General features: G+C 42.7%; 4 protein-coding genes across 17 annotated transcripts in view; 2 read left to right on the top strand and 2 right to left on the bottom strand.

The window, feature by feature from the left end:
* The window catches only part of LMO1 (LIM domain only 1), a 74621-nt gene extending 49102 nt beyond the window's left edge, over window positions 1–25519 (top strand). For all 6 annotated transcript variants that reach the window (XM_071427927.1, XM_071427921.1, XM_071427925.1 and 3 more), the window contains 3 exons: window positions 9668–9881; window positions 20563–20688; window positions 25070–25519. In XM_071427927.1, coding sequence (XP_071284028.1) covers window positions 9676–9881; window positions 20563–20688; window positions 25070–25175 — 438 coding nt within the window. In that variant the 5' untranslated portion in view covers window positions 9668–9675 and the 3' untranslated portion in view covers window positions 25176–25519. The remainder of the gene's footprint in view (window positions 1–9667; window positions 9882–20562; window positions 20689–25069) is intronic.
* Window positions 25520–63491: 37972 nt separating this feature from the next.
* Window positions 63492–80666, top strand: RIC3 (RIC3 acetylcholine receptor chaperone). Of its 2 annotated transcripts, none has more exons than XM_071427920.1 (6): window positions 63492–63672; window positions 69393–69616; window positions 70186–70264; window positions 71734–71827; window positions 76399–76544; window positions 77660–80666. In XM_071427920.1, the coding sequence occupies exons 1-6, from the start codon at window positions 63543–63545 to the stop codon at window positions 78145–78147; spliced, it is 1161 nt and encodes a 386-aa protein (XP_071284021.1). In that variant the 5' UTR covers window positions 63492–63542; the 3' UTR covers window positions 78148–80666. The 2 variants fall into 2 exon arrangements, with proteins under 2 accessions (XP_071284021.1, XP_071284020.1); XM_071427919.1 differs by having other exon boundaries at window positions 76396–76544.
* A 13796-nt stretch (window positions 80667–94462) lies between these two features.
* Window positions 94463–229129, bottom strand: TUB (TUB bipartite transcription factor). 8 transcript variants are annotated; one of them, XM_071427910.1, is made up of 13 exons: window positions 228688–229128; window positions 130811–130862; window positions 129309–129471; window positions 118098–118235; window positions 109587–109754; window positions 105249–105320; window positions 104218–104339; window positions 103241–103432; window positions 102554–102666; window positions 101447–101561; window positions 96593–96691; window positions 96028–96199; window positions 94463–95613 (listed from the first exon to the last, which is right to left on the bottom strand). In XM_071427910.1, exons 1-13 carry the CDS (start codon window positions 228741–228743, stop codon window positions 95480–95482), a joined length of 1596 nt encoding a protein of 531 aa, XP_071284011.1. In that variant the 5' UTR covers window positions 228744–229128; the 3' UTR covers window positions 94463–95479. The 8 variants fall into 8 exon arrangements, with proteins under 8 accessions (XP_071284011.1, XP_071284012.1, XP_071284013.1 ...); XM_071427911.1 differs by having other exon boundaries at window positions 118098–118232; window positions 228688–229127; XM_071427912.1 differs by lacking the exon at window positions 228688–229128 and adding an exon at window positions 159140–159605.
* An 11965-nt stretch (window positions 229130–241094) lies between these two features.
* On the bottom strand, window positions 241095–283284 carry RRAS2 (RAS related 2). The gene is made up of 6 exons (XM_071427909.1): window positions 282936–283284; window positions 252298–252385; window positions 251705–251807; window positions 250214–250322; window positions 243048–243166; window positions 241095–242577 (listed from the first exon to the last, which is right to left on the bottom strand). The coding sequence occupies exons 1-6, from the start codon at window positions 283038–283040 to the stop codon at window positions 242490–242492; spliced, it is 612 nt and encodes a 203-aa protein (XP_071284010.1). The 5' UTR covers window positions 283041–283284; the 3' UTR covers window positions 241095–242489.
* Window positions 283285–288358: the final 5074 nt, after the last annotated feature.

Raw genomic sequence — 288358 nt, 5'->3', positions numbered from 1 at the left:
GGACTTTCTCCGTCCTAATTGCAGTAGCCAAATGAGGTAGAGTAAAATCTGATTGTGGAAGCAAACTGTGGCTCACTAAGGCTTAAGTTAGACTTCAGTAAACAGAAGAACAGAGGTAATTAAGTATTTAGCCTCTGCTTTCTCTGCCTTCTCTATCTTCATGGCATTAAGAGAACAATTTTGGTTGATATTCTTTGCAAGGTACAGCAAATTCTTTCTGACAATCACCCTGCCCTTTATCTAGTCGTGAAATATTAAACTGCTTTGCTAGAGTCATCATGAAGGGCATTGTGCTCTCTGGGGTCTGCACTGGGAGAGGAAGGATTGGTTGTTGGTGGGCTACACTTTGTGTAAACATCTTGGGTCTTTGTCAAACTGCAAGGCCAGGTTATCCAGGGACCTCCTGTAGATGAGTGACTGTACCATACAGGTCATGGGCTTTTGTCTGGTCCTTCTCAGACAGCAGCTATACCTGAGCAAAATGCACTCTGCTCCTCTCTCTGGCTTCTGCTGCAAAGGACAAGGCAGTTCTGGGTCTCCTTTTCACTCAAACTCTCCAGCCACCGCTGGGTGTGACAAGGAGTTTGGAAAGAAGCAAGGCAAATCCTTTGGGAGATGGTAGTTGGACTTTCAAGGTAGTTTCAAGCTCCTGGAATCTGACTGAGTATTTTATGTTGAGTGCAGCTGTGGATAAAATCCAGTAAATCTGCACTAGATGTGAACCATTTTTGACACCTCTTCTGAGACTTGTGTCTTGTACACCTGAAGCTTATCAAAGGAAATCCACAAATTCCACAGCCTTTCGGAAGGTTGTGTGGCATCACTCAAAACTTCAGGGCTTGCAGAAGGTTAGGGTATTATTTGTGTCTAAAATACAAACTCCGCTTCCTAAATCAGTATTTATTTATTGGTTAACCTGAACAGTGCTCACCTATGCTCACCAGTGCTCACAGATTGAGACTGAGAGTCTCCACACACAGGCACTTGAAACTGTGACCACCTCAGCCTCTCTCATACAACAGAAAAAGCACACCACTTAGATATAACTGGGGGGGGAGAAGAGATGGGATGCTCTCTTAACCTTGGTTTTCCTTTGCTACTTTCATGAGACAAAATTCCAGTCTGCTTTATTTTTGAAGTCAGCAAACTGATTATATATTGTAAAAGATCAGTGTTTTCATGGGTGAGTAGTAATTACTGAGTAATGGCTTAAAACATTTCCTGAAGGAACATAAAGCTGTTTTTAAAAGTCAAGAGTACATTAAAAGGATTACCATGTAGATTTGATTTTTAGATAACACTAAAATGGATCCCAAATGGACTTATGAAAAGGGATGCTATCTCTTTAATGGAAAGTGCATGGTCTGACAGCTCAGCATGCAAATGGTCCTGCAAAGGACTGGCTGTTGTGTTTTTTCCTTTCAACAAGAAGACAAGGAAATAGCTTGCCCTTCTCCTTTCAACTTTTAATAGCAGATGTGTGTCTCTGGTTTTGCTAGGAAAGGGAGAAGAGGATAGGTTTGGTGGATAACTGCATCTTTCTAAATCACTGGGGAAGTATATTTCACGACTCCTGGAAGGTCAGTCAGCAGCAATTGTATCTCTTACACAGTTTGCATTAAGTAGATAGATTCCTTCTGCATTCCCCATAGGCAAATCTTTCCTTGCCTCTTACATGCAAATAAATTTTAGTCCTAGTATATTTATTGCAGTAATCTTGTGCAGGGCATGAACATCAGTGCTTGCCTTGGCAGTAAGTTTGGACAGGGCAGGAGGGGCTGTTATATTCGTACTACAGTAACTTGTAATCATGATAGTATTTTCTATTTCAGAGTTGACAACACAACTTTTTGGTGATTGATGGTATAAAATGGGCTTTTGGCCTGAGTAGGATTTCTTCTAGAAACATTTAAAGGAGTATATTCATATTTCATTAAATACAGAGCGCACCAGGATTCCAAATCCTTTTGTGGTATTGCGCAAATTATTGTAGGCTCCAAAAGTCTTGAGAAATTTCTATAAGCCTGTGAAAGCCTTAGATTGGATAGTCATCATTGCCTGCATTAAGGGCTGTGACAGATTGCTTCATCAGTGTACACAGAGCAGAACATCAAATGGCCATTTGGCAGTGGGCACTGAAATTCTATTAAGGTTGCCGAAAGCTTAGGTTGACGTTGTGTATGTCTGCAAAGAGGCAGAAGAAAAGATGATGGTGATTGAGCAATGATATAGTTCTATTCTCCTTAAAATATTCACATACATAGCATGCCAGGTCTGTCAGGGTGGTGTTAATGTTTCACTGCTAAACCTGAGCACTGCTGCCCTGCACGGCTTTGCTCGTGTCTCAAAACCTCGGTACGTTAAACAGGTCATTTCAGCTGGGAGGGGAGCATTGGGGAGCATCACACATCAGCATGAAATAACTGAGGAGCTTTTACTTCTTCAACACTCTTTGGGATATTTAACTTGATAGAAGGTTTTTCCGTTTGATTTTCTTGCTTGTTGAAAAAGGGAAGGGACACAAACCCTGCCTTGTATTTAATTTTGGTACACAGGTTATTCTTACAAGAGCTGAAAAGTAAGGGATGAGTTCTTACCTTTGTGACCATTTGGCTCAGAGACTCTTCTTCCACTCCTTGGCTCTGACACCCAAACCCACTAAATAGACAGCTTTTGAGGTTGGTGTCTTTTCTGTGGTCACCTGCAAATTGATGGAATATATAGGAATATGGGATAAATTTCAGGCCAGTCGTCCCAAATAATAGTTTTTTTCTCATTCTTACACTGCTGGAAGGGTGGTTTGAGGGTAGTCACTCCATTGCCAAACTTTTTTCTACTACAGACACTGAAGGAGGGAGCTGGCCACCTGAAATCAGGACCTTTGCCAGACTGCAGTACGCTAAATTGTGACTAATGGAGAAAACTTGATCAGAATGTTCTCAGATTAGGTTGAAAGTAGGAGAAATCTGCATGTCTTTGTACTGCTTCCAGGGCTTCAAACAGTAAAAATGGATTTTACTGAAACAGTGGATGTGCTAAGAATAAACTTTGGACATGTGCCAATTACGAAAAATTAAAGCTCAAACAAACACATTTTATGAGCACAGGGAAAACATTGCTTCCTGAAATGATTTATAGAAACTGTCTTGCAGCAACAATTATTATGGTTTGTGTTTAGTCCTGCTGCCATGTGTTTCTTTATAGCTACAGGTTGGCCTCTGGTAGGAGAAACTCTGTAATTGAGAGAGGCTAAAAACAGGTACTGGAAGACTCAAAACTTGTGGGGAAAATTAAAGTCTGGATTCTACCCCTAAACTGTGTGTCCTGAATCAGGACCTATGTTGGTGCAGATTCAAATTATGCCAAAGAATTACTTTTTGTTATGTTGGTCTGTCTGAGAAAATGGCTTTAAAACATGTGAGATTGAAGGGGGGTTAAAGCCATTCATGAAGCTTTGGGTCACTTTTAGGCAGCTGAAACTGCCAGGAGACACTAGACTCTAAAACATATTTCTCTACAACTTGTCATGAAATGTATGGACAAAAAAAGTTGCTGTGTCATTGGGCAGAGGACTTAGAATAGTCAAAATAGACGTGGTGATCAAAATATTGCTTCTCCCATTAACTGCCCTCTCTAACTACTTTTTTGCCATGCTTGGGAAATTTGTTCAGTAATGATTCAGAAGAAAGAATGCCCCAAATGAATTGCTAAAGCCACTGTAAAAATCACCAGCTGCATACTGCAGCATGAAACTGGCAATGAAAAAAGATTGTGGTTTCTCATTGAATAACTTTGATGAATGGTCTAAGTCTTACTCATAAGCATTTAGTTGCAAGTACGTGGTGTTCCAAATGTAAGGTTTTAATTGGATATACAGATGACATGATGAGTTTCACCTTGCTGGCTGTAATTTTTCTGATGAAATTCTTGGTGAGGATGCCCGAGACAGCGCACTCTCCATTCAGTGGGAGTGCAAGGTCTGACTTGATTCACAGGGTGAAATATTCATAGAAGGTGAGTAATACAATACTGGGAACACAAAGTGAGTTTCTTTTTAGGGGAATGAAATTCACTGCATCTTTTTGGCAATGACTGTCTGCATTTACTTAAATGGGTGATGCAGGGCTCTAATGCTTTTAAATGATATCAGATCCTCTGATAAAAGACATAAGACTGCAGCCTATTTATTGTGATGAGACAGGAGTTAATAAGATTACTCCTACTCTTCAGTTACTTTTTCATCTTTCGCAGCCAAATGCTGGGGGTTTTGTTAGCAGGCAAAAGGAGGTCAGTTCATTTAAAGGGTGTTGATGCTAGAAATAAACATTTTTTTCCCTCAAGTGGAACTCTGAAACTTAGGCTCAGTTGCCTGACTGCCAAACCCCTGGTCTTTAAACCAGAATTACTTTTAGCACTGGAATGCTGCATCCTTATAATAACCACTTATATAATTTTTTTAAAATCTTAAAAATATTACAAATAATTAAAAAAAAAAAAGAATAAGGGTAATGTAAACCTGCAATAACTGTGGTGTTTGGCAGAAGAAGGTACAGAAATGTGGTAGTAGTGTCTAAAGGTACTGCTCAAGGAAGAATTTGTTCTGGAGAATAAAAACAATTCCAGTGCTATGTTGTGCAAGGTTCAGTACAACAGGGAGTGATTGTCACAAACCTTTTGCAGAGTAGAAGTATTGTGTGTGTATAGTTATTTGCTTTGGTGTTGAACAAGCTTTTACGCTTAAAGTAGGTACTCTGAGGAAAGGTGTTGGGGCTTTAAAAAAAGAAAAACAGAACAGCAACAAGGAAAAAACCCAAACAAATACAAACAAACAAACAAAAGTCCCAGCAACAACAAAAAAGCCAACACCGAAAAACTTGTCGAGGGAAAGAGTTAAAGCCATCTGCCTGAAAGCATTGTGTAAAACATACACACAATGTTGGGGAAATAAGCCAATTATGTGTGCTTCACAGGAGGTGGGGGACTGACCTTTGTGTATAATTAGTTCTTTTATTTAAAGCAAAGATTTTGAATAGAATAACTAATTAGCTGTCATAAATGGCAAATTGAAGATTTTGGCCGGGTTCCTTGGGGAGAGTGGGAGGAGGTCCCTCCTCCCAGCCCGTACTGTACGCTCCGGCTCTCCTCATTAGGGTTGTTTTTAGTTCTCCACAGAGGTAATGAGGAGTGCAGCCACACACTTCTCCGAGCCCCCTCTAATAAGCCATGAAATGCAGGTGGAAAAGAGCTGCCTCCAGCTCCTGCTGCCTTCTCCCCACACATGTGGGTGTAGCTGAGGGGGGCAACTTGGAGTGGAGGGGGTCTGAAAAGTCCTGGTGATATCACCTGTGTTTTATGCTCTGGACTCGACTGAATAAAATACAGGCAAGCTGCAAAGCCTTGAGGCATATATCATTAGCTAGCAGTCCCCCATTACTCTTTCAGACCAATTAACCTTTAGAGTTGCATTAGAGAAATTAGGTGGTGAACTTCCCTGCTTTCAGAGGGGACCTCTAGCTCTGCTGCAGACCAGAGCACTGTGGAGCCGTGCGCCGTAGGACCAGTGCAGATAACTGTTATTTAAAAGGTCTGCCATTTATGAAAAGTTCCCAGGCTCTCTTGGAAAGGAGGCTTTATGAACAGTGCCCTTAGAGGAACTGCAGCTGATTGCCATGTGAATAGAAATATCAGTAAAATGGCTTAGAAAAATTTAGAGGTGTACTTAGTGGACACTTGTGTTATAAGGCCAGCTGAATCATTTTACAGAAAGACTCCGACTGAGCAGATACAGGCTGATTAAAGCTTGTTTGTCCGGCTGTGAATAGTGGTAAAGTTTGGATTACTCACTACAATAACAGCCTCTTTAGACACAGACATAAATTTCAGTAAGTCCAGAGGTGGTGTCTATAATTTTTTAATGTGCATTGGAGCTCTGAGCACTCAGAGTGGGTTTAGTTTTGTATTTACCAGCAGCAAGTCTATTAAGCTGTAAAGGGCAAAGAAGGGAGTGTAGGTAGCCAGAAATAGAAAGGATTCATCTACTGTTTCTAAGAAAAGAGAGCACTGGATGTCTAGCAGCAGGAGAGGAGAGAGCAACTTGATGGTACTTTCAGAATCTGGCAATAATCAGTGTTCTCTTGTGATCACATATTTAAATATGTGAGCATCCAGCTGTTAATTTTTCTAGTTCTGCAACACTCCTTCTCATTTTCTTATCCTCCTCCACAGAGCATGTGTGGAATTTGTCAAAGGTGACCCCTTTGTTTCTTGACAGCCCCAGTTAGACACCGCATGTCCCTTATCAAATTGAACTGGATATCTTGGCATTTCTAGGCAAGTACTGGGAGGAAATGGACATAGAGAAATGAAGCAACATCCCAGTCTTGCAGTGGGGAAATTACTGAAAAGAAAGAGCAATTCTCCAGGTGGTTTGTGCCTGCAGAGCCCAGGCTGCTTCAGGTCTGCTGGAAGGGGGAGGCAGGAGGAGGAAAGCAGGGTTTGGTGTTGATTGTGTCCTCTCTGTGCAAGCCTCTTACTGTGAAAAGGGTTAAGCTTCTGAGATGCTTCTCTCTTGTTGCTTGGAAATGACATTGCAAGCGTTCGAGGAACCCTTGCTGATCAAGTTTGGCAGTTTTTGAAATTTTGTTTCACGCCTTGCCTGCTGTGTCAACTCACCAGCTAATTGCAGCTGCAACTTTCTGTAGTGGCTTGTGTGCTCCGTGCAGACCGGTTGGTTGGGATGTCGGAGGGAAACCTCACAGCCCAAAATGTAATTTCAAAACACTGAACCTGACCAGCAGAGGCTGACCTTGCTCGTTATTATCTGAGTGGGAATAGCAGCTTTGAACATCATATGATCTCTGAAATGGTACCTTTTTTCATTAGAAAGCCCCCTGCTGAACGCTGACCAAATACATAGCTTTTTTCCTTGCTTAAGGTACTGCTTAAAAATATATCTATATCTGTTCCTTTGCTAGTTATTAGAAGCAAATCAAAGTGTTACATTCCCCTTACTTGCAGAAGGCTCTCATAAGACAGTGGTGCTCCTGCAATAGCGAGGAGCTCAGATGGCTTTGGAGAGCGAGAGCTGCCAGGGCCACAGATGGAACAAGAACTGCCCCTGCAGTCAGCCCTCAGCCATCCAGGCCTGCTTGCCACAGGAGACCCTCCTTACCTGCCCTAAATGATCAAACCAGCCTCTCCTAATGGTCCAGCCAGGGTAGCATCCCTGCACAGCTGCCCTTGTGCTTGATGCTGCTGCTGCTGCTGCATTGGCACCCTCTCTCTGGGTGAGGGCAGCTGTACCTCTGAAAGGGCACTGCTTTCAAAAGTGAGGCTTTGGGAAGTCCCATCTGGCTGAGGATCTTGTGTTTCTGAAGTACAGAGCTGATCTCAAGCCCCATCCATGCAGCAGCTCTCTTGAGTTTAAGGTGTGCTGGTTAAGTGGAATCTGTGTCTTTCCAGGTGCAGGATCCTTGTGTTACCTACACAAACCTTGCAAAAAGATTGTATGGTGACCCTTCTTGTGAGAAATCCTCCTCTCCCTCTAAGGGTACACATTTAGAGAGCCTGTTTAGGGGGTGAATAATGACTTGCTGGTGTCTGGGGCTCCTATCTAAAAACATAATTCTCACATCTAGGTCCTGGTTTTCATAGGTGCGAACTATTTTCTTTCATCACTGGTACTGATCTTACACAGCTTGCAAATGCAAATTCACATGCTCACCCTTCTCTGCCTCACAACAAGGCAGACTTTTCTCACAATGTGCAGTTTTCCTGGAGTGGAGTCAGGAAGAGCATGGAAATTACTTCAAAATGGAAGCTTCTTTTTGCTATTGAGAAGTATTTTGGATTAAAAAAACCCAAACAACCAAACAAAGGTGTGCCTAGAACCACAGGGCCATTTCCCTCATTCTCATAAGAAACTCTCACCGGTCACATGGGACTTGTGCAGTCTGATCTGCAGCATAATCCACTTCTGATGCTTCCCTGTCTTGTCCCTCTTTTCAAATGTGTGTGTATTTCTCTGTGGCTTTGTAGAATTTCTCTCAGGAGCATTACAGGTTGCATATGTGGCCAGTCTAATACAGATACAGATTTTCACTTAATTATTGCAGATTTGTCACTGGTGTCCAAAGTTTGCATGTAGAGACTTGGGTTTTGAGTGTGCTGCGGCAGAGGGCAGGAGTTCTTTAAGGGTTTTTGAATGTTACTTGGCCTGTCTCTGTGCTGCTGAGACCACTTTGATTACAGATGGATCAATACCTCGCTGTTTGTGTGGAGGTGTCTTAAGTGCTATTGTCATCTGCTCGGGCTCTGACAGAGCAATTATTACTGTGGGAGTGGTGGGTTTACATGTGCTGACCATTAGCCACTCTCAGGTCACCCTGGCTTTTAAGGAGAGCAGCAAATGTCACTTACTGCACTGGCACTGGCTGGGTCCTCTCTGCTTAAGGGACTGTTAATAATTCTATTATCAGGCTGCTGCTTTCTGGGACATCCAGCGCTTCCTGCAGAAAGGGTGGATTAACTTTGTGTAAGAGTATATAACCAGTGACACCTGCTGCTGTGCCACAGTGTCCCTTCTCATCATCTCTGCATTGGTTAAGCCCACAGTGTGCTTGTTACAGGCCCAGCATTGTCATTTTTAGTGACTGACACCAGTAAAAATATAAATCATAACGAATTCTGGTGTCTCAGTGAGTTAATTTCTTCTTTCATCATTTCCTGTCATGTCCTGTCCCTCACCCACAGTACAATCCTTGTTTATTTTTCCACCTTGCTTATTGATTCCATAAAGTCCATTCCTGCCTGGCTCTTAAACTGAGAAGGGTTGATGAGCATCACAGTGCTCACCATGGCAGGCACTGGCTGCTTGGAGAGAAGGAAAAAGCTGGACACAGCACTGAGGGGAAGGTGACCACAGCAAGTCCCCCCAAGCCTCCTCCTGAGCTGAGTGTGCTGTCACCACCTCATACCCAGCTATCTCATGGCTGCTTTGCAGTTCCAGCAGGGGTTTCCAGGAAGGAGGAAACTCCTGGCTTTGTGCTACCTTCTCCAGTGATACAAGAGGAGGAGGAAAGCTCTGCTTTGCTTAAGGAATGGGGCTTCATTAGTGGCAGAGGGGCACTGGTGGGGTTATTTTCAGCAGTTCTCAAGGGCTTTTGAATCAAATTTCTTTTGGAGCGGCCCCTGGCCTGCTCTGGCTTTCAGTCAGGATTCACAAGAGAGGAAAAACAGTGGCATACCACATCTTTTTATACCCACTCCTCTCCCTTCCCCATCAAACTCGGCTCAGATGCTGAATCAGGGGGGTACATACCGTGATGGCCCTTCTGCTCTTTTTAATTGCCTGTGGCAGGTAATTAACAACACAAGGGTGTGGGTAATGAGGGGAAAAAATAAATGTTGAAATTTCAGCCAGTTTATTCTGCTGCAAGATGTTGGTTGGAAAGAGTTTGGTGCGTTGTGTCAGTCCTGCCCTTAGGAAAAAAGGGCTGCGAGCGTTGCACTCCCTGTTAGCCTGCGACAGCAGATGAAGTTGGGATTCCTTTGACTGTCAGCTCCATGAACATGAGCTTCCTTTGACTGTGAGCTCCTTGTAATGGCAGCAGCAGCAGTGTTTGCCCCCAGCCCGTGCTCTGAAGGAAGTGCTGTGTTTGCCTTGCAGGCGTGCCGATGCTCTCCGTACAGCCCAAGGGGAAGCAGAAGGGCTGCGCCGGCTGCAACCGCAAGATCAAGGACCGGTACCTGCTGAAGGCTCTGGATAAGTATTGGCATGAAGACTGCCTAAAGTGTGCCTGCTGCGACTGTCGTCTTGGAGAGGTTGGATCAACTCTTTACACAAAAGCAAATCTCATTCTCTGCCGCAGAGATTACCTGAGGTAAATACAGGGACGTACTGTGGGCTCTTCCCCAAGCCTCTCGGCGTGCTGCCGGCTCTCTGGCTTCCTAAAAATGTAAAAAACATGTGCTTGTGCATGGCCAGCCCTGCCCAGAGGAGACTGGAGTTCCTTGCACTGTCTAGGCAGGGCTTTTTATTTGCACTTAGCCTATTTGGTAGTCTGAGAGGTGAAATCCTCCTTTTAGGTGAAGGTACAAGATGGAGGCCATAAGTTTTTATTATTATTGTTATTATTATGGACCAACAAGAACAAACTCTGCTTGCTGAGTAAGTTAGGAAAAACTCTTAATTCACCTTGCATATCTCTGATGCAATACTCCTGCATATTGACTGAGACCTGACCAAACCTTTACCTTTTCTTTTTCAGTCATAGCTTTTAGACAGACTTCTAGGCTTGAGTAAGGTTGCACCCAAGGGGCCCTTGTCTCTTTCCTAACTAAACAGAGCAAAACTCAAAAATTACGGATTAACTTCGAAAAATGTTTTTGTCTGAGGAAATCAGCAGAGACCATCACTAGCTTGGAGTTAGAACCATTCTGTCAGTGTGTGTCTGCAATACATAACAACACATGGGATTTTTTGCCTGATGTGTATGGGGGTTTTCTGCAAAATACTTTATGCAAACATAAATGAATATTAATAAGACAGCAGGCCTAATGCAAACATTATTATGAGGGTCACACTGCAAAACACTCAGACTTTAGCTTTGTTTTTCCTTTGGAAGAACGTACTTGATCTCCAGCTAATGTGTGTGTTTTCTTTTATTTTTCCTCAAGCACTGATAGCATTTCCCAGGCAAGCTCAACCAGTAGAATCCAAAGCCAAACAAGCCCAACACACTGTTGTAAGATGGGGAGGTAAAATGCCTTCTAACCTTGCAGTGTTCAGGGGCTGCCCAGATTAGTGTCAGTGCTCAGATGCTTCGTGTGTTTCAATGTAAAATGTATTTCTGAAAATCTTCAGTAAATATTTCCCTTGTAAACTTGAACAAACAAGTTTCTCCTTCTAAAGATGAGAGATTAAGTGCTGAGCCAAACAGAAGGACTGAGTCTATCAGCTGCCATGTGGGAGCTGTCACCTTGCCCTTCAGCCCAGCAGTGCACAAGAGCATCCTGCCCACAGGAGGGTTTTGGAGCTGAAACTCTTCAGGGCACACGTGAAATATCTCAGCTGAAATCCTGCCACACAGGCAGCACTTGCAGCTTCACATCTGGTTAGGTAGAGTGTGTCCCCAAATGTAAGTGAGGAAGGAGGAGCTTGGGTAATGGTGAACACATTGAGGTGGAAAAGACAAGATAAGCAGCCTTTGGAAAAATGGAAAGGGTGTGAAAGGAAAGAGTTAACTGTCTTCACTATAATGAAATAATTTTTGTACCTTCCTCAAAACTTAGTATTTACTAATGTCACAAGTCACTTACTCTGGAAGCATCCTTAACCCTGTCTATGCTAAGCTAAAAAAATGAGCTCCAGAAAGTTCAAATTCAACAAAGAGTTTCCACCTCCAAATTAGCATTTTGGTTGTTCTTCGTCAGCTCAGCTATACTCTTTCTGTGTTGTGGACATAATTCTGATGTGTCAGTGAAGATGATTTCAGTTCCTGATCTTCCCTTTTTGAGGAAGCCTTTCATCACAGTATCACAATTGGGTCATGCTAGATACTATCACAGGGACCCCTAAAATCTCTCAGGAGAGCTACTTCCAGGAATAGTTTTCTTTCCAGGAAGAATAGCTGCATTATTTTCAGAAGTATTTGTTAGTACTTTATCTTCTATACATTATCTTTTCTTTATCTTGTTTGCACCCAGCTTGCCAAGTGGTCTAGGTCTCTCCATCTGTCATCCTCCACTTCGTTATTTATCACTTGACTTTGTCATTTCTGGTCTTGAAAAAGTGTTGTGTTTGTGATTTTTTTTTTTTTAATTTGACCCTGAAGATAGATATTCAGCTTTATTCTCTATGTTGCAGAACCCTGCTAGAAATACTGAGCTGCACAGTGTTTCCAATTTACATTTGCTTTTTGAGACCTATGAGCTACCCCATGTTTTGTCCATTTAATAAGCACCGTATTGATTTTGGTTTAGTCTAGTTTCATAACAAAAATAATGTGTGGCATCAAATCAGACATATTAAAGTGCCAAAGGACAGCAGTATTGATGCTGTTAGGTTTAGAAGGACCTTTTTACCACTGGAGTTGTAGAGCACTTTGTTTCTTTCCTTGGTTTATCCCAAGAATGCTGCTTTGAGGTGGAAAAGCTTAACCTGTGATTTTTCCACTGGCCCCTAGATGATGTGAATTTTCTGGGGCACACCAGAAGCCTGTGCTGGGGATGGAAAAGAAGCCAGGCATTGCAGACTCCAAGAAGTGGCCCATGTCCTGGTTTTGTGAAGAGAGGGCAATCCATGACCTGAACCTTGGAAGGCAACAGTTGGGACTCGTGTTTGACCATGGCCATGCAGCCTCTGTCCCAGCACCAGTTAAATGTGGTCTCTGGAGCAAACTTCTGTGCCTGGAAGGTTCCTTGTAACACCTCTGTCTCCCTTTTTAAGGTTGGAATAGTTCCTGTCCTGACAGGGAGGAAGTCTGTTGCTATTTGTTCCTCATGGTTAAACTGTGAAGACTTATGTGGCCTGTACATTAAGAATTTTACCTTTATCTGAATTTAGGGTGTTGGAGTTTTGACTGTTTTTTGTTGGGAAGAACAGTAGAGTTGTCATATCCTGGGAAATTTGTCGAAGACTCAGCTAGGAAGGAATAACATTAATTCTGTAACAGCATTGTTAATTAGCTTTCAGCTGTTTAGGCAGCTTTACAGCTATCATGGCTTCTATTCTTACAAATAGGTAAATTTAGATTATACTGGGGTTTTTTGAGGAGTTCTGCTGAACTCCTGGGGTCTGTTCCCCAGATGCTAAGGGACCCTTTCAGACTCTGAGGATTGAGGCATTGCTACGCAGTCCCATATTTACAGAAGTATAAAGCAATTTTTTTTTAATTTAAAACATCTTGTATTGCCTTCTACACATAATATTTCTTTCTTTCTCCATTTTAACTATTAGTTCTATTAATAGAAGGAGTTAAAGTTGCCGTCACGATCTTCTCTACTGTCTGTTCCCTCCTGGTAATTTGAATTTTTCTTCTTAGAGAATTAACCATTCCCATCATTATGTAGTTCCTTCACATCAGTAGTTTTTAGAGTCTCTACCCACATTTTTTTCCTTCTTGTTAAACAGCTCACGGTGTTTGGTCTCCTAGTCAAATTTTAGCAGAATTCATCCCTAAAAATAACTTTTCATCCTTCACACTGTGGTTGCACCACAAAGGGAGCACTTTACCTGGAGAACAGTGAGAGGAATTCAGTCAGAGGGCTCCTGGAATGTTTTGTTGTCAGTTTGCAGCTCAGGTGTCAGTGAGCCACAGCCAGGGCAGGCACTGGGGCTAGGGCTGGGCTTGTGGCAGAGGGTCAGGACAGTGACAGTGCCAGCTCCTTCCCTGCTGTGGCAGCGTCCCTGTGGAGCTGGCTTTGTCCCAGGCCCTGGGAGCACGGTGGGCTGCCAGCCCTGTGTGCTGATCCCCGGTGGGTTTTCAGCAGAAATCCTTCCAGCGTGTTCCAGGAGCTGCGAGCACACCACAGCCTGATCATTTGTTTCAAAAGATAAACTGTCGTCATTGCTCGTGAAGGAACATTTGTTAACCTTCACTTTTCATAAAACACTTTCTTGCTCATTTTTTAATCATGAAAGATGAAATTGGATCTCGAGTTGTTATCCTTGTGGTATCACCTCAGTCTCCAGCTGTGTCTCGATGTATCTTTCAATACATTTCATCTCAGCAAATAGATTTACCATTTGTTTCATAATCGCAGTTCCAGCATTCCTACCTCTAATTATTTTTGATAAGCAAATGCTATTGAAGGAGCTGCTTGTGGGACAGAGCAGCTTAGCATGCAGGCTCAGATGGCTCCTCGCAGCCCCCACGCAGCGATGTGCGTTTGTTCCGAGGCATAATTAAACATTCACCGAGCTCCGCTTCACAGGGACGGGCTGGGTGTTGCATCAGGATTTCCCGAGAGGAGCTGACAACTTAAATTTCACTGTGAAGTGCTGATGAAGAACGTGGTTTTTCCTTTTTACTCAGCATGGTGCCCTCACATGAGCAAAGGCGAGTCGGGCTCGCTTTGAGAGGAGCAGAACTGTTGCTTCTGCGTGTTTGATATGCTGCTGTTGGGAAAGTTTTTCATCATGTTAACTGATTGGGGCCTTAATTAGACTCCAAAGAAAGCTCAAAACCTGCATTTAAAAATGATGGTGAATCAGTAAAAGAGAAGGGCTTTCCGGGAAATCCTGATGCTGTTCTCAGGGGCTTTCATGGCAGCTCTTTTCACCCACTTTCCCACATGTTTGGATCAGGGCTGCAAACTCATCATGGCATCACTCTGCAAATGGTGTGGGTGCCTCCAGGGAGCAGAGCAGCCCTCTGCATCCCACCTGAGGGACAGGGACCTCCTGGCAGGACTGCCATCCCCTGTCACCCCTCAGCACTGTCTGTATCACAGAGGCCTGAACTCCACCCTCGTCAGCTCCTACTTCCAATGACTCAGATGCCAAGTCCTGGGGTTTTTTGCTCTGCTCCAAATGTCCCAGGACATTAATTCTGTCAGTGAAGCGCTTTAGGAGCCCTTTAGAAGTGTTCTGTATCTGGCAAACTTGCAGGGTTCAATTTTCTTGTGATAAGAGCACAAACGTGGGTGCCCTGCTCTGTTGGCACAGGAGGATGTGGACAAATTCCCTCCTTCTGGTGGCCTTTCCCAAGTCAGGGACAAGAGCCCTGAGCCAAACCACTAAACCACAGCTGGCTGTGTGAGAGCAAGCCTTTGGGAACTGAGATGTGTGTGCCCCAACAGGCAGATTTTAAGTTAATCTCCCCAAGACATCATTAATGCTCAGAATGTGGCTAGAAGCTGCAGCACCTTTGGAGCAGGAAGGAGAATTTGGGATATTTTTTCCCTTATGGAGAAGCACCGTGTGCGTGTATGCACCGAGAGCATGTCCTGCTGGATTTTCAAGGGACATGTTTAGTGTGGGAAGGAGAGGTATAAATGCAGTGTGGCTGAACAAATGGTGTCTGCTCAGAGCCTAAAAATGTCACTAAGCTGAAGTGCTGCTTTTGCCTTGCAATAGGGAGCATCTTGCATGCTGCATAGGACACCCTCACTTCTACACTTGGTGTCTGTACAGATTAAGGAGGATTAATTAGGCTCAAAATACAATGTGTCTTGGCAACATTGCTGTGCTTTGTGATGTTAAAATACAGATTTATTTTTTTTTCCCCCTGCAGTAGCTGGTCCAGGACTTTCTCACAGCCTGTGCCCATACTTGGTTTGTTTGCTTTTTGCCCTTTTTTTTTTTCACCTCCACAACTTCTCACTGAGGAGGAAAGCTAATGGGGAGTAATTCTGCCTGGCTGTGATAAACTAGCATGCCTCTGGCACTTTCAGCTTTGCAGTTTTCTGGGTGCTGTGTTTAAGCTCTCCTAAGAGGAGGTTGTTGCCCTTGAGCTCAGCAGTGCCAGAGCAAGGATGGGTTTAAGGTCAGCAGTTCCAGTTACACCCTGGGAAAGGGCAGGAGGTCTTGGACTTCTCCCTGCTCATGGTCCCAGCATCTCTGTAAATGCCCACTGAAAATATAGAGAGAGAGGCCAAAGGAGTGAAAATAAGTGAACACTCAGATGTGTCCTTCAAGTGAAAACAGACTCCCTTGAGCAACCTTGAAGTTCAGGCCCAGCAGTCTCTGAACCAGCGCGGTCACTTGGCCAGGGGCTGTTTTGTACTGGTTCAACTCCCCCTGCTCTGCTGTCCTTGAATGCCAAACCCTTTGGCATGTGAGATGTAAATTCTTTGGGATTGAACTTGAAGGCTTCATGAGAGGACAGCTTGACCAACTTCATTAGTATCAACATGCATTTCCTTTCCTTCAGCTGACATGACTTCCCACTGCAGCACTGACAACGGGGTCCTGGATAGCAGGGTGCACCAGCTAATAATGTATTTGCCATGCTGAAGGATCTCCTATCACTGAGGCTTTCTCTAATATTACACAAAGGCTGATTACAACAAAGTTATCTGAAGTTGCTTTTAAGATTATCCTTTTTATCTTTTTAAGTGATGTTCAGGCTTTCCCTGCATTTATTGGTATATTCAATACTCCAGTCAAATCACACTTGTAGCTCAGCATATTTCTAATATCCACAGATGGGAAAGATACTGATAGCAGTATTTAAGAGCCACCCTCCCTGAAAAATCAGTTGTTTCTTTGTTTCAAAAGGTAGGGGCAGAACTGTTTCTTTTCATGAGGATGGATTTCAGTTACATTAAGCAAGTTTAGTTCTACGGCAGGCCCTGATTAAACTAAGAAATAAACAGCAGCAAGCAAATAGAATAGGTGTATGGGAAAACCTATTTCACCTTCTGGCTGGGGAGGATATGAGCATGGAGTTCCACAGTTCTTCTAAAACTTGTATATCCAGATAATCTGGATATATAAATATGTAGAAAAAGATGCAGTTGTACATAATATCTACAAATGCAGATATTTATCTGTAGGTTGGTGTTTAGTCCTCCTTCCGTTCATAACTCTTATCTTTCAGTGTTGACAATAACTTTTTTGGGGGGCAAATTATCAGTCTCCACTCAGCTGTTTGAATTTCGAACTTGTTTTGTTCTTGTGTTTAAAATAATCCAGTTGACACTGCCAACCTTTCCTTTCTGTACCATTACTTATTTTTATGTTCTTGTCCTGCTTCCTCTTTTTGTGTCTCCTATGAAGTCAACAGCTCCAAAATTTTTTCTCTTTCTGCAGAGGGGAGATTTTCTCCTCCTTTTTTGATTGCAAGCTGTTATCTAGTCAGACACGAGGCTAGAGGGGGCGAGAAGAAATGGGGACTCTCTCCTTGTAGGCAATGACTAAACCAGATTGTTGTTCCTAGTGGAGACAGAAATAGGCAAACAGGTTCTCAGTTTAGGCCCCCTGAACATCTTGGTTGAACAAAAAAAATCTGTTAAAAGGTGCTAAACTTAACATTTTTGTATGAGAAGTTTCTTACTGTTTTCCCTACCGTAAGAGCCCTTTAACATTCTTTTTCCCCTCAAAAAAAAAAAAAAAAAAACAAAAAAACCCTGCAGGGTGCTGTGGCATTACTATGGTTTGAATTAATTTGAGGTGTACTCACAGAGCTGCTGAGGTCTGGATCACCAAGCACAAGACTGATCTTTAGCCCTGACAAGACTACATAAAACCCATCCTCTGACAGTTGCCTACTGCTTCCAGGAGCGCTCCCTTCTTTTCCCATAAATTCATTTGCATTCAGGGCTGCTCCTGTATGCCAATTAGCTTTAATTTTTACTATACACACTGACATCAATGCCCAATGAGAACAGGGCATAGCAGGGTTTTTAGTGTGCCCATAAACTACAGAAAATTGTCCTTGGACAAACTCCTGCTTTTAGACTGGCTGACAACAATAGACATGGTTAAGTTCAGGCTAAGAGCCATTAAACATAATTACTACCACAGGGTAAAAGTTTAATTGTGCTAAATTTTAAATCTGCATAGTCTATGCTTATTTACAAGCTGGCTGGATCTTCCTGTTACATAAAGGGGAATAAATCTGTACTTAAAAATTGTTGCCTTTTAACTTCAAAGGGAAGTGAATAAATAGGGTTTTTTTAGAAGAAGCAAAACAACCCCAAACTGAAAACTTTCTGTATTCCCAGCTTCTTTTATGCCAATGGCTCCGAGCTGGTAAGTAGAGGCTAAACATCTTCTGATAGATTTTTCTAATGTGCTTCAACTTCGTGTGTGTGAATGTGTGACAGAGTGTTGCATCTGTTATGAAGGTGTCTGGGGGACAGAATGCAGATCAGTTTGTTCATGTGGGGTTATTTTAAATTTAACCACAGATGGGGCTTGGGGTGGAAGGCTTTTCCTCCTGCTCCTTATCTTCTCTCCCTCCTTCCAATAATGTTAAGCTCCCCACTTCAGGAAGTTTCAGCTCAAGAAGCTTCTGGATCAGGAGATATCAGAGGTGGCAGGTTTTCTACAAGCAAACAAAAAAAAAGGGCAAAAGATTCTGTCCATTTTGCATTTTCTTTCAACAGATTAAAAAAATGTCATGTTCACTGAGCTACAAGTTACAGCGTATTTTTAGAAGAATGGTGAATGCATGGGGCTCTAAATCACTCCCTGAAAAGCAGATTAAAATTAGGAGGTGCTAGAATAAGTGTGAAATGTTCATCTGTTGGGAAAGGAAGGGTATGGAGGACTGTGAAACTTGATAGAAGAGACAAAGATTAGCACTCTGACTTGCTGGAAGCCACGTTATGTAGACATTAGAAGGCAACACGATTTCATCTGGACAGAACATAAGCTTCAGATCTTATGCAAACAGTCAAAGCTGTTTAACAATTGGTTTACCCCCAAAACCCCTGAAAGGAGACAGGTGAATACGATGCCAAATACATTTTTCATGTTTCTTAAGCTAACTGTTTAAATAGTTAAGTGAACATCTGTCCAAATTTCCCCATCATTTCCATTTAGAAAAGTCTCCTATTTGAAGGCTGAAGAAAAGCACCTGCTTAACAATGCAAATGGTGCTGTCTGGGGCCCCTTTATTTTGTTTAATCTAGATTGAGCTCCACACAACTGTGATGCTAATGAATAATGGATATTTTATACTTGTGCATGTAGCAGTGCTGGGCACAGAGCAAATCTAGGATTAACCTCCCAGTTTCCCTGCCTAATGCATTTGACTCATTTTTTTGAGTTTGCTGTGACTTGGGTACTCTAAAAATGGATGTCTGGTTTTATGGGAAATGGGAAAATCCTGGCAAAAGCTGTCAGGCTTTGCTGTGCCCAAGTGGAAAAGGGCAGCTAGGCTGAGGAGGGGAGGGATGTCTGCAGTAATGGCTTGATTTGTGAGTGGGTGCTGAATGAGAGCCAGGGTGTTCCAGGGTGGAGACCTAGACGCTTTTCAGAGCTGCATTTTTCCAGTCCAGTCTGCTGGCGTTAGGCAGCCAGGGCTCATGCCCAGCTGCCTCCCCTGCCTGTGGGGGCAGGAGCAAGAGGGGTCAGCTTGCAGGGAGAAAGGGGCTGCCTTTTGCTGGTGCAAATTATACAGCTGGGATTTCACTCTGCCTTTCAGCCTTCAGATGATGGAATCATGGGGGAAGAAATTTTGGTACTCCCTTTGCGGATTTTCCATCCTGCATGAGTGTTTCTGTTTTGGTTTGTGTGATTTAGTTCTGAGGGAAAAAATGTAGTGCTGTTTCTTCATAGGAAGGCATGGGATTTTCCAGCCAAACTAATGAAAAACCCCTGATATCACTCCTAAAGAAAAATAAAGGTGGGCTTTCTTACAACTGGAGAGCGAGCTGACTTCGGGAGCACTGTAGGAGGGTGGGAGAGTTGTGTGTAGGTTTCTATAACACTGCTGGGTGTTTTAATTCACAATTACTGGCCAGTAATAATTAGTATTGATTTGCCTGGCAAATTGCAGGTTTAGAAATTGGTTATAGATTTTCCTGATGTTTCTCATCTGTGTGCTGTGGAATCAGGCAGAACCGATGGCTTGAAACAAACCGCGAGCCCAGCTCTGTCGGTGGGCAGCGGCGCGTTGCGTGCACAGAGCTAATGGCCAGCAGGGATTGCACCTCTTGAGGCTCATCACCCCCAAAACACCATTTCTGTCATCCCCTAGGCCAAGTGACTAACCACATGTGACCAGAGGCTGGGGTGAACCTCGGTTCTGTCAGCCCGTGGCACCGTGCCCCTGGCACACACGGGGTCTGCAGGGACACCTCGGGCTGCGGGCTGCGGGGAGGATGCCACAGTCGTGCTCAAGTCCCCCGGCAGGAGCTGCAACAGCAGCAGACATCTGGGGAGACAGATAGTGAAAGCCAAGATGAAAATGGCCAAGCTTCCAGTGCTGAAGGGCTGTCCTGGAGGGTGGGGAGCTGAAGTGGAACGGCTGAGCATGCTGCTCAGGCCGCCGTGGAAGGGCTTAGCTGGCTCCCGGGAGGGCTGGGGAGGCACAGCCGGGGAGGAGGGCTTGCTCTCTCTCTGAGATGCCTGGTGAAATGCTGTGCACTCATTGCAAGTGAAGCTGTGCTTTTTCTTTTTAAGCAGCAGGTAAGTGAGGTTCTTCCTGAGCTCTGTTACAGCACAGCCTGCCAGGATTGGCAAAGTTTGCAGGACTTGTGTGTCCTGCTGCCAGCCTGTCCCTCCGCCAGGCTGCGGCCAAGCGCAGCAAGCCCTTGGGGAGCAGGATGGGCAGCACCCAGCACCTACCCCACTGCTGCAGAGAGGCAGATAGTTTTTGACTGAAATTTTGTGAGCCCCAAAATAGTGCTCTAAGTGTTTAATGCTTTTCTCCATTAGACAGCAAATTAGCCCTAGGCTCACAAACCAAATGAAGTTTCATCTCGATGATCGGAGCCTGCTCACCAGGCATTTTTATCCCAAGTTCCTGCATGCTGGTTGGTCAGTGAAATGGAGACTGCAACTTCTATTTATTGGTGCAATACAGTATTTGATACTGCTAATTACACTTAATTAGTCCTTCCACCATTTAATTAAAATGGCTTCTAATGATTGTGCTTCTTTGGCAGGCTCTTTGGTACCACCGGGAATTGTGCTGCCTGCAGTAAACTGATCCCTGCCTTTGAGATGGTGATGAGGGCCAGAGATAATGTTTACCATTTGGACTGCTTTGCCTGTCAGCTCTGCAACCAGCGGTGAGGACACAGTTATTGTACACACAAACTAATTTATACCTTTGCCTGTGAAACAGGGGAAATGTTTGATGCACACTGCCCAGCTTGGGCTCACAGCCTGGGGGCAGGGCTGGGGCTGGGCTGCCAGACTGACCTGGGGGATCCATGTGAGTACCTGTAGCCCTTTTACTGCAAATCCCCTTGGAGCTGGTGGGAATTGGAGGGGCAAGGGGGAGGACACAGACACAGACTGTCCAGCTGCTGCTGAATAAAACAAACTGCTCCAGCGTCCTTTCCGGAGCTGCCTTCTTTGCAGAAGGCAGATGATGGGGAATGGACCTCCTCTAGCAAACTGACATTATCTCACTTAAATCATGTTTCTGACATGCTCAAAACTGGGGGTGGAAAAGAAGAAGTATAAAGAGAAGGGACAGGAAGGAGAAAAGTACTCTGGCTAAGCCCTTTTCAGCACTGGGAACAAATCAATTTAGTTGTTGTGTAATTAGTAGGGGATCTTGGTGGTATAATTTTGAGTGGGGCTTATTTACTTCTGCTGGGTGGAAGATGGACATCAGGGAGTATAATAAAGGGCCATGCACAGTGTTTTCACTTGAACTACCTGTAGCCAGTTTAGTTTGGGAGGGCTCTGAAAACTCTTCCCAGCACCACGTTTGTTGATCATCGTAGGCAGAATGGAAGCCCACAGAACCAGATGTAATACTTTATCACCTTCTGATGCATCCAGCTGTCCATCCTTGTCCAAGATAGACCTGGAACTTCTTGCAGGTCTTATTGCTTGCTTAGTCAGGCTGCAGTGTGTGCCCAGGGTCGAGGGCTGTGCTGGTGTTCCTGTTCTGGATCTGTGGCTGTGTTTCCCAAAGATGAAACTAGGATGCAATGCCTCATCCCATGGGGAAAGCGGGAGAGAGATGACAAGACTTGTGGGAAGATGGAGAACCCAATTCTGTAAAAGTCAGGCTAAAATCCTGACTTAAACAGTCTAGAAAAGAGTCACAGTGGGATCTCTCACGAAGCAGCCATACATAAGTGAACGCAAGCCCCTGCCAGCTCCCCCTGAGCTTGGGAGATGCTGTCCATCTCTGCTCCCGCAGCCGCGCCCGTGGCTCAGCCCGGGGGTGAATTTGGTGCCAGCGGGGCGGTGCCAGGGCGCGGCGGAGGCGGGTGAGGTGCTGTCCTCGCTGGCAGTGCTCGTTCCAGGTGCGCCAGTCCCGTCAGTGCTGTCCCCGCACGGGCGCGGTGGCAGTGCCGGGCCGGCAGTGACATCTAGTGGCTCCGGGCCCTGGGCTCGCTGCGGGATCTGGGCTGCCCAGTCTTGTTCTGCGGCTCTTGAGCACAGAGCTGATCCCACCTCATCCCCCGAGATGCTCATCTCACCTCAGTTCTGGGATTCGTCTCCAGACTCGGGAGTGTGGCGGGTGCTGCCAGGCTCAGCCCTCAGGATCAGCTCTTTTCAGCCTCCTGATGAGTCCTGGGCAGGAGAGGCTTGCTCCCAAACTCCACACCGAACCTGGGGCTGTAAATGTCCTTTCAGGCAGAGGCTCTGGCTGCACAGTCAGGAGTGCTGCTTGGCCTTGGAGTCTGAAGGCTGAGTGTCTCTCATCAAACCCCTATTTCACCCTTCTTCTCTCCCAGAAAATCCTAGTGCTGCCTGGTTTTCATTTTCTGTAATTTCTTTTCAATTTCACCCTTTATTTCAAAGGCTCCAAAGCGCCTCCCTTCCCTCTCAATTGCCAGCATGGTCCCACTTTGTCCTTCAGACAACCTCCAGGGCTGTCACTGCCCAGCAGGAGAGTGCAGGTAATCCCCCCATTCTGGCAGAGTTGTGCTGTGATGCACAAGGGATTTGCTCAGTTTGTGAGGGGCTGAGTTGTTCTGGAAGATGGGCTATGTGTAGATCCTTGCTTTTGGCTGAGGTCAAAGGGCTGCCAATTTTTATGACTTAATCTGTGGAGATTTGGGCTTGAAAGGGCAGAATGGAAGTGATCCTGTAACAGACAGCACTGGATGCTGAACTGAGAACATGAGATTAAGTAACCCTAAAGTCAGAATTGCAGAGGTGGATGCCAGTTCTGGTTCTGAATTGGAAACCTCACTGGAAACCCCGTCTTGTTCTTCAGCTCTGAAAAGATTTGATGATGAAGACCTTTCCTCAGTTCTCTTCCAGCTTCCTTGCCCTTCTATAGCTGGGCTCTGAATAGAGTGCTAAATCCATCACAGCAAAATCTCTAATATTTTTACCAAGTGTGCAATGTTTTCATCACTTTCATTCCCTAAAACATCAGTTTTACATCAAGTCCTGCATTACCACTCATGCTGCCATGCTTTAAACTGTTCTAAAGTTGTCATGGTCATTGTAGTGCTGGATAAAACCTGGTCACTGCTGTGGCTGGCTGATAGGTCGGTGTTACAGGGTTGCAGGAAATCCAGCTCCTTCTCTTGCCATTATCTGAAGTGTGGGTTTGCTGGGAAGAAAATCACTCTTAAGGAATGACAGAGCAGGTTCAGCACCTGTTTCTCACTGCTGCTGGCTGGAATTTGATTGCCCAGACAGGCTCTGCAACATCCCTGCTCTGAGCACGGGGGCTGGAAGTGTGAAACTGGGCCTGAGGTTTCCAGTTGTGATGCATCAGCTGAAGAGATCCCAGTTTACTGGTGGGTTTGCAGGACTGGCAGGTAGAAACAGTTGCCTTTCCAGTGAATCAAACCCTTCTCCCAAAACTTCACATCACATTAAGGTACCCCTGTAGAGCATTTCAGTTCCCATGTGCTTGTACACACCCCCACACCTTCCAACTCCCAAATTCTCCAGCTCCTCCTTTGGTTCCTCTACACCCAAAACCAGCTTTGGCAAGAGACAGCTGTTGATGGTGCTGGTGGCAAGAGTAATTTTTGCATTTCTCCTCCTGGAGATTTATATGGCACTTAAGGTGGGAATAAGTAGTGAAAAGCAAGCAGCTGTGTCTGTTATTTATGGTGAGTAAACTGCTCCTGGGGCAGGTGGTGTTAAGGAGAGTGTGTGCAGTACAGTTTTTACCATAAAAGCTGTTAGTTGAAATTAGGAATAATCTTTATCTTTTAAATATGCAGAAAAGGTTGAATTTCAGAACTACTAGAGCATGTGCCACAGAGGGAAGAAGATGGAAGGTCTTCAGTGAAATACTGTAAAGTGTGAACTAATGCCCAGTTCTCTCTGTACCAACTTGGCAAATTAATCAGCTTATATGCCGGTGTCCAGTTGGAGAAAACTTGTGCCTGTGCAAGAAAACTTGTGCCTGTAAAGAAGCTCTAAGGTTATCAGTCCTGTTCTTTTAGCAGAAAATACTCACTTTTATGGAGATGCTCTGCCTGAAGGTGCCTGAGTTACAGATGATGAAAGCACTTTAGACAAGGAGTAGGCAGTGCCAAAGCTCTGCCTGGGAGCAGGGGAAATGGGCATTTGAGGTCTGCTAAGTCTCCTGGGGATGGGGTCACCTCCAGTGATCTTCCTGTAGCTATTTGGCCTTGCCAGAGGCTGGTACCTACCCTTTCCTCTCAGTGCAGAGATGCCTTGAGGCACAGTGCCTGACCCAGGGTGTCTCTCTGCTTTAGGGTCCTGAGGCTGGTTTCAGACTCAGCCCTTGGGGCAGCCTGTGCTCTGGTCTGTCATTGCCCTGCCAGTGTTATGGACAAAAACCAGCCCCTGAATTGGGTGCAGAGAACATTATTTGTTATCTTAAGAAGTAAAGATTAGCTTCTGATTCCTGGGCAAGCAGGCAGGGCGGAAAAAGCTATTGGCTGTCAATTCACACCTCTCCGATCTTATATGTGGAACTTTTTTGACCTTAATGGTCAAATAAAATTGTTAAATATCACAAGCTTCTCTGTCAACTTCAAGACAAACAGAACAATTTACATGGTATATAGAGAGCAGTGCCCTTCGCTCAATGAAGATAAAGGTTAGGAGTCCAGCCACCGAGAAATTTCTATTTATTGTTCAGCACTGTACACAAGGGGGTGAGGGAGGACTTAATAGCCAGTCCTTGCCTGGAAATTAGTGTAAATACTGCTTCACCCGAGGGAGCTGTGGAAATGTGGATACCAGCAAAAACTTCAAATAGGCTCCGTGTAATATCACCCGCCTGACTTCCTGGTTGGAGAGCCAGCATCTCCTGTCTGCAGGGACAAATCCCTGAACTGCTCCCAACCTCCTCCTGGAGCCAAGCACGGATGTGCCAGGGAAAGGACAGCAAAACCCTGGGATGGCAAGGGCGGAAGCACTGGCAGAGCTGGAAATCAAACTCTGCTCACCAGAATCACCTTCGGACCCAAACTGCCTCAAACTCTCCCCGTTCTCACGTCTGTTCGTACTCACACCCTCCAACCCTTTTGTTTTATCTTCCAGATTCTGCGTGGGAGACAAATTTTTCCTGAAGAACAACATGATCTTGTGTCAGATGGACTATGAGGAAGGGCAGCTGAACGGGAGCTTCGAGTCCCAGGTTCAATAACAGCCCCTGCTTGGCTGGAGCACTGTGGGATGGGCGCTTGGCCGCACGAGCAGCGAGGGCGTCTGTCAGCTTGCCTGCAATATTTTTTTAATTCTTGGTCCAGAGAGGACTATATACATTGTAGTACTTTTCCCCCCCAACACAAAGCAGTTACAATTTTAGATGTACAGTTGTGCCTGCTTAGCTGAGCACTGCATTGCCTGTATGTTTGTGAGTTTTTGGGGTCTGGGGGAGGGCTCTGTACAGTCTGTTTTCTGTATATAAACTGGAACATTTATTTTATGAAAAATGTAATGCAATTTTATTACTGGTGTGAATTAAAAATTATGAATGTTTCCTGGTCATCTTTGCCGTGGTTTCTTCCTCATGTGGCAAAAGCCATTCCTGTATTTCCTGTGCTTTGGCTGAGCAGACTGTTGGAAACGTGTACATAGCTCCCTGGAAACTGCATGGATCACAGCAGAGGCAGGTTCTCTCGTAATAACTGGGGGAAATGCTGCTGCAGGGTTGTGGAGCCTTCCATTCAACCACCTGCTTCCCTGGATAATGGGGGAGAATGAGCTGGGGGCAGGTGGTGGCTGGGAACCATGGGCATGGCTGGCAGGGCTGCTGTGCCGTGCTGGGCTGCTGGCTGAGAGGCTCCTTGTGGATTCAGACAGGGCATTGCCATGGAATTCCTGCTGGCTGCCTGATCCAGTGTCTCCAGTCTGGGCTGCGAGGAACAGGCTCCCTGCAGCCCTGCCAACAGGTGCCTGGGCATTGATCAGCATATTAATTTCAAGGCTTTGCTAGGCAGTGGGATTTTCCCATGGGACATCACTTGTCCAGGTCAGAGCTGCTGCGAGAGCTGATGTCAGGGCTGGGACGTGACCGGGCGCTGATGCAGCAGATCCCTGCTCCCAGCCCTTTTTGCTTACTCTGTGCCAGGTGCTTTGACCTCCCACGAAATAAAAGCGATCAGATTTGAAGCATCTCCCAGAGAAAAAATTCTGAACTGTGTTCCTGCTGCGATGCTTTGTGCAATGATTTTCAAGGTTATGCAATTCATGTGCAACCCACTGGACTGTATCAAACACATTTCTTTGTACAGTGAGTGTCACTTTAATATAGTGCACCAGTAGCTGTAAAGGATGGCTGCAATTCTATTTATTTTGTCTTCTTGCTTTTTCTTAGATTTACCCCCCTTTCCTTTAATAAATAGACACCGAGTACTTTTTTTCTGATGTGACTTAATTGGTTGCTGGTCCTGGGTCACTTGTGTGTGTTCTCTGAATTGCAAATACCGGATGCAGTGCAGCTTGGTGCTGCTCTGCCTGTTGCATGAAATGCTTTTATGTACACCTGTGCTGAATAATGGCTAAGCAGAAGCAAAACACCACCAGACACTTAGCATGCTTCAAAATATCGCCTGTCATCTAGAGCTACCTCAGACATGTGGATTGATTCAGTGATTTTGCTTCACAAACAGATGTTTTGGGTTGGGAGACCCAGTATAAAATGTGTGGCCTCATCCCTTTTTATTCCCATAAACATGGAATAGCAATTAAAGAGCCACTTAGAGCTGCCTATGGGTATGTGGTGTTTAAACTGCTGTTCTGTTTTAGTGCTTTTTGGGCTGGGGGGAGGTTGCCTTTTGAGAAACTGTAGAGTCGATGCTCTTTTTGTAGAGGCTATTTGAGGCAGCCGCCCTGGGGCTACGGAAGGGGCAACTTGTTGCCCAAGTGTTTCCATTCCTTGCTGAAATGGGCTGCCAGACAGCCCCTGCCCCTGCCTGTGCTCTGGACTGATGGATCCCTGCATGCCTGCCTGCCCGTGGGATTTGCTGCAATTCAGCACACAATGGCTGGGCAAGGCTGCTGTCCTGTGGTGAGGAGGGGAGCAGTAAAACCAAAGCAAAACCACTCACCAAACAAGCTGGAGGGGCTGCTCAGTTTCAGTTCAGATTCTTAGGGAGGGTTTTGGTACCAGTTTAAAAATTGAGTCCTTCAGAGAAAGGTAGCTTAGTTACACCATGGGCCATGACATGGGAGCAGTGGCTTCCCATTGCTTCCCTGCACTTGCCCTTGCTGTGAAATGCAGGCACTGCTCCCCTGATAGGGGGCAGGGGCTTCATTTCTAATGGGCAACCCTCTTAATTTGTCACCATTGCTGTAGATCTGATTCCTGATACCTAAGGAGGAATTTCATGATGTTGGCTCATGCAAAGGCCCCAGCTGGAGACTGGGTGGATGGGAGGAAAGCCTGGGGCAGGACACAACTTCTCAGTGCTGAATAGGGTGGGGCAAATATCCAATTGTCTTATATTTAAAAAATAAAAAATACAAGGAAGAAACTGTGCAGCATCTGTGTCCCTCTTTTCTGTGTCTGCGCAGCAGACAAGGCCTACCTGGCACAGCCCATGCCCCAAAGAGTGTAGGAGGTGGGACACCTTTAAAAATAAAAATCCCAGGAGGACAATGCAATCATGAATTCTTGTCTGAATGCCACAAATTTGCTTAATAGAAACAAGGGCTGGAGTGCAGGCCTGCTCTTGAATAATCGCTTCCACTCTACGGAGCAGAGCACGGAAACCTTTTGATGGTGTTATAGTCATCACTTGGCATAAATATTCATTCAAGGAATCAGAGCAGAGTAAATGGCATTTTAGCTGCTAATAATTTAGTATTAGCAGATAGCCTTTTTACTGCTAAAGATAACCACTGCTTAATCAGTTTAGTGACCACTGGCATATAGTATGACATTTAAGCCTGTGCCTCAGTCCCCGTGTTGAGGACACGGCTGCCGGTGACCCCTCTGCCCAAGCCTCCATCGTTCCCAATGTCAGCCCCAGCTGCCAACTGCACTCAACTGGCTTTAACTTCTGCATTATCTGCCATTTGCCTCCTTATCTTAGATCAAAGAGGAATTTTAAGTTCATACTATGGATGTTAAAATCTAGGATCTTCTCTCTCTTTCTCTTTTTGTGGTCGGGGCTAATGGCTGATCACAGCACAGTCTAATTTTGAGATTAAAAAACAAGCCAGTGTTTAAAGGCAATCAAAATCTTAGGCTTCGTCTCCATTCATCTTTAATGCTGGTGTAATTGCTGCACAGATTCTGGCTCTTCCTGCAGACTTAATTTATTTTATTTTTGGAGCATGCCCCTGTCTGTCAGAGGGATGTTATACTTCCCTGAGCAGCATTAGCGCTATTGAGCACTCCGCCACCGGCAATCCGGCTCACCCCATTTCATATCTTGCCAAACAAGTTAATCTAATATTAACAGCGGTTTGTTACCTCGTTGTTAGCTTAATTTACTTTACAAGAAATGCTATATTTGCATTTCATCCCTCTGTCACTGGCTTGTGAACCGCGCTTCCCAAGGCCAAGAAGGGATGGCTCAGTCCCTCGGCACAGCCCTGCCACACGGGGGAGGGGGCCATCACCCCCACCAGGCATCTTCCCTAATTGGCCAGGGGGGATGTGGGGAGCTGGGAGGAGGATTTCCAGAGCCACAGAGCAGGTCCTGGAAATGCAGAATTGGGAGTAGCACAAATGCTGCTGCTGCTCTTCCAGTAATAGAGCTGAGTCGTAGACAGCGGCTTTCCCTGGCAGCAAAAACATACAGGAAATGTCTTTAGTATGGAAATCAGCAGGCCTCTGGGCACGGGGGCAGACCTCTGCAACACCAACAGCTCCCTCAGGCTTTCAGGGAGTGCTCCCTCACCAGCCCCTCCACACCCCAGGGGCTCACCCAGGTCTGTCTGTCTGTCTGCCAGCACAGGAGGGCCCTGCGCCTCACTTCCAAATGGCTGGGGTGAGGGAGCCGTGAGCAAAGTCCTGCAAGCAATCACCCAAAAGCCACTTTCCCCAAATGATCCACAGCCCCATGGAGCAGTGCCAGCTGATGTGCTTGGTGGGCAGGGGGATGGAGCTGGGGATGCTCCACGGGGTGATGTCAATGATCCAGTACCTGGACTGTCCCAACTGGGTCAGGGAATGTGGAGTTGTTGGAGGTGGAAATGGCTTTCCAGTGAAAGCCTCTGACTTAATTGTTCATTAGCTCACTCTGTGTCCCATTGCTAAATCCTGTCCTTGTTTATGGAGCCCTGGCCTCCCACCTCCTCCAGCAGCTGCTGCTTAAAGGAAGGGAATGGCCCCGTCTGGGTGTCTTGCTCTGGTTTTAACAGCAAAATGCTGAAGGATGCCAAGGGCAACTCTGGCCAGGCTGAGACATCTGGCAGGGCAGTTTTGTGGTGGTGAAAGTTTTTTGTGAAGGTCTGAGAGAAAGTAGGGCTGGAAGGACCAAACCCAGAGAAACAGCAGGAAACAGAAAGGTGGAATTCAGTAGGGGATCGGCTGTAGATGAAAGCACCAAATATTGGGTGATTTTTGTGAGTGATTGGAGAGCAAGTGCCCAAAACAGAGAGCAGTTTTGCCACAGAAGCACTATGAAGCCCCTCAAAAGTGATGTAAACAGTGGAAGTGTAAATACAAATGCACATCCAGCCTCAACTGCTGGCTGGCCTCATGAACCTGAAGCTGCAGGAGCTTCCTGGAAGGAATGTTTCACTGCTAACTTAAATTATTTGAGGAGAGGAACAAGGTGCTGCCTGCTGTCTGCTTGAAGGGGAGCAGAGGGCCCAGCTGCCTTCTTTAGTCCTTGATAATAACACTGCTGGAAAGAAATGTTGCTAATGCAACCTGGGCTTTTATAGGTGATTTTACTTAGAAAATTACCTTGAGAATAGCTTTATTGTTATTGAACAGAATCAGGCATTTTCTTAAAGGTCTTGACATCCCTGCAGAAACTAGAAAATTGTGATTTCATTTAATGAAAATATTGTTGTTTAAAACCCATTTCACTCTGGGGCTTACCCACAGCCCCACGTGCCTCCCAGCAGTGGAAAAGCATCGATTTCCTCTGGTCTGCCTCTCCCTCTGCAGCTCACATGGGGATTTTTCACCCCCAAATGCTTCCCTATGCACTTTGCCATCCATGTCTATCCCAGTGGGGTTACATATAAGCCTTTTAGTGATAATAGAGTGGCCATCAGTGCTGCTCAGAAATGCTGCCACCCTACAAGGACAAAGCCTGGTGACAGCCACCCTGGAGGCTGCTGGATTGCTCTCCTCCCCTTGGCTTTGGGTCCTGTCACAGTGGTGATTCCTCAAGCCGTGCCCTCCAGATGGTGCCTCAAGGGCACTGCATGTTCAAAACACTGCCCAAGGTGTCCCTGTCCCCATCCTCCAGCAGCAGCTATAGGAAGGGCCCCAGCCCTCAAGAATGGCTTTTCAGAAAGCCTGGTTTTTAACCTAAGTAGCCCCTTCAATGGTCAGTGCTTGGGTTCAGAAGGAGGAACTTGGGTTTGCAGTTTGGTTTTCTGGGAAGAGCATATCTTTGTCATCATTTAGGGGTTTTTTAATTATTATTTCTTAAAATTCTTGCTGAACAGAGCCCAGAGATGCAGTGAAGCATCTTGCCTTGGCAGCACACACAGTGAAGTCACAGCAGCCTTGGGGGCTGAGGCAATGACCTCTGCCAGAGGAGGAGGAGGAGGAGAGGAGGAGGATAGGAGGAAAGGTGCCCCAAAGTCTCAGCTGGAATGCAAAGGTTCAGGACACAACATCTTCCAGAGCAGGATGCCTTGCCTTTGCACCTCAGAGGAAGCTCTAGGAAATGCCATCCTTTGGCACAAACATCAACTCTGTGGCTCGGTTGTGGCCTCAGTGACAGCCCAGGGGCTGCTCCTGGCTGCCCTGAACCAGGTCCCCTCACCCCACTGGGGAGCAGCAGCCTCATAAATAATTCCTCAGTGCAATGGCAATGTTGTAAAACATGAATATTTAGTGCATGCATAATAGTTGTTTATTCATAGTTAAATGTCAGCTGATGAAAACATATCTAAAAGGCTCCATTCCCGGGGAAGCACAGGCAGCTGGAGGAGATGGGATGCAAAGTCACTCTGGTTTTTGCCACACTGATACCCAGGGCAGCAGTGATGGACCCCTGCACTCTCCAGCTGCAACATATTCCTGCTCCCTGGTGCCAGACCTGGGGGAGCCAGTGCTGCCACACTCTTAGCATGTCCATCTCCCACAAAGGGAGGGTTTCAGCTCTGAAACCCTGTGCCAGAGCTGAATTTGGCTGAAACTCTGCCAGTTTGGGGTGTGCTCTCCCAGCAAGGGCGATGGGGTGGCCAAAATTTTGCAGGACAAGGATGCTGTGGATGCAGGGATGTGGCCAAAGGTGCAGGCAGGCTGTCCCCCCTCCTCCTGCCTGTCTCCTGCCCGCTCCCCTCACTAGCACCAACATTACACACTTGGGAAGGGGAGAAAAAAATAAAAAAAAAAAGAGAGAGAAATGAATTATCAGTAAAGAAACACAAACTTATGAAGGACAATATTTTCTGCTGTCAATACACACAAAGAGACAAAAATTGGAAGCTTTTGAGGAAAAGAAATGCGTCTGAACTTCTGAGAGAGAGAGAAAGTACTGAAAAGCCCTGCCATGCCGAGCTCCTCTGAGGTAACTTCTGTGCTTGGAAAGAATATTTCAGAAGACATTTATTCTTTAGAAGATGCCAAAAATGCAAGACTTGGCACTTTAACAAAACAGAAAAAGGAAAACACATAATCTTCTTAACTAGTAAGTCTTTGAGCCCAGGATCACATTGTTGCCATATAATAAAAAGGGATGTTATGCAGTAAATTGGGCAGTTAAGAATTCTGTGCATACTCAAAATCGTGACATTTCAAGGACAATAAAGTTGGCTGGCTCGTGGCCATTGGCCATACGAACAGAAAACAAAAAAATGGATTGTCAGCTGGTTATTCATACTGCATTACAAAACAAGTCTCCCAACAGGCAAACACTCTTTATTGCTTGTGTTTTTGCTCCAGAAATATATTTTTTAATTAAAAAAAAAAAAGAGTTCTCGCAGCATTCATCTTACAAATGTTAACCCCTTAAAAGACAATTCTGACATGCTTTGCCGCTGGCTTTTCCACTTTATAAATGTTCTACAGACAAGGAGAAAATCAGAAGGAAAAATTTATTTCTCACATGGCATAAGTGTCTGTTTCTTTATGGGGAGAAAAAAAATGAAGAATCCAGGCATTTGAGACAGCTTTTATACTATTAATCACATGGGATGCAATTAATCATGTGGGATTAATCTGTTGTGATTTTTGGGGTGTCTGACTTGAAATCATCCCTGGAGAGTTGTTTTCCAGAGCAAACATAGAATCTGTGAGCGTGTGCCAGGTGATGTCCCCAGAGCTGGTCCCAGTTTGGTGATGGGCTGCAGAGTAGGGCTGGTGGCTCAGGGAAGGGGACCTGCTGTGGGCAGAACATTGTTTTGGCTGTGGCTGTGTAACTGCAGCATGTGTGTCACTTCACCCTGAGCTGCAGGGCTGCCCAGGCTCCCCAAGGGCTGTGCTGCTACTGCATTGTTACACACTGTGCACAGACAATGATTCCTGCCTCCTCCGTGGCTGCATTGCACACGGGCAGTGATGCTGCTCCTCCTGTGCATCCTGCAGGCCCTGCTCGTCCAGGTTCAGCCAGGAATGCTGAGGCACATCCTGCAGCTTTCTGACATGCTGGTGTGTCCTTCCTCTGTCTCTTTAATTGTCCCAGGGGGTCGTGCTGGAGCAGCTGCAGGTGGTTTGCAGCATGATCAGGGCTACCCCTTCTGCAGGTGGTGGTGGAAGCTGGTTTGGGGTGAGATGCTGTGAGTCCCTGCTTGGAACAGGTCAGTGGGCTTTTTTTGAGCTTTTGTTTGTCTGGAGAAAGTGCAGGATGTGTCTGCACATCCTGGGCGAGGGAGTGAGCCTTGTGGTGGACACAGGGTATGTGCTGGTGCTGTGTTGTTGTTCTGGCTTCTTGCTAAGAGCTGCAATAGTATGTAAGGAAAGGAATGTGAAATCACTGGTGAAGTCACGTCCCCTTGGCTGGAGGACAGGTCTGCTGTGGGAGGGAATGATGCCCCTGCTTGGTCACAAAGTTCCTACCCCCTCCTGCTGGGTTTTGGGAGAGAAACTGAGTCAGGCTGTTGTGGTGAGAGTTTTCCCCTCTGTCATTTAAGTAAATCTGTCCTGACCACAACTTAGGGGAGAGGCTTGGTCAAAAAAAAAAAATCTGTTTTTTTGGAAAATGCTGGTTGGTTGTTTGCAGAAATGGCACCGGGCTAGATCCTGAACTAATGCAAATAAACTTGTTGCCTGTCAAGCCACTGTATTTCCCTCACCCTCTGAGTCCTGCTCTTCTATAGTAGCTTCCACTTTCTGTGCCCCTGGTTTCCAAACAGTTCCCTTGCTTGCTCCCTCTGCTTCTCCCTCTCCTCCCAACTTCTCCAGCATCTTTTTCACAGTGTGATTTCCTCAGCCTTTCTTTCATATTTTAGTCTACTTTTGTCTCTCCCCTGGCCCTGCCTATATGTGTGGTTTCCCATATTTACCTTGGTTTGCTTGCACATTCTGCGGGACAAAGCACAATGCTGCCATTTTGTGGATAATTAAATCCTCCTGGTTGTGGTCCAGCCAGTGGGACAACTCATGCAGGAGGGTATAAACTGCCTGGATTTGCATGCACAGCCTGTCATCTGCTGTGAATCATTTTGGGATGCTTTTGCATGAGCGAAGCTGTTTAAAAATAAATTGTATTGTATTAGACTAATGGAAGATAATAAATTCAGTTGGTCTTTTAGCTTAAAATTCATCACTGTCTGGAGCTGGAAGGGGGGAAGGAGCTGGAGGACATTGAGCCATCCGGCAATTAATGGCCAGGAGCTCAGCTCTTGCCAGGCTGCCATGATGCCCAGCAGTGTCACACTGCTCTGGCAGCTTGAGGGTAGCACAAGCACTAAACCCCTCTTAAAAAGGCAAAAAACTACCCAAAAAAACCCCCTCCCTTCTTTTAAACATCAATTAACAAAATACCCTTTAATCAAAGCCTGCTCCAAGTGGCACTAGGCAGAGGGCTTATTCCAAGATCAAAAACCTTTGAATTACTGAAGCCTCTCAACCCTCATGGCATTTGATGTCCCCGTGCTACAGCAGGGAGAGCTCTTTTTTGGGTGGGGGGGTGTAATTTCCCCAAGATCAGAACATGTCAGCTCTGCTGTGATTTTGGCCAGCACATCCACCAGTGAGGGAGAGGGGCTGCAGGCTCAAGCCTGGAGCCTGTGCAGGTTGTCCCTGGGCAGTTTTGGGGAGAGTAGCTCACAGAGTGCACGGCCTGTGCTGCCTCGCTGCTGTGTCACAGCGCTCCTGGGACAGCGTCCCTTGCAGGGACAGGTGCCCTGCAGCCCCATCCTGCCTGGGGGTACTGCAGGCAGTGGATTTGTGGTTATTTCTGTGCATCACCACCTGCTCTGAGCACTGCTGCCCCTCTCCCGTGTCCCCGTGTCCGTCTGTCCCAGCACCGCTGCAGACAGACTGCAGCACCGGGTGGCTCTGGACAGTGTCCCTGTGCTGTGACAGCCCCTGGTGCCAAGCCCTGGCTCTGGCAGAGGGGCCTCTCTCCCATGAAGATCCAGTTGCTTTTTCCCTCTGTGTGGATGATGCCTTCCCATCCCAGTGCTGTTGGGAATTTGGGGTGATTCTGGTGACTTTGCAGAACAAGGGGGCTCTCACTCCTTCCTACAAGCACATGGAGGGAAAGGAACTTATTAATAGAGCAAATAACTCACAGTGAATAATTCCTTCAACAAGCACAACTCCTATTTTTTAATATCTGCATAAGGGGCTGTGCTCTTCCTGAAGCTGTTTGTACTCAGAATTAATGGAGTTTGGGGTTTTTTTCCCTTTTGGTTTGGGGTGTGTGAGTGTGCTCAGGCTGTGTGGCCAGCTGCAGTGCCTCACACCAATTGCCTCTCTGGTACTGCCAGAGTAGCCCAGCACTCTTCCTCTGCACAGCCAGGACAAATTTCCTAGAAATGTCCTAATTCCCTGAAAATATGGCAAAAGCCAAGGCTGGTGTGGACAGGATTAATATTCACCTAACAAAAAAGGCTCTGTAGAAAAAGATTGTGCACTGCTGGAAGGTGAAGACAAAAGCCCTCTAAGCAGGGCTGCTCATGTTTAAACTCACCTGAGTGTTTGAGAAAGTGCCCTGGATGAATTTTTTTTCTAGTAATTTTTATTTTCTTATGTTTGACTCAATACAACTGTTAGTTTTCTTTCACGTTTCCAGCGGTGCTCCGCTGAGGAAGCCAAGAGTAAAATTTATGGAAGGAAAAGGTGCAGCAAATAGATGCTTTGGCCTCTATAAAGTACTCCTGCCACTTAAGAAGCCACTTGATGAATGGAACCTTTGGTTGATGTCATTTGCTGGCTTTGTGAGTGGCTTCTCCTAAAGTCTTGCTTTGAGGAAAAGCATATTTTAAACAGTGTGTGTATGATCTGGACTCTGTTGTTACAAGTGAGGCTCAGGGTCCTGCAAACTCAACTTATGGCTGATAACAGGATCAAGCAGCCCTGGGGTAACCCTCCTCCTTCAGCTGCCCCCAAACATTGCATTTACAGCAGGAGATAAAGGCTGTGAGAAAGTTGCAGGTACAAACACACCATGCTTTGAACCTTTGTGGTCTTTCCTTGCACACAGACCTGGTAGGGCTCATCTGGCCAAAGTTAACCCTGCCATCCATGTCCCAAATCAGGGTCCCAAGGGGATAAAGTGGCAGGGGCTTTCTCAGCAGCAAGGTATGATGGGCAGCACATGATTATGTGGTTATGGCTGGCTACCCCACAAAAATAAAGCAAGCTCAGGTTTCATCCCCATTAGCAAAAGCTCAAACCAGTGCCCCTTCCCCGTGGCTGGAGATGGTCTGACACAGGAGGAGGCTCCAGGGCTGCCTGCTTGCTGCAGATATGAGAGGGGGAATTTGGGATTAGGGGTCTGGTCCTACAGCATTCTGCTCCAAGCCTGCCTCCTCTCACACTGTTGGCTCTGCCCTGAGTTTTTCAGGGATTTCTTGCAGAGCACACCACTGCTGTGGTGCAGATCACCTCCAGTGCCACAGGAGCATTCCCAGTGTGTGTGTGTGTGGGGGGCACAGGAGCCACACCTGGGCTGTACCTGCAGTGGGATCACTGCCCTGGTAAATTACACTGCTCAGGAGTTCACTAGATCAACTTTCTAGTCAGCCCAGGTCTTTTTTCTTTTTTTTTTTTTTTTTTTTTTTTTTTTATCCAATTAACTGTACATGTTAATAAGAAATTTTCTTTTTATATAAAACTGAGCAATTTTTTTTTCTCTGCCTGGAGTACCATAAATTGACCTTTTCATATATAGCTTCAGTGTCCTGGGACTGATTTGTGGATATATTGCTGCTTAGAAAGGCTGTAATTTACAAGTGATTGTTTGGAGGGCTTCAAATTACCACCACTCATATATATGGATATATAAACAAAAATTGAAGCTTCTTGGGACATTCTACATAAACAATTTTCTTGGGAAGAAAAAGGATTCTCAATAAAAATAATGATAATAATAATAAAGCCCAGGGGTTTTTTTATATCTATGCCACTATATAAAGTAGGGGTAGATTACTTCAGTCCTTCATTTATATTTCAGCATTTCTGGACCATCTCCTCTAACATTTTATCTTTTTTTTTTTCCTTCCATAATATATAAATAAAATCCTCCTATATTACATTCCTGCTGGATTTGGGGTGTGGAGGTAGCAGAAACCTTGCTGCCCAGCCCTGCCTGCCTGTGCTCTGAGAAGAATAGGGATGGGAAGGATTAGCTCCAGCTCCCTTCATGAAATATCACTTCAGCTTCTAAGTCTCTCTCACAGGAAGGTGCATGCATGCACCAAGAGAAATACTTTGGGAAGCTGCTCGTGTTTTTTATGGCCCTGCTGCTGGGAGCTGCTGACAGTGTCTGCTCTCAGCAGTCAGGCTGTTAATGCCAGATACCCTCAAGTCCCTGTTTTACTTTGGAAGCTATTTCTGTAAGGTTCTTTGGCTTTCCTGGTCCATGACAGAAAAACAAGCAGGGTCAGCAGGAGCAGGCAAGGGCACAGTTGCAAGAGGAGCCCTGCAGCAGCACCACTGAACACCCAGGGCCGTGCATCTGCTCACAGCACTTGTCCAGCCTCCAGTGTCTGTGCTTTGGGGGCAGCTGCAAGGAGGTGTCATATTGTAAGGTAAAGGGGCCTTTCAAGCCATTAATTTGTCAAGTTGCTGTTTATATTATGGGGTGTTTTAGCTCCTGTGAACTTTGAGGCATTTACAACACATGTGCTGTAGTTGTGTGATTTTTTTCTCAAAGTTATAAGCAGGTTGATGGAAGTTTAGATGACTTTATGTGACACGAAAGTAGATCTTTTAGTGGTAGTTAATGTTCCTTGCCCATCAGAAACCAAGTAATATTTAGTCCCTGTATTAAAGGAAGCAACACAATTTGCCTTCAGCTGCCAGAGTGCATTTCCAATGAAATGTAAGGGTTTAAAAATGAGCACAACTTGAGTAGAGGAAAAGGGATCTCGATGCAACAAGAACATGCTTTTAATTGAGATTAGTTGGTCCCTATTCCATTAGCAAATGCCATCCCATGGACACTGTTCCTGCAGAGGCAAGCAGGATTTATCAGCCTCGGTGCTCCCTGGTGCTGCTGCTCTCCCAGGGAGCCGCACGGAGCGAGGCGGGACAGGCTGCTGTATATCACCCATCTCCTCCTCACCAAATGATGATTCAGATTCACACTGAGATCTATAAAAGTCAGTGGTTTATTGCTGTCTTGTATTTCTGTATTAACCACCTCATTATCATCCCAAATGGAGTATAAATCTGAGGGTATCCAGTTTCTCCAGCCCGTGTGCTTGCGCTCCCCCGTCTCCTGCCATATAAATCTCGGCTCTGGGTAGCAGGAGGGACCCAGCTCCAGAGAAGGCAGGGTTTGTAAAGGAGCAGCTTCCCTGCTTGGGGCAGGCTGGGCAGTGCTCCATGTTCTCCTGACTTCTCTGCTGCTCTGGGGGGGCAGTGGCACTGGTGCTTGCCAGGAATGCTGAGGACACAAGCAGTGCCTGCTGCCCAGCCACACATCCCACCCCACGTTTAGGAGATGTGCTCCCTCAGAGAGAGGCCTGTCTTTGGGGTCTGGGGCTTTTTGTGGATAGGTTGCTGGCTTTGTTCAGCCACAGGGTGGCTGATAGGAAGCCAGTGGCCACGTGGGAACCATTGGAGAAAAACCACAAATGTCTGGGAACCATTGGGGAGAGCCCCAGGCAACCTGACCTCGGTCACACGCCGCCTGCTTTTGGCACTTGGTGTCTTGGTCTGGTGTTAGACAAAGCCCCAGACAAACAATGAGGCTGGACCAGGCTGGGTCAGATCATGTCACAAGCAGCCATGGCTAGGAGCAGGATGGATCTTGAGGTGTGTGGGGATTCACTGCTCTGCAAAGCCCTGAGGGCTGCCAGTGAAGCCCCTCCAATGCACTGACATGAGATTTGATAGCGCATCCGCGGCTCACTGCGTGTCGCAGTCAGAAATAGTTGTGGGATCTGTCACGTGATCTTTTGACCAGGATTTCTCATCCCTGAGAACATGTGCCATCAGCAGGAGACAACTTTTCCTGCAGTTCAAAGCTAACCATGTGTGCTTCTAACTGTTGGTGAAGAATGCTATGCAATGAAGTGTAGCTTTCCTAAAATAAGCTGGGGGGAAAAAAGGGCAACCTTTGGACCAACCAAGATGTCCCAAAGGCAGCAGCTCTGTCCCCCTCAGCAGGGACACATGTTACTTTTCTCAGAGAGCTTCTCTTTTTTGTTTATCTCATTCATTTGGTGAGAGGAAACCAAATGAACCACGGGGAAGGCAAAATAAGTTTAAAATTATAATTATTTTCTGTTTCTGCATAATACAAAGCACTTTTGGAGCAGGTGCCTCTTAAAACCTATTCACCACTACCAGCTATTTTTTCCACTAGTTCCCAACCAAAAAAAAGCCGTGAGTTTCCCAGTATTTGATAAATTACACCCCTCCCTTGCAAATTATTCTCCTTCAATATTCCACCACCACCTCTGGTCTTGACACATGGGCTGGAGAGGGCAGCAAGCTTTTAAACCTCATTTAATGCTCGTACCCAAGAGATGCAGGGTTTTCTGGGTTTCTCAGAGGTTGTAGTTACTTCTCCCACTCTGCATGAAGGCTTTTTTAAAATTATTGTTATTAGAATCACAATGCTGCTGATTCTGAGCTGATTCAGGCACTCAGGTCATGTCTACTCTAGAGCAAATCTTTGGAGCAGGGAAAAAATATCAGGGACAGATCCATTAGGGACACAATGAAGAGCCTGTTTGATGTTATGTTCAATGCTGAGACTGCCATGAGGACTTGTGGCTCTTCTTCTCTTCCTACTCCTTGTCCATGAGCTGCTGAGCTCCCCTCATTGCCTTCCCTCTAGCACCAGGTTCCCCTCCCTTTGCTCTTTGTTGTTGGCCACTGAAATATCATGTAGTTGCACAAGGTGGTTTGTTCTGTGCCTGATTTCCCTCTTTTGGGTCTCTTCTCCTCACAGAAAGAACCTGTTCCCATTTGGCAGGTCCTGGGCTGTCGGCTCCAGGCAGGTTTTCCCTCATTAACCCCTGAAGATGCATTGGTACAATGTCAGTGTCATACACTCCATCATGCAGTGAGAACTATTAAGTGCACATTGTTATTCCTGGATTCAGACCTACACTGCCTCTTTGCCTCCCTGGGAGCCTCATGTTAAGATCAAATGTGATGTTATGGATGGTGGTTAGAGTGAGCAATCTTCCTTCCTCTCCTGCTCCTTCTTTTTTACATTTTTTCCCCTCACTCTAATTGATCTTTCCCACGTTGCACCAAGCAAAAGCAATTGGGGCTGGCAGCACAGTCTTTTTTAGTGTTTTTGGGGTGTGGTGGGAGAAGCACCTGCCAGCTGCTGGGGAAAGACAAGGTAATCCTGGTTTTGAGACTCCTGAAGATGCCCAACATGCAAAACTTCTCCATTGTCCTTCTGCAGAACACAACATTGAATTGGGAATTTTTTCTACAGAAAATTGTATCTTCTGCACCACTGCATTGCCTTTCCAGAATGCATTTAGGACTCTGAAAAACATTCATGTCAGGAAGCCTACAGGCTCTCCAGAGAGGAATCTGAGTTAGCAGCAAACAGGAGAGTGGACTCAAGCACTTCCTTGTGTGCACGCTCCTCATGCACCCAGGTGTTAAGAGGCAGGTTCCCCAGAAAAGGCAGAGTATTGCAGACAGGTTCCCTAGAAAAAGCAGAGTACTGCAGCCTCACTGGTGATGGAACCAGCTGCCTGCTGGCCCCTGATCAAAACTTGGAGACACTGGTTTGCTCAATTCATGCTTATGGGTACAGTCTTCTCTTTTAAGCACTGGTTCAGTTGCTCTAACATAATTTTGGGCTCTTGAGGCAAGTCAGCACCAGGAGAGGGTGAGAAGAAAGGAATTTAATCAGAAAGGAAGACACTTCCCCAAAGCTTCATTCATATTTTGTGTGTGCATTTTGCTGGATTGTCCCCACAGGCACACTCAGCATGGCTCTGGTCACTGCAGACTCCTCCAGGCAAAGACAATTTACCCTGACTTTGGAGCTGCCACGAATGAAAGGCACTTAACATATGCTTCTGAAAGAAGAAAACCTCTGTACTCCTCTCCTCGTCATTCACTTTCAAATTGATAAGTTAAATACTGTACTCCAGCATAAACATTTCTCAGGGACAAAGTATAAACATTTCTAGTGGAGTGCACTTAATACAATTTTGTTTGCCAAGTGGTGCTGCCTCCTCCCAAGCTGCCTCTATGAGAGGGTTTTATTTAAATGGAGATATAAATTAATTGCACTCAGCACAGCCTCTCATCCCAGCTCTCTCCTGCATCCGTACCCTTGGACTCTGTGAAGGGAAGGGCAGGTGGGAGCTGTGGCAGCTGGAATACTGGCAGGACACCACTGCAGCCCTTCCCCTGCCTGCTGCCTGCCTGGTCTCCCTCGACTATTTTTTTCCATTGCAAGACATATGACTAGATTTGCTTTGGTTAGATGGATGCGGATGCAATTCCATGAAAGATCTCCTTCCCAAGGCAGGGGTTAATGCAATGTTTTGTGACCTGGCTCTACAGTGAAGGGTGAAATCAACTCCCAGACAGCTGGATTAGATTAATATATGTCAGATATTTTAAGGTTTCATTCAGGAGAAAGCCTAATTTTAGACTTTGATTGAATGACCGTCATGGTAATAGCATGGATAATTTCCTTTCAAAACTGGTAAAAATTCGATGATGTCTTAAACTGGGCCCAGTTATTAACAAACCTGAGCTTTCTGACATCTATCTATCCCTTCTCTACCTGAATTCCTGTTTAGGGGCAAATTATACAGAGACTGGCTAAACCTGCCTTTCCTCCAATCCCTACTCATCATGCATTTTGTTCATCCCTGAAACACTTTGGAGCAAAGTAAGGAAAAGTGCCATCCTTGTGAATGGAAATCAATTTTACCATCTAGACCAAAATTTCCATGTTTTGCAAAGGAAAGGCACAGTGGGTACCAGAGCCAGGTGTTTTGAGTGCTGTGGAGCCTCCCTGCCCCTGCCACCTTCAGAGGATGTTGGGCAGTCACACACTCATGGCATCATAGAATAGGGGACCTCAAGCATCATCTGGGCCAATCTTTCTTGGCAAAAGCATGACCTGGAAAACAAGGCCCAGCTAAATCTTAGAAGTGTCTGAGAGTCCACCATTTCCCTGTGGAGATTATCCCAAAGGCTGATTGTGCTCATTGGGAAAAAATTTCCTCTTGTGCGTATCCAGAACATCCCCAGGAGTAACTCATAGCCATTACCATGTCTTTTCCATGTGAAAAAGGGAGTTTTGATCTTTGCAGTCAGGAGCTTATGAACTGTTCTGGGGGTTGTTTCCTCTTCTGTGAGATGTCAGAACAGCTACATGGAGAATTTTGCCTGAGAGGTTCCTTCCACAGCTGTCTGACCTGCTCATTGCGAAAGCCAAGGGGAGGCTCGGGGCAGGGGGTGAAGGCTGGGGATGGAAACTTCAGCTCAAGTGCTAGGAAACCCCATGGGTCCCAACCTGCTTGAGGCTCCTCCAAATCTCTGCCCAGCTCCTCCCTACCAGGAGTGGCAATCTGTCAAGCCTGCAGAAACAAACTTGTTCTCATAAAACAGCAGTAATTTTATGGTGCGAGAGGAGAAATGTACAGCCAGCATCTTGCTGCTCATCAGAAAAACAGCAGCTACCTTTTGTACAGCTCTTGGGTTTTTTTTCTTTTTTTTTTTTAAGATTAAAAACCTCCCAAGGAAGGCTTACAAAGTTTATGGCAGAGGTATACAAGAAGCGAATTAAAATTCCATAAATATATTTGCTGGCTAAAATTTATATATCCTGTATTCCTCGGGTATCTAATTAGATCCAAGAAGAAAATAGCCCTGCAAAGGATAGGCATTTTGTTCAAATAATTTTTAAAAATTGAGCTAAATAATGGCCATTTTATACTGCACACAATATAATTGTTCTTCTTGTGTTGGGGAGCAGTTATAAATTATCTGGTGTCCCATTCAGCCTCGTTGTCAGGCCGAGTACCAAACAATTGTGAATATAGTTACTGGGCATGTAAATTCACAGTTTTCTGACAACTACACTGTTACTGCTGCTGCTAACTAACATTCTGCATAAAAAATGCAATCCCTGGGAAAGAAGGAGCATTTATCTAAGTGCTGACATTGAAACATTCTGAATAACTCCTTGAATCATTTGTACTATTATGGGGAGAAAATGTAATTATTGTAATCAGCCTTGAGTCTGAGGCCATGTTGTTTTAAAAAAAAAAAAAAGAAGGGAGAGGGGAGGGGGAAACCAGATCTGAACAACGAAAATGAACCTTGATAATGGAGCAGCCTTGAATTCCACTTCATTTATCACACTAATGGATGTCAAGATGACCTCAATCAAACATTTTGTTTTCCAGTTTTAAGCAATGGAAAATGTTTTTTTTTTTCCTCTGGGAACAAAAAAAAAAAAAAAGGAAAGTTATTTAAATTGTTCCTAGTAATTACATTAGAGTAGAAGGTCAAAGTCAATATGAAATAGTATCAACCAACCTTTTGATGAGTCTTGTCCAGGCTCTTTGCTGGCACAGTTCACACATTTCCATAAGCCCAGTGCAAGCTTTATGTTTCTCTTTCCCTATTCCTTGTGTTTTTATGCTTAACTAGAAATCCCATTTTGTGGTGTTTTCATTTGCAGCCCCAGTAGTATTTCATCTAACATTTTTAAGTAAATGATCATGTGGTTTAAACACCACCCCCCTCACTAACATACTTCAGGATTGGGTATAGCTGTGAAAAAGGCAGAGAAATCTGAATAGAAAGAAGTTTATGTCAGCTGCATTTCATGAAAATGTCGTGATTCACCTTGGCCAGAGGGAAGCCTGATGACCTGGGGAGGAATGACCCATGGGTTGGGGGTGACCTGCTGGAGGGCAGCTCTGTGGAGAGCAGCCTGGGAGTCTTGGTGGTGATGAGCTGTCCATGAGCCAGCAGTGTGTCCTTGTTGTCAGGAGGGCCAGTGGGACCCTGGGAAGAGTTGGCCAGCAGGTTGAGAGAGCTGATCCTGCCCTTCCAGTCAGCTCCACTGAGGCCACTGGAGTGCTGTGTCCTGTTGTGGGCTCTTCTGCACAACAGAGACAAGGAGCCACTGGAGAGGGTCCAGCAGAGGCCTCAAAGATGATGAGGGGTCTGGAGCATCTGTTGAGTGAGGAGACTGTGGGACTGTAGTTTGGAGGAGAGAAGGCTGAGAGGGGATCTCCTAAGTGCAGGAAATATCTCAAAGGTGGGCTAAGATGATGGTGCCAGACACTTTTCAGTGCCCAGGGACAGGATGAGGAGCAATGGCCAAAAACTGAAACACAGGAAGTTCCATCCCAACATGAGGAACAGCTTCTTTACCCTGAGGATGGCAGAGCACTGGGACAGCTGCCCAGGGAGGCCATGGAGTCTCCTTCCCTGGAGACATTCAATCCCACCTGAATGTGTTCCTGTGTCACCTGCTGGAGGTGACCCTGCCTTGACAGGACTGGATGATCTCCAGGGGTCTCTCCCAACCCTAATAATTCCATGATTCTGTGATTTGATATTTCAGTTCAGTTATCTCAGCAATGGACAAGAGCATCCCAACATCTGCACTTCTCCCTGTGACTGGGCAAACTGTTGGCTGGATCCAAATTTAGGCAGGGCCCAGAGCTGCCTCTGCTGGCTTGGTGTCTTCTGGGTCATACAACTTAGTTCTGGACATTGAGTGAAAGTGTCAGTCCCCCCCTCAGAAACAACAAGCTGGGTTTTATGCTGCTGTGCAAGTACAGGCCATAATCTGCACTGGTGTCACCTGCAGCAGCCAAGATACTGGGTGTATTTTAACTCATTTAATCTGGCAGCATTTCTGTGGATACAAAAAGTGTCTTGAGTTATCCAGGACTTGTTCCACAGGTTTCCAAACATGACTGTGAGCTGTAGGAACATGAACTGCTTAAAAGCTACGAATCAATTATTTCATTGAACACTGGCAGCTTTATTTAAAAGAAAGAAAAATCATCAGTCTGAGAAAGGAACCAAGGAGGAACTATCTGTGAGCTTTCACCATCCTTGCATCCCCCTGTAGCTGTGGCAGGTATAAACTTGTCTCTCTTGTATTGTCTTTTGTCTGTGGGGCATGAGGCAAATGTAGTTTAATTTCTATGAGTGCCTGAGAGTCTTTCACATGTCCCATCAGGGTGTCACTTGTCACAGTTTTTAACCATAACATGTAGTTGTCCTGGTGGTCTTACACAATGGTCATAGAAGGCCCTAAAGGAAGACACTTTTAGAAGATCCAGGTCCAGGTTTTGAACCACATTTACTACAGCAGATTATGCAAATCCTGTGTTTAGGCATCAGAAGTAGCCCAAAGTCCAGGTGTGTGGACTGCAGAGATCTGTATACCCTCTTGCACCATATAAATTGAGTTCTCTATTCTCTAATGCAAGATTATTCCTGTCTTTTTTACTTTTAACAGGATAATGCTGTTCTCTGTTGACATTTTCTACTACAGCTTGTAACATTATAAGAATATCTGGATTTTTAATGCTGAAACTTTAAAAAGTGCTTGTGTCAGTGTCTTTGAACAGCAAAAACACCATGGGTTTATTTAAAAGACATCTTTCTCCTTTAGAAAAAGATATGATGCAGCAAATTATTTGTAAGAAATTTGCAACACACCCCTCCTCCCAACCCAACAAACAGCTTCATGGGACAGATCATTGTGGGCCCCTGCTCGCTTCCAGATGAAGCTCTTGGAGCAGTCTGTGCCAAATAAATAAACAACTTTGAAATGGTCAGAAATCACCCATATGGTAAAACATCACCTCTCCTCTCTTCACCAATAATTCACTATTTAGGAAAATACTTTGCAAAAAACGTGGAACCATGTGGTCCACGGAAGGGGCCCTCCTGTAGGAAGGGCAGAGCCAGGCTGGCCCAAGTCCCCTGCCCTCCCCAGCTGGGCAGAAAGTATCTGCATGGCAGAAAAGAGCAGGAGCAAACAGGTAAGAGCAGAGGAAAGATGTTTAATGCCTAAAAGGATGTGTATGAAAGGCAGGGTATAGACCTCAGTGTCTTCCTTGGGAATAACAGTGCACTGTGTGGTAACCTCAGGCTAAAAGACAGACCAGTGAATCATAATAGGAAAAAAAAAAAGTGTGGACATTTTTAAGTTAAGCTTTTAAGAATAAATAAATCTGTAGAATGTAACATAAATCAGCTGTGTCTTTCCCCCTCCCTCCCTCCCCCACCCCCAAACACTCGCTAAAGCGATTGGAAACATTTGGGTCTAAAAAAAAAAAGGGAAAGCTATAAGTGCTTTTTCTTTCTTTTTTTTGCCAAATCATGCAGAAGATGCTGGCAGCTGCAAAGATTCAATTATACACAATGCAAAAAATAATTTAAAAAAATAATGGCACTTGAAAAAAAATCGCCTCTCCAGAAATTGCGTGGAACAATAAATCTGTTAATTAGCTAATTAATATTCAATTGGGGTCAGTGGGCTTAATAGAACCTTTTTCTGAGACCCAAGAAATTTTCCAATCACAATGTTAAGCCTGCCCACTTTCATTATCATCTGAGCACAGGCAGCCCTTATCAGGCCGCCAGACGCCCGGGAACAATGCGGCACCATTATCATCCCGGCGCAGCGGGCGCGGGTACCACCGTCGGATGTTGCAGGCTGTGAAGTAAAAATGCTTGAGCATTTAGGGTAATTGATATATGGGTTCTGCTGTATTGTTTAGGGCTGTTTGTTTGCTCTAGTGGTATTTAAGGCAGCGGAGCATCAGAAGATTGATTTTCATTGGTTGCCATTTTTTTTATTTTAATTTTTTTTTTTTCCGGCGGAATCGATGACAAGTTGTCAGTGTGGGACCCTGACCAATAGCATCTGGCAAGTGCTCCCCATGGCACAGGGGTGCTGCTGGCCAGGCACACGGGGAAGTGTGGGGCAGTGTGCTCCCTGCGCCTTCTGCCAAATCCCATCCAGCGGAGACGCCGTGGGAACGCTCCCCTCGGTGGGGCGGACATTGAAACCCACACGGCCGTAAAAAAGGACACGTTTAAACCTGCCTCGCTATAAAAAATGACAAAATGCAAGATCTATGTTAGGAGCGGTGGTGGTGGCTGCTTTTATTTATTTTTCCAAGGGCCTGCAGTTTTCTGCTGTAAGGCCTGCTGTCCATTCCCTCTCTTAATATCAAAATATGGAAGTGGGTCTGGTGGCTTTGGGTGTCCCCACTGCCCCCCAGGTGATGAGAGTGCTGTAGATTACAGCTTTTGGAGTTCACTGGACTGAATACGGTTGTTTATGGTGTTCCACAACATTTCATGGAACAGTTTGCGAGTGAAATTACATTTGTTGTTTAGCTGGCCGTAAATCCTCCAGGTTAGCATGGAAAGGCCATCTAGGTCCAAGCAGTTTGACACAGGCTCCTTAAATCAGCATCCCAGGCCCCTGGCATGTACCACACTACTCTGATGATTAGGTTGTAAATGGAAAATACAGCTGGAGTTCCCTCTGCAGAACGGGGACTTGATCTACAGGACCTACCTGCCCCTTCACTTCTCCACCAAGCTGCACCTCCACACGCTGCTGCAAGTGACCAAAGAGGGTAAATGTAGCCTGGATACTTTGCAGTTTAAGGTTTCTCAAAAAACTTGTCCATCAAGGAGCAATGCTGCTTTCCCCTCTTGGCATGGGTCCCTCACCAGCCCTATGTCTGTCTTAGAGAGCAGAAAAAGAGGGAAAGATTTTTCACTGGAAATGTGGAGACTGGGAAATCTTGTTTCTTCCTTTCTTTCTGTTTCTGACAAAGGATTCCTGTAACCAATATTCAAGGCAGAACATTATTACTTCACAGAAAAATTGAGAGTTTTGCAAGTATTTCCCAGGTGATGTGGCTGTTGGTTATTTGTGTACTTAACCTGAAAACAGAAACTCCTGGTTATGGATGGCTTAGCCCTGAACCTACTGGAAAAGAACATTTCAGGTGATTTCTTGCCAGTGAAGCTATAGCTTAAATGGTTTACAGGTATGGGCCTCATGGTGGCAGCTCTTATGCCTGGTGCACCCCAAGGAAGTTTTCTCTTCCAGGAAAAAGCAGATGTTTTTTGAACAGGGATATTCCATGAGGAGATGGGAAGGTGCTGTACCTGGGGAGACACCAAAATCCACTCCCAGCTCTTGGTAAATGCTTGTAATTTCTCTTCTGTCCTGCTCTGGTTTTTCCCCTTAGCTTTTTGAGACCCACTTCACAGTGCTCACAGACTTTATTTCAGGGGTATGGGCTGGGGAGGGGGAAATCAAATTTTTCCTTTCTTCTTCAACTTTCTTGCAAGTCACTGGACTTTCATATTTATTTCCTGGGTAGCCTATGTGCAATTATTCTGATTAGATCCCTCTTGCCACTTCTCTGCTATAGCACACATACCCTAAACCTTAAAGAGAAAATAAAAGCTGTTATTTCCTATTTTCATAAATGAAAAGATGTTTCAAGTATTGGGAGACACTGAAAGAAATTCTGCAGTTTGAAGATACTTCAACTTAACTACTAATTGCAGGGGACCAGTGGGCGTAATTTTGGCACTATATTAGCTTTGCCACTCCATGAATAATTTGCATACAAAATGCTTTATTTTGGCAATCTATTAAAGAGCTATACAGTATTTGTGGCTTATCGCATTCACGCAGGAAGCAGGATCCTTGGCCATCTCGTTAAATTCTGTTGATGCATAACAATTTAAAGCATGGCACAAGCTGGTATGACATTTAAAGATGCCTTCACTTAATTATATTACACAAATATTGGGTTGTTTATCCTTGGGAATAAAGTCTTTTTGAAGTCAAAGTTGGCATGCGTATAAAGGAGTAAATTTTAACTGATCCCTCAAGTGGGCCTCCTAGCTGCAAATTGGGGTTCTTGCATTTTTTAAATTATTTGTGATAAGAAGCATTACACTTTGAATGCAGCCACTGGAGTTTGTTTGGTACTCCCTCCCTTCTTCTCCCCTAATGGAAAATACAGTCTTTAGCAATAAATCAGCACATGAAACCAGAGGGGTAACTGCAGGCTGGGGTGAGAAATGGGACAAACGAGGCATAAAGAGTCTGTGGCTGCAAAAGGTAAAAAGTCCTCAATTTGGTCTTCAACAGGAGGAAAAAAATCATGTAAGGGGGTATACAGACTGTGTGCACAGAAACAATGTGGAAATTGGGTAAAAGAAAAATCAACTTTTTTTTTTTTTAATCCCCAGAAGGATAATCAACATGAAGCAAACACTGGAGTCTGGGTTTCTCTGTAAATAATAAATTGAAAGGCTGCAAATCTAAAATTCATATTGTTCACTTCAGTTGGCTGCTCACACTTTCTTTATATACATATATATTGCATGCACAAGCTGAAGGGAAGAAGAGTGAGAGTAGGTTGGACAGAGAGGTCTCCAGCCCCATAAAAGCGAGAGATCCTAGATGAGGAAAATGAAACCATTCAATTGCCAGTGTTGGGAAGAAAGTGTGATCATTTTGCTCTGTCAATGATGTTTAAAATAGAGAATTAGTCAAATTTTGACTTGCTGGACAATAAAAGAGAAAATTGCTGTGTGATAAAAACTCTTTATTGGAGCAGGAGCTTTCCTCTGTTTCCTGCTCCACTTTGACCAGGAAAGAAAAAGGCAAAACCCCACAAATTACTGAACAATCCTATCTATCCTTACTCATAAAGGAGTGGGATGACCTTCAGATTGTGGACAGACCATCACTTAGAGGGCTGTTGTTGTTGCACATCAGTTTAATGGCTGTCTGTCCCTTTCTAGACTTATTTTAGAAGTAGAATGTGGTAGCTTGAAATGGCTTTGTTGGATAATCAGAAACATTAAGTTCACCCAATTCTTGTGTAATGTAGGAAATATGTACAGTATTTCACTCTCACCAAAACCAGCCATAGAGAAGGCAGTCATTGGACACAGTTTAGAGTGCTTGTCTAATTATAACTAATATTTTTCTCTGTTAGTTTAGTGAGATACTCTAATAGAAAAATTAAATTTATATATTTATATCCTGTTTCTTAGCATACTCATTCAGCTATTTGGAGGAGGTTCAAAAAATGGTACATATATATATATAAAATTTAATATATATAAAATTTTAATTCTGTACTTTCTCGTAGCCATTGATCTTCTGGCTGCAGCTCTGAGCTCTGGTTTACCCAGGAGCTCCTTTGCCCCTAAAGGTAAAGTCTCAAAAAGCTGAGATGACAGGCTGGTCCTGGCATGGTGGCCACATCTCCTCCTTACCTGTCCTTTGCAAAATTGCATTGCTGTGAATAAATATCTGGAAAAAACACACAGACCAGAGGGAATTGGCACCACTGCACCTGAGCTGCTCCTTGTGCTCAAGGAGAAGTTTGGGCCCTCAGTCTACATTTGGCCTTGATGTGTGTGTCCTTCCTATAATTAATTAACTAATGAGCTGATATGAAGTAATTTTATATATCATGGACTATTGATAAAATTGGTGTTAAGTATATTAGCAATTAGGAAACTAAGAGGATGGTAGGAATCCTTACGTGCAATTAACTACTCTGACTTAAATTACCGGCCTCCCATTATCCTCCGTTCGATCTATAAACTGTCCCTTACTGAAGATGGATGTGTATGGATGCACTCCTGGAGAAGCTGCACCACATCTCGGACTGTGTGCCAGTGCAGCACGATGGATCTGTGCCTGGCACTGCATCCCACACCCCAGACAGACAGACAGACAGAGGCGCCTGAATGTCCTCGAACACACAGGACTCCTTAGCCTGAATCCCACTGCGTTTTGGTAAGGTTTAAGAGACCTAGCTTTGCATTTCCAGTGACTGAAGCACAGGAGAGCAACTCCCACAGAAATATTCTTGTGGATCAGAGAGGAAAAGTCTGCTTAAAGCAGTGCCTTGTGGCTGTGCAACCACTTGAACAGCACTGAGACCTACCCTGGTAAACAGCATATTCTTTACTGTTTTACCAAGTGCTGACCTAATATTCCTCTTATGCTTTCTATTTGTTGTGAGATTTGGTTGAATAAGTTCTTGCTTCATAATAAACATCTCCTGGAGTTAATGGACCAGCAGAGAGGCTGCTGAGCTCCAAGCTGTACCAGCAGCCAGCGACTCCCAGGGAATTATTTGCAGGTGCAGGTACTTGGCAATGCCGGGGTTTGCCAAACGCAAGCAGTAATGACTGGCATAAAAATTTTGGCCAGAGTGTTAGATGAGCTGGGCACAGTGCAAAGCTGTGGCTCTCAGATCTGCTGCCCCCAGCTCAGCAGCAGTTCCACCAGAGATCTGTCTGCCATCAGGAGAAGAGCCTTGCTGCCAGAGTTGTGTCACAGGCTGTGGCACAACGTGATAGTCTGCTGCACAGCCTAAGGATGGAATGGGGGAAAGTAAGGCAAGCCTGCACCATCAGCTCATACCCATTAATAACTCTGGGATTTTTTCACTTTCTTTGATTTATTTTCCCTATATTTTTTCATGCTGTCATCATTTGTCACTGCTGTGTGAGCCAGCAGTACTAGCCCAACAGCCCCTCACAGCCCCCCCTAGCCCAAAGGCAGGTGCCCAGCCCTCCAGGGTTTTAGTGGCAGTTGTATCAGGCACATCCAGCCTTGGTCCTTGTGGGATCAACCAACTGCCCTTTCTCCAGGCACTTTTCAATGTGTCAGCAGAGCCATGAGCTTCAGAGTGGGCTGGGAGAGTGGCTGGGAGCAGGGCTGGAGGGAACAGGGAAACACACATGGGGTGAGTGCCAGCCCACATGGCTTGTGTACTTCAGGAGCTCTTTCATTTCAGTGGATGATGCTTGATTTGCAGACAGAATTTGGGCCTTTGGGCTAATTTTATTTAACCTTGCAAGATCTCTTGAGAGATTTTTAATGGGGACTCTGTATTAGCTGTCCCCACAGCTGCACATCCAGAGATTATTTAAACTTGAATGTTTTCTCAGCCAATCACTGAAAAATCACAACCTATCACTTCTACCCTCTTTGCCAAGCCCTTAAACCTTCCTTCATCCCAGCGTATTTGTAGCTCCAGTGCCTCTCTCTGAGGGTGTTTCTTCAGTTTCTGAGAATGGGACTTTCTAAACCAAGCCATACTCGTGGCATTCTTCTTTTCCTCACTTGTGGGAAACATCTGTCAGGAGTAGCAATAGTGGTGTGCCCAGAGGCTTCAACTGAGCTTTAAACATAAAATGGGGACTACAGCTGAAGTCCTGGTAGCAACTGGAAGATTCCAACCAAGCAGAAATTAAAGACAAGAGAGGTTGAATGACTTCAGTAAAGATGCAGGGAGAGTCCCAGAAATAACAAGTCCCCTGAGAGCCTGGTAAATGTTCTACTTTTTGATCTGCCTGTCCTTTGGTGACTAACCCTACCTGGGGCTGCAGAGGGATGGATGTGCTGCATGGAGTTGGGCTGCACCTGTATTTCTGGCATGAGAAGGATGGCATTGAATCACACCCCAGAATAAGTTGCATTTAAGCTTGTGTGGGAGGTGCACGTGCCTGCAAAGGCATACGGTTTTACTCCTGAAAATTACCTTGGTGACAACAGATGACTATGAACATGCTCTCAGTCTTATTCATCTAGTTTGCTTCCAGCTCCATCAGGCTTTTTGGGTGGGTGTGTTCTTCCAGGGTCTGGTTGGAGCTTTACAGGTGTGTCCATGAGGTATGTCCTACCCCAGACACACTTGGCTGTTTCTCATACATGACAGGAACCTGCTGTGCTCCTTCTGCTGGCTTTGGTGCCCTACACTCCACAATGACCTGGCCTGTTTGGTGCTCCTTGTTGTTCCCATGTACAGAGTAACACCTCTGAATAACACGGTCTGTGACACCTGTGTTGGCATTGCTTGTGCTAAATGCTGAATTGAAAGAGCTGAATTAAATCCTGAGTGGATATAAATCAAGGTGGCTCTACTGAAATGCAGTTTTCAAGCCCTGCCCAGCCATCCTTTTGCCCACCATGTCCCGCCATGATCTTCATTAAGCTGGTTAGTCAGAAATCAGGATGAGTGATAATTTCCTTTTCCCTAACATGAGAGTTATCAGCTGTAGGACTTGAGCTCCTGTTCAATTAGCTCTTAGTGTCACCCTCTCCTACTCATATTATATAGAGTTTAATAAGTGGAATGTTATATTTGAAAAATCACCATTTAAATACCTTATTTATGTGGTTGTTTTTGGGTTTTTTTTGTAAAGGCTAAGGAGTAAATTAAAAGGGATAAATAATGGAGAGATTAGATGCCATGTACATTAATTTCCTGATGTTTTTGTCATGTATGTAATACAAAGTACCACTACCATCATTACTCTACCATCATCATTAACAATGAGATCTAAAATTTACACATATTACACATGTTACTATGCCATGCCTTAATTTTCTTCTTGTATCTTAATTATGTCCATTATCACAAATTATCAGTCCTTCCTACCAGCACCCACCAGTGCAGTGGTGTTCCCACACAGGTTGGGACCTAGTTCAGCACCACCTAGGAGGGATGCAGATGATAGAACATTTGTGCCAGTCAGGCTGTAAAAAGCTTGGATGTGCTGCTGCTCTAACAAATGAGACCACTGTTGACATGGCTTTCCACGAATTCCTATGATTTGCAAAATATGATGTTGAGCAGCCAAATATGTTACATTACTGCTGACTATGAAACAGGGATCTAATCTGAATCTCATTGATGCTAATAAACATTTTTACACCAACTTCAAAAGGCGCTGTTGGATCAAGCAGCAAATTATTTTTCTCCAGGGTATTTAAATTTTGATGTGTCCCACAGAACCGGAATCTCTGGGGTCTAATGAGCAGTGTGCAACTCTTGCCCTGCTACAAGGGAAACGTAGGGGCTGACACAGATGAAACAAGGAGGATCTTTCCTTCTGCCAGCTATCTGACAGTTGTGACAAATTGTCTTCTGCCGTGAGGTCCTACTGGAGACTCGGCCGTTGGTACGGGGGGCAGGGTCAGCAGCACAAACTTTCAGAGCTTCAAAAAAGGCCCCAGCCACAAGGTGCTTCTATAAAGCACATATTTCTGGCCTACTTGAATCCAGCTGTGTGACTTTCAGGTCAGGAAAGAGGAATTACAATACAATCTTAGCTAACTTTTGATTCTCCACAAAAGGTCTTAACAAAATTGGATGAGTTTCATATGAATATGTTAGCAGGGTGTAGAATAACTCTTTGCTTGCCTTCTTCTCACTGAACTGGTAGGTAGCCTTTCTAGTGTGAATAGAGGCCTTTTTTTTTGTAATGAAAGACTTACGAAAAATATAATAAGTGAATGGAAAGAGAAGCACAGTAAGTTCTGCATGTTATTTTTAGTAAATCACAGGTAATCATAATACAAAATCCTTGAAATATGATGTGACAAAAATAATCAGAAATCAAGCTCAACCTGAAAATTAAAGGCATCAGCTCACAGAGTTCATGAAAGCAAGAATATATTTTAGACAGTTTAGTTAGCATATTGCAATCTATTTAGCAATGTACTTAGCATACCACTGCATCTGGTGCAGTGCTCTGTTCCTTATTAATTTTCAATACATTTATTCACCTGCTTTATACTTCAGATTTGCCGGGTGCTGCCAGATGTGCTATCACATTTCCTCAGATTGAATCCAGAGTTTGCTGCCTATGTGCCTGATGCTGCAACTCCTGCAACACCTGCACTTGCCCCAGCCAGAGGAGATGGGTGTAAGGAGGCCAGTTCAACATCCACTGTGAAAACGTGAGGTGAAAATTAATTATAGCATATACTATATGTGATAGAAATGAGTTACGGCCCAATTATGTCTCCTGTTTCCATTCAGATGAATTAATGCTTGTTGTGAGCCCTTGGGAATTCAGACACACTTTAAACTTGTAATGAGTGCTATCATTATTGCTTTTGACAGTCATTGAAGTATAATTATCTGATCATCTATTTAAAAAAAAAAATCAAAACTTGTTATATATGAGTTTTAAACTGGCAAATTACAGAACAGTCACCTTAGCAGCCCAACCACTCAGCTATTTTCTGTAGTGGCACTGCCATCTCCTGGAAAAATTGAAATGGTTCTCGCAAATTTTTCACCTTGAAAGAAACTTTTCAAGAGCAAGAGAGAGGTTAAGTTCAAAAGCCAACCAGCTCTTAAATTTGAGGCTGTAGGTGTTGCTGGGATGCCTGGTTTTGTTACATGGCTCTTTGTTATCAGAGGATTTTGCTGAGGAACAAGAATGGATGTGGTATGTGGAGTGTCGTGGGCTACTCCTAGCAAAAGGAGATGGTGGGAATGACCAAGTGCTCCAGCACTTTGGTGTTTCTTTACAAAGCATAACCCTAAACACAAAATGGGTTGCCCACCAAGGAATTTTGCAGGATCCTTTACCTAATGCCCCAGCACTCAGTTACCCAGGAACAGCTGCTTTCTGACCACAGGATTTTAGCAGTAAAGAGGTTTCTATTGCAGCTTCCATCTGAAAGGAGATGACATTATAGATTTTTGTCTGCTTTCTTGGCCTTTTCTGAGCCACCCTGTGATAATAAGCATTGAACCAACTTACCAAGCAGTGGTTCTGGCTGTGCTGAAAGATTTCCCCTACCTCCAAGCACACCTCCCATGTTTCTAGGTGCTGGGTTAGTTTTCTTATTCAAATGTTATGGTTTTCCATGACTTGTTTTCAGGATATTTTCATATTTTCAATCAAAACCAAGTGGATTTTTTTACTCAAATTTCACTTCAAATTGCTGTCTCTCTGCTGGGCAGAAGCTATGTGTGAACTATTTATGTTTTATTACCATATCCAGCTGGGCCCATTCCCATCTCCACGGTGCTGGAACACAGGTACATAGGCTGCTCTGTCAGCCAGCCACACACAGCTCCAGCTGCACAACTCCTGCTCCCACCACACTCTGTGTGCTGCAGGGATCCTGACCTCAGAGACATCCAAAAATTGCACAGCCTTTCACTAATCCTGTGGGTTCTGATATGGTTTTTTCTGCCTGTGATGCATGTAGGATATCAAAGCTGCTGCAAAGGAAGTTCCCAGCACTCAATTGCCCAGCCTGCTCATTTCTCACTGTGCATAGTGTTGAATTGCTCTCTGAAATAATCCTGTGGATAGCAGGATTTTGGAAAGTGGCAACCACTTTTTTGACTATGGTCAAAGCAAAAGTCATGTCTGGCCTTCCTTTTATTAGAAACACCTGATCTCCTCCGTAAGATTTTTACATCACACTTTGTCATAGACCTTTCGCTTAGACAAGAGCAGTTTTCTTTTAGGCAAGAAAACTTTTCCTGTGGTTTTGTAGGATAAATGGATGTCAAGCTGGTTACTTGGCAGTCTCTTCCTGCAACTGCACCACTGATAGATGAGGAACATTTGCATGTCTGCAAAGAGAAGAGAGACAACAGACTCTTTTCCCTCCCTGGACACATCTATTCCCTTCAGCCAGCAATAATTTTCTCTCATGCTTAGAGCAGTGTTTGATATTAGTTTCACAATAAGCCTATCTGGAGACCACATCAGCAGTGCAGAGATTTTACCCAAGACAGATTATGAATCTACATTGCTTCTGTTTTTCTAAGTATTCAGATGGGCATCTGTCAAGATTCCTCAGCCACAAGCCACTGCAAGTGTCGCTTGAACTGGCCTTGTAAGTAGGGACAGGAATTCCTATGGCACTCCAAAAAATTATTTCTGAAGAACTCAAATTTTTCTAGTGAGTTGTTGTGCTTTCAGCTCTTTTGTACTGAGTAGCTAATAATGGTCTTAAAACAAAAACACTAACCAGAAGGTTCTTCAAGTCTGGAAAAGTGGCAGTTCACACTGCTGGCCACCACAGTGCTCCCTTTCCTCCCCTCCCACAGCATTTCTGCAGTACTGCCAGGCCTAAAAATGCACTTTCTGTAACAGCAGCAGAACCTCCCCACACTGCCATGTCTGTGTCTCAGGTACAGGACCACATACCTGCCAGGGCACTGGGATTTTGCCACTAAAGGTGCACTGGAAAGTTCAATATTGCTTCCATGTTCAATTTCAACCTGGAATCTTCAAGCTTAGTGAAGGCTAGCAGATAATATCCTTATTTCTTTACCCAATGTCCAGCTTGCACAAAGACATCACTGATAAAACAAACTGATGGGAAACGACACGCTTTTCAGTATTTTCAGCATCAACATTTTTTCATGTGGCAAATGTTTTTCATAAGCTGAAAGCTAAAGTTTGAGCCCACTTGCAGTTCTTAGATAAAACTTGAGGCTTCTTGGTACTTCTGATGCTGCTTTGAACTTATGCACTCATTTGATGAACAACTTTTCCTGGTACCTGTTTTTTAATTGAAATGCTTCTTTTAATCAGCACTAATTTCACTCAAAAATTTATGATTCTTTCACAATACATAAGTGGTTCTCTTAGAAGCCTCCTTGCTATCATGTGTTTCATGTACAGGTTGTTGCTGAAACACAGTGTTTCAATCATAGCATCACCTGCACACTCTTTTCCTTCAGCAGCTCTGCAGTCACTGCTACCTCACATGCTCAGCAGAAGTAGACACATATTTATTCCCCCTGACCCAAAAAGTAGCCCAGTATTACAACCTGCTCTCTTTGCTCATTAGCTGATTGCCTGCCTGAGGGGGCTGCAAGAGGGCTGAGCTCAGCAGGAGCTCCCTGGGCACACAGAACAGCTTCCTAAGGAAAATGTCTGGGCACACAGAACAGCTCCCTAAGGAAAATGTCTGGGCACACAGAACAGCTCCCTAAGGAAATGTGGTGCTGGTGCTCCTGGTCTGTCAGCTCCAGGTGACTCCCCATGCCCAGCAGGCGGGCCCATGGCAGAGGCACAGAGAGCATTTACAGACACAGGCACAGATTTCCCATCAGAACTGCCACAGCCATCCTGCAGGGGTCTGGTCTCACTTTGCTACAGACCAGGCTGCAGGGACAAAACCCAAAAGGCTCTTCTGGCAATCAGCATCCCCCAGCTGACACTAAGGACAGTCAAATACAGGTATATCTGAATCAGTGGTGTCTCCTTGCACTAGGTCATTATTTGGCCCATTCTATGTAATCTATCTTTTCTTTTCCTAATCCTTCTTTAGAAAATACTTTGTAGATGTAGATGATTATCCTTCTTAGAAAACAATGATTTATTCCTCTATGAAATGTATGTCTGTCTTTAGTTATATGAACACACCACTGGCAAGCTGAGCCTACAAAACAGTTGATTGATTTTCCTTGAAGTCCCTTTTCTCTTTCCTGGCTTCCAGTAAAGCAAAGGCCCCAAAAGGTGCAGCACCTTTATAGCAGACATAAATGTATATGTCACAGGTATCTGAAGGCAGTGACATGAACCCACTTCTCCACTCTTTCCTATACAAGTCCTAACTTGTTCTCCTTGGCTTCCCACAGTAAAAGATGCAGTGTGGACTCAAAATAATTTTCCCCCTTTGAACAGTGGCAGTCCTGCCTGTCACTCTGCATGGAAAGTGCCTGTAAGAGAGAGCACATTAGAAATGTTGATCTGAGTTATAAACCCAGGAGATAATCCAAATTGTCTGGAGTTCTGCTGATGTCAGTGAGAATTTACATGCACCCCAAGCGTGCTGGGGTCCATCCAGGTGCACCTCCCAAAGACAGAGGAGCTCACTGTACATGACTGTGCCTACATACTTGAACAGAGCCGGGCTTTGGGAAGCTGGCACCTTCCCCTGTGCAGCATCTTCTCTAAGGCACGCCTTGCATCATAATCAGCACCATAAACACTCCCTAAATTATCTCTACCTGAGCCACAATGAAATCAATTCAGCATTGAGAACTTTTATTTCTAAGTAAAGTGGAAGTTTTGCCTGGTAATGGATAAAATTGTAGTTTAACTGGCCCTAAAGGTGGCTGGCATGTGGTAAAAAGGCCATGTTCTCTGGTTCCTACTGTACTAAATGCATCCTCTAGCTGAAAGAAAACAGTGATTATCAGAAAGTCAATTGTCATTCTGCCTCTTTAGAAAAATTCCCATTAAAGATAAAGCCAATTTTAATTAGATTAAGTATCCAATTACTGTAATTACATTTTTAAAAAATTCACATCATGAGGATGACCCTTTTAAAAAGGGTTACAAGAATAATTAGTGTATTCATATTAACCAAAATGTATTGGATAATATTTATACCCAGAAGGCAAAGTACATTACACATATTTCACCTTTGGGGAAAGCTTGCAAATGTTTTGGCAGTGGTATGAATATTTATAGGGAAGAGCGTGCTTTAGCAAGATTATATGAGAAAGCATTTATATGCTCACAAATTTTTACCCAAGGGTAAAGTATACATAAAATGTAGTGCAGAGATTATGGATATGCAAAGTGCGATTTAAGCGCGGAATTCATATCAGTTTGTTTAATTAATTGGAGCAGAATACTACTCTTTTTTTTTTTTTTTTTTTTTTAATGTTTTTGGTGACAGAACGGCCACAGAATTCATCAGAGCTTTCTTTCTGCTGATCAATAACACCAAGAAAGGTGCCAGGATGTGTTCCTGACCACGCTGTGCAAGCAATCCCATCTGCTGCCGATACTACCTGAACAACTCACCACAGAGCTGCCAGTGAACACTGCTCATCTGGGGGCAAATCCTCCAGCCCTCAGCAAGAGGAAGACCTGAAGAGACGCCAGATAGGTTTGCTCACGCACAGAAGACAAGAAACCACCTCCTTGTTGCAGGCTGGCCCCAGAAGGCACGGAGGATGTGACCCATTTTTGCTGCTGTGCCAGCTCCTGTGCTGTGCACAAAGTTCCTGCTGCAGACCACTGAGACCTTCCCAGAGAGCTCTGCCTCCACAGCCCAGCCAGCGATTTCTGCCTGCTCTGCAGCTAATCAACAGCTTTGGGAATTGCCGAGGAATTACACTCTTCCTCACAAAACAAGCTCCCGAGCTTCTAGCTGGTGTTAGCATTGGCCTACTACTGCAGCGTTTGGCTCTCGACTGCTAAGATACTCTGCAGTGAGAATGCTTGCAGCATGCACATGGGCACCTCCCTAATTTAGGTGAGGAGCTGTGGTAGCACAGCTTTTGACAAAACCTAGACAAATGAGGAAGCTCTTTGTGTCACTTTTTAGTTTGATTAAGTTAAGAAATTTCTTCCTGATTTACATTTATATCAGAGATTGTTCATTTTTATAGCAATTTATACGTGGCCAGTCAAGAATGAGTAGACCAAAAAAAAAAAAAGATAAAAAGACAGGTTTTAAATGATTCATTCAAGTTCTTTCACATTAATTTTCTCTTCATTGAATTATCAGCCATCATTCTCAACCATTCATGCCTTTTCTGTTTTTCAGAACAGTTGAATATTGCTTTACATAATCTGAAGTTTGGTATTCCTGTGGCTCATGTAGATCCTTACCTACATATGTGGAAAATGTTCTGCCTTCTGAAGATGACCCTTCCTACACAAAAGGTAAAATTTAAAATAAGTTACAAATACTTGTGCAAAGGGATGGTGTCTTTATCGCTGATATTGCCAGCAAGGATAGCAGCACGAACGTTTACCATTTCCACAACTCCCACTCTCATTTGCTGGGTTTTCAGCTGTCTTGCAAAATAAAATAGCCCAAGAACATCCTTAAGGATGTTTTAAGGATCCTTAAGGAAAAAGCATAAAAACAAGGAAAAAAACCCCATCTCTGATTCATATTGGCTAAATTGCCTCTCAAGCTTTGTCCCCTAATAAGGAGAAACTGGAAAAGTCAGTAAGCATGTCATAGCAGAGAGACAGGTAGGTGGGAAAACAGGAGGGTCAAATAAATAGGAATAAAAATTAATTACTTTCTAACATTCCTGTCCATAAGTTCAAAATATTTTTTTTTTAATTTCTGTTGGTACCTGCTGAATATCCATTTTACTGGCTGAAGGGTATTTTGCTACATAAGTGTTGTTTCTGAATATTATAAACTGCTAGAGAACAACAATGCATTTTTCATGATGGAATGAGGGAATTGATTGTTGTCAGTGAACTGATGACACATTTCTGATCAAGGCAATGCTCCTTTTGATGGCCTCGCTTGTTAACTTGGCCTCTGGAGGCATCAAGAGTTGCTGACAAGTTTAGGAAAGAGGCACAGACACCAAAACAACAGCTCCCACAATTCCCATTTCCAGGAACAGGGACTCCCAGCAATCCTACTGTGGGAAGCCTGAAACCTGGTGAATGAGGGATGGGTGAAGGAGCTGTGGGAGGACACAGTCCAGCCAGGCTGGTTTGTAATGGCTGGCAGAGTCTGACCACGGACTGCTGTCTTCCCAGGGTGAAGGTGCTCACTAAGAAGGATTTCTGGAATTGTCCATCCAGTTCCAGCTGTTCATATCTCTTTTGAAGTAATTTAAGAGCCTGTGGTATTCTGCTGCCATAGTGGTCGGCAGCGTTAGTCAAAGCAATTCTGCTCTCAGCTCAAGTCTAATTAAGGGTAGCTCTTGCGTAAAGTGAGTTAAATTCAGTAGTCACAGCCCAGACCCCATGGAAAATAGTCTAATTCAACTGCAGTAATACAGTGTAATATAAATATAATGGAAATACAAAACCATATAATTTAATTTGACATGACTGACAGTTTTTTGCTTAAGTCGGTGAAAATGAACAAGTACAAACACTGAACTTCCCTCTTTGATCTTTTTATTTTAGTGCAATAGGGAGCTGGTTTCAGGATGACTTTGCACGGCAGCACCCTAAACAAACGCACTGACAAGAGGTATATTTCACACCCTCTTTTGAACATATATGCACATTTCTAACTTTTGTTGTTTAAGATAGTTGAAGTAAATTGATTTAAGCTTAAATATGGTCTGAACTTTTCTACATTTGTCCCATATGCACAAAGGAAGGAAACAAATGCACAAGGAGAATCCAGGTTAGCCATGGCCCCAAGCAGTGGTTTTACCCAAACTGCCTTCTTGCCCTTGCAGCCTGACTGCTCTAATTCCAGCGGTCCTGCCACAGGAAAGGTCCTGGCCCCTTCTCAGACCAGGGAGAATGGGAACAAGGCTCCCATGGATGCTCCAAGCCTTGTGCATCCTGTGCCCACCTACCCCATCGGTGCCATCACTGCCTCCAGCAGAGACCAGCTGAGACACTGCAGACCAGGGAAAAACTGGCAAGCAAGGACCAGAGCCCGGGAAACGGTGATGGGAGGTGAGGAACAATCCCAGAGTGGTCTCGGTTGGAAGAGATCTTGAAGACCATGATGCTATAAACACCCTGGGGAAAAAAAACCCAACACAACAAAACTGTTGCTGACTCCAGACCCTGGCCGGAGTCCGGAATGGGTTTTCCTTTTTGCCGACTCCATTCCGGACCCCAGCTGAAATCTGGTCCAGGTTTTCCAATTTGCTGACTCCATTCTGGACCCTGGCTATAATCTGGTCCGGGTTTTCCTTTTTGCCCACATCATTCTGGATCCTGGTTAGAATCTGGTCCAGGTTTTCCCTTTTGCCGACTCCATTCCAGACTCTGGCTGGAACCTGGTCCTGGTTTTCCCTTTTGTCTACCACATTCTGGACCTGCAGCTAGAGTCCAGTCCACGTTTTTCAATTTGCCACCTCCATTCCGGAATCCGGTCAGAATCCGGCCTGGGTTTTCCATTTTGCTGACTCCATTCCGGATTCTGGCCTGAATCTGGACTCCGGCTGTACTCCGGGCCGGGTTTTCCACTTTGCCGACTCCATTCCGGACTCCATCCAGAATCCAGAGTCAGTTTTCCTTTTTGCCAACTCCAGTCCAGACCCTGGCCGGAATCCGGGGTTTCTTGAGGTCAGTTGGGGTTTCTTGAGGTCATTTGGGTCCCTGCTGGGGTTACTTGAGAGCATTTGTTTCGAGGAAAACGCACAAACACCAGAGGTTTTTGTCCTCAAATAGGAGACTGAGGAGTCCTTCAGCTTTATTCGAATAAAGGGAGACAATCCACTGGGGCACACCGGCAGGGTTTTCTTCCTCACCATTTTGGAAGGGTCAGCCTCCTTTTATCCTAATTCCTGGCTGCATGTTCCCCTCTTCCTTTTCCCACTGGCTGAGGTACTAGGAAGGCACAGCCTTCCCGAACCGCCTACCACATATCCCACCTTGGCAGTACTGTTTTACCCAAACTTTTGAAGTTGAGGCTTGTGCCTTCCCTTGCATATGTCGGGTCTGCACTCTGCAACAAACCACTGCCCAAAGTCAGGAGAGACATTGAAACGAGTCTTAAAGACATTAACACCCATCAAATTGTTTTTAAAGACATCAGCACACATCTTTCATATCTAATCTAAGCCTACTCTCTTTCAATTTGAAGCCATTCCCCCTGGGTCCTGTCACTACACGTAGAAGAGACCCCTCTCCATCCTTCCTGCAGGCTCCCTTCAAGCACTGGAAGAAGGGAGCCCTGGCTCCAGGGCTGTCCCTCGAGGCCGCAGCCCATCCCATCCAACACGTTCCCAGGGCCGCAGCCCAGCCCAGCCCATTCCCTGCCATCCCCACACGTTTCCATGGCCGCAGCCCAGCCCATTCTCTGCCATCCCCACACGTTTCCATGGCCGCAGCCCAGCCCATTCCCTGCCATCCTCACACGTTTCCATGGCCGCAGCCCAGCCCATTCCCTGCAGTTTCCATAGCCACAGCCCAGCCCATTCCCTGCCCATTCCCCACACGTTTCCAGCGCCTTCTCCCGCGCTCCCCCCGCGCTCCCCTCACGCTCCCGCGCGGCGCCTGCGCGCGCCTGCGCCGCGCTCCGCCATGGCGGCCTGGACGTGCTGCCGGGTGGCCGCCGTGTCCTGCCTGGTGCTCTGCGTCTCCCTGCTCCTGCCGCGCACCTTCCTGCCCCGGGCCGGCGGCAGGCAGGAGCCCGGTGCCGCGCCGCCCGAGGGTAAGAGGCCGCTCCTCGCCGCCGCCCCTCCTTGTCCCCCCCCCGGCCGGGACGCCGCGGTCCCGCTCGGGGTGAGCCCGGGGCGGGCGGGCTGGGGGCGCTCCGTGAGGGGCCGGGGCTGCTCGCAGGGAGCTCCGCCGCCCGATGTGGAAACATAGCGGGGTTCCCTCGTGGCGCGTCTCTCCCCCCTGCTCATCCCTTAGAGACGTGTGGAGTGCCGGAGGATTCATTCGTGGTTACCGCTGTGATTCACTTTCTTCTTTTTTTAAGTAGCTTAGAAATTTCAAAATACCGTTTTATTTATGTGCTGGGTATTAAAGCTTCCCGAAAAGTGACATATTCATTCCACTTTTTTCGTTTGTTTGTTTTTTTTCATTGCAATACATCCCTTCTTTATTTTGTTATTTTGTTTATGGAATGCTTTTGTTGTTGCATATGAAATAAAAATTCATTTGAATCGTCTTCATTGTTCAGTTTCCTACGCCAGCATTTTAAACTTTTGTTTTCATGCACCAGCTCCTCATATTGCTGTGGCCATGTGATGCATTATTTTAGGCTCGTGTCCTGTCCATGTGGCCCCCCAAGCTGTGTCCTCCGTGCCTGCCCTCCCACTCTGCGTGTCCTCCCTTTTAAGTTCTCAAGGAATGGGTTCATACAAGCATCTCCCATCCTTTTCATGCCCATTGCCTTGTACTGTAGAGGTTATTTTTCCCCAAGGCACTATACAAGAGAAGCTGGTACCATAACCCCTGGTCTTGGCAGAGAAGGAGTTTTGCCCAGGGCTGCCTGCAAGCCAGAGGTGAGGCTGGTGGGAGCACAGAGAACTTACAGTTCTTCAGGGTGCTGTCCCACAGGGACTCATGCTCACTTCACTGTCTTCTGCATCCTTCCAACAGCCTGGTTCTTCCATGTCTGCGCTCTTCAGTGACATGGATTTCATTTAGTATTCCATTTCAGGGTTTTCTGAGGACCTTCAGGCTGAAGTTACCCCTAAAACAGTGTTACCTTGAAGCCAAATACAGGATTTCCATGCCACAACAGCCCTTTCATGGTTATCACGTGGTTACCACGTGTATTTTTTATTTTTGAGAAGTTGAAAGTAGGTTGGTCAGCACTGTACATCTGCAGGTGTGTAGTTCCATTGCAGGATGGAAAAACCCACAGAGGCCCAGCAGCCAGCCCAGGTGAGGATTGTGCAGCCACCTGCCTGAAGCAGGGTGGGAGCAGATGCTCTGGGAGGTGGTACCTGGCTCCCCATTGACTTCTTCCCCTGCACAGCTGCCCACTGATCCCACAGTGGTACCAGATGATGGAATTTGACACTCCATTTTCCCACAGCAATGCAGTCAAGCAGTTATCAGTTAATGCTGTGGTGCTCCTTCCTTTGGCTGCAGGTTGATCTGACAGAAAATAGCTTTAAAAATCCCAACAACAAACTTGCCCTCAATGATTTTCAGTGCCCCCCACTGATTTTCAGTGCACCCCATTATTTTCAGTGCCATCTGCTGAATGAATGATGTTTGTACCCACTCTAGCACAGCTGTTTCTGAACAGTGCTGTGCTGGGGTGGCTTAATCACCTGCAGCTGCAGTTAAATGCTTCAATTAGGTAACATGAATACTCTCTGCATCCTCAGTATTGTAAATACTCCCCATCACTGCTGCAGAGATCACAGGACAGCACAGGTTTGTGTGTGCCTGATGCAGCACAGGCACCCAGCCTTGCTGCCCCGTTGCAGCCCAGCACCTGCCTTTGGCTGAGGGTGTAATAACTCACCTCAGCTGGTCGGTTTCAGATGAGGGTTTATAGCCTGTGTTTTCAACTTGCTGGCAAGGATTTCATTACACCTGCTCTGTAGACCAAATTGTATTTCACCTGAAGTTATTTTTTTATTGGAAGAATAAATCTTGATTGAACCACTTAATTCATATCTCTGTCATTAGTTGTCCTCCTCAGTGCACTGATAACTGCAGTTACCTGGCAGGAGTTTCAGGGGCTTGAGGTAATCATGTCATTCTTGAAGTTAATAAAGTGCTTATGGTAGTCTTGGGGGCAAAATGTCTCTGAATAAAACATGCTTAAAATTTAGTATCGTTTGTTAGATCTAAATGTTACCAGAAGGCTTTTTATCAAAACAGGCTTTAGGCATGGGAATGGAACTTTCGCTAATAAAGTCATTTTCAGAGGTCTCTTTTAGGAAAATGGTAAGCATTGACCTATAGAAGTTAATATTATCTTGATGGATGTTCTTTTTCACAATAATAATTTCACATATATGACAAAGCTCACTTAAACAATGTACTGTGTTTGTATTACCTTCCTAGTTGACTTCATAGGCAGGCATTAGAATGTTCACCTTTTGTTAAAGAGGAGCAAAAGGGAGACCTACTAGCAGTTTTAAAAGCACATTTTAAGTCTAGTGTTCATAAATAAATGCCACACATTTTGTAAAGCCACTCTCTAAGTTGGTAGTTTCAGATAAACCTTAAAACTCCCTGACAGCAGCAGACTCTGCTTTCCTACAAACAATCAAGTGGCATCAGCTTTACAAAAACAACATATGACAGTTCAGGTAACCCCCCTGCTCAAATTGCATTTGTGCAATGCACACATCAGTTGCCTGCCTGAAGAAAATGATGTGGCAGAGAGAAATACTACCTAGACTAAGAGCTGCTGAATAGTACAGTAACATAAGTCTAAATAACTTTATAAATAGTTGAGTTGGGCCCTGTAGCAATTCCTAAAACCCATTAAGTAGAACACATAATAGCTTTCGTGGAAAAAAGATGCCTGAATGTTCTGAGTATCATCATGTGGTTGGCTGCTGTATTCATTGTGTTGTAAATACAGTTTTTAAGATTTGCTTGTTTTCAGTTGAGTGTTAATGTTGTTAAGATTAAAAACCCCACAGTCATTCTCATGTGAAAATGCCATTAAGAACTTCATCTACATTCAGAAACTACAGCCTTTTAAACACCACAAATGTTTCTGGGCTATAATTTCATTTTTGGACTTCAAGCTCCTGAAGGGACTGAGTTAAACAAAACAAAACATGCTCTGCTTGCCCTGTAGCTGGTTTGCAAAGCTGATTTGAAGCATTAAAGCTGACAGCATTATTAAATGTGTAGGATAAATCCTAGGTTAAAAGATTGCAAAGCCGGGGGGGATGTGCTTGTTGGGAGTTACCATACACAGCAATCAGTCTGCTCGGGCTGTCACAGGGGAGTTGGGAAATATTTCAAAAGCAGAGCAGCACTTTGGCACCCTTCAAAGCTAACCAGGGTTAGTGCTCTTCCCTCAGCACTCCCAGAACAGGAAAATGTCCTGTTGAACTACACACCATCCCCACTGGCAGCTGTGTAGGGCAGCAAACAAGGACCCAAGACATGCCCTTCTGTGCTCATCAGGTGTCACTTGGTTTTCTTGATGTTATGTTATTGTTCCTGTATGCTGTTGTCTCCATTTGAAAGTGGTTTGTTTCATCCCTGAAAGTGGGGAATCTTGTTCAGGTCACAGTGGCACCCAAATTGTTACATTTTCCATTTATATACTGAGCACTCAAGAGCCTTGTGCATATGCTGCTTTCACGTTGCTTGCGCCCCCAATTTCCTGTGTAATTTTCATGGGTTCTTCACAGTAAAAAACTATGGAAGATAGTATTTGTTTATTAAGGAAATAATTATAGAAGTCAATAGGGTAGGTTTAGAAACATGAGTCATGAAATTGCCTTTTAGAATTATCTTAATAATGAAATGTCAAGATGTGTCTGTCCTCTTGGCCTGATTATATTTAATTTAGTTGAATCTTTTAAAGCACAGATGAGGCCTTGTGGATAATTTAGAAAACTTACTCACTTTAAATACAGTTCCACCTTTGTCAGTTATTTTCTGCTATATTAATATCTCTCTTTTTAAAAAATAAATAATATTTGCATAAGTGTAAGATGTTTTATAAGTGTTTACCTACCCTGCTGCTTCATCCCCACCTTAGTGAAGCAGCTCTCTGCAGGACATCACACTATTTTCCACAGTGACCTACTGCTGCAGGGCATTGTTGCTGGAGCAGGGGGACTTTCTTGTAAATAAGATGCTATGCTTTCCATCACAGACTTTGAATAATTCACTAAAATTTAAGTGCCTGATAACAGCTTCCTCGAAATTAAGCTAATCTGAGGGTGGCTTTGGTCAGTGGTAGTGTACCCTGGCAGTTACACTAAAGAACTCATGGAATGTGTGCTATCATCTACAAGAAAAATGTGTTTTTAATAGTGGAACTTCATGAATTATTGATATCACTTCCTAGTAAGTGTTTATTGCAATTTTCTCTGCTCAGGAATTTAGCTGCCTGTGATGGTGTTTCCTAGCAAGACCAAATGTTAATTAAATTTTTCTCTTGTGTCTCATAAAAGCACTTGCAGCTGCATACTCACAGAAGTAAAGTCAGTTATTAGCAGCACCACTTCAAGCCTGCTTTTCATTTTCTTTCTGCAAGCACAGGCAGCCTGTCCCAGCACCAGGCAGCAATGTCCAGGCCATATGTGCCAGGGAGGGGGAGTTTTCCAGCTGGGATCAGGGAGTGAGCTCAGCCCGGCCTGGCAATCCCCATCCATGCTTCCATCCAGCCCCTCCCACCACCAAATTCCACGGCAGAGGAGCTGAGTAACTCAGCTCAACACCAGTCGGTGGAAGGAAGTGCAGGTGCACATCCAAGCTGGATATGGAGATGGAAAACAGGATATCAACTACACAGAGGAGTAAAATAGTGAATTTCACAGCAAAACTGTTGAATTGATGGCAGCAAGAAAATAGAATAATGCATGAGCTTAAATTTATCGAGGTTCTTGTGCCCTTCAGTTGCGTGAAATCATTTGCAGCACCATTTCAGGCTCTCTGCAGTCTTACTCTGGCATCTGTACATCCATTTATGCTTGCTCTCCTGTCTTGTGTTAAATTAGCTCTGCCTAGAAAGGTTAGAAACCTCTAAATTCTTTTCCCTCTCAAATGCCAAAGATAATATGTCCCAGGCTATATTCAATCTCCTGTCTCACACTGTTTTACCTTAGACCTTTTTAAGGAGAACAGCTTGAGGTAAAAACACTTTTCTTAATCTTTCATTACTCGCTTGGTAAAATCAGGTAAAATACTATTTCTTATGGCAATAAGCAAAAGTCTATGCTGGGCAAACACTGCAGTTGTGTGTCAGGGTGTTAGGTGGAAATGGTTTGGACATTAATACATTTATACATTAAATGCCTTTAGGCAGTATGAAAGATCAGGCTCACAGTGGAAAACTGATATGTCATTGGGGGATCTTGAGGAGAGAAAGAAGTAGGAATCTGTCATTTTATCCTGCTGGAGATGCTGATCTGTTGGGTATTCGGACAAGAATATACCTATTAAAATTCCTGCTTTGTTAATTGCCCTGCCAGCTCTTTCTCTGCTTAAAATCAGGAGATTTTAATTGTGTGATTCTACTCCTAATTGCATTGGAGAAAAATTGCTAGGAGTAAATGGCTTTAAGTAAGACCTAAAACTCCCAGCACTGCACATCACAAGAGACTGAGGGCTGAGTTTACAGACCCAGTCCAACAAGTTCCTTATTCTTCTGTGCTGGTGAATTGACAGAGAAAATAGGTCGCTTGCACCTGCTGCAGGTTTAGGCTACGTGTAAAAGGGTGGAAACAAGAGGAGGGAAATGATCACTGTGTGGTTTTTTTGCAGGGAAGCTCAGCCGCTTTCCACCGAGGATGCATTCCCACGCCGCTCCCGACGGCCGGGCTGTCCCTCATTTTCCAAGGTCTCACCTTACTGAAGCCGTTGCCAAAGCCAAGGCAGGTGGAGGTGGTGGCGGAAGCACTGGAGGAAGTGGAAGAGGTCTTGTGGGACAGATTATCCCTATATATGGATTTGGCATCTTCTTATATATTCTGTACATTTTATTTAAGGTAATTATTGAAAAAAGTCGGGGGGAAAAAAAAAAAACTTGGGAAAAAAAATTTATACTCTCATTTCAGTACTTTGTTCCATTTCAGCTATGCTCAAAAAAAAAGCTTATGCTGGACATTTGCCTGGTGGTCAAATGATTGGAGTATCCTGTGGGTTTTGCTATTGTAAAGACTAGCTAAGAATGCAGGGAAGGATTTCTCTGATTCTTCATTGGCTTCTGGCCTCTTAAATTTTTTTAAGGGTTTGTTTTTTTTTCCTGGAAAATGTGCAGATCTAGAGTAATGTTAGATAAATTTTGAATATACATGTAGTATTGTTTTCCCTGTTATATGTGGCTACATGTTATATGTACTTTATATGTCACATGTTGTTATTTGTTCCAAGAGTCTGATAGGAATTTTCAGCTGGCAAAATCTTCCAGGCATATTTCATGGTTTTGCTGGTGGGTGTGCTTTTCTGTGGCTGCCTTCTGGCCTATTTCAGTTTTCTGCATTTTTTTCCCATTGCCTCTGGGGCTTATCTGTTACTGTTGTGACTCATAGAAGGGCCATGTTCTTGTCCTCATCAGCTGGCTTCCAAGGGAAGAACTACTCCTGCAGAGCGGAAATGCCCCGCTGCTACACCTGGGAACATGAAGAGGAAAATCAGTGAGTATGGCTCTGAGTTAGAGCTGTGTAGCTGTTGACTCTGTAATGGTGCAGCAGGTTTCTTCGAGCTCTGGGTGCACTGTAAAGCTGATGTTTCCTCCCACCCAAAAAAAAAAAAAAAAACCAACCAAAAAACCCAAAAACCAAGCCAGAATCTTCTGTGTTGGAATGAGCAAGAGTTCAAAAGAATTACTGCACTGTCACTTTCTAATCCCATTCAGCCCATGAGGCTGTGATAGCAGCCTGATCCCAAGCCCCTCTGGAAGAAATGGCTTTTCATGAGGTTTGCTGAATTAACTGCACGGATTTGCTGAAAAGCTGTGTCACTAATGATTAAAAATGGATAATAGGATGTCCAGCTATAATTATTGTATAATCCCTAACAGTCTAGTAAGAGCACAGAAAGATACCATGAAAGCTGGTTTAATTTTTTTTGAATTGGTGAATTCTTAGCCATCATCAGGCACTTCCCTAATTTGTCCCTTTTTTGCAATGCAGAGTTTTCATGCATGCAATAAAGAGAGAAAATAGTATTCTGAAATGTTAATTTGATTTTTCCTAAAACTTGGTGAGATAGATTCAAGTATTTGTAGGCACTTATTAGATAAATTAATAAGTTTACTACTGAGGATTGGAAGAGTAGTTATCATTGCAGCATTTAAATGTGTTGTGTTTAGCTGGCTAAACTGTAATAGGAAAGGAAAGTACTTAGGGCTTTATAGAAAGTGGTAGCAGGAAGGTAATTCTCTTAACATAGCTGTAATTTTCTTGACATTAATGCACATATTAGGAATACCAATGTGCTCAGTGCTGTAGATTGTGCCTGGCAATTTTGGGCAATATATTAGCAGTGGTAATTATATTTTTTTCTCTGATGCTTGGTGAGAGAAAGTAACTTTGCAGTAAGTTAACTTTGCCATCATTATAGCCCAAAGAACTAATGGTGAAAATTATTCTGCCTTTTTTCTAGAGCTCTTCATTTATATTCCTAAAACATTCATGGCAAGCTGTAGCAGAGCAGGGGACAGGTCACTGGATTAGGAAGCTGAAGACTGAGTCACCACTTACATAGTGACTTGGAGGAAGTAACTTCCTTGCTCTTTGCCAATTCCCCTTCCTCTTCTTTTAAAGTCTCAGACATGCAAAATGATTACATCAGTGTTGCATTAAATCATGGCAATCTGTGCAGGATAGAGGTCTTTGTAAAGCAGGATGTTTGTTGATGTATTTCTCCATTCCTACTTGTTGAAGTTCCATTGTGCCTTTGTGCTGCTTAAATGGGTGTAATACTGGTAAAATTCTTCACCTTCTTAGGCCAGGAAGAGTAGGTAGAACTCTCTAAGCTGTTTTAGTTTCCTAAAAGGCAGTTTGGTTTGGTACAGCATTTACTACCTGTGATAAGGGGACAGGGATACATTTTCAAGGCTCCTACTGACAGATCTTGGGATTTTTTTTGTTTTGTTTTACAGCTGACTATGAGCTCACTCAACTTCAGGAAAGACTGAGAGAGACAGAAGAAGCAATGGAAAAATTAATCAACAGAGTAGGACCTACGTATGACAGGTGTATTTCAAATTAGAGTATTTTAAGGAGAGGTTCCACTCTGATTGGAAATTCAACTTTCTTTCATTATCTATATTAAAATAGCATTTTTATTGCTACTTCAAATTATAGAAGTTTGATTTTACAAATCCCAATTCTTGTTCTGCAGTTTTTCGCTTTTCAGTATATATATATTCTCTCTCTATATATATATATTCCCTATATATAAGATAAATAATTTTTTCCAACTTCATTTCCTTAACTAGAAAAGCAATTATCCCTATCTCCTCCCTTTGTACAGTGTGTTATTTGGGAGAAAATTACAGGTATATGTAAAAAGAAGATAAACCATCTACATTTAAAGTACATAAAACAGCCTGTTTTATGTGACCAAAATAATATCCTGAATTATTCTTTTCCAGTTCTATGGATTATTTTCCTAAATTGAAATGCTGTTATAATCTATGTAAATTCCTGTTAGAATAACCATAACATTTTTCTTTCAGGCAGAATTGTATAATAATCTGATTACATAACTTAGTTCCACTCTAAATGCATGCATTTGCTTCTAAATATAAAAGACAAAGGGTTGTAAAATCAGCATTCAAAATTTTATTATGTTTATTAACGTTTCCTACAAATCTGATATCACCAGTCTATGTTACAAAGAAACACTGGAAACAAGTCTATATTTTTAATGAGTAAAAAGAACAGATCAATAGGACACTGCTTAACTGCAGTGTGAAAACTGAAATATCATAACTATGAAGGTGAGGTGTGCAAAAAATGAAAGCTGTTCTGGTTGTTAATCATGTTAACTTGTCTGGATCAGCCAAGGCCTGTTTTAACCCATCCTGTAGGAATTCTGTGCTGAACATGCACATTTTGTTCATTTGTGGCTCAAGCCACTTCTCTTTGAGTGCAGTTTTGCCCACTTTGGGCAGTGCCCTGTACAGTCTCGGGCAGACAAGGTGCCCAACCTGCCCATGTTCAGCCAGGTCCCAGTGGGAGAGCCCCTAAACTGCCCTGGTTTTGTCAGTGGAACAGAAGGATCCTGCTTTGACTGCCACTCATGCCAGTGCTGGAGGGCTGACACAATGCTCTACACATTCCTCTAAGCTGACAGAAATAGGCTTAGGAACTGCCCAGATATTGTGCTGATTCTCAGGATGGAGTATTTTTTTTAGTGAGAAAATCGGTTTAGGGTCTGATCCAGTATTTGTTCTACTCTGTGTTATTGGCCCAAAGCCTCTATTTAGCAGAACTTCCCTTCTTTGTTCAACCAGACTATTTATATAGATGGGTCTAAAGGTCTCAGGGGAAATGAGAATCTGAATCTAATGAAGAATTTTGTATGTTGCCTCTTTGAAGAGAAGGGGAAAGGCACCTCTTGATGGAGCAAATAGCTGTTTTCAAACAGTTTGAAGCTCTCTTAATCTACTCATTAATTTCACTAATACTGGATAAATCTATTAAAATAAAACCTGTGGTTAGAAAGTGTAGTTAGAGTACTGAGCTAGGCTTTTCAATCTGGATATTGATGGATTTAAATAAAAAGGAAAGAATAAGAGAGTAAAAGTGGCTTGAGCTTTATCTATTGATCTGCAGTTAAACAGAAACCAGAGATAGAAATAAACAGAAAAGTCAGAGATAGAAATAAACTGGTATCAAGTTTCAACTAATGCTGAAAGACATTAAAGAAGACCCCAGGTGAGACCATGGCCCTTTACACCAGGTATGGCAAAGCAACAGCCAGCCTGTGTTGTAGAAAGAAGCAACCAGAAACTTGGATTTGCCTTTTTTTTTTCTTTAAATGAGTTGAAGGCCAACCTCCAAACGAGCTGAGGGGACTTTCTTCCAAACCAGCATACCAGTTGTAATTACTACACTGTTAAGTAGAGAAACAACCTTCCAGAAATGCAAAACTATCAAAAAGTACAAGTACAGGTACTTTTAATGAGGCCTAGCATGTTGCAAGAAAAATGAGGAGCAAGGTAAAGAAAGCAAGAGGAAAGAACTGCCTGTCCAGGTCCTCAACAATGTAACCACAAATTTCCATTTCTGATAGTTAGGTAAGAGAAATAATGCAGATAACCTACCTGTTTTTAAAGTCTTGTTTACCAGACTGTCTACTGGAAAAACTTCCTTTGTTATGATAAATTGAGTGATAGCTGTTAGTGAGCTCTTTGGGACTCTACAAAGTGTAAGTATTGCCATTGTGAAAAATAATACTTGTGTTGGAGCTACAAATACAGACAGCAAAAATAATGACCTTTTCTTGCACTGTAAACCTTCTGCATCTGTTATCCTCTGAGTATTCCTAAGTGCATTATAGCCTGGTAAATCTCCCATGTGCAAGCAGCCAGATGTCTTACACTGCCAGCAACCTACAGTAAGTCTTCCCAGAGGCCTTAAATGAAGTCAAAATAACACATGGGCTTTAGTTTCTCCCTCTCTGCAGGGAAATCTGCCTTTTAAGCAAGGTATTTGGAGGAGGAATACTCTGAAATACAGAGCCCTTGTGTTGCAATAAGACAGGAGTGTTTTCTAATGAGGGTATCCCACATATTAGGAATTTTCCTGTATGAAATGCCACAGTGATGCAGCTGCATTGACTGATCCTGTTATCTGAGCCAGCTTATCTGCCCAATGTGCTAAAGAGATAGGCCTCTCTGTCTTCAGCCAAGTGATATATATTCAAATTGAGTACAGTTTTGTCTGCTAAAGGAGGATTAGTTCAGCAATTCTGTCACAGCTTTGGTCAAAGGCTGGTGAAACCATTTCTTTTTGAGGGCCTCTTAATTCACATCTCAGATTCCACATCTGCATAAGCCAGGCTTTTGGGAAGGTGCTGTCTCACACATTCAGTTGTTTGTGGAACAGATTGCCACCACAGCCTGGGGGAAATCAGTGTAACCTACATGTAGTGTTGGGATATCAGCTTTTCAAACTGTGGGGCAAAATGCTCCTTGGTGGAAATGCAGAAAAGTGATCTCAGGGAAGCAGTTTAATCTAGGTGGTGCTAATCAAACCAGCTCCTGAGCTAAGTTCAGTTACAGACACCTGTGCCTGCAGGTGTGCACAAAATCCAGCCCGGATCAGCACTTCCACCACCATCACACCAACCAATCTTATTTTAAACCAGTGTGACTCTGCTGCCCTTAGTGTCACCATCATTCCCATTTAGGCAGAGTGCCACAAAGTACCTCTTGGAGTGCTGCTCCACTCCCAGCAGCTGGTAAGAGGAAAACCTGAAGAAGGACATTGCAAGTTTATTAGAATTTTGATAACTAAAATGAGGGCTTACATGACCTAAAGCCAAAATCTGCCTCCATCTCATCTCTTCCCATCTCCTCCCTATGCTTCACTGAGCAGCCTACTCAGTGAATATGCTCTTGGAGATCATCTGTCTGTCTGTCTGCTCTCCAGACCAGAGATCACCAGAGATCATCTGTCTGACCTCACATCCCACCTACAGTTCAGCATTCTGTGCATGCCAAGGGCCACCCTTTCAAGTAACTGGGGGCAGCAGCTTCTGACTCATACACAGATCCAAAAGAGCTCCAGAGGAGTGGCTTGAACTGGCATTACTGCTCAAGAACAACTTGAACCTCAAGATATCATAATTTTAAACTCAAGATGAAACAAGCACCAGTGGTCAGAACCATTTTCACCCCTGATGGCAGTCAGTGCCTTTCTCATTCTGGCCTACTGAGTTAGCAGACTGCAGAGCACACCCCCTCCAAACACTACCCTTTTGTCCATAAGATTTTAAGAAGCCTTGTTTCTTTGCAGAGAAAATAACATGTAATGACTACATGATCTTATCTGTTGGAAGCATTTTTGTTATAGTAGTTGTATTACCTAAGCAGTAATAATTACTAGATCCAACAGTGTAGAACCAGTCAAAAGTTTGCTTTCCATCTGATACAAATCTCAGTCCCTGTAATTCCAAAGGGCAAGGGACAGTTAAATGTAACACCTTCTTTCCATTCTTAAATCTTCCTTCCTGTTTCTGCCCCCCACCTCCCCACCAGGCTGCACTGTTGACTATCTATAATGACATGGTGATCTGTCCAACTTGCACATTTAATGGTCATAATGAGAGATTTTAGAGTCTTGACACTTAACGACTGTGAGGAATTTTGATCAGCCTCACAAACTACACATGTAGCACAGATTCAGAATTTTGTTTCCTTATAATACTTCATACGAGGCACTGCACCCTAATTCTTACCTAACACACTTTTAAAGGCAAGAAATTTCTGTAATGTCTTTTGTATAACTCTTAAAAAGCCATAACTTTCTTTTTATAAAAACCATAACTCTTTTTTGTGTGTCACTTTCATCTTGCCCTCACATTGGCTTTACCTGCCTTCCTTTACCTGTTTAAACTGCAGTCTTTTTGGATAAAGGGATAAACTATACCCAGCTGAAGTGCAGAGCACATGCAGATGTTGAGGAAGGATCACACTCCTCAATTGGTTTCTCCAGACTGTGCTGCTGGCATGGACCAAACAGCTGGGTTCAACCTCTTCTCATAGCTTGCAATAACAGTGGACTAAATTCTGGTGTCTAATATTTTCTAGCAGGACTCAAAATGTTACAACAGACCAGGAAAAAATGTTACTTCAACAACTTAGAGAAATTACTAGAGTTATGAAAGAAGGAAAATTCATAGATGACATCTCTCCTGAGAAGGAAGCTGAGGAAGCTCCTTACATGGCGGATTGGGAAGGTAAGCCAGAGCCTTTCTTACCATTACCTTTACCAAAAAAATTGGATAAAGATTACTCACAATTCCATATCCTTTCAAAGTTTTAGTTAACTTTATCCTTCCTTTTCCAGAAGCCAGTGTTTAAAACTTTGCAAGAGGTTGCTTGGCTTTTTTGTCCCCAACCATAACAGAAAAAAATAGATTTTGAGGTATCCAACATTTCTTTTAGTGTAAACACTGCACTATCTGCTGCCCAAAGTGGCAGATGAATATTCACATATGTTCCATCTGCTGCTGGGGCTTGACTGCTCTAGGTTTATATCTTTCCTTTTCTGTGCTGAGCTGGATTTCATGACAATCATAAAGCCCTTGGAAATCAGATCTGTATGTTTTAGATAACTTACAGTTTTTACTTTTGATTTGTTGCTCTTTGTTAGCTCCAGTGTTGTATAAGTCAACTCCAGGAAGTCTTTTAAAAACTATTTATTTTAATGTCCTTTCTATTCCTTGGTGTTTACCTGCTACATAAATGTGTTTTCAAGAAATCTTAGTTGAGCTGCTCTGTATCATAATTTTAAATGCAGACTTAATTTCTTGCTTTTTAAAAAGCTTCAAAAATTATCCAAAACATAAAGCATAAACAGTGACCTTGAGCTCTGCTCATAAAGTCAAGTTTACAATGTTATTTCTAAAATGAAATGTACAAAGTCATTGATATATCTGTTTTTTCAACTTTCTCATTAATGCTGTTTATAGCAAGTGTTCAAACCATGCATCAGTCAATCTGTAGGCAGAAAAAAAAAAGAAGGATCCATTCAAAGATCTAAGACACACCATTTTTACCTGCTAGCCCCCACAGCTTCCAGCAAAGCTCAGGTTTCACTCCTGAAAGTCAGGGCTGATATCCTGGCTCCCTAAACTTAAGTGAATTTTTTTTCATCGTCTCCCAAGAGGACACGCTTTGCACACTCTTGCCATGGATTTCATACTGTGATGTGTACATGGCATTAAAGAGCTGACAATTGCACTGGCAGTAGGAAAAACAACTGTCCTGGCCAACTTTGCATCCACCACTGAGGTCAGGACTCCTTTTAAATGCTGCAATACTCCAAGCTGCATATCCCTTTATTCCTAAGGTTATCCAGAAGAGACCTATCCCATCTACGATAATTCCGATTGCTTCAAGCGCAAGCAGGACACAATCCTTGTAGATTACCCTGACCTGAGCCAGCCCTCTCCAGAGGAGCTGGCAGAAAGAATGGAGGGCATGGAAGATGAGGAGTATCCTTATGATGAAACCCTGCTAAGTGATCTCACCACAGGAATGGGTGGTCAGGATTTAATGCAGAAAAAGGATGATGTAACTCTCGTTGAGGAGGAGAAGAGTGACCTTCCTCCCAGCCAGAGCACTGGGGAGTGCTGCTGCTGCTGTGATGAAGATCCTGCTGTCATAGCAGAGAATGCTGGATTCCACTCTGAGAGCTGCAGTGAAGTAGAAGAGACAAGCCAAGAGGACCTGTCTGTGGAGTCAGAAAATGATAATGCTGTAGTGGAAAAGCAAAAGATCAGTGATTCAGAGCAGACAGGCACACTGAGAAAGCGCTACACCAAAGTACTTAATTGACAGGGACAACCATCTGGATGGTAGAGGTAGAGGTCATGAACCGTCATCCACGTGCGTTTTGTTCCCACTGAGGACTTCTCTGTGCTCATCTCCTTGTACCTATTGCATTCTCATGGTACCAGTCACATCATCTGCCTGAAGCCAATGCCCTCTTTCATGCACTCATCATGGGTTACCATGATGCTGCCAACAGTGCTTTGCCCTTGAATTTTGAAGCCTTGTATTTTGGAGTAGATATTTGTGACTCGTTCCTTTTCAATTCTGAAGGAGTTGTCCTTGGTTTTACCCTTTGTCATCCCAGAGTTAACCAAATGTCTCTTCTGACTTTTTCAAAACCATCTGTGTGCTACCAGTTAGGAGAGTTAATCAAATCCTTATGTATACATGAGTTTACTGGGATGCTGAAGGACAAAACATGCCTTCTTTCTCTTAGCTCAGTGTTAAGTGGTCAGCAGAGCAGATCATAGTCGCACACATGACTCTCTCAACTCTGTCATTGCTCTCTACTCTTGAGAAGCTGCTGTCCACCAAGCTCCTTGGCTACTCCACAGCACCTTTCCCATTTATTCCATGTTTTTGGAACGGTAGCCTAATCCATGTTGTGTTACTTGTGTGAGCAAGACTGAAGCTCTGTGAGTTGTGCTTTAACTTTGCCTTAGCCCTGATGAAATTCCCAGATGATTGCAGGAAGTGGACCAAAATGTGTGAGAGCAACATCCCTAGGGATTAAAACCAAAAAAGCAGTGTTAAGGTTTGTCTGTAAAGGAGAGAACAGCATGAGGGGGACCCTCAGACTGAAGGTAGCAGGTAGGCTTTTGCTTCTTCCTAGAAACCTGTGGGTTTTTTATGCTCTTGAAATGCTGTTGCCAGGGTCATGTTGAGGCTGCTCCAAGTATGGGGTGAGGAGAGTGCTGGAGCCAAGGGCTCCTGAGGAGAGGTGGCAGGCAGTCCCTGTGCCCAAGGGACAGCCTTTCTTGTACAAGTAGCCTTGCAGGTGGGATGGACTCCAGGAAAAGTTCCCTCAGCTCTCATGACCCTCCTGCTTCTCCCATACCTGGGCACTTTTCAGGCCCACCATAACCCAAGCCACACCACACTCATGGCCCAGTCACAGTGGCTGTTTGTGATGTCACCAGTCCCCCGAGTGCTCTGGCACTACAGAAGCAGGGCCCTCTGCAGCTGCCCTCCATCCACCCAGCTCTGAGTGGCCCTCGATGAATGAATGGAAGAATGAAAAGCCAGAGCAGCGAGGTGGGTGCCAGACCAGCTTTGTAAGGGACGGCACCAGGGCCCCTTCCAATGATGACTGAAGAGGAAGACATGTACCAGGAGGAGGCTGTAGAAGAGGAGGAAGAGGAGGAACAAAATCCCCCCTCTGCCATGAGTGCCAGTGCCCTGAGTTCCCTGGTGATGGCCATGCAGAGCTTGGCTCTGTGCCCAGGAGGGGACGGGGTGCAGCCCAGGGACACCGGCCTGCCGGGGAACCGCCGGAGCAGTGAGCCGGGCGGCCGCGCACCTCCGCGAGGGACGGCACAGAGACACGCCTGGCAGCACCCAAAGGGGGACTCGCTTTCCCTGGGCCTGAAAAATGGCAACAATCGACGGTGCAGGAGGAGGAGGGGAAGGAGGAGAAGGAGGAGCATCAGCCCTTGCACCATGAGAGCCATTGCCAACGTGCGAAGAACGACACGCAGCACCTGCCTCCAGGAATTCTGGCGGCTCAAAATCCGCACCTGTCTGACTGAAAAATAAGCAACAAGACAAGGATGAAAATCCTGTCCTTCCTCCTTATTTGGTACTTTGGTGACAGCACCTGTGCTCCCACAACTCCTTAAGTAGGAGGTGTTTTTTAGAAACTTTCCAGTTCCATGCCCACGTCCTGCTTTGCTGGTGCCACCTTACATCCTGGGGTTTTTTAGCCTGTGACATCAACAGTTTGAGATAATTTTTTTAAACAGAGTGAAGTTATCATAATGAAAGCATGGAGCCCCAGGAATTTCTTCTTTGCAAACATGCTAGGGAATATTACAGAGTCCCAGCCTCCACACAGGGCCTGTCCTACTAACTCACCTATTCCATGTCCTGGCATCAACAATCATTTGTGGATTGCCATGCATTATATGAGCCCTTCCTTCTCACCCCCTACCCAACCCTTCCTGGAGCTCCTCAGGGAAAGATATGAATTTACTTGGCTTTCACCAGGCTACTGTGCTGAGGTGACAGGAGTTATCCCCAAGAGGGCCACTGAGGTTCCTGGGGTCTGGAGGTGGGGTTGCTTCAGTCTGAGGTCAACAACAATCCCTGATGGATGAGTGAAGTCAGCCTTGCATGAAGAATATGAGCAGACCAAGCCAAGAACGTAGACAGCTGTTTCTTTGGAGAAGCAACAGATGGCAGGAAGAAGTGCCGGCCTTCACATGGACGTCCCTTCTAGCTGCTTCATGGGAAATTCTTTTCAATGTTGGGAAATAAAAAAATTTAAAAAACCAAACCAATAAACCAAAAAAATAACAGCAAAATTTCTTTCTTCCTCTCTTTTTTGGGATTTGGTGAGTGCCTATGGATTCCTCTGTCCCCTCTTGGTCTCCACAGCCCTGGAAAGGTACTGATGTGTGGGGTATAGGCCCAGCCCAGGCCATGGAGATGGTGAGGAGTCCCACAGCACACAAGGGCAGGCTGAGGGAGCTGCCTCTAGTCACGAGGGTGGGGTGGTGGGGGAGCAGGTGCCCAGTGAAAGTGTGGATGCCCCATCCTTGTCAACATCCTAGGTTGGGTTGGCTGGGGCTTTCACCCATCTGGTCTAGTGTCAGCCTCACCCCAGTGTTCAGCCAAGCCCTTACATCATTCCCCAGTACTTCCAAGGAAACAGTAGGAGATGTGCTGGAGCTCTGCTGTGGATACAGGCACAGCCCAGTGTGAGGCTGACACCCTTTCCCTGGATTGTCACAGACTGGCAAGTGCTCCCTGGGTGTCACCAGAACTGTGACATTCTGAGGCAGACAGAAGCACAGGGCAGGCATCCCACTGCATCTACACATCCACCATGGGCCTCTGGGACACTCTGCTTAATAAAATAAATTGGATTCCCCTGCTCTGCACCAGTTCCAAGCCAGATGCTGGGTGCCCATCAAGGTGGGGTGCCAGCCTGGGGCTGCTCCCACAGAACTGCTCACATCAGTGCTGGGATGGGGCGTGGGGGGAGTGCCCATGCCACGCCACCCACCACAGCTGGGGCAACCCATGGGAAGGGCCTGTGCCCCACAGAGTCACCAGCCAGCCCTGTTTCATGCCACCCCTGCCAGCCCAGCCCCCAGAGTGCCTGTACTCCTGAATTATGGGTCTGGCCCACCAGCTGCCCTCACCACCACAGCGGCCAGGTGCCATTGTTCCAAACGTACCTGTAATCCACATCAGCTGGGAATGCACCAGGTACACATCACCACAGGAAAGTGGATTTGTGTTGATCAGGAGCTCCTCGTGGTGGCCATCATTCTCCAGATGGGAGTTGCCCACTGCTTGGCACAGTGTTATTGTGTGCTCCTAGAATAATTGTGCTGTACCAGACATTTTCTCCCAGGTATGCAAAAGTGAAGGGGGTCCCCTTTACAATGCCAGCTCTATTTCCCATCGTTTCAAACACTAAGAAGGATGTGAACACTCCTTTTACATGGAAAAAAAAAAAGGAGCTGAACTCCCCTTTCACATGTACCTTGCAAGGGCTCTAATCCCTTACACATTAGGAGCTGTTAGGGCTGCTTCTAACACCTGTGACAGAGCTAAAGGCTTCCTGTTTCTTTGCAGCAAGGTGGCAGAGAGCCTCAAGAGCTCATCCCTGAGCTGTCAATGGCCTTGGCAGCCCCTCCCCAGGGACCAGTAAGTGCTCTCTGAACACAGCCAGCCTTGCCCCCTGTAGCAGCTCACCAGCAGCCTTCAAACTGGGATTCCTCCTGTTTGAATAATATTTCATTTTCACCCTTTGCCTCAGCTTTCCCCCCTCTGAAACAGAAATGTCTGTTTAGAGGAGCGTTTTAGAAAATGACCATCAAATGTGTCTCCGATCTTCTCAACTATTAACTGCTCACCAGGGAACGCTCATAATTTGCAGGAGAGCTTAGCTGATCAAAATCAGGATTCTCAGAACTTTGATGAAGTAAGTAAATCAAAATCATAGGTCAGAACATCAGCAAAGCTGGGAATTTGAGAAAAAGTCACAGAAGCCCAGGTGAATGCCCACTGGAAGCAGTCAGGCTCTTTAAAAGCACATGTGATGTTTCTCACCTGGCAAATGAAATGGCTGTACTTTTTGTTAAAGCTAAAAGAAATAGCACATGTGTTGTTAAAACAAACTATTATGATAAAACTAAATTTTAAAACCCACAAATAGGCTTAGTTCTCCCTGAATATTTGAGAATGGTTACAGATTGTTTCAGGCATTCCATGGGATCAGAATAAAACAAAAAGTAAGATCCCTGCTGGCCCCAAAAATACTCTAAAGAGGATTAGTTATCAAATAGTATTTGGAAAACAGATAAATATCTTAGAAGTTTATGACCTAACTCTTTTCATTAGCAATTAGTGTCCATATCTTGGATTTTAAATTTTCAGCTAAGAATAAGAAAACTATTCTTACCTTTGAGAACACAGAACAATCTAGTGCAATAATCTTCTATCTAAATAATATTTACTTGCACATTCTAATAAAAGTAATAAAATCCTATGCTTCTAACCTCATGTATCGCAAACACTGAGGAAGAAAAACCAGGTAAGAGTTAGAAAATCATCTATATATCAATGGTTTTATAGTACCATGTATTTGAAAGGAAATGAATGCAAGATCAGACAGACTGAGCATCCCAAACACAGCTGGAAAGGTTGGTCTGCTCAAGTGATTTTTCTCAGCTTTGGAACTTCATCAGTTTTTGGGGGGGGGGCACAGATCCTAAAGAGCAAATGAACACCTCTCCTTTTTCTCAGTGATCTTCCTGGGATGGCTTGGATAGTGCTCACAGACCACTCCTCCTCTCTGCTGGGATCAAACACCTGCCCAAGTGCAAGATTACCCAAATTATATTGTTCCTGACAGAGGAAATTGTAAAAATACAGTTTAAATGGCACTGGAAACTCCTTATGTTAAATAACTCCATATCCAGTGGAAGTAATTTATTGAGGTGTTTCTGACCTTGGGTAGAGAAAGACATTGTTTCAAACAAAGTAAGTTTAATATTTCTGCACAGTGTTCTGTATTCACAAACACTAAAATCAGTCATTTACATAGTGGTAAATAAATACATTTACTCCAGAATACCAAAGAGTTTCTTTAAAAAAAAATTAATTTGCAAAAGCACATTCTTGCAGGTTTATCTAAAACTCTCTAAAGTCTGAACAAAAAGGGAGATGCCTGGCTACTCAAAATAGGCCAAGACAGTCTTGTGTGCAAACAAGCCTGACATGTTACAGCTACGGTGAAAAAACATGTCTGGTTAAATGTTAGTTGTCATGATTAGGTAATTTTTTGTCAAATTTGATATATTCCATTCTTTAAAACCCCATAGAATGTAAAGAAAATATAGACCATGACATATGCAAATTCTACTGTATAATATTGGTTTATTTAAGAAAGGCAAAGAGATGAATCAGAAAATGTTTACTGTGGGAATGAAAAAGAAAATTAAAATAAAAATAATTAATCTGCTTCTTCATTTTCTAGGGACAGAAACATTCATGTAGCACATTTTCCACTTCTTGAAGTTTAAGTAAACAAGTCAGAAACAAAGGTTATTTTTCTTTACAGGCAGATATAATCTCAACATATTCTAAAATGAGTATTTCTACAGCTGCTCCCAAACACTGGATCTTTCAGGCTGTCATTAGTTGGATGAAGACAGTGTTGGAAAGTACCAAATCAGCTCAGGGGCTACCAGGAACTCTCAGAAATGAACCATCTCTAGAGTATGTACTGTCTGAGATACTTCCAGAGGTGCAACAAATTACAAACATCCTCCACAGCCATTTTTTTGTTTTGTTTCCCTGCTCTTGAGTGTAAGAATTTGTTCAAAAAGGAGAAACAAAAGCCCCAGTCCTGTGATCATGGAGTAGAGATTGGTCCACTGTGTGGATGAATCCTGCTGAAAAGTTAGCTCAAAGGAAAAGCAGAGGGTTCTCTGTTATAGATACTCACATGGAAAGCATGAGAGACAACAACTTTTTGTAATCTTTTCAGCAGAAAAAAATCACTTGCTCAAAATGATTTTAGAAGAGGTTTCAAATAAGTGACTCCTTTAGAGATATTTTGCAATGATTAACCCCAAGGCAAATTAATAACATGGTTTATGCTGTCACTGTGAACAGAGGGGAAAGGAGATACAACCAAAGGACTTTTCTTAAGACTGTATCCATATTTATGTGTGTGTGCACAAATGTTTGCACATCTAAACCTAGAAAATGTTGGGAAAGTCATAAACTAAACCCATCCCACACTTGAAACTGACAATCCTGCTGGGCACATATGTACATCCCCTTTATACTTTGCATATGACTGCTAGAGGACCTGATTTTCCTGTCGCTGAGCACAGGATTTTAATTTGAAATAAACTTAGTTTCAATCATCAGAAAAGATGTTTACACTCTTAAGATAGTAAAAATTATTAAAGCTCCCATATTTGTCTTTTTCATAGATGTTTTTCAGTAAGCCACTGAAAGAGGTTTGTTCCTTTCAGACCTTGTTTCTTAGGGAAACTCCCTGTGATTTGCCAGTTCTTGTGCAGGTTCAGTTCCACCCTTAAATCATGGGCAAGGTTTTGTTTTTCTAAATGCACCGTGCAGCATTTGACATCACTGAATTTGGCAGCACATTTAATGAAAAAGGTGAACATTTTTCACCAACAGATATTCTAGATCCCCCCCTTGAGTGTCAACAAGTCTTCATGGGATGCATGTGAGAGCAAACTCTGGCCTCCCTTCCAAACCCAATTTCCTGAAATGTTCATGCCACTAATGCCCAATTTTTGTGATCCAGTTAAGCCCACATTTAAACAAAGACAAGAAGACATGAGGACTCTGGCAGGGACACACAAGTGTGGGGTTATGGAGACACAACAGAAGTTAGAAAGCAACATTGGTTACACCAGCAAGCTTGGGATTAGGACATGGAAATAAATGGGTGAAAATGACATCATGAAGAAATCTGTACAGAAATCGAGCAGTTTAGATGAGAAACAAACAGTATGGACAGAGTTCTTACCAATACAACACAACATGAGCAGTGACCATCAGTCTGTCACTGAACACTGAAACCCAGGACTCCCTCCAAGCAGTGCCAAGCAGTGTGCCCATTCTTCCCCTGGCAGTGAACCACCCTCCTGCCATTGCCAGCACATCCCCCTGCCCAGCCTGCACGCTGGGCTCCCTCCACATCTGCACGTGGAGCTCGTTTGCACTTTGCTCTGCTTCTCTGCAGCTGCACTGCCTGGATTCTGTGCTGCCTTTTTCTGGGCTTAGGGCTCAAAACAGTGCAAGTACAACAGAAAGGTGTTCTCTTCTGAAATGCAATGTGAGCACAAGGAAAGTTCAAGTGACTGAAAGAGCCTCAGGTCCCGGTTTTTGCCTTCAGGAGGAGCTCTTTCTTCAGGATTGGGAGAGCTGTGATTTAATGGCTTCGGTTCGGCATTTTCTCTGCTAAGCTTCCATGCAGGTCTCTGCAGCCGTGTCCTCTGGCTGGTGACAGACACACAAGGCAGGGGACAGCACACGGGGACAGGCATGCACTGTGACAGGGCAGGGTGACAGCGAGCTGTGAGAGCTGCATGGCTCCGTGAGAGACCCGCTCTGTGTGCTTTTCTGACAGGGCTTGCATGAATGCTAAGAGGGGCTCTCATCCTCCAGATCCAGGCAGACAGAAATGAAGAAGGAAAAAGAGAAAGGAAGATTATTTTCTGAGAAACGAGCATTCCCTCTGATGGGCTCTGTAAATAAACCTAGTTCTACAGGCATCATTTACATCATACTCCCAGAGTCAAGCTCTGCTACACTAGTAAAGCATCCTGGCAGCCACAAAATCCCAAGTAGAAAGCACACTGTTGTCAGGAAGCTTAAATTCATCATACAGGTGGCAATAAATCAGAGAGTGCTAAAAACTACAGCACTAGGAAAACAGGACTTGGGAAATGTGGCCTCTACTGTGCAGGTGCTGAGCTTTGAGGTACAGTTCAAGAAGCCAAAAATGTGGTAGAGTAAGTCCTAAGTGCCACCCTGAGAGTGCAGAGGGGTGAATCCCTTTACATGTTCACCAGGGCTTGGTCTGAAACCTGTTCAGCACTTTAAAATTCCCCAACAACCTTGAACTGCCCAACTTGATGAATACCCAGGTGGAAGATTATGCAACCAGAATTGAAGGCCACCCTACTTCAAAATGAGAACATATACACAGGGATTTAACACACTTTAATTCACAGATATTGACTTTATAGAGCTTGCACTGACTTAGTGCTCTGGAGTGTCCCCATATGGAAAAACCTGCACATGTTTGAAAGAAGAGAAGGTTATAGATGGGGTGGGAAAAAAAAATAATCAGGGAACTAAAAGCAAAAGGAGGAATTCCAGTAACACAGATTACCAAGAAGCTGAAAAGCATCTACCACCTGCAAGAAAGTGTTTGAAGTGATACCAAATAGGAATTCAACCTCATGGACTTGTGCAATGTAGTCCAAAAGAGAGAATAAATGGTGCTTTTGAAAACAGGTTAGGGTTTTTTTTGGAAAGAAAACCAACAAAAACCTTCTCATAGTATCACTGGACTCAGTAACTCTTGAAAATTCCTCAGTTAGAGCTATATTCCACAATCAGCTTTTTGAGGTGACACTGTTAGAAATCTTGTAAGAGTACACATCACTGCTGCAGCCCTACTTTAAAGCAGAAGTTAGAATTAACAGTACACAGAATTTCTTTTCAGCCTACATTATAAAACACTGAATCCTCAACTAAATACAATTAGGAATGAAATAGAGCCTCATTGGGTTTGGTTTTGTTTTTTTTTTACTTAGGAAAACTCAGTGGGCTTGATTTAAATATTTTGCTGAGCAACTTGTCAGTTCCTGACATTTTCTCAGTGTTCCCATGTTTGTTTGAGGTCATTCTCATAAATTAATCAGCATAAAACTCGATTTCAGTGCAACTTAATTGCCTGATGAAAACTCTGTAGTTACATGGTTTGGTTTTCCAGTATTCTTCAGTGAAACAGTTTAGTCTTCAGGATGAAGTTCAAAATGGAGACCCTCTGTCTCCTAGTGCCCACCTATTGCAACAGCTGCAACAGTAAGGAATAATAACATTTCTGGTTGGCAAAAAAAGCCTTCTGCCAATCCAGGCATACAGCACTAAGTGTCAGTGATTTTGTCTAGAAATCCTGTTTTTTTCTTGGATGAAAAGTTTATATTTTTAGTAACAAATACCAAACCACATGTAAGGCAGCAGGAAATGAGGCAGAGCCTTTACTAGAAAACAGGGCTCTATTTGTGTTTAGTACTGGAAATTCTGCCCTTCAGAAAGAAATGTTGTGGTGCACAAACCAGCAGCATCATTAGGCAAAACCCAAGGAAAGCATATTATTATATAATATGCTGAGACAGACAGATAGATATATAATATAATAGTTATGTTGTGTTTTTTCCAGCAGGACTATCAAGCTCTGCTCATACAACAGCTGAGGAAATTGCTGGAAAAAGCAGCTGCCTCTCAACCAAGCCCACTTGGTACACCTCTAACTACTTGAAAGACTATTTTATTTGAGCTTAAACCACACATTTGAAAATGTTTTTAAAATAGCTAAAAAATGCTGTAATATTTAAAGACACATCAGGATCAACAAAGTTCTACTTCTAGAAAGCTGGGAGATTCTCCCTAGGGAAGAGAACAGGATGGTAATGACTGGGTTATCTTCTGCTGACCCAGACTGGAATGGGGACCTCCTGCTATGAGCTGCCAGGGCTCAGAAACTTGTCTGAACACTGAACATCAAAGGCTGGACTTGATGATCTTGGAGATCTTTTCCAACCTTTCTGATTCCATGAGCAGTGCCCAAAGCCCACCCAAAACATTCTGGTTTTGTACCAGTGAGATTTTCTGCACTGGCAAAATAAGTGATCTCATGATGTAATTTTCCAGCACATCAAGACTAAATGTTAAGATTACACTTACCTAGATAGTAGGCCTTAAAAAAAAAAGAAAAGAAATTCAAAGGGAGTGAAAATAAAATATTCCTGCTGTTATTTGGTAAGTAAGTCAATATAGGAAAGGTACATGATTTCCTATGTGATGTCCAAGAGTGCCTAAGAGAATTAAGGAGTGCACTCTTGCCAGGCCTTTGGAATTCTCATCACTTAGTGTGTCCTCATCACACTGACAGCTTGCTGCACTCACAGTCTGGCAATCTGCATGGAGCTGCAGGATCAGAAGCTTCCTAAAGTTTCCTGTATCTCCTAAATGCAAGCTGAAGCTGCAAACCAAGCTTAAGGAAAGAAAATTTTAAACAAATAATCTCCTTGCAATTTCATCCAAACTGTAGGCATTAAACCTAGCTAGACTTTAATGTTAAAATTTATAAAAATGTTTATAAATTACATTCTGTTACTTTGAGAATTACTCTTACACTTCATAAATTACTGACACTTCTAATGGCATTGTGCCAACTGGGACAGCCTCAGAAAGAAGCCACGGATGCAGGGTGAAATGTGAGAAACACTGTAAACATCCCAGCTGGGTATAAAGGTAGTCAGAAATCATGAGGCTCATTGTTTTTAAATCAAATGTGCATGACAGAGTCAAGGTGGGCAGTAACAATAGTTCTGAACAACTGAGTCACATCCAAGGGAAAGGAAAAAAGCAAACAAAAATACAAAAAGGCAATTTGCAGCACAACTGCCAAGTGTCTCAGTTTGCTACATAAAAGCATAAATAGGTGATTGCATTAAGTCAACCTCTGTAATGTGTTCAGGAATAATAGTTTTAAAACAACAGATGCTGGGAAGTAGGACACAAGGAACAACACACACTGTCAGAAGGAACAGCGTATCAGATGGTTTGTCCTCACTGGTTTTTTCTGCACTTTTAGTGACCAAAAATAACACAAGGTTAAAAAATTGAAACCTCACTTAAATCATTGACAAGAATTCAACAGCATCAAGATCAGATCCTAAGAGATTGGTTAGTTACGTGGTTTCTACACAGGCAGCAGAAAACTTCATATTTTGGTTGGTTCAGGGAGCATTAAATGGAGTTCTGAGCATGGCAACACCACCTGTCACCCACCAGCCTCAAAGCACTCCTGGAAATCCTCTCAGCACAGCAGAATCTCTCCTGTCAATGGACACAGCCAGGCCAAAGCCCAGGAGTTCCATTCAACTCAGTGGAACTGAGGCACAAAGAGGTTCCAAGATTTGCACAAAGTCAGACACTCTGTTGGGGTTAAAGCTCAGGTGACCCAATCCCCAGGCCTGTGGTGAGTCAGCCTAGAAGATTGTGTTGACTTTAACACAGATTTTGACCCTTGAGGACTTTTTTTTTGCCTGTACCCAAGTGCAGAATAGATCATGAGCATTCCAGGTACTTGTGATGTTCTGACTCTCAAGCAGGACTTTGTTACAGTCCCTGTGCTTACCAAGCTTTTGTCAGAGTAATTTTCAAACTGCCACTGCAGACTTAAATAAAACCATGATAAGCTTCCAGTGTTTTTGTATAATCCAATTATGATGTGAATAGGGAAGGTTTCTTCTCAAAAATGTACACATAATTTTTCTGAACAGTGTCCTCTTCCTAGAGCTTTTCAGCAAACCAGAGTAGTGGTTCCATTAAAGAGTTTCAGGAAAGCCACTCAATTCAAATCTTCTCAGTAAAGGTACAGATAAACATACCCCTACTGAAAAAGGGGAATCGAAAATGTATAGGCAGTTAAATAAAATACAACATACAAAATAAGTTTTAATGCATTTTCATCCAATATACAGGCATTTGTGAGTATCAGCTACTGAGCTATAGTTCATAGCAAAACACCAAAGCATTGAGATAGTTGTGCAAATTCTTTTCTTAGTTCCTTGGCGAACAACAAAAAGAACTGAAGAATAACTACATAATTAATTTCAAACACTTACAGAGCAGAACCCTGGAAGGTACTTTTTGTACATGAGGAACAACAGGAACCTGATTCCATTAAGTAGCACATACAAGAGAAGCCTGCACCTACAGTTAGATTAACTCTACTGCAAGATTTATATGTGTAAAACTACTTTATTCTAGTAATCAAAAGGAGGTCTTTTGAGAAATCTGAGTCATCAGCCCATAATTCTAATAAAGGTGACTGCTGTGCTGTCCTTAATTGCCAAGCAAAGATATCTGATTGGTGAGCACAGGCTTCTGTAAAAGCAGGAAAAAAATCTCACAAATGATGTTTTAGGAGAGCAATGGGATAGTATGGGGCATTTAGTTAGAATGTCACAGGATGAAACCCAAAATCTTCCCTCTGACACCTGCAATACATTAGGAGAAACCTTCTCTGCCCAGAACACCAGGCAACCCCATGTCATGTCTTACTACAATAAACAAAGACAAAATAATCTGATTTTGTTCTAGACTCATCATCCCTTCAGGGCAAAAACTCTTCTTTCCCCATCCTTGTTTTATCCTTATGTGAAATCACAAATTAATTCATAATAAAATTTGTAAAAAACTATGACACAATAACGGAGAATGATTTTCCATAGTAAGGACTGGACTGATTTTCTGATTTTTTTAAAGGGCATCCCTCAGGTAGGGTAAGATTTTAACAGCAGAAAAGTAGGCCTAATGCCCAATACTTTTAGAGAACTCACTGCTGTCACTTCTTGTTTAAAGCCCCTCCTTTGTTCACAAGTGAGCAAAACCTCAGAAAGTTTGAATTGATGGCCTTGGTTCCCCATGGCTGATAAAACTCTGTGGTGTCATTTGACTCCACAATGACATCTTTCAGTTGTGCAGCCACCAGATTTTATTACAGAGCCCTTTTCACTCCAGCTCCTTCAGTGCTAGGACCTCATGAGGACAGCCAGCTGGGAATTCCAGCACTATTGTAAGGCAACTTGAATAGCAACAGATTTGCCCAGTAATTATTACAAAACCATTCTCACTGGTTTCTTAACTGCAGAATTTATAACAAGAGCCTATGACCTTACTGATTTATGTGCCATATATTATCCTACAGAAGGAACAGAGCGATGCCCAGCTTCTAAAAAATAAACTATTTTAGGCCACCAACACAATTCAGCTCACAAAATCACTTCCAACCTTTTGAAAAAAAAAAAAAAAGGAAAAATAAGGCAGCACTACAAAGGGAATCTAACAGACTGCCTCCAGGCTTGTGGACAGCTCTGCTCGTTGATTTGCAACCAATACTTTGGAAACTGAATGTTTACTGAGAAAAAGTCTGATTATATTTTAGGCAAGCTTTTTTATCTGCTACCTTTTAATGTGTTAATTTACTCTACTGAAAAGCCAAAGGGCCAAATTCACCCCTCTGATAAGGCTTCTATTATAGGAGCATCACTGAATGTGCACCAAAGGCATTATTCATCTCTGGAGAGATCACTGAGCAATATTGTCAAACACTTTTGAGCTGCACATCCTTGAAGAGCAGATAAAGGAATTGTAAAGAGAATGAGAAGGAACAGAACATCAGAGATGAAGAAAATTAGATAAAGGGCCAGGAAAAAACTGTTTGATGTAAACAGAGTGACAAGTTAGATTAAGAACTCTCATTAAAGCATGCAGTATTTGCCCATAGGCAATTCAGGCAAGGAATTTGTTTACAACTCTGCCAAAATCAACAGCAGATGCAAAAAATCATCAATATTGGGATTTTAAATAACATTAAATCTACCGTATCCAAACATTCACTAAGACTGTGTGAAGGAAATACACAGCTCGGGGCCATTCTATTCTTTGTCACACTGAATAAACAAGGTTATGCCCTGCTGCACACTGAATGCAGGCCCAGCAGAAGTTACTAACAGGAGTGTACCACTAATTACTCCTTGCTTACTTCAGTGTGCATCTGTCTCTGAAAATACTCACTAGTGCCAAGGTTTTATTACTGATGGGGAAGAAAATGTAACTTCACGAGGAAAATGTAATTTCAGGTATGACAGAACTTGGTTTGACTTTTCCAAGTTAAGAGGACAAAATTTAGAGATGTGCTGGAAAGCTTGTGGTATCATCTTGCATGTGACTTTTACCAGTAAATATCCAGCAAAAATTATCCATCAGAAATAATATAGATTCAAAATTAATGGTTGAAACTGCTGCTTCCAGAGCAGATGGTGGTGAAGGCCAAGTGAATCTAACCCAGCACCATGCTCAACAATAGTGAGGAATTAGGGTTTGGGCAAAGGGCATTAGGAGTAAATCCTATTCCAACTGAACCAGATTTAATGAGAGTTCCTCATTCCTAGTCCCAGGTTAACATCCCCCTCTAGTGACCTCCATTTATTGTGGGGAGTTTTTCCCTCAGCAGCTCGTTGGCTGATGGCCCTGTCAGACTCTGTTAAGATGATGGGAATTTGAGTCACCACTTTCCTCCTGGCATGATTACAGGTTAAAAAAAAAATCCCTGGCTGGGAAGAACACGCAGTGAGAGTGAAGTTACACAATGTGCTGGCAGCAGAATTGTCCCAAGAAGCTGAACTTGCAGCCTTTCCCCAGCCCCTCATTCTCACCCTTGTGCAGGAGTTCACTGCACATGAGTTTCCTTTCGTGCCAATTCCCTGGGGGGTCATGATGTGAGTCAGACCATTGTTATGATCTGGGTTAAAAATAACCCTTCCCAAAGCAGCTCCACCACTAAAGCCAGCAGATTGTGTGCTTGCACCACGAGACACTCAGCTCCTTTGACACAGTCTTGTGCAGGGACAGAGGCAGAAAACTGTGTCAGGTGCCACTTTCTCGGGCTCTAAAGTGTGACTGGCAAGGCACAGAATTCAAGCCATGCAGATTCAGCCATTCCCATGCTGCAGAGTTCTTCAAATCCACATCACACCTAAATAACAGCACTGGGAATCCCTGACTGGTTTTGCAGTAGTCCAAACATAAAATTCTGGTGGTCACTGGAGCTAGTTTTTAAAGGCTGAGATGAGGTAAGCAAAGGCCTAAGGGCCTTCTCTGTTAAATCCAAAGTGGGTTGACAGATGGGGATGTGAAATTGTGGGAAACCACCAGCTCAGAGCAAAACAAAGCACCCATGTGCAAAGCCAAAGTATCACCCTGCAGCTCATGACTCAGCACTTGGATCATTCATGGAGGGAACTGATGCTCCTTTCTGTCAGACAGAAGGTGTCTTTCCATTTTATACCATTGCATGGAAAGGCTCCTTGCAAAAAGATGAGGGGAAAAAAAAAGACAGGGCTTCCTGTTAATTAAAGAGAATATTTGACATGCTGAGTCTGTCAACAAAACACTGTTTAAAGCCATAAGACTTTCTTCCCATAGATTGTTTAAGGTTAGAAAAAATGCTGGTAATTATTTGTTTTCATCTCTTATCTGAAATTCCTTTGTCTGTATACTGGGATGGAGAGCTGAAGGCAAAGGTGAAGAGAGCATATTTCTTTTGTTAGTTGCAATGATACTGTCCAAATGGCACGACCTTAAGGAGAGCTTTATGGCCTGTCCCCTATAGTCAAAAAGGGCCTGTCAACTATGAGACAATCAGATTTGATCTCATTTTTACATTACATAATCTCTGGTTGTGCAGTGCTAGAGTTTATAAGGAATAAAAAGGAGGCCCTGAATACATGCAGTATAAAACAAAGCTACTACTTCACTCACATTTCCACACCCTTCTGGTGAATATATAAATTCTATTACTCTGTGTGCCACTCTGGACAACATTGCACAGAAAATGGCAGCAAGACCATTATTTTTAAAGATGTGTGACCATTATTTTTACAATGTGCTTTCGAGTTGCAGCTCCTGGCTTTTGAAATGTTCAGGAGAGAAGATAACCATGGTTTGTTCTTTGCCTGTGTTTTGTTTTGAAATGGTATTTGTTTGTATATTCCAGATAGATCAGAAAAATGGAGATGCAAAATATCTGCACTATTTTAAGCTATTCTGTGTCCTGCCAGTGTCTCATTTGTATGCAGCATACACTAGATTTGCCTAGAAGGATTTAGCTCAGTAGCTGGCACGTTTACATCAGAGAACAACATACACAGTTTCAATCGATTTCAAGCATTCTTACAAGGGGAAATAAATATGAAAAGTGTTTGTTGCTCAAAGTTCAAAAAATGCGATCAACAAATTGTAAAAGCTCAAAAGGCCAGACAAATTTAATAAAATATTTCCATTTACCTTCCTCAGCTTTACACAGCCTGTTCAAAATAATAAGACTCTCTGCAGAGTGCCTTTATCCAATTGTTTATATCACTTCATACAAAATATGTGTTTGAATTACCACAGCAATACAAGGATATAAATTCCCAGCCCATGAAATGCCAAATTCAACATAAGTTATGCTTTCTTGGCATCGAGATGTTTTCCTTTTCCCTTTCTGTACTGCAAATACATTTCCATTTGAAACAAATTAAAAAGCATGTAGATGTTAAAACATAATGACAGCTTAGAATTCAAGTGACTTGTGCAACATTATTTTGTGCTTTCCACTTCTCCATTTCCTCCTACTGCAATTAAAATTCATCATGCCCTACTACATGTACAATAGCAATGCATCAAGTTCAGTCCAGTAGAGGTTTTCAACCTTCAGACTCGGCTTTATACTACATGAGATCCTTGCACAATCAAAAAAAAAAAGAAAAAAAAAGTGCATCTTTTTTTCCTCATCTTTCTCTTATGCGGGATGATGTGAAGCTCTGATTAGTTGATGCAGGAATGCAACCTTGAGGTACGATTGCAGCCTTGGAATGATTCTTAAATGTAAAAAGAAACTTTTGGAGTGCTCCCTCCCTTTCTGGATTTTTAAAAAAGACACCACTATCATGGTGCTACTGGAGCCACGGTACAGTACATCATGGCACACATCCATAACACAACCAGGGACGTGAGAGACAACTCCTATTTACAAAAACTTGATGTCACTTCCAGAAAAATATGACAGGAGAAAAAAAAAAAAGGAAAATAGTATTTCCTGAATGTCCTGAATTTTTAGAAGATTCCTTTTACTTTCTCTTCAGCAACAGAGTGGTCCTCCATAACTGTATTTTTCCCTGACCTTTTTAGTATGGACCATAAGCGACACCAGCAGGAATTGGGAATCATATGGCAAACTGCTTCCTTCGAGAGGATGCTCACCCACGCCCCTTTACTCACAAGCCAGCTTGCTGTCAAAACTGGAAAGGGCAATGGAAAAGGCTTGTAGTGCACACATTGGGTAGTTGTAGTCCATGGTGAACACGTCCTCAGCCACGCGGCCAAACTGCATCACGATGTAGTCAGCTGCCAGAAAGGTCAGGAAAGGCAAAAGGCATTACTGTTGTTTGCAGCCCTCACTAAATAAGCAGGCATCCAACCCTACCCTCTGTCCCAGAGCAACGAAATACCACCCAAACATGCTCACTCATCAAACTTCACAGCACTTATTCATGCAAGTGGGTGTGCTGATAGCAGAGCGAGAAGCAGGGACAGCTTGAGTGATAAAGGGTTGCAAGACTTGTTAGCGTCAAAAAAAAAGACACATATAAAAAGTGCTTTTTGCAAGAACGGGGAGACGATGGCTTCTGTATAGACTGTTGAAGCCTCTTATACAGATCTCAATTAAACCTGCTCAGATGACAACTGTGAGGGCAGAATCCCTCCCAGACTGTGCCCACGGTGCTGTTCCTACACTGGCAGGCAGAGAGCTCTACTTACGATCATTATCGTGGATAATTTGGAAGTTCTTCACCGAGGCCTGGGTGACTCGACCGTGGAAATTCAGAACATAGGACTGGGTGTCATCATTCCAGACTGGGGTTTTGTTGTGCAGCTCAATGACACTCTCTGTGTTTTTGTTCTGCCACCTTGCAAGAAGCGTCTCATGTTCCTGCACACACCACACATACACACTTCAGTTTAACACGCTCACGTGACAAAAAATACATTAACAGGGAAGAAAAAATTCATCAATCCTGGCCCAAAGGCTAAACCCTCAAAACAACTGCACTGAATGAAACTGAGAACTGTGAGGATCTAAATGCAAATGTGCATTTGAGTTCTTTCCACAGTTTGATAAATGTTAGTTGTACCTTTTGTTATCAAAATACTTTATTTGTAGAGCTTTTGTGAGTCACAGAAGCAGTCTCACATCCCATTGTTCTGCAATTGTTTGAATACCATTTGATTAACTTCTAGACCTTCAGAAATGCAAATAAAAAACCCAACTCTACCTGAAAAAGAATTCAAGTAATCTTTAGTGCTGGCTGCTGGTAAGACTTACATTTCGTGGTCTGATGGAAACTCTTTCATGATCCATATTCATTCCTGGTATGATCACGCTCATTTTACGAGGTCCTTTAAACCCCAGGACATTTGTTTCCTAAAAATGTTTAGAAAAGATTTCATCATACTCTTTATTTTTAAAGTTATTTTTTTCAGCAGAGAGACACTGTGTCAGCCCAGGGAACTTGTTTGTTAGTCAACTCAAAAAACATCTTGAAACTCCCACCGTCACTGGCACTGCCAAACATTCTAGCTTTGTCTTAGAAGCTCTGACAACAGGAAAAATGGAAATAGAGAGGTTTCCAAAAACACTCCTAACACTGGCTGCCAGCAACCCTTAATATAATTTTTTTTTTTAGTCCCTTTGTTAAGAAAGGATATGAATTAACCAGATTGTTTGGCTACTGCCAGATCCCAAAATAAAGCAGTTTCAATTTAAAAATCACAAAATGCAGTCACACATTTTGATGTGAGACAAAATTAAATATATGGGATCAGCTCCATTTATTCTAGAGCCAGCACAAAAGCAAACAAAATGCTAGTCAGAACATCTGATAGCAGTGCTGTGGTTTTCAAAGTTTGCTTAGAGATACCATGGTAAAAAACCAAACACATTGACATGAAGGCAAATTTTCTAGCTATGAAGACAAGGAAAGTAAAGAAACCACATGGGCAGCAAAAATAAATCCACAGAAAATACAAATTCTTCCATTAAGAGTGATCTGATGCTTTCCTGACCAGCTTTTCTCAAGAGAACCAGAAAAAGTAAAGAGCAGTATTTTCCAGTAAAACCTGATTTTAGCATTAACCCAGTGAATGAAGCAGTGACCCCTTGAAGTCCATCTCCTCATGTCTTGTGATAGCTTTTTTTCAGTCACATGTATTTTCTTCCCCATCTGCCAAACTGAAATGAAGAGCCTTGGAGGTGCACTAAGGAATCTCAAGAAGAACATTCCCATTGTTCCCAGCAACATACCACAGGATGCCAAGAACCAGACCCCCAAGGCTGCAGCTGCTGTGGCTTTACCCCTGGGACATTTAAAAGTGACAAATTCAGCTGTCTCTGCTTTTACATTTTTAATTAAAATGTCCTGATTTCATGGAACACTAAACTTATTAAAACACCTCTAGTTTTGCAAGCAAAAATCCATGCATCTCAACCCACTGGAAACATCTGAAAATACCCACCTAAAATACCTGCAGCTTTGCCATCATCAGACCTTTGAAATAACTTTGCCTGTTCCAGCAAGTCATCTGGAGATTTTCCACAACTCATTAAAGATTTGCATGCGTGCAAGAGAAACTCTACTGGATTATTTTACTGCATGCTCCTGAAGCAATCCAGGCATATTCATATATCTTCCTAACTCTACACATTAATGGGAAGATTCTGCTTCTTTTCTGAATCATTTATGTCCCCTCCTTTGGCAGAGTAAAACGTGTTATCAGTTCAGTTGGTTCTGCATCATGGCAAGATGAAAACTGATATGACTGCCAGCAGATTTTATAAGTAGGAGAGACTCAGCTCAGCAGAGGACAAGTTCTAAGAAAAGATTCATGCTTATGCTTATTTTCCACTAAGTACTGACAATTTTGGGCTTCTCTGCTATGCCTTACAAGCTTTTCTTCTCCTCAAGCTGCAGTCCTGCTATACATAATTAATTTAGATGCTGACTGGTTGAAGACATTGTTGAAGGTAAAATTAAATAATAGTGCTGAATCACTTCCCTCCCAGCCAGCAGAGGAAAAAAACAGCACTATATTCTTTGGGTTTACTCAGAAACACTGAAATTGGTACCTCTGGCACATGATAAGAGAATGGTTACTAGTTGCACATTACTACCATCACCAATTATCACACACTGTGCTGGCAAATGCTACCCTTTTGCTAGGCTCACAGTGCCAAACTGAAATGATATAAACATGGAATATGTGAGGAAAATGATTAAAATTACCTCACCTCCTGCTTCACTCCCTGCTTCTCTTTTATTTCCCTCCTCCGCTCTTTTGTGTGTGGAAATTTCAGACTACAAAGGGTATTATTAGGGTAACACAAACCAAATTCTGATTTCACATCATTCTAATGCCACTGACAGTCTTGGCTTACACAGGAACACAAATATTGTTCACTGGCAGAGCCCTATTGACTCAACCAGGACACCAATGACTTTTTTCAGCTCAAGACCTAGCCCAGGATTGCTGCACTCTCTGCCTTAGCCCATCCAGTCAGCCTCACAATAAACTGGGCTGCAAGAGCCTCTCCCCAGGGCTGCCTTTAGAATATTGCATACTTTCAAGTAATTATGTGAGCATGTTGCTTTAGTGGCAATAGCTGCTGTGATAAAAGCAGCAAGGTGAATATCCCAGCAGCTCCCAGGAGATTCACAATTTTATCACCCCCATTTTCTTGCAGCCACTTCCCTTCCTTGGGCTTGTTTCACACAGCTGTGCCCTGTCCTTAATATTTTCTGTAGAAATTACCATTCTAAGGAAGGCTCAACTCACAGAACCCACAACACAGGAAGAGCACAATGCAAGTGATTGAGGCCTGAGTAAGAACACAGAGTCTTGCTACTGTACTGAAACCTGAACAACACCTCAGAACATCTATCAGCTGAGCCCACTGCCTGGAATCTGACACAAACTGAACTGAGAGATCCTATGGATCAGAAAATCCTGAAAACCCTCACAGAAAACCCTGCTACCAGTAGCACAGTTGCTCCTTGCTGCTCCTGGATAAATTTTGCCAACGATTCTGCAATCAGCCATTAGGTGCTGCTGCAGGTTTATTAATAGGCTGGGCTGCCAACACAAGGGGAGTAAAAGTGGTCAACAGCACCCAAAGAAACTCTGACCCTGCCCAGCTCTGCTCCTGTGGCTTCAAACATATCTTAAGGTGAGCTCCCAAAGAGAGCCCTCACCACACTTATCCCACAGTCAGGCACAGATGCAGCATCACTTTCTGCCTATATAAATTACACCTGCTGAGATGATTAAGCAGGTCACGCTCAGTAAGTTGGGTACAGCTTGATCTCCACATGGGTACTTGCTCAGATGAGCTGAGGGACAGTGAGAGGCATAGTGGTGCTTTCAAAGTACTGTTTTTATAGCTTTTGCTGCAGGGGAAATCTCAGGGCAGGAATTAAAGACTGCCTTAGGACAAGGGTGTTTCAGCTCTGCTCTTCCCGGCACTTTCTGCTCTGGTTCTGCTGCAGCCAGGAACAATAATCTCACTTCAGCAAACCTGGCTAGTTTGAAATGAAATACAATTCCAATTTCCTTTTGTCCTCTGGCCACAGCACACCTGCAAGCCTGCTGCCTTTCTCCATTAGTACCAAAACATCAATGGAACAAGTAATTTTCTTATACAAATGTACCCGTTTCAAACTGCTGATTACAGACATACAAAAGCAGCTTATCTCAGCCCCATTCTCCAAACAGTGGCTTTGGTTTGGTTCTTTTCAACACCCACACTTCTAATTACCTCTGCTGACCACAACAGCTTTTTATTTGGTATTGTTCATCATTCAAGTATCGTTTGTTGTTGACTTAAGCAATGCCTCCATTTCTCAATATGTAACTTTTTTAAATTGGCTTTGGTTTTCTTTTTGCATTTCCAGTTTGCACCAGATTAGTTGCCTGGCTCCAGGGAATGCCATCCTATATAAACCAGTAAAACTACCTTTATTAAACATGTATGTTCTGCTAGGCTTCTACTGAGACTTCAGTCAAAGTAACCTCAGACCCTGGAGTCTCATTTTAAATCACGCAAGCTGAATTTTTTTTTTTTAATTCTCAGAATTTCAAATCCAACAGGAAGGGATGGATATGTATCTGCTCATCTGCCACATTAAAACTGCATCCTAAGCAGCAGGAAGAGAATGTGCTGGCAGCTAATACTGCCCTCCTTCAGAACTCCCAGCACTTTGCAGGGAAGGGATGGCTCTCAGCTGCCTTGCTCATGGAAATCTTCCAGATGCATTGCTCCCCACAGCCCAAAGCTCACCCTTCTGGGAACACATTCTGTGCATACATGGGGTATGTGGTGGACCTCAGCCTTACAGATTTCCAGGCATCCCTATTAGATCTGGGCAGGAACTCTTCAGAAAAGTCATTCTTGGATATTTTTATCAAAGCTGTTGATTTGTGAAACCAGACAACTTTCCGTAGCAGTGTACATACCAGTTTTCACTGGAAAGGTTTCTTGGGCTTAAACATTTCTAAACAGAAAGAACACTCTCACCACAAAGGTTATTCATCCAGCAATCCAGAAACAAGAGCAACTGTGTTTCAAGCCTTGATTGTCTGCATTGCTCCTGACAAATGCTACTTACTCTCCTGTAAGAGCCTGGTTTCTTTCATTCAATCAAATTTTGGATTTTACTTGGGTTTTTTCCTGGTAAATAGGAGTTTTAGAGTTTTTATCCCAATCTCAGCCGCTGCAGACCTAGCTGTCAGCTACCAATGGTTTGGATCAGAGAGGCCTCCAAAACACCATAACAAACAATCACACTTTAGAGCAGTAATGCCATGTGCACAACTCTTCTCAGTTCAGGAGGTTCCCTCAGGTGGTGCCTGCAGGCTGTGATCCTACCCTTTCCTGCGGGTGATGTAAGAGCTCCAACACCCCCTTCTCACCAAAGGTGAGAGCTGGGCAACCCTGTTCAGTGCTCAACACTTTTCACCTCTACTTTGCACTGAGCCTCCTGGTTTCTCTGGTGGAGATCAGCTGCCTGGTTACATCAAACTCTGAATGCTGATTTACATAATGCTAAGTGAGAAGGAAATTCAGTGTGCTGCTTCAGAAAGTGAGCTGCCCCTCCTGCACGCTGTGCCTGTGAGCAGTACTTACATAACAAATAGCAGCTAGCTCCTGACGCAGGGTACTCGCCTCCAGGCTGGATGTTGTTTTCATTGGATTTACTCCATTGTCATAAACTGTAAACTTAGTTCCCATAAGATTTGATCTATCAAAAAAAAAATGGAAAATCCAATCACCATTTGTCAGCAATGCTGCTGAAGACATCTATCCTTTACTTAACTGTGGCCCCAGAGGAAAGGCAAATATTGGGTACAGAGAGTTGTTACTTCTAATCCCAGCTACATGGCAATTCCTGGATTAAAGGCCAAAATGACAAAAATGTAAAGGTACAGTACAGAAGTGTATACTAAAGGTCCCTTATCATCATGCTGGAGATTTCTGATAGCATCTTGCAAATTAGGAAACACAAGAAAGCTGTAAGGAAACACTCGGGTGGGGTTATTTTGTGGGTCTGCTTGGTTCCAAGATACACTTACTCGCTCCAAAACCATCTGCTTTCTTACCTGACTACTAAACTCTGTTAGAATATAGGGAGTGAGTTTTATAAAGCCATTAGTGAGATCAAATCTCTCCTATTGCAATGGAAAGGAGAGCAAAATACAGCACAGGCACAGATGATCTGAACACACACCCAGAGGCTCCACGGAGGGATCAACAGCAGACTGGCTGTACAACGTGGGGACAGACAGAAAAGGAACACGTGGCTCTGAAATAGTTCCACTACCTGTGAATAACTAATTTGGATCTTGAGGAGCAGGCAAAACCAAAGGGATTTTCAGACTGTGTAACAGTGCATTCCAAAGTATTTATATCAATAGAGGCTAGACACAATGTACTCATGCACTTCTGAAAATCCCATTAAGATAAGTTGTGCCGGTACACCCTTGAGAATTTGGTCTTTGAGCACTTAAGAGCTTCAGTCCTGCTGACTTTTAATAAAATGTGATCCTGTAAGTACTTGAGACATTTTTGAAAACATGCCTTGGGTACTGGTGATCTTTAAGACCACGATCACATGATGTAGTCAAGCCTCTAACTAAGAGGACAGTGAATTACAGGCTTCTTAATATCAAATGAACTTTGCATTATATGAAGAAATTATCTTTATTTTTATATCCTAGACTTATCAGTGTTTACCTCAGTTTTCCAATAAAACTCTCTCCACCCCGAGACAGGTCAGTTGGGTCTATAGAGATGAGGTAATTAGAGGTTTTACTCTTCTTTCGTTTCCTTCCAGCCAACAGAAACACCTAAGCAATGCAAAAAAACACATTCTAGAATGCTAAGGGGGTTAGCACACACCACTTCCTACTTTGATATAAGCAAACCATAAGCAATTTTTCTGTCTTCAAGCATCACTAGCAAAGTAGCAGAAGATCTCCTGGGATTTAGCAAAACCAGGAAAAAAAATCTGGTAAGGGAAAATGACTTCTCAACCACTCATTCCATTATTTATGGTTTAAATAATTAAATCTGATCTATTTTATTAAATGTTTCATTCTAGCTTGCTCTGGCTCTTCCAGCTGAATTGAAAGTAGATGCTTTTCAGGCCACAGAATGCAGAGAGCCTCAATTCCTGGCAGTCACATAAAGGTGCCATGCATGGATTATTTAAGGCCAAAGATCAGACATATGAAGAAAGGCAGTGGAAGAAAGGGATACTGTTGTTTGGCTTTGGGAAGAATGTAGGGTCAATCTAGCAAAAGCAAAAATGTATTCAAAATATAAGATTACATTTTCTTTGTAAGACTCCTTCAGATTTTTATTAATTTTGTTTTTTAATATTCAGATGCAACTGGTATGCCATTCAAGTTATGTTATGACCTTTTTACCATGCTCCCTTTCCAAGTGGAGGTAATAAGTAGGGTACATCCCTCGGTCCATTCCCTTCTTGTCTCTTGTGATCCTGCACTTGACAGTGACCCCCTGTGGGGCAGGTCTGACAGCAAACTCCTCCAGGTCATCCACATCTATGAGAGGCTCATTTGTGGAAGGACTGGGAGCTGAGGCCACTTCCTAAAACAACAAGCAAAATTCAGGGCTTTTTATTTTCCATTTACAACAGGTTATAAGCACAAAGGAACAGCATTTGATAGAAGCTGCACTTTTAAAAAGTCAAACCAAGGGTCATATTGTCTTGCTGGTGCTCTGTGTACAGACCCACCTGGTGGAGCAGAACAGGGTGGCTGCACAGACAGAATGCTGTAGAGGGCTTACAGAGCAAACCCTGGCTCACACCTTCCCATCCCACCACACTCCTCCTGTCAGAAAGGCCCTGCTCAAGGATAGGGGTGACCTTTGATGGAAGGAAGGAATGGGATAGGGAGCAAGAGTTTAAGCTCCAGAGAGATCTAACAAAGATGGGAAGTCAGTGCAGTATATAAAAGAGCAGGGCATCATTAACTGGCTTAGCAAGAGCTTGTGATTTAGAATATTTGAACCAGCTGAAGTCTTATTTTATGTTCAGATTGTAGCAGAGAGAACAGGGTGGGAAAATGGCCAGAAAAAGTCAATGGAAACAAAAGATCCTTCTGAGCACCTGCAGGAGGGAGAAAGGTAAATATTTACTGCTTCCCTCTCTCTTCATTCAAGTTCAGGCAATATTTGCCATTCTTTTCTCCAAGTCATTATTTTCATTGCTTGCTCTTGCAAAGCCTGAGAGGTATCACAGTAAATCACCTTGGAGAGACTCTAGTGCATATTAAACACAGAACAAGAAAGCCAGGCCTGTCCTGAGTGCACCCTGAAATTGTGCAGTACATGGCAGCTTGCACACCCCTTCTTCAGCACTCTCCCCTTACCTTATTGGATTTCTTGCTTGTGGCAGAACCAGGCCGGGTGTTACTGTTTAACTGTGAAGAACTGGAGCTGTCTTCATCCTCCTCATCTTCTTCCTCATCAAAATTCATGCTACTTGAAATGCCTGAGGAGAAAAACAGCACACTTATACAAAACAGTGATAGATTAAAGCTGCCCATACCTGCTGTAAAACACCACTTAACAGACTGCTGCACCCTGAGGCTCACAGGTGAGTGAGGGGGTGTGTGAGAGTGGTTCACTGTGTGAGGCAGAGCATGAACACATGGGTCAGACAGCAGCTCTCCTGAGAAGCCTAAACATTCAAGTGAAAGAGACAGGAAACATCATGGTTTCCATTCCACAGATCAAGGATCAAGTTACCCAGTGATACAGGAGCAAATATCTGGTCAAGAACTAAATTCAGATCACCTTCATCCAATCAAGTACTTCAAACACAATACAAAATCATCAAGCTGAAATTGGAGCTGAGAGGACAACCTGGCACAGCCACTTGGAAACCCTCACAATTAAAATACAAGCCCTTGCACAGCACACTTTTAGCTGTGTGATCTGCTGAAGAGCACATCCTAGACCGAGAAGAAACATTCACATCAAGGAAATGTTCTCCTGCATCTTATTTCATGTAAAGAATACTATCAGCCCAGGCCAAAGGAACTGCCTTACAGCCCTTGAAAATTTGACTTTACAGGAATTCAAAACCTCAGACATTTCAAAGGGAAACACAACTTTGAAACATCAAATAGGTCTTAGCAGCAAAAAGCATCAATGGTGGGACATTTGCCAGGCCTAGTTTTTCAAAGAGTATCATGCAGATGAAGCCACCCCATATCCAAGTTCAAGCTCTCTAAATTCCATATATTACAGGCTATATTCTATCCTTTAAAAAAAAACCAAAACATCCCTTGGTCCAGAATTCCCATTATGGGTAAGTCCAATGTAGAAGGATAAATGAAATGCAGATTTCCAGAGCCAAGCAGCATGGACATAATTAACTTTTTCCTTCTGTACTCACCAGGAACATGATCCAGGGCGACAAGACTGGATTGGGAGGTGGAAGAGGACCAGGATGTATTTGCATGGGGATCTGGGAAAGGAAAAAATCCAAGGGTTTGATTCTGCAAACCCTTCATTGAGTGAACAAGCGTAACCTGGCAAGAGGACTCCACACAGGGCTAAAGACTTCTGGGATAGGGCCACAAAGCTGCTGCTTGGATTCACAATTTCTACACTGCACCATCAAATTCACCTTCTACCTGCTTATACCTGCTGTGATCTTCACTTTCAGTACCTTGAATAAAGTGAAAAAGCCCTGGGTCACAGGGCTGAGGCTTCAGCAAACATCATTCACACTGAGCAGCTGTGCCACCAACGCTTCTGTGCATGATGTGCACTGCATGGTGGGGCTTGGGCCTACTTTGGAACTCTAACAAAATAAAAACCCTCAAACCTGACTGACATAAGTGATACACACAGATTCTACACAATATTGAGTCAGTAACATTGAAAGAAGTATTCAGATTCATATTCAGATGGCTTAAACTCTACTTCAGTCCCTGCATCCTCATCATCAAAGGATGAAATCTGGCTCTCTAAACTCTTTTTCTGGGAGCTCCAGGGACATGCATAAAGATTTTATTTTATTGTAGTTTAGTCTTCTAAAATATTAACTTGGTCTGTCACAAGCAGACAGGAAACCAAACTGATGTACAGAAATATAAACAACAGACATAGATTCAGTAATGGTTTTCTTCAGTTCAAATTTTGGAACTGTAGGTTCCAAAATGATGAAGATGAAGAAAAAGACAGCAAAAAAGGCAGTAAAATACTTTTTGTTTTTATTGCTGCTTCCAGTAACTTCAGTGCATGCCCCTTTAGAATATCCAGATGCACACTGGAGAGTGAAACACCACCAGAGTAGTAAGAGTGAGGGTATAAAAGCAAACCAGGAGCATCAGCAATGCTTGCATTGCATTCAGCTGCCCTGTGAAGGTCTCATTATCCACTTCTTCAGCTCCCCCAGTGCTGACATACACCACAGAGCACAACAGCAAAACCTTTCAATAGCAGCTGCTTCTGCAAGGGAGGCCTGAGTTCACAGGTCAACAGATATTTTCAAAGCCTGTAGAATTCATTCATTATTAATCCCACACTCATTAATCACAAGCATTATTTCTTAATAAGGACAATCATGTTCTAGGCTCTATGCATGGGTAATGGACACAGTCCATCTCCTCAGCTGGCAGCTGCACAATAAAGCCATAATTTATATCCACAGGCAGAACTGGTTTATTTCCACACCTGTGCTCACTATTTCACCACCAACACTTTAGTGAGGAAAATTCTGTGCCAGCCTTAGAAACATCTGTGCTCACAACCTGCAGGGAAAAATGCTTCAGGGACCTCCTGGTATGGAATCCCGAAATTAAACTGATCCCCTCCCTAAATCTCAAAACTTCAGGTGGCAAAGAACTAAGACCCAATTGCTCATTCCATGCCCTTTACAGAGACATATTGGAAACTGATAAGTGTGAGGACTACAAGTTAGTTATTCAGTGTTAAAACTTATGGAAGTCTGACTCTGTCCTAGTGACTCATTTGCTAGGGAGGAACACTACAGATTAACACTTTGGAAATTAAAAGGATGAATATTTCCTACAGGAGGAAAATTATTCTAGGATGGCAATTTCCAACAGATGGAGAAATCAAATAAAACATTTGGCATTTTCTTGCAAGTGGCATATTCTTTTCACACTCGGTAGCCTATAACCTCTTGTCTTGTTACAGAGCTTGACTCACTGGGGAAGGAGAGACACGTGCTAAGAGAAGTTTCTCTCCACCAGGTTAGTGCCAAAGAGCAGAACAGGCATGAACTAGGGCTATGCAAATGCAATGGGATTCAGCTTTTGCCATGAGACCAGTTAGCATTTCACAGAATCACAGAATAAGCTGAGTTGGAAGAGAACCTTCAGGGTCATGGAGTCCAGCTCCTGGGCCTGCACAGGACACCCCAAGAGTGTGGCCCAGAGAACTGTCCAAATGCTTCTGGAACTCTGCCAGGCTGGTGCTGTGACCACTGCCCTGGGGAGCTGTTCCAGTGCCCAAGCACCCTCTGTGAGAAGAACCTTTTTCTGATATCCAACCCAAATCTCCCCTGACACAACTCCAGGCCATTTCCTTGCATCCTGTCACTGTCACCACAGAGAAGAGATCAGTGCCTGCCCCTCCTCTTCCCCTCATGAGGATGTTGAAGCCCACAATGAGGTCTCTCCTCAGTGTCCTCTTCTCCAGGCTGAACAGACCACATGCCCTCAGCCACTCCTCCTACGCTTTCCCCTCCTGACATTCACCATCCTCATGGCCTCCTTTGGACACTCTCTAACAGTTTAATGTTTTTGCTATGCTGTGGCACCCAGAACTGCCCCCAGCACTGGAGGTGAGGCTGCCCCAGTGCAGAGCAGGGCAGGACAATCCCCTCCCTTGCCTGGCTGTGATGCTGTGCCTGAAGCCCCCAGGACACAGCTGTCCCTCCTGGCAGCCCGGGCACTGCTGGCTCCTGTTCACCTTGTCATGGACAAGGGCCCCCAGGTGCCTTTCTGCAGTGCCTTATCTTTGTGCACTTCTCCTTCTGCTCCTATTCCATGCAAGAGAAGCCTTGATGGGAGACAGCAACTCTAAAACTCTTCAGATGACATACCAGTAAGGACATGCCACAAACAGTGAAGTGGCAGTGGGAAGCCACATGAAGAGCTTTACCTCTGCATAAAGTACCACATGAATGGTGGGATACTCAAAACTTTCTCAAAACAAGCATCCTCTGCTGGTATCAAGCAGCAAACAATACACACATAATAAAAATAATTTACAGAGGTGCTGCTGGCATTATTTTAATGTCTTTGTGTCTCACCCAGCATAGCTCTGCTGTTAACATAAATGAATAAACCTCAGTATTCACATTTAAATAAAAGTGTCCCCCTTGCCTCAACTTGAAACACACTAGTGGTTCACTCTTGGCAGTGTCTGTTCTGAGCAGGAGTATACTCAGACCTGGTAAAAAAGATTGTATCATATATTTGAGAATATACAGAAGCAAACCAAAAAATTTCCACTCTCTGTTTCTATTGAAAATAATCACAAATTTGGAGAGAATAAAAATATATGATAACCTGGCAAAAAGCCATCAAAAGCAGAAGTGTCCCCCAGAGTAAAAATCTGAGTGCTGTGACCTAATTTGCAAATTCTGTGGGTACTTTTTAAGTCAATCAGCTTTAGTTTAGTAATGTGCCTAATAATTAAATATTCTGAGCCATGGTCTAAGGCAACACAATCACCACACAGATCAGAACTTGTTAGTCATGCCCAACACCCCTGCAACTCAAATGCCCAGGAAATAGCACACTTGGAGAAAATCTGCCCATTTCAGTTGGAGCTGCTCACATCTGCAGGGTAATGTCCCAGAAAAAATGAATCCTAGTGAGAACTGCTCTGCAGACAAGAGGCAGCATTTAGGTATGAATAGTCCATTCTACACGAGTCAAGTTTGCACTTACATTTTGCTCTTTATACACAAAGAGGTTATTCTTAAAGCATCAGAGCACTCTTGGCTTGAGCCATCTTTGCTTCAAAAGCTGTACACTGAAGAAGAACAACTCCAAAGCAAATGTCTTCAGAAAAGGCTTTGTGAGGGTTGGGGGATTTTTATTTTTTCCTTCCTACAGTTCGTGTCTAAGTGGAGATAACAGTGCAGGAAGGAAGAGGCAGATGCATGAATGTGTACATACACAGTCTATCTCCCAAAGCATGCATGCCTCTGGAAAAAGAAAAAGAAATTCCAGAACATTTGAGGACTCTGCGTGGGAAATGCTGCAGAATGTGGTGTACTTTTCACCTCTGCAACCCTGAACTGACACTACAAAAGCATGAACAGTGTGTAACTGACTGCACCACTAAAATGAATATTCTAGTTTGAATGTTGCTATTTCATGCTGGTTTTTAACCATCAAGTGAGTGATTTCCAGAGTTGTACATTATAAAAATGTGAACAGATGGATGTGAACATTGGCATCTGCCTGTACCTTAATAATGGCACTGCACTGCAGATGGGGAAGTTATCCCTGAGAGCCTGCAGAGCTCTTGTTCCTTGAGACAAGAGAGAACTTCATTGTTTTATATTTTTTTAGGTTTGGGATTTTGGATTTTTTTAGGAAACAGAACAGAGCCTAACAGGCTCTGAGGAGAACACACCCAGAAGTAACAAACTGTGCTTAGGCTTGGGCTGACAGTGAGAATAGGAAATTGAGTCAATGTCCATCAAGCAAGCAGTGAGAACATGAAGGAAGCTTTAGCTACTTACCTTTCTTCTGCATTGCTGTTCTAAGATCTTGCTTGCTTTGCTGTTGTTGGCCAGTAGCCACTTTGTCACCATCATCTTCATCATGGCTAGACTGTCCAACAGTGAGAATCTGCACTTGACTTCCTATCTTCTGAACATCATCTTGAAAAGCAGCTGGGCCATCAATCCCTGTGAGACAGCAGCAAAAGCCTTGGTTGTCTTTGTGTCAAGAAGTTACTGCAAAGAGAATTGTTCACTCACAAAACCAGCAGCTTTTCTAGGAGTCACAGATTGGATGTTCACACTCAATAATATTTCTAGACTTAAACAAGACCAAGCTAGCCTCCAAGCAAACACTTTACTTCCCACATAATGCAGTGGAGAATCTCCAGGAGAGGATCAGGATTTCACTGGTGCCCTCCTCACCCCAAAGCACACCTGCCCCATGCACCAGAAACGCTGAAAACTAAGCAGAAAAGAAACACACTGGAGAGAACTGATAAAGAAAACAGATACAATTTTAATAAGGGCACACAAATGATCCAGAAACAGATGAACCTGAGTCCTGGGTTATGCCATATCCCCATATAAACACCGCTGCTGTCATGAAATACTTTAAAGCTTCAAAAACCCAGAAAATTCACAAGTAGATCTGGCAGTGTATCCAACAGAGGGGCAGCATATTAACAAGCCTAAATACACCCTTTGAGTTAGCAAAATTGCCATACAGTTAATACATCAGAGCAAAACTATAAGGAAGATATTACATATTCCCTGGAGCCTTCATCCTCTTGAGATGCTTAAATCCCAACCAGGCACCAGGTCCTGAGCAACCTGCTGTGAGCAGGGATGAGGGACCAGACAGTGCCCAGAGGCACCTCCAGCCTCCCATGCTGTGATCCTGTGACTCCTGACCACAGCCAGAAAGAAATTATTTACCTCCTTATGGCTGTAAATCACCTCCAAAGAGAGAAAAAGAAAATAACGGGCGGGGGGGTGTTCTTACCACAAGCCAACTTCATTTTGTTTCTTCAGGGCAACGAGGTAAAACATCAGCCTGCAAATGTACTTCAGCTCTCAGTGAAGACATAGAGCTGGAATATATTACTAAATCAGCTATATAAAAATGCATTTCTGTATCTATAAAAATGGTAATATTTTCATGATATAGATATTTTCACTTCATAGATATAATAAATAGCATGAGCTGTATACTGCTGCTGTTGTGAAATTTTTGTTAATAAGCAAGCAGCATTGCGGAGAGTCAGCAAGCACTACAAAAAGCTAATTCAGTAAAGGAATATGGTGCTTCTCACACCAAACAGAGCTGAATAAACCCTGTGAGAAGGAGCTGCAGGGATTGGGATTTTTTTTGGACTGTGATCTGTAGCAGAAGTCTCCAAGAATACCATTTCATCCTGCTTTGCCAACAGCTGTCAACTTGCATTAAAAGACAGCTGGATTATACATTTAGCACGCTTAACTGTACTTTGCAATATCTGCTGTCACTGCCACTGCAATACGAAGCATAAGTGGGAAGAAGAGTGGTTCATATCCCCAGGAACAGCACTGGCTGTGCAGCCACCCAACAGTCTGACAGAGATGCAGTCTGACACTGCAGAGGTGTTAAACCCACAGAGTTCAAGACCACAAGGAGTTACTGCTTCATCTGCATTACACAGGCCCTGGCAATTCCTGCACCAAGCCTGCAAATTCAGATTCACTTGCAGCAAAGCTAACAACAACGACTAACAGCAAATAAATAATCTGTCCATCCAACCTTGAAGGGCTAGATAAAGTCCATGGAAATGTCTCTGTGACCTTGCTAGGATGACAATTTCAGAAGCAGCTCTGCATGATACAGAATGAACAGTATCATCTTCTGTGCTGCAGGTATAATATAGCAGTGAAAGAACTGCATTATCTTAAAATTTATCCTAGGAGAAGCACCACTGCAAAGGTGCTCTTGAACAGACAAGTAGCTGCTCAGATCCTCTGTGGTATTTTTAACAGCTTTACAATATTATTACAGCATTATCATTACAGTTGCTGCCTAAAGATAGGTTCTTACCTCAATACTCTGAATTTCAAAAGTGTTAAGCATGCATGAGTTTAACAAGATGCCTCATGCATATCATACCTAGCCCCTTGTTAAGCACTGGATGATACAAACCTAATTTTGAAAGCACTTTTCAGAAGGAACAAAACACCTTAATTATTCCTCTTCAAAGCAGACATTGATCTGCAGCAAATGAAATGCCTTCAGCAGCACTGGAGATTGCACTGAGGCTGATTTTTCCCCAGTGCCTGCAGAACATCTGCACTCCCATCCCATGCTGTCAGGAACATCGTGTATTATTAGGAGTCAGGACAAAGGCTGCACTGGCAGGTTACAGTTTTAGAGAAGAAAAATCAATTTCAGTGTTCTGAAGAGTGCATCACTGGTAGTGTGTGTTATTAAGCATTAGGAATGGTTCCACTGGTGAGCACATTTAAGGGAATGAAATATGTAGCAAGACAGAGAGGATTATAAAAAAAAAAAAGGAAAAAAAAAAGCCTCTGCTGCATTAGAACACTCTAGGTGCAAATGCAGCTTTAGCTAGTTAATACTTGTGTGTGTGCATAATCTTTGTAGCTACACATACATGTGTAAAATGGGATTAAATGCAGGCATACATACACATTTTTCTATATCATGAGATATAAGTGCATCTTTGTAAGCCATAGCTCAAAAGGCAGCTTTGCCACCACTTACCAAATGTCTGAAAACAGCTCCGAGCTTGTGCAACCATGATATTCAAGGGGCATCTCTCCCCCTGTTTGCCTCACTGACTCCTTTGCATCCACTCCCCAGAAGACTGGTTCTCAGTGTAATAAAACTAACCACTCATCTCTAGTTTCTGTGCTTAAGGACATGGCCAAAAGAGGCAAAGAAGCTGAGTGGGTTGTGCCAAAAGAGTTTTTATTGCTATGATCAGCATTTTTTCACAGTGCTTCCCAAATATCAGATAAAGTCTGACAGAGACAGCCTTGAATACCTGCTAAGAAAAAAGGGGAATTTTTTAGAGGCAAATGTGAAGGAGGGCAGAGAGGAAAGAAGAAGATTGGAACAACCCTCAGAATAGCAGTGCCTTCAGAAAAGGCCTTTTGGTACACTTTAGCATGATCATGTCTCAGATGAAAACCAGTGGTACCAGAAAGGAAAACAAAGCAATACCAGCGAAAAAAGAAAAGCATCAGTAAAAGAGCACTGCTGGCATTTATAGCCTGCAAACTACTATTCATCAATGCCTGTATTCTCTTAGACCTAAATCTTCTGGACAATATTTATAAATAGGCAGCACCAATCTGTTAAAAGCTGGTAATCTAAACTCCTGGCTGGCAAAAAAGATTACGTATCAGGGAAGGAACATAGCATAGAAAACAAGTAATTCTGCTTTACAAATGCAGAGCTGCAGGACAGGGAAGTTCTTGTTCTTATTTCATAGAGCGTTTAAGGCACAAGTTTGATGGATGAAGCTGGGCACACTGCTCACAGACTAAGAATATGATTAATAAAATGATCTGCCCTTTGCAGGGCAGACCTGAAGAATTGACCAAGGTCAGGCAGGAGCCCTCTGGAAAGGAGCACACATTTCCTGAGCTCAGTTACTGCTCTGACAAAGGAGTCACATCCACGTGGATAACACCCAGTGGTGTGGGTGCAAATGCTATTCAAGACCTCTGCAGAGCAGCTCTCCCTCCAACTGGGGACTGGCAGCACAGCCCTTCAAAGGATGGCCTGCTCTGAGGTCAAGGACAGGGAATCCCAGGGAGATCTCACACCAGAACAAAGAGCTTCCATCCTTTAGAGAACCTGGCTTAAAGCAAACCCTGCTGTCAATATTTTCTAAGCCACTTCCCATTATATTCCTAGGGGCTGTGCATCCACTGACAGGGGTTCAAGCAACTGCAAAATTACAAAGGCATTTGTTCAGAGGGAAAGGGAGCAAATAGAAATTCTTTTTTGAAAGGATGTCTAGAGGTGATTTAGTCCAAACCTCCACTGGACTATTGCTAGCACCAAATCAGGACAATAAAAGCAAATACTTGAGCACTAAGCTCTATACTTACTTTGATGCAATCTAAAACAGTAAATAGGAACTATACATTCATAAATCTTTACCCTTAGGAGGTCAAAATTACTTCTTCACAATCAAATTCATGTGTTGCCAAAGCACAGCCTGAAAGGTTTGTCAGATCTAGAAATTACAGGAATTCACTTGTTGTTCCTCCTACCCTTTTTATTTAGTGCCCAGGGAAGCTGAGATAAATCTACTTTACATGGACTTCCCTCCCCCCATCAGAAAGGAAGTGCTACAGTGAGAAATGATGCTCCTTCCCTACAACTGCTGCTGCTTTCTGAGCCAGCCAGTGTTAATGTAGCTGCTTGTTACATAGGAAAAGGGGACAGGATGCACAAATCAAAACACTCAGACAGGCGTGAAAGAGAGAGAGGAAACATGGGAGAAGCCAACCAAATCAAAACATGGAATAGCCACCCTGGCAGGAAAAGCTCTGTGTGTCAGAGCTGCTCCTCGGCTTCCTGGCTCCCAGAAAGTCAGCAGGAAATGCACAATGTACCACTTGCATTTCAAATAAAATTGCTGTGAAATTATTGTTTATTTTGATATTTTAAACACATCCAGGTTCTGATTTCACCGATGAGAAAGAAATCTTCATTTATGTTGTCCATGGCAGTTCAGAGCAGAATCTCCTAGAATTTTCTGAGAATGTACTTACATAGTCTAAGTGCAAGAGCTTTGGGAAGAGAAACCAAACCCAAGCAACCACCAATGATTTTCACAGAATGATTCCTGAATTTTCATATCAGATTTCACTTTGTATTAACTCCTGTTTCTCATGCTTTTCTGGGTTTTTTTTAAAGTTCCATTTTTTTCTTCCTGATTTGCCCCATTCATTGCACTCAGCCAAAAAATTCACTTTATCCTGTATATTTATCAACTTCTTCATAAACCTTTCCAAACAAAGTAATGACACCACTATGTAACTGTAATACTTTCATGAATCTCCTTTTTTAAAGACTCATCAGGACCTTTGATAGCTAAACATGCTCTGGTTTTGTAATATTATGTAGGGTGCATACTTTTCATAGGTTCCTGCTGCAAATATTTTTACTAATTTGCATGAATTTTCTGTTGAACCACCCAGTGATGCTGTACATGGGGTTCACTGTTATCCTGAATCACCCCAATCTGCCACAAATCAAACCAAAATTTGATCCACCATCTCCATTTGAAAGAAAACCATTTTACATATGCATTTGTTACATCTGGGTTTTTTTTTCCAATACTGAATATTTTGCTAAGCAATAAACTGTGAGACTGAAGCCTTCAGAAATACCAGTTTAATGAGCTAAGCTACTACAAAATGTCATCAATTTACTGCAGTTCCAGGCTCTGTCCCACAAAAATTATGGTTCTTTTTAAAAATAGGCACAGTGCACAGTGCAAACTGCCATTAAGAAATACCAGTAATAATCACAGATTTAGAAAAAATTGCTGAATACCATGTTACCCATCAGAGAATTACAAAGTGCACTGACATGAGCAGTTAGCTACATTCCTTTTCCTCTGCCAGTGTAACCTCATTAAACCTGATATTTCTCTCACGTTTGTCTTCAGCACATTGTTCTGATCACAGCTTCATCACTCTTCAAGCCACTTAAAAAAGCATTACACATCTAAAACCAGAGTGCACTCATTACACTACAGCTTCAACAGCTACTCATGTATAATTCAACAATTTTTGCTCTGAATTAGCTTCTTATTCATAGGATCTGGTCTAAGTGCTCTTTTTTCTTAAAGCACAAAGAGCTGGGCTACGCTTAGAAAGGGAAGGTCCACTATAGCTAAATACTAACAAAAACCTTTAAAATGCTATTTTAGCATGTTAAGTGCACTTACCCCTCAGCATTCATCCTGCTCATTTACAGGACATACAAAGGTTACACTCAGAGTGGAGACAAACCTGCAGTGATTGCAAAGCTAAAAGCAGAACCTAAAATTTCCCAAGATTTGCTCTAATTACCAATGAACTCCCCCCAACAAAATCCCTTGTGTTAAAACATGGCATAAAACCACTGCATCCTTTTTTATAGTTAGATCTGAAGTTATTAGCAAATGCATTCAATACTGTTATAAAAAAATCTTAATACTCACATCTATTTTTAAAAGTAACTGAAAATTAATACAAGTTCCACTACAGGGTTCTGTTGCCACTTGCATTTTCTTCATTCCTGAATTCAAAATTAGCTATGTCTGTAGTGGATTTATCAGCAAAATCCCTCTGGAATTTTAAGGATGCATTTGGTTTTATTTTTACATCAAATGAAAAAAAATATTTTGCAGCTTTGATAAGGATGGAAGACTGGAAATCCAGTCATAATCCTCCCAAGTTTACAACACAGTCAAAGGTAAACCAGTTATTACTCCAAGGGTGAAATTATACATGAATGAACAGCTAAATCCCAGTGTACAGAAAAAGTAGATGAGCTGGATGAGGGGCTATGTGTATGCTCTGAATGTACTTTGACTGGCTTTTATTTGCTTCTAATCATCAACATGAACTTCAGGAGAGAAAATATTCAGCATTTTCTTTGCTATAATTGACATATAATTGATGAATAACACCTCCACTCCCTGAAAACTTGGAACTGATGGGCAAATGCTGAAGGCCAGGGAAAAGCTCCCATAGCAGAGCAGGATAAGCAGTAAGAATTGCGTCAGAGGTTGAGGTTTCTTGGGCTAAAAATATTAGTTCCCAACACATGGAGCAGTGTCAGCATGCCAAAGTTCTCAGTCTACACAAAGTGACTTCACTTTCACTGACACAACTTGCTTTTATTGACATAGGCTAACGTTTGCCTGCTTGGGGGACTTTTCAGAAGATGAATAAAACTATAACTGGCATGTGAGAAAAATACTAGGTGTTACCTGCTGTGGGATAATAAAAGAACTGTGCAGCACAATATCTTCAGTTCTGAACACAGTACAGACACAGGCATGTCAAAAGAGGCATTATATGAGATAAAACAGAGCCTCAAGGCTATGCCATAACCATGATTTAAGTATTGGCTCACATAATGCTCCCTTTCAGGTTTTCTTTTAAACCAGCAAAAGAATTTTTACTCTTCAGCAAGATGTACCTCAAAATAAAACTTGGCATTTGTATTACCACGCTGGAATGTCATTACTTTTTACATTAAACTGGGAAACGTTCGCTTTCTGTTCATTTATTTTGCCAATAATTTTTACACTGAGTTAATTTTACCTTTGACACACAGCATCTTTTCTCAAATATATGAACAGCCTTTAGCTCAGGGCCAGGCTCTAAAGCCTGTATAACCTGGAGCTTCCCTTGCAGCCAGAACTACAGAGAGATGTTGTAGATTCAGATCTCAAGAATTAAGCTGCAATACGCAAAGGATTTGACTAAGGTAGGCTCAAGTCCTGCAAAATCCCTACAGATAAGCCCCAATACATTGACCTCAATAATTAACTTTATTAGTCATTGCTATCTTTAAAGAGACTTGTCAAGGATATACACTACTTTCTCACTGAAGCAACAGTGGAGAAACTGTTGGACATGCACAAGACAGAAATACAGTACAGCCCAGGCAGGACAGCGTTACAGTGGCCTTATTCAAGAACTGCAATTCATTGGAAAATTATTTCATTTCATTAGTCATTCAGCACCACATAAAAAGTAACTGTATGTGGTACAACAGCCTCTCTTTTTCTGTTTGTGTAAACACACATACATATATATTTTTTTAATTACCAATAAAGTAACTCATTACTTCTTGCACCTAGCTCAAATTGTAAATCTAAGAGTGGCAATGTCATTTCTACCTACCCTTTTGCCATTACCAATAGTGTATTTTTTTCATCTACCTCGTCATACACAAAGTCATTGCAGATAATTTTTCATACAAACACCTCCCATTTGTCAGCCAGGTGGGACAAAGCAACACTGAAGTAATAACTTGAAAAATCCCTTTGAGGATGTTATCTCAGTTTTGTTGAATTGATTTTCAAAGTGTCCCCTTAACCTCTAATTTGTACAGTTTAAACCTCACTCAGAGTTTTGACAGAAGCAGCTGCAATTTAAGGCTGCTTCTCCAAACAAGATTACTTTCAGATAATCTAAAAAAGCACACTCTTATAAGATGATTCTCTTCTTTTTACCACTGCAAGAAAACACCATCATCTTTCCTTCAGAACTTTCTTCCTCCTCTGCAATTTGAACACTCTCCTCTGGAAAAGACTCCATTTACAAATTTTTTGACTCCAAGGCTGTACGTGCCCAGACACGACCAAGTCACATCCACTTTCCAACCTCAGAAAAATTTCAGAAAATTACTTTTAGACAATTTTCAGATTTTCAAATAAATTATACAAAAAAACAAGAGAAAGAATTGACAGCAAAATAATGAATTTAACATCTGACATGCAGCTGCATGCAGCTAACCTTTGTGCTTCCCTTTTTTCTCCTTTCTGGTGCTGCTACTCTGACAGCTCGCAGCTGCTGCCTTGGTTTTTTTAGTTGGTTTCGGAGCTTGGGCGTCCACTACCACCTTTACATCTTCCTGTTCAGCCTCCTGCACTGCTTCAGAGATTCAGGGTACCCCAGCAAAAAAGAAAATAAACAGAGAGAGAAGAGAGAAACAGAGAGAGAGAGAGACGAGAGAATGAATTGAGAACTTTGCAAAGGCATAAAAGAGAAAGCAAACATAGCAGAGTTTGGTATTTCAGACAATTCATGCAGTGAAGAGAGCCAAGTAAACCAGAATTTGCAAAGCCACAGTAAAAATCTGGAAGTGTTAGGTTAGCTGAGATATATGTCCTTACATTTTTCTTCCTCACAATAATATATCAACTCCTAACTTCCAGTCCAAAAGTGACATCAGAATATTATTGTGTTACTGGGCTATTGTAGGAAGCATTTTTCCTCACAGTAAAGCTCTGCCAGAATGATCATCAACAGCGGCAGCATGAAGGCAGAAAAAATTTATTTTGACTTTGTAGCATCCATGCTTAAAGCTACATCCTAACTCTCTAAACAGGGAATCATCTGAAGGTTACTTTCAAAGCACATCTTGCACAGTCCTGTAACACAGCATGATGAGTAGATTGGCCATGCATTTTATGGTGAAACTATACCCAAGCTGAATTTAAAAACTCTTCCTACTTTGTAGCATACACAAATTAATTAATTCCTTGGAAGGACTCTCTACAAAACATGCATGGCATAAATTGTGTCACCATAATTCATGCAATGGTCCTAGTTTTCAAAGTAAAAAGAGGCTTTATCATTTTCCTAAAAGCACGACACACTTTGAAGGTAATATTTGAGTCTCTGAAAGCCACACACACCATAACTCTTTTCTCTGGCTAGACCAAACCTCAAAGTTAGATAAATATCACAATTGCCTTCCTGAAATGCATAAAGAAACTTCTCAAACCTCACGCCCCAAACTTTAGGTGGGCACCAAGAGTTTTTGGGGTTGGCTGCTGGTCACTGGTAAGTGCCAAGCCCATTGGCTTTATGTGCTGGCCATGTTTCTCTCCCTGGCACATGGGCTTCCCACCCTTTTTTTTTTCCCCCAAACTAAACTACTTTCTTTAAAAGGATGAAAAAAGTCCACTAAGGACCATTATGGGAAAGAACTGGTTCTCTTAAAATTACTTTTAAAATATCCAGACAAACTTCTTAAACTCCCAAAAGACTAAATGATTCTCAATGACGTGTGGACTGACACTTTTCTCTCTCTGAAGGGGGAAATTCTCCCTAAGCTTCTGGTCTGTGAAGCAACTTTCCTCTTCAGCAAATCCTTCAAGCGCACGAATAGAAATAGAAACACCAGGGAGATTCTCAGAGGAGAAAGATGAAACAGATTTAGTCATGTCTGTGTAGACTGCAGCTCCCAAACCCGCTGCTACCCTCCCCAGCACAGCAATCTGTTAGGAGTAGCATTGCACTCACAACACAGCAGGCACCTGAGGCACTCAAACACACGCTCCTTTTCTCATTGTGCAGAGGAAGGGCTCCCTTCCACAGAGAATATACATTAAATTTTTATAGGAGAGACCTGAAGTCTAAAGAAACAGCCTGTCACCGCCCAATTTTTCATGTCTGCCTTTGTCAAACACTAATCACAGGGCTGCAATCCCTTTGCTGAGTGGAAAGGAGCAGTGGAAATGAGTAGGGCAAAATCAAAGGAGTGAGTGCCCAGGGAAAATGGCACATAAAAGACACAGTACACTGGGTCCTACCTCCACGGGCATGGCAGCCTCAGACTATGCAGGGAACCAGAGTCAGCTCCCCACAGTCTTTAAATAGAGGTTATTTGCCAACCCAGCATTTATGCTATATTTGTACCTCAGTCTCTCTCTAAAAACTAGGCTGTGTTCTTTTAATTGTTTTGAAGATGGTAATCCATGTTACAATTAAATTCAGTTCTTTACAAATGACCTATATTAAGTGGCCAGGCAGTTCTCTAAATCATTTTAAATCTGGCTGTATTCATTCACTCAAAAGAAGCACCATTTACTTGGTCCAAAGCAATTATCAATCAGCAAAGGATGAAACTTTCTGACATTATTAATCTTCTCTATCTTGCAAGCCATTCTTTCATTTTACCAGTAAAGCCCTGATGTTTTTTGAGTTACTTTTGCCTCAAAACTTTGAGCAAGAGGCATCTGGTTAAAAATTCAGTGAGGGAGGTCCATAGGACAGAGAAGAGAATATTTCCATTGCTTTACTCTGTAAGGCAGAGAACAGGATTTCAGCCCAGTAGCCATTCTGAGACCCTGGCTGCTGTCTGTGGTAAATGTGCCTTTCAGACAAAAGTGATGGAGGCTGCAAAATAAGATTCAAATCATAAAGGTAATGATACTCTGCCTGGATTCATGAAAGGAATTGGCACAGAATGTCCTGTTTCCAAAGGATACATTTCTGAGCATTACCATTACATTTAAAGTACTACCTCTATAATAAATCCAAATTTAATCCCAACATGCCATCTCCACCACAAAACCACCTCATTCTTAGCTTTTAGCTATTTGGCAAATAGCAGACCTCAGCTAAGGCTCACCCACTCACTCATGTTTTCTCTGGTGTTGTCTGCAGATACCAAAGAAAGTTTGCTTTCTGTACAAATTCAGTTCAGGGCATATCCTTGCATTTAGGCAAGCTCCTGTCAACAGGCCAGCCAGGATTTGGATCCTTGCAGCCTGCAGACCCAAAGGGACAGTTCTGTGAGCCTCCCCTGCTCAGCTGGTCCAGCAGGCTTGGATGTGGAGCAAAGTGAAAAATCCTGTTTTCTGTTTCCAGTGCTCTCTCCTGCCCTGGAGAGTTGGAAGAAGGACCATTTCTAAGGCCTGTGTACTCACTCTGCAGCTGGTCATTAGCATGTGCAGCTTTGAACTTCTCCAACCAGCATTCCTTCCAGGCTGCCTTTGTGGAGATGAAGCAAGGCAGAGAGGCCGTGTTTATCCCCAGCCACGTTGCCAGGGGATCAAATGTCTTCCCCTCTGCCCTCTGCTGCATCTTTGGATCATTATCTAACAGACTGACAAGAATTTCCCTTCTCAGCAGGATGGAAACCTTGAGGTTAACTATAGCCTATGTTCTCCACAGGCTCTAGATAGCCCATAAAACAATTTACAGCTCCCTGCAAGAAAACCTGAATAAGGAAAATGAGATAAACTGGCTCCCTAAGTAATATTCACTGATACAACCATATGATCACATCCTTTTGGACATCAAAAACTTAAAAACAGTGATAGGCAGCACCAGAGGATAAATAAATTAAGAACCTTAAATGCAGCTATATGGGGATGAAATTTCAGAGACTGTCACTCAAAAATGCCTTAATTTCAGTACAGCTACCCATTTAGGCAGCTTTAAAAATCCCTACTGACGTTATCTTAACAGCAGGAGACTAGATTTGAAAATCTATCCTGATACTTCATATACCCACCCCAGATTATTAACATCTTCACTTAAAAAACACAGAGATTTTCCTTTTCCATAAGAATTATTTGTTTGTAACAAAATTTGCATTCAGACAAGAAAAAAATGGAGGAGCAAGTACTGTAGTGAGTCAGCATTCCAAACAGAAAAATCCACTGGACTCTCAGACCTGGTATTTCACTCTAGTTTGAACTTAATAAACTGTAAAAAAAATGGTTTTGAGATAAATGCCATGCTTACAAATAAAACAATATGTGACTTTAATTTCAGTACTATTCATCCATGTTCATTATATCAAATACTGACTACTAACCTCAATAGAGTATTAAAAAAGTATTTTTGGGAGACAGAAGGGAGCACAGATTGCAATATTAATTCAGGATCTAAGATGAAAAGAGGAACAAACAGCAAACAGTAACATAATACAGGTGAGTATGGAAGGGCTTTGTGAAGGCAGACAAGAGCAGTGTCCCAGCTTTGCCTTGCACCACCAATGTCCTAATTCAGAAAAGGGGAAAAAAGAAACCTTCCCATGAACCAGTTCTGTGATGGACAACACTCCAGGTTACAGGGATAAATCCACAATGCACAGCCAAATAAAAGGATGCAGTTTGTAAGCATGTGAGTAAACTATGATGCAGACAACCCAAGTTCTTTTTCAACTCTGTAAATTACCCACATATATTTATATGAGTGGATGAAAATGTAAAACATGTCTTTCCATCTGGCCTTCATGATGAGAAGTTCACACAGGAAATAAGTTTCGAAGCAGCATGAATGAAAATGCAGATTTCTTTTTGCCATTTGTATGACCATATTTCTTGATAGGAGTGCTTGTACACTCTTATGATCTTAGAGGAGGAAAAAAAAAATCTATGAATCATAACTTACCAATTGCTATCACATAAAAATGCCATGTGCTAAAAAAAAGGGTGCTTTTGATCAGTACATTATGCAAAGAATGAAGTAAATGAAAAATCACAAAAAGAAAAAACCATTCTAAAATTGTGCAGTCTGTCTGGAAAACACTTTAAGTAGAAAGAGGCTGAACCAGACATTGAGGTATGTGAGGCAAGTATAAGGCAAATATTCATTCTATTTACCAACATCCTCTCAACAATAAAAATGAAACCCAGAACAAGTACCATGCAAAGAAAGATCAACTACAGTTCAGTCAGTGTGTACCTTAACAACTCAATGGGAATTGGATGTCTTTTTCTTACTGTTGCCTGAGAAGCTCTTGTGTTTCACTGTAAGAATGGCTTGTTGCTTTTCTTTGTGAAGTTCTAGCCTTAGTCAGTCTAGCTGTTTATTTGGGCTGTTGCTCATTCTTAGTTTATTTAATCAACTTAGATTCTGAACTGGTCTACTATTTCTACAATCATTTAAAAGACACTGGAGTCTATCAGAAATATTCTGAAGATGGGCAAACCCACAATATTTTACAGTGCAATTAAATGTTTCTATTAGTTTTACCTAGACCACATAAATAGTTAAATACAAGGATCTGAATAAGGACAAGGACTTTGGTGTGTTAGTTACTGGTTAATCACATGCAAAGATTTAATTCCTGCCTCAAAATGCTTACAATCAAAGGCATTACTCCTTCAGCTAGTAACTTACAGTCAGATCCCAGACTCCCAAAACCTTACTGACAGTAAATTCCCCAAGGCTCCTTGCAGTTTATGCCTCTAACAGTGATGTGATGACCAGGCTGATGCTGCAAACCTCAAAATGCTCAGAAGTGAAACGGGATGGGTTTTTTAGTGCTCCAATAAAAGAAGCCAATGTACTTGGGAACTTGGTGCTGCTTAAGGACATTATTAAAAGCTCATTGATCTAAGAGTTCCTCAGAGAGAACAAGGGAAGGAATTAAATAAAAGATTCTTCTAAACCCCCACATACCTGCTGCCTAATCCTGAGGAGGGGGAAAGCAAAGGCAGCACGTGGAGAGTTGATAGCAATGAACTAGACTTTGGGAAAGCAGACACCTAATAAGGGAAGCTAAAATGATCTATGAAAAACTCATGCCAGGAAGATGAAAGACAGTGATAAATTACATAATTACTTTGTGATACTGGAGCCTTGAGGGCCCTGACCAGCCTCCCTGGGAGGTTCCACCCACACCCTGCCCATGGGCTTTGCTCCAGCTGAGCCCAGGGCTGTGCTGGAGGTGCTGCTCCCCAGCCTGTCTGCCGGGAGCACCCTGGCACTGCAGGCAGCTCCTCTGCCCCACGGAGATGTGTGCCCTGCAGCATCTCCTTTCCACCCTGACTGGTGCCCTGCAGGGCCCTGGCCCTGTTCCTCCCTTGCCATGCCTGGGGCTGCAGGGAATGCTGCTGGCAGCTCTGCCTGCCCTGTCTGCAGCCTTTGGGATGGGACTCTGCCTGCCAGGGCATTTCCTGTGCTGGGAGCACCTTCCCTCCTGGCTCCTGAGATACTGCCCAGCACAGAAAACAGCTAAATATCCAGGAGTAACTGCAAGTAAATACACTACAAGTGGGACATTAAAGGAAAGAGAAGGGAGTTTCTCAGGCCATTTCCTCTAAACTTTCCTCTCAAATAGTTCAATACCAAAAACCACAAAAAGACCTGTGGAACTCTTGCTACCCACTGCCCTCTGCTCCTTGCTGCTGGGTTAGTTTGTTTATCTTGGAAGTGCACTGGTGCAGTAAGAACTGCTGACAAATCAAACAGATGCTTTAAAGATTAAGGTGAAGAGACTGCAGCTGAAATAAAGATTTCAGAATATCTGCTTATTGGAAGTTAAGTATTTTGCCCACATGATGTTTGGAATGCTGCCTGATCTCTCAACATTAACAGCCCTTTGCAAAGAACATTCCTTGCTATCTTCAAAAAAATAAACTAATACCTACTCATTCCAAGGTCAGTGGAAAACAGGGATGGAGAGACACTCTTCTGACGAGGAGGCAAATATATGATTTTTTAAATTAATACTTAACTGATGTCATCTTTTAAAGCTGACAGCTAAGGATACTCATCAGAAAACTCTCATCATTCATGATAAATAGCAGAATGACACGTCAAATTTAAAAATCCAAAGCTATGAATTGTCATCAGAGGTCTGTTTAACACACCACACAGCCATTATACCTAGATGTGCTGCCAAACGCCAGAGGAGAAAAGTAAAAAAGTCATTCTGCCTTTTAACACATGGTTAATCTAAATTGGAAGTTGCAATGGAAATTACTCTGAGAGTATCTAATTGAAAACATTTTTAATTTCAAGTCTTATATAAAAACACCGCAGCTGCAACAAAGTATGGCAATATTAATGAAAGCATATCTGGCACTCATTCAAATCTCTGCCTTCCTCAATGCTGTGAAAAGAAAAATCACTCCCCAGTGGAAATTCACCATTTTCACAGAACTAAAATCTCTGTAAAAATGGGCTTTCAGCATTTGCATTAAATGTAATTAAATAATGTAATTAAATTGTTGCAGTAATTAGTGTATCTCTGCATGCTATTTGGCTCCAGGAATGCTCAGTATTTGCAATCCAGATTGAAAAGAACTGTATTTGTAGCAGAATTTTGCAATGTCAAATCAGGCTAAAATGTTTGTTCAGGTTTTCAACAAACTTCACAAAATAAGTTGAGTAGAAATACATGAAAACAAGCAAGCAGATATAACTGTGACATATTACAGAACAGCAAGTAAAATTTTAAAAAAACTTTAAACAAACATGTAGCAATATGTCCTTATGAAGGACACTGAATTTAAAATAAACCAGAACACATGAGGAGAAGACAATGTAAGTGATCTCTCCTACAAAGAAGGATTAAATTTCTTGTGGTAAATGAATGCCTTTGTTGTCTTTTATTTAGAATTTAAATTTAATAGCAATACAAAAAGTTGTTATTGGTTCTTACGTGGCTGTTTATAATGATGAAATAGGAACTGAGATGCATTTGGTACTGAGAAAGAGAGAGGCTTTATTGTAAATAGAGCCATAGAACAACATCATGGAAGTCAGTGGAAGGACACCTATTCCTTGAAATGGCAGGCAGATAAATGTGGGGCCCAACTCTACCCACCTGATCTGCAGGTGCTGTGTTACCACTGGCTGGGACTCCAGCTCAAACTAACCCCTTATAGACCTGAGTGCCAAGGAGATTTTATCTCATATTGGTTTTTTCAGCCTAATTCATCTCAGTTCCTGCAGGTAACTTCTGTTGTTACTAGTTAATTAGGCATTATGCCAACAACAAAAGGGTTTAAAAAAGATACACTATATTCAACTCATTTACAAGGTACAGTAGCTGAAGACTTCTAGCTGTAGGTGAAATATGGGACAAATGAGAAGAAATGTTCTGTGTGGAGACTCGTGCATGGTGGATTCTGCGGAGCCACTTCCTCACTGGAAGAGCAGCCATCTCCTTAAAAGACTCATGGTACCCAGAGGAATTGCTAGCAACCCTTGGCAGGGAACATAAATACCATTTTGTCCTCCCAATGTGTCATTTCTCTGCCTTGAAGTCATCTAAGAAAAAAAAAAATATGGCATTTCTGGCAATCCACAATTAGCTGAACTAGCAAAATACGGTGTTCTACTCTATCTACCTACAAGTAGCTCACCAGGCTGATGCTCTATTCCAGAACAAGAATGACTGACTTTCTACTCCAATCTCTGATAATGATTCTGGAATTAAATGAGTTTTTACTGCAAAGTAGAGTTGCCCATGAGGGAGCCATTGCAGCACAGATAATGGCATCAGAATAAGCAATGGCAGTGTATGAAGGAGAATTTCCCAGCACAGATAATGGCATCAGAATAAGCAATGGCAGTGTATGAAGGAGAATTTCCCAGCACAGATAATGGCATCAGAATAAGCAATGGCAGTGTATGAAGGAGAATTTCCCAGCACAGATAATGGCATCAGAATAAGCAGTGGCAGTGCATGAAGGAGAATTTCCCAGCACAGAAAGCCCAGCATCTGAGAATTGCTGAGATGCTATCTCTGACCTACTTTGCTCAAAGTACCATAGAGATATCTCCACACAGGCATCCAATTATTTGTGGAAATCAACAAGTACTTTTGTGCTACACAGAACCAGTGCAAGCTAAAAGAGAGAGCAGAGCAGGATGATAGGTGGAAAGAAGTGTTCTTTCTGTAGCATTTGCTAGCACAGGAATTGATTTCACAGACATGCTCATCCAAGGAGTGTAGTTCATTCAGTAGAGCATCAAGTCCCATCAAAGAGCCATTCTCAATTTGGAATCAGCATGCCTATAACAGCCACAAATGAACGGAAAAGAGCAGAATAGTTCTTTAGAAACAGCCCAGCTGTCTCATGCATCCGACACTGCCACATACAAATGTTTTCATTGAAGGGGAAAAAAAAAAAACTGCCAGCCCTGAAGCTCAATGCCACAGTTAAAAATGGTCATCAAACCCCAAAATGTTCCCTGCAAACTGGGGAACCGAAGACATTAAGCACATTCCCAGAGAAGGCCACACCAAAAAAGGACACTTTGAGAGTTCTTGTAATATTTTCAAAACCAACGTGCCTAACAAAGGATTTTACAAGGCAATAAAACACCCTGCTGGTAATTAAATTCTTCTAAGATGGCTCTTGCAAACTGCATGGTTTATTGCAAGGAGAGCTGTCCCAAGGGATTAACAAATGTCATGTTGAATATGAGAAACATTATATTTCTTTGCTTCTCTGAAACCTTGTGAAACATTGAAAGGGTTTGAGAGACAAATTTAGAACAAACTGATTTAGGGAGAATAAATCCTAAGTATTCCAATGAATGGTGTGGTATAATATGACAGGAAGGGTCACTTTTACCTTAAGAGCACAGTTAATCTCACTGAGAAAATCCACTCTGGTGCAAATTGGTGTACAATTTAGCTCAGTTAGTACATATATGAAATTTGTTACCAATTATGTGATGATAATGTCTTTTTCTCAGATTTGTGAAAATTAAAACCTTGATCAACTGGCAATATAAGGGGTTTAGTAAACAGCAGTATCTCTCTGCTGTAAGATATTATTTCTCAGAATAGCTCTGTACCTTTGATAAACTCTTGAGTGTAAAAGAGGAAAAAGAGAAAATTTCTATTTTGTCTGATTAAAAAATAAACACACTAAATGTTTGCGCTAAATCAAATATTTTGGTTTAGACTGGAAAGCAATTCAGTTTAATCTTTAAAAATTACATCCCAGACCCTGAGAAACAGGCAGTAAAGAGAAATATTACTATTTTTTAATATTTAATAGAAAAAAAAATAAAATAATACTAAGTTGAAAAAATAATTCTCCATCTGAAACCACTTAAGGTATCCTATTTGCTTGCAGAAACAAGATTAGAAAGGCCCATTATTACCAAAACCTCAACATTTAAGCAATGTAATTTCCAGATTCTAACAGTAAATTCTGTAGCTGTAATCAGCTAAAAGTTTCCACCAATTGCTAACAGGAGGAAAGACTCTGAAACCTGCACTTCTCAGAGCAGAATTTGTTATTGTGTACTAAATACCCACCTTGTTCTTATGGAAAAATAAGACCATCAAGTGAAAACAAAACAACGGGGAGACAAAAAGTCCAGCATGTGGAGTAAAACTGGCAGAAATTTGAACTGAATGCTGGGCTAAGGTTTTGTTTGCATAAGAGTAGGATACTGGTTGTTTCTGGTTTTTTTTTTAAACAGAGTTAGATTCACAAAGGCATCTTAAGATTTAATGTGTAAACCCCAAAACCTAAGTACTCTGCCACCTAACATCATTCCCAGCCAGAAAGCTGCCAACTGCATTCCCAATCAATATCAGTAGATATTGATTCAGCTCCTGCCCCACAAACTCATAATAGTCAGGGAAGGAAGCCTTTTGCTATTGAAGCTTATGAATCCCTTATGAATTGTATGTAACTTAATGATCTGCAAAACAAGAAAACTGGAAAATTACTGCTCTCTATAGATCTTGGATCATTCTTGTTACCGACCTGGAATGATAGCTACAAGAGTCAAATTTTGGACAAGGATTACCCAAGCTGCCCCTTAGGAAATCCTGAGGAAAAGTACACACTTATCACTTTAGAGGGACAAAAGCATGGACAATATGAGGACAGAACTAAATAATGCCTGGTTTCCTTAGGATTTATTTCTGATTATTAAGGTCTTTGAAAATAAATGGCATTATAATTTTTCTCCCCTGTGGGTGTGATGCCTTAAGTGACTCTATCCCTACTGGATCCTGTAATCTTTAATGAGAAAATGGAGACATTGTACAAGTTTGAAATGTTCTTCTCTACCTGTTTTAATGGACTTTGCAGAAACACAGAATCTTTGAAATTACCATCTTCAGTCAGAGCTGAACTTAGTTAATAGGTTTCAAATTTATCATTACCTCTGTAAGGCTTAAGTAAAATTACATGCAGAGGAACATTCAGAGTGGAGCTCATCAGCTCTACTTAGTAGGAACCAAGGCTGAAGACACTTAAATAGCCATGGCAGAAGGGACAAGCTGTCCCTTTCCCAGTTCAGCACTGAAATGGCAGCTAGGTACCTTGCTCTCTCCCATGAGGCTACAATTGCAAATTCTGATGGTTTTATCCCAAGTGAAGGATATCAATGTTATACTAAAACACGCAAAACAAGAGCTTTTGTTCTCCTGAGCATAAAATGAGCACCACACCAGGACTCTCAGCAAATACAGCTGCAGGAGGTGGCATTCTGTACCATGGTATATGGTGCTGCTGTTGCTGTTGAGATAGGATTCAACCAGCGGGGCCTGCTCCTCCGAATGTTTCGTCCTGCGCGTCCTTGCCCGGCTGTCCACGTTGGACTGAACCATCAGTGGCTCCTGGCGCTTCTTTTTCTGTTTCTGTTCCAGCAGTGCTCTCTGGAGAAAAGACAGAGAAAAGCATCTGTTACTGCCCTCCAAACAGCAGCAACCTACCCAGGAAAACAATGGCCAGCTTTACCCCTTCCCCGGCTCTACAGCCGCGGCGGTTGGCAGGCGGGAGATTGGGATGTCGGGTTACAGGAAACCTTTCCAAAAAACCACCACAAGCAGCCCACTGTTGAAACACCTTCTGCTGAAAACAGCAAATAATTAAAATACATCTTTCTGAGCAGCCCACCAGCTGTCAGAGCTTGCTTGGAAACAGCCCTTGGGAAAACAACAGTGTGAGAATACTGGCCGTGAAGCAATGGGAGGGTAAGCAAGAGCACGAGGCAGAGATGCCAATTTCAGTTTCTGTAAATTAAAAGCAGGTAATTGCAAACTAGAATCGAGCGATAATACTGGACTCCAGCCCAATTTAACAGCTATAATAGATGAACTTTAATTAAACACTTAAATTTCTCAGCTAGACCTGGAGAAAACCAAAACCTTTGGCATCCGGTGGCACCACTGGGACCTTATTTGAGCCCTCTTCCACAACCTCAGAGAACTGAACTGTTAATTTTACTTATCTATTACCTTACCTTTTCCTTGCTTCTGTACAGTGATATGTTAGCTTCTAGGAAGGAGATGCAATAAAACTGAGGAATAAAAATGGAGAGTGAACTCTTTCAGCTCCCTAAGTTGTGTTAACACCTCAACATGACTCCACCATAATCAGAATTAAGCACAGGATTATGGCATAAATAGTACTTGAATTTGAAAATGAGATGCTGTTAGACACGCAAGCTGATGAAATAGTGGCAATAGAAAAGGATAAAATTAAACTCACAAGGTTTAACTATAAAAATGACAACGTTTTTTGAGAAGAGGACCACAAAAAAAGTAAAAGCAGAAACCTCAACTCCCATTAAAGCTTGATGACACAATTCCCTCAGATTTCATGTTCTGACTCCCTTGTACAAGTCATGTAGGAATGCAGTCAGAAAATAGGCAACATAGCACACAGGGGCACTAGGTTATAGCCACAAGAGCTAAATCCACTGAATAAAAACTTTGTGGTTAACCTCTGTTGGCTGGTGTGACTGCTCCATCAGTGGGGTAACAAATACATTGTACAACAGCTTAAAACAAGTCCAAGGCAGTGGGAATCACTCAAACCACAGTCAGAAGACAAATTTTAATGGAAGTTAGACTTGTGAGTTAACTTCAGCTCCACAGATCTCTCTTCTGCATCTCCCAATCAGAGGATGCAATTTTCTATCAATTATCAGTGTTTTCATTACTCCAGGATTCAGACTTTAGGGAGCAAGAAGGTTCTCCTCCAAAATCTTACCTGTCTGTCAAGCTTCTGCTGACGCAGGCTGCTCCCCTCATCATCCAGAACACTGCAAAGACAAAGAGTACATAATTGGAACAAATTTATCACTCAAAACAACACCTAACAGCACCCAGTGGAGGAAACTCTCACAGGAGTTATCCATACAAAAAAGTGTGCCTGCCCAAAAAAATTTGGCTTCAGAGGATTTAAATGCAGTCCACAAAAAATTGCAAAACTCTGGCTCATACCAACTTCAACAAAAATATATAATCAGGCAGCTCACAAAGAAATGCAAAATCCACTGTCTACAGCTTGGTTTCTTTTCCACTCTCTTCTAATGCAAAACATCAATGCATAGAGCACAGAAATTGAAAAATTGCATATAAAGCCTAGAAAAAGGGAGGAGTGTAAGTGAACTGCTTAGCAACTCAGCAATATTTAAAATTATGGTAGAAAAATTAACCACCTAATCTTTTGCACACTGAAAACCATAATGTATTCCTGAATATTCCTGGATATTTATTCCTGAGAAGTCACACTTAGTGCCACACATCTCAACATTTAGAGGTAGGCAAGATGAACAGCATTGCTCAGTGCCATATTTCTCTCTGCTAATTGTTCCTTGTTGGGAGCATTGAATGCTCCTGTGCATTCAATCATTTTCATTAATTAGATATTAAAGACTGGCACTGAAATCAAAAAGCTATTTTTGCAAAGTACTTTAGCAAACTACTGACTAGGCTTTATTTTTCTGGAGAACAAAGGTCTCTATTCTAAGAACACTATAGTTAAACATTGAACACAGATAATTGAATCCTTTAAACAGTAATAGGTCATCTACAGGGAAAATAGTGTTATAGAACAAAAACAATAGCCTCTTACAAGGAAAATTAATTTTCTCCGACAATACACTTTTATAAAATGTTAGCCCCTTCTCTTATATCACTCTTAACAATCAAAAAGAGAAAAAAAAAAAAAAGATCCAGGACAAACAAACCTGGATTCTGACCTACTTACAAACCAACAGTACTGCAATGGAAATTGCATAAAAAATGTGAATCTCATGTATTAATTCACAGTCTTTAGGAGACAGTAACACTGTAGAAGAGTTAGAACAGCTAATAAAGGCATGCAGAATGCCCCCTTTCCTATGCCAGCATTATCAAAGACCTATAATTAAGCATTTCTGGTGGAATCAGCCTTTTACAATTTTTATTAGGTTATATGCTACAAAAGGCTGATGTTCCACAGATTGAAACTGCGCTGTTCAAGCACCTCAGGTATGAAATTACCATCTCTTGTAGAAGTAATGCATTGCCCATACTCCACAAAAAAGATTAAAGAAAAAACCCCTCACAGTCATAAAAATGTTCTGCTTTACACCAAGCATACTTCATTTTATAAATTACAGAAGTTATAAAAGGAAGACACACATTCCTCCATGGTATACAATATCAGGTTTGCAGAAGAGTGTTTCACTATGGCTGCAGCAGTATTAGCCGCACTGCCAGAAAGCAGAACTTCCCTAATGGAGATTTTTGGCCAAACAATTGAGTAAAAGATGCCTAAGTGTAAAGTTTCAGGCACAATGGCCTGAACAAATCCTCCTCATTTCAGACAATGCCTGAAAAAAAGCCAAAACCATGCAATGATGCTAACAGAGTCCCCAAGAACTGCAGAGGCAGCAATGCATACACCATCGCAGCATCCCTGTCCTGGCATGATACACTGCAGGGAATATGGGGGCAGGAAAACGTCCTGTGCCTGCATGGGAAGCCACAACAAGGCAAATTCAGGTTCAGGCACAGCTCCTGTGTGTCTCTTAATGCCCAGCTGTAGCATGGTAAACATGGCAGTTTAAATAACACCAAACAGATTTGCATTCAGCATTCCAGGAATGCAAAGCAGCTATCAGATACACCAGAGGACTGCCAAAAAAATATAAAACTCCATCCAAAAACTATGGATGTTGCAATGCTAAAACACCTCTCCACATTGTCCTTCTTACTGCAAGACTTTTTTTTTTTAAAGCTTCTGAATATATGCAATCAAAGCTGAGACTGAGAGCAGCACACCTTGAAAACCAGATGACAATGTCATCTGGAGCTTCCAGCTCCGTCCTTATCCACTTCATATTTAATAAAGTTCTGAGTAGTTTTCCACAACCTTTTTTAGGCATGCATAAATGACAAGCCTTGCATTTAACATTCAACAAACAAAACTGAATTCCAGCTTTCTTCACTAACACCAAGATTCAGTAGAATATGGTTGCTTCAACAACCCTCTCTCCCTCCAGGATGCTGGACTGGTATGAGGATGCCTTGCTCCCACCACTCTTCTGAATCCTTCACAGGATAACGTTAAAAAAGGCATTATTACCACCAACTCTATCTTTTTTAACAGTTACTTGCTTCCAGTATCACTGGAAAGCTGCAGTTCTGTCCTTTCTTCATGTCTAATTACACTTATGCAACTCCAAATAGAAAAGGGGTTCAGTTTAGCCTATATATTCTATATGTTACAACAACAGAGCCCTCCACTTTCAGACTGCACTTTGTGAGTGTTTTCTGCAGAACTGCTGGACCTTGGAGTTGCTGACCAGCAGCCAACATTTCACATTCCCCAATTTCCAATGAACAAAGTCTCCTGAAACTGGGTGACTTCCAAGATATGCCATTAAGGGAAGTCAGGGTTTAAATATATGCATGCATAAATAAGAAAGTAAATAAATAAATAATAGAAGCTCTGTTTCCATAGCAATTCCATCAGGCCCTCGCTCTTGCTCCCTTGAAAAACATCTGCAGAGCACTTTGAGATGCAGTGTGTAAGTGCCACCGACCCTTTTTCTCACACTTCAGTGAGTCCTTGCAGAAAGATTTAGCAGATCATCTCACCACAGCACCTGGCATTCTCTTGGATGCTCCAGGGTCCAAGAGCTGAAATCCACCTCTGGATTTCTGCCTTTTATTTCCTTGGAAAACACTAAAGTGTTTGAGCAGAAGCACAGCCTTTGCCCTTCCTCAAAAGAGCAGGAATCAATTGCTCATCCCTCTGGAAAGGTTGTACACATGGTGAGGACCCAGCCTGTCCTGCCCAGTCCTTTCATTGCACTCTGGTCCAAATAACTGGGATGGTCAGAAACTAAAGGCCCAGTACAGCAGAAAAACTGTGACTGAAAGATGGCAGGAAATAATCTCAAAAAGAGAGAGAGAGAGAGAGAGAGAGAGGCTGTTAGAACAATTCTGCCTACATGTTTGATGTGATGCTAGAAAATCCCAGGAGCACCATGAAACTCAGTCAGATTTAATAGAGAAATATAACTTTATAATTCATGAAAATTGAATTATTGAAGAGCATGCATACATATTAGCAATCTGCTCAGCACACTGAAGTATCCTGAAGATCCAGTAAGATTAATTTTCACTCCTATTAGATCAAGGATCATGCATCTGCCTGGCATCTTGGCTATGGCTCTGACCCACTTAAAACAAAAAGCGATTTTACACTATACATAATATTGTAAACAGCCTTTCAGCTCTGCAGTAATAGTCTAGTCCAAATTCAGCTGACAGGTCAGAGCTTGGATATATTTCCTAGCAGATTCAGGAAAAAAACATCCTTCAATACAGAACCTGAATAGTCCACCCATTAGAAGTTACTAGTGCTGAGTTTAAGAAGTCAAGCCTATAGCTAAATATTGTAAAGATTCCTATCAGTTGCTTCCTATCAGTTGCCTGGACCAAGGCCCAGAGAGATTTAAGTATTATCTTTAGATAGCATTATTTTCAAATTTCAATAATTGCATTTGAGTCAAACATCTCAACTCTTGTTTTTTAAAGGAAAAACATTAAAAGTAAAATCACATTTTAGTCGAAGTACTATTTTTTCATACGACCCTTTTAAGACACAAAATCTATTTTGCAGAAACAGTTTCAACACTAAATTCAATTTATAGTAAGCCAGGCTTACTAAAGTACTGCATGTCATAACAAAGATGAAAACATGTGAAAAAATTTTAGTATTCTAAGCTTTTAATAATCTCTGTTCCTTAAAAAACATTTAGTGAGAAACCCAAGACCAATCAGGTTTTAAGGATGGAACTTCATGATTACAGAAAGCTCCACCCTTTACTGAGATGAGATGAAGGCAGGAGATTCTGTAAGTCAATATCTTGCTAAATTTTTACTGTAATTCCACATGGGGTGATTTCAGTTAAAGTAAAATGTGAGAAGACTTAATTCAAATAACTATTTTCACAGCAAGTACTTCGCCTTTGCTCTTTGAAAATGCAAACTGCTTGTATTTCAAGAAGCCATTGCAAGAAAAAACAATTAAGAAGAAATGTTTCTAATTAGAATGTCCAAGACACATGTAGTCACGGATTTATTTAAGGGTTTTTTTTTAAAGAAAAAGTCTGCCACAGTAAAGCAGTTCTATTGCTTCTGACTGATGAATAAGGCAATGCTTTTGTTCCTTCCTGACACTGCTTCATTAAGGAACATTTGCCATGAAAATAACTTTTTTACCAGGACAAAGGTCCAACATCTCACCTAGCACATCTCTACAGTCCAACAAAGCAGACTCATACTACCACTAAACTTTAACACACTGTTTGAGAAGTGTCACCCTTGTATTTTCTCTTTTTGTTGCTTTATAATCTATTACTAACAGCAGCACCCAAAAACTCTGTGTGAAATCAGGGACCTTTGCACAAGCAAAATGAATATACATAGGCAGAGAAAATTCCTGAAACAAACAGTTCACATTATAAAAGATGAAGAATTGGACAAGAAATTGTTCCTCCCATTTAGAACACTGAACCAGAAGCAAATGGAAAATTAGAGGGGGTATTTTCATCTTGAGTTTTTTCTGCCATATTGTGAACTTCAATTCAAAAAACAATGGATGATCAAACCAGATAGAAAGAAAAAAAATACACCATACCAGACTAATCTTCAAGATCACTCAGATCTTTTCCATGCACTCCTGCTATGAAGAAAGCTGTTATGCTGCTGTGTCAAGACAAACAGGTTATGGGATCCTTAAGAGCACAACAGACTCAAAAGAACAAGAATGGGTGTAATGTGCCATTTGAACATTACAGTCTCCAAAAACACAGGAAATAAAATTCCTGTAAAGAGATAGCACTTGGCTGACTGGATACCATCTGTCATATTCACCCAATTACACTTCTCTTAATCTCTGTAAAGTCTCTGCAGTTCCATAAAGCCCAACTGCTCTCAATAATGTTACTGTTAAGTCCTTAAGAATGAGCTTTCCTGCAGCACTGATGAAATGCTGCTGTAAAAGCCCATTAATGGGGTTAGGGACCTGCAGGCTGAAGTCATGCTCTGGGGGGAATGGCACACATTTAGGTTCTTCAAACAAGGGAAATTCAACCAACTCCTAAGCAGTGAAGTCGGCAGAAATGCCAACACCTGCAAGTCCCCACGTAGAACAAGGTCTGCTGCCCCACAAACTGAGCACACCAGAAGCCACTTGGGAGAACATTATTGTATCAGGCACACAGGCTAATCAAAGACTTATAAATGAGATAAAGCACTCTGAAAGGGCTTTCTTCATGCTAGAAATCATTGACCCTTTCTGACCCTAAAGCAGCTGCTCAGTCATCTGATTTACAATAAAACCTGCAGTCCTCTCTTTACAGTAAAATGAGTGACTGCTTTCCTGGGCGAAATAAACCAGCAGAAGTCTGGATATTGAGGAGCAACCCAAGGACATTGAGTATTATTTTGCCCTTCTACTGCAAAGATCAGCAATAGCAGTGCTTGGATTTCTCCCATGTTCAGAGGGCAGATAGGGCAACCACCTACCCTTAGAGGCCACTTAGTCACCACTGAACTGACCAGGAAAGTACAGACACCAGGAAATCCTGCAGAAATGGAAATTGCATTTCTTTAGGCGAAGCTTCAGAGGAATAAAGTATTTCACTGTGACTCTCACATAATAAATAAAAGCATGCCAGTCCAGGAGTACAGCATCACCTCTTCTGCCAGTGCAGAAGACCCCTAAAAAGACTGAATATAATAAGGAAAAGGATAAGGAAAAAAAGGCAGAAACATGAAACAGATTTGTAAGAGAAGTATCAGCACCAAGCCAGCCACACAACAGAAGATGCAGAGGATCATACACTGTGCTGATGATCCAAATGGCACTGAAAGTAATGCCTGCAGGGCAGATGGTTGATAGCAGACTGCATTTGCAGTTACACAAATAATTACAGAATCAAACACATTATTTTCTTCTCAAATCCTGGATGGCAAACTAGTTTAAAAATCAGCAAATTAATGAGACCTTCCTGAAAGGTTGTTGGTACTATTTGCTCCAGTAAGGTTTATCTAAATGTCCTTTGTACATTAAGATTTATGACACTCATTATGTCTGGCAACAGTTCTGCAGATTAACTGAGAGCAAATGTAACAACAGGAACACATTCATATTTTTTTTTCTTAATTCCATGTAGATAATTGTTAAGATTAACTCCAGCCAAATCCTCAGCATGGCCACACAATTGCCAGAGATCAGGTTGGGAAAGCTAAAGCCCTGATAGAATTAAATCTGGCCAGAGATGTCAAGGACAGCAACACAAGCTTCTGTAAGTACACTGCTGAGTAAAGGAAGATGAGGGAAAAATGTGCCCTCTCCAGAAGGAAACAGGACACCTGGTTACCTGGGACATGGAGAGGGCTGAGGTACCCAGTGACTTCTTTGACTCAGACTTCACTAGCAAGTGCTCCAGCCACACAGCCTGAGTGCAGAAGGGAAATGCAGGGACCAGGAGAATGAAGAACTGCTCTCCATAGGAGAAAGCCAGGTTTGAGACCACCTCAGGCAGCTGGAGGTGCAGGAGTCCATGGCACCTGATGAGATGCATCTATGGGTCCTGAGGGAACTGTCAGAAGGAGCAGCTAAGCCACCACCCATCGTACTTGAGGAAATGTGGCAGTCCAGGGAAGTTCCTATTGAACTCAGGCACATGGAAAATGAGGAGAGGGTTGGTGACAGCAAAAACAGTGACAGTAAGGGCAGATCATGCCTGAAATATCTGGTGGCCTGCTGTGACAGGGCTACAGCACTGGTGGATGAGGGAAGAGACACAGACATCATCTTCCTGAACTTTTGCAAAGCATTTGACACAGTCTTGCATGACAACCTTGTCTCTAAACTGCAGTGGCATGGATTTAACAGATGGAGCTCTCAGTGGATGAGGAACTGGCTTGATGATCACACTCAAAGAATCATGGTCAATGGTTTGGTGTCCAAGTGGAGACCAGCCTGGAGTGGCATTCCCAGGAACAGTACTGGGACTAGTGCAGCTGTTCCTGACATGGACAGTGGGATCAAGGACACCCTAGTAAATCTGCCAACAACACCAAGCTGTGTGTGTGTGATGACACACTGGAAGGGATGCCATCCTGAGGGACTCTGGCAGGCTGGAGAGCCTCATGAAGTTAAACAAGGCCAAGTGCAAGGTCCTGCAGCTGGGTCAGGGCACAAGCACAGGCTGGGAGGAGAAGGGATTGAGCAGCCCTGAGGGAAGGACTTGCGGGTGATGGTTGATGGGAAGCTCAACAGGACCCAGCCATGTGAGTGCTCATCCCAGAAAGCCAAACGTGTCCTGGGCTGCATCAAAAGCAGTGTGGGCAGCAGGGTGAGGGAAGGGATTCTCCCACTCTATTCAGCACTCCTGAGACCTGACCTGTGTCCAGGTCTGGGACCCAAAACATAAGAAGCATATGGAGCTGTGGGAGCAAGTCCAGATGATGGCCAAAAAGAGGATCAGAGAAATAAAGCACCCTCCTATGAGGAAAGGCTGAGAGAGTTGGAGTTGTTCAGCCTGGAGAAGAGAAGGTTCAGGGGAGACCTTGTTGTGGCATTCCAGTGCCTGAAGGGAGCTACAAGAACAATGGAGAGGGAAGTTTTACAAGGGCATGTAGTACAGGACAAGGAGGAATGGCTTCAAACTGAGAGAGAGTCAATTTAGATTGGATATTAGGAAAAACATTTTTAGTGTTTGGGTGGTGGGGCACTGGCAGACGTTGCCCAGAGAAGCTGTACATGCCCCATCCCTGGCAGTGCTCAAGGCCAGGCTGGATGGAGTTTTGAGCAACCTGGTCTGGTGGAAAGTGTCCCTATCCATGGCAGGGAAGCTGGAATGAGATGATCTTTAAGGTCCCTTCTGACCCAAACCATTTTATTATTACATAACAGCATTTTGGTCTGTTTTAATTAGAACAGTTCATCAAAATAGATCTCCAGTTGTTACAACCTTAGGGGTATATGAAACCAATAGCAATTGTAGAAATCAAATTTTCTAAATGTTCTACTTAGACCGAGTTCTTGAAAAACCCATCAGTCAGGTAAAATATATTGTTAGATGCAGATGTGTTACAGGATATAAAAAAACAAACACTGACCATTCACTGAGCAAATAGCCAAAGAGACTCTCAGTGCTAAAGGGAAAAACAGGAGCTCTGCAGATATTTCAGATATGCTTTGAAGTAATGAGATCCAGCTTTGAGTAAAATCAGAACAAAACTGTAGTCACAGAAAAAAAAGAAACTACAGTTTAGGACCTGATATGCCTAGGCTGACAGTTTTCAGTGAGGATGATAAGCAGGAAAAGTGAAATGAAAAGCAAAACTATTCCCTACAGCACATTGCATGTTTTAAATAACTGAACTACAAGGCTGCCACTACTGCCCTGGAAAGATCAGTTGAACTAATATTTGTACAGATTCATTCTCTGCAATTACACAGAACTGAACAAGATAGCATATGGCAGTAAAATTCAGGTAATGAAAATATCACCTACTGGAAGAGCTGGGTTATTTCTCGCCCTCCCTCAACACACACAAACTCTGAACAAAACATAAGAGAAGGAATCTATGTCCCAAAAGAGACAGGTGAGTTTAATAAACATGAATGATGGAGCAGTAAAACACAATAGCCTGTGGGTGATCTATGCTAAAATTGTATTTAAAGTAGTTTGACGAGAAGTACCGGAACAGGAGCAAATTGTGAAGGGAAAAAAACCACCCGCTGTGACCTGGAGATACAGTACCTGCAATGCAGATGGATCCAGATGACAAATGACATGACTTTCAGGAAGTGCCTTTATCGAAAACACATCGCTGCCAGCACTGGAAAGATCCAGCCCGAGCAGCCAGGTTTCTCTCTCAGTACCCAAACCCAGCCAATCTCAGCTGTTAAAACAGTAAAATATATACACAAACAAACCAAACCCCTTAATGTACAAAGCACCCAACCACAACAAACAGTAAATTCAATGAGCAGAAACTAGGGAAAAGGATTGTCTGGATAAGGAGACAGCACTTACACATACATACACTTACATACAGGGAACAAGAGTTCCCTGCCTGGACCACAATGATTCTCCCATTCCATTACTGCTGACCAGGTAAAAGGTGTCACCCAGAACAGACCTCTGCTTTTTTGTGGAAAACACTGTGAGCCACTGTGATGAACAGAAAACCTGCACAAGATAACTTCTGGCTCCCCTCCCTCCCTGTCCTATACCTGTTCTATGAAACATGGGTTTGTCCAGTTGGCAGCTACTGAGCCTATTGTACATCAAACAGTCCAACCTTCCAAGACACCTGTAAAACCAGAGTAACAAACAAGTCTTAACTCCTCTTGGAAACACCTTTGTGAAGCAAGAATGAAGCCTCACAGGTACAGTAATTAACCTAGAAACAATGCTGGCCTTTAAAATAATAGCCTGATGGTGAAGTGTTTAACAAACAGAACACTGATGCCAACGGTAGGGTCACTGCTGCAGGTGTTCAGTGAGGCTTCTCCCTGCAGCAGGCGTGCAAACACAGGCATGAATATGTAGATCAAACATGCTGCTGCTGAAATGGATTATACTTGAGGTAATTCACTCATGCAGCAAAGTATTAACGGATCCCACTGCCTGTGCATGTGTTTAGGAAAAAGATGGAGTTGTATTTACTGGGTTTTTAAAGCAATAGTAAAAGTGAGCTGTCCATTTATTGAAAACATGAAGGTGAAAGAGATTATCTAGTTTACCTTTGCTGCTCTAACAATCAAAACTGAACAAAAATACAGTAAGAATTGTAACTCTGATAGATGCTAGTGAATTGAAACAGCTAAGCTCCCTTTTCCTTTTTACAGGTGGTTTTACAGTTTCTATGCAATACAGTTTCTAAGGAAAGACATGTCATTTCATGATAAATACTAACCGTGAAACAAAATATTTTGTCACTTTTCCCCCCCACACATACTATCTTTATAATCCAACCTAGTACTCTTTTGCTGGAACTGAGGAAAGCAAATTTTTCATTTTGGTTTGAGTTCTTTCTCTGTATTACCATCTACACTAGCAGCAAATACTGACAATCCTGAGGATTTTTTCAGAGGAAAATGAGTTTGTCAGATCCTGGTGCCTAAGTACATGGATATGGATTTCAAGACTGGCAAGATGTTGATGGCTGTCAAAAGTAGCAAACACCATTTGGCCTCTATTTTGTTCCCTACAATGAAAACTAAATCATTGCTTCTAACAGCACTCTATGCAGATGAGGTATTCCATACAGCCTGATCCTCATTCCTGGGCCCTGAATCCCCAAAATGATGAATTCAATCTCATGAGAATGTTGACACTAACTTCACATTGCATAAAAAGATGCATATGTATAAATCCCTCCAGGCTGGGATTTTTAATTATAAACTCCTGAAGACAGAGGATTATTTTCACAGTGTGCATACAGAGTGCCTGCACAGAAAGAGAGTCTTTCTCAGATTTCAATAAATCTTAGAAAACCATAGTAATAATAAGGCTGGAACAGTGATTTTCCTCCCCTTTAGTGAGACATAAGTATTCAATCCCGGTGATGTCTATGGCATTCAAAGATAATTTCAAAACAAGTTACATATTTAATCTTCCAATTTATCAGTTTCCTTGTGTGAAGATGATCCTGTGAGTAAACAACCTGAAGAGCATTGTTCTCTATTTCAAAACTAAGCTAATCCCTTTCCTTTGCTTCTGTGTGCAACTGAGTGTGGTAAATGGAATCCATTCTCAAGACCTAAGAAGCAGCAGAAAAACTTTACAACACAGTCAGAGTTTGCTGCATCTGTGAACCCACCTTGTTTGTGTGCAGTGAAAGCCAATTTTCTAGCCCTGTTTTCCAATGTGTCCTTTAAAGGCCCCTTCCAACATTACTGAACACATTCCAGCTTTTCTTTCCTTTTGTTACATTAAATGTTTTTTCTCCACATCTGTGTGTAACTCCCAGCCAAGGGAGCTTGCTTTCTCTAGTAAAAATAACTAGAGAGAGAAAATAAACAGGAGGGGAAAAACATAATGTGGGATGATACTATACAGAATCACATGGTTGTAATAGGAAAATACTTTTTGATGCATTTGGGGGAAAAACCTAACTTATCCCATTCAACCCATATTTACATACTCTGGCTATACTTTATTTAACCCCAAATATGCTGGCATGCTTTTTCTGTTTCAAATTGAAGAAAATAGCCCTTTTAATAGCAAAATGATCTCACTGCATTTACAAGTACTTGGAAGTGTCACATCAAGTAACAGTCTCAGTATTCTTATGCAACACACCTCTTTTTGTAGCATACTAAGATATGTACATTGCACAAGATTCAATCATCTTTGTTTTTCATAAACATTAACTATGCTCACTGATTTGAATTTATACACCTAGCTTATCACATCAGCTTTAAGTATTTCAAATAAATTAGTCAAATTTAAAACAGGTCAGGTATATGTTGTTGCAGTATTTTTAGTTCCATTTTCATTATGAATTATCCAAATCCCAACTATACTTCTTTTTGACTACTCTGTGACAATTTTTGTTACATCTGACAATCATCTTCATCTGGTTCTCTTTAACTGCCTCCAATGAAATTATCACTTAGTCTAATAATTACTCAGGATTATTCTCTCAACACTTCATAGTACATTGTGTGGTGCTACAAAAAGCTAAGTGAAAACACTTCACAGTACATTGTGTGGTGCTACAAAAAGCTAAGTGAAATGCCTTGCCACAGTGATGTATAAATGGAAAAATATTTTAAAAGCATTTCATTATTAAGAAGTGAGATAACTTGAGAAAAGTGATACATTATCTGCTCTATCCAGCTTGATGTCTCAACAGGAATCAGACGAGACATTATTTCCTCATGTTTAAGTATATATGCATAGATATATATATATGTGTGTGTGTATATATATACATATACATACATATATATATATATATATATCTAAAAGAAAAACTGGAAAAATACTACCTTTTTTTTTTAATACAGTCTGGAAAATTATGATCATTAACTGGTATGACTCAAATGCTGGATTCTTTCAGTGTTGGGCAGTTAATTGATAGATAGCAATTTCTTTCAGGACGCACAATTTTGCTCTATCAGATGTATACAACATGCAAAAATGTGTGCTGCCAGCAAGAATTGAGAATTATGAGAAAGGCTGTGGCAGAGGAGTCAAGCTAGCACCCAGACTCACAGCTTCAGAGAATGTGGAATCCGTGTCCCCAAAAATCTTGGATCTCCAGCTGAAAATCTCCTCTGCAGTATGCAGCTTATAGCTGGCACAGTTACTAAATTACTGAAAAATTAAGAACTAATGATCATGACCCAACTAATTCATATTTCTAACTACAACTTCCTTATTCAAATTATTGTTCTGGGCTTTAAAAGGCTGTCACAAGAATAGTCTGTGTGGTACAGCTTGAGAGCAAAGTCAGTCCCCCAGGCAAAGCATTTCAGACTCTGGAAAATCATTTTCACTTCATTTGAATCAGACTGAAAATAGGGTCTGATATATGCACACCACCTAATTTTTAGGGTTCTGTTCCTGAACTAACATAACTTATTAATGCCGGACATAAATATTGCCATCTAGACCTGCTCAAATGGCTAAGTATTTGCACAATAAAAGCTTATAGCACACAGAATGTTAAACACCAGAATAAATGGCTGATAAAACAATCATTCATTTTTATCTTTGCTTTCTAAACTGCTTGTCAAATATTCACAGTGCCATCAAACAGTAACCAAGGAGGAATAAAAAAAAAAAAAAACAAAGAAGACACTAAGATGCTTTTTATTGTTGTTTTGAAAACTCCTAAGATTTGCACAAATATATTACAGGGAAAAAGAGTAACCTTGTCTTTGAAACAAAGCACACATAAAATAATTAGATTTAAAAAGCTGTGTCAGTTCTAAGTATTTGTTTTTCTTAAACTGGCAAGCAGCTGTCATTCATGACTGTAACAAAATATCCAAAAGAACTAGATCACAAATATTTCAGCATTTATTCAATCTACTGTTTTTTAAACTGTTTGTACTGAAGTTAAGCATCCATTTTTTCCTTCACCACATGCCAGTGGCTAAGCAAAAGGGGTCCCATTGTCTATAAACTGATGGACAGCTCTCACACAAAGCCACCAGTATCCTTTGCTGTTCATGTACTGCTACAGATTTTCAGTATAATACGACCTCTCAAAATAGATAAAGGACACAATACCAGCATCATATCCAAGGAATTAAGCTGTGTAATTCTCATTAAGGTTGTGCCACTGATCCCTGCACATTCTCTACCGAAAATTTATGCTCAAATTATATACTTCTAGATACTGGTAGAAATTACAGTACTCTAGAATCAGATCATAATTACATAGGATTGCAAATTGTACATTTGTCAGCTCCTAGAAACAAAATGGATAGCCAAATCTGCAATTCCAATGGCTGCTTTCGTGCTAGATACAGATACTGCAGTTCACTTACCAATTAACACAAAATCTGTTTTCCTTGTCTTTTTCTTCTTCTTCCTCTGAGATTCAGGCATGTTATCAACCCACACAAAGACAGGGATAAGAAATAACATAGAAAAAACCAACTGACTCTCACACTGCATAGAACAGACGAATTCTCCTCTTTAAAACATAATTCAAATGTTTGAGCATAATGGGGTATCACTGGGTTTGGATACTTTTGGGGGTGTTATTCCCTTCTTTGTTTTTTAAAGGAAGATGAACTATAGTATCACTTTGAACTCCAACTTGTGGATTCAAGGTATGGAACTTACACAAATCTCCAATATGCAATTATATTGTGACAAGTATTGCCTCCTATGTGGTTACAACTTAATAAAAAAGCTTCAAGATAGAAAGAATAACCAGAATGTAGAATTTAGCAAATGTCACTCTTCATGTATTCAGAAAAAGTACAAATTGTTTCCCAGCCCAAATGTTTTGATCATAAAATAAAAAACAAATCTGTTTAAATGCACTTCAATTTCTGATTTCTAAACCAGCACAGCTTTAGAGAGCTACCACTGATGCAGCCATGCCCTTGTAGCAGATTTGTTTAAGCGTGACAGAAACAGGTCCTGAGGTAATTCAAGATATTACAGGTCTTGGATTTTGTGCTTTCCATTTTTCAACAAAGAAAACAAGCCTAATCTCATTTGCTCCCGTGTGCCATTTAAAAACGTAACTAAGCAGATCACAGCTGAAGTAGATCAGATTAACTGCTAAAGAAAGGTTGTGTTGACAAACTGCACTGAAAAGTTTACCAACACCTTTTGTGGATATGAAAGGCACAGCAAAAACATACAAACCTACTTGCCAGGAGGCTGTCTTGTATTTAACTTGCAAAGCAAAGGCTGGCAGAATGAGATGCAACACATTTTCATTGATCAGGTGCTGTGACATCCATAGCAAACCATTACAGGAAAGGGCTTCCACCACCCTTTTCATATCTTTTTAATACCTGGCTGATGTTGTCATTTTAATTATTCCACTTCACCTGGTAGAATGCCTGTTAGCAACAGCTACAGCAAAAGGAATCTCCACTGAGGACTGATGTGCCATGCACAGCCTTGTCTCTGGACACACCTGTAAGCCTGGTACTTCCCTCCTAGGAAATATTTTCAGTTAAAAAGGGTAAAATGTGAGCAGAAATACGTGATTATCAGCTTGGTTGCTGATTTCCTAGAACAGGAAGCAGATCATACCATACAATTATATTAAATTCAAAATATTTGGGTCTTGGTCAGAGAAGGATTAAAGTTATCTATCTCTCATGAAACACCCATGTTAATGTCACATTTTGTAGAAGGCAGGGAGCCTCCAGAAGTTTCAGGAACAATTCTCATTTCTGTGGGACCTGTATAATCAAATTAGACCAAAGTACTCAAACTTCAAATTCTTTCACTGACCATTCATATAATGAGGGGGTTCTGCCTCGTTTTGTAACAAAGAAATATTTATGCATTCATAAGGCCTATAATAATTTCTTCAGTTGATTAATTTCAACTAAAATGAAAGAGGGTTAATATTTCTAAATGCAGCAGATTTCATAATGAAGTTGGGGGGTGGATAGAGGCAAAGGCTTTAAACAGTCTCTCTGTAAGAGAATGTTTTGAGGCTCAGCTCCATAATATGACTAGAGAATGAGAATCCACATAGGGAACAGGATGAAGGACAGTTATAGGAATTCTGCTAAAATGCAGGGATCCTAGCCTTCATATGCACCCTAGGACCATTTCTTACAGATATATACAAGAAGATTCCTTCCAACACCAACATATTGTGAAGAAAATTGACTGGGCTCAGTTCTCACTATCCCACTTTGGATTTGACAAAGAGCAATAGAACTGAAATAAAAAAGAGAATCATATTTGGGGGAAGGAAGGGTGGAAGAAAAAGCAAATATAATTCCTTCCCCAATCTTGCTACTGAGTTTTCATCCTGGAAAAGCCACATTTCTGTATGTACAGGGTCCCTATCAGTAACACAGGGGTAATACATTTCTGTACATCTTTGCAACCTCTCCTGGAGTTCCACACCAAGCAGGACACGAGGCAGTGAGACACAAGCCTGGCAGTGCACTCCAGCACAATGCCAAGGTGCATCCAGCACACCAAGGGACCTGTCCCACTGAGCTCCTGAGCCACAGCCACGCTGTAAATCCCCAGGAGCATGCCAGGCAGAGGAGACAACCAAAGGTGTAATCAGCGAGCACGCGTCCTCTCAGCTAGAGGAAGCTCTGTCATACAAAGCTGGAGACCTCTTCTAACCATTTCAGATGTAATTAAACCACTTCAGGCACTCTGGGAAGCTATTTCCAAATGCATTTAAGTAAGGCAGAAAGAATGATTTTAGCTCTTGGACCATTAAAAAGGAGTGAAGCTGAGATTCCCCTTTGGGTCTAATCAAAACATACACCAGCAGATGTTTTCTGCTCCTCTCTGATAAATACATATGACTGTGTATCTTCTGGTTTCTTTATGAAACACTAATTGCCCACTGCACAGAAGGCCTAATTGATGCAGCATGTGATCACTGTTATTTGCACATTTTTCATAGCTCTAATACTTTGGTGCACAACCCATGAGTTTGTGTTTATTGCAGGATACAAGGTGAGCCATTTCAGCCTGAAGGAGCATCCACGGAACGTCACTCAGCTTCAGTCTGTCACACTCAGAGGGCTCCATCTTCTTGCTCACCCAGGACCTACCAAAACTGGAACAGGGTGAGGAGGTTCAGCAGAAATATGGAAAGAAAGCTGGCTGGCACAAGCAAGCTAGAAATTTATAAGACAGGAACAGCTTCCTGTATGAGCGCCTCCAAATGTGTTTACCATTGTGGGATGGCATTGCACACTACGAGTGCACACACTCTTATCTTCACTAGTGTCAAACTGGGGAGTGCACAGGGGGTCTGTCCAGACTGCCAGCCCAGAGCAGTGACCAGAGACAGCTCACCCACCCTTCTGAAGCTCTGTGTGCTGGCAAACCAGGCTGCTGTCCAGGAAAGTCTTCTGCTCTCCCCTCTCCCACCTGGTGACAGAAGGACCTCCTCCTGAGTTTGGAATCTACTTTAGAAAGACTGCTGCTGACAGTTCTTGGATGGCAGCAGAGACTTGGAATCCTGCTCAAATATTTATCTGCTTTATGATTATTAAAGGATTTAATTTAAAAAGAGCTGGAAGATTATACAAAATGCTGCCACTGACTGACAAATTTAGCACAAGCCACACTATGTCCAGGCAGTCTCCCAGCAGCACATCAACTGCTCTCCCAAAACCAACATCAGCCAGGTACAGAGGACACACACAAAAAAGGAAAGAACCACAGAAACAAGGAAAACAAGTGTCCTTAAGTATTGAGTATCATTAGGAAACAGAGGCAGGCATTCAATGATGTAAAAAGAAAACAGATGCCTTCACTTCCCAAAGTAAACAACTCAGAGATTTATTAATAATGACTTGATCATTGTTAGTTATAGACATATTCTAATGGCATGAAAACAAAAAATAGAAACAGTATCATAGCCATGTCATGAAAAATTAGCAACAAGACAGATGTCATCAAGTGCAAAGTGAAAAGAAAACCATACAGAACAATAACCTTCTGTTCACTCTTTATTGCAATATGTGCTCATGTTTGGCATTGTTCATCCAAGATCACAGCAAATGCAGTATTGCAGAGCTGGCTGTAAACTAAAACCCTTTGGGCTGAATTTTCACCCCAACACACAGAGACTTACTTTGAGGATGCTTCACAATGTCAACTGGGCATATTTACAGTCCATCACACAATGCAGTGAAAATCTCTGTGCCTCTAATGTATCTTTTTTTTTTCCAGAATAAGCTTTTTCAGAAGAAAATTAGTTGTTTTTGCCAAAGAACACATAAAAACTACACTGTTACATGCTGTTTGTCATATTGAATAGGCAGCACAATAGTCCTCCTCCTCCTCCCTTCTCATTCCACCACATTAAGTATTTTCAACAGAATCTGAGCATTCCTGAAAATCCAGCCATAGACAGGTTCACATTATTCCATCCTTTGAAAGGTCTATACCAGCCTAAAGATAAAATACAGTTATTCTGCACGGTTTTAAACCTCCTGTTTCATAACCTTTCTATTTTAACAGAATACAAGAAGCAATAAACATGATAGTCATTCCCAGTGAGCTCCCAGTTGCCTTACTATCTCCTTTAAATTGGTTATAGCTTACACTATTTGATACCATATCAATGAAAGGACAGCTTTCAGAAACTACAGCTATTGTAAGGAAAATTAATTTCCTAAGCTTTAAAATATTTTCTTCTAAGTCTAGAGTTCACTGGATTCTTTTACCAGAAGTCTTTGTAAAAGAATGCTAATTTATCAAACCCAAAGTTTATAAACTTAATGACCTCCACAGTTTCAGAACAAAATTTTGGGGAGACAGGCCCAGCACACACCAACAAAAATCCAAGCACTCATCTGAGGTATTAGAAATACCTTTCTAAAGAATGAAACAAAGGAGCAGAGACTTGAACACCTGAACTTGCTTATCCCACTTTCCATCTTATGCAAAGATACCTTCACATTTTTTCCAACAGAATAATCTGGAAATCACTCTGACTCAAGGTGCACAGGATAGGAGAACTTTTTTCCTTCCAACACTACTCAGAACAACCTACATCTTGCAAATCCTAAGGCAAATAGCATTAAATTAATAAAAACCAGAGGGTGCCCAGGAACAATAACAGGAAGGAAAAAGGGGGGAAAGGAAGGATAGAGGAAAGGAAGGACAGAGGAAAGGAAGGAAGGAAGTTAGGAAGGACTTTTAATTTCAATTAAATTTCCCCTGTGCTGGTTTTTCTTGATCTTCAAAATCTGAGAATGATATTCAAGCCCCAAGGAGGCAATTAAGAATTTTTCAAGCTGCATCAATACTGCCAGAATACTACAGTATATCATTATTTGAAATAGGCAACATTTAAAAGGCATCTTTCAGGATGCCTCAAACTTCGAGCAATGTCATGATCTTTTTGTTCTGATACCATGGCCCAGTTTCTCTGGGTATTAATAAAGCATTTCTTAATTAATATATCTGGTAGATCCAAGAATTATCCTAGTGTTCTGAAAAGCCAGAGCCTAGATTAGGTGGCTCATAGGTGGCCGGTGCTCTTTTAATAGCCAAAAATGAATATTCTTATTTCAGATCAGATAATGAATTCTACATGAAAAGTTATATGCCCATTGTGAACTGTGCTGTGGCAGATTCCCAGCTGTAAACAATTCCTAGCTGTGAACAATCTAACACATGTACTGGAAGCAATTTAAATGTGGCAGTCCCCAGCTCCTCCCAGAGTGAACTGCACCATTGCTGGAAGGAGTGAATCACTTGTGCATTTCTGATGTGGCCCATTACCAGTGATCTGGAAAAGGGGATTGAGGGTTCCCTCAGTCACTTCACAGGTGACACCAGGCTGGGTGGGAGGGCTGATCTCCTGGAGAGCAGAAGGCTCTGCAGAGGGATCTGGACAGGCTGGATTGATGGGCCAGGACCAGCTGCAGGAGGTTCAGCAAGGCCAAGTGCTGGGTCCTGTCCTGGGGTGACAACAACACCAGGCAGGGCTACAGGTGGGGGAGGAGTGGATGGAAAACTGTGCAGTGGAAAAGGACCTGGGGGTGCTCTTTAACAGCAGATGAGCACTAGAACAGAGTGTGGCCAGGTGGCCAAGGTGGCCAATGGCATCCTGGCCTGGATCAGCAATGGTGTGCCCAGCAGGACCAGGGCAGGGATTGTCCCCTGTGCTGGGCACTGGTGAGGCCACACCTCGAGTGCTGTGTCCAGTTCTGGGCCCCTCACTGCAAGACAGACATTGAGGGGCTGGAGAGAGTCCAGAGAAGGGCAACAGAGCTGGGGAGGGGTCTGGAGCACAAGTCCTGTGGGGAGCAGCTGAGGGAGCTGGGGGTGTTCAGCCTGGACCTTACTGCTCCCCACAATTACCTGAAAGAAGGCTGTAGCCAGGTGGGGATTGGCACCTTCTCCCAAGTAATTAGCAATAGGATAAGAGAAAACAGCCTCAAAGTTGTGCCAGGTTAGGTTTAGATGGGATATGAGGAAAAATTTCTTCACTGAAACAGTTGTCAAGCATTGGAACAGGCTGTGCAGGGAAGTGGCGGTGTCACCATCCCTGGGGGTATTTAAAAGCTGTGTGGATGTGGCCCTTGGGGACATGGGTTAGTGGTGGACTTGGCAATGTGGGGTAAATGGTTTGACTTGATTGTCTTGGAGATCTTTTCTGACCGAATGCTTCTATGCTTGCAGAGATGTAACAGTATGCCACACGCAGAGGCACATGAGCTCTGCCTTAAGGACAGACAATAAAACAGTGTCAACGTTATTCTAGGGCAAGCACTGAAAGTTCTCTAAAACCCTACACTTTACTTTTTAAATCTGCAGCAATAGCCAGTGGAGTGATTTAAGATTCAGTAACCTGGAAGAATCAATTATCAAGGTCTGACTCAATGGTGTGTAGAGACACCTTTAAAGTTATTTAACATTGCTCTACAGATGCAGTTTCCCAAAAGAGGCATTATTCACCTGTACAACTGAGCTTAAGTTTCAGCACAGAAAACTTGAAGCAATCCCTAGGTTTGCAAAACACTGTTTAATGGAAATTCACACTCCTGGCTTGAGTATTGGGATTTATATCTGCCAAAAATAGTGGGATGAACTCCAGAGTACAGTATGTGTCTTAGTCTTTCGGTTTCCACTCAACCTGATCCGAGCAGTCATTGTCTGGACAAGTTATCTACTCTTTAATTTCCACAGTACATTCAATGATTTCCTCAAATTTTCAGAAGTGAGAATTGCTACATGATGCAATGTAATTTGTTTTTGCTGCTGTCACTGCAGCCAAGTGAAAATGCTGCTGTAGTAATATGGGCTAGCAACAACCTGCTCTGAAAAAAACCAGACCTGTTTTCCTTATGCTTCTTGCTGTGGCACAGGAATAACTAATGCAAATACCTAGCCTTTAACTTCATTTTGCTTTCCAACTGATACCAAATTTGAAAGACAGAATTGTTCAGATCCCTTTCCTAACTGCAGATCAAATACCAATGTACTTGTATTTCACTTGCAAATACAATTTCTATCTTAGTCATCATTTGCAGCTAATCAAGGAATTTCTTCATCTTGTAATATCTCATCTGCCGGTAGTTAGAACTGTGATTGGAATTGAAATTACCATTAAAAACTTCATGCTGTGGTTTCATTACCTGTGTCAAATGAGTTACAATAATCATGAATTATGATATTCGCAGGCTTGTGTTAACATGCATCACAACAGGGATCACGAGGTTTCCACTGAAATTTGCAATTCAAGACCTAATTTTCATAAACATCTGAGAATCCAAGCTAGAACTCAACTTCATGAAAGAATGACTGGGGCACTTGCTTTGTCAGAGACAAAGATAAGTGTGTCACTCACAAGCACATCGGCATATTCATGCATTACACACTGCTTGCCCTTATTTGTTCAGCTAAAACTTGAGCTCAGAGAAGGGGATGGCACCAATCCAACCTCCTTTAAAGTCAGTAGAAAGGCTCTGGTGCCACCTCTTTGTGACAGCTCCCTGCGAGCAACCACACAACTGCATGGATGGCAGAGGGCAGCCTCAGTCTCTACAGCATCCCTGCTTTCAGGGGGAAGGATGCTGGTCTCAGTGCACAAAATCAGCACCCAAAGCTGCAAACTTCTTGTCCTGGCAGAAGCAGTTACTCTCCTCTGCTCTCTAAGGCCTACTGCATTTCCCTGAAGGAGGATGTGTTTTCAATTGGGTCACCATTTCTCTTTAAGGATAAAAAAATAGATAAATATGTAATCCCTCAAGTTATTAGCAATACAAAAGTATGAAACCTATTTCTGCTGTAAGCACTGAAAGGGAAGGGAAAGATATCTTTTCGTTTCTTATTAACATAAAAGAATAAAATACAAAACCATCTAAAAAGTAATTTAATTATGGAGCAAGCTGAGCTTTTAAAGTGTCACAAAGCTACAAAAGCTACATAAACTACAAAAATTACATTGCCATCAAGTGGTAGATGAAACAACTTGGCATAAAATAACTATGTTAGGAAAAAAAGTTTCATCTTTTATGACATGAACTCATCCAAAATAATTATTCCAGTCTTTCCACCTTCTCCCACTGTTGCCTTTGCACACTCTATACACCCTTCCCTGAGAGCACATTTCTTTCTCTAAGTCAATATCCTTTAACTTTCCATTTTCTTAAGAACAGACAGTCCAAAGAAGCTAATGATCATATGCTTGCTACAAAAATGAAAGCAACAAAAACCCCATGCCAGCAATCACCCTGAGCTTTCCATTTGCATTTTGTGCTCCTCTCTTGTGCCTGCCTTCTAAACTGAAAATTTTCCAGCCTGAAGGCTGCCTTGCTGTATACCTGCATATTATTAGCATTATGTAAATGACAGCAGGGCCCAAAGAGGTGTTACATTCTCAGCTGAGAATGTTCAGAACTTGCTGGTATGATCATCACCCTGACATTACATCAAGATAAAAGAGATTGCAAAACTGTGGGAAAACAGTTCTTCCATCCCTGCCACCCCCTGTGCATGACACAGACCTGTCACCAAGAAGGGCATCTCCTAGTCCCAGTGACTGGCCTTCACATACTACAGGAACAAAATGTTCAGCAGCAAGTGAGATACAAAATAAACACCAATTTTAATATCTATGCTTAAGGCAATAATCTTTGAATACACCACTGCAAACACTGAAATTAATTCTCAATAATCTGCAAAATAAATAATTTCAGCTTTTAAAAATCACAGATGTACTAAGTACTTAAGTAACACAATGAGAAGTTGGGATGGATTTCTTTAAAAGCTATAAACAATAAAATAAAAATTAAATAGCAAATGTTTACAGAGAAGGGTATCTTCTGCGGGCACTATACAGCTGGCAAGACAGAATTCTATTTTTGTGAATAATCTTGAAGTAGGAAAGGGAAAAGAACAGAAAAAGAGGCAAGAAGAGCAAGATGTAGGGAAAAATGGCAAAAAGAAATCTGTTCATCAGTTGAAAGAACAGAAAAGCATGAATTAGAAAATAAGTCATTAGTGTGAGAGGAAGAAAAATGAGGAGGAAGTGTGAAAAGAATCCAGCTCTCTAGAATGGCAATTTTTGGTTACTAAATAAAAAATACCACCTTCCAGAAAAACTGCTGCTTGCATGTCTAAATAGATGCCACTCCAGGGAATGTCCAAACACCCTCAGGCACGAGAATCAAAACTGTCCAACTCAGGGAAGTGCAAGAGGAGAGACATTACATTTCATATCCACTTCCCGGCTGTGATCCAAATCTGGCACAGATGGCTTGTAAATGATTGTCACTGCCAGGAACCTGCAAATGATTGTTGCTACCAGAAACCCACTGGCCTGTGAAAAAATCAGTTTTCATCTCAATCTGGCTGCTGATACCACAAAGGTGGTGGGGGGTGGCAGAGCTCAGGGACAACTGGTGCATCACTCACTGTCATAAGGCCCCTACAAGGGGTGGTAAAGCCCCTTCAGCCCCTTTTTTAAACCCACCTCTGGCACACTGCAAAGCACAAGACAACGAGGTTTCACACCCAGCTCTGCAGCTCATCTCCCTTGAGCCTTGTCCCATTTCCATTTAAGCCAACACCCCCCAACTTCCACGGTTTGGGATACTTATTTTCCTCACCTCTCTTTTCTGCCTGGTTGATTTAGGCTACCAGTTTCTTGGTAGCAATTGCCTGTGGCATCTCCCTCACCCTGATGCTGGGCAAACCACCTTTGATCTCTGCACCACAGCAGGAGCACTCCATGCAAGAACACAGAGTTCCATTAAGGGAGAGCTCCAACTTAAATGTTTTAAAAGCACATGACCAGGCTAATTTTATACACTGAATAGCCTGAGACAAGACAGCCTGTTTCAGAGAAGAGGACAGACACAGTCTTTGAACTCTTTTCCTTAAAAAAGCAGCTCTTGTAAATTATCCATGCCATTCCCCATGGCAGGAGGCTGGGAGCGAGCCTGCCTGCAGTGGGATGCTCTCAGTGACAGACTGCACCTTGCAGCAAGGTGAGCCCTCCCCTGCACTGCTGCCTTCACAATGCCAAAACTTGAGGGTTTATAACATCCCACTGCCTCAACATCATGCTCAGAAACAAGTGTGGGATACCTTCAAGGCCGTTCTTGTTCCAGGACTTGTTTACACATCACACTTTCAGAAATCTTCTTATCTGCCCTAATTGTGATGATTCATGAATTTACAACCCAGCTGTGCTCCACAATTTTCTTCCAACTGTAATCCTCCCCTTTGCAAGTAAATAACTTGTGACTGTTTATAGCTGCAATATCTAAGCACAGCCTTAAAACTTCAGAGCAAATTCATGAAAGCTACAAAAATTGAGCATAATAAAACCTGTCACAAACAAAAATAATGTGCATTATTACCACCATCATGTACATATCAAGACATATTATGCCACTGCAAATGCAGGCTGTGTGATCTGCTCTCTTCAGTGCCTTCAGTGCCCTCAGTGCCAAGTGCCAGGCCCCTGCAGGGCACAGTTCATGGGGTCCCCTCTGGCCATGGCAGGCTTATCCACACAAACCAAGGCTCAGCAGCATCACACAGACACTTTTCAGAGAACCCTGGGAACTTGTATTAAATTGATTCCCGTGTGGATTGGGCTTTTCAGCTGGTAGTGTTTAGATATTTCTCATGGAACAGGTTAGCTGGTTGTGTAAATGCTGCTTCTAAAGTTACAGGATCAAGATTTATTGTTAAAGAAGCAGCTGAAAACATAAGAACAAATAATAATAATAGAGACAGGGGCCTTACTGTAACTGAGTTTACTGATGCTTTCATCCTACCTAGCAGCAGTTTTATTTGGCTCCAGTTTTATAGTATGAGAAATGTCTTCACTTATTCAAGACACAACGGCATAAAATAAAAATGAGTATGTTATATTTAAGAAATGCTATAAATTAAAAATGAGTTCAAGAAAAAGATATGAAAAAAAACCATACTTTTGAATAAAAACCGGAACTCCTGTGAATTTGTAATGATTCCCAGACACTTCTGCATTGTATTTTCTACTTGAAACTGCTGAAGGATACCAAAAGAAAACACTACTGTGTTTGAGAATATAATTCTTCAAGAAGCTACATCTTACTCTTAACTGCCATTGCAAACCACTTTTGGGCTGGGGGCAGCTACATGGACTGCAAATGATTATTTTTTTAATTTCATCTAAACTATTTTGACTCTTTATAATAAAGTGCAGAGACATTGTTAAAAATGGGTACAATTTAAAGAATTCCTAGCTCATTGTACCTGATGTGTAGCTTCATGTAAGTGCTTAATCATGTGCTTAAATTCCTATCTATGATATGTGTTCCATAAAAATAAATGCAATATATTTACTTTTAAAAAACAGCTTCCCTACTATTTTTCATAATGTTAGTGAATTGAAATCTCATCCTATGACTATCAGTATTTCAAAAACAGAATACTTAAGAGAGGATGAAAAGAGATAAGGGCAAAACACTGAAATCACAAACTCACAAATAACATGAACCTTTTATTGACCTCAGCACAAGCTAGCACTGACACTGAAAAGATTGCCTACTATTTTTTGTTAACTCACTCAAAATGTTCTCAGCATCTTAAAAGGGGAAGTGTAAGTTTGTGAGTTGTGGACATGCAGGTGGACTGCTTAATGAATTGTGCATGACACATGTGGAACTGACTCCCTCTGGCTCATTTCACTTCAAAGGAACAATATGACATTTTACTAGCAGAAATACAATCCCTCTCTGCTTGAGTTAATTCAGGTATATAGCTGCCCATATGTTCCACTGCTAGAAGGATACATCTTTCCAGACTTCAGCACACCCCAATGCTCTGTCCCCACTGCACACACGAGCAGCAGTGACACTCCTGGCTGTCACATGCCACCCAGACCATAAAGAAGGTGCTGAACCTTCCTCGGGGCTCAGAGTCAGCAGCCCCTGGACTCACCACAGTAAATAAGAATGTGAAGCAAGAGGGCAGATAAGCATGGGGCATTGTGCTCTCAGAGAGAAGATGATCTGTTCCAAGGGGTGCACATCAGGTCTCTCCTCCTCCTTGCATATTCCACTCCCTCGAAATGGTACTTTGACCCAATTTACTCATACAGTGCTTTCATGTGTAAACTCAGTCACATATGCATTCACAAACCCCTGCTTCCTAGGCAAGTATGTTTAGGGGATCCTGGAGGATGCTTTACACACACAAGTCCAATAAGATTTGCAACAATATACCTCTAGCTCAAGAATTACCTCTGAAGACTGAAAAATAAGTCAGCTTCTTGAGAGAACACTGTTAGAAGCCTAAATAAAGACACTTCAGAGCAGAACCGTGGTTTGGTTGCCATTTGGTTTTAAGCAGTCTTCAGCAGTTTCTGACCATAAACACATCATTAACATTCAAGAATAACATTATATTAGAAAAGATATGAGTATCATTAAATCTGTGTTTCTCTGAGATTTGCTGCTTTGCCTCCCCTTGTTTGTGCTGCACTGAGCAGAAATAGAGATGTTTTATTTCCTTCTTTGGGGCCACTAATATAAAACCCCTCAGCAAAGTTTTGGCATTGGCCTCTGCAGAGCCTTGTGTACAGTGAGAGAACAGAAAAACTCTTCCACTGCTGCTGGGATGAGCCATGAACAGCTGTTCCTCTGATATTTCTGTCCTCATTACAAGGCTTCAAATTGCATCAGAATGCATCCACTAGTCATTTTTGAAGCCTTATTGCCAATTCCTTACATCTTTTCAAAATGCATGGGCTGAAAGTGCTATTGCTGAGAGAGCGGCAATATTCTCAGATTCATTGTAATCATGTTTCTTTCTTTCTAATTCATCTACTGATTTGAACTATGATGTGCACATATCAAAATAGCAGATTTCCACTTGTGCAGTTATCTTGGGGGTTTTTTTCCCCTCTGTATTAAGGAGTGATGCATTTGTGCTCACGTTGCATTTGTTGTGGCAGGCATACATCTGCTACCAACAGTGTCATTGAGAATGTGGCAAACTACACCAACATGCTTAAGCAGCTTTCTTTTACAGTACACATTTTTAATTCCATTATTCTCTACCGACAACAAAAATAAAAGGCTTATCACAGAATCAACTAGGTTGGAAAAGACCGCTGAAATCATCGAGTCCAACCTATGACTGAGTGCTATCGTGTTAACCAGATCATGGCACTGTGTGCCACATCCAGTCGTTCCTTAAACACCTCCAGGGACGGTGATTCCACCACCCCCGCCCCGAGCAGCTCATTCCAATACCCAATCATCCCTTTAGCGAAGAACTTTTTCCTCGTGTCCAACCTAAACCTCCCCTGGCGCACCGTAAGACTGTATCCTCGTTTCCTACGTTACTGTATCTACCTTGTTTCACTTACAACCAAACAAATGAAACAAACATGCTTTCTGTCGTTTCCAGAGCGCCTTGTAAAACACCTCGTGATTTCCGTCTGTAAAAATTCAGCTTGAAAAAAACGCTTTAACGAAAACTAAAAATAAAAGCAAACAAACAAACCCATATTGTTAATGTACTCTGAAGAGCAGATTCGGAAAGGGGTCCATTACTAGAAGAGCCCATCCCGCCCGCAGCGAAATATTTGGCTCGGTTTCCCCTCGGTCCGGCAAGTCTGACACCAACTATTCCCTCGTTCCAGCCGCGGATGCTCCCGCTCCACGCCCGGGCGCTCCGGGCAGGGCACGGCTGCGGGGCTGGGGGCTCAGGGGGCTCCGCGCACCGCGGGGCTCCGCGCACCGGGGCCGGCTCCGCTGACGCACGGGGCTCCCGGGCCGCCGCCGCGCCGCGGCTCCCGTAGCTTATGGCAACGGCGGAGCCAATGGCAGCGGCGGGCCGGGCGCTGCCATGGCGATCCCGCTCCCCGCCATGGCGGCACCGCCGGCCGCGGCCGCCCCGCGCATCGCCCGCCCGCAGCCGCGCTCCCGGAGCCGCCGCCGGCGGGGGCAGCGCGGCCCGAGCCCGAGGGCGGCAGCCGCCACCGACGGCGCAGCGCTCCGCCCGCCCGCCCGCCGGGGCCGCAGGGCGGGACAGCTCCGCGCTCTGCCCGCTCCCCGCGGGGCTGACAGCTCGCCCCGAGAGCAGCCCCCGAACTTCGCGCAGCGGCACCGGCCCGAAGTTGGGAGGTGGGACCGGGCGCCCCTCCGGGGAGCGCCCGCCCGGGCCGGCCCGCGATCCGCTCCCCCCGGCGGGACCCACGGCCGCCCCGCCGCGCCCCGGGAGGGTCCGGCCGCCCCGGCCCCGCGACCGAGCCGCGGGCTCCGGCGGGGACCCCCCGAGAGGCAGCGGCTCCCGGCCAGGGGCAGCCCCGGTGCCTCCGCCCCACCCGCCGCCTCCCGCGGGGTCTCCCCTACCTGTAAGGGATCCAGTCCGCCTGGTGCCGCGAACTCATCTCTCCCCGGCGACGCTGCCCGGAGCCGAGGAGGCGGACGCGGCCGCTGCTGCCCGAGTCGGAACCCGCCACGGCGCGGGCAGCATCCTCCGTCCGGGGCGGGGGCGGGCGGCGCGCCGGTTATCCCGGCAGCGGCCGCAGAAACATCCCCCCGGGGAGGGCTCCCAGCGGCGGGCCGGGCTGCATGGGGAGGGGGCGGCCGGGGGCAGCGGGAGGCGGCTCCCAGCCCTTCCTCCCTGCCCGGAGCGGCGGCTGAGTCGCGCACCGGAGCGGGGAGGGGCGGGGGAAGGGCCAGCGGCGGGCAGGGAAAGGCAGGGCAGCAGCGTCGCGTCCCCGCTGCCGCTACCCGCCCGCCCCCCCGCTGCCGCCGCCGCGCTCAGGCATCGCCCGGGCGAGGCGGGTCCCGCCGCCCCGAGCCGAGCCGAGCCGAGCCGCCCTCCGCGCCGGGCCCGCCCCTGCCCCGTCAGTCGCGCCGCCGCCGGGCATATGCGGGCGGCGCGGCCGCGGGGAACGAGCACGGGCTGCGCTCGGCTCGGCGAGCCCTGGCATCGGCGGAGACCGAGCATGAGTCGGGCACTGGCCGGGCGGCTCTCGACTGACCCGGGCGTGGAGAGGTGCGAGGAGAGCGCAGCCGGCGCGCAGGCTCCTCTCAGCCCAGCCCACCGCCAAAATGTATGAATTGCAGCAACTCAGCCCAAAATGGTCGAGGAAGCACGGCCTGGGGGCTGTTAGTAAGAGCTTACCGCGGCCCTTAAGGCAGAATCCGTGGTTTCGGTTTGCCAACAGCGGGCTGATGCCTTGCCGTGATGAGAGCTTTTGGGATCTGGTGGTCAGAGCCGCCCCGGCTGTCCCTGGCACGGCCGCGAGCGCCGGCAGCTCTCCTGGGAAAACCATGGTGGGAAGCTGAGGCTGGCTGGGAGCAGAGCACAGTCCCAGCGCCCTGAGGAACCCACCTTTTGCTACACGGATGGGTGTAGTACAGGCCACCCATCCTTTCTGCACGACAAGACCAGCTCTGCTCCAGCTCTACAGCCACAGCAGAAGTAAAGCCCTTTTAAACCATGTAAATCCCGTGTCAGATTATAAGCTTATAGAAACAGTTACTGACTTCATGGAAGAAACATGACCTGAGCAAAAAAATTAGTGAAAGATAAGGATTAATGAAAAATACTATCTCTATTTGCTTTGAATAATACCTAGTCTGGCCCCTACTTATCTCCTAAGTTTTGTTGTAGGGAACATTTGTACTGCATATGGGGGAGATATTTAAAGACAACTCACGAGTTAACTGAAGTCACCTTTTCTCCCAAAACAGGTGTTGGGAAATAAACAACCCAAGAGTTAAATGTGGCACTCAGTGTACCTTGGAAAGGCTTAGATAGTGAGGGGCACCTTAGTGACGAAGATGTGAAGCTCTGACCTGCTAAGCCATACCCAAAGTGCAACACTGCTTTTCTGCCTGATGTGTGAACTCATCTGGAAGAAGGTTATCCCATCACAAGGACTGTAGAATTAAAAGGAAAGATGAATGATTAAGCCTCTGGAAAGATGCTCATCTGAGCAGAGAGTAAAAAAAAAAAAAAGCAAAGCTTCATCTAAGAAAATAGAGATGGGGAGTTTACATGAAATGGTAGAGTAGACCAGAAAAAGAACCCTCATTTTGGGTTTATAGCATAAAAAGCAAGGAGACTATTATAACTTAGAAAATTAGAAACAGATTGAAGGAGATACTTTTTCACTCAACTTAACTCTAGGGTTGGATTCACTACCAAAGATCATGGCCAGGGCCAGGAAGCCAGCAGAGTCAACAGAAGATGGCATGCTTAGCAGGCAACACAAACGCTATCATGTTCCTCACTCTCATGAGCTGTCAGAGGCTATTTTAAATCCAGAAACCAGAATTTAAACCTGTTCCAGAAGTCCAAACAAGATCTACTTTTAAGGAAGAATTCTCTCCTATCCATACAAATAAAATGTTGTGCTGCTTTCTTGACCAGCGTCAGGCACTGGATTCGACAGAGCTCCCTCCCTCCATTGCAGTCAGGCACAACCTGGAGCCACCTGGCAGTGCTATTAGCATGAGGAGGTGGCTGAGCAGAGATTCCCATCTCCTGGTGCTAAGCTGCCTGCTTTTTAAGCACTGAGGCTTCTTTGGAAGAGATGAAAGACAAAAGAAGAGCCTCCTGTGTTCAGAGACAAAAGTTCTCAGGACTGATGATTAGAATATCTATTTTCAAAAAGCCGTAAGTGTAAAGGTTGGTAGATGAGCAAATGCACGCACATCAAAAAGATGCCTCTGAACTTTGGAGTGATACAAAACATGAAAGTGCTTTACTGCCCATTTAGCAGCCCAAGATCATGTTTGGATTCACAGATACAAAGCATACAGGGTTACCAGGTGCCCAAAATGGGAGACTGCCAGGGTGCTCTGGAAGATGGACATGCACTGAGCATAATGCCCATCCAGGGAAAGCTGACAGAAGAGAAGAAAGATAAGGAATATTTTATGGTAAGAAAGGGAAAACCATTTTCTGGCATTTTTTCTGCTTTTGAATGGCTTACTTGTGCCCCCAGCCCTTTTCCTCATCCTTCCCCACCTCATTCTCCTTCCTCCCTTTACCATCTCTGGTGAATATGTTTTATATGGTTTCACTGTCCAGCTTAGGTTCTTTCTCACCAGCAATGCTCTGCCTCCATTTCTGAAGCAGCTGAGTGGAGTGAAAGGTGAATACCAGCCCTCTCCAGCTGGCAGCTTTAAGAGCAGGGTTATTGCACTTCTCTAACTCTGAGCAGGGTCACGACTCACCAGCCTTCTCTGGATGTCCCCCTGCTTTGTCAGTGTGGCACACAGAGCTATCTCTGAATGACAGGGCAGGTGTTACAGAGAAATCCTTGTCAGGAGCAGGACTGAGGTGTTCATTTTACTGTGTAACAAGCCTCGAGATTGCCCTTGACGTGCAGATCCATTCAGTGGCATCTCTGGTAATTCCCAGCAGCTCAGGGAAGACCTGGCCCCACACACACAGTCTTTACCAAGCACTAAAACAACAAAAATCAGGAAAAAGCACCAGCATGTAACAAATAACCCTGACATAGCATGATGATTTCTAGGTGCTCTCTGTGAACAGAGCTGTACTTCTCAAAAGCCACGTTTAATTAGTTTCAGATGCCAGCCTGATGGGCAAGACAGTCTGTTAGAAAAACTGTGCTTTAAAGGTTCAAGGACTGATACATGAAACAGCAGCAAGGCAGATGCAAACCTGTCTCCTCCACTGCCAAACATGTCTCACTGAGCAACATCTTCCTCTATATACAGTCTGCCATCTTTCCAATTATCCCTGTTTTGTCCTCTGTGTAAAATAAGTGTCCCACTAATACATTTTTATATCGAGGTGATGAATAATACAACACAACTGTATCTAACAGTTGAAAACACCTGCATTTGCAACAGAAAGCCTTCTGGCAATCTGGGTAGAGAGCAAGACATCAAAGCAGAAACACTGTTGAAAGGAAGCCTGGAGAACCTAAAAAAGCAGTAAAATAAGAAACTGATGTAAGCTCTTTCCTAAATGCAAAGATTCATTTCTTTTAAGTCTAATTTTCCCATGATGGGAAAATTCTTTTTTTTTATTGTTTAGACCATTAAAAAAAAAGTAGCAAATGTATATACTGATTTGAAAAAAGAGCACAGAGTATCTTTTATAGAGTGGTTTTTATCTATCTATAGTCTTTTGTATTTCTTTCTAGGCCCACTGTTACATCTGCACTGCTGAGCACGGCACTGTTCAGAGCTTGTGTGCTACAGAGAGAAAGGTCTGCACGTCCTGTGCCTTAGGTTTGCTACCCCTCAGAGCTGCTACAATAGGCTCGGGTTATGTATTGAATTAAATTCCTGCCTCGTTTGCCTTTTTAGCTGACCTGGACAAAGGCTGATTTTAGCAAAGGGAAAGTGTAGTAATGAACTCAGAAACCTGTCCTCGGTTTGTGCCGGGGTGTGACACACATCCTCACTCATAGTTCCCAACCCTTTCAAGAGACACGTAAGAGACTAAAACAATCTTTGCTTCTGAGGTCTCTTAAAAGGGCATGAGCTGCCAGTTTGCTGCCTCTGGGTCAGCTCAAGCACACTGCAGAAACACTTCTATCTAGCCTTTTTAATCTTGTAGTTGCACAAACAGAACAGATTTGGCATAAATGTGTAAAGATTCTGAGCTTTCATTTATTGGCCTGAAATTTTCTAATTTTAAGCTCCAACTGACAAGGAATAATGAAAGATGTGTTTGTGCTGGCATGCCTACAGAAGTGGTTGTGTTTAGTTTTTTCCATTCCAATGTATCAAGTGATCATATTTGAAGTTAAACCACACCAGATAAAATTTATCTGTACTCCTTACAAACTGGGAGTTCCTAAAAATATTCATGGATTTTTCTGTATAAAGCTCAGATCAGTTGTAAGAATATCTAGGATCTTTTGTTTGCTTGTTTGAAAATCAAACTGTGGAACTAACCAGGACCAGATGCAAAAGCTGAAGGTTTTGTGAAGTTGGTATTCATCAGGGTCAGTATAATTCTTCCCAACCAATGAGTTTTGAAATGCATTGAATCAAATTCAGAATGAACTCTTGGGATAATAGTAAGGGTGTTAACATTTTCCCAATCAAAAAATAAGAAAATCCTCTCAAAAAAAATGAAAAATAAGCATAGCCCTGAGTAGTAATTTTGGCCTTAAACACTTCAGTAATGCTAAAGACATGACTGAGGTAATTCTGCCTGTTGTGGCCTTTGGATGAGGCTTATGCCAAGTTCACTGTCATTGTGCCTTAAACAGAAAGAAGCCCAGGTTAGATCTTGTTCCCCTAGTAAGAAAAAATAAAAAGGCATTATTTTTGATACCCTAATTTCAAATATAATAATAATAAAAATAATAAGAAGAAAATTTTATGGTAGAGGTGAACAATATGGAGATGAAACTCTGGGTAGGAAGCAGATTGGTACATAAAAGAGTAATTGCAGCATTTACATGGTTGATCCTCTCCATTTCTCCATAAAAGCTCGCCTTTTCTTATTGCATTTCATCTATTCTCATTCCAATAAGTTCATTCCTGCTTCTTTATTGTGAGGCTGTGAAGTATAAATACTTATCAGTTACACCCTGAAATAAAATCTATTCTGCAATAACAGAATAGAGTTCCCTTGCCACCTAGGGTAATTCTTCACTTTAGTCACTTCAGTTTGAACTTGCCTAGCTCCAGGAGATCCTGTCTAATACCAGTTTCTTTAACAGTTAACATCAAGCTGACACCTACATCTACACATTCCTATAGAATAGGAAAGTATGAGAAAATGCTAACTTTTGAGGTGGGAAAGCTGTTAAGCTCCCTTTGCCAGCACTAGAAATCAAACCTCAAATGTCACTGTCCTTGTGTGGGTGGTCTGATTTCAACAATGGTGGCCTGTTTTCAACACCTTCTAAAGAAGTTTTAATTCAGTCTGGTACCACATCCTGTAACACACTCAACATCTCTCTCAAAGTCTCCCACTGGGTACATCCAGTGTTCTTATTTTCCAGTGTAAGTAAAAAATCCTGTTACTCAGAGGAAACCAAACTATGTCAGTGGTGTACGTGCAGTCACTGAAACTTGAGTGAGAATCTAGTATCGTCATCATAATTGAATCATCATCCTGTCATCTTTGGAATTGTTGTCCCATTGAACAATTGCCTAAATCCAGTGGGGCCACTAGAAGTGAATTCTGTTCCATACTCCCTTCAGACTCCCTGTTTGACTGCCCTCTAACACAATTGTTGCATCCTGATACCTAAAGTGATTGTTCATGAAGGATGAATTTTCCTATGACAGTCCTTAAATACAAAATTGGATAATTCTATCCCATTTCAGCATACTATTTCATGTAAGTTTTGCTTTAAAAGGTTTATTTTTCCTTTATTTATGATTACACCAAATTTTGCACTGTAATTTTGCTCCATTTCTAGCACTTATGCTCTTTGAACTTTTCTGAACCATTTGGATTATTTACATATCAATCAAGGCACTTATAATACCAAATAAAAAATACATATTTTTAAAAAAATCCCCCTGCCCAAAGTACATGTCTCTTCCCTATAAGACAGGTCTAAATTCATAGGAAACCAAATGCAGGTTTACTGTCCATGAAAATTATGTCATTTGGGGTGGGTTTTTTGCCTTCTAAAAGTCAAGAATCATTTTCAGTTTTGTTTTGTTTTCATGGAATCACAGGATAGGTGGCAATGGAAGAATCTCATTTCTGGAGATCATTTTACACTCAGCCAGCAAGAGGGAAAATATTGCATCTCCCTTTGTCCCAAGTGTAGAGGGCCCTGAGGTGTCCTTTTGTCCTTGTCCAAGACAAAAGCAGGATCTTCCAACTCAGACTGGCAGAGCCAGGCTGAAATTCTTGCAAGCTGTTAGCAAATGCTGTTAGCATGTCTTATCCTGCTAAAGGGATAAATCTCAGACTGTTTCTTCATATTAAACACTCCTCCCTTTGCAGCATGGTGAGGAAGCATCTGCTCTTAGCACTGCAAAACCCCAAGATTAACCTAAAGCTAAGCACATCCTTCATAACTAGTCTGGGAAAGTATACAAAGGAATTACTTCCAGTTATTATTAAAAAAAAAAAAAAAAAAACCAAAAAAAAAACCCACAAAACACCCAAACATTGAAATTATACATCTAAAACTGTCTACCCAGCTGAGAGTTTCGTTTTAAGTGTTCATATTTAGCTGTGGGGGAGTGAAACAAAAAAGCAAACAAAATCCTGCCTAATTTCTGGGATGTTTCCATTTCACAGATAGCTCCACCTCAGATATGACTTATCTGCCCTTAAAAGCTGTTAACTTCACCTGACAATGAGCCAGAAAATTGAAATGCTCCCAGCAAAACTTGTAAGTAGAACCAGAAGTGCTTTGCCATAGGTGTTTGGATGGAACATCATGATAATGACCTTCTCATTTTATACCCTCTAGATTTCTTCCATCAAACATGATTACTCAAAGAAGTCAGTTTCTTTAAAAAAAAAAAAAAAAAGCCTCAGATTTTAAGAGAATTAACGTTCTGTTACACTTTAGCACAGAGCTGCAATCAAATTAAAATGAGGTTGAATTCACTGTACAAAGAAAAAAGATTTGAATGGGTTTGTTTGGAATCAAAGCAGCTGGAAAATTGGAAACCAGCTTTAGAATAGCTGAGCATTTTTATAGCGAGAAAACATTCTACAGTCTTCAAAGTCTTCAGATTATATTTAAGATTAAATGCTATCAAGTTATTATTTTTATTTCTGTCTTTAAAATGATCTAGCTGGTAAAACTTTTCAAAAGGAGCAGAAATAAGTATTTAAATTGTTGTCCTTCTGCAGTCTTTCTAGTAGAATGGGCTAAATATATTTGATCTTGCCATGGAAACACCTGATTTTCCTTCAGAATTTATGCAACTTATTAAGTTGGCTTACTGCAATCATCTGCACTTCTGGCCAATCTGTGACACTATTCGTAATATGACTGCTTTACATCATCTTTGCACTGCCATAAAATGCCACATACACGTTAGAGGTGACACACTGAGGCAAGAGCTGGATGATTTGGTTTGGCTGCAGCTGTACAGAAAGCCTGTGGATGGGCTGGGGATGATCAGTTGATCTTCCCCAGAATGCCCATCCCCAGTGCATACAAAGCAGTTTCTGGGGAGCGCGTGCCAGGCGCTTCCCGAGCCCTCCGTGGTCACCAGAACAAGGACGAGATGAGAGCTCGTTGCTTACTCAGTGTTTCCCTAAATCACAAATCTAATGGAACTGGTAATAATTTCAAATGCACAGATACACTAAATTAACTTAAACTGCTGGCTGAGAATTTCTGTTTGCAAACGCTATTAATGTTATTGATTTCAGCACAGTTTTTCACTTTATCTCGATAAATGACTGAAGCCGTGGCCAAATAGCTCAGCAGAAGCTGAATGTGAGACACTGTGTTCAATAATGTGGTCCAGCCTAAAAAGACCTTTTCTTTCTGTGTTTCAGCATGCTTTTATAAAATGCTTTATTTCAGTTTTTACTGAAATGAACTGTGTGGCTATCAAAGTTTAACTGCTCTTTGCTGGGCAGCCCCCACTGGAGAATGCCAGGGCAGGATTTTTTCTTGGCCAGAGATGCATTAAAATAAGACTTCCACCTTAAAAAAATTAAGTTCTTCAAAGACACTTCTCCTCCATGGCAGAAGGTAGCCTAAAGCAACATTTCTTATGTAATTTTGGGATAAGAATTAAAACCAAAGGTCAATCAAATAGTTTACACCTTTCTAGTAAACTCTAAAAAAATTACATGGATACAAAATTATCTGAGCCTGTGCAGATTATTATACAAGGAGGTGACTGTGTGACATATATTTCTCCATTTTGATTTCATAAACCAATCTTTTTTTTGACCTTTTCATCCACTTTATCTGAAATTATTGTAGATATTTACAGATATTCTATTTAATATCCAACTCAGGAATTGCTACTTTGACTCTTTGGGATTTCTTTGCACCTCCTTTAACAGTTCCCTGCTCTTCTTCCAAGCCAAATCGTGGTACATTTTCCTTGCAGGGATACTGCATTTTTCCTTCCATCCTTCCCACGGTGTTCGTGTGCCTGTTTCATTCATGCACCAAACAGTGCTATTCCAGACTGGGTCATAACATTGGTAACATGAGGGCAGCCATGCCCTTCAAGCCCCCTTCAGGTGCAGCAAGTTACAAATTATCCCTGCCTGAAAGCAAGGATGATTCCAGCTTCACACAAAATGTATTATTTATGACTAAATCAAAAGGAGACTCTGAGAACAATGCAACTCTCCTTCAGAATGCACAGATACATGCTATGGAGAATAAGAAACCAGGGAGATGATCTGAATTAGGAAAAGATATTATGTATTCACTTAAAAAAAATCATAATAATTATGTAAGCTTAGCCACAAGGCTGGATTTAGTGAAAGAGCTGAGGAGAGGAAAAAGATAAAGGGCATGAGAGCTCAGGACTTCAGAACCTGTGACTGCCCTCCTGCTGGTACCACCCATCATTGCCATTCCTCTATGACTGGTGTAGGAGTGTCTCAGTTTACATTTCTTCCTTTCACAGCTCTGTCCCATTTTCTTGGATCTAAAGAATTAAGAATCTTCAGGAAAGACAGAGGTTCAGGTATTTAGGAAGGGATTTCTTGGTCTCTGCACAGCACAGTTAACCTCTGAAGGTCAGCACGCTTTGGAAGAGGAACAGGAAGGAATAGCAAAGAGCTGGGGGGAAGAAGGCATCACAGAAGCCACCAGAATTTCTGCATTTACTAGGAAACTGTTCAAAAACCACTGATGGCCCCTTTCCCAGAAAAGAGTAGCATATTTAGCTGTATTCTATATGCATACAATGTATGTGCATGTTGTACCTCTAGCAGCCATAATGAAGCAGATAATGAAGCAGCTGTACGCAGTGGATGGCACCTGATATATACATATATATATATATATATATGTATGTATATCCCCTGCTATACCTGCTGTGTGATTCTGCTCCCTCTCATGGAGTCCCAATTTAACAGTGTCCTTGAGAACCCACTGTGCCCAAAGTGCAGCCTCTTCCTCAGGAAATGCTGAGCAGTTTCCTCATTCTGACATTTGCTATTTATTGATCCTTGTCCACGCTGTCTTCCTTTCCATGAGGAGAGTGGTAATGCAACAGCCTGTTTGCAGCCACTGCTGCATTGTACTCGACTATGAGAGAGATGTATTGAGACACACAGACCTGGAGAAATTCCCTTCTGTGCCTCTTGGCTTGTTTTCCTATTTAACTCTCTACCAGACCCAGCTCAACAAGAAGAGCCTTCCTGCATACAGAAATGTCAAAGCAAAAGCAAGACTCAGTGGAGGAAGTTAAATCAAGGAGAAACAGAAAAAACTCAGCCAATCCAGAAAACATTGAAAAAGTTCATGAAGATGTAATAGGCAAATTGTTGTGGAAAAAGAGAGAACAAGACAGAGAGGGAAATTGTATAAAAATAAACACAGAGAATAGGAGACTCATGTCTAAAAGACAGAGTGGGAATTAATGGACTAAATACAATCAGAAACTACACACAAAAAGTCCATATATCAGCAGGCTGGGGGGGAAAACCCACAACAACCCTACAACAATGAAAAGTCTCCAAGAATACCACATACAGGGTCTTGGAGTAAGTCATTCAATTAGAAAAGCATCTCAGATTATTTTTGCAAAGGTATGTGGCACCTGAATTAGACAGAAGCAGCTGGTGGGTATTGATACTTTCTTTTCTCATTTTCTAATTTCTTATTGCTTCATGGCAATGAATTCTGTTGCACAGCACGTGCCAGTCATACAGTAAATGAGCAGCCCTTGAAAGGAAACATACTGCATATTTTTCTGAAGAGCAGATTTGACTTCAGATTGTTGTCTAAAAACAAATCAGTTTGTAAAAAAAATATATTTTGGTGCTAACTTCTGCTGAAAGTTCCCAGCCCCACAGAGTGCCACGTGTTTCCCTGCTGTTTGCCCCAGCTGTCAAAAAACACTTGAAGAGTTCCTGGCTTTCCCTTTGCTACTCAAATTGTGTGCAGGCGTTTCAACTGACCTAAATACATTATTACATTGAAATAAGATATTGTAGGGCAGACTCAGATGAAAATTATGTTTGGTAAGGAAATAATTGCCAATAAATAGACATTTCCAGAATTTCCATGGGAATTGGTGGAATTATTTTTGCAAATATAGCCTGTGGTCAGCCTGACGTGACCAGGGTAGGAGTTCTGAGAGGAGGAAAACCTCAGCCTCAAGATGTATTATACCATGTTCTCCTAATATCAGTAAGTGCCATCTTTCCCTTATACAATTTTTATTTTTTTGCAATTAACTCTGGACATTTAGAGAAAATTGTTAATGAATTCAAATATTTGGAAGATTCAGCAAATGTGATTTTCCTCTAAATGAAACCTTTGGCTTGTGAAAATAAGAAAAAGAATACTGGAAAATTTTTAGGTTTTCATATTGGCATCCTACTTAACAAAACTTTGCCATCCACCAGTGAGATTTTAGGGTGCCAGTAAAACAGAGGGTGCCTCTGTGCATAGATCCCCTACCCTGAGATCAATGTACTTTACTCCTGCAGAATAGCAGCTGTAAAAAATATTGAGTGGTATGAGTACTCCTGCCTGCTTACATGACACAGGCACATTCTGACCAAACTTAAAATGGAAAGCCTGGGCTCTTTTAACACCTACCAATCAATGGTTTGAGTCCCTGAATATAACTTATTTTCATTCCCCACTGACATGAAGTGAATTCTAAGCAGGTACAGAGGGAGATGTGCCTCTTTCTCAATTGCAATCTCAAGAACAGAATTGATTCAATAAATTCATCTTGAAAAATGCCAAGTTTTCAACATCACATATTTATTTCTAAAGGTGCTCGAGTTACATTTCATATCTTGTGATCAGCTGCATCTCTGAAGCAATCTATCTCCCCTTTATTTAAAAGAAAATATTAATGAACAAAGGTAGTGTTATGAACACCTGTAGTCCCTGAAGAGTAAGAGAAATCCAGGCATCAAAGCACAGCATCAAAGGAGGCAGCAAACTGCAATTTAATTGCAGGAGCATATGAGATTGAATTTCAGCTGAATGAGTCCAGGACCTGATTATGTGATTTTGAACAAGGCACCTCACCCTTAGGTCTCTCTTCCCTTGTGCAATGTTTACAGCATAAACACACAAGGCAGCCAAAGTGTGATGCAGGACAGCCCCCAAATGTGTTTGTCTACCGTTGCAGTGCCATTATCTGGAGGAGGAGCTGAGCAAAACAAACAAACAAACAAAAAGCAAACATGGAAAATAAACTGGATCACTTATGCTAAGATGAACTTGTAAGCCATTGTAATTTAAGTAAAATCTGTGAGGTTTTTAGAAAGACCCAAATCACTGATGTGCCTATTGAGCACTCACTTTAGGGACTGAAGACACTGGAAACACCAGAATCCAGAGATTATTCTGAACACATCAAGATGGAAGTGGCAACTTCCATTAAGAAGCCATGCAAAATTCCAGCAGCAGCCACTGGGCACAATGGACTGAAAGCAAGCTAGGGATTAGACTCCTTCCATTCTTCATTTCAGTGAGATATACACTGAAAATTCCTCCAGGCAAAAGATTAGCACATGCAATCCTCCTCAACAGTGCCTGTAAATTACAGGTTATGTGCATCAAAATAATACAGAAAACAAAGATGGAGATACAACTTCTATTAAGCTGAAAATCTCTTTTACTGACAACACTTCTGATAATCTGTAACTCACCTTGAAATAAGAACAATCCCCACTGTGCCATTCTATAAAGGCTTGTGGAAGCTATATGGCTCCCAAATTCCTCACATTTCTCCAGAAGAAAGATTGGTGCTTTAGCCCAATCTCTGCCATGAGTAAAAGATGTCCTTAAGGGCAGCAAAAAAATGGAAGGTGCAGAGGGAACAAAACATTTTCATAGCAAAATGCTTTCTATCCCAAATGTCCTAGGGCGCCTGCAGGGAGAGAGAGACCTGCCAGCCTTATTGTGTGAGCAGCTGTCTTGCCTGGACATCTGACTGTGTCAGAGGTTTCACCTGCTGCCCTCCCCTCTGTCACTGCCCAAGACATTACCAAAGATGTATCTGGAGGTACAGAGGGGCAAGGACCAGATGAAATTGTGAACTGAGTTTGTACCTTTGTACGACATTTTCACATGGCTATCCCCCAGCTTCCATCACCTTGTCATCCACAGCTCATGCCAAGTACTTTCATTCTGTTCATTCTCAGCTTGCATTTTTCTACAGCTGATCTTTTTCTACAAAGCATTTCCCTATTATACATGAAGAGGGAAAGGGGAAGAGTGGACTGACATTTGCACAAGCAGAGACATTGCAGGGTAAGATCATAATTTATTTATTCGAGTCTGAATAGCTTCATCTGAACTAATAACTCTCCAAAGTTCATTCTGTGTGTGATTTACTCTGACAGACAAATTAGTAAGTGTAAAGAGATGGATAGAGGAGCCAAAACCCTTTTCATTTCAGTTTCAAGAAAATATAGCTTCTACATAATAGCAAAACATTGAATAAGAGAATAAAATTCAAAGCTAAGCAATTGAAAACTTGGGTTAAATCATCTCTTTTGCTAACAAACTCTGCATAAGTGTTTTATGAAAAGCACAGAGCCAAGCTCAGTTCCTGGATAAAACCTATAATTATTTTATAAAGACATATAGTAATTGAGGATGATTCAGAGATAGCTGAAGAAATAGCAGCTGTATCAATCTTCAGGGAAACAGTTCACAGAACTACATTTTTAAAGACTTCTCAAGGGCAACTGCTAGCTATAGTCCATCTGTTCATAAAAATCAAAATGAGAAAAAAAAATCAATTATGGTTTAAATTTAAATCAGATTTAAAGCCTAAAGCTTTTCAATTTCTTTGTCTAAGATTGCTGGCACACAGGATTTGGATTTAAGACCGGCGTGATCTATTTGAAGACAGGCTGCCAGGGCACACCATTACACATTCAGGTCTCTCCTTTAGGCCAAATTTGTGAATGTTGCTGAGTTTTTCCTCCTTTTACTCCCAGCTAGAGGTGACTGACAATGCCTCTGTCCCCTCTCATCTCAGAAGCAGAGTGCCCTGAAAATCAAGCTCTACATTCCTGGCTCAACAAGCTGTAGGAAGAAGTGGGATGAAAATATAATGACAGAAGTGAAGCAGAGGTCACATCAAATGTTATTTTGCAAATGAATAGATCAGTTCAACTTCTCAGCTCTAAGACACTACACATAGATATTAGTAGGAAGCAGAAATCATCAAATTGATCATCAAAGACAAATTGATGGGCATTCTCACATGGAAAGGATGCAACTTGGGAATTAATAGAACTGAATTTTCTGTAGCAGCATAAACATCATGTTATACTTTTGATGGAAGAACTGCAGTGCTAACAGCTAATACTGTACCAAGATCTCTTCAGTATCGTTAATTGCATTAGCAATGCAAGGTCAGGTACTTCTCCTTTGGTGAGACTAAATTCATCTTATTAAAGTGCAGAGAAGACTCTGCATTCAGATGAATTGATCAACATTGTCTATATTAGCTGAAACACATACTGCAAAGCCTCTGCAAGCAGGGAAAATACTGTGTCTAACAATAAAACTGCAAATAAAACTCCAGATTTCCAAAGGGACCAGCAGAACTTCACTGAGTTGGAGTAAGCAGTGAAGATTTACATCAGCTGAGAGCTTGGTCCCTTATTTCTGTAATACTAAGTCATCATAAAACATGACAGATGCAGTACTAATGATGAGCTGCTAAAACTCAGCCAGGGTCTCCCTCAAACCTTGTTGCTTCAATCAGGCCTACGTATGACACTTCTAGAATAAACTGCTTTCATTTCGAATCCATCAAATTTTATATTTTGCTTCTCCTTGAGGTGATTGCTTTTTGGCTGGGACAAATTATGTATTGAGGTCTAGTCCTAGATTAGAGTTCTCTATGAGTACAGCCTTCCTCCACTTCTGAGGGTGCATGAAATTCCTGTGAGAGTTGGGTTATCTGATGGGCAAACAAGTTCCCTCTCACTGAGCCCGGAGGGTGAACAAGCCCACTCTGGGCAAGGATGGAGGGGAAATCCAGAATAATGAAGAAGGTAACTCCCAGAAGCAGCTTTCCTTTCCTTTCCTCTGCCCTCCAGGCAGAGGGAAGAAAGGTATGAAAAGAGCGTGGGAATGGCACTTTCACACGCCTTGGAGAGACAGTACCCCTGCCAAATAAAGGATGGACACCTATCTGTGCAGGAGGAACCACTGTTTAAGCAGGCACCAATCATCTTCGGAAGTTAAAAGAAATAAAAATCACACTTATTGCTTCTTAGTGCTTGGAATTAGCACTGTGAAAACGGCAGCTGCACCGAGCAGCCCGTGCATCCCTAAGCTGTGTCATGCTTCTCCAACGCTGCAGCACTGGCTTTGGAAACTTGATTATTCCCCAATAAACTGAGGCTGTTTTGATCTGCCTCTTGGATTTTATCTTTAGGATTCACTTTTCACATTTTATGTACAATGTGGAGTGCTGGAAGTATTTTCCTTGTATATGGACAGCCTTAAGAGAGCCCAAGTGCACCCAAATGCAGAGTCACCCTGAACTCGCCATGTTATAGCCACATGGATGCAGCATTAGCACATGCATCCACAGCAGACAACAGTACTGATACAGTCTTGAGTCATTAACTGATCTCAAAGTAATTAATATTCACCTCCAATATACTTCTGATCTTTTTTTCCACAGCAGTGGAAAGTGGAGCAGACCACAAACCAGGAATATAGCACCTTTCTCCAGTACTTTGCATTTTCTTGTGATGTGAACTAGAAAAATTAACTAGTCTTTTCTCAGCTACATTCATCGTTCAGATGAACATGTCATTTAGCTCAGCAATTTTCTCCATTGTAATATTTCATATCAAAAAAGAAAATTGAAATTAACACATTTTTTCAGCTACTTATTGTCAAGTGCTAGCACTCATGAGCTGAAAGGTGCTGACTCAGTGGCACTTTCATGGATGGGAATTTCGCCAAAGAAATGGAGAATGATCAGAGATAGGGAAGATAAAATCCCACCAAAAAAAGGGCCAAATTCTGGTCCACAACAAAGCCATTCTAGGAATATGTTGATGATGAGAAGCTGATATAGGAGAACATCACAATGATCAGAATGACATTACCTCAGATCCGTATCTGAGGGTGGTTTGACATGCTGCCTCCAGCCTGGAGGCTAAGCCACTTACTCAGACCTAGCCATGGCCCTTTTGGCAAAAGGCGGCATTTGCTGCCAGCCCCAGGATCTTCAAGTTGTACAAGGCTACACCAAAGGCAGAACAGGCCCAGAAATCTCCCTGCTGCTTGTTGCAAGGTGACAGACTTGCTGCAACAGACAAGCAGATCCTGCAGCAGCTATCCCTGTGCCCTCCCAAATGTACGTTTTGTGCTGCCTCTCTCCTGTTGCACAAAATGAAAGCTGCCCAAGCAACTCAGGGAAATGAAGTTGCTCCTAAGAACTGTTTCCTTGGAGGACAGCACTGCTAGGAGTTGTGGCTGGTGAGATTTGACCCACAAAGAACACAAATGGTTGCAGACGGAGCAGACTTTGCATTTTCACTCGATTTCTTGTACGATTTTGTAAGAGAAATATTAATAGCACACTAATGGCAGCAATTACTATAATGAATGTGCCAGCTGGTACCAGCAGCTGAGCATATGTTGTGGGTTTTGTATTTTCTGTGGATGGTGTGAGGCGGCTCTGAGCAGTTGCAGTCACTGTCTTCTGCTTTTCCTGAGGATTCTATTTTCAGCAAGACAGTGCTTGTGGCAAAAAAGATGGAGAGCTACTTTTGTAAGTGTGTCACCCCTCAGGAGGTTACTCACAGCTCAAAGAAATAGGTAACATGTTCAAAATATGGTCAGCTTCTCAACCTGCTCTCCTCACAGTGGGTGCAGTTGGTACAAAGAAATCATCCTTCAGCTGTTCACCAAGCAGTTTGATTCTCCCCTTCCTAAAGAGAAAACTGAGTGGAGGCACGCCTACAATAGAACTATGAAGCAATAAACAAAACCCTGGTGACTTGGAAATATTTACAAATAAAATGCACATCTGGGATCCCACAATTGCCACCCACCTGCTTCACCTCTGAACAGACCCCACGAGAGTAAATGAAAGAGAAATGCAGTAAAGAAAGGGTGGAAAGGAAGTAAGAAGACTGTTCTGGCTCATCTGCACTCTGATAAAATCCTGATTTTTAATTAGAAGTGAGCTGGGCTCCTGCTCTGTAGAACAGAGGCACTAGCAGGCATTGGACTGGTAGGGTTTAGTTAAACCAATGCAATGGTACCAGCCTCCCCAAAGGCAATGCAGGTCAGAGGTTCACCTCCAAATTCCCAAGAGTTGCCAATCTTAGCATTCAACACTCCTGTTTTAAACTTGGAAGCCATGGCTGCTCAAATGCTGATCTACTATCACTCCTTATCTCGGTAGCACAGTCTCAGTACTGGAAGCCTGAGGCTTCCAAGCTTCAGGAGAAGCCCACAGGAGCTGAGCTGAACTGCAGGAGACAAAGGAAGCCTGAAAGGTAGTGGGCATCTGGTGAGAAAACTTGAAAGGTGGTAATGACTGTGCCTGTCATCTGCTCAGCTACTGAACAATCAAGAATAATTGAATCAAAATTCTTGCCTGCCCTAAGATAAGAAATTTCGGCATACCCTTTAAACCAAGCCCTGAGACTGTTACCAAATCAGCCAACCAAAATACCACAGAAGAATTTTGTTTTTTCTTAAGAGCTACACGTTCTAAAATTATGGTTAATTGTTTTCAGATTAGAATGCTCTCAGAAGTTCCAAGTTCTGAGGCTAACACCCACATCTAGTAACACATTTGCACTCTGCCTCTTGTAAACTTGGGTCAAAGTTGACTCTCACGGCCCATTTTCTAAACTAACAGTTCTGGTTATGCCATGCTCTTAGCCTGAAGGACTATTCCAGCCTACTCTACCATTACAAAATGTAATGACTGTTTTTAAAACACCTCTCTGTCGAAGAGAAGTGTGAATACAGCACAAGTTTTACATTTAAACTTGATGAACATTCAGCAATCATCAGTGGGGAAAGATGTATAAGAGCGTAAGGCAGAGAGCAGAGAGAATACAGCAACATTTGTGTTGAAGGGAAAATAATTTCCTAGAAGCTACAGAAGACAAAATACAGCTTTAGGTTCTTAACTGTTCTGAGATTGCTAGAAGGCAAATCTCAAAGCACGAGGCCCAAAGAAAAACAAACAAAGCCAAGTGGCATACCCATTAAGGTCTTCAAAAAACAAAGGGGCAGCTTTGAGGCAATCTGTCCGTGTAACAGCAGAACAGGCACAGTTGCTGATTTCAGCAAGGAATCAGACAGCTGAATTTCGGACAAATGAGAAACTCCAAAGAAGAACTGCTGGCAGCTCTGTTAGAAGGACATTAAAATAATAAAATTCTCTGGTCACAAGGGCAAGCGTTGCAGATACAGGTGAGTCATAGACCATTTCAGGACACATGCTTTTGAAACTCAAAACTCTAAGGGGCACCTACAACGTGGCCTCACGTGTCTCTTTGTGACAAACACATGGTCAGAGACATCCTCAGATGACCCAGCTGCCACAGTGTCATTTTCAAATACCTTGGTCTTAGTTAACCCCAAACAATCCCCTTAATGAAGAGGAATTTCTGCTCAAATTGAGGCATGCCAAGTTGATGAGGACACAGGCCTACAAAGTGCTGGCTAAATGTCATCATTGCCATAAAGTTGCTCTTGATGAATTTTCTTCTCTTTAAAAAAAGTGAAAGGAAGACCATGTTCTTATTGAGATCCCATAATGTCATCCAGGAATACTGTGGTAGTGCGATCCCACTGCAACACTCTGGTAAAAGGTATTCTCATCAGTCTTTGAGAAGGTATGTAGGACAAGATCAATGAATGGATGCCAATTGTAACAGATCAAAACATGCACTTGACATTAAAATAAAATAACATCAATGTAAGCTTCAATAAAATCTGCATGGCCCTTTCTCTTGTGTATTTTAAAATACAGCAGTAACACAAACACCTAAAGCATGGGTAACTGCCTCACTGCCTTGTTGCACTACCTTGCTATTCATCTAATGCTGAAAAAGATGCAATTCACCTTTTCTCTTTAATTTTCATACTGCATTATCTGCACAACAATGATGTTGCATCCTAGTGGAAAAGCACTGTACTGTGCATCAGGACACCTGAATTCTCCACTTGGCTCAGCCACAGGCTGACACTGACCTTGAGCAAATTTTTACTCCTTGTGTGTCCATTTTGTACACTCAGGACCAGGTTGGTTCCTGCTGCATTTAATGAGGTGCCCAGTGCTTTATGTAACCCAGATTTAAGGGAAGCTGTAAATATGCAGGAGGAGCAACAATACTGAATGCATTACAGAAAGAAATGTCCATACAAGCTCAGAGGGAAGAATTTGTGCCTCCTTTAGCAGCTGCTGCTGCTGCAGTTCAGGGACTCAAGGACCGACTGTGATGCTGTGCCTTGGATCCACAGCTAGGACTGGGAATCAATTCACCAGCTGTGTTCTGTCCAAATTACAGTTTTATCACTTCAGATCAAGTGGAAAAGGAGCTTGGTGGCAAAGATACAATGTGGAATATCATGTTCAATACCAGACTATTTCATCTTTATTCAGGGCTTTTGGAATTTACTTGTCATGATCCCAAAAAAGCTGATGCCACTTTCAGACAGGTCTGTAAGTGTAGGTAGCACAATTTTCCACAGGCTAGAGAAGAAAGAATGATCATGAACCTTAATAATTTAAAGCACAATATTTTGTTTAAAGGAAAAATTCAAATAAAGCCTTTATAAACTTGGTCCAGCTTTTGATTCTTTTTTAAAAAATTCCTTGACCTAAAGTGAAGCTATAAGAACAAAAAACATGAAAAAGAGAGAGACAGACTGAGGGAAGCTAACAGTGCCACAGATATCAGCATTGATCTTGTTTTCCCAACTACACCCTGAATATTTCAGACTCTCCCCATTTGCTTATTCCTGCCCTGATTAATGTTCCAGCTGCTGAAAGCCTCTGATGAAGTTAGACCTCAGGGGATTGTCTGTGGGCTAAATACAAAGGCATGTTCTTTTTAAAGACATGAGGTTTATTATATTCTTGAGGTTTATTATATTCTTTCCCCTGAGACAGATAAGGGAATGCATTAAATACATAAATCTACCACTGAGTGAACAGTTGGTGGGAGGATACACTTTTTGTCCCTACATACAATCGCAGACTACACCTGTGAGATTGCCCATTTCATTCTCCATTGAAAAAATAAATAAAATGGTGGAGTCTCACATACTTTCCAGAACCAGAAACACTTGCCACACTGTTTTCCCCATAGAACTCTTATAAAGCTTAAAACTATAGATCTTCCTTGCTTTTATAGAGTTGAATATTCCCAATGCCCTGCCACACCTGCTGTTTTGTGTAACACAGTCAAGTTTTACCATGTGGAAAGATACTGTCCCAGTGAAGTAAAGAAAAAAATTTGATTAATCAAAACACATTCACCCAAGATAAAAGCACCATTTTCACTTTTGATGCAAGAAATTGCTGTGTTGCACAAACATTCTACACTTAGGTTTCAGTATTCCTCACAAGGACTTGTCTTCATGCCATTGTCAAACAAATCCCCCAAAGGGCACTTTTCTGACCCTCCTGATAAGCTGACCCTGCTTTGTTCTTTAATGAATAATTTTCTTGCTTCCACAGCCACTTTTTCTATTTTTTTTGGTCATTGAGTTCTCAGATCCCTTCCCATCAGTCCCAACATTCCTGCAGAGACCCAAAAAGCACAAACTTAAACTAAGCCCTAGTTTAACTTTAAATCATTAAAGCTGAATTTCAGGGAATGTTATGAAAATTATTATGAAGTGTGATGTGGCTTTCTAATTAACAGAGAAAAAGCATGAGTGTAAACCTCAAACTGCATGATTTTTCATTCATCTATTCAGTGAATAGGAAAGATCCTTGAGCTTTTTGTGTGAAAAAAATAGGTTAGTAATATCATGACTAGTATTTTAAACATAGTGCCTTGCTTCAGACTCTTAATTAACAGCCTGAGTGTCAGGTAATTTGCTGTAGGCTCTCTAGTGTGAAGACAATCTTCAATTTTTCCACGTGTTTTCACAAAGATCCTCCTCATTCCTGCAGTTAACGTTTATTGGGGTGTTTGTGTGCTGTAAGAAATAATATTTAACACCTGCATGCAAACCTATCTGTGCTACCCACAGATTACTCTGTCCCCCAAAAAGTACTCTCACATCTGGGCACAAATACAGACCAGGAATCGTGCTACCATTTAAGATAAAAACAATACTGTACTAAATATAATAACTACCCCATTCTCAGGGTACATTCCCTCTGGATATGGAGCTGGTTTAACTTTTGATGACAGCAATGCCTTGACAGCCTGCTGAAAGGTTTCTGGATGTCTGAACTGCACATTTTCCTTTTTCACTGGGGAAAAGACTACACGTGACGTCGTGTAGCTGAGAACAGGGTGGGTTTGGCAAGGGTTCATCCAAAGGTAGTGGGCTTTGGCAAACATCCTCTAAGAGCCAACAACCTCAAGTATATTTCACAGCAAAAAGAGCACAGCAGCTTTACTTACATCTCCAGTCTCACGAGGGTCTGGCTGAAAGCCAAGCTGATACTCTACCAAAACAGCCCTGGGGTTTTCTCATGCAATTCTATCCACTCACCCAAAATCCCCACCAAAAAAGTACATGTATTGTTTCTAAATGAAGTGACTTATAGATGTGTTAGTAACCAGTCTATTTTTATAATACAGCATCCTGATGAATGCAGTCAGGCTGCAGAAACTGGAGAGCAGAAAGGCAGCAAACCCCCATGAGCTGGAGCTCAAATGTCAAGGAGCACTTCTGCCTTTGGGATGCACTATCTGAGCTGTGCAGTGCCTTTTTTGCAGCCAGCATGGAGCAGCACAGAAGCCTGCAGGAAATGAGAACATAACCCAAATTCTGCCCTGTTGCACAAGAGAAAATCTCACCAGGAAGTCCACTGAATTCAATAAACTTTGGCTGGATTTGCACAGACATAATGGGGATTAAAAATCTGTCCTCCTGTACTATGTGCCCTCAGCAACAATCAGTGGGATAACATCACACAGAAACACCTGACTTGTGAAAATGAGGGCCAGCAGTGCCAGCTATGTGATTTTGGTATTTAAGCATTTTAGAATCTAATAGCACAACGCATTCAACATGGCTCAGTATCCTGGGGCTTCCCAGTGTTGGCTCAGTGTGGTGCAGGGATCCATCAGAGGTGGCAAACAGAGAACCCCCAAACCACTGGAACAATATACAGCTTTTCCTGCACATTGTGGACATCCCTACAATGGATGCATTGACATAAGGATTTTCTTTTCTATTTTACCCACTTTTTAAAATAGGCTACTGTCAAGCACTAGTATGGACAGTACAATATTATAGCAGAACTGGAGGGGGTGATTGGCATGGGATTTTTTTAACAGCCATTTAAGAAAGAAATCTGTCTTAAATGGAATGTTATTTTAGTGCTTTTCTAGAAACACATAGATTTTCTGCCATGGATTTTGTGGTCAAAACCCAAATACAAGAATTCTTCCCTGAATATGATTGTTTTAATTCTGTTCCAGTGACTTAATATTTATGCAATTAGAAAGTAACTACTGTAGCATTTTAAGAGGTTCCTCTGAATGGCAAACTGACAAGTGCTTGCATATCATTCTGAGTAAAATGACTTCACATTGTTCTGCCGACTCTAACAACTATAATTACTCTTTTATTCAAAATGTTCAACATGTTTCAAAGAAGAACACAAAATCTTCCCCATAGTGTTCTAATGATCTGCTTTCTACTGAAGAACAAATCCTTAAGTAGGAGAACATATAAATTGATAGGGTGCCAAGAGCTGCCCTAAATAAATATTACCCCATCACTTGCAGTTTGACTCAGTCTGACAATGCTCAGCTATGGGGTTTATGGGAACTGAGTTTATAGAGAGGGGGCAGCAGTGTGACCACTTCACTTGGGCTTTGTCAGTGCCCTCACCATGGAACCACGGGGAGACAGACAAATTTAGGCATTTTGTCTTTTGTTTGTTCAAAAGGTTCATTTGACAACCACAATGTTCATAAACCCATTCAGTATTTTGAAATTACTCAGAAGCTTACAGGGAACACGGCCCTGAGACCAATGGAAACATCACTGTTTCCTTCACCAAGCCAAGAATGTCACTCGTGGTCAGTTACCTTCCTGTGAAAAACTCATTAGGAGTTTCTGCTGCTTGCATTAGCATTACAAAAATACTTAATTGTTTTTGCTTAAAAACAGTCACTTTATGTAACTCAAGTAAAGTAATGCTAATTTTATGGATTAACTAACACTTTCAGGAATAAATAAGTTCATAGACATGCTTTAAATCAATTTGACACAGAATAAAAATCTCAGGTGAGCACAAGATAAGATGTAGCAGTCTCTTGGGTTTCAGAACAGCCCACTAAACCAGGAATGAGAGTCCTAGAATGGGAATTCAGCTTGGGAAAATAATCCATTGCTTACACCAACAAGTAGTCTTGTATGATTATAAATTAGTGAAGTCTCAAAGAAACTTTGTGAAAGAGGGAGTCAGTAGATGGTTTGAATTTAAAAGAAAATAAATAGAATAGAAAGTACAAACACTTATCTCAATAACCCCATATATGTTGCAACCGTATTTCAAATACCATGCTCAGTCTTAGCCCTCCCATTTCCAAAAGCACATAGCAAACTGGAAAACATATTGGAAGGGAAGCCCTCATGGCAAAATAAAAATGTTTGATTTGAAAAACACTAGAATCTGTTTCTGATCTCTGTCTCTAAAAATTTGATTAAGAAAAAAAAATTAATATTTATCATTATGATGTTATGTGTTAGTGAAAGACAGCTAAAATATATAAATTTGTGGCAAATTCATGCCCTTAGTTTCTTAGAAAACACATAGTGAAGCATTTAACCTATCTCACTGTAATTTGGAAAACAAAACCAAGCGAGGACAATGGGAAAAAACCCCAAACAAACAAAACCCGAAACAATGCACCCAAAACACAAATCCAAATATTTTCACATCTTCTGCCAAGCCAAAAAGTTATTCATTTCATATTTTAAAATGGGTCAACTAGCCATGAGAATAAATCACGACAAATGTATGTATACAGTCTCCAACATTGTTACTAGTGGATTGGTTTTTTGCATTTTATAAATGTGTCAGCAAATATTTCTCCTTTGCATTGCACTCTAATTTTTTTCACTGACCTGTAAAAAGATTCTACTTTTAAAACCTGTCTAATTTAAGCCCAGTATTTTTTTATTTTTGCCACACTAAACAATCCAGATGGGTGGTATAGAGAGTACCAAGCTTTCAAAAATACCCAGTTTCATTAATTTCTCTCTCCCCATTTATCACTGCCAGCACTGCACAGAGGAATAGGAGCAGGAGGAAAAGTGGACTGCACAGAAGATTTTACAGATTACTTGAGGGGTTTGTTTCTTCCTCTCAAATTCTACTGTGGCTATAAAAAGTGAATAATCAAGCAGCCTGATTACCTTCTAGAGCTAGAGTGATCTAATTAGTAAATCAAAATGATACATGCATGATAAAAGTATATATTCCACAAGATCAATGTTATGGAAGGGTGCCATGCAAAACCTGTCCCTCCAGGACAAAAACTGAAACAAAAATACTTTCTCTGTTCCCAGCAACTCTTAGTCTAATTTCTTTGCAGGTCAAGGTAGCCTAATTAGCTCTAAATAAGGAACACCCAGTAGAGTTTGTTCTATCATACATTTTTAAAGCCTCTAACCACATGATTTGCTCAGCTGAACTCTGGAGTTTGAAATTCAAACTATTTTGGCAACCACGATGCTGTGCATTCCCTCAGATATAAAGGTATACCAGCTCTTGCAACACCCCAGCTCCCAGGTGATATTTTATTTTGAAATCTCTGTCTTGGTTTCAGCCCAATGAACATATTCTTTTGTGGCACAGTTTAATTGCACCTCCTTCACATCCTTTCAGCTCAGCCCTTCGCCTGATGAAGCACCATCAGGTGGCACAGCAGAGAAAAAACAGGCTGGATGCCAAAGAGATGAAAGCATTTCTAGTGCTTGAATGAAATCAGAGTACTTAAATCTGGAGGCTTCTTCTGGAAAAGCAGCAAACAGGAGCTCCCTTGCATTACTCACCCAACCTTGTGCTGCACAACTGCTGCAAAGCACCTCCTTGTGGAGGATTCAGAGTTCTAAAGGGAGCAAGAGAGCAAGGAAACCTCACTCTGTGTTTCTGAGTAACCCATGACAAGGTACCCACACAGCTGGACTAGTGACCTTCCCAGTCACGACTGTGAGCAGCAGGACTGCTGGTTAAGGGCACAGATTTAGACACAAAGATGAGGCAAGGACAGCTGCAAAATTCAGGTGCGTGGTGTTTCAGGCAATGCTCGTGCACCCAGTGATACTGTGCTGAAGAGAACAATCATATTAGTTTCCATATGGTGAATAAAAAAAAGGAGCAGGCTGATAAAACAGTTTCACTTCTATAAAATGTATTGAGAAGCTTGACCCAGCAGCCAATAAAGCAGTGGCAGTTAAATTGATATCTTCCATCGGGCATCAGCATGCAAATCAGCAAATGCTATATTTTAGTACTTGTGAAGTGCTGACATGCATACATAAATCAGGAATCACTTTGCCAAGCTGTTCTCATGTTTTTTCAGCTTAAAGTGCCAAGAGCCTCATCTAGATAATCTTATGGTAAAGTGCCACTAGCCACATAATATTGATACTTTCAGAAACATGCAGTATTTTGGAAAACCTGGCTATCAGCCAAAGTATGGCTTTTAATTCCAAAGGCTTAGAAGATTTTGGAAATAGCATACTAAAGGAAAGAAAACAACATCAGGCATCTTGAAAAAACAGACTCAGGCTTTTGTAAGTGAATTTTGCTTTTATTCCTACACAGTGCTACTGCCTATTACTGGTTTCTAATGATAACTAGTTCTGATTTATGTCTCAGTGAAACCTTCTGGGATTTTCCTCACATACTTTCTTTTAAATGTTTCTCAATAGATAAAGTAATTAAACTTTTTTTTTAGGATGCTAATTTTGTCAATTTACAATACTGAAAATAAGTGTCTACAACCTTTGCTTATAATTCAGCTGATACTGATCTGTAATTTTGGATATTCTTTGAGATAAAACTAAATGATATAATTCTCTGCACAGTTACAATTTTCAAGAGGAGGATTATACTTTGTCTGTTCAAACAATTACATGCAAGAACAAACTCAAAAATAAAATCTAAGAATAACAAATTAGTATGCATTTCACATTTCCTTTTCTATAATCTATAGAAAAAGAAGTTGAATCAGAAATAATAACTTGCAATCTAAATTCCTATTTTTGTCCTACTCTCCAAACATCTACAGTCTACATTTTCAGATGTTGCTTCAAGCTTTATAAATGAAGTAAAAAAAAGATGGGGTTAGGGTTTTTTCTGACCTGCCATGCAGCACCATTTTATCTTATAGTCTTAGATGAAGAAAATGATGTAAACTACACAGCTTGGTTTTCTCAAAGTGGACTGTATCAGAATGTCCCAGAAAAGGATTTCCTATCCCAGTGTTTCAGTGCTGGCAGTCTACAGAGTTTGTGGTCTGGTATACAAGAATTCAGCTATTTCACTGACTGCTTTAACTACATTGCACATCTAAATCAGCCCAACCAGACCTCTCCAAGCTTTCTTAATTGTTAAAATAAACTGAAGGAATTCTTAACATGGCCCTACTCAAACTGACCACAGTGTTGAAAGCCAAGTCACAGTTTTCAAAAACAGAATCACAGAAACATTTGGGTTGGAAAACACCTCCAAGGTGATAAAGTCCAACCTCTGAACAATCACCAGCTGTCAACAAAACCACAGCACCAAGTGCCAGTTCAAGTAGTTTCTTAAACATCTCCAGGGAGGGGGACTCCACCACCTCTCTGAGCAGCCCATTCCAGTGCTTAACAACTCTTTCCATGAAGAAATTCCTCCTGGTGTCCAACCAGAATCTCCCCTGGTGCATCTTGAGGCCATTCGTTGTTGAGCACCCCCTACCTGGCTCCAACACCCTTTTCAGGGAGTTGTGGAGAGCGAGGAGGTCACCCCTGAGCCTCCTTTTCTCCAGGCTGAACACCCACAGCTCCCTCAGCTGCTCCTCACAGGACTTGTGCTCCAGACTCTCCACCAGCTCCCATTTTCCCTTCTCTGGACTTGCTCCAGCCCCTCAATGTCCTTCCTAAACTGAGGGGCCCAGAACTGGACACAGCACTGGAGGTGTGGCCTCACCATGCCCAGCACAGGGGACAATCCCCGCCCTGCTCCTGCTGGCCACACCATTTTTGACACAAGCCAAACAAGATGTTGCGATTTTAATCACCTCTCCATCACCATAGCATCTTCACCTAGACTAGTGTGAACAGCTGTTTTCTACTCACACATGCAATAACTTGTCTTATTCAGGATTGCTTTGGGATTCCTTTGTTAAGGTTGTGTGTGAGAAAATGCTAACAGCTGCCACCAGAAACAATGAAAAATATTTATAGAAAACAATTTTTAGTGCACTTGAAAAGATAGAGACAACTTTGAACAGATGCACAGAAATTGAATGAAAATAGATCTTTTGAATTCAGCCAAGACTTTTATCCTCATTTTCTGACTTTATAAATAAAATATGCAAGAGAATAATAAACTTCTGCTGTTTTCCATTTTATGCAAAATGGGTAACAGAGCAGAAACAGGGCACTATAAACTTTATCTCATTTTCCCTCTTTCTTTTTTCCTAGTAATTTTAGAATTCTCATTAGCTTTGGTCACCAAATTTGAACTGACATTAGCAAAATCATCTTCTTTACTGATACTTCTTAACAGCCACACTTGATCCTTGAATTTGTTTTTCTAGCACAGTGCTTCCAGTTCCAGACTGTCTGAGGAGATTCTGTCTTCCTTTCCATATGCTGCTCTCTGAACTAATATTTAAAGTTCTTTATTCCCTCAATACACCTTCCTTTCTCCTAGCTTGGTGAAATCCCACTTCTCTTCTGTTGATAGAGATATTTTTGTGACAAACCTTCCTGTCTCACATATCCCCACCTGAAGCCCAGATGAAGTTATTGTAACCCTCAAACATAGATTGTTCATTGTCAAATTAGAAAAGCAGATTAAGACTTTTAAAACATAACATGCCTTCAGCACTCATCTGAGAGAAGTCATTATTGAATTAAGTTGTGCATTCAGTATTTGAATTAGCCAGCAAGCTGCTTAGGCAGGAGTAAATTAAACTTCTCAAATTAAGTCTGTCCACCCTCCGAAATCAAAATTAAAAAACATTCTTTAAGTGTTTTTAAATTAACATGAGGGAACTACATCACACAGATTTTTCAAAAGCAGCATTTTGCTTCCAGACCAACTGGAGAGGGAAATTGAAGGAAGTGTGAGTGATCATCCTTCAGAAGAATTTAAATCTGGGAACAGTATTTAATCAAATGGGATCAAGCATCAGGTTTATTTGCAACAAGAATTTAGCCATAGCCATGCATTAACTGTGTCTGGGTCCTGAGTAGAAGGTCATTTCCTCCTATATCACATTTTAGAACACCAGAATAGCTCAGTCCTCTTGGCCACTGTACAATGAGGACAATGAGATGCGAGCCCTAATTCAGAAATTTCTACATATTTGCACTCCAGACCCTTGACAAATAACCACCTCCGCCCAAACCATCAGCTTTCCACCTGTACTCCCTTACATAACATCAAGCCCCACAATCAATATTTCTATTTCTCCCTCAGACAGCTCATTAAATGGTGCAGTTATTTACTGCACCATGGCATAAAGCATTTTCTATATCTTTAAAGATATTCTGAGATGGTGAGAGTGCTGCATCCTCTTCTCTAAGTTAAAAAGAATTATGTTTTCCTAGCAGTGACGACTAGAAAAATTTTATAATGATTTAGTCAAAAGTAAAATATACCTATAAAAGGATTCAGAACATCTGAAGGATGTTGCATTGTTTGGGTAGCATATTCAGGTGATGGATAATGGAGTCCCAATTGCAGAAAAGCTGTCTCCACACTTTTCTTTGGAGCAAACAGGATTTGACTGGCAGTTTGGCAACAGATCTGTTAGTACAAAAGTAGCAAATTCTGAGTATGCTATTTTCGCATTCTGGCCATCACTCAGATATGCCAATTAAAATAGTGGAGATAAAATGATCGAGGGGTTTTGGAATGGTCCTTTGGGTTTTTTTTCTCTAAGAAGACAGCCTGCCCATCTCTTTAGTCCAGCTGGACCATTGTCCCAGTAATAAACCTCAGTGCAATCTGGTCTGAACTCTCTGGCCAGTTTCCATGTCCTCTGCTGCTCTGGCAGGAAAAGATTTTCAGAGATACAAACAATTCTTTTTCTTTTTTTTTTTTTTCAGGCAACAGACTCTACAATAAGCAAGAAAAATCTGCCTTCTGTTAGTGCATCTCTGGGGCATGGAAAATGTCTGCTTCTTATTGGAGAAATAGGGCCAAATCTCTTTGTTATCCCTCTTCCAACATCAAGAGCCAGAAGTTTTCATGATTTAGGAGTCACTGTTTGCCATCAGGTTTGACACTTCAGTCTCAGGGGTTGTAAGAGCAGGAATTGGGTCCTTCCATATGAGATGGAGTCCAAAAGCTGATGGAGGGGAGAAATAACTTCCTGAGGCCTTTGGAGCTGCCTTATTGGTCTGCTTAACAAGCTTAATAAGCACACATTGCCCATGACAGACAGCCACCAGTACATAGATGAGTTCTCCAATGAGGATGAGTGCGCCAAAGAAACTCAAGTTTGCAAAGGCTTAAGGCATAAAAGTCCCTGGTTTGGCCTCATCCTTCATAGTTCTCTGAAGCTAACATGAATACACTGAGTTATCTGATAAGCTATGTGTGAGCTTCACTAATCCCTGTTTTCACTTTATCTTGTTGACAAAACAGCAGCACTCTCAGAATGACAAGTGCAATCCAACTTCTAGAAACCACCATTCTAGGTGACTGAGACACAAGGAGAATGAATTTTCTCCAGAACTGATATGGCTGATTTCTATCTCAGAAGTCATACACAGGTAGCCAAAGCACACATAAAAATATCCAACAAAGGAAATAAAATTTTTCTCAATATTTCTAAAGGTGCCATAAGGGTTGGATGGAAAACATTGGCAGCAACATCTGGGCAAATCAGTAAGTTCATGATCTTGACCGTGACTGTGTGCACCACGTATTCTTTATCCCTTTTTAAGTGAAGTTATTCATAAGTACCATAACAATGGAATTGCTCTGGGTAACTAGTGTTTAACTAGGGTCAACAAAATCTCCAGAATGAACCAAATGAAGATTGCTTGGTTTGCTATTGGTGTGCCAGCTCACCAGGCAAGTCACTTTTCTCCTGTGAGGGATCAGCATCTCCTAATACAAACCAATCTCACCAGGCTGAGTTTCAAAAAAAACCAAAAATACCTGGGGAAGGATGTGGAGAGCAACCAGCTACACAGGGCTTTAAGAGTTCTACCTCCAACTCTGTGATCTGACAGGAGATTTCCTTCAGGACATGGACATTCAGTTTGTCTGCAAGCCAGTTTGATCTTTCAGAGATGCTTCAGCACTATTTCCCCACTGGTGTTTTCTCCAGCTCTTTTCTCTAGGATAAGCTTAAAATAAAAGCCCCAGCCTGATGGTAAGGGGTGAAAGGAAGGTGGTTCTGGAGCTCCCAAGTAAAACTGGCCTATGAACAATAAAATTAACTTGATAAATTGCTGTGTGCTGAGCTGTACTCTGTGTGTGACCGATGCAGAGATGCCGGAGTGCTGGGAATGAAGATATGTTTGTGACAGATGTGTGGATGTTTTGCAGTGTTGAAAAATAAATGACATCTCTCTCAAAATGTCACTTTGCTTCTTGTGCTGGCATCCCCAGGCACGGTGTAGCTGCTGGCAGAGCAGTCTTGGGGCTGAGTGACACCCTGATGGGAGGGAAGTGCAGAATGCAAATAGGTGCTGCAGGGGCTGCTTAGGGCAGGGTGGATTGGGGTGATTGTTGCCAATTACAGAGGTGATTTGTTATTGCAGTGCTGATTCCTAACCTGGAAGGCACTCACAGACTTCCCCACTTCCCAAGAGGAGGCAACTTGGCCTCCTGTAACTGGCACTGAGCTTTTGAGACAGCCTGCCAGGGCTCAAGACACTGCCTCACTCTGCTCCACTTCACTGACTGCTGGGGCTGCCCAGACATCAGGAGTTTGGCTAGCTACAAGCCAGGGCTCCCTCTGAAAGGCCACCTCCTCCCTCTGCCAAACTGTGCTATCTGAATTCAGCCTTTTGAGAAAGAAACAACATTAAAAATCCCCAACCTTGGTTTAGCACTTGGTTTGATTTGAAGCAAGCAGTGCAGCAAGCACCCAGGCCTGCAGGAAGGAAGGCTTGCCAGTTAGCCAGTGGTATCCCACCCACAGGAGCTGCATTTCCTTGGCAATATTCTATGTTTTTCTCTATGTTTAGTTGGTGTCTTTAGACTAGTTATTTCAAGGAAAATCTGTGCCTGAATAAATCCAAAATTGATAGAGATGCAAACATTGCTGCAGGAAATCTTGCCAGCTCTGTGCCCGCTAAAGCCCAGGAGATGTTCCTCTGTGGATGCAGATGGGCCACATGCTCCTTCCTTCTCACACAGGCATCTTTCCCAGGACCTCACCAGAGGGGGAACATGTCGCTATAGGACACAAAGGAACACACGCTCACACCGTTCTCAAGGTGAAAGAGGAAAAAAAAGGCCGTTTATTTTCTGACTCCAACATTTATAGTTTTCCAAAAGTGACAGTGGATTGGAGGGTGACAGTGGCACCTCTCCAATGCCACTGGTTGAACCAACAGTCCATCAACTCTCTCCTCCTCCATAAAGGAATGCAAAACAATAAGTTATTTACAGAAAGTGTGTGAGAAAATTCACTACAAGAATGTCAACATCAGAAGGCTTAGAAAATCTTAAAAACTCAGGGTGACAGGAACACCTCAGTGGTACATGCCCAAAGTGGTCAACGAGGAAAAAAAATAAAGGAAAATAAGTCACAAGCTTCCCTACATCTTCCCAGGAACATCTGGCTCATTCTTTCAGTTGGATGGATTTGCCAGTCCCACTATACTGCCTCTCTGCCTAGTTGAGAAGGAAATGGGCACTAAAAGCCATTAGAAGAGCAAATCCTGGTCTTTATTGAAATAAAACAGTTAATTTTAGCCTTAAGTGACCATTTTATCACAGGTACCCTTGGAGCAGTTTTGCTATACAATTTTAAGTACCTCCTAAATCATATTTAACATCTTTTGCCTGGTGTTCAGGAGCTGAAGTAGTAGTACACTATTCCTTAACAAAGATATCATCTAATTATTCTGTCTTTTGTAGAGAGTCAACAATGCTACAAATAATTATAAGGTTATATAATATAATAAGCTGACCTGTCTAAATAACATGTGCTTTCATTTCTACCATGGCTTGGTTTTGATCTTGCACTGATCAAAAGCATCAAATTATTGTATATTTCATACCATGAGCCAGAGGCAGCTTTTGGTGGAAGCCAAAAGGGAGTGCATCAGGGAGTGCATCTCCTGCTCACATGAGGTACTATCCAAAAACAAAGCAGCCCCAAGGCATCTTCTGGGAACACAAAACCCAATATCAATATCCAATTGGCAATTCAATATCCATGGAAAGATCTGGGAGCTGCCTGCCTAACTGCTTAATAACACATTAGCACAGCTGAGCAGCTACCCTGTAAAGGAAAAAACAAAAAAAAAACGAAAAAGGAGTACAAAAAGAACCACAGGTATCTCAGCTTCACCACAATCAGACAGGTTGGCCCTGGAGAGCTGTTCTGACCTCCTGCCTGGAGAGATTCAGAGCATCCCCTGATGGTTTGTTGTTAAATTCAAATCTGTCTTTCAGAAATACAGCCAAGTCTTGATCTCAGGCTTGTAGTAACACGTGGGCCATTACACAAAAGAAGATGATGTGCTGCTTCCTACAGCCAGGATACTTCACTTGGATAGTGACATTAAAATTGCAACAATTAACACTAATGAAATTGACAATTATGTCTTAATGCAGTAACGGGCTGTAACATAATTAAGGAGAAGTTATCTGAGTGCTCTCTCCTAACATGCATATTCAGGCCTGTACTTTGATCTATAATTTGGCAAGAAAAGGAGAAAATGCAAAGTGAGTGGCTTGGAATGAGTTCCAATAGCCCTGCACACTCAGCTCCCTCCCTCCCCTCCTGCCTCTGCGCACAGCTGATGCTCTCAGGGGGCCAGGAGGAGCTGGAATTCCAGCTACCTTTCTTCAGTAGGAAAACACCTCTGGGCTGGAAATCTCAGCACAAAGGCAGAGCTCTGCATCACCTGGTTTGCCAGGAAGCTGGAGCAGGAGTCTCAGAACAAGGAACAACGCAGCTTTGCTCAGGGCACCATTAGTGCATCCTCACTGCTCCTCCCTGAGCCTGCAGCGAGCATCCACAGGCCGTGACCCAGGCAGCAGGGAGGGCTGGAACAGAGCACAGCCTTAGGCCAATCCCTCTGACCCTCAGTACAGCCCCTTAAGCTCCTGCAGTCTTCAAGCAGGAGAGCCAAGAACATGGACAAACACATCTAAGAGCAGAGTCAGCTCTAAGTAGAGCAGAGTTGTTCTGAGGAGTATGTGTCATTTCCTTTAAAGGGAAAAGAGGAAGCCCTTAAAAATTAAAAGCTTGGACAACAACATAGTCATCCAGATTCTTAGGATGTTTAACCTTTTTCCTTAAAGAAGGGCTTCTGGTTAAGAAGACCCACTTTCCTATAAAGCACTCTGCCACCAGACTTAGAGAGGAAAGCTTGAAAACCAAGACCTCTAAAGTGTTAAAAAAAAATCTAGGAACAAAATAAAGTATCAAAATTCATTTTTAAACTCAGGGGGTTTTTTAAACATTGTTACCTGCTGATATATAAATTCTCAGACCCAGCAGCTTAGCATTAAATCACAATATTTGCCATCTAGAGGGCAACACCCAAGAATAGTAGAGGAATCAGAGTTTGCCCTGACAGGACAGAAAGCAAGAACACAGAAATCAAAGGGCCTGATCCTTTTAGTTTAGTTTCTTACAGATTACAACAGATTTGTGTTATTTCATTACCATGAGCCAGTTCTGCTTCACTCTGATTTCTAGGAGCAAAAAAGGAGGGGCTATAGAGGAGAACTGAGTCACATCTTCACAGGCTTGGCTCTAATCTTAGCCGTGCATCTCCTGAGACAAATAGCCACAGAAACTCGGTCATATCTGGGATGGCAAGCTCAAAAGGCAGAGCTTTCACTCAAAAGCTGCTCCATTCTCTTTCCAGGCACTCACAGAAAATCAAAGAGTCACTGAGGATGGAAAAGGCCTCCAAGATAAACTGAGTCTAGCCATTAACCCAACACCACTGTGCTCATCACTGAACCATATCCCCAAGTGCCACATCCATGCAGCTTTTGAACTCTTCCAGGGCTCCCCTTCAGACAATTTGAGATCTAGAGAGTTCCAGTATGGACCATGCTGTCCTGATTTGGTGTGGGCTAATTTTCTTCCCAGTAGCTGGTACAGGCTGCCTTTTGGGTATAGGATGAGGATAATGTTGATAACTACTGATGTTTCAGTCGTTGCCAAACAGAGCTTACACCAAGCCAAGGACTTCTCAGCTTCTGCCAGCAAGGAAGCTGGGGGCACAAGGAGATGGGAAGGGGCACAGCTGGCCCAAACTGGCCAAAGGGATATTCCACAGCATGTGGCTGAACAATAAATCTGAAGGGAATTGAGCAGGGGGTGTCAGCATGATGCTCAGGCTCTGACTGGGCATTGGTCAGTGGGCAATGTGCAACTGCATCATGCATCACTTCTTTGTGCATTCATTACTTGTTATTATTACTTTCCCTTTTCTATCCTATCAAACTCTATCTCAACTCATAAGTTCTACCTGTTTTCCCCAAATTGTCTCCCCCACCCACTGTGAGTGGCAGTTTCATTTAGCTGCCTGCTGGGTTAATCCAGAACACACAGGGAGCTCCCAGTGCACCCCAGAACCAGCTGGTGCCACAGCCCAGCCAGCACTGCTTGTTTGAAGATGATATTCACACTTACAGGCACCTGCCATAGAGCACCAGTGTTTTCCTTTAAATTCCATGCCATGACATTGATTCTTGGCATGGCTGAGCTATTTCTATAACCAGAATCTTGTGTGTGAGAATATAAATACATGAATACGTCTGCTTTGCTCTTTCATCAGCAGACTTGATAGCCTGAGTGGAAAAAATGGGTGGTGAAATATTCTTGGCTGCTTCTCACACTGTTCTCTTTGCATCTTCTCCTAGAGGCTGTCAGAAAAAATTAGTGGACTAGTCAGACCTCTACTGTGACCTGAAACAGCCCTAAACCTTCAGAAATCAGGACTTCTAAGGCTTCTATTTGGAGTAGTATCTTCCTTCCTCCACCCCCTCCTTTCTTTTTCAAGCAGAAATGATGGCACAAAATAGGATATTGAAGAAATCCATTCCCCATATAAAAAAAAAAAAAAAAAATTAAAAATCACAGTAGTTATCAGTTGTGAGGAATGCAGAGCACAGGGAAGGAGAGAAGCTATTCCACTGTAAAACTGACCAGTTTCTGCATTCAGCACATACTGCCTATCTCCTCTCATTTATACATTTCAGGCAGCAAATCATCTTTTTTATGGGCAAAGAAGGTTGAACACAGGAACTCAGCAACAGGTTCAAAGTTAATCAGAAAGCCAGCAACCAGGTCAAGAATGTAAGAAAGAGCTGTAAAATCACTCCCAGGTGATCTTTTAGTTTTATCTGGAAGCAAGCACTGCAAGCTTGCCTTTCAAGTATTGTGAAATCCTGTTGGACTTCAACCCCACAAACACTGTGCTGAAATTACAAGCAATTTAAGTGCTGGAGTGTAACATTTGTTTTCCATTTGCTCACCTAGATCTTGGATCATTTAAATCAATAAGTTGAAGAATTGGGAATATATTTCAGACTACATTGCTCTGTCCTGGCAGCTCAGGCCTTCAGCAAACCACCCCAATGTGTGTGTAATAGATCAGTGTCAGGGTGATAAAAAGTAGAATCATATTTTTTTTTATGTGTGTTTGGGTCTAGGAATAGTAGATTTACACACAATTACGACTCTCAAAAGAGAATCATCTTGTACAGTCAAAACACACAAAATTACATGATAGCAATTGCTAGGAACCTGAACCTATTGTGGTGCTTTGCCTGTAAAAATGAATGCAGCATTTTTAGATGAAGGTACAAGTGGTAGTTAGGCTGTCTTAAAATTAAGAAATATGTCTAATATATCACCTGGGCTTTTTTCCTTTTATTTAACAAAAGAACACTTACTATTTCAATAGGATTCTGACAGCCTGACAAATGCTATTCACCAATGTTTTTTTCCTTTATATAAAGAGGGAACAGCAAAAGAGAAATCAGGTTTTCTCTATTGCAGCAACTTTATTTTTGTGTTCCATCAGAGCATTTTAAGCAGAATATAAGATGTTTTATTTTAAATTAGCTGTAGCTGAGTATTTCGCTCCTTTCCATACCATTCCATACAGAGCAGTAACCTCAAGATGGCGATATTTGTCCCCTTTTAGAGGCTGGGCTGACAGCAGGGATTACTGAAGCATCTTCCTTCATTCTAACAGCAAACGGAAATTTGTCTTTGAGCTACATTAGGGTGTAGCTGCCTCCCAGAAATTTCTGTACACCCCCCTCTGATAAAGGTTCTTAACTGCCATTATCTGGTCTTGCATCTTGGTGATAAAAAAAGGCCTAGGGATGGAACTGCAAAAAAATAGATTGGCTTCTGGATTTCAGATTATGAGCTGAAAACAAACACCAGAAGGGTCTCAATAATTAGAAATAAAAGTGATATTTCAATGAGAAGTAATTACTTTACTCCAGCATTCTGGAAAAGTCTTTGCCTTTTACATGCCTTAGGAGGACAGCATACAGAGAAATATACCTGTAAAATGAATACTGTCCCATTCCTGAATTTTCATTAAATGGCAGGAAAGGAAATAAAATTCATGAATTCTCTAAAATGTAACACAGTACATTGTATTAAGAAAGCTTTTTTCCCCTGGTTCTGTAGGGAAGCAGTTTTTATGGGAGTTCTGCATTTCTACAACACAGAATGTTGCAAAAATTATTGGATACTGGGGGGGGGGGGGGGGGGGGGGGGGAAGATTATTATTAGACTGTTCCTGTGAACCCCTCTGAGCCAGCCACAGTCAAGCTAAAGTTGAGGAGTTGTTTGGGGAAGTTGAGTTCTTTGCAGTGAGGGTTTTTATTTGTGCTTAAAAGGCTTGCCCTACAAAGGGTGACACCATTGACAGGCTGTGGTGTACAACATCCATGTACAAGCCACAGTATTATGAGTCAAATTTATACCAAAGAGATAAGAAAGAATTCATTTCATTTCAAAGCCTTACTTTCAGGCAGCTCCTACTGTGAGCAATGAACATTTAAACAGTTAGCTTTGGGAACAAGAGACACAGAATGGTTTTCTCCAGGAGCTGATTAAGCAGAACCAAAGTGTTGAAAATTTATGATTTTGGAGTTACCAAAGTCTGTTTGCAAACCTGGTGTCTGTCTGCAGGCAGTTCCTGCTCCCTGCACGAGGGGTGACCCTATCAAATATTGTCTAAAGGAACTGCCTCCCCTGCTACTCTGGGTATGTTCTGCTGCTGCTCTGTTTGCACTTGTCTTGCTGACTCCCTGTGAACTGCTTGTGTCAACTTTTATAACTGTGACAAGGCCACCTTTTGCCTGAGCAGCAAACAAAATTTACTCAAGCTGCCACCAAACAGTGTGGCTTTATAGCTGTCACTTCCAGCAGCCCTTACAAGGCACCACTCAGGGAAGTCCATTGCCTGACCATCTTTTGTTGCCTGTGACAGTTTCACAGCTTTTCTTAGCTCCAGTCTAGCATTGCCACAAGCCATTTTCCTTGTTTCAAAACAGTGTGCTGGGCTACACAGCCCTTTGGGTCTTTTCATGTGTGGTGCTATTCAGATATTTTCTGGCAGAAGGTGTCAGGCTCTCTGCCTTCACTGGAGTGTTTCTAGTACCAATTAGCAAAATTGCCTTGAGGTCCTGAAGAATTTAGAAGCTTGCCTTAGCTAAAAAGGCCTTTGCTCAAGGCTTCAGCTTCTTAATTGCTCTTAAGAGTGTGGCTATGAGCTGCTGGAAGAAAGCAAGCAGTGGGAGTGTGCTTGCAGTGCAAAACCCTGATGGAAAGGGACACCTGGGACTAAGAACTGATAAAAATCAAGGATCCAGGCAAAGAACCCAAAGAACAGAAGCTTTTTTAGTTCAGGCATAACCCACTTGTCTCTTCATAGCCACTCACAACAGCTCACAGGCAAGATGATCTTACAAATAGCCATGCTCTGGTGTGTGAAGATACTGCTGGATACCAGTCCAAAAGCTGGCAATAACAGGATCCCCACCAAAAAAATCCCAAAAGTGATTAATTATAGGAGATTTTCTGTTAGAACATGGATGAAAACCGTTTCTGCTGATCCACAAGAATATTAGTCTTGAAAAACACGGGCAGAAGGAAGTCCTCTATTTGAGGACATGCTTTGGAAAAAGTATAATAACAATAAAGAGTTAATTACCCGAGAGTGCAATTTAGACAGACATCACTGGAAGAGTTGCTTTAATTAGTGTGGTTGTTAAATCTCTTGCCTTGCTTATGCTGCAGATGTGCCTCCTGCCACCTCATATCTAGCAGCAGGGACTCCACACAGGGACTGCAATGGGAAAGGTGGTTTTTGTAAATGGGGTTTGGTTTTTTTAAACCAAAACTCTGGTGCAACAATTTACACCAGATGAGCTTGAACCCTCTGGGGCTTGCTCAAAGTCTCTATGGGAGACCTGAAATGGAGACAGGTAAGGAATGAAGATCAAAAGACAACAGCTAGCCAGAAAACAGAGCCTGCAAAGCAATCTCATGCTTCTCCAGCCCAGTGTGAGCAGCACTGACCACTGCAAGGCACATAAAAGCAGAGAGCCTGCTGCCAGAGGCAGCTACTGAGGGATCACCTCCTTAGAGCTGGATTCAGCACCTTGGGTCCTGCCTGGCCAGGGCCACACAGGTGGAGATCAACACCTCCCCTGGTCTGCTTGGGGATATTCCTTCCAGTGCAGCCCAGAACACATTTTGCCTTATCTGCAAGGAGAGCACACTGTCAGCACAGTTTCTTGTGCTCAGAGCCAGCATTCAGCTGGCTGAGGCTGGGACAGACCAGTCTTTCCTGAAGAGCAGCCAAGGAGTAGGTGGGCAGAGGATATGGCCATCTCTAAATGATTCACCATCTGGACCCGATCCCTATGAAGCCAAACTACCAGAACCAGCTGGTGTCTGGCCCAAGAGTGTACTGAGAATATTAAAAATCATCATCTGATGCAATTCCAGTGTTATCTCACAGCTAGTTTGTGTGCTGGAGTAAGGAAGGCACTCAGCTGCTCAGAACACCAGGCCAGAGTGCAACATGCCCATCTCCAATATTCTCATGAAATCCTGCTCTGAGGTTGGTAGGCTTGTGCCAGCCAACCAGAGCCAAATCCTGTTTGCTCCTTACTCTGAGGATTTCCCACACCTCTTGGCTAAGTGCTCACACTCCCTTCTACCTCCTCTGCTCCAGGCTCCAGCCAACTGTCACCCCCTGGGAGCCAAACATTTACTGCATGAAAACCCCAACACTTGACAACCACCCTCTCTCAGTGCTTCTGTCAAGGCAACTGCTGCCTTTGGAGCTGATTTCCCTGACTAATTAAGCATGGAGACACACCAGACTGTCAGCTGAATGGTGGCTGCAGCATCCATCACTCCAGCAGAATTCAACCTCATGGGCTAAAAGCTGCAGCTTGAGAGCCCAGAACAGCTTGTTCACTGGAATGGAAAACCCATTGTTTACTGTGCCCTGAAATTCCCCAAGTTCAAAATAGAGGAAAAAAAACCCAAACAAAACCCCCTACATTCTCCAGCCTTGTAAACATTAATTATGAATTACCAAGAGAGAAAAAACACCTGCTCCCCTTCTATCATTAACATTTTATGTATTAAACCTTTCAGTCTTTCCAACATTAAAGCTGCCAATGTCCTTCAGAGGTAGTAGAAAGTGCCTGGCCACACTAAATCCCATTCACCTACAAAACCATGTTGTTTCCACCAGGAATGAAGTTTGTTTCCCTCCCATATGTATGCTTTGGCTTCCTTTGTGTGTATTCACATGCAGTTTGGATGAACTGGCCTCCCCACGTATTTGGGAAAGCATTCTCCTTCATCTTGACTCAGTTCACTCAGAAAATTACTGTGAACTCTAAGGTGTCATTTGTAGGGGTTTTTTTACCCTCTGCAATGGCTTAGATCCTTGTGAAGACCCTGAGAAACGGGGCAGAATTTAAATTTAGCTACCACAAGTGTAAGGCAACTAGACCAAAAGGAGAAGAGCATGGAGTCAGGCTCAAGGATGCCTTGTATGAAAGCAATCTGGACTGTCCCACACAGCTCTAGGCTCACATACACACTCCATCTATATCTCAATTTGTGAGAAAAAACCCCAACTTTAGGTTACCCTATTAGCACAAATGGACTAGGAGGCAAATTGCTGCAAGTACATCGAAGCTGCAGCTCTGTTCAAAGAAAAACACCACTGGTGTTTGCAGCAAATAAAAATAGTTTCACTAAGTACTGAAATCTGACCTCAATGTATAATTTTAAATCCTTTGGGACAGACACAACATTACAACTGTATTTTTGATTCATCAGAGCTAAAGATTTTATAATCTGGAAAAAAATCCTGACAACCTATTTTACATTTATATCCTAAATCAAAGAGACAAGATAAAAGGAATAACTTCTTTCTTGACCTAGTAATATTGAAAGAGACAATATTATTTCAGATACTAAAAATTGACTCTGATAGCTGAAGAAATAATTAGAGAATTTGATTTTATAAGAGAAGAGATCAGCAAACATCAGCAAAAGTATCATGTTTACAAGGTCTGGTTCTAAGAATACAAACAAAGAATGGATACCTGGATTGGAAAGATTTTCACTTTAGACTGACTATTAAAAAATTACAGCCAAACTGCAGAAGATATACAGAGCTGAAGACTGATTTGACCATTTCCTGCGATGGATCCCTCTGTTATGAGGATTTTAAGTAGCATTTCAATGTTTTAAAGTGACAAACTCGCACAGAGCTTTTCTCTTTTTTGAATGTGAGACTAATTCCCAGTTATTTTGGCAGCCAGGGGTGCTACTCCAACAGGAGTGAAACAAGGGCTGCTGCACTGGGCGAGGGGCAGGAGAGGGTCTGTGCCTGGGGATGTGTGGGAACATGAGACACCTCTGATCAGGCAGGGAGCAAAGCCAACTCAGCTTCTGCAGGGGAGAAACAAAGCAAAGCAAAAATCCCATCACACAACCAGGAGTATACCAGGGGATAGATGCAAATAAACAGTTTTAATTTTATCTCTCCCTGTTTGTCTCAACATCTCTGTTTTTCTTTCCTGTCTTCAGCTATTTATCATCCTCTCCCTGTTGCCTTCACTCCCACTCCTGCCTTGCCCTTCTGTGCAATCCACTGTAATTCTATTGCCAGAAAAACTCAGATACAAAACACCCATTCTCATTTCCCCATCAGCTGGTGACACCTTCTCCTGCATCTTTCCTCTCCATCCAACTAGCAACCTGCACAAGGCAGGAGCCACCTCCAGTTCCCCTTTGTGCACCACCAGGAACAGGAGGATAAATTCTTCTTGATCCTCCCACAGCCTCACTGCTGGGCAGGTAACAGAAGGTTGAAACCTTCAAAAGGAAATTTTCTGAGTCACCATCATGCTCTGCAAAGTGCCACTTGATCATGACCACAGGCTAGAACATAAGAATGCCTTAAAGGACAGATGTTTCTCAGATGAGCAGCTATAAAAACACTCTGAAATGTTGCATATATTTATAATTGGAGCTTCAAAGTCACAAAAGTCAAGAAAGTACATTAAAAAAAATCAATATGTGCCAGCTTTTCATGAAACTCCTTTGCTGCCTCAGGGATGCAAAGCACCACACCATAGCATGTATTCCCAGCTTTCCACCCTCCTGCTAAGGGCTGCTTTTCCAGTGCTTCCAACACTGGATGAGAAAATGCTGTTTGTTCTGCTGGTTTCCAGCACACTACAGGACCTGCATGCAGCATTCCCATGCGGTTGTAATGTCATCCACAGCCCTGCTCAAGCTGCAAGAGCCCTTAATCACAAGTTCAGCTCTTGCAGACCTCACTACAGGCTTTTTGCCACATGAGTGCACAGCACAAAAACCCACTGCTGATTCATAAGCATCAGCATTGCAACATTTAACAGCTAGAGGAATTTTCTGTGCTTCATACAGCTCAAGAGATAGAAAGCACTGAAATACAGAGAGCAGAAATTACCAAATCTCTGATATAAGCAGCAAACACTCTTTACATCTGAAATACTTCCCTCTTAGCAGTGCTTTTCTACCTCAGTTAAGTAATACCTGTTAGATAACCAGAAGTAGAAATTGCTTGAAGCTGCCTGTGCTTATTTATCAACATCAATCTTTGATAAAAATACACATCTGAACAAGTTTATTTCACAGTGAAATAAAAATAGCTTCACTGAGCAAAGAGAAATCAAGACAAGAGAGAGGGGAGAGATCTTCTTTAGATAAATCAGTTTCTAAAAGATGAAAGCAATAAGTTCATGAAAACCTGGAACATGTAAGTACAGCAATATCTTGTCTGGCAAAATCATATGTTTTCTTCAACATCTTTTGCTGCTTAAGTATTTTTCCAATCAATAGTACAGTATAAGACAATATTTCTTAAGTCTGTGTTCCCTAAGAGATTGCACACAATTTCTGAAAGAGGATACAATCCAACATCACAGCCATTCTGAAAATATGAGTTGTTCTGTAAAATGGTTCATCTCCCCAGCCAATCTTCCTCTCATTTTTGAGGGATACATTTAGGGCAGGTCAATTTACAACTTGCACTGTAGCTTCCCCACCAACCTGAGCATTAAATATATTCCTTGACATCACAGCACCCTCAGAGATACAGGTAAAAGAGCTACCTGGACACATTCTCTTATAAAAGTCTCCTTTCCCTGTTTCTCCATAAACATTTCTCAGCTATGTAAGTTATACTTGTTAAGTACTGATGCCCATCTGATCAGTGACACAAAGTGACTGAGGTCAGGCCACAACTCCAACAAAACATTAATATCCCAAGGTTCAAGCTGAAATAAATGTTTACTTGCAGAGCAGATGCATGTTTTTTTATTCCTCTTCAGCTAAAGTAAGACTCACCCACTCAGCTGCTTCCAAGAAATAGTATTGGCCTTGACCAGTTCAGCTGGGATTAATTTAAGGAGCATGACAAAGCATGGTCAGCCCTAAGAGCATTTGGCTGCAGAGCAGCCCCACAATAAACATCTGTGTTACTTCAGAAGGACATGAAGAGACAGGTACTCAGCTGCTACACATTGTCTTTTGTCTAGAAAACATTGGAATCAGGGAAGAAATACACCAGAAACCTAATTGTTGTTTGCTTCATCAATATCAGTAACATTTGGGCATTTTATGTCCTTTGACCCTGCTTTAGGAATATCCTAAATCCTGTACTTGAAGGTCTACCAGGGCAGAAACCCATTTGTTTGCTGTGGTGAGCTGGTCCTACATCTTTGCATTGCAGCCTCCTTCCATCAAATGCCTGGTGACACCAGCTGTATTTCAGAAGTTTTAGTCCCTGATTTGCTGCCCTGAACATGAACAGCTATGCTTCAGCTCCTCCTGCTTCTCTCTACTAGCAAATGCCCAAATGCATGTGTTTTGTTACCAAGGGAAAAGCACTGGGAGAACTTTAGTGTTGAGTTTGTAAAATCCTCATTGCTATCAAGCTAGAGCAGGTGTTTTGCTAGCTTAGGTTTACTGAAGTTGACTAGCAAATGAAAAAAGGTCATTTCCACGGTTGTGTGCAATGCTTAATGCAAATGAAGTGGCACACACACGAATTTCTGTGTGGCCAAAATGAGTTAAATTTCCCCAATGACAAACAGTAACCACCAATCCACCTGTAAACACAAGCACCACCCTGTCCCTAACAGAGCACAGCAGAGTGCTGCTCTGCCCCTGTACACATTTATGTGTTTATTTAAGCTTGCAGAGCTGAGAGCAGAGCTCAAGCATCTGAATGCTCCCACCTGTGTGGGCAGTTAGCTATTTGAGCTGAACCTGAGAGGCAGAAGGCAGGGATGGCTGGTCAGGACCAGCTCATAGCTGTGGCCATGCCAACAGCTCTTCTGGGACACTGGGTGCACCCCCACTTTGCCATTATGAAAACATTGCATTTTATTACATCTTTTTGCCTGAACTCACATTCTTCAGTGGTTCCCCATTAGAGAAGAGCCTCCCCAGACTCCCCCACCTGCTCAGAGTTCTCTCAGACAGGCCTAGGCAGGACTTTAGACACATGAGACTCAGAGCTTTGCTCTCAGGTGACTGAGAACTGAGCTTAAATTTTACATTGAGATTCATTGGATGGCATCAAGACAGCAGCAGATTACTTCTGTGAGAACATACATACATATCTACATCCTTCCATTAAAAAGGCCTATTTTTTGTGTATTCTTCAAAATAACTCTCAGCTGTCTCTGCTGACATAATGAGATCTGACCAATATTTTAATTTCAAAAGCAGTGAAATTTTAAGAAACAAATCCCCCTTCCCCACTCTCAAGACAGGCTCTAGGAACTAAATCAATAACAGCATTAAAGGGTGGTAAAGACAGTTTGGGAATTAGATTTGTTTTTAATGCCAAGAGAGTAGGCTCTTAAACTAATAGCATAGGAGGTATTCAATTTCTTTCCAGCTATACCTGAATGCACCCAATTGCAGCACTAATACATCATTAATTTGATCAATGTCATGGTATTTTTCCAGTCATTTACTAAAATCTTTGGTGCATTTGAGGTATAGGCAGTGTTTGAAAACAGCAAGTAAACACTTACTGAAGAAAAATTAGTGTTGAAATATAAAAGCAAAAGCAGGCAAAATTTCAAGACTGGGTGGCCTTCCAAAAACTAGCCTTTTCCCTTTAGCAGCACAAGGAAAATGCCCCCACATGCTAAAGACCAGATTTTTTGACCCACCAGTGTCACAGCTTTTAATTCCTTATTATTCCTGAGAGAGGCACATGAGCTAAATAGTGGCAGAGATTCTGCAGCAGCACAACACATCACATCACAGTCCACCTGTGGGATATGGCCTGTCCTGTGACAGCTGCAGTGAGCACCAAAGAGCACATTTAGGTTATTGGGTTCAGCTTTCTGCCCTCCTGTAGCAGGGACAAGAAGGGAAAGACCCACAGGCCATGATTCAGAAGTTCATTAATTTGCTGGCCTCTGATCCAAGGGCTGTGCCATGACCCTGACAAAAGACGTAAATGCAGATTTTTTTTGGTGTTCTCACAGAGGCAGAAGGATGTGCAAATATGCAGACTATGTTCACATGACTTTGCAATTTCTATTTTTTGTTCCTCTCTTCCTAGAGCACCCATCTGTTACAGAAACCTTTGTGTGTGGCTGTTCTTAAAGCATGGAGGGCAACAGAACCTGACTCCACAGCTGAGATTTCTTGTCCCTACAAAAGTTATCATATCAAATAACAAAAGCATAGATAAAACTAATGCATTTCTATCTAGGCTAAGAACAGCTTGGTATAGAAGTCCTGTTATTATTAGACATTTCCTGGTATTTTCCTGCCCACCAAGCAAGAGAAGAATTTTGAAGAAATCCAATCACAGTGCAACAGAAGGAGAAATATGACAGTAATTTCCTCTTGGCTTTTGAGCACAGAGAAGGCAATTCACCTTTTTGCATTTTCAGGGCTTGGTTGCCACCCCTCTCCCTGTGATGGATAAAGTGAGATGTTCCCCATGTATCAGCCTCCAGAAGAGTTGCCAAATATTCTTACCTTTTTGAGCTGCTTCTCTTCCACCTCTCATGCTCCTTCTGTGCACTGTATTCATCTATTCTGCATTATATTTAAATATTCAATACCTTAACTAGCAATTCATATAGGATAGCCCAAAATCTCCTCAGGATGCATCCTTCTACTCCAGAGAAGCAGGAATAACATGCCACAGATCCCACCTACCCCTGTGAAGACAGCAGAATTTGGTCCTCCTCCACAATCAGTCCTGTAAGAGAAACACCTGACATAAACCAGCAGCCCTCCTGCCTATCCAGTCGGGCTGTGATGTATTCCCTATTTATTTTTTTTGAAAAGTAATTTATGCATCATTTGCTCATACTTTGTCAGACAAACACACCTGTTGATTAAATATCACTAATAACTCAAACCAAAAGCAGATCTAAGAGGTGCCTGGGTATTTTCAGCCACAATGTAAGTTCCAGATGAGGGAACAACTCCTGTTTATGGCCTGCTTGCACTCATCTCTATTTTTATGGAAGAGGAAGGAAAGCAAAGCCAGGCTCCATGTAATCATAAACTCATTTTGTCTATATATGGCACGTGTAGTTAATCACAGAGGTTTAAGATGACAAGTATTTGGATGAGTGGGAAATAACCATGAATGGGAGCAGAGCCTTGCAGATTTCACCCTGCTGGACTCTGAGCAGTGCTTTTGGAGCTTTCTCTCCAAATACAGGGCTATCAAATTCCACTGGAATTGCCCTGAACAGCAAAGTGAGTGAGCATCCTTCTGGTCTGAGGCCAGACTGCAAACCAAGGGGGCAGAGAGGGAAAAGTTGTCTCTGGGACAAGTGCTATCTCCAGCTCATGACCATTTCTTGGTGACACTGGAATAGTCAGGTGGAAGTGAAGGAGCACATAGAGGCATGGAAAAAGCCCACAAGGATCTAGAAAGGAGATGGGTTATCCAGCACTACAGAATCCCTCTCTGTCCATTCTCTTTGTGTTTATTCCCCAACTTGACAGACTGAATAGCTATTCTTTCTTTATGTCTGGAAAGTAAGCAGCTTTTGTTGTCCACACAGAGATTTCCAGGTAAGAGCCTTACCACTTTCAATTATTATTTCAGTGAGAATTTATGAGCTACAGAGAACAATGCTGGTTTGCTTGAAGTGTGGATATCTGCAGGAGAACTGCTAGCTGGGAGTTATTCACATTTATTGGCCTGTAAATCATTTCACTGTCTCATCACAAGTGCTAGCTTAGAGCATGACTTCGTGTTTACTTAAGGAGCTCCTTTCATCTCAGAGGGATTACATCAGCACATGCTGGCATGCTGCTACCTCTGGGGTGTTATTCTGTTTCCATAAAAGCTATGGAAACATTAACAGTGCAGAGTGTGAAATGCTCAGCATCCTCTCTGCAGCACAAGCAAACGTGGACACACAGAGAAAAAAAATTAATAAGGCAAATATATGTCTTGGAAAAAAAAAAAAATTAAAAGTGACACTTCTCTTTTCAGTCTTTAACTATTTTCAGTTCAGGGCATTTCCTGGATCCATATGACAAACTTTCACATCCACAGCTTTCTCTGGCAGGCAGCTCCCTGTCTGCTGCCTGCTGTGTGAAAACCCACTTCCTTTTCCTTGTTTTGATCATGTCTTCCACTAGCTTGGTTTGCTCTGACTCTTAGTTTTTGTACTATCAAACAGTTTGAGGCTTAAGGATGCACTAAACTGGGAGGAGAGGAAAAGCTCATCATATGTAGGGCTCTCTCTCTCTTTTTCTCTCCCTTCCCCAAATAAGAGAAGCAAACAGACCTTGACAAATCCCACAAATCCTTTGAGAGAAAGTATTTATGCACAAATATTATGCTTTCTGAAAATACCAAGAGAAAACAAGGAGGGGGACAATCCCCTTTCAATTACTTGAGCTGAGGTTTGCACAAAATGCTGTTTTAACAGCCTTAGACACAAAGATGAGGTTTTTATTAATATTCAGAATAACTGCCAGAATCCCTAATAAAACAAGTAGCCCCTTACACCCCCTTCCAGATGCCAGGGTCTGGACTCACTGCAGCTGACAAGAGTGACAATTTTTGACCCCACAGCCAGCCAGCCAGCCAGCCTTCCTTCCTTCCTTCCTTCCTTCCTTCCTTCCTTCCTTCCTTCCTTCCTTCCTTCCTTCCTTCCTTCCTTCCTTCCTTCCCCTCCTCCTCCCTCCCCACCAGAATTGTGGGTTTCAGTGGGCCTTACAGATAGGTGTCTGCAATAAACTGGTAGGCACCAAGCTGCCTGAGTGCTTGCCTCAACCACCTCTTGACTCTGCCATGAAACCAAACCTTGCTAGGAAAAGTGGCAAACGCTCCAGCTAAAAACTCTCTGGCAGCACAATCTGCCTATAATGACAAGTGCTGTTTACTTCAATTGGAACAATAAGTGAGTTTTTCTGCAGCTGGAGCACTGCAGGAGAGTTTGAAGCCATAAGGAGATTCGAAATATGGATATTAAATATTTGATATATTTCAATATGGCATCTCATTTTCTCCCCTATTAATGGAAATGCTAACATCTTAATTTTGAAGGGAATGCAGATTACATTCCATGTAATTACATTAGTTTCTAAAACAGTCTTGCATTAGATATGTGCAGAAAACACAAATTAGGGTTGTCCTAAACTGGATTTTAGAATATTTCCTTCTCCCACTCTACATACAGCAAATTTCCTGCATCCCACCTTGCAACTTGACTTAGTTGATAGACTACAATATCCAACAAGTTATGCTTCCACACCTAAATTTCCTGTAGAATAATTCACACTGACACTAACCCAGAAAGTCACAATTCTCATTATGTCTCTAGAAAACAACACAGAGAAGTAGAAGATGAATAAAGCTGTCAAGCAATGAAGTGAAACTGGGAAAATCAATTCCAGAATGTAAATAATAATGGCTGCCATGACTGCAATGACAAACATTATCCTAATCCTTAGTACAGCATGCAGAATGCCAGAGTATTTGTTAAAGTGGGCCAAAATAGCTCCCTTACCCATTTAATGGCAGCAGAAAATTAGTTTGGATTCATTTGTCTGCATGCTAAGCATCAGGCAGCATGTTGATAACATACCTGCCCTGGCACACTTGCAGATTTCCTGCATGAGCCACAGTGATATTTTAAATATCTTTGTGCTTGGCCTCTTCAGCTGCCCTTCATGGGAAGTCTGGAAATGCTGTGTGAGCTTTACGGGTCACAGGAACAGATTGAGATGTTTACAGATACAAAAATATCTTCAAAAGGCAAATGGCCGTAAAGCTGCTGAATAAATCTTGTTTATAGTTACAATTAAATGCTGCCGTAAATTATTCTCATTTCTCATGAAGATTTTTTTTTTAGAAAAAGTGATACCCAGGTGGTTCTGTCATTTTTGTTCAGAAGTCTAAAGCAAATCAGCACAAGATGCTTCCTCATGCCCAGAGGAATAAACAATCTCCTTCCACAGACTTCAGCTCCGTGGAATGAGCCAACAATTTCCTTTTGCACTTTCTGTTTTGACTAATCCAGTATTTGTTGATGTATAGTGCGTACATTGTTCCAAAATGTGAAATATCTTTTATTGTGGAACGTGGGAGATTCTGACAGACAGACCCCTGTGTTACCCTTCCAGGTCTTTGCTGAAATCTGGCACTGAGCACAGGTACTCCAGCCAGGGGAGTATTTATCACGGGAGTGCAACAGGGGAAGAAATTTCTAAAATAGCAAGGGGAGCCTGAACATTCTGAGTTCAACAAAGGAACCAAACTTTTAAAACTTGCAAGCTGGTGCTGCCTGGGTTTGTCTGAAAAGTGGCAGACCCCTGTGGGTGCAGGTCCTGAGCTGTTCCTGCATTTTACTCACACATTCCCAGCCATAATTAGATTTTACCATTCTCCCTCATCTCTTCCAATATTAATTACATCACTCCTCTACATCTATTTCATTACAAAATTAACATTGCTCTGTAGAAAAAAGGAGATCCCCCTTTATTTTCCATTCAGATCCCATGAATTCTCTTGTACATCAGGGAACTACAGCTGGGACGGGGTCCTGTGCCACAACAGGCTACATTTTCCTGATAAAGAAATCAGCAACACATTTGAGAAGGTATGTTGTACATCTTTTCCTAGAGAAAAATGAATTTGGTGCCTCTGAAAAGCAGAATAAATCTTTCTCAGCATCTCAGGCATAGCACATCCCTAGGAATGCCCTCCAAAATTTCAGTAGATGTGACCAGAAAAGGATGATTACTTCCCCCCACCAAATGTGATAAACATACTATTTTGAACTTCAGCATCAATTAAAATATCCAATATGTTTTAAGGCTTTAAGTCTGGAGATAATAGTACATTCATATAAAGGTTTTACTCACATTAATAATCTCCATTTTAAATTTTCTTTTATATGCCTTGGATATATTTGCTTAAAATACAAGCTGAGAAGGAAAGACAAGTATGAGATGGAATCAAATGGCAAAAACTCATTATTGCAGAATTTTCAAGTTTGTTTTGCTAAGAACTCATTCTAATGAAGAATTGAGAACACTAAATTTAAAATGCCAAAACGTGCTGTTTCAAGCAGCAGTGATTCACTTTGACTTGCTTCCTATATTCCATAGAAATCAAAACAACATGTTTTGACAGCATTCTGTCAAGATTATTAGCAGTAATTAATCAATTCCTACAAAACATTTCAATTTCAGCAGGAAACCCAAACTGCCAAGATTGTTGATGGCTGTGGTAGAAGCACAGCAGCAAAACTTGTTCTGCCTCAGAGGTCTCAGGTAACAGTTTCTACAGGTTTATACAGAATATACCTCATCTGTCTACATCAAAATATTTGTTACAGGGGTTAGTTGTGGTCACATTTTATTTGCCACATCCCTGGAAACATTCAAGGCCAGGTTGGACAGGGCTCTGAGCAACCTGATCTAGTTCAAGATGTCCCTGCTCATTGCAGGAGGCTTGAACAAAATGAGCTAGACTTTAAAGGTCCCTTCCAACCCAAACTGTTCTATAATTTAATTATTCTATTCCCAAAGACTATCTTTTTCTCCATTTTTTATGACTGTCTTTTCAGGCTCATACTACAGTATCTGTCTGGCCACACAGATTTTCAACACAAATGCAGAAGACAGACATCTGGCATAAATTTGGAGAGATCACTTCATATTTACTGGGACAAAGCATCATGGAAGCTTAGAAGTTTCACTCAGTAGGCAGTGCAGGTTCTTAAAAAAAAGACATTTTCTTTATTTCCATTGATGCTTACAAGTGGCAGAAGTAAAGAGCTGAGGCCCTGGAGATGGAGCAGCCCCAGCCCAGGAGGAAGCTGTGTTTAAACCTCTACAAGAGGATGCTGGATGTTTTTTTGGCTCTTGCTCATCCATTTTCCTGTATTTCACTCCTTACCCTGCTGGATTCACCTGCATTCCCTGCCCCAGCACCTCTGTTTTATACCATCATCATGCCATGAATTCCCTCATACAGACCCTCTGCAGTTCCCACAGCTGCACCCTCACAGGTAGAGCTCAAGTCTAGAAAAAGACACCCTCAGAACAGCCACAGACTCAGGAGAGAGAAGTAATACTTTTCTATCACTTACAGGAATTCCTGAAATTATTATTCATCAGTTCAGCACATTGGTACATAGTGTAAAGCCAGAATTGCCAAGGGTCAGTATGAACACACCCACATTCACTGTGAGTTTTCCAGTACTCCTGGCTGATGCTATTTTGCAGCTGCCCAGCTGTGCACTCAAAAGCACCTGCAATGAAACCCTCATGTCAGAGCTAATTTCATGTGATTCTGAATGAGCAACTGTGCTAGAAGCAGCTATTTGTAACCTTTTTTGAATATGTGTGTATCAAAGAAGAACAAGGAAATCTCTTTGTGTCCTCTGTCCTCTTCCCTTGTACCAGGGTGGCCCCAGGACTGGTAGTGGAATATGACATCAGCACTGTACAGGGGCAGGGCACTGCCTTCATCCACACTGAAAAGCCAGAAACTGCATTTTTCTCTCTCTTCTTTTTTGAGAACTCTGCTGGCAATCGTAGAAATGCCTGGGTTGGAAGGGATCTTCAAATCATCTACTTCCAAATCCCTGGCATGGGCAGATAAGTTTACTCAGAGCCCCATTCAACCTGTTCTTGAACACTTCCAGGGCTGGGGCAGCCTAAATTTCTCTGGGCAACCTTTGCCAGAGCTTCAGCACCTTCACAGCTAAGAATTTCTTCCTGATATCTAATCTAAGTCTCTCCTCTTTTAGTTTAAAACCCTTCCCTCTTCTCCTATCACTACCAGCCCATGTCAAAAGTCGCTCTCCCTCTTTTTTATAATCCCCAAGAGTATGACAGCACAGTCAGGGGTCAGGCCCAGCTGCTGGCACACCATCTCCCTTGTCTGTGCTGGACCTTATAAAAGGCTGCTCTGCCCAGCACACAAATTTTAACAGATGGGAAAGGGTTTGACATTTTATATCATTGAGTGAAATGCCAGACATCTGCAGGGCACAAGAGGGCACCTGGTGTTCCCACTCCACCTTCTGCATCCTCCTGAGGGGATCTGGAGTCCCTGCCCAGGAATCAGATCCACCCCCTCCTCCCTGGCTGTGGAGGAGGCAGCAGCTCTCCACTGCAGGAAATCATCTCGCAGCCCTTCTTGATGCCATATTCCCCCTCATGCTCTCTTACTGCATCCTTACAGAGCACACCTGTAAAAATTAAGGTCTAGGAGAGCCCTGAGTGTTGATGAGGCCACCCTTGGAGAGCTCACGCTGTTAAGATTCTGGTTTTTAACTCATGGTTTTCCAGCTGAAGGCAGTTGCCAAGACAACAAGTCTGATTCAGCAGCAGTGAATTGTCAGGGCAACAATCTCTGGCCATACCTGGGACGTGCTGAACAGCACAACCAGCCAGCAGACATGGAAGGCCACACCCCAAAAAAATTTGCCTGTTAAAATCTTAAAATCTGGGATATGTGGAAAGCCAAAGTAACTTTGCACTTGCCCACCTCAAAAAGCTGAGTACAGTTCCTCCACACAGAGAAAGAAAAAGATTTTTAATAACTTGGCAAAAGAAATAATCCTGTCTCAGCCTGATAGGAATCCATAAAACATGACTATGTGCAGCCCTTCCATGGTTTGTACACAACATCCTCTGTTTACACTGTCACCATCTTTTGGGGGATATCACTGGTGCAACGTGGGAGGAAGTTCACTGTGTTGCTCATGCAGAATTTGCTCTCCATTTCCTGATGGAGCAAGGCACTTTTGTTACTTTCCAATTTTAAACACTTCTTCCACTCTGTTTTCTTTTAGAATATTTGCACTTACGGAAAATACATGCCTAAAATGTATTGAAGGATGAGTGGGGAGAGGAAGGAATATCACAGTAGTATGTAGTCATGCTTTATTTAAACTAATTTATAGGCCCTTGAAAATATTTGAACTTTTTTCCCTCCAAATTTAGCCAGTCTTACAAGATATTAATTATTCATTTCCCTAATGTATTTCAAGCAGTGCAATCATAATTAAATAAAATACCCATTTATTTTGCTTGACCATCTCTCTGCATTTTAAAGTGCATTTTAACTGTTTTAAGGATGCGGATGATTTGGGTTGGAGCTGGGGTGAAGGCTTTTGGTTTATTCTGCTCTCTCACAAACTCTGACAAATTTTGCTAAATTCCAGCATGGCCCTGCTTTCATATAGATCTGTCCTGCTCCAATGGAGATTTTGGATTGAAATTTCCTTATTTCTTGAGGGACTGCACAAACTCACTGAAGCTTGTGATGTTAAAGCCTCTGTGTTTTTAATGTGAGCAAGAGGCTGCTTGGTGAAACATTTTCCTATGAACTTAGGAATGCTGTCACCTTCTAGCTTAGCTTCACTTGCCACAATTTTTATTACTGCTCATCATTATTTGGATGTAAGGGCTCAGTTTAAGTCACTTTTAATTGCCCTGAAGTCCACTACAAATTGACCAGCAGGGCTGTCAGGGCTCAGCCATTCCCTTACAAGGAGTTGGGGGGTCCTTAATGAATAATTTTCCTGTCCATTTTGTGAGCCAGCTGAACACAGCAAGATATCTCACCAACCAACCTCAAGCTCCACAGGCCACCGAGCACTGCATCAGCCACATCACTTGCCCTGCTTGTCACAGACCAGAGGGACTGGGATGTTTTCAATTCTCACCAGGACTTGTGCCTATTTTCATATTTCTCCTTTCCAACCTGTGTGTGCAAGTATCAGGCTTACCTTTTCTTTATCAGAGGATCAGGAATGACACATGAAGAGCTGCATGCAGAATTTTCAGGAGACCGAGGGATTTCAGTGCTCCTCTAAAGAGATTGGGATTTTTTCAGCCTTCAGCCAAGTGTTACCAATTTCCTATATCTTTAAAATGCTAGATCTCTTGTTAACTTAGGTTTTGTAGGTTTGGTTTTTTTTAATCCTAAATATGCTTTTTCTATCAAGATCTATGAAGATTGATCAACTAAGCTCACTCAAAATATGCCACAGTTAGAATTTTAAAAACATACCTGGATTTGTTTAACAGACTGATGCTTTGCCTAAATCACAGGTCAATCATAACAGGATGGGAAATTTGTCATAAAAAATAGCACCAATACTTGCAAACTTGTTAACTCAACTATCGTTTAAAAAAGTCAACTCAAGTGACCTGGATTTAAAGTCAACTCACCTGAAAAATCAAGCATCTGAAAAATAAGCAACATATCTCCCAGATGAAGCAATTACCTAATTAGGGATAGTAAAGCAATGAGCATCTCATCAGTTTGCTATTAAACACCAAAGAAAGCATTAATGTGTATATCTGGCAAACAGCTCCAGGTGACTTGACAGACATATTTATGATAAAAGATTATAAATATAACAGAAGCCATTTCACATTCCACACAGGAGAAACTAGGAGCTGAAAAAAGTATTTCAGAAGCATCTCAATGATTTTGTGATGATAAAAGTGGCATTTTTGTTAATGCCACCAAGCCTTGAATACAATGCCATGCTCCTTCTGTCTGCTTCAAGTTTTCTGCCTTTTGCATTTGCAAAATCAAAAGGGTTTACAAGATGAATGTGAGTTATCCTCCACCCTTTCACTTAATAAAAAACAACTATGACTTAGTAATAAACAACTTTAATGCAGCCAGTGCTGAACTGGAGTTCAAGGGCTATTTCTTGGAAATCTGAAATACACTGAAACCTCAACAAAGAAAATGGTACTCTATTAAATCTGCACACTGTGGAGGAATACTAAAAAACCTCTATTGGGTCATAGATACCAGAGTGGTAATAAACTCATGAAAAATTGTTGTTTTAGCTATTTTATCTGTTCAGCTCTTTAGTACATGGTGTAGGAAAGGAATGGCAATTTACCAACATCAGTCAGCCAAATCTGATGCAGTTACACACAGTTACAGGTGTATTAAATTGCTTATCCAAATCCCACCTGCAATCCATTGGACACAAACCCCAAGCTATGTAACAACATTTTCAAAAACAAGTTTAAAAAATCGAGGTTTGTGCTGGGGCCACTATGGCACATTAAGATGTAACATCATCCACCTGCACTCTTGCTGTCTCATGCTTAAAAAAGAAAAAAAAAAAAAAAAGGCAAATCTCCATGACCATTAAGGCTAACAGGCATAGCTCACACTGAAGGAGGCAACCCAGACTCACCATCCCTCCCTTTGCCTTGCAGTTTAAGTGGTGGAGATTTGCCTTGATTTTATAGGAAAACCTACAGCTGGCTGGAAAGGACTGGATAGGGTTACTAAAAATGTTGTCTGTTCTAGCAAGGGGGATGAGCAGGCTCAGAATAAGTTAAATTACGTGCACTTCTGCACCATTCTCACTTTTCAATGTGATAGTCTCAATTACAGGTGACAGTTTCTATTATTGGGAAAAAATGCACTGAGTGAGAAAAAAAAAAAAAAAGTTTCTGGATCTGGCAGGTTTCAGGAAGAAATTCCAGCCCCATGTTAGCAGCCTCCTTCTTCTTCTTTGGAAAGGCTTGACCTGCAGGGAGGGAGGAAAGACTGCTCTGTCATTTATCACCATGATTTCCAGCTATCTTGTTTTTTGGAGACAAACAATGCATCTGGAGGCCTCTGAGAAGCAGGAGCAGTGCACCTCTGCGCTTCGGCGTGACTGCATGAGTATGACATAGTTGGACAAAAAAGCCTTTTCATTCCCCCTCCTACAAGAGCCCCAGGGGATTCAGCTTCCTCTCAGTACCTCCTGCAATCTACATAAAGCTATTTTTTGCCACAGGGGCTCAGTGCTGAGTGACTGAGCACTCTGGAGTAACACTTCTTGGTAACACTTATTCTTGGTAACCAAACAGCCACTCGGGGGCTTGCTCATAAAAACCCAAAATGGGGGGAATCTGCAGGAAAACTGCCCAAGACTGGATTCCTCACAGCTTCACAGCAGCTGGAGGGTGAAGGATAGTCCATTTTTGTAGACATGTTTCCTAAATCTCCAGGCAGCTCTGCCTCAAAGAGTGCTGAGCAGCCCCAGCGATGGCTGTGACATGTCCCAGGAGCTGCCTGCCCTCCCCACCAACACTACTGTCAGAACCCCAAAATTTGGGATGTCAGGATCCAGAAATTCATGGTTCAAGAGCTCAAATTTGGGGTTTGAAGGGGTTTGAACCTAAAATTGGGGGTTGGGGGGAGCTAGGATACCAAACTGGGGGGCTCTGGGGATGGCAGAAAATTGGAGGGATCAGAACCCCAAAATCTGGGGTCAAGACTTCAAATTTTGGGGGGTTTGGGAGGTCCAGGGCCCTACAAAATCACCCAGTTTTGGACCCTAAATCTGAGGACACTAAATTTGGGGACATGGGAGGGTGTGGACACCAAATTGAGGGAGCAGAAATTTCAGGAGACTGGAGGGGTCAGAATCCCAAAATCTGAAGGGTCAGAACCTGAAATTCAGGGTTCCAGAGCTCAAATTTGGGAATTTGGGGCATCCTAGACCTGAAATTTGGGGGTTTCAGGATGCAAACTCCTGGGAAGAGACCTCACACTGAGATGAAAATATTGTTTCTGATGAGTGTCTTAAGTCAGCAAATAGAAAGGTGTGCTTATTCCATTAATTAGAGCTTTGGGATTGATTTAATTAAAGACAGGAAGGAATTATGTCTTGCAACACTGAGCAAGGCAGGTGAATATGATGTATTTAGGCAGGTAGAGTGAAAAAAGGAATGCAAGTGCAGGATTTGAGGCAGGGGAGCTACGTGAGCTTAGCACAGCTGAAGTCACAAGTAGGAATTGGATGCACGTTTGGGAGGAAGATTCCCCATTCCCTCTGCCCCTTTTGGGTAGGGCTATTTTGAGAGTGGGGAGAGGAAAGGCAGGACATCAGCACCTCTACCCACATCATTTCCTGTATGAGGAATCACAGAAGAAATGGAATGGGTTGGGTTGGAAGGGACCTTAAAGATCATCTTGTTGTGACCCCCCTGCCGTGGGCAGGAACACTTTACTCTAGACCATCAACCTGACCTTGAGCTCTTCCAGGGATGGGGCATCCACAGCTTCTTTGAGCAACCTTTGCCAGTGCCTCAGCACCCTCACAGTAAAAATGTTTTTCCAAATATCCAATCTATGACAACTCTTTCACTCTGAAGCCATGCCCAGTGTCCTGTCACTACATGGCCTTGTGAGAATGTCCCTCTCCATTACAGGCTCCCTTCAGGCACTGGGGGGCTACAGTGAGGTCACCCAAAGCCTTCTCTTTTCTAGACTGAACAATCCAAATTTTCTCAGCCTTTTCTGACAGAAGAGGTGCTCCATGCCTCTGATCATCTTGGTGGCCTCCTCTGGACCCACCCCAACAGTTCCACGTCCTTCCTGTGTTGAGACCCCAGAGGGACAGAACTCCCTCCTTCACTCTGCTGCCCACGGGGCTCTGGATGCAGCCCAGGATCTGGGGAATTTCTGGGGTGCAAGTGCACGTTTACACATTGCAGGGTCATGTCCAGCCTCTCATCTATCATTATTCCCACGTCCTTCCTGGCTGGGCTCCTCTCCATCTGCTCAGCTGGGCTTTCCTGTGCTGCAGGGGTGCCTGGCTGCTCACCTACCACTGCACGTGCAAGGCTCCCAGCTCTGCAAAGCTGTGCTCTCACTGCACAACCACCACACAGTAATAACATTTCAGAATGTGATTAAATACCTCAAAATAGCAGCTCCTATTTCTCTGGCCAATGCTCAGATAATGCACTATTGGGACAGCACAGATTTAATACAGCAGGCAGTTGCATCCTTCATGAAACAGCTAAGGGAGGTGAAAAGCTGTGAAGATTCTCCCTCATTTTCTCTAGCCTTGTCCACTGCTAAGGTGAATCAAAAATAATACCCGTTTGGGTTTTTTTATTATGGTCCATCACCAGGGATGTAACTGCAGTTAAATTGGAAAGAGGAGACAAGACAGTAAAGTAGCAGAAAAAAGAATATAAAGGAGAGGACTTGAAAGAGATGGAAGTAAACAAAACACCTTTCTAAACTTCCTGTATTTCCTGCACCAACACCTTTCCAGACCAAGGGACAAGAATACGGATTTGGTTAATAAAAACCTCATCTAGTGGCCCTAAAAATCTCCTAGAATATCCAGAGGGTGTCTGAAAAGCAGTAAAGAAAGGTGAAGTTCCCAGTCACAGAAAAAACAAGATGGTAGAGCAAGGAGAACCCTGGCAGCTCTCAGGGAGTGTCATGGAGTGAAGTTCACATTTAATTCTAGAGACTTTCCCCCTTCCACACCCAAAAAGGAACATCCTTCCTACACATGGGTGAGCACAAGATGGAGGGTGCCAGGTTGATGTCAGCAATCCAATTCCCTAAGACATGCTGGGTAACACTTCTTGTTTCCTCAGCCATGTTCTGTGTCTTCTATTAGAGATTATTTGTCTTTTTTACATCCATAGACTGGAGTACTCATAAGCCCATCTGGGGCCAGGGCAGAGAGCATGAGGCTATAGTTAAATGTCAGCCCACAAGGCTGTAACCAGAGCAAAGCTGAACTCAAATTTAAACAATCAGCACCTCTACAGTGAGACCTTTCCCTGGTACCTGTGCTCTTTTTCTTTCATTTAGCAAAGCCTCATGCATAGCATCCAGGCAAAGGTGAATTTTAAGTCAGACTAACAAACATTTAAGAAGAGTCTCCCCATATCACAGACATCAAGATCTGAGCATATATTTGAGTAGTTCATTACACAAGGATGGGGTTTTCAGTTGTCCCCCCTCAAAAAAAAAAAAAAGTTATAAATCTGCTGTATTTTATGCAAGAAAAATTTGACAGTGCCTAAGTTATAATGGTACACAAGTTATAACTTAAAGACCTCTGGTAACTTTTGCATGAAAAAAGTTGACAGTACTTGTGGACACAATTCAGGTATCATTATAAAACTTTTTGCATAATTTCTGCACCATATTAAAAGAATCAATCTGAGATATTTCAGAAGAGGCTCATTAAAGGGCTCTAGTATTGTTCTCTGCTAAATAATCTGTTTTATTACTCCCTCTCTCCGTACCTATTCTTATCCAAGTCATCTACCCTGACTTGCCAACTACCTACACAAGAGTGGTGAAGAGAAACTTAATTAAAAATAAAAAAAAAGATTCTATATTTCCAGCATTGACGTTGAAACATTCATACTTCATTTACTGTACATAGAATTCAGAATTTTTGTACAGCTGCACTGTGACTGAGATGCCATCAAAAAGGTAAACTTGGACACTGCAACTGTAGGAAAAAGCAGTTGTTGGTAAAGAAGCCAGAATTTCAAATACACTCAGGGGCTCACACCACTGCTGGAGCATCACACTGCTCCTGGAGGCACAAGCACTTTTGTACTGCACAGTACATCAGAAGAATATATGCATAAAAATATCAGCAGCTTCTCTTTGTGCCTAAGTCTGGACCAAATAACCAGCCAGGAAGGTAAAGGATAAGATGCAAAACAATATTCTTTGCAATGTTGTTCTTTTCATAAGAATCACAGGAAAGGGATTTAGGGACATACTTCATAGCATGGATATGATCCCACAGGTCAATAGGGGCAAGGTGAAAGCAAAAAGAGATTTTTAGCAGGAAGATAATCGTCAATGCCAAAAAAATCAATTTGAGTCAAAGATATATGCATACCTTCCTCTATCAAGAGAATTTAGCATAGCAGGAACTGCACTCAGCCTCACCCTGCACCCACAATCCAGGGCTGTTCCCACAGCACAGATTCCCCAGGCTGGGTGGGAATGCTCCACACAGGATGGCAGAGAAGCACTGCAGAGCACTCACACTTGTTAATTAACAATGAAACTTGCACCTAGACAAGTGCATTTTTGTGTACCAAGATGGGAACAGATCCTTGTCTCCCACACTTAGAGCAAGGTTTCTTTGGACTCTTAGCTCAGCATCACTTTGCTTTATGCTAACAAACCTACAGCTCATCCAAGACAACAGGAAAACCTCACTGCAAGGGATAAGCAAAACAAATGCTTCTGCTTTTGCAGGTATTTCACTTGAATTACATTTTAAAACAACCTATTAGTCCATGCAGATTTCCCAGTGAATGAATCAAATGCATATAATGTATCATAAAGACATGACAGTGAACAAAACAGAGTTAGATCACCACATTTGAGCTTCAGTTTCCCTCCCAGGCACATTTGAGATGCCTGCAGTCCCAGCCTAGCCAGGAGGATGCCTGGTGGACAAATCCTGGCCTCACTTGCCCAGGAGCAAAGAGTGGGGCTGCAGGGCCTTTTGCCTTATTGGCAGCCAAGACCTGATGCCCAGGGGAGACAGTAAATATCAGGAAAATATCACCACCTTCCTTCCCAGTCTCAGAGGCAAAAAGCAATATATTTGCACTTAATGATGCCATATTTGAGGTGATATATTTAATAATCCCTGTAGTCAGTCTGAAGCTCAGCCCCAGGAGCTCCGAAAATGACGAACATAAATAGCTGTGGCTTAGCCTCAGCTCTCTTGCAAAGAGCAGCTCACCTGCACCCAGAGCTGATGGGAGGAGTGCACCTCCACCTGAACTATAATTCAGACATCAAAAAAACCCCAGTACATTATTCTGTGGTTGCTCATTATTTTTCTTAAGAGAGAGCAAACAACATCTGTGTAATACAACTACAAGTGGAGAGTGGAATCAAAATCTCTGGTTTTCAACTAGTCTGGAACATTCATTCTCAGCTCTGATTTTAAACTAGTTCTTATGTTTTAGTTCAAAGCTCCTTTCCCTGGTATTCATACACCTGCATTCCAAGCACAATTCCCTTGGATCTCAGTGCACGCATCGCTTCAGGAATAATTTTGCATTTGCAAAAGGATGAGTGAAAATAGCCCAGACTCTGATATGAACACCTTTGGCTGTAGTATCCAGCATCCCATACTCCTGGAGGTAATCCTCTTACTGTGATTAGCAGAAGAACAGAAGGGTTGTAAGGAGGGACTTAGTGAGCTTTGGCCTCAGACAGGGTTCATAGCCCAGGCTGGCTCCTCTGCTTCTTGCATGAGTGACCCACGCTGAATTTCAAAATCCTTGCCAAGTAAATACATGCAGGGGATTTCTAGGAAGGTGAGAAGAAAAATGAAGTGTGCCAGAGAGAAACAAAAGTGTACATAGCATATTGTGAAGGTGAAAAGAGAGTGAAATTTGAAGTGGTTGTGATGTGGGTGATGCAGTTACTGGGAAAATGTGGCAGGGTATCTGTGCACATAGAACACAGCTGGGGAGAAAACCACAGCAAGCTTCCAAGAAAAGGGGACACTTACCCATCAGTGTCTGGATTTTAGGCCTGCTGAAGCACAGAATGCCATGGAAAGAAAGTTACTGCCAAGACCTTCAAATCTTCTGTTCACACAACACACTGGAGTCCTGCTCCAGTCCCACTGATTCCCAGCTCCCTCTCAGCATTTACCCTTTACTCACTTGTTGCTAGTAATACAAGGCTATAAACCATTCATTATTTAGAAAGCTTCTGTTTCCTCCCCTCCAGAAATCTGCTCTGTGCAATTGAGCTCCTCTGAGATTTACTCCGACCCACCTAAATAAACCCAACCAAATCCACTGACCACATATGTCATTCTTGGTCACCGCACTGCCTCACATGTACATAAAAATCAGCTCATCTGCTCTACAATGTTTAATAATGAACAGCTCCCAGTTTCCCTACTGGCCCCTCTCTTTATTTCTTGCTTCTGATTCATCTGCACCTTCCTACCAAAAAAATCTTTTCTACTCTGAGTGCACTGTTTCACAATCCAGATGTTAACTCCATTCCACTAGACCTTGTTACGAAGCCCAAGTTTCATTATTCTTCCTAAAACCAGCCAAATTATACTAAAAAGCAGAGCACTTTTATTTATTCCTACCTAAGATGAAAATAAATATCATGGAGGGATAAACTAACTTTAAGCAGAAGCTTCAGTTTGGGAAAGCCCATTCAGCTGTACTTCAATAGTACTGTGTTAAAAAAGAACAAAATTCAAGCGAGGAATGAAGCAAAAATTGAGCTATTTCTTAGAAACCACAGCATCTGCAAACAGGCAAAACAGTCTGTGTGGGGCCAGCCTCTCCTGGACCGACTCTCTGACTGACAGCTCCTGCCAAATCCCTCCAGACCTCTCCCTTACACAGCCTTCCTCAGAAAGCTCTCTGGGACCATCTTTCACCAATCAGCAAATTCCCTGGCTTCCAGCAGGATTTTAGGTTACAGCTCTGCAAAACAACCTGGGAGAGCATATCTAGAAAAGCCACAGTAAGGAACTAGCTTTGATATTCCAGAAGTCCCAGCAGAAGATGTTTGAGCAGGATTTTCAAGCAGGATTTTCGAGTTGGAAAAGTTTCACTTTGAGAAATATGTTTTAAAGGATTGCCAGCAAACTCTGTGAAAACAAGAGTGAATCTAGGTGAGCTTGCACACAACTCCTCAAGAACAGATCAATAGTTGAACATTAATATCAATGACATCTGTGCCTGGAGGAGCCATGAGGAACTGTTCCACTCTCTAAACAGCCCTTTGTGTTCCCAGGCAGCAGAAATGCACAGCGTGGAGGAGGAGGGTGCTGGGGGTGCGTGAAACAGTGAAACTTCAAAACAAACTGGACTGCTTCCAAAACAGAAGAGTACTGCTTCTGGAATTACATCTAGGCATGATCTTGTCTCCCTAAGGACCCACAAATTGGTGGAGGAATTTGAGCTGGCACATTTACTAGACAGGTAAGTAAGTAATTGGATGTTTGACACAGTGTGGCAGTTTGTCACAGTAATAGGAGACCCTAACACACCACAGCGCCAGCAGGATAAAAGGAATCAAACACACAACACAGCAAGCTCATAAAGAAATAATACTGTTTTTTTTCAAGCAAGGTGACTTACCTGCCTAATCACCTATGTAGTATACTTCTAGAGACAAATTACAACTTAAGAATTACTTTTGAAATTGATTTTGAGCTGATTTGTTGACAATTAGCTCTTCAAAGACCTGTACTCCTCTGGGAGCATCTTTGTTTTCATACAAGCTCCTGGAATCTTCCCCTGCTCTTGACCTCAGCATTCAAGCATTGCAGATATAGCCAAGCACTGGCTAACATCCCTCTTCTACAAACACAGGTGGCTGCTGGCTGAACTCAGCCTGGTCATCTCAATGGACATCCCACTGTGTCAACAGCTGGGATGGCTCTTCTGTCCTGACTCATTTCTGAAGGGAAAAACCATCTCTGTTGGTGCTCAGCCATGAACATTATTCCTCATATTTCCATTAGTAGTGGCATTCACACAAATTACATATTGGAGAGAGAAAAGGTGTTCTTTTTATGAAAATGCAGATCATGAGCGACGTGGTTGGTTTTTCTCTCAGATATAATCTAAGGCTGAGAGCTGCAGCGAGAGCACAAAGAGTATCTGATAGCTCAGAGCTGCAGTGCTCTATCTTCCCTGCACTGTGCATGGATGCAGGCACAGCAGAGAGTGACAATTCCATGCTCCAGCACCAGGGATGAGGCACTTAACATGTCTTTTAGACATGGTAACAAAAGGCGTTCGCACAGAGTGTGCAATGAGACCACAGAGCACGGAAAGAGAAAAGTGCTAATAGGAGACCCAGAGCAGCATTTCTTGTGGTACATCACATGCCATTTCTTGAGGTACATCACTCTTCACAGACATTTTTGTTGCTTTCCTATTCCTCCTTCTATCCTGAAGAAATGCTTGAGTTATCTTTATGGTTCAAGAGACAACCTGAAGGCAGGATTTAAGCACAAAGCTTTGCAGAGACCCTGGAACTTTAACAGAGGTCTACAACCATACTGACAAAAGATGTATATATTCTGTGTCAATTTCTATTGCAAGCTAAGACTCAAGTGATTTTCTCCTTCTTACTGAAAATTCCCAGCTTATGTTACCTGGATATATAACATCACTACAGATAAACCACAGACCAGATGTAGCACTGACTTTCCTTTAAAAATTTACCCTTCACTCTCACTACTGAGCTGCTGGCTGTGATCTTTACTGCTCCAAGCACCAACCACAGAATCATGTATGTTGGAAATAACCATGGAGATCAAAGCCAAACATTAAACCAGCACTGGCAAGTACACCACTAAACCATGTCCCCAAGTGTCACATCAACATGGCTTTTAAATATCTCCAGGGATGGAGACTCAGCCAGCTCCCTGGGCAGCCTGTTCCAGTGCTTGCAACTCTTTCAGTGAAGAAATTCTTACATTTGTTAGGATTGTCATGCTACACGTGAGCCCAGTAGGTTTAAATTATATTCTCAGGCTGCTTTTGCTTAAGAAGCTTTAAAATTTCTTCTTCAGGGAAGCAGGAGCTGAAGTTTTCTCTCTCACACCTCTCTGCAAGGCTGTCACAAGTCTCTGGAGGATTCACACACTCCAAGGATGTTCTGCCAACCAACACAAAACATTCACCTTGAGCATAGGAGGATGCACATGAACTCACCTCAGATCATTCCTAGTGCCTTGGTTTAAGGAAAGAAACATCACTCCCAAACTCTAGCTTCTCCTATGTCATTGAAATTAAAATGCTTTATCATGAAAGAAAAATAAAGAACTTAATTCCAGCAAACTAAATGCACAACACTGATAAACTTATAAAGATTTCTCTATCTGTTACAGGAATGTTTTATTCTGGCTTCACTTGAGGGTTGGCTGATTCTATCTCTCCTTTTGACCCACAGAACAACTTTCTCTTCTTGTCCTCCCAGATTCTTTGTCCAGTGATTACAGCTTTAAAGGAACCTCATCCAGGAGGAAACACCTGAAGACACAAGAAGGCAGAGGAGAGAAGGGTGGCTTGGCTGCAAATAGAGAGGAGCTGCTCTTTGGTGTAGTTAAAGTGCACTCACTGCAGCAAACCTGTACATGCTTCAGGATTTCACAGATGCTACTTCAAAGGAGAGAAGGAAAAAGAAAGTTAACTTTCTCTAAGAACTTTTTTGGATGAAGTTTGGAGGACAGCCCTATTTACTCATTGATGAAAGCATGTCCCAGAAAAATCAAGACAGAGGAGTCTTAAAAACCTTCAAAAACAAAGATCTAAGATCGAAACCCTCCAACTCCATGACCCAGATGCACTGTCACAGCTTTTTAACATAGGCTAAAAAAAGGCAAAACCAGAAATAGCAGCTTCAAAAGGAAGTAAAAAACAACACTGATATCCAGAATAGAACAAAGATACAGATCAGTGGAAAAAAGTTTCAAGCTGTCTCCAACAGTTGAAACATCCTGAAAGTAGGTTTCCCAAAATATACTTCCAAATGCTGGTGGATAAAACCTCCATCACTCATAGTGTGGTAATTACTGAGGTTGGGATGGCTGCACTGAAGCCCTCCCGGAAAGAAACAGAGAGTAAGTCTGGAGACAAAACAGAGAGAGAAAAGGGTGGAAAAACTATGGATGTGTTGGTGTCAGGAAGAGATGTGAGAAAGGAGGGATGACTTCATATTTGGCATTTTGCTGTGGCTTGTTGGCTTGTTGTTTTTTTTGGTAAAAAAAAAAATCTTTGTTCAGGCATGGGTATGATGCAAAGGTTACATGTTCCTTCTGCAAAACTTCTGCTGCTCCTGAAGAAATCCTTCTAGACTAGTCATGAGAGCTAAGCACAGTCCAGTGATTCATGAAAAAACCTTGCAAAATCATGGAGAACCACTGATTCCTTGAAGTTTTTCCAAATATGGACTGCAGATTCCCATTCTGCAGTACTTGCCCATATATTTGATTTCAAACAGGTCTTCTGTGGCCATGGATTGACTGAATTCTGCCCACTGTCCTAAACTATGCCTTCAACTGAATTCAGCTACATGAATGTTATCAGAGCTCCCTCAAGCCTTCATGAGCACCATTTTGACCTCCAGTGGTCAAATTTGGGTTGTGCTGTTGAGGTTTAAGCATTTGACAATCTGGTCACCAGCTGCTGTGAGTGCTAGGAAGGACTCAGATGTTCCAGCTCATGAGAATGGATCTTCATACCAGCCAAAGACTGTTCCCCGTTTTCACCTTCCTATCATATTAATGACTCTTCTCTCTGAGCTTTCATTTCCACCTGGGAATGATGAGAAGCACTGGATAAAACCTCCCTACCTGCAGATAGCACCAACACAAGGAGGTTTCAAGCATCTCCAAGAGCAAAGGCCTGCATGGTTCCCAAAGGAAGCTGGGGGGAGGCAGCAAGAGTGCTGATGGGCACCAGCCCAGCTGCCAAAACCTGCACCAGCACTGAACACTGGAAGCCTGGAGGAGAACAAGTTCCACTCTGCCCTGGAAGATGAGTGTTTCTGCACACCCAGGGACCACAGGCACAATGAGCAGGTAGTGTGATGCTCAAGAGGAAAAGAAGCCAAACAGAAACTGAATATAAACTATCCAACAAACAGCTTGTCACCAAGGGCAGAAGGTGAAAGAGAAGATTTTTTTACTCTAGAAGTTAACCATCTGAACCCAGAGCTCCTGAGTGTTCCTAGGACCATCAAAATATCCCTAGTTGTTGTTTAAATTGCTGCTTGTCCTGTGCTTTCAGCTGGCAATGTTCAGAATGACCAGGAATTACAACAGCACTAAAATGGGAGGACAGCAAAGATATGCACAAGATAAGGCCAACTTTTTGGAGCCAGCTGTGGAAATGCCAATGTGATCATTAAGAGCTTTTTCCAATTGTCCCTGCTTCTTTCTCACACACACACACTGCTCTAGGCTGGGGTGGGGAGTGGGGAAAAGCTCTCCCTTGGTTAGGAGAGCAGCTGAGGGGAGCTGTGCTCAACAGGGCTCCCTCACCCCGAGTTTCCAAGTGATTGGATTTGCTCTGGGTTGCACAAATTATCTGCAGGAACAACCTGTGGATATCCTGGGCAGCAAGCCTAAGGGAATACCACAATCACAGGCCAAATGCTGAGATACACAACAAATGTCAAATAAACCCCATTAGAAAAATACCTGCCAGCTGCACACACAAGGGACACAGCAACTCCCCTCATTTCCATGGGGAAAAATCCCTGCCTGCATCTTATGGAGTCCAAAGGCCAAACCCTTTGTTTAATCAGTTTAATTTAATAGATGATACCTGGCTTCTTTTTTAATTATGGATGTAATTGTGTTTATGGGAGGCAGCACCTGCTCCTTTGGCCCTGTCCCTCTATTCCTGCAATGCTGATTCATGGATGCCAACACAAGAGGAGTACCTGGGTGTTCTTTTTCACAAGAAAAAGACGTTGGCCTTCACACAGTGCTTGGCTGTTCACAGGGCTGTCCCACATGTCTCTGCCACAGAGCTGCCACCCCTAGAGCCACTGGGACTCCTATGGCCACTGGTGAGCGAGACCAAAGCTGGGACATGATCCAAAAGCAAACATCAGCCACCAGGGTTTGGGATAAAAGGGAGTTAGCTCCTTCTCCTGCCAGGAACCTGGGCACAAGATGGGTGTGGAAGGGCAGGCTCAGCCTAAGAGAGCAACTCTGCATTGATTTTCAGAAGAAGACTGAGTAAAAGCCATGACTCCTCAAAGGACTCCTCATCCTCACAGCACTGAAATATATGTGTGTATATATATGTACAGTACATAGTTAGATTTATTAGGAAAAACCCCCAAACCCGAGAACTGGCCACCAAAAAACCAGCCTGGGCACTGCAATATTGTATTTGTGCCCCAAGATGATGTAGGAGAGCCAAGCAGGGTGAACACACAGGTGCAGAATGTTCCCAGGTGAAGGCTGATGAGCACTCATCAGTGACTTCTCTGTCAGGGTCAGGAAGACTGAAAACTGGAGAGATAGATTGCAAGTAATACATAAGGTTAGATCACAATGTGATAGCACCAGGAGAAAACCTCCAAGAGGAGTTTCTGTGAAATGTTTGGGTTGTTTACTGTAGGGTAAGAATATTGAAGCTGCTGTAAACTTGGGCTGCATGGGACAGACTGAGCTCTTCAGGGTCTCACTGCTGCTCTTTGAGCATGTGCCGTCAGATGGAAAGAATCCTCTGCATGGGACAATGCACCATAAAATCACAGCTTGTTGTATAACTCAGTTTTACATGCACATAAACACATACACCTCCTTTTTAAAGAAAATATTGTTCCATTGGCATCACCATATCTGTATTTTTTACTGCTAAGGCAGTGGGAATGCACCAAAAATGAGTGAAACTCTCTAGATGCACATATAAAACATACATACCCACACATCCAGGGAGCGTGGGCAGTGCTGAATACCTGGTTAACCCCTGAAAACCACTTCCAAGGGCTATTTCTCCAGAATATCGTGGTGGCGATTCAGTGAGATGCTAACACTGCTTATGCTTAGCATTTCAGGTGTAACATCCACACAGAAAAAACAAAAAAACCCCCCCACAAACAAACACCATGAAAATAGTATGAAGTTTGTACCTTTTTCTTTTTTCTTGATGCAGGCTTGAAGAACCTGTCAGTCACAACCATGATTCACATAAAACAAAACTAATGCTGCAGTAAATTTCTGTTTCCAGGAAGAGGAAAAGCATGCATGCTGGTTTGAAACACAGTGGGAATATTTCAAATTCGAATTTGAAATATTCCTAAATTCAGCCTGCTCAGCTCTGTGGTACCCAGGCTGCACACAGGGCTTACTCGAAAACATCACTCTTTAGCCACATCCTGGCTCCCTGCCACCTTCATTTCCCAAGCTTTAGTTTATATTTGTTAAAATCTTTGAGCAGCAGTTCCTACAGACCACCTTTAAGAAGTCTGGGCGACTGCTGAGGTGATCAGTGCACCTCAGACCCTGCTCAGAGGAGAGAGCCTGGGGAACATTTGCATTCAGGGCTGGGAGCACCCCCAGCCTGGCCACCCACCCCAGGGTGAAACTCCCGCCCCGGTTTCCAGAAAAACACCTGCTAAATATCATCAAACACCGCTGCTGGAGTTACTGGCAACACAGGGTGTCCCAAGAATGGAAAAGCAGCACCAGTAAAGGGTTTTGCTTCCCTGAAGAAGGCTCCCCATCTCGGTTTATATAAACAGCGTGATGGTTTCAGAATATCAGGAAGGAAAAAAGAAAAGAAAATAATTATAAAGAAAAAAGAAAACAACAAACCAGAACAAGACAGACGATACCTGTTGTAACTCCATCTACTGTAAGACATGTTCCTGTTGCTGCTGACACCATCCATCTCCGGCTCGGCTACAGCGCTGCCGGCATGGCTCGGCTGCCGCGGGCAGGGCAGGGCAGGGCAGGGCCGGGCGCTCACACACCTGCCTGCGGCCGGACCCGCCCCGCCGCCGGGGGCAGCCGCCTCCGGCCCTGCGCGGCACGGCCGGGATTCACCGCCCCGCAGCGGCTTCGCATCGAGCTCCGCTGCTCGGAGCGAACCACTGCCGGTGCCGGGGAGGGAGGAGGACGAGGAGGAGGAGGAGGGAGGGATGAAGAGAAGGGGAGGCTCCCGGGGTTCCCGCCGAGGGGACGGACGCTCAGAGGCAGCGGCAGACGCGCAGGTAACAAACGGGAGCGCGGCTGCTAAAGCCGCTTAAGGGATTTTCGGCGGGGCTGTGCTGAGGAGCGCGGCGGCTTGTGCGCCTCCTGCTCCGGCACACGCGCCTTATTTATTTATTTATCGCGGTTGCCACAGATACGGGTCCATTGCGCTGACATCAGCCGCCTCCCACCCAGCGCCGGGCCCGGGTCTGGCCGGCGTGCTGGGCCGGGCGGCGCACGGCTGCCATGGCCGCCCGCCATGGGGCCGGCAGCGCCCGTCCCCTCAGGGCCGCGGCCTCGCCGCTCGCCGCCCGCTGCGGCCCCTGCGGCTGGCAGGGGGTGGGCAGGGGGCACTCGGGGTGCAGAAAAACGCCTTGCACTGCCATGTTCAGTCACTGGCTTGGCACAGTGCATGGTCCCAGTTCGCCCAGGGCAGGGGTGTGAGAGCCCTCCAGCCTCGACGTGGCTCTAGCAGAGCTGGGACCGAAAGCCGAACCATCCTTCACAGCTCCTGCACACACATCCCTGGTGGAGACGGCAGTGTCCAGTGCCAGGGCCTGTGCCGAGCGCTCTGATGGTCACATCCCTCAGCTGAAGGCAGCACAGGGCCTGTGGTGCTCCCAGGTGCCCAGTGTTGGGAACCAGGACTGCTGCCCAATGTCCCACGATTGTGAGGCTGGGCTGCAGTGTCAGGCAGAGACAGCAGGATCTTGATCCCATCTCCTGCAACACCACAGCACATGGGGCTGCCCAGAGGGCATGACCACCCCTAGGCCAAGGGAGATGCTTCCAGAAGCAGTGCCAGGTCAGCACAGTCAGCCCCAGGGCAATGCAGGATATCTACAGACACACAGACAGCTGGGGGACTGCTCTCAAACCTTTCCAGACAGTCCCAACTCTTTGGCCTGTGCTAGTATCTTCTGGCTCCTTCTATCAGTGCTTGGCAGTCAGGTGCCCAGCCCTGCTCTTATGTGTAAGGTCTCTCATAAGAAATGTATAAGAATCCCAAGGATGCATAAATAAGGACTGGAAGGGACTTGAGTGAATCAGGCCCAGTCACTCATCTCACACACCACTGGTATCTGATGAGGGTTTCATGCTGAAGATCCAGAGGCTGCTAGTGAAGAGCTCATAGAGCTCCAGAAAGCAGCTGAAAGTCCTGGAGTTCCACCCTGCTGACAGAGACTTCCCATTCTTAGCTCAAAGGTATTCATGGACATCAGTCAGCCAATTGTTCTTGCACCATTCAGTTCCTTTAGTTCAAATAAATTAATATCTGCCATTACTCTTCAAATTCCCAGTCTTTATTTTCAAAGGGTAAATAGACCAAACCCTCAAGCCCTTAGCATCAGGACAGGCAGAACAACTCCAAGAGCTTTTTCCATGTACCATTTTTAACCCAAATCAAACCCTTCCTGAATATGAGTGGTATTTGGCCATACTTCTTTCAAACAGGGAAAACATCAAACAGGGTTCCTTGGAATGGCAATTAAAGTGCCCAGACCTGAACCCTGCTCCTTGTAACTGCATATACCCTGTTGTTGATGTGATGTATAGACAGTGCATTCCCATTTATCTCTTTTATTATCCACATGGAGTGACCTGGATGAATTGGACCATCTGGAAAGCAGAGTTAGTCACGGCCCATCTCCTCCACCTACCTGCTCTGCTCAAACTGAGGCATTTGGAAATGGGCAAACTGAAACCATTTGCTTGTCTGTGGGATTACTCAGGCCAACATGGGAGCAGCTGAAAATCATCCTGATGAGCCCCTGCAGCCCAGAGAAGCCTCTGTCAGAAACAAACCTCTCAAGGCACATCAATAAAAGCAAGGAGCACAGGTTGTCTGCTCTCCTCTTCACATGTCTCATTTAAAGTGTAGCTCACTGGCACCTCAGGCTCCTTCTCACTCATCCTGGACCAAAGCACTGAGCAGGAGAATGTCAGCCACGGTGGTTCATCCTGACAGTGCAAACACAGCCATACAGCCAGAGCTGTCTTGTCCCAGCATGCTGAGGCAGGTGGGATGCAAAGATTTGGGGCTGACCCTGCTGAACCTCAGGGCAAGCACAGCCTCTTTACCCCTTATATACAGGTAACACATCAAAACCAAACCCCCCCCCTCCAATCAAATTTTGGCAGAGTAGTGCTTGGAGAACTTGCCTGTGCCTGCCTCAGGGGACCCCTTCACACACATCCGTGCAGAAGAGATGCTCCAGAGTAGAGCCCAATGTGGTCACCACTGCTCTGCTGCAGGTAAACAACAGCTTGAGAGTCCTCAGAAAAATACTCTGGGCAGCAGCTTTAGCCTCCTGGGACACAGGTGTCTCCCTGCTTCCTGCTCCTGGGTGACAGCTCCCTGAATGCTGTCTCCCAACCCATCTGCTCAGGAGTATGTTAATTTCTTGTTTCACTAACTCATGTTGTATGTTAATTTCTTGTTTCACTAACTCAAAACAAACACTAATGACTGACAGTGAAGCCTTTGCCTGTGATGGATTGTGAGCAGCTCCAGGTCCTGCTGCTGGGCAGTGACTTTGCTCTGTGAGTGTCCCAGCTCTGTTCCTGCCCCTGACCCCACAGCCTGCATTGCTGACCATAGCACTTCAAAGCTGAACTTTTCAGAAAGGTTTGGATGGCGAAGCTGGGGCACTCATGAGCCCGTGCAAGGGGCAGCGACACAAATGAGATCCATCCTGGAATTCAGTCAAAGAGAAATGGTTTTCTTGTCATTCAGATCCATGCTGGAATTCAGTCAGAGAGAAATGGTTTTCTTGTCATTTGCTCTGCTCCCAGTGCTTCAGGGCATGTGTCACCATGTGTTTGAGCACGGCTGCATCCACACACATCCAAAATGAGTCACGTCTGCTCCCTGCTTCCAGAGATTCCCTCTGACCACTGCAGATGCAGGGACATCTCAAAGCAAGAATGTTTAATCCGGGGGAGCAAGGGCTGAGCTTCTAGGTTACAGCATATGAGTGCTGCAGCAGTAATAACATTTCAGTTCTTCTTTAAAGCATTGAGGAGCTGCCCCACAGACTCCATCCCAGTGCCAGCTGGGAGAAAGACTGGAACTGAGCACTGAAAAGATACAAAATCTTCCTTGCTTCAGGTGTTCAGAATACTGAACAAATGACTTTATCACCCAAATAAATGTCATCTGGAATACTGGCCTGAGCTGTTGAAATACCACAGAAATTAAACCAGCAGCAGGGCTACAGCAAACAGGCTGTTGCTGCATTTCCCTGCAGACAAATGGCAAAGTACCTGCTGAGTCACTGCACGGAGCCCAACAGGTTTAACAGTGCAAAGTAAGAACACAACCTAAACTCCAGATTAGATATTCTAGAAACACTCTGGGTTTTAAGCGTGCTTTTTGGGCATGCCCACTCTGCGATTATGTATATATATGTTGTATCAACAGGACCGACGCTGCCCCCACCACCCCAAACAGTTGCTCACAATGAGATTAGGAGTCCTTCGGCGGCGCTAATTAGTGCTGACGCAAGCAGGGATTTCTCGGAGCCCTCGGGGCTGCTGCTGCCTGGAGGTGAGGATGCTCCCGGGTCTGCAGGCGCTGCCCTGCCACAGAGTCGCCCGATAATATCCCTGCCCTGCTGCTTCGACAAAAAAGTTCCTCCCTCTGTCCTCCCGAGGGGCTGCTCGGGTTCAAATGGCGTTCTGCAGGTGAGGAGGAGAGCATGGATAGGGGAGATTCGGTCTCCTAAGCACCTTTGTAACAGGGTTTTTCAGACTGCCACTGTCCCATGATGTGAGACACCCCCTGCCTCCGGCTGGGGACAGTGCCAGGGTGACATCTGGGGCACCAGTAGACAACTGCAGCCCAGCCTGCATGGCAGCTCCAGAGGAGTCAGGCTGGCTTGAACAAAACAGGCCAGTTCTCATTTGGTAACCAGACTGCATTCTGAGACAGCTCCAGGAAAACCTCCAGGAAAACCAGTTACAAACCTTCTCACACCTGGACAGTGGACTCCCCTGCAGAACAAACACCTGGACCTTGCTTAGGAGGAGATTTGGGCCCATGGACACAGGAACAGCACTGCAGAGCCTGCATCCCCACAGGAGCTCTGCTGCCTTACAAGAAGCATGAGATGCCTGTGAAAAAAGCTCTACAAAATTTTAAAATTAAAAAAAATTAGACAACAGCACAAAAGGCTTGTGGAGCAGCTTGTTAAAATGAGGAGAAACACGCAGCAATGGGACAGGCAGTGGTGACTCCAGGACACCCAGCATCCCTGCTGGGGACTCCATAAACCAGTGCCTTGGATGACATAATGCTTTATGCAGGGAACTCAGGAAGGAGGAACGTGCCTGTCTGCTTTTCCACTTTCCCTCACATTACCCTGCCAAAGTAAAGCTTATGAAAGTTGGGCTTAACGATTTTGCCTGAAAAGAGGGTATTTACATCCTTAAGAGCATCTGGCATAATTCTGTACTTCATCTTCCTTTCAAAGGATAATGCAGCTTCTAAAAATTCCCTCCAAGAGCCATTATGATTTTATGCTGCTCCTGATACAATAAACAACTTCATTCGTCAGGCTCCAGGCATTTTGCAAAGAAGCCAGCATGACAATTTACATCTTGCAGAAAGGAACCTGAAGCAGCACAGCTTTCCTAGCAGCAACCAAGACAGCCTGGGAGACACCCACACTGGCCCTGCAGCCTCCACACTGCAATGCCCCCATTCCTACACAGCCACAGGGTGACCCAACCCTCTGGTAATCTTCTGCCTGGAAGAGTTTAGAAACCTGGCCGTGCCACCCATGGTGGTTTGAAAGTCCCAGTATTCACAAGTGTAAGAAACTGGCTCTGTATTCATGAGAGCTCAACTTCTTCCTTCTTTTTAAGAGCAAGAAAATACCATATTTACTATATATATATATATATATATGATGTGTGTATGCTATACTTGCTCTATAGAAAATACTATAATTACTAAAGCAGAGGAAGTCCACAGCAGCATGGGTGCTGATCTGTATTTTTTTAGCAGGCTCAGTCTCCCTCATGGACCCTATTGCTGAAAGGATGAAAGGACATCCATCTGGTTTCATCCATCTGTACAGTGTGAACTGCTAAGGCAATCTCTTGGTAATTCATTAGCTCTTTTCATCCTCTACTACTCTCTGAAATATATCCTGATTTCTCACATGTACAGAAATGGTGGGACATAAAACATAAGACTGTGTCAATGGAGGAGTATAGTGGCCTTCTGTCAGGTATTGCTTTGTTAATCAATAAAAATAAAAAGCTGAAATATAAAAATTGCACTGACAATTTGGAGTTTCCCTTGTGTTAAAGAAGGCACAAAGCAGCTCTGGACAAGGATGCTCCAACCCACCACATTCCCCTTCTCTGGGACACTAGCAGCCTCCCAGTGTTTCCCTCAAGGCTGCAGCAGCTTGTGTCAGCCCTGAAGCCCCTCAGGAGCCAGCTGGCAGTTCCACTCTTTGGGAAATTCCAGTCCCTAACATCCTCCTATCCATGAAAGAAGTCCTGAGCTTCACAAACCAAAATTCAGGTCCAACAAAACTACAGTAGTTGGGTTTTTTTTCCAACTTATGCTCCAGGAGCAATGGCATCAGCCCCAGGTGTTAGCAAAGGTGTTTTAAATCCCTGCCCTGCACTGCATGTGTTGTTCCCATCCCTGTTCCTCCCTGGTTCCTGCTGGCTCCAGCATTCAGAAGGAAACTGTTGATGCCTCATTTGGTTGTGTCCTCCAACACATACTGACATTCCCAGATTTCTGCAGCTACCACAGACAGTGGCTAGGTATCCAGCCAGGCAGCCCTGTCCTGAACAAGGACTGACACTGACTGGCTTCTAATACAGCGATTTTAAACCATAGGATGGTTTGGGTTGGAAGGGAAATCAAAGAGCATCTCATTCCAACCCCCTGCATAGGCAGTGACACCTCTCACTAGACCAGGCTGCTCAAGGCCAGCCTGGCTTTGAACACTTCCAGGGAAGAGGCATCCACAACTTCCCTGGGCAACCTGTTCTAGTGCCTCAACAGCCTCACAGTAAAGAATTATACCTTCTTCCATAAGGCATTTTGCTAGAGAAGGAATTCACTACCAGGAGCATTAAAAAAGGCTCCTCAGGCTTTATAAATCAGAATCAGGAAGAAGGGGTGGGGGGGCAGAAATAGCAAAACAAATTAAAAATCCAATCATTTACTCTTTCCAAAATTAATTTTTAAAGCTTACAAAATACATGATAGTTGTTTAAATGTCAAGAGAAATTTGGATTACTTTAGGTAAACAGAACATGAAAATATCAAAAAGTGAATTTGAAATCCAGACACGTGCCCCACATGCATCAGGCTGTCCCCTCTACTGGAAAGTGGGAACTTTGCCACCTCAGTGTAGTGACACAAGCCAAAAATGAGGTGGTGACCACATTTGAAAGGGCAAAAAACACTGTCATTTTCAGTAGAGCAGGCAAAAAAGCATCAACAAATCTTCCTGCAGCTGTCAACCCTTTCACATCTCAGGTTTATGAAAAACAGTGACAGATTTCACCCTGGAACACAACACTTATGCTTGCCAGGCTTTTAATGTTGTTCTGAAATTAATAATGCAATTTCCAGATAAGGAAAAAAAGTCACTTGATGCTGCTCAGGCTGAGAGGAGTTTTGAATTACAAAATCCTTCACTAGACCATGAAACCACAGTAGAGGTCTGTTCTTCTGCAGGGCATTATTTCACAGGATCCATGTATGGATATTAAAGTAGCAGAATCTTCTGGCAGGTGATCAGTTGGAAACCAAACTGCAAAAGCCTTGTAACGTATTTATTCCTCATTCATAGGTAGCAGCTCATAATTAAAGATCAAAGCCCCTTGTCCTTCTGCACACAAGGTACAATACCTATTTCATGGTTCACTTAAAACATCTGAGCCTGAGCTGCAAGACTTCACCATTTGTCTCCTTGACATCCCACTCAACAATCAACTCCTCTGAAATGGGAAGCAGCATTTCACACATTCTAAAATAACAGAGGTATCTGATTAACCCCCTAAAACACATCAGCTGCACAAGCCATTGCTCCTGTTTCTGGATCTCTGATGAGCTGGAGCCAGCAATGCAATCCTGGCATGCTCTGGGCAGCCACCATGGTCCAGTGCAACCTTCTGGCATGCATGAGTGCAAACCTGACCCCCAGGTAAGCCACAGAGCTCTGCTGGAGTTCTAAGCTGCTTTAAAGAAAACTTCTGATTTCAAAAAGGTCCTTGCCTTTGTCCTTGTAAAATTCCATGGGCCCCCACTGACCTGTTCCTCCAGCAGCCCCATGCCCAAGCTCACCAGCTGGCTCTCCCCAGCATGGTGGCACTTGAAAACATGTTAAGGGTGCACTGAGTTGGCTCCTTCAGGTCACTGGCCAAATATTCAGGATGCCAGGTGAGACCCTGCAGCCTTTCCCTTGTCACCAGACTCTGCCTGGAAGTCAGCCTGGTACCCACTGAGGACCACCACTCCCTCTGAGCCCAGGCCATCAGTCAGTGCTTTACCCAGCCCACAACACCCTGAACCTTGATATCAAAACAGGGTGGCAAACAGTGCTGAAAGGATTGCTGAGCTGAGGCAAAAGCATACACTGCTCTCTCCTCATCCACAGGTTCAGTCACTTCATCACAAGGGCAATCCTGGTGGGCAGGTGGGGCTGACTCCAGGAAATCCATACATTTATACAGACCATTCCCAACCACTTCTCTTTTATGTGCCCAGAAACATGTTCCAGGAGGATTCATTGCACGACTTTCCATGCACAGAAGCAAGGATGGCTCCCTGCAGTGCCCTACATTGTTTCCCAGGCCTTACTTGAGAAAGGGGGCAAGGCTTGCTTTCCTCCAGCCACCAGGAATTTCCCGGGAATTTCCATTAGTTCCCAATGGAATTTCCATTAAACATGCTCATGAAAGATGTCCCAGCAGCCTTGTGAGGGCATCAGCAAGTTCTCTCTCCATCTTGGATGGGCTCCATCAGGTCCCTGTGCATTTGTATGCGTCAAGTCCTCCAATACAACCCCTGCCTTGATCCTTACCCACTGCTCCTGCCTCTTCTCTCCTCATTCTACCTCCTCACATAGACCTTGGAAATCAGCTTGGTCAAGGCAGTGGAGATTGTGGGTACTGTGTCTACTGTCACTAAATCACCCAGCAACAGCTCCCCATCTTCCTTGTGCAGCACCTAACTCCTGAAACACAAACAGAGGGGAATGGTCTGGAATATGTCACATTCAGTCCTAGCAATATGAAGATGTCAAAAAGGAGTTCTAAGGAATTTCTCTGGTGCTAAAAGTGAGAAACAGGTGTGTATTTTCTATTTTCACTCCACAGCCCTTCAAGGCCATTCCTTACAAGTAATACTGCTGGAAAGAAATCATCACAAAGCAGCTCCTGGCAGCAATGGAAGAGCCCAAACCTTAGAGCCAGGCAGTGACAGATGCCTTCCCAGATACCCTACAAACAAAATTTGGTTTCAGTAATCGTGGATGCATTATTTAGCTGAACATGAAGTGTTTATACATAACTTTCTGACTGCAAGTCATATGTTCATTGTTATTATTGTTACTAACAATACACAAATATCACTCATTTTTGCCTTGTCTCTGATATTCCCCACACAGCTGGCAACTATAAAAGCCGGCAAACTCTGAAGAAATTAAGAATTTGTACAATGTTTTAATTAACACACATCCAATGTTTTAGACTTGCAAGCATCCTTCCTGCTTTTCAAATTGATTTCTTCAGAACCACCATTTATAAAACCACTGTTTTTCCCCAGCTACCGACCATCCGGATTTTACGGAATCCATGGAAAATAATCACTCTGAAATAGCCCTGACGCACGGCCCCTTTTAATTACAGACCATCAGCTTTGCATTCCTACCCTGCCTGTAAGCGCAGGCACTGGAGCTCTGTGCGGGATCCCGGGAGAGCAGCACTTCCCAGCTGCACGCAGGCAGGCAGGGCTGCCCCTGCTGCCATCTCGTGGTGGGCTGCAGGAGATCCCGGGGCGTTCCGAGCAGTCCTTGTGCTCCACTGCTCTCCTGTTCAGTTTAACTGATGGGAAAACTGGCTTTAGCACACCCTAATCCGCGTTTTGCACTAAGAGATAGGGAATTATGAGGTTTAATCACTGCCTCTACTTGCATTTTTGGTGTTTGCACGTTGCTTGCTAATTTCTCCCTCTACAATGTCAGAAGCATTTTTTTTTAATGTAGTAATTTAAGAGTGCTAAGGTCACTATAAATAAGAGTCTCTCAAACCCTTAATAAATGAAGTCTTAAATTCTAGAATAGCAAGCAAGAAACAGAAAAGTCTAGAACAGAAAGCAAGCCCAGCACATATTCACAATCTTGTTCCTGAGTATTACATTTTCCTTGTGGTTTAATCCCTTGCCTTTTCCACATCTGTGGTTTCTCATTTAAAGCTTTTTCTTTTCCCAGCTAAAGGCTACTCTAACTACCCCAATCCTCATTTCTGCACCTGACCTGTTGCATGCAAGTGTTCCCATGGTCAGAGCTCTAAGAGAATGTTTAAGGATCAAGAATTTTCCAAAGTTTTCTGGCCTTCCAACATGTGTACACAACATTGGGATTAAGATTTCTACTTACCACCATGTACAATCCAGAATTTGCTTCAAGCCTTCAAATTTTAACTTGACTTTAAACAGACCCAGGTAAGAGGGCAGAAAAAGCCACACTTACAAATTGATGAACTGTACATTTACCATTCACGATGCCCTGAGCAAGAGCCCATCTTGACAATTTTAAGCCTTCATGTTTTGGCAGGCTGCTGCCCTGCTGTGGTCAGTGCAGTAATGAAGGCAACACTCCCATGTCCCCCTGTTTCCAGCTTGGTTGTTTTCCTAATTCTATTTGAATGTTTCTTTTATCATGGTTCTGGTATGTGAGGGTAACCAGCATCAAAATCTATACCTAAATCAAGTGCAAATGCATTCTGTTCAGCCTGACCTTTCCCAGCAATGAACTTCTGAAGAATAAAGTGCAATGCTGGCTTTGTGGTAACTGCCTTCCAAAGCCTCCTGTTGGGAGTAAGTTCATCACAGTCTTGTAACAAGATGTGGCAAAGCCAGTCAGCAGCTACACAACACCATGGGTGAAACCGTGGCACATAAATGATGTCAGAGGAACCTTAGCCAATGTTTTTGTTATAATCCAGACTTGAACTTTATCAATGATGACTAACCACAAGGCCATGCATGTAAGTCAGAGTTTTCCTTGGCATTAGTAGGAGTTAACACCTTCCAAATGTATTTTGTTTTATTAACCCTTTCACTACAGCTCATCTCATGCTCCCATGCATAAAAAGGCTTTTGCCTATGAGCACATCACCCCCACTCCTCATCCAGTGGAGCAGCAGGTTCAGCAGTGAGAGGCCAGAAAGAGCTGTTACTTTGTGCTTTGAAACACAGATCCAGACCCTGCCCTGGGCTCTAGGAAGGACAGGAGATAATTTCTGGGTACATTTCAAACTCTCTAGATTCCTGAACTGCAAGTGTAATAGATTTATGGGTGCAGCCTTGAACTGAAGTAAGTGACAAATGTTAAAGCATTTCTTCTGCCAGGAAAAGTTGTAAGAATCTCTCTTGGACCGTCAGCTAAACTCCATCCTACAGCAAGGTGGCAATGCTGTAAATTCACAACCAATCCAAGGCCTATGGATCAGGGCTACTCTTTTAAAAAGACTGACAAGATTCCTATTCTATTGTTTCAAGCACCACACCAGGGCCAGAAGCATCATTTTCCACCATTACTTTCAGCTACAACAATTAGAAAAGCAAATAATTGAAATACCTTCAGCTGTTTTGAACTCACAACCACCTAGATCACCATTACAGACCAAAAAATCTCAATTACCTTTCTAAAGGTTTACTTCATGTCTGAAGAGTAGGATCCAAATGCCTACATTTAACATCTCCTTAAAGTGCCACAGTCTTGAAAAGAGATAACACCACAGAGATTTCTCTGCACATTCTCTCCAACAGAAGCCTTAAAAAGCACATGCACATGTCTTAGTTAATAAACTTTGCACAGCAGCTGCTGGTGGTGCCAGGGTTGTTTATTTTGTTCACCATGTTTACAACGTGGCTTAGCAGGTGTAGGTTCTTTAGCATCAACCTCTTCAAAGTTATCCATCTCTCCAGGTGGAGCTCTATCACCTTCTCTATCAGCTATGAGGAGCTGCATGTTAAAAAAACTTCTTTTTGTAACACTCCACTATTTAAAGCCATTCTACCATGAGTGAAAGGTTAAAAAATAAAGAAAAAAATTTATAAAATCTAAAGATATGCTCACTGAACAAGTTCAGTCTCAGCACACATGCTGTAATCTGTTGTCTTAACTCATTCTAAAGCCACATATTCAGTGATTTACCTCCAGAGAGCTTTACATAGCTAAGAAAACACGTGGTGTTTGCTACAGGCTGTAATTTCTTACATTTGACTTGAAAAATGCAATGCATCTCCCAAATGTGTTTCCACTGTAACTCCTTGTTTGAATCTTCCCCACACTCCTCCTAAGTAGCCTTTCATCAACCAATAAATCCAGCAGGGAGGGGAAGCTATCCACTCTCTCAAAACTGCATTACACAACCTAATCTAAATTACATTAAAAAAACCTCAAATTCCTCTGCAATGCCTGGCAGGAGCTTGAATCCAAGGTTTAATGTCTTGCTGCTGTAAAGGTACCTGGAATTTGTTTCAGCCCTGTTTTCTCAGGAGACACTTCCAGATTTATGGCAGAGCACCTGACAGTGAGCACAGCCTGAAAACACAAGGGTTGTTGATTGGACCACTGACTACACATTTCAAGCCAAAGCAAACATCAGCTTTTGTCATGACTTAAGCTGAAATGTTTCTTGAAAGTAAAGTTTCTTTACTTCCAAGCTTGAGGAAAATGCTGTTGCAGGTATGTGTTGCTATTCCCCAGCCAGGTTCCATCACTCCCTTCTCCCCCCTACCCCCCAGAAAATGCAGGTTTTGGAAGAGATTCAGAAAGAGGCAGTGTGTTTACCCCCCAAAAATGGTTAGATCATCTTTAATTCTAGCACCTGAAGTTATACAAGGGTTTGCTTAATAATCAAGTTTCAAAGAACTGTTGGACACATTCAGTTAAGGTGACAACTGTGCAATACCACTCAGTATTTCAATATCAGGGACCATACTCTTGAATTGTTTAAACACAATCCACAGAACTCAAAATTAAACAACCATCCACAGTTTAACTAAACAATCAGGTAAAAGTCTTACAGTTTAATAATTCACATAATGGTCAGTCTTTAGTAAGGGATACTGAAATTCATTAAAACACAACACTAGATTTTACTCCATAGGTGTGCTGGGCAGGCACATAATTGGCCATTCTTGGGTATAACCGGGAGAGTAAGGAGAAATTTACCACAGTTTGGCAAATCCCACATTTTGTCAGTTAAAAGTGAACTGTGAGAATTAAATACTCGTCTTTACATATACACAAGTTATGCTGTGAAAGCATATTTGCTTACAAACATATAAAAATACTTGTTAACTAGTTTGATAAGAAAATAATGTATAAAAGTATATAGCAAAAACATTTAATCATCTCTGACAATGGAAAGATCAAATTCGTTTTTATATCACATGAAACAAAAACAGCTACAATTTTAGTTTTCCTTAATCCCTTACCCAGAAATACAAAGGAAGACAATTTGTTTTCAAACATAATGTGAAATTTCTTAATAAGCTGAAATGCCTCAATCCAGAAGGAGCTCAGGTATTTGGCCATATCCTAATAGTAGTAGTAATCATCCTGTAGCTGTTCTGGATTCAAAAAATAAATACAGTAGAATCTTTTGGCCACCGAAATAAAACTGCAGCATAAATGAGAGATGAAAATTTTTGCTGACAATGAAATTCAGTGTAGGTTTCTTAAGGCTAGCTGAATACTCAAGTCTAATTTAACTGAGGGCAGAAACAAACAAACAAAAAAAAGCCAATCCACCCCTTTTTTAAAAAGTATTCTCTATACCCCAATATAGGTCTCTGTAATAGCTAATGAAATGTCAGAAGTAAAAATAAATTAATTCACAAGAGACAACTTATGCATGACTTCAACACCTCGTCCTACACGGTTTTGTTTCATCTCCTTTGCGAATAAAACTCCACAAGGTGCAAGCTCTGAAGGGACAGAAGGAAGGAACTGTGGTATTAGAGAAGCAGCCTTAGTGTTTTGGTTTGAAGTCTGCCCCAGGATGACCGAGTCTTCTTCAAGAACTATTCTGCCAGCTTCTTGGACTAAGGCTATTCTGGTGACCACTTTTAGGACATGCACATATAAGGCTAGACCAATACCAGAAGTGATGTAAAATGATGGAAAGAAAAAATATGATCTGGCAGTTGATAGCTTGGTTCTTGGGATTCTCAGAAAATAACACAATGGCAGCCTTTCTTGTCTTTTTCTTTCCGTGTTGGCTCTGGTGAAGGAGGGCACTCTTGTTCCTGAAATTTCCTGGAAACAGGTATTTCAAATTAAAATTCATAGAATAATTTTCAGGTAAATAAACACAACTACTGTATCCCACACTTTTTATACTTTCATGGGGAATGCACTTCCTTTTTACATTCAAATTACTGATAAAGTAAGTGATAGTTTTTGAGTTCACCTTTTGGGGTTGTTTTTTTAAGAAACCAAATTTTTTTACAGAAGGCCAGTCTCAGATGCAGTTTATCATATTTACTGACTGGGTGACCAATAAAATCCAAAGATTAAGACAACAAAATTATCATTCAAATATATATTAAATTAATGTAAGCATTTTTCCTAATGCACCTGGGTGTTTTATAGTAGAGATTATTGGCTAAAGCTTAAAGGTAACAGCAGGCAGAATCTTCCCAGCAATTTCCCACTGCATTTCAACACCTTTGCTGCAGCTATCCATTGATACATGGACATGAACTATCTGGTCTCAATTACCATACCTTATAACTCTGACAAGTTCATGAAAAGCTTGGTCTACATTCATTCTGATTTTTGCTGAGGCTTCCATGTACATTACTTTAAGTTGCCGTGCCAGCTGCTGGCCTTCCTCGTGTGTCACCTGCAACAGACATCAGTCATTAAAGCTCAAGGGTTCTGCAAGCAGCTTTGTGCCAGTACACTCTGCATCTGCATGTTAAGGATCCAGCTCCCCCAAAAAATAATGGTTATTTGGGTACAGCACAGCTTTCACCTTGCCCATGTTATACAGCTGGGAAACAGACTTTTTGTAAAGGAAGTTTCTTCAATAGACAAAGACTGACTTTCCAAGAAATTCCCCTCCCTCCAGGTGCCTTCAGTTCTGCATAAGACCAAGTTTTCCTGCCCAGGCAGACATTAGTCCCTTGCTCTCCTCAAAGCAAGTGCTTCAGTCAGCATCTGCTGGATTACTAACAGAATTCTGAATATTATTACTAAATTCACCTTTGCATTGTCCCAGCTAAATCTAGAGAAACAAACAAACAAAAAAATCAGACTACTCTTAAAACAACTGCTGTTTAGCTTCTAAGTCTTAAAAAGACATTTAAAAACGATCTATTAATGGCATAGCAAAACACAGCCAGTTTTAAACATAGCTTAGATTACCAGAGTTCTAAAAACCTACAAGGCCTTCAGGCAATTCAGAAATATTAAAGAAACCCTGACTCCTTGAGACAACAGTGGAAAAGGAGATTAACAGGAAACAATAAGCATCATGAAAAGTTGGTACAAAATTTAAAGAGATGAGGCAGAAGACAGGAAACCAGTGGACCATTCTAGGAAGGAGGAATAAGTCAGGCACAAGGCAAAACCAAAGGAGACCACAGTGTATTTTTGGATGAGGTGGAAAGCAGTGAGGTCAGAGAACAGAGGCCACCCTGAGTGGTGCAAGGCTCCAAAGGGAAGGTCACCCCCAGGCCCAGGGAGGAAAGGGCAGTTTCAGTGACAAAAGGAAGTACAACAGATCTTGCCAAGACAATGCCTAATGAAGAAATGTCAAAGATTACACTGCTTCCAGAGAAAAACATGAAACCAGCACGTAGAGGACTGATACAAGAACAAAAATAAGGAGAGTTTATTTTTAAATTAGTTCTGAAAAGGAACTCAGATTATTCATTAGATTGAGCAGCTACACAGAAATGGAAATAGATGGGAATAGAAAAGTAGTGGCAGCATGACCACAGTGCATGGCCTAGAAGTACTTTTCAGCTTGCAAAACAGTTTCTTAACAGCTACACAGTGGTTTAAGAGCCTCCATGCATGGCATCTCCACATGTTTGATTTCTCTGTCCTTAGCATCCCACTGGCACTATATGCATACACCTCCTGCTGAAATCAGGGCTGCTCCCACTAAACCCTTGTGAAGCTCTACAAAATGCTCCCAGCATCCTGTGCCATTAGCTGGAGTAATTCAGGATGCATCTGCTGATCTCAAACACTCACAGCAACTCTGCATTCATTTCAGTGTTATCACCACCAGCTGAAGCCAAAAAAGAAACACTCAGGATCAACTCAACCCCAAGATCAACCAGTGGAGTTGCCTTTTTAACTGCAGGGCACACAAGGAGAACTGGAAGAACTGGAACTTCAGTCCTCTACTTCTGTTTGAAAACTGAAAAATATTGAAAACTCCTGCTCCCCCAGCTAGAACAACTCCACTTCAACTCTCCACTCTGACCTCAGATGTTGAAATATTCCAATTGCAAAGCTTATGAAGGCTGCACTTGAACAAATATTTGTAGCTATTTTCTAGCACTTCAGTGACTGTAGAATCTCCTAAAGTTTGCACTCGTGCTTCCAGAACCTTCTGTACATCTCTACCTCAGACTAGTAAGTTATAACAGTTCTAGCAAAACTAACTCTTTTTTACTTTTCTTCATCCCTGCATAGTTTACTGCAGCCCCAGAAAGTGAGAGGCTGAAGTTCAACAAAAATAAATAATTGGCAAGGAATGTATAATTCTGGGGAGAAGCTGAACTCAATCCTTAAACATATGTTCAAAGAATTTCTTCAGTATTGTACCTAAAGAACTTTATGGGTACAAGTCAAACTAACACTGTAATGAAGTTGAGCTACACTTCCACAATATCCTGCATTTAAAACACTATAAACACACTGAAGTTCTTGTTGTATTTACTAGAATATCTGTAACTGTTAAATTCCAAAATAATTTTTTCCAGTCTCACGAGTATATTGTCAAGTTACTTGTGGTAAATTTTGGTGACCTCAAAAGTCAGTTTAAAACAATATTTAGTTTGGAAACAGTATGGAAACATGTGCAGTGCCCAAGATGTTAATTAGAGGCCAGAACATACCAGTTCCATCTTCAAAGCTGAGGGAAATGTAAGTACAAACATAGAAATACTTGTAAATAAAAACATGAATTTTTATATTTTTGTTGTCCCTTCTTGAGTACAACAACCCTATAACAGGTCAAGTTTTCCAGGAAGTGTGATGGGACAGCTTATTTAACATCACCTCCAAAATAAAAACGAAATCCTTTTTCTTCAAAGACGACTGGATGTTATTTTGACAGAACTAAAGAGAAGCACAGATTTGATGGTAGTGATTGTGTGTACATCTGTGTGTGTTGGTTCTGCAGTTTTACTGAGCTTAAGGCTGAATACAAATGAGAACCACCCATAATGCTCACCCTATTGCTATAGGATATTTCACTGTTTGTTTCTGGATATCACTCATTCTCCCTGTTCTGACAGTTAGTAAAAGTTTCTCAAATGAAAGCTCATTACAGAAGATGTGAGCCAGTCAAACATGGAAAAGCTTATTCCCCACCTCCCTAAGCTAACCTTCTTCTTCTGAAACAGTTTCCATTTGACTATCTGCACCATAATCCTGCCAACACAGGTCCTTCTCTCTTCACTAGTCTGTCTGGTATCTGTCAGAAATACATTAATTTCTCAAGTTTCCATGCTTTCCTCCACCTAAAGCAACTCTACAAGGCTGCCTAACCTAACACTGCACCTGTATTTTGCCTGGACACTTACACAAGCCTAAGGGACACATCACACAGGTAAACAAATGTTTCCTCAAGTTTGAGAAGAATCCATTTCTACCACTCTGTGGTCACCCTACAGTGCTCCCAGCACAAAAACATTGTCCATTTCTGCCAAGAGTTCCATCACACCTGAAGAGGGCATCTGTCATCCCAACTGTCCTACAGGGATAATAATTCACTGTCCCCTAACTCCAGTTTGTCCACACTCTCCAGTCAAAGGTACAATCTGTCTGTGGGCACAGAGATGTCCCCTGGACATAGTCCCAACATCTACCAGTGCAAGAAGTTATTGTCACACTTTCATACAAGAAAGAGATGGTTAAGAGTTAAGTCAGATGGACTTCTCTTGCTCTTCTGGCTTTAAAGGTAACAGAGGTGATCTCAGCACTAGGTCATTGTGTTAGTTCAGTCATGATGCAAAAGCAAGAACTAGCATTTAATGAAACCTAAGCACTTTCCTGTTGCAACTTGGATTTTCCTTGAAATCCTGCCATCTGGGGAATGATCAGACTTGACCCAGTTTAAGCTAGCAGTTATCTACAGAAAGTCAGACATATCCTGCACTGACAAGTCTACTCCTCCACCACTAGTGGTTATTATTAAAACATCTGGTGCCCTACTGAATTATCTTACAGTAGAAACATCCAGTGTTGAGTTCTAAGGAATTAACCTATTTAACAGGAAGACTGCTGCACAGCATTCACTTCAGGAAAGAGCAGTGAAGAGATGGTGCTTCAATTCTGGTTTCAGAGTCAGCAATTTGTGACTGGGGAATTTGGAAACACTGGCAGCTTTGTTGCTTATCATGCATTCTAAAGATTAATGCTTCCTTGTCCTCTAAAGACTCACTTTTCTTTGTCAATGTAACCCGTGGAGATTGAGAGACAAAAATCACAAGAAAGCTGCTTAACTCTATTTATCTATACAGTTCTTACCATGACAAATTGCTATTTCAAACTTGCTCTTTCACATCCCTCCCAAAACCACTTGTGAGCTGGTCTCTGGTATATAAAGCCCCACTAATTTACACCACACCTTTGGTGAGCCCCAACAATTCATCAAGATCATGCCATTGTTTGTGCACTTCTGCTGTACAGCCCAGTTCATGTATTTCCTGAGAAACAGTTGCCACCACACGAGGATGATTAGTTATGCATCATTAGCCTCCAGATTTATGGTGTCACGACAGTACTCTGTACTCTGCTCTACCTCAACACATATTTACTTGGATAAAGGTGTGGCCAGACCCTTGAGACAACCAGAACTCTTCCACATGTTTAACTCCTTTGGGTTCTGGGAAGATTTGTTGTTGAGCATCATCTGCTGATCCAAAGACACACTAAATTATTTTAACAGGGTTTCAGTCTTTCAGAGATTGCATGTGCTTCACTGGTCTGCCTCCTGCCTTTAGGAAAAAGCAGGCAGATGCCCAGTATAAGCAGTTTTGCTCTAGAAACTGATACTGACATTCTTCCTGACATTCTAAAAATGCTACCTTAATTCTGAAGCTGAAAAGTGTACAGCTGGGATTAAACAAGTTGAGAGAGAAAGAACCAGATAAGTAAAAGATAAGCATGGCCTAGCAGGTTTTTGGTGGTGCCCAGTGCAGCCTGACACATCAGCAGGCAAAGTGTAAAAATGCAGAGGATTTGCCTTTATCACACTTCAGCCCACAAGTTACAGCCTGGGGCTGTCCCAGACTCCCCACCCAGCCAGCACTCCCAGCCAAGGTGAGGGAGCACTCTCTCCTTTGACCCCACTGCTCCAGCACAGCTGCCTGCCAAGAAACCTGCAGCCAGAGCAGGATGACCTTGCTTGTCAGGCTGAAGTTTTTCCTCACTTCTGGGCTAGTTGGTTTAGCTGGTGGCAGGACTAGTTGACAAGTTCTCAGCCAGATGAACAAGCTGGTGCCCCTCAGAGAGTGTAACACCCAGCTGATAACATCTCCCTGCTGGCTGCTGCCAAAGGGCGAGGTCTCACTGCTCTCCCCAGCCCAGCTCCTCCCTGCTCTGCTCCAAGCCACAGTCCCACCCCTTCCCATGCTACCAGCACTGGCACTCAAATCTTGCTGCAAGCTGATTTAGCTCACACAGGTCCCAGGAAGCCATTCCTGCTCCTCCCCATCCAGAGAGATGATTCAACTCTAAAAGTGCTTCAAGTGAGATCTGGGAAAGAATGAGCCTCTCCCTTTTGGGGTCCAATTATGTCAGCTCAGCATCTGACAATCATTCCTTCACACTGACTGAAGCCCAAGTGAAACACACCATGTGATGGGGAAGGGGCAGGGAAGAGTTAAGAACATGTAGTAGCTGTTTAAGCAAACCCAGAAAAAGTTTCCTCAGCTTTATCTGCCTGAGCCCCTGCTTATGATGGCAGTGACAAGTCCACCAATTGATATTATAAATGGTGAGTGAGAGCAACAAAAAGGAATGCCCATCAGCATCTAATCAATTAAGGTAATTAATATAGCCATAAAAAGCAAAAGGAGATTTTGGAGCCATATATTGATATAAGCAGCAAAATTGCAAAGTTAGGCAATTCAGAAATAGCTGCTTTGAGCCTGAATGCGTTCCAGCCCATCTCCACCTGAAAAAGCAGCTTGGAACAGGGCAGAGGGACCAGCAGAACAGGAGACAGGCACCTCTCTGCCTTTAAGGGAGAAACAGAGGCAGTGTAATCACATGAGGAGGGTGGAGGAGAGAGAGCAAAGTTCACAGCTGTTGCTAGAAATGGATGTCCAGGGTTACCAGCTACAATTGCAGGTATCCTGAGAGCTGGGACTGACAGCCATGATGTTATTTCCCTCCCAAAGCATCTGGGGGTTTCTCCTTCAGCAATTACAATTAGCAGAATAGTTCAGCTTCACCTCCATAATTTCAATGCCAACATTTGTGCAGGAGATGAAGTACAGATGTTCCAGACCTGCAAGGTTAAATCTAGGGATTTTGATGGGGGCATGATGGTAAGTGAAGAATGACAGGGAATGAAATGTCCCTGTCTCAGGGACAGAGTGTTCTGTGAACGTGTGAGTACTCAAAGTTATTTCAGAGGAATTTGTGAGCTACTTCTGTGAAAACTTCTTTCAATGCAGCATCTTTCAGCATAGCTTTTAATTTAGTCATGATCTTTCTACACAGCTTCTGGGATGAAGAGGCTGTGACAGTCAAGGGACTGTATTCAACAGGAACTTTTTTGGTACTGTAATTGTAATACAGCTTTGCACAAACTAACTCACTGACCTCTTTAAGCCATGGGGTTTTTTCCTTGTGAAACTCTTAGAACAATTACAGCAATTTTTACTTTATTCTCAGAAAATCATGTGTTGCCACCAAGCTTTCAATGTCCTCTTACTGTCTCAAGAGAAAATATTAAGCTTCTCAAATTAGTTGCTGAAGAAAATACAAGTTTGACATATGTTCCTTTCCTGCTGTTATAGTAAGGTTATTTTCATTTCAGCCCAAATTAGTTTGATTCATTAAAAATCAACAGCAACTAAGAAAAATATATTTGGAAGTCCTTTAAATAATTCTAAACTAAATATTTTAAGTAGTCTTGTGACTAGAGATGAGGTTGAGAACTATTGGTTTCAAAACTTTAAGTCACATAAATATAACTGTGTTGCTGTACTTCCAACTTTTAAAGCTTTAAGTCAGTTATGCAGAAGATGAGTGGACAAAGAGAAAACAGTGACTAACCACTAATTTATACATAACAGCAGTGAAAGGTAAAAGCAAGAGCACTGAAGGCTAAGGATGGCTGGGGTTAGTGTTGGAATGCACTCTGCTGGCACAGTGCAGTGTGAGTAACAGAACTGAGGAATTAGACACGTTCATGCCTGAGTAATCAAGTCATGACAGAAAGCTCTCAGCTCTGTGAATAGACTTGGTCTCAACATAACCCCACTGACTCAGAAGATGTGCTGGGTATGGAATGCCATCATGCTCCTGAGGTTCTTCAAGTACAGAAACTGAGTGGAGTTTCTTGCATTGGAATTAATTTACATGATAGGACTTTTTCCATTTGTTTGCTGCCATTCTGGAAGGAAGTTTAGTTTTGGGGGAAAACTGAATTTTCTGGAAGAAAGTGAGCAGTAACTAAGAGCAAATGAATTACCTGTCTTTGGTGGTCCAGATCTGCTTTATTACCAATGAGAATCATTGGAAACTCATCGCGATCTTTCACTCTAAGAATCTGGCGCTGAAACTTATAGATTTCTTCAAAGCTGTGAAAGAACACAAGCAGAGCATCAGTGCACTAATTCACAGATTCTCAGGTTCTGAAAAAGTTCAGAAATTATGAGTCACCTATTGGGACTTGCCCTGCCATGACACACAAGCACAGACAGCTGCAGGCACTCCAGAGTCACAGCATGACCAGTTAGAGAACCATCCAACACTCAAACCAAAAAAATCCCCAAGTGAGCAGTGTCCTCTGCACTGGGCTGAGGTGGGGCTGCAGGGTGAGCAAAACACTGACTGTGTCTCAATCCACAGGGAGCCAGGGCCAATGTGCTGCAGAGAATCAAGCAACTACAGCCCATGCTACAAATACTGACCCCGGAGTTCTACTCTATCTAGAATATTCAAACCACAGCATAGAGACCCAGGTGATCAATATTTCAGCTGGCAACCTCCAGAGCTACTTCTAAGAATTTTGGGGGAAGCTATCAAAGCTGGAAAGCCTTGTTTTGTCAAGGACAGAAAAATGGCAGGGCTAAATGAGCAGAAAGCTTTCCAGTTACCAACTAAGTTAAACCAGGTACTGATGCTTTGCAAGCATAAGGAATATTCCAGCAGTGTTTAAGGAAAGGTGAGCAGAGCAGAAAACTTTTTCCAGGATGGTATGCTAAACAAGATAATTCTGGCCTAAGCAAGGATTTTTGGAGAATGAATAAATAAATCACTGCTTTCAAGTAAACACAGTTAAAGCCAACCACTACATAAGGACCCTCAGCACAGACATTTGCAGATAATCACATACCTTTTGTAGCCTTCCAGACATACAGCCTGAAGGTATTTACACCTAATTTGCCAGCTAAAGTTTAAAAGCAAGATGACCACCAGTAAAAAAGTCACATTGAAAAGAACTAGGTAGCCAGACACCTCATGCAAAGGGATGTATGTCACTAAGCATAGCTCTTCATCAGCGTCTAAGATAATGTTTCATCTGCATTCTGCAGCCATTCAGTCAATGCATAGGGGAAAGTAGAGGGACCTCTGCCTGCAATAGAGTGCAGGCACATACCCTAAACTCACTCAGAAACCCAGAGCCAGCTACTTGATGCTGCACATGGCAAAGGGATATTCCTAAGAACTGACTGAATACCAGACCCTCCCAGGAAAATAGTATTCTGGACTGTAATAAAGTTCTTGAACAGAGCTGTTCTTTTTTTTTTCGTATGCTTTCAAGTCATCTATTGAAACAAATAAGACACTTTCACAAAATGATTGGTTCAAATTTGTTCTTCAGTGCTGAAAGAGCATCACACCTTGCACCTAAGAGTGAACACATAATGTTTTGTTTGAGATTATTTCAGTTAAGGATCATGTGCAATTTAAGAATAATTAAAACTTGTTTGTTTTAATAACTTGACCTCAGGCTTACCTTCCTCTATCTGTGACTGAGAAAACAAGCAGAAAGCCCTCCCCTGTCCTCATGTACTGCTCACGCATAGCTCCGAATTCTTCTTGTCCTGCTGTATCCAGAACTGAGCACAAGCAAAAATATTAATTACTACATTTAGTAGTCTGAAAGAATTTTCTCTGATAGACTGAAAAAAAAATATTCCTGATAATATATTGTGAGAGTCTGTCCTGTGCATCATAGCCAAGCAGAAACCACTTTTGGCAGATACTACTGGATATTTTTCTAATATTCCCAACAAGTTCTTGCACAGACTGAACAATTCAAGACCTCCCAAACCAACTGAACAACAAAACACTTGAGCACTTCTGCTAATTCCTGACCACCTGAAAGAGATGGATAATGCTCATACATACACGAGGATGAGGGTTGTTGGTTTATTCATAAAGAAATCACCAACACGCAAGAACTGAAATTTTTAAAGCAAAGCATTTCTATTGCACTTAGGCAGCACAGAGGTGTGTTTTTCATGCCACCATGTCACCCAGGTAACTCCTGGGAATAAAACCAATTCCTAATCCTAGTTTTGTGGGCACTGTGGATGGGCTACTTACTGTCCAAGCGCGCGGCTCTGTCGTCTATCACGCATTGCTTGGTGTAGGAGTCCTCAATGGTTGGGTCATAATCCGTAACAAAGTAGGACTGCAGAGAAAAAAACAGGTTTGTGTCTTAGACAAGCACACACAGGACACTCACTGAGGGAGATGCTAAAACTGGACACTTGGCAGCATTAAGGAAAGTGAGAGTGTTTATCCATGTACAACCATTTGGCTCTTCATCCAAAGATATCCAGTAATGGTTTTCCTATTCCTAGTAAATGCTTATAAATTGTAGACATTACTAGCAGAGTCACTGAGTTTACTGGATTCCTACAGCCTTTCCAACATTTTTTAGACATTACTGGTAACTCCTACAATTCCTCAGAAATCTTTAGCAATTTTCAGTTTCTATGGACTTCTAAGGTCTCTTGTAATTTCTCTGAACTTCCGGTAGGGTTTAGAAGTTCTTTGACATTCTCAAGTTTACAGGACTTCCTCTCCAGAGCCAGAGATTTCTAGGAAGTACCAGGACTTTCTCAGCTGTTCCTACAATTCCCCATCAGTTCTAGAACAATGTCTAGCAACAGCTCCACACAACACAAGTAGCACTCAGTTTGTTAGCTGAAAGAAGTTTGGTGGAACATGCTTGTTACCAGGATTTTTCTCCTGGTTTTAATGACTTTAAGCACTCACAGCCCCCAGACAGACAACCCCTGAAAGCAAAATAAGCCATGAAGTGCCTGTGCCACCATGGTCTAAGCACAAGGCTCCACCAGATCACCCAAACTGTAGAGCAAAGCACATTCTGGTACATTTCTCTAGAGACTGGGTGATCTGGTACTGAATACTGGGTTAACAACACCATCAGAAGACAAGTTTAGAATTCAAAGGATGAAGTTTTAGCTTGCATGCAGTCATAAGCGAGTTAACTTCACCTAAAACTGAAGGAATCACATTAGCACAACAAATCTGAACCCTGATCAAATTCCTTCCCATCTATGTTCCCAGCAGGCACTCGGTGCACAATTTGTGCAGAACTGCAGGTGTACCATGTGTACATTATTCAGTTCTGTAAACCAGTAAGGAATTAGGAATGTTTTGAAAATACATATTGGCTCCTAGAAGAAAAAAAAAAGAAGGGGGCTTTGCTGAAGCCATTTCCCATCACACAAACTTAAAGATACCTACAAGACAACACTGTGCTCCTTTAAACTTACCAAAACCAAGTTAACAGATGTCACAGTTGGGAAAACAAAACAAAAAAAGGGGGAAAAAAAAAAAAGAACTGAAATCACAGCACTAGCCCACTACCCTTCTCCAGACACACCACTGTCAGTGCAGAACACAGTTCACTCTGTTCCTTGCAGATAATTTACGTGGCTGTATTTGCCCTTGTCCAGTCCAGGTGAGGAGCTGCTCATGAGGACAGCCTGCAGGACACTGTCCTGACTGCACCCAGCACTGGCTCATGGCCATGCCAGGCTCCTGGCTCAGCAGCATTCAGGACAGGGGTTCCCCAGCAGAGCTCATGGGCTGGGCTGCAGCTCCCTTGCTGGGAGGAGAAGCACATCCCCAGCTGTGGGTGCTGTACATAACCTGTGCTCATACACCACAGCCATCATGCAGTTGGAAGGAGTTTGTACAGGCTGCTGTTGATCTGTTCATTTAGAGCTGGCACCACACTAAAAAATTGCTGCCCCCAGAGCAGAGACCCTGAGCAGCTCCTTTGCATTTCAAGCAGACATCAGTGTCCTCTCAGGATACACCTACACAGCAGTCACAGCCTGTCTGCATTGATGCACCCAGGCTAAACACTCACCCTGCTTCAACCCCACCCACACCAATCAAACCAAAAAAAAACCCCTAACAAACCCACCCTCTACCACAAAAAAATTCCAGTCAACCAACAGGCCTGGGATCCTGAATGCAACACACAGCCAAAGTGCCCAGCCAGAGGCAGCAGAACGCTCACCTCAGACCAAGCAGTTCTTTCAACTACAGCTCATCCCTTTACCTTGCTTCCCTTTAAGATTTAAAGAGGAAAAAATTTGGCCTTCAAAACTGTCCTCTATCTTTTCTTTTGCCTATATCTATGACTCAAAACTCCTCTATCCAGGAGCTTAGGAAGAGACTTTGAGGAATGAATTTATACAAACTGTAAATAAGTTCTCAATTATTTAGTGGCCTTTAACAAACCTTAAAGGATGGATGAGAAACTTAGGTGAACATACAAATATTTAAATAAAATCATTTACAGAATCTGACTTTAAAGGGATGATCACAAGGAAGGGAATTTAGTCCTATGTTCCACTAAGGAAACAAAAAGTGCTATTTATAAAAAAGCATTAGGTGACTAAACCATGGAAGACAAAGCCTGCACTCTGAAATTGCTTCAGCTTTCATTCCTCCATCCTGCAGAATTCAAAGTTACTGTTTGAACCTTCACATCTACAAAATGGTAAAGGATAGCAGCTTTTAAATAAAAGGGAGATTTTGGAATCAATTTATTTTGCTCTCATGAATCAGTGTTAGCAGAACACCTAAAGCAGCAACTTTATATCCAGCAAGGGCAGTATTTTTCACCAAGAGAGTTCAGAAAAAGAAAGCCATAATTATCTCAGATGGATTCTTCTTATTTTCCTCATTATCTGTCCAAGGGCCAACAACTACAGCATGTTCTGTAATCTGCAGGGCATTTCTGAGATTCCCTCCACCCTTTTTAGTTTGTTTTTTTATTTAATTAAAAAAACCCCAACTATACACAAAGCAAGACTGCAAGACTAGGTACAGAGACATGGAACATGGTTCCTCCCTCAAAAAGGGAAACAAGATTAAGTCATCCTGATCCAGCATCAGCCACATGTCAAGTTAAGAACGAGCAGATGCCACAGATCCCCCCTTGTAACAATTGCTCTTACAAGTATTTTCTTCCCTCCCATGGAGCTGGCACTGCCAAATCTGCTGTCACAGCCACTACAGGAGAGCTTTGCAAAGCAATTAGTGCTGTGGTTTAGCTCCAGGCACTGGGCAAGGCTTCTGTGCCTCAAACAGCTGCTAGTTTTGGAGGAGCCTTCCTTCCCAAATTGCAGTGGGACTGTGCTGCAGGACACACAACAACCACAGCTCGCAGGCTTTATTCACTCTGGGTTGATTTACAAAAGATAGATGTAGCAGACACAGTGTTTATCAATTTGAGCAGAAATGGACCTTCCTGCTGCTGTTCAGGCAGTGTTTAAAGAATTAAAGCATGGCAGATATGCTGAAACATTCCATGAGGCCATCCCTTCACTCCTGAATGCTGTCCGGGCAAGATGCCTGCTCACCCAGCAAGCCCAAGACCCTACACCAGCACAAATAACTTTGTAGAGGTCAAGGAGTTTGTGGCAGAACTGCTTAAAAGCCCAACAGGAGCCCAATTGCAGCAGACACAAACCACTGACAACCTACTGCTTTCAAACTGATGCCAAGTCCAGACAAATCAGAGGAGCAAGCACATCCCAGAGTGCTGGAACACCCAGGCCTGCCTAGTGCTGGGTGTTTTAGGAAAGCTGTCAGTGCAAGCCCTGACACCTCTGACTGCTGTAGCCACCCTACCAGGCTACAGCAGTCCCAGGAAGCACAGCAGGAGCTGGGATGAGAGCTGGCATGGAACACAGGGCATGGCTCTCCAGGGTGGCCCCACACAGCCCAGAGTGTCAGATCTGCTCCTCTAGGAGCTGTCGAGCTCCTTTGACAAATCCAATGAGCCACGACTCATTCAGCTGGCTCCACTGCAGCTGGCCACTGCCTGCAGGAAATAATTAGAAGCAGTTAAATTTCTTCTAAGGGGATAGTAACTTGAACATGCTCTCCTGTTACACCACTCCCTTAATCACCAGCAAAATCAAAGCTCTTTCCACCCATCTCCTAGAAGGGAAGCAAGAAGCTGAGCCCAGTACTCCCATCAACCATTCAATTCACCCAGAATATTATGCAACAGGTTTTCTAGGTTTTCTCTTTCTATGACTGCTGAGGAAATCAAGCCCAGAGATGGGAAAGCCTGTGGCCAAGGTCTTTTGTAAAGGGGGAAAAAAACCAAAAGAGCATAAAAATTTCCAATCCCACACTACCTACATCACTTAGAGCTGGGGAACCCACCACTAAAATCCCTTCTTATGTACACACTCATCATCTTAAAATGCATTTCAAACGACCTCCTGACCTTCACAGGAGTTTCTACTCACAGTGCATGGAAACAGTGACACTATACAGAATACTGCTCCAGCAGTCTTTGTTTAAGGCAATAGCAATCCCTAAATCAGTGTTTCAATCACTCAAGTCGTTTGGTAAGATATGAAAACCTGCTCTTAAGTTTATCCTCTTCCTCCATTTATTTGTTGCCTTTAATACACATAGAGAAATTCCTCCATTAGCTGACAAGCTTGAGTCCCACTCCATAAATTAATAAAAATGGCTCAGTAAAGACACCTTTGATGGAAAACCTCAGTGCCAATTCATGGCTCTTATGCCACTTCTCATAAAGTAATAAACAGTGCACAAAATGAAAAGTCAGGAGATAACTTTCCTTTGCACTTTTAGGGTGGGAGAGGAGTAGGATGCTGTTGACAGGAAGCTGCCTCTCGAAGCTGCAGTCCAGAGGCTGCCTGCAGAACATTCCTCCCCTTCTCTCTACACCAGGCTGGGAGGCCATGCAGGCAGCCCAGCTCAGTGAGAGCACACCACCACTATGAGCAAGTTAAAGGAGAGGTACATGCCAAAATATATATTCATCCTTGCTGTCTCTATAATCTTCATCTGTATTTACTAAACATACACATAATGTTTCAAAGAGCCACTGGTTGCTTATTTAAATTCTTTCCACATGTTTTAAGTTTTTGGTTCAAACCCAGTAAAGGCAAGGAAATAGAAGGGTTTCCACCCTCCAGCTACAGTTACAGACCAGCTCTGGATTTAAATAAGCATCTGCAATTTGAGCATTGCAAACAGCCCAAAAATCCTCCCTAGTTATAATTTTTATGCTAGAACTTAAAATGACTACGTGTAGCATCCACCAACACCAAAGCTTCAACTCTAGATTTGAATACATTCCCAAATACCTGAAATGTAAGATCCCAAGACATTCCTGTGCCGTGCTCCTTGACAGAGAATTTCTTCTGGCAGTCTCTCCTTTGCCTGCCTTTTACACTATCATCTCTTCTCTAGGTTTTACCTCACTTCCCCTGCACTTCACCAAGAATATGCCTGCTCTTGAGCCACTCAACCAATGTGAAGCCCAGTTCACCCCCTGCCCTGCCAGGTCTTCACCATGGGCATACAACACACAGTTGTATGTAGCAGTACCAGCCACAGCCCTACCACACACCCCACTGATCACATCAGAAATATTTAACCCAGAAAGACAGACACCTAAGCTCTCTTCATTTAAATGAGTATTTCCAGCATTCATTCCAAGCCATAGACAAAGCCAGTGTCACGGGTTAAGACCAGAGCTCCACTGCCATGGCCAGAAGTGGACACCTTTCTCTTTGAGGTACTTGGCTACACCATAAAAGCCTTCCCAGACCATGAATTAAGACCTAATGACTGACTCCATAAGCCAGTTTGCAACTTCCATTGTCCTTCTGCCCATGACATCTTATAGCCTGTGCCATCAACTCTTCTACCTAAGAGTGGCAGAGCAGCCAAGTCTGTACTAAAGTGACCCCAGTGACACACTGTGCCCTTCTCCAGCTTGCAAAGAAAGTGAGAGACCATTTCTAGGAGTTCTAATCTATGTTCCTGTCTCTGGAGGAGGAGGAAGCAGACAGGTTCTGTGTCTCCACAGGCAAGTTGCTAGAGGATGGGTGACAGTAACCTGTCACCTTGCCCAAGCACTGTGCTGCCCCGCTCCAGAGCTAACCTGCCCAGCAGCAGGGGCAATCAGGCAAAGCAGCAGCTCAGGGCCCCAGCACCTCAAGGGATTAAAAGAACCTCCTTTCACAGCACAAAGGAGAAGTCATTCCTTCAGAGCACGAGTTGGCTGGCTAGAAAACAAGGAAAACATGCAGTAAAAAAAACCCTGACTTCTAGAAGCAAACATAAACCCAGACTGCATTCCAGAATAAAGGAACAGACAGAGCAAAACACACAAATTTAGCATTTCACAGAGCCCCAAGCACTTGGGTCACAGAAAAACCCAAACAAACTAAGAGCACACCACTAATCAGAGAGTCTCTGACAAGCTTGTTCCAACAGCAAACACACACCTCCCCAAGAGCAGGTGCTTCACTAGGACCCAGTATTTCCAGACAGGGTTAATTGGTTGGTGCTGGAAAAGCAGGAGGTGGATGCTGTTGGGGTTGATGACAGGTTTGCCACCTCTGCAAAGGTTTTGAGCAGTGCCCAAACCAGTGGCAGAAAAGGACTGCAGGAGGTACCCACAGCAACCCAGCAGCACTTCAAACACAAACTGCATTCAGCAGGCTTTGCTGGCATAATTTACAGAATGAGGGCAAATATTTTGGTGTTGAATGTTGGGAGAATAGGAGACCAAAGGTCTAGAATTATCCTGATAAAGGCCAGACTACAGAAACAATGATTAGAAAACTGCCTTATGCTACAGAAGGCTAAGTGTGTCGTCATCCAATCATCCCATATTCCTACAAATCTTTAAGAGGTTCTTTCTTTTAATTATACAAACAGTAAGAGCACCCATTCCTTTCTTCCAAGAAATATAAATTAAAAGATAGTCAGTGCTTGCAAGTAATCAATGATGCTTCCCTCAATTTGCACGACTTCCCAGTGCCCTAATGTGTACTGCCAGCATTGTTATGGCTGTCCAGGGAAACAGATGTCATTTGTAACTTCAATTACTGCCATTACCCAGTGATGAGAAACATTTCATGAAGTCACAAAGACAGAAGAGGATTAAGCTGAAGGAAGCTATAGTGAAAGCAAGATGACATGAGACATGTACAAGCTAAGCCCTTTGGAAATTTATACACAGGCTGAAAATTTTTATTTGTTCCTGAAAAAATAACAACACACATATATATAATACCAAACAACACATGCTTAATCAAACATTAACAGTTCTACTAAAGAAGAAAATAATAATGGAAAATGCAAAGTTGTTGTACAAGCTATGGCAGCCTCAGAGTACATTCATTAGATTACTCCCCTGCCAACATACAACTGGAAGACAGAAGAGAGTAGGATACAGAAATAAACACCTGACTTGGTTAAGTAGAGGTAAGTCTTCTCCTTAAATTTTTTGTGCAATGCAAGAATTGTCAAAAGCTGTGCTTATCCTGGAAACACCTAAAGTGTCAGTCCTATTATACACCACAGACTCTTCTGTCCCTCTCCCTCCATGGACACTGAGTGAGCAAATCAGAAAAAGAAAACTCCTAAGAAAACTCTGTTCAGTGCATGGGCATATTTTAGGCACATAGCTAAATATAATATGGCTCTCTTCTGTATGGGCTTTGTTCTGCTCACTACCCAGAATACCTAATAACAAAACTGGTTTGGCATCCCTCACAGGTGTGGGGAAAAGATGAGCTAGGATGGGGGGCAAGGGGGAAGGTGTATGGAAGGTAAAGTATCTTCAGTTTGAATGTTAACACATAAATCTGTCTATGCACCATTAACGTTTGCATTTCCAAAATGAACACTTGGATTTTGTATCCATTAACACACTCATTTCCAATGATATTTCTCCAGACAGCTGTATGCTAGGAAATTTCAGATTTCATCCCCAGTTAAGCAGGACTGACTTGTGTGACAGATTTAAAAGCCAGATTGGTTCTGGAGTATCAGCTTATTCTGCAGTCAAGTAGTGGACCAACACTCAGGGATATGAAAGACTGAAATCAAGCTAACTTTTGTGCACTGACAGGGAACATCTATCAGCTCTTACACATTTCAACACGCCTAAAAAACTGTCTGCTAATTCTTGCCCTTCCCCAACTGCTACTTAAAATAAAGCAACTTTACTTACTCCAACCCCACCCTTTTTTTCTCCCTGGCACTTAAGGCATGGCTGGCAAAATAGCTTGGCTTTACAGGTAGAAATCTCAAGACTGTAACTGCTAAAGAGATAATTACAAGATCCAGTGGGGGGAAAAAATAAACCCAGCTACAGTAGATTTGCTTGGGGAAAAGAAAGTGTCTTTGCCACTTTGACTAAAACAGCCTTTCAGTGCATGTTCAAATCATAGAATTGAATTATTTCAATTTCAAGAAAATTTCTTGAAAAAGAATAATAATATTAATAATATTATTGATATCACTAGTAATAATATTATTAATATAATATTATTATATATAATAATATTATTATAATATAATAATATTATTATATTATTTATATTATAGATAATTATATTTATATTATATATAAGTATTACAATATGATGATATATAATATTATTATTAAAGTATTAATATTAATAATATTCCGGAATATTCATTCTTGAATGAACAGTTCAAGAATAATCATTAAAACTATTTTTCTGAAAAATGATGTGCCCTTTTGCTAGCACACTGCCAAGCTTAAACACACCATCAGATGCCAGTACAGTCTCAACTCAAAAGGCCTTAAATGGCTTTTCCAATCTAAAGGATTCTATGATTCAAATTAAGGGTGCTGGCTACATGAAGATCACGTGAATACTGATGAGAGTGGGTTTTCTTTTCATATATGTTTTGCAGTGCACGTGAACATCTTTTCAAATACTAACTTCCTTAAAAACCAGCAAATTGATACTTTTTAAAGAGAGCTTCCACCTTTTAAACTCAAACTGAATCTGCACTGTGCTTAGGTCTCCTTTCAGTTCCCAGCTTACAGCTCTCCCCATGGGACAGCAACTTGGTATTAACATCTCACCACCCTGTGAGCATTTCCCTCCAATTTATAATTCTCTTATAAAAACCAAACCACACCAAACACACTCACTCAGACACCCTGGTTTAGGCAATATGTGCACTAAACTTTGGCCTCTCTGGTACTTCCTAGTGGTGCAGTTTTCATTGCTCAAGATCAGAGAAGGTGCACTTTCACTGTCTGAGAAGACTTCTTTGTAATGCCTTCAGTTAATGCCCTTTAATGCCAGTAAGCACCTACAGAGTTCTTTGAAGGCAGCTCTGCAATTTCTCAAGTTGAAACACGTCTGACTGTAAAGCATATTCTATACTGCAAGCTTAGTTGAGTCTTGATTTAATTTCACTTCATTTTTGTTTCTCAAGTAAATATGTGCAGGAACTATGAACCCACCAGGTGCTTCATCTTCCTCATCTTAACCACTCACAATTCAAAGAATGTTGAAAACATTCAAGACACACCATCTTTTCATCTAGAAAGTTCTATCATGTTTAGATAGCTTTCAAACTAGCAGCTCACACAAGCTCTTCACTGTGAACTCAAGGTTTTTCTCAAGAAAGCAGTGATTTTTTTTTTTTAAAGTACATATCTGATTTTAGGACTGTGTTTAACCAGACTACAGCTGTAAGAGATAAAGTAAGGTTGCTTCAAAAATCCCCTGGTGAGGCAAGCCATAGATTACTTTTTCCTCGTACACAAGAAATCATTATCAAATCAACCTCAGTGTAATTAAGAGATTTTGGTTTATAAACTAAGTAACTGGAGAAGACTTAGTCAATTAAAATCTCTCTTCACTTCTGTAATTTAGATGTAACAGTACCACAGTCAGAAACAGACTTCAGTTCAATGGCTCCAAGGAGACCCATGTTTAGGGCATTTCCAGTCTATTAACAAAGAAACCACTTCATAACTCTGATCAACTTGGACTTTTCAGATTGTCTAGCTTAGGTTATGGACATTTGGAGCCAGACAATTACATTAATTAAATTAATTAAAGCAAGAAGTTTTTCTAGCCCAAAAAGCCAGTGAAACAAAGCTGCACTCCAGCAACTCTAACCCCTATTTCAAATTTTAAATACCTGAAAATGTTTGATCCCTGGGACTCCATAGCAAACTAAGATCAAAACTTTCTGAAGTGAACACCTTTCTTATTCTGACTCCATTCATCAGGAAGAGTCAGGTAGAAAGCCTGAGGAAGGTAAATTCTCCACATTCTTCCTCTTAAAGCATTTGTTTAACATGGAGATACAATCAGGTTGACTAGCCCACTAATCCCAGAGCCTACAGTTTTCTAGAATGACTCAAGCCAGGATTAAATATTTATAAAATAGTATTTCATTCTACAATTAAACTACAGCAAATTCCTAGTGAAAGAGGGAGGTTTTACCATCCCCAGTCCTGACACTCCACTCTAATTCCCTGCTGCCTTCAGGATGATCCAGAGATCAGAAAGTTGCCACATAAAAATTATAACAATCCCTCATCCAAATAAATACTAGCCATGCAAACCACATTTATATGTCCAGGCACCTTAATAAAGTTCACATAATATCACCAAGAGACACCTTTTGACCCAACTTCAATACATTCAATTACTTTATTAATACACAAATTGCTCAAATATGTAAATGCCAAACAAGGACTGAACCAAAGAATGAAAGCTTCCAGAAGTTCTGATGATACTGCTTGTTCTGCTGGGAAACAAAAACCTTGAAGTGACTCTTTCAGACTCACTAACACATTTTATTTACACTGCCAGATGATTGTAGACATTGATAGCAATGTACTAGTTCCTGTCCTGTAGGGTTTTTTCTGTTACCAGTAAATTCCATGGAATTTCTGAACACCAGCTTGGACAATATCCAACATAATAATACTCAATTTCATTAGCAAAATCTGGAGTGCTTTATTTTTCAAAGATTTGTTGACTGATCATTAAAAGCTAATTATTTAGGAAAAAGCTATAAAATAGCACTTCTATCTAATAAGAACTATTGCTTCAAGATAAGCACAGCTCTAACAGCTTTATTTGCCCAAATTACATATTTATTCAACTCCAACCTTTTGGCCTTAGATTAGACAGTCTAGACTAATTTTGCAGACTACAGACAATTACTATTATCTTTAAGTTTGGAAAGTGTCATAACCAGAAGTGTCAGGAATGCTGAAATTACAGCTGTGTGAGTGTTATTTAGCCATCTATTTTCATTAGCAAGGCTAATAATTACTAACCTTCCCCCCAGATCCTCACCCAACTCAGTGAAACACATAGCAGTTATTCTGGAGCATGACGATTTTAAATGATAATTAAATAATTGGCATCCTACCCATGAAATAATGGACTCCTTCAAAGTGTGTTACTCATTCAGGAGTGCAAGCATCAGAGGCTGCATGGTGCATATATTATAATGGTAAGATCTGCTGCAAAATTAATTAAAATAAAAACACACTGGGTAACTTTCCTTTAGAAAAGGGTGTCTGAACAGCTTGCAGGTGGCAAGCCATCAACAAGAAATTCATGCTAAAAACTCCAACAGCAAAACCATACTCAACACACACTTTTAACACATCAATTTCTAAAGTTTCCCACACACCACAGTGGCAGGCCATGAAAGCCAGGCTGATGAACCTAAGGCCCACTGGTCCCATGCTGCAGGCCCAGCAGCTCAGTAGCCAGGGGTTTTTTGCACATCCATATCAGTCAATCACACTGTATTTTAAGATGAAAACGTGCTTTCCTCCACCTGAAAGCATTTCTCAGAAGTTTGTGACTAAGCAGCAAAACCTCAGAAAGAAGGAGAACTTGCACTGGTCAATAGGTGTTTTTTTCCATGTGATGTGTACTTGCAGATTTGGCTGCTCTGAGCCAGGCCAGCACACAGGCTCCCACGGGGACCAGGAGGCAGAACAAAGCACTTCACACCACTCACTCCCAAACCAGCAAAAAGCTCCACAACCTTCATGGCCCCTCTGCCAAGTGAAGTTTTTCAAGAGATTCAAATTTCACCATCTGATTTTTAACCCAGACACATCAAAGAGAAGCGCTCACAACCTCAGTTTGGGATTGAGAGCCAAACAACAAAAATCTTAAGGGTGTTTTTATGGTGGCTCTAACCTAAGGTGTCAGGTTAATGCACCTGATTGTGAGAGTGGAAAGGAAGGAAGGGGATCTCTTCCAAGGTGGGGCAGGCTGCGTAAGCCTTTTCTCACTAGGGACAGAGTGTTCAGACCTTCCTGGCACTAAAGCCTTTGTTTTGTCCCACTGCTTGGGCTCAGCGTTCAACAGGTCTGATTCTGACTGATGGGAAGAAAAAGAACCCAGATTTAGCCATTGTACACTGAACTTAGCAAAGCAATGTGGTAAGTCACTCCCCCTTTGGGGCAAGATGAAGAAATCCTACCCCATGAGAGCAGGGAGATTCCCAGCACAGATATTTCAGTGACGCAGGCTGACCTGAGATCAGGATGAGGTGTGATGCCTGTCAGAGAGCACAAGTTTATTAAACAGAGGCTGGTCTCACAGATGTGGACACTACTGTTTCAGAAATAATTGTTCAAATTAATATCACTAACCTCAAAATTCCAGGTTTCTGGAAGAACAAAAGCTTAGAAATCAAATACAAGGGGTGCAAGAGCCCGCAGTGCAGACCAGTGTAACTGAAACAAAGTTTCAGCTGGACAAACCACTTTGGAAAACAGCAATGCAGAGTATTTTCCATCACAGATACCAGGGGAGTACAATGCTTTCCTTTCCAGCCTAATCAGTGCTCACAGAGAAGTTTAATCTTAATGTCCTTGAAGAATGTCTTCATAGTCTCTCTCACTACCAGCAGCAACAGATTTCGAGATCAAAGGTTATTACTCCTTCCCATCTGACAACAGCGTAGCTCAGCCTGGTTTTCTCATCAAGTGGCTGAGGCACAGTACAGCACATGAGGATTGTTTACAACAGGCTGTGTAGCACTTCATTTCTGACTCTTCAGAAGCAAAGCCATGTCTGCTGGAACTTCTACATTACAGGCAGACAGCTTAAGTTCTTCGAAGAAATACAAGAGGTAAAAGAGAGTTTTATCCTAAATATAAATAAAACCAACAAGGAAACCCAAACCACCAGACTCATGGTTGGGAAGACAGAATTTATGGCTCCACTCCATGTTTTGCATCAGTGTCCCACAAGTCAACCCAAACATGCTGTCCTGCAGCATCTCCAGCCCCTGCACCTCGGTGGCACAAGGTTACTCAGTGAGATCACTTTTAAATCAACACATTTGCACAGTGACACATGAAGCCTGTGTGCAGCCCTAACATTTTCTGTGCCCCTCCTTCAGAATCCACACTCGCTTATACTCAGCTGAAGAGTATCAAACAGGGCAGTACCTCTTTTTCCTGAGCTGTTATTTTACAGTGTGCATGAAGTCCCAGCAACATCAGAACCACAGAAAAGCAAGAGGGAGATGCTGTCTGGGCAGAGGATGCTTTCCTAGCAGAAGATGCATGGATGGCCACCCTTTTGTTCCACCAAGCAAGCTCCACACACAGGCCCACCCCAGCAGCACAGCAGACACGAAGCCAGATCACTCACAACTGGAATATTCACTAGGGAGCTTGACAGAGGGAAGTGCTTGAGTAGCATTATCTTCCCAATTAGTCGAGACTTTAAAAGCACAATGTGACCAATATTGTCACAACTCACATAGAGGGAAATGTGCACACAGTCAAATTCCCCTAACCAGAAACTACAGAGTGGTTTTACCATTGCTGATCCTGACATGAGTACAATTTCATAGCACAGAACTGGTTATAAGCACTGTCTTGCTAAATTAGCTTGTTAGTGGATCTACAGGGAAAAGGAAGAGATCCTAAAGTCCCAGTAAGCACAATTAAAATGCTCTTAAGCAGTGCCAGAATTCTCAGCCTCAGCAACTTCAGATGTCAAAGGACTGTCAAATGGATACACATTTATGTCCTTAAATTTGATTTAAAATGCTTTTGCCCTTAGTAGTCAGTCTACAAATTTCAGCAAGCAATGATTTCCATCTAAAAAAAACCTTATTTACCAGCAAAACATGTGGTTGGACTAAAACCAACCACAGTGTTTCTTCCCCTTCCCCTGTGCACCTGCGGGTGTAGTACCACTCTTAGTCAGCACCAGCCCACCCACAGGGCAGGGAAACACGTAGAAATCTCAGAGGGAGTTTATTTTTCACTTTAAATTATCACAGACACTGCATGGAATAGAAAAAGATGGAGATAACTGACATTAATTAATATCTGTGGCATTGATGTTAAGAATGTTCAAGAAAAGACTGGATGAGGCCCCTTCTGCCATGGCCTAGGTAATGTGGTGGTGATCAGTCAAAGGTTGGACCTGATGACCTCAGAGGTCTTTTCCAGCCTAACTGATTCCGTGATTGTTAGATGAATATTTCACATGACTTTTTGAGTTGGAGGACCCACCCCACTGGACGTTAATCCTGGCTGTCACACTTTTAGAGCATGTATATCTTAAAAGCAAGGATTGTCCTACCCCAGTGAGAATATAATTAACCCTAAACCACATGCTTTCACAACTAAAGCAAAAAAGCCAAACATCTGCTGTAAGGGAGCATTCTTATTCCACTAAAACCCAGAGACACAGCACACTCAAGGTGCATGTTGGGAGACCTGTTCTGATGTTAAGATCTACTTCATGCCACAAACTAGTTTTACTTGCAAACACCTACTTTCACGCGTCAAAAAGCCACATCTATGATGAACCACATCAAGAAACTGCAAGCAAACATTCAGCTGAGGTGCTACACAATCTAACACCACACACAGTCAACTAATGTTTTTACACTATGGCCATTTATGGTAGCAGTAAAGAAGGCAAATGAAAGATTGGAGCAATTTCGCACTGAGCGCCATCAGTCCCCATGGTGGAGCTGATTCTAAGTAACAGATAAAAAAACATGATTTGTATCAAACACCACCTCTACAGGCAATCCAGAGTTATTTCAGAACTTCACAGCTTGAGCTACAAGCATTTTCTAGAGTCACACAGATCTTAGGATGACTGAAAATCTGTTTAGCATTTTCTTCTCCAACATCCTACTTAGCAGTACATTAGAGCGGGTTCCAAAATAGTTCTCTACCCATTTGTGAGTGAAGTTCCTCCAAGGGGAAGAGGAGATTAAAGATCAAATTAAGAGCAAACACTTCCCATTCAGAAGCACACAAACTGCTGAAGGGAAACAGTGCCTGATTTCCTTCCAGAGCTGGATGCTCAGGCTGAACCCAGACCTTTTCTCATGAAACAATGGTATTGTAATTCCTTGTTTGAAGCACAAGTGCTCCATACACCAACCCAGCCACACCTGGACCCTCAGACAGTCATTCTCCACTCTTGGTTCTGTCATCTAAAGCTTGTAAACACAGCTTTCCTTAAGTAACTGGGCAAGCAGATTAATACAGCAAACAGGGCTTTAACATCAGAATGCTCTTCCTACAGTACAGCAGCAAACTGTGAAAAATACTAAATGCATCTACAGAATGTGAGACAAGTGCATGCAAACCCCCACTGGATATAGAAACTTTCTGCACCCTTTCCTTGCTCTTCACCTCATATTAAAAAACTCTGGGACACCATCTATGCTGCAGGTACACAAATCCTGACAAGATGGTACCTCTATGGTATGGAATCCCAAGGCTTAGCAGACCAACCATCAACAGAAAGGAAAGACCTTTGGCTGAGGGATATAGCTCTATGCACATGCTTTGCTTTTTTTGCTCCCTCCCAACTAGTAGCACCATCAGACTACACACAATGCATCTCAGCTCCATACAGGTAAACAAACCATTTTCCTCATCCTTTTGCAAAAATGTAACTTTATGTGCTTATTTAAACAGATTTGAGCCCAGTTTTCTGTCACCGTTTCCTAAGAGCTAAATCTTTGGAGTCACCCAGGTAGGTCCACACAAACCTTCAAAAATAACTCTTCAAACAAATTGCACTTGAATAGAAAAAATTCCTCTCTTCCTCTCCTGCTACTCCTGTTCTGAATAAAACAATCTAGTATTTTAGCAGGCTTTCAAGATTTAAGGGAAAATAAGGAAGGCACACCACTAAAAATGCAAAGAATTTCTTTTTCTCCTACAGCATATTCACACTGACCAGTTTATCATCACCACCTCATGAAGACTGGCAGACTTTGGGATTTTTAGAGTGTTGAAGGTGTGAGCTTAGAAACTAAGGGTTCAAATTCAGATACTTCAGTTCAGTAACAGCATATAGTCAAGATCTGCTTCGGGGGTTTCCAGCAAGGTGATTTCCCTTCTGCCCCGTGTGCACTCATTCTTACAAAGAATTTACATAAATTCTCAAATAAACTTGTTTTCTAAACTTACAAGCCAGCCTGCACAGGGCAGCCAGACCACATGATTTTTACTTCATTTGCATTAGAAGATACAGGCTGACTTCTCTATACATTATTCTTTTACAGATATCAGTTGAGGAGAAAAGCATTATTATCTGGAAAACAGAGGTGCACATCAGATGAATATAGCTCATAAAAAGAATTAGTAAACACATTGTCTAAGCCACCTACAAGGATGATCAAAGGGAAGAAGGACAAGGGCTGATGAAAAATAATTTAATCATGCTAGTTGTATTTCTCCACTTCAGACAAGTGGGTTCCACTAGCAGCTGCTATCTCCCCTCTGATTTTATGTTACTAACTTGTAACAAGTCTTCAGTGAAGCAAGCTACCTTCTTCAGGATAGACACTGTGAACAGCCACTGCCAAAAAAGTAACTCTGATTTGTTTATTACTAAAATATTTTGCCTTTGAAACCCATGTTAGACCAATATTCTTTAGGCATATAGCAAGCTCAGAAAAGAGGATACTTTTATGGATTCCACAAACAGCACAGAAAGGATTAGATTTCTCCACAGCCTAGGACCATCTTCCAAGGAAGATCCTTTTTGTTAATCATCTCAACATGACAAATGATACTTACATGCCATAATCGGCCACACAATGCTAGTTTACAGTCCTTCAGCTTGACAGGACCTATAAGACTTTCCAGGAGGGGAGCCAGTACTCCTGAAATGCAACTCTTTGCTGCTCTCACTTGCTTTTTAGCCCTCTCCAAAGCAATCCCTCCATTCCTCACTTTATTTCTGGAGCCAATAGTCCTGCAGAGGCTGATTCCAGAGTGCAGAAGGGACAGCACAAAAAGGCCTTGCTACCCCATGCAAAGAAAGAAGGCAACCCAAGAGCTTCTGTAACATGAAATGTAGCAAATATAAAATCCACAAACAAAAACAAACAAAATTCAAGCTGTTCTCTCTGCAAGCAAGTTCATACTGACAGGAAAAGAGTAGCTAACAAGAACTAAATCACCCAAGCCCAGTTCAGAACATGTACAGAAGTAAGGGACTATAGCAAACCAACCAGACTCACTACACGTGTACTTTTACTAACTCTAACCTCTGCTAACCTGCTACAAACACCTTAACAGCACGTGCAAAAGTGACTTTACCATACATCTAGTACGGAGGACAGCTTAAAGCATCCTGCCCTGAAGGCAAGAACGCACTCCATCATCTAAAGCCACTTGTTTTCATTAGGAAATTGATCTACAAAGCAACGTCTGAATGCAAATTGCAACGTGCAACATTCTCTCCTGGTCTGACAGGCACACATAATGAAGTATCGTGTCAAGTAAGTAGAGAGCATCATTATTTGATTGCTTGCTTGAGCAAAGAACTCCTGCAAATGTTTCATTTAAAGGTATAAAGAGGCAGCAGTACAGCAAATGCCATCTCAAACTGTGTGAGCAGTATGCAAAGACCTTCAATTTGTTTACTTACACAAAGCAGCTTTAGAATGCACTGCGTTTGATCGGAGGGGGTTTTTTTTCTTGGCTTTTTTTTGTTTTTAAAAAACCTTACTGCCATTTCCGCTCCCATATTCTACCAAGCAGAGATCTTGTGGTTCAGGCATTCAGTGAAGAGAAAACAGAGTGTGGAATGCACAGGCAGACAGCCTTCTGCACCAGAAACCACAGGAAAGCACAACATTAGTTTCTCTCAATTTTTATAGATTAGAAACAGGTTTTTCAACTTCATCACACTCAGAATAATGGAGTATTTAGATTTCCAGTAATCACAGGTGAAGCCTCGGGACAGGCAGTCCAGGAACCCTTCAGCAGACCTTATCTACTTGGTGCTTAACTTGGATGTAGCAGAGTGTGAACATCCCTCTGATCACAGCATTAGCACCACACAGCTCTGCCAGCCTTTAACAGGCTGCAAAGCTGATGTTATTTACAAAGACAGGCTGGATGCTACCAATTAAAGGCAAGTAGTTTCTCTTTTGAGCTTTCTTCCAGCATTAGAAAGTATTTTAATTTAAGTCATAAGTCTTAGAAGACTCATTTCCTGTGCATGTGTTAAACTCAACCTTTCATAATGACCAAAACTCAAAGCTGCCTGGAGGGACTGTATGTGTTACAAACATGTGGGACAGAATCAAAGCCCACTAATGCACTGCTGGTTCTCATACATACATACATATATATATTTGTTGGGTTTTTGTTTGGTTTTTTTCTTTTTTTTTAACCAGGAAAGCAGAGTTATAACAAAGACCTCTTCAAGTAAGTTTTGGCACTGACAGCCTACATGCTTCAGGTTTAGGAAATGACCGTCAGATCCTGAAGACATAAAAACAAATCTGGGGAAATCTTCCTGGGAATGGCAGTGGCAGCTGTTCCTCTGCAGCAGCTCACACTTCAAAGCACAGCCTGGAAGCTGACAAAAGTCAGTGCTCCAACTTGGAGATGTTTAGTCAGCAGGAACAGAACATGGGGTTTTGTCCAGGAGAATCAAGCAGCACGAGTCCTTTCCCTGTGTCTATCATGTGTTTTCTGGATTGAGGAGAGACAATCCATTCAAGGAAGAAGTTACAAAGAGATGATAAATAACCAGGTGAATAATGCTGGGCAGTCAAAGCAGAGCTCATAACTCCTAGCACAGGGGAAAAGCTGAGATACTTTTAAATTTCTCACGCTACTCAACTGGCATGGGATTAACTCAAGTACAAAACAGCTACCTAAAGTACACGAGCTGCAGGGAATTTTTAAAGTTTGAGCATAAGCTGTTAGAAAACCCAGCCTCAATTATCTAGTCTGAAGCAAGTGGCTGCAGTTTAAATTATTCATCTTCTGAAATCACCCTGAACAAATTCTTCCAGATCACCACCTTGCCTCATGCAGGCAGGCATCCAGTATCTTTTTCAGGAGATCAGCTCAAGAGATGCAAGGCTTTTGTTTATTTTTTTCAGAGTATTTGTAAACTGAAGAAATGCACAGAAGATTGAATTTCAAGGTGCAATTTTAGCTCTTGAACGACAACAAAAAAAAACCCCCAACAAACAAACAAAAACCTCAAATCTTGAGCAAAATCCTCAATTCAATTGGATTTCAAAACCCCAGGTCACAATTTCAACAGACATCCAGATCAGGACAGACTCGATTATTTTCAAAATCTTCCCTAAGTGAACAACTTTATTATCAGCTTCCTTTTTTGGGAGAAAACCTCTGGTGTGTCAGTTGAAATATTCAAGTCCTCCCACAAAACAAGTCAAAGCAGCTAAGGAGGAGGGGAAGCCACTATTAAAAATGTGTGGAATGTAACCTACTGGGCAGAAGGCAGATAATGGGACAAGGAAGTCGACTTCTTCGGATCTGAGGCTCTTTTCCCACCAGCAGAGGCACTGGGCAGTTTCAAATTTACAAATGCTAGTGAATTTTGTCAACTTTTGTAGGATATACATGACTAAAAATAGTTTGACAAAAATAATTTGTCAAATCTGCCAGTTACCAGATAGACACTACATCCATTCTAATGGTGCAAAAACTTCTAGACAGCTAAAGAAAAACAGTTCTTTAGCTACTTCAAAAGCTGATCTTTCAAGTGTCTTTTTTAAATTCAAAGAAGTTGAGGTGTCTGCAGCAATAGATTTGGGTGTACTGCTCCAGCAAGATAGAAACAAAGCAGAAACTCCACATGAGACAAAACATTTTCTATAGTTAGTAGATTTAGGTCACAGATACAGGAATTCAGAAATGCCTCAGGTTTTAAACATCCTTGATGAAAGTGAAGCACTCTGTTTAAAACATCTCCTTGCACTTAGCAATGTTCTCAGGACAGATCAAAGAGCAAACCCACTGCCAGGCAGTCTCAGAGATGTGCAGGCTCCCACAGCAGCTGCATCAGCCAGAAGACCACACCTCAAAATCTGAACAGCTGCCCTGACATTACAAGCTGAACCTGAAGGAAACCAAACCTCTTGCTCCATTAGCTGCTCTGACACAATCTGACCTCTGAGAGGCTTCAGCTGAACACCCTCTTTTCTAAAAGCAGGACTTGCTCATCAGGATTTCACACAGGGGGCATTTCACCACTCTTCCTTGTGCCCTCTGCAAGAGGAAGAGCCACCCCCTAAGTGTCAGCCTGCACCCCAGAACGGCTCAGCTTCCCCCCATTGCACAAGGCTGCAGCCACATCATCTCCTGTGGTTCATCTGCTGCAGAAGCAGCTGCCTGTCCCACCCACCCTGCCTGCACCAGGGTCCCACCATGGCTCTGTTGGTCCCCATGAGCTACAGAGAATTCTCACAGTTCTACCTGGATGTTTGTGAGCCTTTCTACAGCATCACCCCGGGGCTGACATGGTATGACAGAGCAAGTTACAAACCACGTAATTGCGAGAAGCAGGAGCATCTTAAATTACATTACAGCAGAAGGTCTGGTTTTCATGTAAAATTTAATGCTAAAATCATGCTCAAGAAGTTACAGTGAGCAGCCTGACTCCCTTCTGATAATTTCTTGATGATTCTGGAGTGCCCCCAGGGAATTAAACCTCCTGTATTCCAGGTGTGGCATGCAGCTTAAACGTGCAGTTATTGTAGCAATCAAACCACAGAAGAGCTTTAAGGTTTAGCACTCCTTCAGTTGGTAGTATCACTTGTACAACATAAAATAATATTGTCCCAACAGCTGGAGAAGCAGTTAAACTGACTCAAAAGAGCTGGAAGCACAAGACTCCAAACCAAAGCTTAAGGAGATAACAGCACTGTGGCTTGGTGACAACATGCTAAGAGCCAGCAATAAAAGCAGCAAGGCAGGACATTCAAGTGGTTGGTCCACTGGGTGCCACAGAACAATTTATTTCCAGAAACAAGAAAATCCCCACCACAAACATCCCTCTTAAAGCCCCTACAGAGACAGAAAGAAGATTATCTCCACAGTTAAAAAGCTCTCCTTTAAATATTCTCAGATGGTAAGACAAGGCACAGTTGGTTAACTTTGCTGATGTGCTAAGAAGGATCTTGTCCTCGCAGGTTCACTTTTAAATTGGAGGGTCTGGAAAATGCTTATCATGGCATACACCCATCAGAAAAAAAAAGCTTCAGAATTTGCTGCAACACTGCAGGAGTGCTGCTGAGCACAGGAGGATATCACCTCCATCCATGATGCTTTGAGAAGTCCCATCAGGAGGCAAACCTGCTTCTCAAGGAGGGGGAACATCAGTTTAAGGAAAATCAAAGTGATACAGTGCATATGGGTGCACCTTGGTAACCTCTCAGGACATGGCCAAGATTCAGGTAGCATAGTTTGGGGTCTGAGAAGGGGCAGGAAAACAGGATGCAAAGGCAAAGATGCTCTGTTTCTGGAGGACGTCAAACACAAGCTGCTGGGAAAAAAATCCTAAGCAGGAACTGAAATTGCAAGGCAAAGTTAAAATACATGCGTTATTGCATTCTCAGTAATACGGGGTCATGCAAAGCCAGAATGCAGTTAAATACATCCCCATTACTTTATTGGGTTTTGCTAATGAAGGCTTGTGAGTGTGAGCTAGTAGAGGAAAGCACTGTAGGCTTCTTTAGTAGAGCTGGCAGCACTTCTTCAAGTATATTATAGACAGGTACCTTTTAACATGATCATAAAGCACCTTCTTAAAAGGAGGGAGAAACACAGAAATATGATGAACACAAAGTTAAGTAACTCCCTACCTCAAGCAGCGCATATTACTGTAATCCCACTTATTTTCCCTGCATAGAACAAGTCTAATAACAGAAGAAATTTAGTAGATCATTTTTCTACCCAAAGATGCCAGATTTTTCACACAGATTTATCACTGGCATCCTACCATTTCATGGTCTACTTACCACATATGAAGCAAAACACTCAGATTTGCTTGCAGGTTTATAGATTTAGGTCTGCTTAAATGAGGAATACTGAAGATGCCTGCAATATGAGCTAAGTTGTTCGTTTTGTCAGGAAAACTCAAAATGGTAACAAGAGTGATTTAAAAATTTCTTTTCCTAGCAAATATAACTGGTGACTCAACAGTGTATCACTACAGTTACAGAATACTCTGAACAGGACTGGAAGAATAATTTGCTGTTAAGTTGTGTGGAAGCTCAAGTTTATTTTCTGGCTTAGAAGACTTGAGGAAAGTGACACATTTGATAGTTATTAATGTGTGTACCCACAGCTAATCTGCTGAGAAATAACACTTCTCAGAGGTCCCCTGAATAAAGATCTTTGTGGAGCACTTTGCTTGTGAGTGTTACACTAATTTTTTTCTTCAACTGCACCATTTTTACGTGTCAGTGCTAACATCTAGTTAATTATTAAAGCACGCTGGTCCCACAGCCAGCACTTTATGCTATCTTTAATAGTGCCCTTCTGCATACATTCCTATCTCCTGAACTCATTCCTATCTGGATTCACCGAAAACTACACTTCACTTTCTGCTCACAACTGAGAAGGTGGTGCAGGCCTGCTTAAATGAGCTCGAGTGCCAGATGAAGTTGTTTGCAGAGCTGCACAGTGAACCAGACAGGGTAACTGATCCTGGGTAAAAACATTCCCTGGTTATTTTTAACTCCGATGGCTTGCAGAGTTTCGGTGCACTGGAGGGAGTAAATAGCTGTAATGGCAAACTGCTGTGGCAGCAAGGGGACCCTCTGAACATTTTTCCTTACTTGTAGTACTAGCTTATCAAATTCAACTTCCAGTTACAGCAAAGCCCTGTTTCTTCAGGCTTGAAGAACAAAAACATTTCCCCAGCCTTGTGCCTCCCCTCTGCCAGTCCCTTCTAAAAAGCAAACAATCAACTTGCCCTCGCTCTCAAGGCCCTCCAGATCCCCATCTGCACCAGCACAGCCCTCGTGGTCACATATGCAGTCCTCACTTACCAACCACACTCCTGGAGAGCTCCACACAAGCCTCTTCCAGAGGCACCTTCTCCTCTTTAGTCCTTTGTGAGATTTAGCATGAGCACATTTGTGTGTTACAAAGATTCACTATGAACTCCATCATCCAACAGGATCTCCCTCTGCAAGCAGAGTTTATGGCATTTCCCCATGCAACTAGAGAAGTGCACACAGTCCTCCTCAGCAGCCCTCACTCAGTCAGGTTTGAGGCTCTGCATAAGTCCAAGTTCTCCAGCCCTTCCCATTCCAGCAGCAGATCAGAATCCCCAACCTCGCTGCAACAACAGCCCTTGCACACAATGCTTGATTAGTCTCAAGATCAAGCAGTTCAAACGTGAATATGTGACCTTCTTTAGCTTAACCAAGAACAGTCCAGGCACAGCAGCCCAGCCAACCCTCTTAAAAACAACCCAGTGAAAGCAAGCAATCTACAAAGAAGTAGTTTCAACCTCACCAAAGCTCCATGCAGAAGCACCACTGTGTATCATGAGCTTCACACACCGGGATGCGACCAGCTTAAGTATATGCGTGGTGAAAAAAAAAGTAAGAAAAAACAAAGCAAGCATATTAAGCAAACATCCCTTGTCTGCCATCTGCTTTAAGTAATTAAGTTATAAGAGAGGAAAGAAATATTTTCTTTTGTGTTACCTGCTCCCATTTCATGCCCTATCCCAAACCCAAGCTGCAACCACACTTGAGCCATAAGACAGAGCACACAAAATAGCAAAGAAAAGACAAAAAAGAGACAAGAAAAAAAATTGTTCAGTCAGAGCATGTCTTCATAAAGAAGGATACAGTTCAAGGTGAACAGAAATGGTCTCACTCACTGTCCAGACAGAAATAACTTACTTGGGATCTAACTAGAAATTTGTAATAGCAGGCTACCACTGCTCTCTTAGAATTTCAAAACAGAACTCCAGCAACTTTGTACAGCTTTGTACTTGGAGGCCAACATCCCCTAAGTGCATTATTTGCAATTAAACTTTCCAATCTGGTTCCCTCCTACTCCTCACAGTAAGAGTTTGTCTTGGTTGTTCAAAGCTGCACCCAGAAACCTTTGGACGTGTCCTATGCACAGCAACAAGTTTAAAAAAAATTAAAAGTACCAATTACATGCATGACTTCTGTTTTAATGTTGGTTTTACATACTTCTTGAACTAGAACAAGAAGTGGTGCATTTCTCTGGTTCCATTTTCCTTTAACAGTGCTTTTTGACCATAATTGAAGACAAGACTACCAAACCGGTGCAGTTAAGCCACCTGAATTGTTGGAACAAAGGGAGAAGCTCTCTGCTTGTGTCACACCAGTCTAGACCTGCAGACTGACTAATTTGGGAAGGTCTGCAGCAAATCCAGCTTCCTACCAGCCAGCCAGAAGTCTGCTACATTCCACTTCACGAAGCTGGTATTTATCTTTGGACACTTCAAGGAGTTCAGTCACAACATTTGCAGTGCCGGGAATGCTTTTGGTAAGTGTGAACAGGTTGCACAAGGTATACAAACATCAGCCATTTAAGCCCTTCCAAACTCTTGGAATATAAGGGCCCTACTTATAAGAGCCACCCTCCACCACCACTACTGAGCACTGGAATTCAGAGCTCCAGCCAAAACCAGAGGCAGGAGCCTCTCCCTCTAGTACGGGAAGGAGGCTCAGGGCGAGAGGCCAGCGGCTGCCTATTCATCCCTGGGAGTGCAAAGGCCATGCCAGGCAGAGAGCTGGGAAACTGTGCCAGCACTCCTTGTGCAAGTGGCAGTAGAAGACGACCTGATAACCAAAAGGTACGTCAATATTTACTTGCTATACAAGCAACCGCTGCTAGGAGCTAGCGCACAGAAAGGTGCTCTCGGACTGCCACATGGGTTAGGTTATCCCAAAGGAATGTCACTTTGGAAAAAAATCTGTAAATCACTCAAAACCAGAACGGTGAGTATCTCAGAACTTCAGCACTGCTCCGAATTTATGGCAGCCTTTGAACGCAGCTTAGCTCTACCCTGTGTGTGCACTAGTACGAGGCATGAGTGCTGGGTAACAGGATTCATTATGCCACTGCTGGCTGTACTGCAACACTCACATGCAGCCTGAGGGTTCCTGCTTGCCTGCAAGGCAAGCCTGAAGTCATCTACTGCATTCCCAGGCTGTAGATCTGTAACCAGAGCGAGCCCAGACTTTGGCTTGGTAGCAGTGCAGCAGGAAGCAAGGAGCAGAGTGGTTCGAGTTTCACAAGAGGGGTGACGAGCAGCCCTTATTATTCCAGGTGACTGCATCACAAATCCTTTGTTTTGATTAGGATTTTTATTTCCCACCTTTAACCTCAACAGATGTCGACAATCAGTTGCTCCTGAACCGTATTTTGTCACCTTGAGTTAGTGCAAGGAGGCCCCAGGCTTTATCTCAGTGTGAGCATACCAGTCCCAGCGTAGCCCTGCGTGAATCTGCAGTCTGGAATCCGTGGCATCTTATTCCCTTAATTTGCCTGAGTGCTTACTCCAAGAGCATTTTCTGACGGTCACCGAGGGTTAGTCAGAATACCCAGAAACTGTGGAGGGATTTGCACATCCCAAGTCCAGCCCAGGGAAGTGGGGCACCAAGACATCAGGGTCTGTCAAACACCCAGCGCGCTGGCTCCAACACCAGCTGCACGTTCAGTTGTTGCTTTTCAATCTACTTTACTACTCTATTTTGGAGCTTGGAATTCATATGTAGAGCATAAAATTCAGAACAAGCCGTTTTGTTGCCCAACAGCTATTTCAGAGATAAAAGACACTTTGAGATAACCCACCTTTGGGTTTATTGCTAGTTAATGGGAACAGTCCTGTGAAAGTAGCAGCTTGGAAAAGGAAAAGAAAAAGGGGGAAAAAAAGCCTGAACAACTGCTCACCCATCCATCTGCAAGTCATATGCCTACTTTCAGAAAAAGTGTCTGGTATTAAAATTCAGGAGTCAAAAATCTACATCCAACTCACTTTACTCACTAGTGAGTGGAACAGTAAGCTCAGCTCCAATCAGAACTTAAGGGCAGTGGGAAAAGTATTTTCTTTTACAAACTTGGCAGCAAGATTTGAGCTTGTAAATACAGCATGAAATCAGTAAACAAATAAAAAAAAGCCCCAAACACTGAAGCCCTACATAGATTTTGTATCATGTTAAGTGTTTTAGCAGTTTCAAACATGTTCATGCCTTCCACAGGTAACATTAAGCTGACTGACAAACTAAGCTCAACTCAGCCACACTGAACTACAGCCATTCAATATCATCTCAAGGATCAAGTGACATTTATTAGCTGATACATTCATACAAATCACCAAAGCCTACTCAGTATGCAAAACTATACATGTCATTGTCACAAAACAAAAGCCATCATTTTACAAAGAGGAGAAAGCACCAGGACAAAAATTTGTCAATTCTGATAAAAAATAGACAGTATTTTGCACAGAAGACTTGAGAGAATAAAATATTAGTGGCTTTCTTGCTGCATACTGCTAAAACTAGCTATATTTGTTCAGTTTCACAAAAAAAAAAGGAAAAAAAAGCATAAAGTAAATGGCAACTGCAGGATAAAAAAAAATCAGAGGGTGATTAGGTAGTTACTAGGCTGTATTCCCTTTGAGCAAGGAAACCTGAATATTACAAAGGGCTGAGTTACAAGGGAATGTGGGGTATTTTGTGACAGACCTCTGCATGACAGCTGGAGAAAAGCTATTGTGGCAACAGCTGTGTGCTCTGCACAGCTCATACTCCCAAATACCTCAGCCTGCTAAGAGGCCAGTTAACTGGCTGCAATGCATTTTAAAAGTTTTCTGCCTCTTGGGATGTGAGCATGATGGATTATTTGTGTATGTTTTCAATAACAGAAGGAATGCTTAGTTCTACCACTTAGCCTTTTACAAAATGCTGTGGTGTAATGCTGAACTATCATTCACTGCTGCTTTCCTAGAGTTTATAGCTGCAACATCCCATTAACTCTCCTCCACAATTAAAACATCTTCACTTCCTGTCTTACCAGTGCACAGGCTCGACAGCAGTAAATTCATCTATCATATCCTGATTTAAAGGAAATGATCTGATATTTCCAGGATGAAATCCTAGCCCACCAACAGCAATATCGAGCTGTGTGTACCTCCCTAGAGGAAGAATTTTGAGGAACACGCTACTCATTAATCACTGAAAGCTTTGATCTGCTAATTTGTACTCTAAAGTTACTCCAAGGTGTCAGATGAATGTCTGAGAGGTGAGCCCAGGCAGTTATACACAAGTGACCAGTTACACCTCACTCACTCCTGCACTGCCCTAATTAGCACAGTGAGGCTGAACTCAGGACACCAGAGAGTTTCCCTTGTATGAGATGGGTTTGCTCACTCAGCCTCCTTAGAAACACCTTGCTGTTTCAGGCCAGACTGAGGCACAACAATCAGCAGGAATTGTACTCTCACACACAGGACAGCAAGCACAGGAGCACTCTGCACTGCCCTAACCTCAGCCACTGCTGCTCCTGCAGGAATGAATGCTCTCTGCTTTCCCTCCATCATCTAAACAAGGCAGGGAAGGATGAGCTGTGCAGACATCCCAGAAAGCTGGCAAGAGAAAGAAGATTAACTGGTTCTTCTTACATCCTCACTTTCTCATGTTTCTCTTTGTTTTATCTGAAATCAAGGAAGAGTTCTCCCATTTTCAAGTATGAATCCCCTGTTGTCTTTCAAAGATACAAGGTAAATTGCAGCACATGCTTCCTCATGATATCCTATCACCACAAAAGTCTCATTTACTGGAAAACAATCAGCACCAAAGTAAAAGCTGCACTTGAGTACTGATTTACTGAAAATTAAAAAGGAAAGCAATGGCAAGTATAGAAATACTTGCTAGTAGTAAGAAGCAAAAAGCTTTCCTTTTTAAGCTTCAGTTGGTGACAGCCTTGTTTTAAACACAAGCAATAAAGAAGCAAAAAAGAATTTAAATCCTCCACTGACATCAGGATCTGTCATGCAGCAAAAGCTAGTACTGATCCATGTTTTAGTGAAGGCCACTACACGTTTGTCACTTAATCCTAAGAAATTCCAAAAATGAAGCACGTGACTTGCTTGTAATCAATTTTAAAACAACTTGGAGCAGTTTCTGTGCAGCCTTAAAAGACAAACAACGTATTTGGCAACACACTGCTGTACAGAAACTACCCAGGTGCCTGCATGGCAAAGCACACACTTGATAACATCACAGCTTTAAGAGCTCAGGAAGACGCTGTGGGATATAAATAGTACAGCAAGCCTCATCTCTTATTGTCCAAAACCACACAGCAAGCACAGAAAGAACACAAAACTCTTCTCTAAGGTACCTGAAGTACTGTCCAGGTCTTTATTTCCCAGCTATTTTTGTTTGGTTTTGTTTTGGGTTGTTTGGGGGTTTTTTAAGGCTGAATTTTCTGCTAAACTTCACTTTGTAGTGGCAAGATTTTATCTCAGGATAAAGCTGCCGAGAGGGCAAGAAGATGGAGATAGCTTAATGCAAACTGACAATAAGTTGTTTTGAAGAATTCACCCTCAATGTGTCAGCTTAACACTACAGTGCTGCTCCTCAACACTCCTTCAAAGTGAACTATTTATTTTTCTGCTGTTAATTTGAAAAGATCCTTATACGTGGCAAAACAGACACGGGTTCCTCTTCTGCAGATATTTGCTAAAAGACAAGTGTCAGTCATAGCACTTTACCCAACATTTATATCTATATTTAATAAAAGCTCAAACTGTTAGGTTAAAGAATTAATTTCTACAAGTAGTCAAATATTGAAGCTATCCAGTACTCAGCAGAACCTTACTGCTATTTAAAAAGATGGCTATACAAAGGCATCAAGTATGAACTTCCCTTTCTTTCCTTCTTACATCTTTAGTAGAAATTACAGCTTTTTTGTTGAGAAAGTAAAGTTATCCCAAAGCCCTCAAAGCTGCCTCAATCCAGAAATCCCTTGGGCAACATTTCCCAAGACTGAAGCCATATCCAGCTGCACACATGACTGCCACAGCGAGACACAGGCAACACCATCTAGAGCAGCAGTGAACGGCACCCTAAACCAGCTGCAGAAAACCCAGGGTTTAATCATCTCCATACACAAGCAGTGAGGAATTCAATCCACACACTGGGAGCACTGCAGTTATTCCTGCCCCATCACCTCCAAACAGACCCACCAGCCAGTGTTTTACCAGGAGCTGACCAGCCATCTACACATCTGACAAAAGACACCTGTACAATACACCTCAAAAAATACCAGTCAAACTAAACTAGTTCCAAAGAACTAATTCTCCCAAAGGGTCCACTCTTTTAATATTCCGTATAATACTGCATCTTGTAAGCATTCCAGCATCCAGTACTCACCCAAAAATTCAAAGTAATGTTTTCTATATAGTTACTAAGTCCATGCTGCAGAGCTGGTGGTTAAATTCTTAACAGAGTAGTTGAGCTAATGAACACATGGATGCATATGTGAATGAAAAACCCGACTGAAATAAAGAAATGGTCTATTTCCTATCAGACCACCCAACACCTATTTTGCTCTAACAAAATATTAGTGGAGAACATCACTGCCCCAAGCATTAAAAGACAGGTCTGCCCCGCTGTCAAGCAGCCCATCTTAGGGGTAGGCAGAGCATGACCGGCTCTCCACAGTGGAATAAAAGAAAACAAACAAGAAGCCATGCTCTCCAGATTTGCTGCTCTGCCGTCAGCAACAGCAGCAAGCAGAACGCCAGTAGTTGTCTCTTCCTACCACCATAAACAGAGGGAGAAATGCTAACAGCAACAGGGCAGGGGCTGAAAATAAGTAAAGGAGGTACGGCTGAATTCGTGGCGAAACACTAAAAAGGGATCTTCCTCGTAACACTGACGCGCACCCTTTGTATCGCTATTCTGGCGTGGTTTTTACTGAAAACGAATAGACGAGAAAGTTCAATTGTCTACAAGTTGAACAGCAGGCGCTCCGAGGCTTGGTGGGCGCTGGCCGGTCCCAGCTCGCACGGCGTGCCCCGCCGCAAACACCCCTGCTCTCGGGGGGAGCGGCGGCAGCTTCCCGGCCCCTCGCCGGCCTAGCCCAAGATGCTCAGCCCGGGGCAGCTATTTCGGAGCCGGACGCCGAGTGTCACCGCTCCCCGGCCGCGCCTGCCGCTTCCCGGGCGGAGCGCGGGGCCGGACCCCGCCCGCGACACCGGAGCCGCCGGTCCCCAGCGCCGCGGCGCCCCGGAGCCCAGCGCGCCCGGCCAGCCGACCCCACCCGGCGGCGGCGCCCGGCGGGCCGGGGGCGGCGGCCGCCCCTTCCCGCCCGCCCTCCAGAACCTTCCCGGGGGCTCGCAGCAGCCCCGAGCCCCTCAAGGTCACGCCGCCGGCTCCCCGCCCCGGGCTTCCCGCTGTCCCGCCGGCAGCATCCCACGGCGCCGCCGGGAGCTGCCGCCCGCCGCGCCGGCTCCGGCCCCGGCCCCCCCGCGCCGGGCAGCGCCCAGGCCCCGGCGAGAGCAGCGCTTCCCCCCGGCGCCGCGGCCCCTCACCTGGATGAACTGGATGGTGAGCGCCGACTTGCCCACGCCGCCGCCGCCCACCACCACCAGCCGGTACTTCTCCTGCCCCGGGCCGTCCCTGCAGCCCGCGGCCATGGGGGAGCCGAGCGGGGCGATCGCGGCAGCGCCGCCGCGGGGTCCGACGCCTGCCTCTCTCTCTCCGGCGCTCTCCTCCCGCTCCTCCTCGTGCCGCCGGGGCTGAGCAGCCGCAGGCCCCGCCGAGCGCCGGCAGCAGCAGCGCCCGCCCCGCCGTGCGGTGCGGCAGCGCCGAACGGAGCCGAGCGGAGCGCGCAGCACCGCCCGCCCCCGCAGCCAGGGCGCCGCGGCACTAATGGCCGCCGGGGGCGGGGCCCGCGCACCGCCATGCTAATGAGGGGGCGGGGCTTCTCTTATCTGCATGCTAATGAGCATGGTATATCCGCGGGGGGCGGGGCCAGCGGGGAGCCGCCGTACAAACGGCCGCAGGGGGCGGGGCCCGCTCATCGCCATGCTAATGAGCTGTTGCATATGCATGAGGGAGGCCCGTCCCGCGGCACCGGCACGCCGCGGTGTTTGTGTGGCGCGGGTGGTGGCGGCCCCCGGGTGTCCCCTCCGCCCCCCCGGCAGACAGCGCGCCGCGGAGGTAATTAGCGATGTCCCCGTGGGCTTTGGTGGGGCGCCCGTCTGAGTGGCTCATCAACATTAATGAGGCTCTGGATGCCCACGGGATGGGAGGGATGTGCTGGTCACCGGGCGCACAGATGCAGAGCCAAGGCGCGGGGAGGTTTCAAGCCCGTGGGTCGCTACTGTCGTTTCCTACCAAGAGGGAAAAATGGGAAAAAGTCATAGTGACTAAATCCCTTTGCCACTCTTCATCAGGTTTCCTTGTGAGCATGCATGTGAATGGGTTTCTCACTCATTTAAGCCATTCAGATCAAGTCCACCCTCTCCTCCGAGTGTCACCCACCGCTGGATGTCACAGCCCCATATTCATCCCTCTCTGTACTTGGTCAGTGCGTGGTGAATTCACCCTGGGCATCTCCACCGCCTCTGCTGGGGACAGGCTGCTGTGATCTTCCAGTGCTGTCCTCCCCTTTGGGTAATATCTTACTGCCCAGGGTGTTTCTGCACACCCAAAACTCGGCAGATGGTCATAATACAACAAAGCAGAAGTTTTGCTTTTCAGGGAATTTTCAGGGAATTCCTTCTTCACTTCCTCTCCCCTTTTTGTGAAGATATAAAGCAACAACTCCATGAATATCTAATCTTGTACACCTGTACACACGTGCATCCTTTTGCCAAGACAGAGCTGTTATCATGTTCCTGAATGGCATAATCACTTCAGCAAGGTGAACACGCTCCTCCTCTCCACAAACAAAACTCCAGAAGTAGTGGCCATGCATGGAATCCTCACTGAAGGGACCTGCCCTGTTCAACACTGGAGCTGTGTGGGGAGGCAGGGACAGCAATCCATGCAGCCTCCTGCTTTTCCACCCAAGAAACCCTGACTTTCAACGTTCAACACACATTTCAGCTCTGCACCAAAGGAGGGGAGGATCCCACAGGCGGGAAAGAGCCTCCTTCCCCCCATAGACCCAGGACAGCCCTGACAGAGATCCCCAGAGAAATTACAGCTTGTGGAGTTAATTAGGAACTAACATGATATCATATATACACATGGGGATAAATCCACGCTGTAGCCTAATCTTAATTCCACTATTACCCAATTTGTCATGCTGAGCTTTGCAATTCTTGAACTGAATTCCTCTGCTTAAAACCCCAAAACTTTGAAAGCAAGAACAGCATCCTTCAACACCCGTTCTGTCTCAGGGGAGAAGAGTGTCCGACACACAGGAAACAAACTGCTACTGTGTGAGTTAATGGTGTAACTGTGTGAGAAGGAGATACTTTGTTCCCGGGACTCACAACGGTATTTCAGAAAGGAATGCCGGCGCTCAGGCTCAGTTGCCTCGGTATTCTCCCGCAGTGATAAGCTGCTTTTTCACATCCGTTTCCTTATTGCCCATGCCAATCAAAAGTAAGGAACAACTCACACAGGAAAGAATACGTAGCCTAATATTTTCCAGTTTGGAAAAAAGATAAGTGAGAGGGAGATAAAGCAGAAGTCTGTAAATTCCTAAGCAGCATAGGGAAGTTGAACAGAGAAAGCCTCAAAATAGGAGAACTGAGGGACACCCAGTGATAGTAGGAAGAAACAAGTTTAAACAAACAAAAAAGGACAAAAAAGGACACTGTTTTCCACAGACACAATCAATGGCACTGTGGAAATCTCTGCCACAAGGGACTGTGGAAAATGAAACTGCCTGCGAGTGACAAAAGGTTAGACAAAGTCACAGAGCAGAAAGCAGCAGAAAGCACAGTGACCAGGGACTCAGTTTTGATTCGGGAAGCCCCTAAAGCACTGGCAGCCTGGAGGCAGGTTTGCTGAACAAAGAACACACTTTCTTCCCACATGTGCTGGTTCTGGTGTTCTCTCACCTACAAATCAACTACTGGCCACTGCCAGGATCAGGGACCCATGAGAGTATTAATCCAGCAGGACAAGTCTCCTAATTCTTAATTACATTCTCTAGACTAAGAAAAATCACAAGTACAGATTGTGAGGAAGTGAAGCTGCAGCTAATTTATCAAGTATTGGGTGTTTTTTAATCAAAATACAGCTACAATCTCACAGTTGGCCATTAGTACAGTAATCACTAAACTCCACTGCCAGGAAGGGCAATGACACGAAAAGCAGATTTTTAGTGAGTTTTAAGAGCACGCTAATCTCTATGCAAACTATTGTAATAGGATATCTGAGTTCTTGGTTCAAAGTTACATAGAAAGCCAAACATTTTTATCATCCCTTATTTTTTGGGTTTCAGTTTCATTATACATAATTTAAAACAAACTTAGTATTCTGAAAACAATATCAGTATTGTCACTGATATAGCTATCCAATCTTGTGAATACTGCAAGGAAATCTTGTTCTTTAAATAAAACTGGCAGATATGACAATGGGTTAAAATAATACAACATCTACTATGATCAAAAAATTCTATTGCAAAAACAATACTGTTAAATTCTTTGTATTTGTGAATTTTGAAATCTAGTTTTTTAAATAGAGTTATATTCTTTCAAAGCACAAAGCAGTGATCACAGAAAAACAGGAGATGGATTGCAATTGATGAACAGCAGTGGGCTTTGTAGTTTTGTAACTGCACCCAAAGATGTCAATAAGAATTATTTACTCTTTGCTGTATAAACACAGGTAGAGGGAGAAAATATCCAGTATAGAGACAGTCTAAAACCAGGGCAGCCAGGGCAGATCCAGCTCTGGAAGTGCCAGTCTCTACACCTTGTCTTCCCTCAGGAGCAGCCCTTGCTGTGAGCCCTGGTTTCAGAAGACAAGGCGTATACATGTGAATAAAGATAGGGAGATGAGGGAACGACACACTCCAGGATTCACTTCAAGATCAACTAACCTGGGAAAGACTTGGCTGGTGGTGATGCACTTTACCCAGCAGGTGAAGACAAGAAACCTGGCACTGACAGGAGGCAGCAGGGCAAGATGATGCAAAAAGGGTTTGGAATGCTCCACGCAGCCAGGAAAATAAATTTCACAGCACCAGTTTTCATATCCCTGGGGAGGTAGTAAATGTGGGATTTCATAACAGAGAGGAAGAACTCGAAATACCAAGAGTTGTGATGATGGAGCCATGACCAAAGTTTTGATGAAGCAGCTGTGAAAGAAAGTACAGCTTTTAGAAGCATTGCATAGAAAGAAGCTGCGTCATTTCAGGTCTAGCCTGAATGTGCATATTTAAAAAGAGACAAAATCAGGAATGATATCCAGATGGCAGACTTAAAAGAAAGATCACCATAGTGCTTTATATAATGACAGGGGAAAAAAAAGACTTCAGGAAGTGCTTGAGGGAAAGATCCAGAACATCATTTTACATTGGCAGCCTTGCAAAGAAGTGGGTTTGGAAGGTTAGAAGACGTGTACGCAGTAAGTGACATATTGAAAGCTAAAAAGTGCTCTGTGAGAACGTAAAAGCTTAATTAGAAGAAAACTTCTTCTCAGGCTTAGCACAGAAAAAAGTTACAAAAATCTTTGGGACATGAGTCAGAGTGGCAGGTAACTTTAACTCTGAGTTATTCCACTGATTTAGGATTATATATGTACCTATCACTTGTTTATTGGCCTTGCTCAAACAGGCCCTCCTATTGTGTGGATAGTTTCCACAAAGGAAAGGACATCCATGTGCTGCAATTCCCACCAAGGACTCCACTGCTGGCCACAAGAATATTTGAGAAAACTGGCTTTCTCAAAGCCATTAAACAAAAAGCTTGGGGAAAAAGATATTAAAAATTTGGTTTTTCTTGGAATAGGAAAGTAAGATCTAACTCAGAATAAAACAGGTGATAATTTTTCCTGTCTATACAAAAAACATGAGCTATTTAATGAGCAATGAGTACCCAGAAACTGGGAGAAAAATAAGCCATTTCTCCTCAGACACACTTATTAGTTTCTATCTGAGCAAAAAGTAAAAACTATTTTCAGCCAAGTAGCTACAGCTTTTTATAAATCTTGATCTATTTTTACATCTACCTATTCCAGTAAAGTAGTCTGTAGTAAACACTTCAAAATGTGTCATTTTCTTTGAGGCTGGAAACTGATCTACAGACGAAAGTCCTGATTTTTTTGTTTGTTCGGTTGTTTGGTTTTGGTTTTTTTGCTGTAATGTTTAAGATGGGCTTGTCAATTTTTATTAATTATTATGATTACATTAGCAATTCACATGTGTTTATACCCAGTAATAATTACAGAGAAATAATATCCCATGAGAAAAGAGTAAAATAAACTGTGTAGGAATAGGATTTTTAGACAAATTGTTTAAAGTTTGTGATGCTATATGTTTTTCCTAACATTTACATAACTGCCTAGAGCAATTAACATGAGGGGAATTATATGGGGTTTTTTTTAAGAGAGTGCAGCAGCATCATCTCTTATGTGAGCAGCTCAGGTTCTGCACACCTGTCAATCCTCTAGCAAACCAAGCAATCCAATCTTGACTGATTTGATATATGTGATTCCAGGTATATTTAGATAATATGTATTTATCTATTTTTACACATGTATTGGTTTAGCTATTTATTTAATTATGTTACTAGGATAAAAAAGAGGCAGGAAGGAAACCTAAATTAGTACCTTCTAGACCTTCCCCGTAGACCTTAAAAACGAGAAAGTGATCCCAAGAGGAAATTTCTCCACAAATCACTTGCAAATTACTACTTGAAAGAAGATCCTTACCCTGTTGGAAAGGTGTGTGTACCTTTCCTGGTCTCTTTCAAAATGAAGGCAGTAAGTAGGGGTACAAACACTAGCTGTGACACAGAAGTAAGCTCAGAGTAGGTGGTATTCCCTCTGG

Source organism: Agelaius tricolor, unplaced genomic scaffold, assembly GCF_023055355.1.
Source record: "Agelaius tricolor isolate 1412-34295 unplaced genomic scaffold, bAgeTri1.0.p SCAF_5, whole genome shotgun sequence".
Lineage (NCBI taxonomy): Eukaryota > Metazoa > Chordata > Aves > Passeriformes > Icteridae > Agelaius > Agelaius tricolor.
The sequence above is the reverse complement of the archived record's forward strand: the minus strand, read 5'-3'. Positions and strand labels throughout refer to the sequence as shown.

Bases quoted from the DNA above. Each gene is read 5' to 3' on its own strand.
- RIC3 (XM_071427919.1), top strand. From the start codon at position 63,543: ATGGCGGCCTGGACGTGCTGCCGGGTGGCCGCCGTGTCCTGCCTGGTG. The intron at 69,617-70,185 runs GTAATTATTGAA...TGTCCTCATCAG, and splicing joins TTCTGTACATTTTATTTAAG to CTGGCTTCCAAGGGAAGAAC. The intron at 76,545-77,659 runs GTAAGCCAGAGC...TTTATTCCTAAG, and splicing joins TTACATGGCGGATTGGGAAG to GTTATCCAGAAGAGACCTAT.
- TUB (XM_071427910.1), bottom strand. From the start codon at position 228,743: ATGGATGGTGTCAGCAGCAACAGGAACATGTCTTACAGTAGATGGAGT. The intron at 104,340-105,248 runs GTGAGTACAGAA...TTTTCTCCTCAG, and splicing joins CGCCCTGGATCATGTTCCTG to GCATTTCAAGTAGCATGAAT. The intron at 103,433-104,217 runs GTAAGGGGAGAG...TTGTTGTTTTAG, and splicing joins CAAGCAAGAAATCCAATAAG to GAAGTGGCCTCAGCTCCCAG.
- RRAS2 (XM_071427909.1), bottom strand. From the start codon at position 283,040: ATGGCCGCGGGCTGCAGGGACGGCCCGGGGCAGGAGAAGTACCGGCTG. The intron at 251,808-252,297 runs GTAAGTAGCCCA...GCTTGTGCTCAG, and splicing joins CAGAGCCGCGCGCTTGGACA to TTCTGGATACAGCAGGACAA. The intron at 243,167-250,213 runs GTAATTCATTTG...TGTCTGTTGCAG, and splicing joins ATCTGGACCACCAAAGACAG to GTGACACACGAGGAAGGCCA.